The sequence below is a fragment of the Microcebus murinus genome, chromosome X, assembly GCF_040939455.1.
Source record: "Microcebus murinus isolate Inina chromosome X, M.murinus_Inina_mat1.0, whole genome shotgun sequence".
In the NCBI taxonomy this organism is placed as follows: Eukaryota; Metazoa; Chordata; class Mammalia; order Primates; family Cheirogaleidae; genus Microcebus; species Microcebus murinus.
The window spans coordinates 2233847-2522204 of record NC_134136.1 but is presented as its reverse complement, the minus strand read 5'-3'; the positions used below and the strand labels follow the sequence as shown (position 1 = coordinate 2522204).

Here is a 288358-nt window from a genome sequence, read left to right as displayed (position 1 = left end):
CACCCCCAGTCGACTAGCCTGTCAGTCAGCCTGTCAACTTGAAGTCTCATCAGTTAGAAAGAGAGCTAGGTAGTCTGTCAGCCAGTATAGTGATCAGCCAGTAGGACAGTTAGAATTTCAGACAGAGAGTCACCAAGCCTGTGTGTCAGTGAATCAGTAGATCAGAAAGTCTATCAGATAGCCTATCAATCATCTATAAGATAGAAAGCAGTCAGCCTGCCAGACTGTAATCAGAAAGACACCTAGATAGCTTGTCCAACAAACCAATAATAAGTCAGTCAGCCAATCATTCAATTAGTCAGAGAATCAGCAAGTCATCCTATCAGCTAAGTCAGTTTGCCACTTTGTCACTTTGCAATCCAGACAATCAGAAATTTATTAGTACACCAGCTGGCCAGCCAATCAGTAACTCTGTCAGTTAGCCAGTCAACCAACACAGGGGAAAGCTAATATATGGGCCTTTTTTTCTAACCATAAGGTGGTGCTTATAACAGGCAGGATAAGACAGACATGTCCCATCATGACTCAGGTTACATCTCACATCTTGATTGTTACCTTCTAAGAGATCAGGGTATTGCCAGGACATATAGTACCTTTGTGTAAATTACAAAAAAGCACTTCATTACCCAAGATAAACTGTAAAAAGGAGCAACTTCAGAGATTGATTAGGAAAAGGCACTCCTATTTTTCTGACACAGCCCCAAACCCGGGCCCAAGTCTTGGCTAGCAGAGCGTGGGCTAAATTTCAGCCCTTCTGTTCCTCAGTTGAGTGCTTTTGTGCAGTATACATTGTACAACCATTTTGAAGGTCCTATCAGAAAGACTTCTCATGACACAACTTAAAGGAGTTCCCAATGTGCTGGATTGTCTCTGTCAACTCAATATTACTCAATTCAGAACTTTATTTCTCAAATTTCAGAACTTTCCCATAAGGTTTTAGGTTAGAGTTTGAGTTTGCCAACAAGGGGCACTTACATGAGATTTGGAAAGAGAAGACATTATTCTGTGGAGGTAATTGCAGCCAGACATATAGGCAAATGTTGAGATTTATAACACCTTCCCAATGAGCTCTTAAGATCTACCTGTTTCACTGAGGCTAAAATTGTAGGTGGGAACTTCACTGAGATTCTGGAGAATTTTAGCAGCTTCTTCATGAGCTCTTAAAAACTACCCTCTTTTGTGCTTCAGAATAAAACCATTGTTAGCAGCATACCTTACCTTTGATCTCCAGCTCCTACAACAGTTATATCATCTAATTCCTGTATTAAAACCTTTCACACCTGGAATCTTTGGAGTGGCGTCTCTTTTCCTGACTAAACTAGTTGATAGACTCAGTCACCCTCAACCAACTTTAATTCTATCATAACATTTCCTTACTACTAATTGATATTTCCTTGTTTATTTTCCAGCTCTGCCACCAGAATTGAAATTTTAGGAAAATAGGGACCTTGTTTGGTTTCTACAGTACAGTTTCCTTTATGCTAAGACAGAGCCCAAAACATAGTAAGCTCTCAGTAAATGTTGTTGGATGACTAAATTAGTAATAGATAAACTCAGAAAATAATTTCTTACATTTGTACAACACATTAGGCTTTATTGTTTTCAAGGCACTTCCCTTCAATTACCTGATTTCATCCACATAGTCGTCCTGTGAGCTAGGTTGGGATTACTCTACTCATTTGACAGGTGGGAAAGTTAAGCTTTGCAATGCGTACCCTGAACAATTTCCCTATGTTACTAATAAGTGAGTGTCAGAGTTAGAAATTGAACACACACCTCCTGACTCCCACTCTAGTTCTCCTTTGAACTAAAAACAAATCCCAACCATGGTAATGGGAAAAAGAGTGAGGCCAAGCTTTGTCAGTGGACTGGAGAGCAGGGTAAGGCACTAGGGTCTGACAAACTTGTTGGTGCCTCTATATCCCTAATTAGCTTAAAATCAGGATCAGAAGAGCCATCTCAAAGCAAAATAGTAAAGTGGGCAGGGGTTTATGTCTTCCCTTTTGGTTCCTTGTGCCCAACATCTAGGTTTAACCTTGGCTGCCTGTCTCCACACAGCTACTCTGGGCTTTCCTGCCGTCCACTTGTTTAGACTTTCCCAAACCTTACTTCCACCTTTGCATATGTATGTACCCCCTTTCTTTCAGGGCATACCTGATGGCTCATGTTTTTAGTTGTGCTGATATGCAAAGGGCTTAAAGTATCAACATGCTACCCAAGGTAACATGCTGGTATTTTAGCTAGAGAAAATGCTTTAGATCAAAAGAATAAGCTGAATAGTAAAGCCTCAGAAATTGTTCAAGGCCAGTGGAGAAGAGCTTAATATGTGAGATTTTGTTATATGTTTTATTTAAGGATTTCCCAGCATCTTGAAAATTCCTTAAAAAAATGACATATGGGGGGCGGAGCAAGAGGGCAGACGAATAACACTGCCAAACACAGTCTCTCTGCAGAAAAAACAGATTCTAGCAGAAATTAGAGGAAAGAAGCAAGAAGACGAGCATACAGCAGACAAGGGCTGAAAGGAGGGGTACCTGAGACCCTGGGAGACTCCACGGGAGGAGGCTGTGGAGGAGAACTGGAGGCTGAGACCACCGGAGCAGCCCGGAGACCAGCGGCAAGGGTAGGTGGATTTGCTGTTTCCCTTCCCCTGCATTTGAGACTGCTGGTGGGCTCTCCAGCGGGTGGAGAGACCTGCAGACACCAGCTGAGAGACCGCCGCCGCCAGCCAGCGGTGAGCCTGTAGCAGACGTGGCACCAGGTTCCAAACTTCCTCCGGGCACCTCCGTGTGCACAGACCCAAGCCGCGCGGCAGGCACCATATTGCCTCCTCCTCCCCTCCGCCAACCCTACCCGCGGCTGCCCAGAGAGACAATACAGCCACCAGCCGGAGGCACCTCCAGGGAACGGGACTTTCCCTCTTGGGACCGTATAGCTGACTCAGGGGAACTCAGATTGTGAGGTCCCTACCCGCCCGCCCTCCCAGGTGCTGCTGGCACTGAGTTCCAAGGAGAACGGTGCCCACTCAGAGGCTGAGAGACATAGACCCAGCTTGGGCTCCCTGTGGGTGAATTGGGACCGGAAATCCTCTCCCTGGTGGGGATACAGTTTGAACTCTGGGACCCAGAGGTCGGACCTGCAGACCAGATCCCCTGCACCAAGGGCTAGCATTGCCCGGGGCACAGAAAGGTTATACGTGAACAGCCTACTGAGGTGTGTGTGCCTCCAGGGGCGGATCAGCGTCCTAGAGGGCAACCCTCCTCCCAGGAGGAGGCTGTGCGCCCAACACAGGTGGCGTTCCTGTGCAGGGAACCTCCCCACCGACATCACAGTCCCGGGAGGCCTGGTGGCTTGTGGTCTGGCTTGCTGGCAGAGACCCAGGAGTAGCTGCGGACTTGGGGAGGGTGGAAAGAAGTGAGGCCCCCTCCAGACTGCCGGTCTCAGACAGCCCCGCGCCCACACCCAGACTTTCTGGCTGAGCGGGTCCATTCCAGCCCCACCCTGACAGCTTTCCCTGGAAGCGGAGAACAGAACTTTGACCTCTGCTAACGGCCTGAGGGCAGGCTTACACAAAATCCACAGCATAGCCTGTTCCTCCAAGCAAACGCCACCTACTGACAGGGACGGCATCCTGCACAGCCTTTTCACAGCACCCACTGACTCAATATACAGGGAGTGGTCCAATTTACCCACAGACACCACCTAACGCCTCAGAAACTAAACAAGGTGTGTGAATACCCAAACAATAACTTAAGGAAAGAAACAACAACTGATCGACATGGGAAGAAATCAGCGAAAGAACTCAGGAAATATGAAGAACCAAACGGAATACACACCCCCAAAGAGGAGCACCAGCCCCCTAGAAACGGACACCAACCAAAATCAGGCAACAAATATGACAGAAGAGGAATTTCGTATGTGGATCATGAGAACACTTACTGAGCTGAAACAACAACTCAATAACCAACATAAAGAAACCACAAAAAGCCTACAGGATATGGGAAAAGAATTAGACACAATGAAGAAAAGTGTTACCGAACTCCTGAAAATGAAGAATCAATTCAAGGAACTACAAAATACAGTGGAAAGTCTCAAGAACAGGGTAGATCAAACAGAAGAAAGAATCTCAGAGCTTGAAGATAACACCCTCCAATTAAATAAATCAGTCACAGAAATAGAGCAGAGAAACAAGAGAAAAGAGCAAAGCCTACAAGAGCTGTGGGATATGTGAAGAAACCTAATGTGAGGGTTATAGGCTTACCAGAAGGGAAAGAAGACAACACTCAAGGGTTGGACAAGCTGTTTGAAGATATAATAGAGGAAAATTTCCCAGGCCTTGCTCAAAATCTTGATATACAAGTTCAAGAAGTTCAGAGGACCCCTGGGAGATTCAATGCAAACAGGAAGATGTCACGACATGCAGTCATCAGATTGACCAAAGTATCAACCAAGGAGGCCCTTCTAAGAGCTGTAAGACAAAAGAATCAAGTAACATACAAGGGACAGCCAATTCGAATAACATCAGACTTCTCTAATGAGACCTTACAAGCAAGGAGAGACTGGGGCCCCATTCTCACTCTTTTGAAACAAAACAATGCCCAGCCTAGAATATTATTCCCTGCAAAACTAAGCTTCGTATATGAAGGAGAAATAAAAACATTCTCAGACAAGCAAAGGCTCAGAGAATTCACCAAGACAAGACCAGCCCTACAAGAAGTACTTAAAACAGCGTTATGTACGGAACATCATAATAATAACCCACGAATATAAAAACAAGCAAAACCCAAAGATATTAAAGGCCAGATATTACAATGGCTCAAGACAGAACTCATAGCAACAACATCCAACCCAACAGAATGAACAGTAATCTACCTTACCTATCAGTTCTCTCAATAAATGTGAATGGCTTAAACTCTCCACTCAAGAGACATAGGCTGGCTGAATGGATAAAAAAATACAGGCCAAATATATACTGCCTTCAGGAAACACATCTAACCTGCAAGGATGCATATAGACTAAAAATAAAAGGGTGGAGATCAATATTCCAAGCAAATAGAAGCCAAAAGAAGGCTGGTGTGGCAGTTCTAATTTCAGACGATTTAGTTTTTAAACCAACAAAAGTAGTGAAAGACAAAGAGGGTCATTATATAATGGTGAAGGGCACAGTTCATCAAGAAGAGATAACAATCTTAAATATATATGCACCCAACTTAGGTGCACCCAGATTCATAAAGCAAACTTTACTGGACCTAAGCAAATGGATTAATAGCAGCTCCATAATCACTGGAGATATCAACACCCCACTGACGGCACGAGACCGATCCTCCAAACAGAAAATTAATAAAGAAATAATGGACTTAAACAAAACTCTAGAACAATTGGGTCTGACTGACATTTACAGAACATTCTACTCCAAATCCACTGAATATACTTTCTTCTCATCAGCTCACGGGACATTCTCTAAGATTGACCATATCCCAGGACACAAAGAAAATCTCAAGAAATTTAAAAAAATAGAAATCATACCATGTACCTTCTCAGATCACAGTGGAATAAAAGTAGAAATCAACCCTGACAGAAACTCACATTTCTACACAAAAAGGTGGAAATTAAACAACCTCCTACTAAATGATTACTACGTAAATGAAGAAATCAAGACGGAAATAAAAAAATTGTAATAAGAAAACGACAATGGAGAGACAAGTTATCAACTCCTCTGGGACACAGCTAAAGCAGTTCTGAGAGGAAACTTTATCTCCATAAATGCCTATAACCAAAAGACAAGAAGATCACAAATAGACAATCTAATGAAACAACTCAAAGAGCTGGAAAAAGAAGAACAGACCAACCCCAAACCCAGCAGAAGAAGTGAAATCAACAAGATCAAATCAGAACTAAATGAAATTGAAAACAGGGAAGCTATTCAGGAGATTAATAAAACAAAAAGTTGGTTCTTTGAAAAATAAACAAAATTGACACACCATTGGCTAAGCTAACGAAAAGCAGAAAAGAGAAATCTCTAATAAGCTCCATCAGGAATAAAAAAGGAGATATCACAACTGATCCCAAAGAGATACAAGATACAATTTATGAATACTACAAAAACCTTTATGCACACAAACTGGAAAATGTGGAGGAAATAGACAAATTTCTAGAAACACACAGCCTCCCTTGGCTCAACCAGGAAGAAATAGATTCCCTGAACAGACCAATCTCAACAGCTGAAATAGAAACAGCAATTAAAAATCTCCCTAAAAAGAAAAGTCCCGGTCCAGATGGCTTCACACCCGAATTTTACCACACTTACAAAGAAGAACTAGTACCTATCTTGCAGAAACTATTCCACAACATCGAGAAGAACGGAAACCTCCCTGACACCTTTTATGAAGCGAATATTACTCTGATACCAAAACCAGGAAAGGATGCAACAAAAAAAGAAAACTACAGACCAATATCTCTAATGAATATAGATGCAAAAATTTTCAACACAATCTTAGCTAACCGAATCCAGACACTTATCAAAAAATAATCCATCACGACCAAGTGGGCTTCATCCCAGGGATGTAGGGATGGTTCAACATACGGAAATCTATAAATGCAATTCACCACATAAACAGAAGCAAAAACAAAGACCACATGATTCTTTCAATAGATGCAGAAAAAGCTTTTGACAAAATTCAACACCCTTTCATGATACGAACACTTAAGAAAATAGGCATAGAAGGGACATACCTAAAAATGATAAAAGCCATATATGACAGACCCATAGCCAACATCATACTGAATGGGGAAAAATTGAAATCATTCCCACTTAAAACTGGAACCAGACAAGGCTGCCCACTATCTCCACTTCTGTTCAACATAGTGCTGGAAGTCTTGGCTACAGCAATCACACAGGAAAATGGAATCAAAGGTATCCAAATAGGGGCAGAAGAGATCAAACTTTCACTGTTTGCTGATGATATGAGATTGTATCTAGAAAACCCCAAAGATTCAACCAAGAAACTCCTGGAACTGATCAATGAATTTAGTAAAGTCTCAGGATACAAAATCAATACACACAAATCAGAGGCATTCATATACGCCAACAACAATCTAATTGAGAACCAAATCAATGACTCAATTCCCTTCACAATAGCAACAAAGAAATTAAAGTACCTAGGAATATACTTAACCAAGGACGTAAAAGACCTCTACAGGGAGAACTATGAAACACTGAGGAAGGAAATAGCAGAGGATGTAAACAGATGGAAATCCATACCATGCTCGTGGATCGGCAGACTCAATATCATCAAAATGTCTATACTGCCCAAACTGATCTATAGATTCAATGCAATACCTATTAAAATCCCATCAGCATTCTTCGCAGATATATAAAAAATAATTTTACGCTTTGTATGGAACCAAAGAAGACCCTGAATATCAAGAGCAATTCTAGGCAACAAAAACACAATGGGACGCATTAATATGCCAGATATCAAACTATACTACAAAGCTGTAGTAATGAAATCAATCTGGTATTGGCACAAAAATAGGAATATTGACCAGTGGAACAGATGTGAGAATCCTGATATAAAACCATCCTCATATAGCCATCTAATCTTTGATAAAGCAGCCCAAAACATACTCTGGGGAAAAGAATCCCTCTTCAATAAATGGTGCTGGGAAAACTGGATAGCCACCTGTAGAAGGCTAAAACAGGACCCACACCTTTCACCTCTCACAAAAACCTACTCACGCTGGATAACAGACTTAAACCTAAGGTATGAAACTATTAGAACTCTAGAGGAAAAAGTTGGAAACACTCTCCTAGACATCGGCCTGGGCAAAGAGTTTATGAAGAAGTCCCCAAAGGCAATTACAGCAGCAACAATAATAAATAAATGGGACATGATCAAACTACAAAGTTTCTGCACAGCCAAAGAAATAGTCATGGAAGTGAACAGACAACCTACAGAATGGGAGAAAATTTTTGCATCCTATGCATCCGATAAGGGACTGATAACTAGAATATACTTAGAACTCATGAAAATCAGGAAGAAAAAATCAAATAACCCCATTAAAAAGTGAGCAAAGGACTTGAACAGAAATTTTTCTAAAGAAGACAGAAGAATGGCCAACAAACATATGAAAAAATGCTCACCATCTCTAATCATCAGGGAAATGCAAATCAAAACCACAATGAGATATCACTTAACCCCAGTGAGAATGGCCTTTATCAAAAAATCTCCAAACAATAAATGCTGGCGTGGTTGTGGAGAGAGAGGAACACTCCTATACTGCTGAGGGGACTGCAAACTAGTTCAACCTCTGTGGAAATCAATATGGAGATACCTTAAAGCGATACAAGTGAATCTACCATTTGATCCAGCAATCCCATTGCTGGGCATCTACCCAAATGATCCAATGACACTCTACAAAAAAGACACCTGCACTCGAATGTTTATAGCAGCACAATTCATAATTGCAAGGCTGTGGAAAGAGCCCAAGTGCCCATCAATCCAAGAATGGATTAATAAAATGTGGTATATGTATACCATGGAGTACTATTCAGCTCTATGAAACAACGGTGATATAGCACATCTTATATTTTCCTGGTTAGATCTGGAACCCATACTACTAAGTGAAGTATCCCAATAATGGAAAAACAAGCACCAGATATATTCTCCAGCAAACTGGTATTAACTGAGTAGCACCTAAGTGGACACATTGGTACTACAGTAATAGGGTATTGGGCAGGCGGGAGGGGGGAGGGGGGCGGGTATATACATACATAATGAGTGAGATGTGCACCATCTGGGGGATGGTCATGATGGAGACTCAGACTTTTGGGGGGAGGGGGGGAAATGGGCATTTATTGAAACCTTAAAATCTGTACCCCCATTATATGCCGAAATAAAAAAAAAATGACATATAGGCAGGCACCTTGGTGGGGAACTCCAACCTGGAACTGTGGTTCTTGAATACCTGCCTAATGGGCCAGAATGACTTGGGTTTCATCTATTACCTGAGCTTTTCTCAGATTCAGAGGTCAATCACTCATATTTATTGAACATCTCTCATATACCAAACTGGCCCTATGTCCAAAAACTTTCATATACACCATTGTGATAGACTCTGCAAGTTACCTACTTTCTATTCATTGTCTCCTTCTTTTGTACAGAACTATGATTTTGTTTGAGTAAATAATGCATCCTCTTAAAATGCTCCCCTTCGAGACTCCTTGAAAGTAGGAGTGGCTATGTGATCCACTGTGGTCAATGAAATATAAGTAAAAGCCCCCTGATCAAAGCTTCCAGGAAATAATTTTTTTTTTCCCTGATGAAAAGGGATAGGCTCAGCTGGCACTCATTCTGTGCCTTTTGCCCTTCTTCTTTTCATGCCTAGAATGTGATGACAACTTGACAGCACAAGGAAGAAATATACATGCTAAGGATAGGGGGGCCCAAAAGCACAAGAACCTGATCCTTAATGACTTTGTAGAACTACTGTCCTAATGATCTATGGTCTACTTCTGTGCTTTTCTTTAGTAACGCAAATAAAGCCCTTATTTATTTAAGCCACTTTAGGTGAATTTCTGTTACACAAAATTGACACAATCTTAACTGATAAAATCATCTTATTTAGTCTTGCCAACAACAGTCTTATTATTCCCATTGAACAGTTGGGGAATCAGAGGCTTAGAGAGGTTAAGAAATTTATCTAAATCACACAGCTAACTTATAAGCAACAGAGCCTGGATCCAAATCTAGATCTGTCTGACTACAGTTCTTGTGATCTTTCTTCTAAAACATTGTGTGCCAGCTTTCTTAGAAGGATACCCTGCTTCTTGAGGATAGGGAGATTGTGTGTGTGTGTGTGTGTGTGTGTGTGTGTGTGTGTGTGTGTGAGGAGGGGGGCAAACTTTTGAGAAAAGAATCAATCAGTGTCCCCATCAGGCATTTTCCAAATTCCTGGTCATATACAAAGAAGATATATATATATATATATATATATATATATATATATATATATATATATATATAATCTCCAAGAAACCTTGTTCTTGCCTCCCACAACCTCTGGTCTGAGATCAATAACCGCACTGTACACATTCCTCCATTTCTACAGAATTGTCAGATCACTTGTCATTTAGGTATAACATCAATCCATTTACCTATTCATTTAATGAACTTTTATCAGGAATGTTTTCTCAGCTAGACACACCAGAAAAAGAGCTGGACTGAGTCTGAAGACCTGAGTCCTAGTCCTGGTACCACCACTAACTTACTATACGAGGTCTAGGTTTTAGCCTCCCCATCTATATAAGCAGGATATTAGATTAGATGATCTCTAAGGGAACTTGTAGCCCCAACAGACTAGGTTCCTTTGAATTAACTCAGGTTTAGCTGAAAAAGTGTGTTAGGGCTAGATCATAAGAGATCTTGAATACCTTTTGAAATGTCTGGACTTTTCCCATAGAAAATAAGAAGCTGTGGAAGTTTTTTGATATACTGGGGTAATGCTTCTAAGTTAAAATTGCAACTTTCAGTTTCCCAGTTGTGTGACCTTAGGCAAATTTATTAACCTCTGTGTGTCTGTCAGTTTCTATAAAACAGGAACAATTGGACCTATGGCATAGCATTCTTAGTAGGATTAAAGAGAAATGAACATAAAAAGCCCACAGCACATTGCCTGGGAAATAGAAAATGATTAATCCGTGGCAACCATGATTATTATTGTTAATATTTTTCTGCCTTCTGCCTCCAATACACTCCCTCTATTTTGTAGTCAGGTTATTGAGCCTCCCTTTCTGCTTTTGCTGGCTTAATACAAAGGAAGCAGCTTCCTTTTTAAAAAGAGAACTGGCGGGGAGGCGGGAGCTGGGGTGGGGCGAGAGGGGTGGGAGCAGAGGGGATATTGGCAAGGAAGCCCTGATTTGGATTAGAAACATCTTCCAGCCTGGCAGAATAATACTGATTGCTCATGGCACCCATTCCCCCTGCTCCCTCCCTGGGGCATAGAGGACCTGGGCTTGGGAGGCTGCCCAGCTGAGTACAGGCAACAGAGGCTCCTCTTCCACTATTGACAGTGGCATCTGCTGCTCACTTCAAGATGGCCACTTGGCTAACCTTTGTTTTCTGCTGAATGACTTTTAACTTCCATTGTCTTTTTTACCCCCTTTGATAGCCTGCTTGCGGCTGCTTCCCTGGGATCTTTCATCATGCAAAAATGAACCAAACAACCGAAATCAAAATCACTGAGATAAAACACCACTTAATGTGTGTGCTTTGTGGAGGTTGCTTCATTGATGCCAGGACCGTAATAGAATGTCTACATTCTTTCTGTAAAACCTGTGTTGTGTGTTACCTATAGACCAGCAAGTATTGTCCTGTGATGTCCATGTTTGCAAAACCATTCTGTTCCTGAATATAAAGTTAGATAAAAATCCTCAATATATCATATACGGATTGCTTCCAGGCCTTTTAAAAAATGAAATGAGAAGGGACTTTTATGCAGCTCATCCTTCAGCTGTTGCTGCCAATGGCTCTAATGAAAATAGAGAAGTTGCAGATGAAGATAAGAGAATCATAACTGATGATGACACAATAATTTTTAGACCAGAACAGTTTAATTTGGGAAGTAAACAAAGACAAGGAGAGGTCTAAGGAGGAGGTGAATGATAAAAGATATTTACAATGTTTGGCTGCAATGAGTTTGATGCACCTAAGGAAGTTTCTCAAAGGTAAAATTGACATACCCAATACTTCCCAGACTAATGTCATACATGCAGAAGAATCTTTAAAGGATAAATATATGCTAATGGATGATACTTACATTTATATCTGGAGAAGGTATGGAATGGACTTTTTTTAAAAAATACAGAATTTGATCTACTTATAAAAGAATGAAGATTAGTCACCAGAGAGATGGACTGACAACTGCTGAAGAACGAGAATGTGACTCTGGGAGTGACAAGGCAGTAATCCAGTAGGAGTTATTCTCTCCAGCTTTTCTTGTTTGCCTAGCCCCACTATTCCAATCCAGTCTTTCATCTTCAGTGTCCTCACATTTCCAGTATTATGAATGGAACCAGCAATAGTCCCACTCTTAACTACCAACCTTCCTTTGCCAATAGATCTCAAAAATCATCAGTAAATGGGTTATCAGCCACTTCATTCTCAGGTTGCTACTTGAAACTGCTAAGGAAAAAATATTAAACTCCTGATTGATATAGATATCTTTATGCCATTACAGCTTTGCAAGTGTTAATACATGTAACCATGGTCCAGTTTGTTTTCTTTTGTAGTGACACCAAATTTGACTATAAAAGATAGACTAGGTGTGACATTCATTTGTACATTAATTGAAAAGAAAGATTGTTCTTATAATGAACTGTTTTTGTATAGGCAGGCAGTATTTTTTTCTGTGTGAAATGGTTTCTGTAGACATTGCTTGGATTTGGAAACATTGTGCAATGGGTATAAGTCCTGGGCTATAGTCTGTGAATGTCAACTAATACCTACATTACATGCTCTTGGATCGTTTTTGTTATTAAGCTGTTTTGTGAACCTGTACAAAACAAGTGATTTTTATTTTTAAATTCAAAAAAATAAAAAGGATAGGCATAGAATGATGGATAGAATATACATATACTGCTGCCATGTAATGGTGAGTAGTGATTTCTTGCATATATAACCATTTTTATTTCTTTGTTTCATTTTTACTTCTCTGTTGCTGCACAGAACTGATCATCAGAAAGTGAACTGGAGTTTTACAATTTGTATGCCTTAAAAGTGAGTACTACTGTTTATTTGCTGACTTGTTTAAATGAGTCTCTTTTGTAAGAATCAGATGGCATTGTGCTTGTTGTACAATGCTGTACTGGTGCAGAAACAGTATTGCATGATATATTTATAAATATTATAATGAAAATATTGTGTTTCATGTACTTAGAAATGGTTGTTAAAATTTTGCAAACTAGATCAACCTTTGCAGATACCCTGTGTTTGAACCTTGATTATCATCACATAATATTTCAAATGTAAATATATAATTCTAAATTCTGTTCCATTGGAATAAATTGGTAAGTCATTATGATGTTGGCATTTTCTAGTAACACATTTTTTTTTACTTTTTAAATTTAATTGCTACAATATAGAAAAACTCTTAACCAAGGAATATGGAAATTATGTATATTTTCCTAAATTTTGCCTGTTGGTTATGGTGGAATTAGTGTGTTTTAAAGATGACTATCAATAACTATAATTCTAAAGCAATTTTAAAAATAAAGTGTTTAAATTATTAAATAAACTAGTAAGCTTTTGGTTTTTTAATTTTAATATATGACATGGTAGTATTTTTTAGTTTAATAATTGCCAGTTATAAACAATGGAATTTACTTTCTTGTAATGTTTAAAAATAGACATTGTCTATCTGTTTATGGGTATTGATTTGTAAATAGAGCAATCAGGTTGAATTTAAATATGAATAACACCAACAATTTTCATTGTATAATTCATTTTGGTCAAGCAGTGTATATTTATCATCTGTAAGTTTCAGTTGAGGCTGTTTATTCTATAATAATATTGTTTCAAGTTTGTATGAGAAAATTATAGCTAAACATCTCATTGTCTCCTGTCTATAAAAGAAACACAATTTTATCACTTTCTCTTGCTTATCATCATTAAATCATTACATTTGCATATTTTTCAAAAAAACAGAACAGGGAACATCCTAGATTTTGCCAGAAAAGAGTTCCAAAAGACAAGGGTGTAGGAGGGAAGGTACAGCTTGTATCAGATGCCCATATTTTGTCTCCTGGGTTTCACTTTCCCTTGAAAGCTCTGGTTCTCACTGCACCCCTTGTAAGGGAACAGCCTTCCTGATTTAATGAGCACAGAGAAATTCCCAGGTTTGGACAAAGAGGAGCTTGGGAAAGAAGGCCTACAGAAAGGAAAGAGTGGCTGCCCACAGCTCACCCCTCAGGAGGATCACCTTTTTCTTAGCAGACTCCACTGCCCCAATACTCTGTAAACTCCAGTTCAAGAAGGTATGCAAACTACATCAATTCAGATTGGATTTGGCCACAAATAATAAAAGCAAACAGGCAAACAAAGAAATTCAGAAGTTTAAACAAGGGGTTTGTTTTTCTCATAGAACAACAACAACAACAACAAAAAAAAATCAAGAGTTAGAGAGTCCAGGACCCACTTAGGATCCAGTCCCTTGTGTCTTTATTTTATGCTGTAGTATTGTCCTCATGGTACAGGTAGCTAGCTATAAGATAGATATCTCATGCAGCTCCAGGCATCATGTCTATATTATAGTTAGAAAGAAGGGGACAGGAAAATGGCAAAAGTTATGTGCCCACTGAGTCTAGCCCCCTTATAAAAAAACAAAAAAAACTTTCCTAGAATCCCCAGATAGTGACTTCTGCTTACATCTGATTGGTCAGAACTGGGTCATCTGGCCACCCCTCTGCAAAGCAATGGAGGCTGAGAAGTGCAGTTTTTTCAGTTGGGCACACTTCTGCCCTAAACAAAATTGAAGTTATTGTATTAGACAGGAAGAAGAGGAGAATGGGTATTGGGTAAGGACAAGTAGTGTCTGCCATACCTTTTCTGCTTCTTTGCAGCACAGCTGAAAGTGGCTGCCATTTCACAAACAATTTTGTTAAACACTAAAAATAGAGCAAAGGAAGAAAGAATGACAAAAAAAGAAAATCTTATTAACATGGTCAAATTTACCAAGCAGGTCTTTGTGGCCAGAAGACAAATATCTGGGCTCCACCACCACTTCAATGGTGCTCACTAGCACCACCCCACAAGAAACTACATTTCTGCCTCCCCAGCTTTCTTACAAATCATAAATACCGCCTTTCTTGGATCTCACAAGCTCTTTCCAATCCAAGGCCAAAGACAGGGGTTGCCTAGGGCCCAATCTCCTCAGGTACAGTTGCTAGCATGCCTCATTCATAGCCCACTGGTTGGGCTTGAATAACAAGGATGTTAGCAGTGGCCATGAGAAACTGCAGATTAGAAGTCGTTCTGCCATTTCTGTGGACACTGCATAAGCCTCCTGGATCCTGGTGCCAATCTGGGAGGTGACAATAATGGCTTGCATGGAGGTAAAGAAGGAGGTAAACAAGGAGGTAAAGAATACTCCTACATGGAGTATTCCATGTAGGCCTGCATGATTGATCTGAGTCATACCTAATGCAAATGCTTCCCCCATCTCAATGGCTCCTTGTTCTTCCACATGTTGCTGACCTCTCCAGTCTGCTTCTTGCCATACTTACCTTCTGCTTCCCTACTGCTTCCAATACCACATGGCAGTCAAGATGTTTCCCATTGGCATCTGAAAAAGACAATACTATGTAGTAGTCCAGCTGCCTGAGTACAAATACTGCCTCCCCTATTGTCTACTTAAGACAATCTTAGGTAAATCATTTAACCTCTCTGTGCCTCAGTTACCCATGTGCAAATGGAATAATAATATTGCTTATATGGTTATCATCAAGATTAAATGAATTAATACATAAAGGACCTGACACTTAGTATGGACTCAGTAAATATTAGCTATGATACAGTTATGGGCATTTGACATGCTTGGAGTGCCCTTTTCTATTTCTTCTGTTGGAAAACTCCCATTTGTCCTTCCAAAATCCATCAATAATTATTTCCTTTGTGAAGTGTTGCTTGAGCCCTCTAAGCAAAATTAGGGATTCACTTATATTTTTCAACACTTTACACATAGCCCTGATCTAACACTGATCACTGTATATTATAATATTGTCACATCTGTTGCTGTTACTAATCTGGGGCCTCTTTGAGTGGAAGAGTCTGTGCCTTATTAATCTCTAGCATCTTGCACAGGGCCTGACCCACAGTGGACACTTGGTGGCTGTTTGGGAATGAATGAATGAATGAATGGATAATGAATGACTAGTTGAATATGAAATGTAACAATGAGGATCATCATATTATCCTCTCCCTAGAACTTCCCAATGGCAGAGTTCATAAGTCCTGCCACATACATGTCACTTTTGCAGAATTCAATGTAATGTCCTCTTTCATGATATCCTGAAATATGTCTCCAGGTCCCCTGTTTTCTTTATGAAAACATATGGATGTTAGAATGCACTGGGCTGTCAGCAGAGGGGGCTTATAATGAGTGTAGGAGTTGAGAAGGATGGGAGTCAATATGGAAGAAGGCTATGTCACCAAGATATCCAGGTATGACACATCCCGTTTCATTCTTATTCCATGGGACATGCTTTTAGAGATGTTTCTTGGGGAAAGGTGGATCTTTCAGAACCTATAGCAGTTCCTGTCTGTGGAAATGATGGGGCAGCTGTGATGGATTATAAAGAAAGAGGCCAGAAACTTATCCAGAGCAGTCATAAAAGGATACCAGAAGCTGGTAACAGACTTCTGCTCTCAGATAACCAAGATCTCAAGCAGAATCAGCTGTGGTAGGCAAGTGGTTTGAACCATACTGAAGGAAGGAGCAGGCTCCTCTCTCTCTCTGATAGTTCCCCTTGTATCCAAAACTCAGGTACTCACATGAACCAAAAACTCTGGGTGATAAAGGGCAAGTGATAAGGTATGGAGCATTTAAAAAATCAAAGTACAATGCAGTTTCTGCTCTTCCAGAGTCTGGGAAGACTCTGGCTTTGCCACTGACTCAACATGTGGCCTTGAATAAGTCATTTTTCTTCTTTAGGACTCAATTTCCCTACACCAGCATTAAGGTAGCTAGACTTGATGATCTCTAAGAACACTTACAGCTCTGTAAATTCTAGCTTAAATAGTGGGATGAGATATCCAAATACCCTAACAACCAGGAGAGATCTCATCTGTCTGGCTTGGAAGAGATGCTGTTCAGTGTAAGGGCAGGGGACTGCATAGGATGATCCCCTTGAGGGTCCAGTGATCCGTGAAAGTCTGTGTCCTCCAGGGGTGGTGGGGCTAATTGTGAGCTTAGTCCAGTACCTTAGTCTTTGCATTTTATTTATTTGTTTTCAACATATTATGGGGGTACAAATGTTAAGGTTACATATATTGCCTTTGCCTTCCCTCCCCCATCGAGTCGGATGCATTTTTTTTTTTTTTTTTTTGAGAGTCATCCCCAGTGTGAGGTTCTGGCCTTAAAGAGTCTGGGAGAGGCCATGGCTAATGAAGGCATTTCTTCCCTAGAGAGATTGGAGTGCCTTTCTCAGCCTGAGAGGGTGATAATTTTCTTACTTAAATCACATTTATTATAAACTTAAGTGAGGTTTATTTGGAGAATAATTTAGTTTCTTAAGACAACTGGGAAAATAAAACCTATTAGCTGTAGGAGACCACTTCAAGCAGCTGGTATTTTTATAGCTCTTTGGAGCTGAAAGTAGGTGTGGCCAGAGGAAACATGGCTTCCTAGCTCTGGATCAGGGCCTGGGAGTCTTCGTGTTTCTTTCTGGGAATTGTAAGAGGAGAAGCATCCGTGAGCTATAGAGAAAATTAATAGAAAGGAAGATAACAAAGGGACAGACATGATACAAGGAGAAGCCCTGGGATCTGACTTAAGGAAAAAGGCTTGGAGTCATCTGGACTGCAGAATTGTGGGATTATGACATTTAAAAACTACAAAGGCATTAAAAGATCAACTGGTTGAAATATCCCCATTTTGAAAGTGAGGAACTGAAGGCTGAGGGGCAGAGAGACACGTCCAAGTTCATACATAAACACACATTACAGTTATGGACTCATAGATACAAAGCATCCTGAAGCCTAGCCTTTGTAAAACATCTTCTTCAACCCCACTTATGCTATCAATGGGGACTCAGAGGCCCAGAGAGGAGAAAGGATCAACCCAAGGTCGTACAGAATCAGCGGTGAGCTAGGGAATTGAGACACAGGGCAAGAGGTATTTGGAAACTTCTTGAAGCATAATGTTGGGGATGGAAGCAAAGGCTGAGGAGATTTGACACCAGGGATTTAGTAGGAAACCACCCACAAAGAGTGTGTTTATTCTCTCTAAGGCAACCTTGTCCTGGATTGTGGTATTCATGTCCAAAGATTGCTGCAGAATGAAGGCTCATTCACCAGAGGCACATGGAAAAATTGCTATAGCCCTCCAGTCCTTGGTTTACATCATTCCTCTCTTCTCATCTCCCTTTCCTTTTCCTTTCCTTTATTGCTCTCCTCAGTACTTTCTGGTTGTTCTCTCTCTCTTTCTGCCCTGTGTTTTACAATTACTATTCCTAGGCCTCTTCTTAATTGTATAGGTTATGTCCATACCTAGCCTAGCTGAGTGGCACCCTTAGAATTGCAGTGTGTATCCTGTATAACTCTACACAGCATCCCTGCCCCACTCCTATTTACAACAAAATGCTTATTACCTTATCTCAGGTAGATGATATGTGTGAGGGAAGGCCTAGACTACACACTAATGATGCCCTTCTTCCTCCCTGGTGTGACATCACTTTCAAAGAGAGAACTCATTACTCTCCATTATTTTCTTATTGATGGATCATAATGATTGAACATGTGAAGGTAGGGGAGGAACCATAATTTGGAGAGATATAACTGCCACTAATATAATATCTTATAGATCTATCATTAAGAACTTAAAGTTAGAGAATTCTTTCAACATGACACTCATTACTGAGCACCTACTTTGTGCCAGGTTCTGTGTTAGGCATGGGAAGGGCATAGAAGTGAGAAGGGGGCAGGAAAAAATTATAGAAAGAATTTCACAAGGAGTGGGGCAGGTGGCTGCTCAAAGAACTAATTATAACTCAAGGCTGAATGAAGTGTGAGCTAAATAGCTCCTTAAGGAAGCACAAATATGGAGCATGATATCTTCCAGCTGGGGAGAAGTGGAGGCAGTCAGGGAAGGCTGCAAAGAAGAATTGGTATTTATGTTCTGCCTAGAAAGCTGAAAAGAATTTTACCCAAATTAGGGTAAGAAAGGGAACAGAGGGGAAAGTAAAGACCTAGGTCCCTGAAAATACAAAACATGTTTGAGCCTTGTGGCAGGAGGATTCCAAGAAGGACAGGGCAGATGAGGTTTTATAGGTAAGAATGGCATAGAAGGGAAGCCTGAAATGTCAGCCTAAGGGGTTTGGGGGCAATGGGGAGCTATTGAAGAGTTTTAAGTGGGAGAGTCACATGATGAGATTTTGTTGATTGCTTTGTTTACCTGGATGATAATTATGGCAGCAGTGTGGTGGCCTAGCTGGAGGAGGAGAGCCCTGAGAACAGGGAGGTCAGTCAGAACATTTTAGTGGAACAGATAGGAAAGATATTTTGGCAGTAGAATGAACATAATTTGAGTAATATTGGATTGAGAGGTTTCTCAGTCAGCTTTTACCACGCTAGTAATGATGCATAACAATCAAAGAGTCTCAATAGGTATCTATTTCTCGCTAAAATATCTGCAGGTCAGCTGAGGTTTTGTTGATCTAGACTGGGCTTCTCATGGTGCCATTCATTGACATAGGGAAAGCTATAGGAGCCTGAGTCATTCTATAGCCTGAAAGCCAAGGGTAGATATGTGGTGAATCTTGCTAAGTCTAAGCCAAGGTTTCTCAGCCTATTGACATAATGGGTGAGATCAAGCTTTGTTGTGGGTCTCGTCCTATGCATCATAGGATGTTTAGCAGCATCCCTGGCCTCTACTTACCAGATGCCAGTAGTATGACTCCCCACTACAAGTAGTGGTCACTGCAAACGTCTCTAGACAGTGTCAAATGTTTCCAGAGAGTGTCCAGATAGTGTCAAATGCTTCCAAATCACTCCTGGCTGGGAACCACCAGTCTAAACTAATCATAGCAAGTTCATTTTATTTGCCACTGATTTATTAGGAAGTAGAATGCATTTCAGAGTGATGGTTGCCCCCAATTATCCATTCTCCACTTCTTTTGTAGCAATTGAGTACCAATTTTTTTAAGGAAAGAGAAGTTTATTACTTTGCTGGCAAAGGATGAAAAATGGCAGACTCTATCATGTCAAAATTCAAGTTTCCTGATCATAACCAGAAATACAGAGATTTTAAAGGGAGGGCCCTCAGGTCAATGATTCTAATTGCATGTTCTCTGATGAAGATAAAACCTGTGACTTCTGCCCACCTGGGCCCACTTAGGCCCATGTGGCAGGCTAGCACTGGCCTGGGATGGCTGAGCTATCTCCTGTAACACAAAGAACAAAAGACATTCTCCATGCCCCAGGGATGCAGGCCTAGCCACAGTTACCAAAAACAGTTGGGGAAATTTTAAAGAGACAGAAAATATTTTTGCTGTTTTTTCTGGTCATTCCCTCTGTTATATATTTCCCACTATTAATATTTCCCTTTCATATCTATGGAAGGAGGGCCAGCATAGTTATTGGGCTACTTAGTGCTAAAATGGGGGTGATATTTTAGATTGAAGGTTTATACTTATATATGTAATTGCAGAGCTTTGGCAGTAAATTTACAACAATAGAAAAAAATCATAAGCAATAACTAGTAGCATACCAATTTTTGATAGACACATTGCTATCAGATTCTCTTGCAGCTGTGTATATAGCAAAGACACTAGTTTTGGCCAGTGAGATTTAAGTGTAAGTGTTGTATGGGATTTCTGGGTAGGCTCCTTAAAATGGATAGGGTGTGTCTTTTCTGTTTTTTCCATCTTCCTTCCTGAACATGAATGTCATGACTAGAGATCCAGCAACCATATGGGACCATGCAGATATGGGTAATTTCCTAAGAATGGCAAAATAGAAGGCTGGGAGCATCTGGGGTCTCTGCTGACTTTGTGAAGCTATCATACCAGCCCTAGGCTGCTTGCCTTTGGGATTCTATACAGAAATAAAATGTTATTATATTTAGGTGATCTGTTTTGTTTTTCTGCTGTATTGCTGCTGAATCTAATCCTAACTGCTGAAGCATAAAGCACATGATGCAATTCTTACCAATGTCATGTAAGGGGAAGTCTGTTGTGAAACTTCTAGGGAAGGTTTTTTTTTTTTTTTTTCTCTCTCTAAAAACAGGGCAAAAGGAAAGACTGCCTTCTCTTTCAGCCTTTGGGCATTATTGTATGAAAGCTTGATACCTGGCATTGCTGCAGCCATCTTTTGACTGTAAGATCAATAGCTGATGTGCTAAGGATAATAAAGCAGACAGGTGGAAAGAACCTAGAGCCTTGACATCATTGAGCCACTGAATTGACCAACACCAGAATAGACTATCTCCAGAGTATTTGTTAAATAACGACCATACATTTTAAACATAAATTAATCCATTTTTACTTAAGCTTCTGTTGCTTGTATCTGGAAGCCTCTGAAATAATACAAACAAGATAGGAAGGGAAAATGATGAGTTAAGTTTGAAGATGTTGAATTTGAAAAACTCTGTGAGACATCTAAGTTTTTTATGCCTAATAGGCAGTTGGATATATAGTTTTGAGCCCCCAAAGGAAGACATGAGATTGACCTCAGTACTAGGAAAGGAGCCCTGACCCTCCTTGCAGCTGGAGGCCTGGCATCCATTGGGACTGGAACTCCCTCTTCCTCATGGCTAATATATTTCCAGGGTCACAATAGGGGAGTTCTACCTCAAGGTCCCAGGGAAAGAATAGCATGGAGCTTCAAAAGAAGGGTCACTGACCTCACTGGAATCAGTGATGATGCCTCCAAGGCCAAAAGTTGGCAATTGCTCAGGCTGACCTCAGGAAGCATTGATAATACTGTCCCCCCTCTCTCATTCTTCACATCTCACACTCTGAGCTTACCTTGTAGCTCTGGGAAAAAATTAAGTATCTGTGGGACTGTCCTTGTATTATCAGCTGGTCCTTGTCCCTATACTGCCATTAAAACTTGGGGCCTCCAGCTAAGGTCCTATACATGCTCACAGCCACCAGAGGACAGTGCGGTCTGGATAAGTCTTGCCAGCCAGCAAAGCAAGCCAGTCTTCCTGGAATCATTTATTGCCTGGACCAAAGGCCTTCCTATCACTGCCTTTAATTTACACTGGGGCCCTAGGAAGGGAGCTCAGAGGCACTGGGTTTTCCAGGAAGCTCTAGCACCTTTCTTTTGTCTTCATTACTGAGTTTCAGGCTTTGTGAGGAAGCAAGAACTCCTCATGGCCTCAGATTGTCATGGGTTAAAGCCAAAAGCAGCTGGAAGCACAGGCTAAGGGATATATTTGGAAGGTGGATTCCTCCTCCCCTTCCTCCGGAAGGGGCAGGCAGACCTTGGCCTCATGCCCAGATCACAGAGCCACAGACTCGGAGCCGAAAAAGCCCTTAGCTATCAGGCAGGAATTCTTAGCCTAGGAGCCCATGAGTTGCTTGAGATTACATGCTAAATTGTGGCATCTGTGTCCATAAATTTCATTATATTCTCAAAGTCTGTGATGGCATGACAGGTTAAGAAGCATTCTAAACCCTTTTAGTTATAGATTAGCCCTGAGAGGGGAGGAACTTGCCCAAGGCCACAAAGTTAGTGAGGGTCATAGTTGGGACTAGAACTCAGGCCTCTGACACCAAAGCAGACACTCTTTGTATCATGCAAGAATTCTTTAAACCTTTCTCTTAAAGTTGTAGTTCCCTGGGCACATAAAGGAATAGGGACAGAAGGTAATGGCAGTGGTAAGGTAGAGCTGGGCAGCTACTCCTACCAAGATTGCATTTGTGGGTAGTACCATAGGCTGGAGGAGTGGTCAGGGAGCTCAGGGCTCTACTGGAAAGCTATCAGGGTGCTTTCTCCATGCCTGACTGAAGCCTTCTCTTCCTCCTTGTCCCTGGTTTCAGAATTATATCTGCCTACTTGTCTTCTTTGACATTATCACTGACTTGGTTTCTTTGGGTTCCACCTCTGTATGCTCAGCTAGAATTTAACTGTGGGTTAGGACACAACCTCCTTAGCTTCTTCCATTTTTTGCCTTCCCTCAATGTGAACATCAGTAATTTTGGGTGTTGGTGCTACTTACTTCTGTGCTATGGGAGATCCAAAATAACTATGGAATCTTACAGGGTTTTCTGAGTATCTGGATCAGATCTACTACTAAGCTCAGTGATCCATAGAACATCAAGGGGGGAAGATATCTTAGAAAGTTCATCAAGTCCAACTCCTTGATTACACAGATGATGGTATGTGGACCAGGTAGGAAAAGAGATGGACCTGTCATCATACAGAACTATACCCTGGAACTGTACCCTAAGAATATATAAACTTAGTAGCTCTCTCCAGCATGGTACGCTTCTCATGCCAGTCTTTTGGCCTCTCTGGGATAGTACATACAGCCTCATGTTGAAGTCCTGGACAAAAGGAAAAACAATTTAGCCTGATGGAGTTCTTAGGCCCTACCAGAATCTTCTTCTTAATCTTGTGCCTAATATAGGATACCCCCCCCAATATGCTAACAGGTCAATCTTCTGGTTCCCAACTCTTTAGTTGTGTGTCTCTGGAGGAAGTGTGGCAAAATAGAAAGACTCACAGCCTGAGTTTCAATACCAGGCAAATCACCTTTGAGAAGAACTCAAAGATCAGTGTGGTTTTTTTTTTAATCTGTAAAATGGGGACAGTACCTCACTGGGCACTCTTAATACCCTTTCCTTGCTTTTATATTTTTAAAATAGCATTTTTTACTTTCTTGCATATTTTATAATTTCTTTGCTTATTGCTTTCCTAACTGTAATGTCAGCTCCTTGAAGGCAGGGATCTTTGACTGCTTTATGCACTTCCACATGCCTAGTGCCTAGAACGGTGCTTGGAATATAGTGTGTATTCAGTGAAAACTGTTGAATGAATGAATGAGGATTAAATAAGAGAATGAATAGGAGAATGCCAGGTTGACATGAAACTCTCAACTTGAGAATCCTCTTGGTCTTTTCATGTGTTAAGCCTAGCAAGTGTGTCAGGTAGCTGAATATCTATCCTCCTCCTTGGCCTGCCTTCACAGCTGCTCCATGTGCCCCATACCAAGGTGAGATTGTGGCATTCTTAGTTGCAAGGTTAAAGACTGTGTCCCAGGCACAGGCTGGGAGCTGGTGCAGGGGGCCAGGAGGTTGTGTCAGTCTAGATCTATATTTATTTCCCCTGAATGGTGAAATCCTTGCATGGGTGCTGTGCTCTCTCCTTGTGTAAAACAAAGTCCTCACCCTGAAGAAGCATACATGACTTATTTGGTGGAACAAATGAAAAGGTAATCAATATTTAGGAAGTGCTTAGAAATCCAGAGGTTGTTTAACTGCTAAGGTCACTATGATAAGAGCTTTGTCATTGTAATGTGAGTTCACCTCCTCTGCAAGTTGTGTGTGTCTTGTCTGTCTGTCTCCCAGACCACTCCATGTGTCTCCTCTTGGCCTGCCCTTTCTAGGTGACCTGATCATCACATTTGTCTGTCTTCTTCCTGTGTCTTTCTGGTTCTCAACTCTAATCCTGAGACGTAGGCTGTAGAAGTGGTAATCAGGAATGGCAAAGCAGCTTCATCAGCAGATAAGTCAGCACGTAAGTTTCTGAACTCCCAGAGGAAAGGCCACAAATCACCCAATGGAATCTCTCGAGGCAAGAGTTGGTGTCTAAGTCTCCATGAGCTAGTAGACACCATCAAACAGGTTATGCTTGGACATATACTGGAGGAATTATCAGCTGCACAGAGCCCAGAAAACTAGACACACTTAGAAAGCTATGAGGCCACCTAGACTACCCCTGTGCTCCTTAGCTGATATATGATTCTCCTCTGTAACATCCCAGAAAAGCCCTTGTCTAGGTCTTTCTCGCATATCTCCCATGACAAGGAGCTCACTCTATCCAATAACAACCTCTTCTATACACAGCTTGCTCAGTTAGAAAGTTCTTCTTTGTGTTGTGCTGAACTCTGTCTCCTTGTGGCTTCTACCCAAGGATCTCAGTTTTGTCTTCTGGAGCCTCCTAGACCCCATCACTTTCTCTGCCCCTGACAGTTCCTTAGAGGTCTAAAGGCAGGGCCCACCTCTCATAAGTCTCTTTTCCAGCATAAACATCCACAGCTCCAACTCTCATGGCCTCCTTCCTGTCTGTACACTCCCTCTGGACACATCCTACATATGGCCCCTTTAATACTCAGAGCCAGATACAGTCCCTGAGTAAGTGTCCAATCAGGGCAAAGTGAAAAGGGACTGTTGCTTCCCTTGATCTGGACACTATATGTATGTTAATGCATACTAAGTTCCCATTAGATTTTTTGGCTTTGACATCCTAATGATGATGCCCATTAGGCAAAGTCTCAAGTTCCTTTCCTGTAAACTATGTGTAGGGCAGTCTCTTCCATCCTGTGAATAGCTAGTTGGTTTTCTGCACCCAAGCGCAGGCCTCTCCATTTGTAACTGTCAATCATCTGGTCAGGTTCCACCACTTATTTCAGCCTGTTGACATCTTTTTGGAACCTAACTTTGTGTCCTGAAATATTTCCCCTCTCCCTTTCAGCAGTAATCTCCTCTCCTCTCTCTACATGAGCCTGTTTTGTTATTTTCTTGAGACAGCCAGTCCCTCATTCATTCCTTCAGGAGGGTGAAGGCCACCTTCTCTGGGTGCTCCTGTGGGCAGCCCTCAAGGCCTGTGTTATGGGAATGACCTTGATCAGTGAAACCAGCATAGCCTTAGCTGAGAAAGCAGCCCCAATGGCAACCTCTCCCCCAGCCTAGCTGAGCCTCTGTCAGGGAGAACCCCACGCAATGGCTGGCTCATTCAGCAGTGGATGGAGTAAGATTTCCAGTTGGCTGCCAGGGCTAAAGTCCTGGGAAGTCAGGCCAGGCAAGGACACACCACATGATTCCTATAATGGCTCAGGAGTTGTCAGGCTCAATGAGCCTCTAGTCAGTTAGGTCACAACCTCATCTTCATCCAGTATTGGCCCTAGAATACAGATTACTTCCCTCCTCTTTAAAACTGGCCTCATCTCTGATGGTCTTGGAGAAAAGACTGATGGCAGAAAGACTTGTGATATCCCTGGTAGCCCCTTCTCAACAGCCCCCTTAACAGCTTATTTCCTTTTTATGTTAACACTTTATATTAAAAGAATATATACATCATAAAAGATTTAAAAAAGAAAATGCAAGATTCTTACAATCCCACCATCCAGGCATAACTCACTGTTTGACATTTTGTTGAAAATCTCCTCAGATGCACAAAAAGACACACACACACACACACACACACATGTACACACAGAGAGACAATTTATATAAAATGAATCATGTTACACATCCTTTTCTTTACTCTTTTCAAGCAATTTTATATTATTGAAAATATGTATTGGCAAATATATAAATCTAAGATGCCACTGCTAATGACTACATAGTATCCCATAGGTACCTCTTTTCAGAAATATTTAGTTTACTACTAATTTTTCAATTGTACAAACATCATAATAAATGACCTTGTGTAGCCTAGGTCTGGTGGCTCACACCTGTAATTCTAGCACTTTGGGAGGCGGAGGCAGGAGGATCACTTGAGATGAGGCCAGCTTGAGCAACATAATGAGACCTCATCTCCACAAAAAAATAGAAAAATTAGCCAGGCTGGGTGGCACATGCCTGTGGTCCAAGCTATTCAGTAGGCTGAGGCAGGAGGATCCTTTGAGCCCAGGAGTTTGAGGTTGCAGTGAGGGTATGATGACACCACTGCACTTTAGCCTGGGTGACAGAGCAAGACCCTCTCTCAAAAACAAGAAAAAATGAAACAACAACAAAAAAAATCTTTGTGTGTAAAATACATTTATTAAACTAATTTATCCAACAAATATTGATTGAATGCTTACAGGTACTGTGCTAGGCTCTGGGGAAATGATAGATGGGCAAAAAGTGTGGCAAGACTTATTTCCTGCCATGCTGGAGCTTATAATCTTATAGTCTTTTTGTCTCCTTAAGTTTAGTTCCTGGGGATGGAATTGCTATGTCAAGACTACTTTCTGTAGGATGTAGCCATTTATACCCTTCGCAGCAGAAGACAAAATTATTAATTTTCCTATATTTTCATGAATGCTGGGTTTATTTTGAGCTTTGAGTGGTTTCTTGGGAATTTCATCAGGAAAATGGAAGTGGGCAACCTAGAGTGGGAAAGTCATATCATCTCTAGATTCTTACCATGGTTTTCTCATGTTTTTTTTTTTTCTTGGCCTCTAGCCCCTGGTGCTTCTTAGATGGCTCTAAGAAATAGTTTTCTTTTCCTTGCTTATATTCTAGACTATGAGCAATTTTATTTATTGGTTCATTCAGTCATTAGTCCATTCATCATTCATCACTTGATAAGTGCCTATTTTTTTTTCAGGTTATCAAACACCAGTCCCGTGCTCTTTTTTTTTTTTCTTGATACATGCCTATTTGCCTATTTTGTACCAAACCCTTACTAGGTTCCAGGAATACAGAAATGTGTAAGATAAGATGCTTGTCCTCAAGAGCTCCCAGACTACTCCTTACAGAGCTGGGACAGAGTAGGCCTCTTACACTATCTGATACATTTCAGTGACTTGATGTTGGAGCTCCTCAGGCCTCCAAGCATCCTGTGTAATTGAGACATCAGTGTTGGAGCCCAGACGTTGTGTACATGGGTGGTTTGAGCCTCTTTGCCCTCTGTGGACAATCCAAGAAAATATCAAAGACTTATAGTTCAGGCAGATGTGCATGGAGTGACTGAACAAATGTACCTACATTTAGGAAGAGAGTAGAGTCCTTCCAGATGACATCTTTGGTAGTTTGCCATAAGGCACTCTCTCCGCAATCCTATCTCAACATTCTGCCCAGTAGTTTTATCAATTGCCTTGTTAAGGACTAGAGAACATGCCAGTCAAAGTTGCAAATGCCAAGAGGCTGGGAATGGGTCAAGTCAGGGGACAAGAAATAGGAGGACATTCTCAATTCAAGGAGAGTGTGCGTAGACTGGGGTCTTGGGCCACAGATGACAAGATGTATTAATCTTATTCAAGTGCAAAGTCCTGCACCTCAGTTCTAAAATTCACTTGTAGTGTCAATTAAAAACAAAATAAAACTTTTTTAAAAGAGTCAGTTAGATAATAGACACTGACTCTATGAAAACCCTGCAGGGAGCTCCATAACTAGTTGGGGATACAGACAAGGAGATAGAAAATTATTATCTAGTGTGATAAGTGCTACTACAGGGATAAATATTAATATATGGCACTGTGAGAACACTATACTGAGATGGGGGAAGAGTACATCCAGATGGTAAGGTGAAGATATTGTTAGGAATATGATAGTGAACAACAGACAAAAATCCCTGCCTGCATGTAGCTTACATTCTAACAGAGGGAGACAGATAATAAATACAAAAAATAGTATATACTCATAATAAATGCAATGGTGGAAAATAAAGCAAGAAAAGAGATGGAATGTGGTGGTGGGAGGGTCGAGGGCTGTAATTTTAAATGAGGAGTAATCACTAAGAAAGTGACATTTGAATAAAGACCTGAAAAAAATTAGCAAATGAACCATGTGAATATCTTGGGTAGAGATTTCCCAGCAGAAAGAGTGACAAATACAAGGATGCCAAGGTGGGAGCATACTTGTTATGTTCAAGGAATAAGTAGGGAGGAAACTTGGGGTGCCTGAAGCAGAGTGAGCAAGGATGAATAGTAGGACACAAGGTCAGAGAGGTTAAGGTTATGAAGTGGGAGTTGGGGCAGAGCACATACAGTTTTATAGGCCACCATAAGGATTTTGGCATTTAATCTGAATGGGGTGAGAAGCCACTGGAGGGTTTGACCAACACTTAGAGGGACTTGAATGCTGTGTTCAGGAGTTGGACTTTATTCTATAGGAAAACGGGAGCCTCTGAAGGTGGAGAAGTGGAATGATATGTATAAGCTCCACGTGGGTGACCTGAGACCATGGTGGATAATGATGAGCTGAAAGCTTTAGTGGGAGCAAATACATCTCGACCTACGTGTGAATTAGCAGCAAGGTTTGACATTACTGTTCCAACAATATTGGACTGTTTAAGACAAATCAACAAGGCAAAGAAACTAGATGGATGGGTCCTGCATGAATTAAACAACCATCAGAAGAGAAATTGTCTGGAAGCTTGCCTTTCTTTGCTGTCATGACATAAAGGTAAACCATTTCTACACTGTATTGTTACATGTGATGAAAAATGGATGCTTTTTCACAATCACAGGTGTTTGGCACAATGGTTGGGTAAAGATAAAATGCCAAACACAGCCCAAAATGAAATATTCATCAAAAAAAGTTAATGGTGTCATATTTGGTCAGTAGCACTGGTATTATCCACTATAGCAGATCATGAAACCTGGTCAGTTGATTACAGAGGATGTCCACTGCAACCAATTGGACAAAATGATGAGGATACTTGCAATTAAGCAGCTGAGACTGGTCAATAGAGACAAGCCAATCCTCTTCTTGCAAGATAACGCTTGACCACATGTCGCACAAATAATGCTGCTCAAACTACAGAGGCTGGACTTGGAAATTCTCTGTCATACACCATATTCACCAGACCTTGCACCAATGGGCTACTACTTCTCTCAGGCTTTGGACCACTTCTTGCAAGGGAAAATATTCAATTCTCAAAATGCTGTGGAAAACGCCTTTTGCAATTTTATCGCCACTGGCTCTTCAGGCTTCTTTGCTGCTAGCATAAATAAACAAGTTACCATTAAGATGGCAACACTGTGTCAATAGTTTAGGCACATACTTTGATTAATTTTACTGCTTCTTGTTTGAGATATAATAAACTAAACTTTTGATTCGAAATCAGACATTTCATATTTAATGACCTAATAGTATAACTTGAAGGTGGATAATGTGATGCCTACAGCGGATTGCTTTGGCCATTTGGGCTCTTTTTTTGTTTTATATAAATTTTAGGGTTGTATTTTCTAATTCTGTGAAAAATTAAATTGGTATTTCGATGGGGATTGCTTTAAAACTGTAGATTGTTTTGGTCAGTATGGTCATTTTAACGATAGTAATTCTTCTGATCCGTAAGTATGGGATATTTTTCTACTTGTTTGTGTCATCTACTATTTGTTTCATCAGTGTTTTGTAGTTTTTCTTCTAGAGATCTTTCACCTCCTTGATAAACTATATTCCTAGGTATTGTTTTGTGGCTATTGTAAATGAGATTGCCTTCTTTATTTGATTCTGTTTGATCATTACTGTTATATAAAAATGCTACTGATTTTTGTACATTGATTTTGTATCCTGAAACTTTGCTGAATTCATTTATCATATCTAAGAGTTTTTTGGTGGACTCTTCAGGGTTTTCTAGGTATGAAATCATACCATCAGTGAACAGGGGTAATTTTACTTCCTCTTTTTCAATTTGGATGCCTTTTATTTCTTTCTCTTACCTGATTGCTCTGACTAGGACTTCCAGTACTATATTGACTAGGAATGGTGAAAATGGGCATCCTTGTTTTGTTCCAATTCTTTTTTTTTACACATTTATTTTATTTTATTTAAAAAATTTTTCAAGTGTGATAAAATATACCTAACGTAAAATTTATCATTTTGACCATTTTAAATTGTACAAATTCAGTGACATCGCGTACATTCACAATGTTGTGAGACCATCATCGCAATCCAGTTTCAGAATATTTTCATCACATCAAAGTAAACTCCATACCCATTAAGCATTACTACCCCTTTAGTTACTACCCATTTTTTTCCTCCTCCTACCCCCTGGCAATCTCCTTTCTGTATCTATGAACTTTCCTATTCTGGGAATGATTCATATAAATGGAATCATAAAATATTTCTCTGTGTGTGGCTTTTACCTAGCATGACATTTTCAAGGTTCTTCCTTGTTGTAGTATGTACCAGTACTTCATTCCTTTAAAAAAATTAACAGACATAATTTTAAGGCAGTTTTAGGTTTACAGCAAAATTGTGTGGAAAATCCAGAGTATTCCCATATCCCCAAATCTCTCCACTCTCTCCCCATAGTTTTCCCTATTATTAACATCTTGCATTAGTGTGGTACATTTGTTACAATGATGAACATATATTGATGCATTATTTCCAACAAAAACCCATAGTTTACATTAGAGTTCACTTCTTGTGTTGTACATTCTATGGCATTTAACAAATGATTTATACATTACATTGATATGTCATTTATATTTTTGAAAACTTAAATTTATTAGTAAATACACTAGTTTTGCTTGAAAATATTTTAACATTACTCTATTTTGATTTAATGTAATACAATTATTTCTTTAATAATGCTTGAAGGTTAACTGTTATTTTTCATTTATTTTTGAGTCTTCCTTCTCAGTCAATCTAGTTCTTTACTTGTTAGTCTATGCTTGTGCAAACCCTAAAAATAAATATATAGGCTTTCCTGGGAGAAAGTCTTATAAGAATTTAATTTTAATCAATCACATTCTGTCAGTATATACTAAGAAACATATTTCCCTGTAGCTTCCTAAACTGGTGATTAATTTAGTTTTTCAGTTCCAATTCCAGTTTGACCAGCGCAGCTTGAGGACGATGGCCCCAGTCACTGGAACAGTCACTGTGGCTGATGGGCAAGTGATTGGATTGGCCCATCAAGGAAGCAGGTCCTTCCCACACCTGATGTGCAGACAGCTGGATGTAGTCACATAAAGCATGATGACTCTCAAAATAGATGTATGGACGGCTGGATCTTAGCTTCAGGGGGAGGACAGGAGGAAGCCAGAGAGACTAAATTTGTCAACCTCCCTGCCTGTTCATCTCCCTCCTTTGTCAGCATGGTGTAAATTCATGAGGACAGTGATTTTGTGTGCAGGTATGTGTGTGTATCCCCACAATGTAGAAAATTGGAATATATTGGTTGATCAATAAACATTTGTAAAATGCATGTATAGTTTCATAAAGTGGATATTTATTGAATATCTTATCTTTAGAATGCACTGTGCTAGGGCTTAGACATACAATCCTTTTTTTTTTTTTTTTTTACTTCAGGATGTTATGGGGGTACAAAGATTTTGGTTACATGTTATGACTTTGCGGCACCCAAACCGAGATTTGAGGCATGCCCTTTCTCCCTACAATGCTCACCGTGTCCATTAGTTGTGAGTTAACCCACCCCAATCCTCCTACTGCCAAAGAATATTACTACTGTGTGAGCACTTTGTGTTGATCAGTTAGTGCCAATTTGATGGTGAGCACATGTGGTGCCTATTCTTCCGTTCTTGTGTTACCTCATTTCGGATAACGGGCTCAAGCTCTATCCAGCAAAATATAAGAGGTGCTAGATCTCCATTGTTTCTTATAATTGAGTAATATTCCATTGTATACATATACCAAATTTTATTAATCCATTCATGGATTGACGGGCACTTGGGTTGTTTCCATGTCCTTGCAATAGCGAATTATGCTGCCATAAACATTCAGGAGCAGATGTCTTTATTACAGAATGTCTTTCGCTCTTTTGGGTAGATGCCTAATAGTGCTATTGCTGGATTGAATGGTATTTCTATTTTTAGCTCTTTGAGGTATCCCCAAATTACTTTCCACAGAGGTTGCACTAATTTGCAGTCCCACCAGCAGTGTAAGAGTGTTCCTGTCTCTCTATATCCTCGCCAGCATTTGTTGTTTTGGGATTTTTTGATAGAGGCCAATCTCACTGGGGTTAGGTGATATCTCATTGTGGTTTTGATTTGCATTTCCCTAATGATTAGAGATGTTAAGCATATTATCATATGTTTTCTGGCCATTCTTCAGTCTCTTTTTGAAAAGTTTCTGTTCATATCTTTTGCCCATTTATTGATGGGGTTGCTTGCATTTTTCTTGTTGATTTTTTTTTTTGAGTTCTGTATAGATTCTTGTTATCAGCCCTTTATCAGATGTTTAGAGAGCAAATATTTTCTCCCATTCTATACGTTGTCTATTCACTCTAATGATAGTTTCCTTGGCTGTGCAAAACCTTTTTAATTTGATCAGGTTACATGTATTTTTTTTGTTGCTCCTGTGATTGCTTTGGGGGTCTTCTTCATAAATTCTTTGCTTAAGCTGATGTCTGAAAAAGTCTTCCCAACATTTTCTTCCAGAATTCTTAAGGTTTAATGTCTTAGGCTTAAGTCTGTTATTCATCATGAGAGGGAATGCTTTCAACTTTTCCTCATTCAGTAGGATGTTGGCTGTAGGTTTGTCCTATATGGCCTTTATATTTTTTGAGGTATATTCTTTCTATGCATAGTTTGTTGAGGGTTTTTATAATGCAGTGATTCTGAATTTTATCAAACCCTTTTTCTGCATCTATTGAGATAATATTGTTTTTTTTTTAATTATTTTTTTTATTTTGGTATATTATGGGGGTACAGATTTTAAGGTTTCAATAAATGCCCATTTCCCCCCCTCCCCCCAAAAGTCTGAGTCTCCATCATGACCATCCCCCAGATGGTGCACATCTCACTCACTATGTATGTATATACCCGCCCCCCTCCCCCCTCCCACCTGCCCAATACCCTATTACTGTAGCACCTATGTGTCCACTTAGGTGCTACTCAGTTAATACCAGTTTGCTGGAGAATATATCTGGTGCTTGTGATAATATTGTTTTTATCTTTAATTCTGTGTATGTGATGTATCACATTTATTAATTTACATATGTTGAATTACCTTTGCATCCCTAGTATAAAACCCACTAGATCGTGGTATATTATCTTTTTGATGTGCTGTTCGAATTTGTTTGCTAGTATATTTTTTGAGGATTTTTGCATCTATGATCTATGTTCATAAGGGATATTGATCTGTAGTTTTCTTTTTTTGTTGAGTCCTTCCTTGGTTTGGTATCAGAGTGATACTGGCCTTGTAGAATGAGTTGGGGGGAATTCCCTCCTCCTTGATTTATTGGAACAGTTTCAGAAGGATTGGTATTAGTTCTTCTTTGTATGTTTGATACAATTTCACTGTAAATCCATCTAGTCCTGGGCTTTTTTTTTTATTTTTATTTAGGCATATTATGGGGGTACAGATTTTAAGGTTTCAATAAATGCCCATTTCCTCCCTCCCCCCACAAGTCTGAGTCTCCATCATGACCATCCCCCAAATGGTGCACATCTCACTCATTATGTATGTATATACCCACACCCCTCCCCCCTCCCCCCTCCTACCTGCCCAATACCCTATTACTGTAGTACCTATGTGACCACTTAGGTGCTGTTCAGTTAATACCAATTTGCTGGTGAGTATATGTGGTGCTTGTTTTTCCATTCTTGGGAAACTTCACTTAGTAGTATGGGTTCCAGCTCTAACCAGGAAAATATAAGATGTGCTATGTCACCATTGTTTCTTAGAGCTGAATAGTACTCCATGGTATACATATACCACATTTTATTAATCCATTCTTGGATTGATGGGCACTTGGGCTGTTTCCATAGCCTTGCAATTATGAATTGTGCTGCTATAAACATTAGAGTGCAGGTGTCTTTTTTGTAGAGTGTCATTGGATCATTTGGGTAGATGCCCAGCAATGGGATTGCTGGATCAAATGGTAGAATCACTTGTATTGCTTTAAGATATCTCCATATTGATTTCCACAGAGGTTGAACTAGTTTGCAGTCCCACCAGCAGTGTAGGAGTGTTCCTCTCTCTCCGCAACCATGCCAGCATTTGTTGTTTGGAGATTTTTTGATAAAGGCCATTCTCACTGGGGTTAAGTGATATCTCATTGTGGTTTTGATTTGCATTATAATTAGAGATGTTGAGCATTTTTTCATATGTTTGTTGGCCATTCTTCTGTCTTCTATAGAAAAGTTTCTGTTCAAGTCCTTTGCCCACTTTTTAATGGGGTTATTTGATTTTTCTTGCTGATTTTCGTGAGTTCTAAGTATATTCTAGTTATCAGTCCCTTATCAGATGCATAGGATGCAAAAATTTTCTCCCATTCTGTAGGTTGTCTGTTTACTTTCATGACTATTTCTTTGGCTGTGCAGAAGCTTTGTAGTTTGATCATGTCCCATTTATTTATTTTTGTTGCTGCTGTGATTGCCTTTGGGGACTTCTCCATAAACTCTTTGCCCAGGCCGATGTCTAGGAGAGTGTTTCCAACTTTTTCCTCTAGAGTTCTCATAGTTTCATACCTTAGGTTTAAGTCTGCTATCCAGCGTGAGTTGGTTTCTGTGAGAGGTGAAAGGAGTGGGTCCTGTTTTAGCCTTCTACAGGTGGCTATCTAGTTTTGCCAACACCATTTATTGAAAAGGGATTCTTTTCCCCAGCGTATATTTTTGTCTGCTTTGTCAAAGATTAGATGACTATATGAGGATGGTTTTATATCAGGATTCTCACATCTGTTCCACTGGTCAATATTCCTATTTTTGTGCCAATACCATATTGATTTAATTACTACAGCTTTGTAGTATAGTTTGATATCTGGCATATTAATGCCTCCCATTTTGTTTTTGTTGCCTAGAATTGCTCTTGATATTCGGGGTCTTCTTTGGTTCCATACAAAGCGTAAAATTATTTTTTCTATATCTGTGAAGAATGCTGATGGGATTTTAATAGATATTGCATTGAATCTGTAGATCAGTTTGGGCAGTATAGACATTTTGGTGATATTGAGTCTGCCGATCCACGAGCATGGTATGGATTTCCATCTGTTTACATCCTCTGCTATTTCCTTCCTCAGTGTTTCATAGTTCTCCCTTTAGAGGTCTTTTATGTCCTTGGTTAAGTATATTCCTAGGTACTTTAATTTCTTTGTTGCTATTGTGAAGGGAATTGAGTCTTTGATTTGGTTCTCAATTAGATTGTTGTTGGCGTATATGAATGCCTCTGATTTCTGTGTATTGATTTTGTATCCTGAGACTTTACTAAATTCATTGATCAGTTCCAGGAGTTTCTTGGTTGTATCTTTGGGGTTTTCTAGATACAATATCATATCATCAGCAAACAGTGAAAGTTTGATCTCTTCTGCCCCTATTTGGATACCTTTGATTCCATTTTCCTGTCTCATTGCTGTAGCCAAGACTTCCAGCACTATGTTGAACAGAAGTGGAGATAGTGGGCAGCCTTGTCTGGTTCCAGTTCTAAGAGGGAATGATTTCAATTTTTCCACATTCAGTATGATGTTGGCTATGGGTCTGTCATATATGGCTTGTATCATTTTTAGGTATGTCCCTTCTATGCCTATTTTCTTAAGTGTTCGTATCATGAAAGGGTGTTGAATTTTGTCAAAAGCTTTTTCTGCATCTATTGAAAGAATCATGTGGTCTTTGTTTTAGCTTCTGTTTATGTGGCGAATTACATTTATAGATTTACGTATGTTGAACCATCCCTGCATCCCTGGGATGAAGCCCACTTGGTCGTGGTGGATTATTTTTTTGATAAGTGTCTGGATTCGGTTAGCTAAGATTGTGTTGAAAATTTTTGCATCTATATTCATTAGGGATATTGGTCTGTAGTTTTCTTTTTTTGTTGCATCCTTTCCTGGTTTTTGTGTCAGAGTAATACTTGCTTCATAAAAGGTGTCGGGGAGGTTTCTGTTCTTCTCGATGTTGTGGAATAGTTTCTGCAAGATAGGTCCTAGTTCTTTGTAAGTGTGGTAAAATTCGGGTGTGAAGCCATCTGGACCGGGACTTTTCTTTCTAGGGAGATTTTTAATTGCTGTTTCCATTTCAGCTGTTGAGATTGGTCTGTTCAGGAAATCTATTTCTTCCTAGTTGAGCCTAGGGAGGCTGTGTGTTTCTAGAAATTTGTCCATTTCCTCTACATTTTCCAGTTTGTGTGCATAAAGATTTTTGTAGTATTCATAAATTGTATCTTGTATTTCTTTGGGATCAGTTGTGATATCTCCTTTTTTATTCCTGATGGAGCTTATTAGAGACTTCTCTTTTCTGCTTTTCGTTAGCTTAGCCAATGCTGTGTCAATTTTGTTTATTTTCTCAAAGAACCAATTTTTTATTTTATTAATCTCCTTAATAGCTTCCCTGTTTTCAATTTCATTTAGTTCTTATATGATCTTGTTGATTTCACCTCTTCTGCTGGGTTTGGGATTGGTCTGTTCTTCTTTTTCCATCTCTTTGAGTCGTTTCTTTAGATTGTCTATTTGTGTTCCTCTTGTCTTTTGGTTATAGGCATTTATGGAGATAAAGTTTCCTCTCAGAACTGCTTTAGCTGTGTCCCAGAGGAGTTGATAACTTGTCTCTCCATTTTCGTTTTCTTCATAGAATTTTTTTATTTCCGTCTTGATTTCTTCATTTATGAAGTAATCACTTAGTAGGAGGTTGTTTAATTTCCACGTTTTTGAGTAGAAATGTGAATTTCTGTTAGGGTTGATTTCTACTTTTATTCCACTGTGATCTGAGAAGGTACATGGTATGATTTCTATTTTTTTAAATTTCTTGAGGTTTACTTTGTGTCCTAGGATATGGTCAATCTTAGAGAATGTCCCGTGAGCTGATGAGAAGAACGTATATTCAGTGGATTTTGGGTAGAATGTTCTGTAAATGTCAGTCAGACCCAATTGTTCTAGAGTTTTGTTTAAGTCCATTATTTTTTTATTAATTTTCTGTTTGGAGGATCTGCCTCGTGCTGTCAGTTAGGTGTTGAAATCTCCGGCGATTATGGAGTTGCTATTAATCCATTTGCTTAGCTCCAGTAAGGTTTGCTTTATGAATCTTGGTGCACCTAGCTTGGGTGCACATATATTTAAAATTGTTATCTCTTCTTGTTGAACTGTGCCCTTCACCATTATATAATGACCCTCTTTGTCTTTCACTACTTTTGTTGGTTTAAAAACTAAATCGTCTGAAATTAGAACTTCGACACCAGCCTTCTTTTGGCTTCTATTTGCTTGGAATATTGATCTCCACCCTTTTATTTTTAGTCTATATGCATCCTTGCAGGTTAGATGTGTTTCCTGAAAACAGCATATACTTGGCCTGTATTTTCTTATCCATTCAGCCAGCCTATGTCTCTTGAGTGGAGAGTTTAAGCCATTCACATTTATTGAGAGAACTGATAGGTAAGGTAGATTACTGATCATTCTGTTGGATTGGATGTTGTTGCTATGATTTCTGTCTTGAGCCATTGTAATATCTGTTCTTTAATATCTTTGGGTTTTTGTTGTTTTTATAATCGTGGGTTTTTACTATGATGTTCCGTGCATAATGCTGTTTTAAGTACTTCTTGTAGGACTGGTCTTGTCTTGGTGAATTCTCTGAGCCTTTGCTTGTCTGAGAATGTTTTTATTTCTCCTTCATATACGAAGCTTAGTTTTGCAGGGAATAATATTCTAGGCTGGGCATTGTTTTGTTTCAAAAGAGTGAGAATGGGGCCCCAGTCTCTCCTTGCTTGTAAAGTCTCATTAGAGAAGTCTGATGTAATTCGAATTGGCTTTCCCTTGTATGTTACTTGCTTCTTTTGTCTTACAGCTCTTAGAAGGGCCTCTTAGGTTGATACTTTGGTCAGTCTGATGACTGCATGTCGTGACGTCTTCCTGTTTGCATTGAATCTCCCAGGGGTCCTCTGAGCTTCTTGAACTTGTATATCAAGATTTTGAGCAAGGCCTGGGAAATTTTCCTCTATTATATCTTCAAACAGCTTGTCCACCCCTTGAGTGTTGTCTTCTTCCCCTTCTGGTAAGACTGTGACCCTCACATTAGGTTTCTTCACATAATCCCACAGCTCTTGTAGGCTTTGCTCTTTTCTCTTGTTTCTCTGCTCTATTTCTGTGACTGATTTATTTAATTGGAGGGTGTTATCTTCAAGCTCTGAGATTCTTTCTTCTGTTTGATCTACCCTGTTCTTGAGACTTTCCACTGTATTTTGTAGTTCCTTGAATTGATTCTTCATTTCCAGGAGTTCGGTTACACTTTTCTTCATTGTGTCTAATTCTTTTTCCATATCCTGGAGGCTTTTTGTGGTTTCTTTGTGTTGGTTATTGAGTTGTTGTTGCAGCTGGGTGAGTGTTCTTATGATCCACATACGAAATTCCTCTTCTGTCATATTTGTTGCCTGATTTTGGTTGGTGTCCGTTTCTAGGGGACTGGTGCTCCTCTTTGGGGTGTGTTTTCCGTTTGGTTCTTCATATTTCCTGAGTTCTTTCGCTGATTTCTTCCCTTGTCGATCAATTGTTTTTTCTTTCCTTCAGTTATTGTTTGGTTATTCACACACCTTGTTTAGTTGCTGAGCTGTTAGGTGGTGTCTGTGGGTGAAATTGGACCACTCCCTGTATATTGAGTCAGTGGGTGCCGTGGAAAGGCTGTGCAAGATGCCGTCCCTGTCAGTAGATGCCGTTTGCTTGTAGGAACAGGCTATGCTGTTGATTTGGTGTCCTGTTGTCAGCTCTTGTTCTGGGTGGAGCTGGATTCGGTAAGCCTGCCCTCAGCCCAGTAGCAGGGGTCAAAGTTCTGTTCTCTGCTTCCAGGGAAAGCTGTCAGGGCGGGGCTGGAATGGTCCCGCTCAGCCAGAAAGTCTGGGTGTGGGGGTGGGGCTGTCTGAGACCCGCAGTCTGGAGCGGGCTTCGCTTCTTTCCACCCTCCCCAACTCCGCAGCTACTCCTGGGCCTCTGCCAGCAGGCCAGACCACAAGCCACCAGGCCTACCCGGACTGTGATGCCGGCAGGGAGGTTCCCTGCACAGGAACACCACCTCGATTGGGTGCACGGTCTCCTCCTGGGAGGAGGGTTGCCCTCTAGGATGCCGATCCGCCCCTGAAGTCACACACATCTCAGTAGGCTGTTCACATATAACCCTTCTGTGCCCCGGCCAATGCCAGCCCTCGGTGCAGGGGATCTGGTCTGCAGGTCCGACCTCTGGGTCCCAGAGTTCAAACTGTATCCCCACCAGGGAGAGTATTTCTGGTCCCAATTCACTCACAGGGAGCCCAAGCTGGGTCTATGTCTCTCAACCTCTTAGTCGGCACTGTTCTCCTGGGAACACCATGCCAGCAGCACCTGGGAGGGCGAGAGTGTTGGGAGCTCACAGTCTGAGTTCCCCTGAGTCAGCTTTAGGGTCCCAAATGGGAAGGTCCCGTTCCCTGGAAGTGCCTCTGGCTGGTGGCTGTATTGTCTCTCTGGGCAGCCGCAGGTAGGGTTGGCGGAGGGGAGGAGGAGGCAATATGGCGCCTGCCACGCGGCTCGGGTGTGTGCACACGGAGGTGCCCGGAGTAGTTGGGAACCTGGTGCCACGTCTACTACAGGCTCACCGCTGGCTGGCGCCGGCCGTCTCTGGGCTGATGTCCGCAGGTGTCTCCATCCGCTGGGGAGCCCACCAACAGTCCCAAATGCAGGGGAGGGGAAACAGTAAATCCACCTACCCTTGCCGCTGGTCTCCAGTCTGCTCCGGTGGTCTCAGCCTCCAGTTCTCCTCCGCAGCCTCCTCCCGTGGAGTCTCCCGGGGTCTCAGGTACCCCTCCTTCCGGCCCTCATCCGCTGTATGCTCGTCTTCTTTCTTCTTTCCTCTAATTTCTGCTAGAATCTGTCTTTTCTGCTGAGATACTCTGTCTGGCGGTGTTATTTGTCCACCATCTTCTTGAGAGGATCATTTAAGCCATTCATATTTACTGTCAGGATTGAAATTTTCGGTGGATTTCCATTCATACTGTTGAGTGAAATCCTGTTGTTTTGTTTTACACCTTGAACCATCATGAAATCCAAGTTCTAGCCTTTAATTCTTGAATGATTCTACTTTGAAGAGAATTTATTGTGCTGTTTGGTGTGTAATGCAGGTCTGAGTACTTCTTGTAGTGCTTGTCTGGTCTTTGCAAATTCCATCAGTAATTGCTTGCTTGTCTGGGAAGGAAAGTATTTCTCCTTCATAGATGCAACTTAGTTTTGTCAGATAAAGAATTCTAATTTGGGCATTATTCTGGTTTAGGAGATTAAGGATAGGCATCCAATGCCTTATGGCTTATAAAGTTTCAGATGAGAAATCTGCAGTTAGTCTGATAGATTTTCCTTTGTAGTTTATTTGTTGCTTTCGCCTCACTGCTCAGAAAATTGCTTCTTTCATGTTTACTTTGGTCAGCCTAATAACTATGTGATATGGTGATTGCCTTTTCCCATTGAGTCTCCCAGGTGTTCTGTGTGCTTCTTGTATTTGGATATCAAGATTTTGGCCAGGTCATGCATATTTTCCTCCAGTATTCCATAAAATAAGTTTTCCAGATGTTCTTTGTTTTCTTCTTCTCCCTCTGGGATGCCAATGATATTTATATTTGGCTTCTTTACATAATCCCGTGTTTGTTGTATGTCTCATTCTTGTCTCTCGTTTTTGTGTTCTTTTACTTCATCTGATTTGTTTAGCCCATAGGTATTATCTTCAAGCTCTGAGATTCTTTCCTCTGCATTATCCATTCTATTCTTGAGCTTTCCACTGTGTTTTGAAGTTCCTTGAATGCTTCCTTCATTTCCAAGATTTCTGTTTTTTTTTTTACTATAGTATTTCAATTTCTTTAGATAATTTTTCCTCAATTTCCTGAATTGTTCTTGTGGTTTCTTCGTGCTGGGATTCTATTTTCTATTCAATTCCATTGAGTTTTTTTACAATCCATATTCAGAATTCTTCCTCTGTCAATTTAATCATATCATGTAAGTTGGTATCTATTCATGGAGATTGAATATTTTCTTTTGGAGGTGAATTTTCTCTCTGGTCTTTCATGTTTCCTGTGTTCTTTCAGTGATTCTTTCTCATCAGGCTACTTTTTTGAGGACTGGGGGTGCTGGAATGGCTTATGGACTTAATTCTGGGTCCTCAAAGGGTTGTTCCTTGACAACACTGAGGAGATGGCTTCTGGTCCTGTATTGTCTTATAAGTGTTTTAGCCTGTTGGGTTATATTTGACCTATTGTCTTTACCTCCTGCTTAAGGTGATTAGTGAGTTTGGATCCATTGCTTAGTCTCCCAGGAGTTGGATTACTCTTATGTGTGTGACTGCACTACCTACTACTAGTTTGAGGTGTAAGATACTGTGTTGGGCTATGAGGTTACCCTCTCTTTTGTTGCCTGGAGTTTGAGTAGAGGAGTCATTTATCAAGGTGTTCCAATAGCTTTGTATTGAGCTCTAAACCCCTAAATGTGATATACAGGTGCCTCAGTCTTTTGGGAATGTCATGCCCTTCCCAAGGGTTACTTGAGCCCTGTTACCACTTTAGGTAGGGTGAGAAGAGCCATAGGTACCACTGAGCCTAACAGTGTATACTTCAGAGGTTGCTTGATCTGCAGTTAGGGGAGAGCTGCTAATATGTTGTTCAGGGCTTTTTCCCCACTCTTGCGAAGCAACTCCTGATGGGGGGGTCTCAATTAGTGTAATTGCTAAGGACTCTGGTCAAGACTTTTTTCCCAGACCACAAGCCCCTTAGCTGGAAACAACCTGGGTGCCAAGGATAAGCTCTTGTGTTATGATCTTATCAGATGATGAAAGCCAACTCGTTATACCAAGTCAGCCATATGTCTCTTTTTGCCCAGTTTTGCAGACCCACAGATTCAAGCCAGTCACACAGGGAAAGCAGCTTTTCTCTTTTCTCCCTGCCTTCAAGGGCTTAGTTTATCCTGAAGGGCTGGAGGAGGGGCATTGGCTGAGACTTCCTTAAGTCACAGCCCAGAAAATGTTCCTCTTTTCTCCCCTTCTCCAAGCATGGGGTCTGCCCTGCAGAGGGGAACATATGCTGCTGGACTGGGGGATGGGCACTTCCTGGGGCCATTGGGCATCTCAGCCCAGGAAGTGGCTACTCCCATTACTCCATCCTTCTAAGGGTGAGGTTTGTCTAGTTGGTACGAAGTACACACCTCAGGGCTGCTGGAGAAGCCCTGCCCAAGGCCACTGTGTGTCTCAGAAAAGACAGTGTCCTGCCTTGCTATTCCATCCTTCCAGAGGTGGGGTCAGTCCCTTCCATGTGAGATACCAGTGTCCTCGTCATGGTCAAAAGCTGTCTGCCACTGCAGCAGGTCTCAGACCAGAAAGCAGCTTCCTTAATTACTCCACCCTTCCTAGGGTGGGGTCTGACCCTTTGGCAGGAGGCACTAGTGAACAATCACAGCAAAGAGGTGTCCACGTGTCTCAGCTCAAAAGGCAGCCTCCATCACCACTAGGGCCTTTCATGGGAGGGGTCTGTCTGTTAGCGCAAAGCCACCCAGTAGCAGAAACAAAGGAAAGCCGGAAAAGAGGCCTCCTTCGCTACTAGGCCTTTCTGGGGTTGACTCTGTCCCCTTGAGGCAAAGCTCCCCAGCAGTGATGATCTTGCCATGAGTCTTGGCTAGAAAAGAGGCTTCTTTCACTACTTGAAAAGTGGCCTCTTTCACTACTCCGCCCTTCCAGCAGGGGTCTTTCCCTTTGGCATCAAACGCAGGTGGCTGGGTGGGATAGGGGGCCGCCCGAGACTACCTGGCCCTGCTGACTCAGCCAAGAAAGCAGTCTCTCATTATGCTGCCCCTTCAAAGGCAGGGTTTGACCTGCCGGTGTGAAAAGGCCAGCGGCTGGGTTGGGAGAGAAAGCAGCTTCTCTTGTTACTCCCCCTTCCAAGGGCAGGACCTACTCTGCCGGGCAGGGGCAGGGGCAGAGGCAGGGGCAGAGGCATTGCCTGCGTCCATTGCCTGGGCAACACGCCACAGCACTTTTAGGGTATGGACACCCAAAATGGTGGCTGCCCATCCACTGAAAGCCCTCGCTGGAAGTGACTCCTTGGTAGGCAACGTGGCTGGGCCTGGCACCCTGTCTCTAGGAGCCACCCTCTGAGCCCACTGCTTCCCTAACACACTGACTCATGACTATTCAATAGGAGGGATCTGTACTCTGTCTGACCCTGCGCCAGACGCATCTTCAGCAATTTCCAAGGGCAGAACCTCCTTTTTGGTGTTCACCTCCTTTGATCTGGTCCTGGCGGCCTCCAGAAGTGAGAAGCCTGCCTCAAAGCTCCCTGTCACAGAACTGGGAAGGGTCCACTCAGACCAGTCCCTCCCCCACCTAAAGCAGACCCAGCACAGCACACTGGAGAGTTCGAAATGTTTCCTCTTCCTGTCTCTACTCCGCACAGCCTGTCAGCCTGTGCTACAATTTCACACTGACTTCAGGAGCTTCCCTGCCTGCAAGGGGGGGGGGAGTTTGGTGGAGGAAGAGTCGTCCTCCTGTGGGTCAGATCACACTGCTCCAGCCAGGTGACAGGCGAGGCTGTCCCAAGCTCTAGTCCCTATTGCATATCTCACACTCTCTGGACTTTGTGGTCAATTCTCCGATTCACCTTTTTTTCCTGGTGCTGCTTGTCCTGTGCTGCTTCTCTGCAGATTCATGATTCTGATCCTGTGGGAGAGGGGATCTACTCATGTGTAGCTGTCAGCATTCTTCGCCTCCTATTCTGGGAGCAGACAGCCAAGAGGTCAATCCTAATCTGCCATTTGTCCAGAACCCACAGCTGTCTCGAATTGCTAAATATTGGCTATTTCATATTGTTCAAACTAATATAAAATGAAAGTTTCACTAATTAATACTTACCTTTAGTATGTGTAATCACTGTAATATTTTCTAGTTTATTCTATCTCACTTTTGAAAAGTGCCATTTCTTACCAACTATATTGACTTCATGACTTACTAGTGGGTTGTGACCCACAGTTTGAAAAACACTACGGTGTTATCTCCTGAAGACCCTTCTTAAAGTACAGAATTTTTTTCCAGTGGTAGTTAATGGTATAAGTCAGTCCAGAGCGTCCCCCAGAGAATGTTCAGATGAAAGGAGAAGAAAAGGATCAAGGAAGGAGAAGGAAAGGACTAGTAGAATGAGAATAATAAACCAGGTCATGGTCTCTGAAAAGCCACACTGTAATAGAACTGGAAGGATCCAAATCTGTCATGCTACAGATGGAGGACTGAGACACAGAGAAGGAAGGGGTTTCCCCAAAGTCATATTTCAAATGTGTCACAGAGCCAAGACACCTGAGGTTCTTGACTTACAATATGGGGATTCTTCCTGCCAAAATGAATTGTGGCAACACAAGGCTTATTCCTACTGGCATAGTAAGTCCCATATGCCAGAGCTGGCATTAAGTACTCACCAGCATTTGGGCCATAGCACATGGGATGATGGACAAGACTTTAATCAGCCTTCTGTTGGATTCTCTACTTGAGGATCAGCCCCAGTCTGTTTGACATGCCTACTCATCAGCAACCTATTCTGCTGCTGACAGCTCCTGTTGGCAAAACCAGTGTCCAGTTACATGCTCATCTTAGCTAAGACAAGGGCAGGGAAGGGGAATGTAATCTACATGCATAGCTTTCCCACAAGCCAGCTCTCTGGCTTGGGCAGCAAAGAGGTGGCTCATGGACTAATGGGAGCAGCTATAGACAACAAGGCACCCTGGGCTTGTCTTATCAGATCTTACCTGGATTCCAGCCTCTGTCTCCCTCCTTCAAGAACAGCTAGGGCCCTTTGGCCTGACCAGTAAGCCCAACCTAGCTTGGACTAGGGTTTTAGCACCAGTCACAAACAAGTGCTACTTTACTACTGTGGTATCACTTTATGAAAAAGACACCTGCACTCGAATGTTTATAGCAGCACAATTCACAATTGCAAAGCTATGGAAACAACCCAAGTGCCCATCAATTCATGAGTGGATTAATAAAATGTGGTATATGTATACCATGGAATACTACTCAGCTTTAAGAAACAATGGTGATATAGCACCTCTTGTATTTTCCTGGATAGAGCTGGAACCCATTCTACTAAGTGAAGTATTTCAAGAATGGAAAAACAAGCACCACATGTACTCCCCAGCAAATTGGTATTAACGGATCAACACCTAAATGGACATATAGGAGTAACATTTATCGGGTGTCGGGATGGTGGGGGGGGGAGGAGGGGAGGGGTATATACAACCTCAACGGGTAAGATGTGCAATGTTTGGGGAATGGACATGCTTGAAGCTCTTACTCAAGGGGGGAGGGAGGTATGGGCAATATAAGTAACCTTAACACTTGTACCCCCATAATATGTCAAAATAAATAAATAAAAATACTGTCCTGGGTCCCCAAATCTGACATTTGAGGTCCTGCCTGGATGGCCTACCTTGTGCTTCCATTCCCCACATGGATGGTTCAGTGATTATGAGCCTGACCAGATAGTAGGTTTACAAGGCCTGAATCCAGGAAATCTGACTTGATCTCTTAGTAGTTGGACTATTGGGCTGCTATGAGGTCCTCTCACCCAGCTATGAATGCTATGAGGGAAACAGATAAGCATTTTCTGGAGGCTTGGCTTTGGTACATTTATAGCAGAGCAGCAGATCGATCAAGACCCCAAACCAACAGTCCGTTTAACTGCTCTACAGTTACCTCATGAAATTTCTCTATGGTGAAGTTCCTTAAATGCCAAAGCTTGTGGCCTTCAGATAAGAACCATGGAGATTCTAAAGAAATCTTCCACTTTTTTTTTTCTAGTCAAAGCAGAGGACTTGAGGCCCTGCTCCTCAGGGCCACACTAGCACTGATAACCTCTATTTGCATCCACTCTCTTGGTCATGGCACTCAAGGCTACATTGTGGGTGGAACTATTTATGTCTTATACAACGAAGGTGTTCAGCTGAGAGTGAAAGAAAAAACTAAAAGGCAGAATTGTAATTTGTCAAATGCCTGCTTATGGTGCTGTTACCACCCAGAAGAGACACCATTGTGTACTTGTTGTGCCCAAAGAGGGTATCTTTTTCTAATTCGCATTGTGCAGGCTGGGGCAACACTGATGAGACTCTAAGAGATTATTTGGAAAGAAATACTCAAAAAACTTCTCTGGGCTGGGCGACAATTGGAGCTCCGAAAAAAGGGGTCTTTAAGAACTGGTTCTTTCCTGCCTATTCACTTTAGCTGTCTGGCTTCCTTTACTTCAAGGCTTTAAGTCTTACTTCTATGTTGATCTGTCCTCAATCCAGCTCTTCAATTCTAATTTCATTTCTGAACTCCAGACAGGTATTAGCCAACCATCTACCTACCATCTCCGCCTGGAGAAACCACAGGCACCTCCACTGCCAACATTACTTATCTTCATGGGACATTTTCCACTTGCCCCTCCAGGTCAACTCTCCATTCTTCTCTACACTGATGTATTCTATGCAACTCTGACCTGCACTTCCTTACTGTCTTCCCTGATTCCCCTTCCTTCCCATGTGTAGGTCAGAATCCATACTTTCTCTCTCTCCACTCCCACAGCACTCTGGGTATAGCATAAACAGGTTGTGTATGTGAATGTCTCCTCTTCTAGAAAGGGAGCCCTTTGAACATAAGGACCATGTCATGTTCATCTCTGTAGCCCTAGTGCCTCTTAGAGGGCTGCCACATAGTAAGTATTCAAAGAATACTGAATTGAAGCTAATTCTTTTTTTCCTTTCCTTTCCTTTCCTTTCCTTTCCTTTCCTTTCCTTTCCTTTCCTTTCCTTTCCTTTCCTTTCCTTTCCTTTCCTTTCCTTTCCTTTCCTTTCCTTTCCTTTCCTTTCCTTTCCTTTCTTTCTTTCTTTCTTTCTTTCTTTCTTTCTTTCTTTCTTTCTTTCTTTCTTTCTTTCTTTCTTTCTTTCTCTTTCTTTCTTTTCTTTTCTTTTCTTTTCTTTTCTTTTCTTTCTTTCTTTCTTTCTTTCTTTCTTTCTTTCTTTCTTTCTTTCTTTCTTTCTTTCTTTCTTTCTTTCTTCTTTCTTTTTCTTTCTTGGTGGACACACCCAATAAAGGTGGGGCAGCAGGGAGTTAATGTGCTGGAGATCATGGCAACTATTCCTCTTATCTCAGATTGCTGTCATAGCAAAGGACATACTAGGGAAATAGAACTAAGAAAATACATTGGAGCCAGTGAAGGGAGAAGGCAGGAAGTTATGTCTAAGAATGCATAGGAATTTATTGATCTAATTTTAGGGTTCCAAAATTATGAGCTGAGGTTCCTTAGAACACAGTAGTAAGCTCATAGGGGCATCATGGGACATTTTAAATTTTTGAGGGAAACAGTGATAGTGGACATTATTCAGACATTATGCAAACTACAAGTTTGAGGTAGTTAACAGTTTCAACATTAGATTGTACTGTATTACTTTTGATGGCATCTGTAGCAAAAATCAAATATTGTATGAAAATCCATACAGAAGAGGAAATGAGGATGGTGGTGGCCAATCTGATTCCAAGATCTGAGAAGTTGTACACTGCCTGAAATTTGGTTATTTAAGATGAAATTTAAAAATATATTTTTCTTTGTATTAATATACATATTAAAATTTTTCTTTTAATTTATGTGTATTATTTTTAAGTGGCTACTAAGGTAATGGGGCATAGATACTTATATAGTTGTGTGAACTTAACTACTTAATAAATGGAACTGTTAGATATTTCTTTTGGCCTAGAAACACTATGAATTAATGAGATGCTAAGGACATTGGCAACCAAGAAAGTTTGTAAACTTCTGATATAACCTGATAAACCAAGAGAAATGAATGGTGAAGGTCACCTAAATGGCTCCCCTTTTTCCCATCTCTATGTCCTGGAATAGAGGCCATAAGACTACCTGGAGCTTCCTTCCACTTTTTCCTTCTCTGTGTCTAACCCCTCACTGCTTGAGAGATGGGTGGTTGTCAGGGGGAAAGGTTGAACAAGCATTTCTACACCTGACCTGTCTGCAAAAGAAAAACTGTCTTTGACTGGATTCCCCAAATATCTATTGTAGTTTGTGATTTGGGGGTGTTTTTTTTCATAGGCCATAATAAAATAGGTTTATCTACTTTATATTAGCAATAGTTCCTCATTTGAAGGAGAGATTATTTATCTGTTCCTGTTAACAATAGACAAAACAAATACAACTTATATTTTGAGCTCATTTTATAAGAAAAGAGTCTACAAAAAAAAAAAAAGAGATTACAGTCAGAAGAAGAATTACCATCTAACTAATTGATCTTATTTTCCACTGGTGTAAGGGTCTCTAATACTCTAAATGCTATGCTTAACATAGGGAGCTAGGTAGGTAGGTAAGTAGACAGATATATAAGTAGATAAATAGATAGAGGTATGCATAGGTTCTATAGATATATAGATTCAAAATTATACACTGAAGAAAAAAATAATAAATTCTTAAATGTTCTATTTGAGAAAAGCAGGGAAGAAAACTCAGAGGCTAGATCATAATAGGATGTTAAGAGTAGTAAGTATCTAGAGACTCGCTGCCCACATTACAAATGGGGATACTAGAGACCTGGTCAGATTTTGACAGAGGAAGTGAGGTTGGAGGAGGGGGTGGAAATAGCAGCTTATTTGCTAAGGAAGCAAGCACATAACGAAAGTTTCAGAATTGCCTTCCCTTTGTCACATGGACTTGCTTTCACATTGCTATCACCAACATCTCTTCATTAAACTCTTGCCATTCAAAATGTCAACATATATTATCTGTTTTATAAATGTTAGAAAAGTTCCAGTTGGGAGAATGTGTTCAGGGGAGTGGTTACTATGTTTTAGGGGAGGGGTTCTGAGACCAAAAGAGGAAACGGACTTTTCAAGGAAACACAATCAGGACTAGAACTCCTGGCTCCAGACTGAAAGGCCAAGGAAGGCACTGTCAGTCTTAGAGTCCTGCCCCTATCTCCCAGCACTGTGCCTCAGGAAAGCTATAATCCAAACTGCTTTCATGAATTTCTCTAGACTGGGAAACTCCTTCAGCTCAGCCGTCTTGGCTCCTGCATTTGGTTTCAGGCCCAGTGCCGAGTTTGCAGTGCTGGGAAACTTTCCAGACCTGTCTGGAGCTCTTGGCTTCTCTACCTAAGAGCTCAAGGGAAGGGGCCGGAGAATTCCCTGGGGTGGCTGGGATTTGCAGCCCATCTGGGAGGCCTGTTGGAATGCTTGTTCCTAGCTGGCCCTGGGAGGAAATAAGGAAGGAAAGGAGGATGAAGAAAGGGGAGGGAGGCAAGGAGACAGAGAGGCAGGGGGTTGGTTCTTCCAACTGTCCTTCCCAGCAGGCACTGGCCAGGACGATTAGGCCCAGCACTCATGGCCTCAGGGAAGCAGAGATCTGAAGATTGCTTGCTGGCTGGGTTTTCTTTCTTCCCCCCTTTTTTTCCCTCCTTCTCCTCCTTGGGTTATGGTGACCCGAAACGCCTCTCACAGCGAGTTCTGAGGCGGCAATGTCTGAGAATAGCTCACAAAGCAGCAGCAGTCTTCCCCACCCTCTGAAAAGACAGGCAGGGGAAAACTGTGGTGCATTCTGTTCACCCTGTCTCTAAGTGAGTTGGGGGGCTGAGTGCTGGGGGGTGGGGAAGTCATGACCTTGTGTTCCTTGATGTTATTTGATGTTGGTTTTGGCTGCATTCAGGGAGTTAAAAAGCACATAAAAAATGAAGCTAATAAAACTGCAGGGCTGGAGAATGGGCCAGGCACAAGCTGTGGGTTCCCAAAGCAGCTGTGGCTGAGTTTTTGTGCCTGTCTGGCTCACTATCCTTCCAAGGTACAGGTTTGGGCCAGGCTACGGCCAAATGGCAGAAATTAGCTGACTTTGGGGGCCTACCTGATTTGAAACCGTAGCTTCATGCAGGGAATACAATGAAGAATATAGAGGCTGGACCTTAAGGCTCCATTTGTGGCATCCATGGATATAAGACTCAGGTTGCTTTCCTTCCAGGCAGCATTTACTCCTTCCAGGCTGAAAAGATCTGGTCCTTCTGCCACTCGGCCCACCAGGGCACTCTGGGCTAAGAATAAGGGTGAGAGCTGGACCTACTGGGGGTAGCAGCATCAGGATGGGAATAAAGGAAAATGGAGTCTGGTCCCTGGTGTCTGGTGTAGGCCAGAAAGGTGCCATATTCAGGTTAATCCTGGGGTTCTGTGAGGATCTGTAGGGTGGCAATGATAAACAGAGTCATTGGTATCTGCTCCTTGATTGTTTGGGAGTGGGAGTGACAACTAAAATAATGCCCAGTATGAGTGTGAGTGGAGGCCACCTATCCTCATCTCCACCTATAAATGGCTCCTCATCTCCAAATTGTGGTCCACTGTATATGAAACCACATAGACTTGATTGAGGTGTGTATGAAGCCACATAGACCTAATTTAGGTGGAGGCAGAGGGATAAGCTTTCCCAGAGGGGTTCCTGGTGGCACGGGCATTGGATTTGGAGCCAGAAAACCACAGCCCTGACTCGGCTGCTTCTTCACTATGTGATTGTGCATATTTTTATCACTTTCCTCTCAGCCTTAGTTTTTCTCATCTGTAAAGTGAATATAGGACCTTTCCTCTGATTAAATTAGGAATGTATGTAAACAAATGTATGATTAAATGAGGAATGTATGTAAACAAATGTAATGTGTTTGGCTATGTGTCCAGCAATGTTTTCAGCCTGTACTTAGTACTCAACAAATTCTAGCTTATGCCACCTCCATTTACTGCATTCTAGGCCGAAAGGACAAGTTAAGAGTTTTGAAGCCATGTAGTCTCCCCAACATGGCCATAAATGTTGTTGCAGAGAGTGGAAATCTGGAGGCCTGGCAGAGCCCCACAGTTCCCATAGCTATTCTGATGAGTGGGAGTAGAAGCAGGGAAGAGGAAGTGGGGGATAAAGGGACAATGGAGGGATTTGAGCCAAGTGTTAGAAAATCCAGATGACTTAGAGAGGGACAGCGTCTGCCTGATGAAGGTCAAGACACTTTTCCTTTCAGTGTAGGAAGTGGTGAAGATGGGGAGCTGATGATAGGTGACTTCCTAGTTGCACTGGGCATTCTCATAGCTGCCATCTCCTCTCCATCCCATCTTAGAATAACCTTAAGTCTGATAATTTTCCCCTACTCTAACATCCATCCTATCTTCAACCTGGCAGGAGTCACCAGACCTCTGCTCCACTCATCTATTAGAGGAGCAAGCTGGCCCAAAGCCCAGTCCACCCAACAGGAAAAGACAAATGGTGTTACAACCTTGGGATTTCCTATAGCTGCACTCTCATGGCCAGCAGGAGAGGATTAGAGCTGCATTAAATCCACTTAGCACTTATTGACAAACCAAAGTGATGACTTTGTGAGATTAAGATTATTTTAAGTTTACAGAAGGGGAAATTTTGGATGATAGAGATAAAGTGACTCACCTACAGCCATCTGGTGATGGAACCAGTAATGGAACTCAGATGTGTCTGACTATGAATGAGTCCCCCCAAAAACTCTACATATGGAATTAAAATGTAGAAAAGGCCAAGACCTCCTTAACCTTTTTCTCTTCAACACCAAGATTTCTAAGCCTTTGTCCATAACCTCCCCTTTGACCAGAGTTTTGGTAGATAAAGCCAGGTACTCTTGAACTGAGAAAGAAAAATTTTCCTCTTGTAGTGACCTACACGCACACATTTCGATAGAGTTCAAGCCACACCTTTGGCTATAATGCATGACTCTCAGGCAAGTCTACTTTCTCATTCCATCTATCTCCAGTCCATTGTCAATGTAGGCTTGCTCTTCCTCTTTCATGCCCAAATAAACATGGTTCCTTCTTGTAGATTTGGCTGCTACCACTAGAGTTCTTGCTACAACTGCACCTCAGGCAATTCTCCCACTTCTGAGTTGGGTACTCCCTTCTCCAGTCCCCATGTCCAAGTATTTCCCTCAACTTATGTCTTTCCCAGACACCTTCCCCACTCGATTTCCCATTTCTTTCTCATCTCACTTCTGCTTTAAGCAACACAGTCTTTTCCCATCAACTTATTCTTCAGCTTTTCTTGCTGGAGCACTGCCCAGTGGTCCCCTTGGGCTTCCAATTTCTCTCCCCTCAGCTCTATTGGTACCACATTCTGTATGCTCCTCTGCTTATCAAGTTATCTTCCATCTTTTTTTTTCCAGGCAACATTTATGCCACCTAGGCTGGAATGATCAGGTGCTTCTACCAGACAGCCCACCAGGGGACTTTGGGCTAGGAATAAGTTTCAATGGCACCATCATATGTAAAAGGGTGCTTCTGTGTTTACACTGACTATACTAAAATATTAAACATATAGCCAACCCCCCCAGCTGATGTGTTATATCAAGATGATATTCTATAGATCATCAGGAGGAAGAGGAAGCCCACTGCTATTGTCCTGGGACCCCCAAAACAGATGTAACAAGGAGCTAGGCTGATTCTCAAATTGTGGTGCAAGTGGGTGGCTGGCAATTATTGCAGTAAGAGGTGTGTGTCAGAATCATTATGCTTCAAAATGAAATATTTGTATGACATTTTTTCTTCCGTTTCCAATAAAATTAAGAGCTTTGGGGTCTAAATGCTATAACCTTCAAAAGATACAATCTGAGCATGGTGGTGTTTGTCTATGCACCAGAATAAAGCTTATAAATTAGAATCTGTCAGTCAGAGTTCCCCACAGAAAGGTTATGCTGTACCTGAGAAACGTGTACTACCTAATTAATTCCAGTCTGAATTGTAGCTGTAGAAGCAAGATAATGTGATGGGGGAGGAGAACAGGCTCAGGCATTTGTTTGAGGTTAAACTCTGCTTTTTTCGTGACTCAGCTATAGGACTTCCAGCATTCCCAAGACCTTGTGATATGGGCCCAATAGGGAGAAAAAGCCAGGGAAAGACTATCTTGACTGCAATGATAGGGCTTAGTAGATGGAGGCAGCCCAGGCAGTGCAGGACAAGGCAGGGAAGAATTGCAGAATACTTCATCACTTGCATGGTGAGTGATATGACATCCAGCTGTGGATAACAGATGGCAGGAGCAGGAGGGATAGGAGTAGAAACTATCCTTAGAAGAAGGCTGAGGTGAGGGGTGGTTGTAAGCATGTATTCAGAGCCCTACACCTAGAGCAATATGAGGCAGGATAACCAGGCAGAAGGCCAAGTTTACATACTAGGCAAGCATCAGGGAACATAATGAGGGAACATAATGCTGAAACTTGAGAGCGACACTGATGCCCATGACACTCTTTAACAACTGGGTTATCAGAGTCACTTAGCAGCAAAGGAGACCAGGGGGAAGTGAGAGGCACAGCACAGTAACCCAACATCAGGCCCTATGTCTGAGGAGTGAAACTTCTTTCCGGGCTGCATTGGCTGAAGGAGCTAAAAATTCAAAGATTCTCTCTGTTGTGGTTAAGACTGGCACAGGAACTTGCCCACTTTATCTGGCTTAAAATCAGGTCATAAGTTTGACAAATTTGGAAGGAAAAATTGTACAAGGGGAAAGCTGAGGATTATGTTACCTGGCCATTCCTCCTCTTCCATCCTACCCTCACACCTACCCTCCACTTCTGCTGTCTATCTCAGTACGTGGGGTAGGTATTAATCATTCCCAGCCAAGTAAAGTGAGAATAATATGGGCTTTGGAATGAAACACAAAACTTAATTTTGCATCTTCCTAGTATGTGATTTTAGTCATGCCTCCTTTCCTCCCTGATCCTCACCTCTCAGTTCAGTTTCCTTGTTTCTAAAATGAGAATATAACCCCTTCTTTCTTTGTAAGGTTGCTGTGTAGAATGAATGTAATTATGCATAATAAAATCAAACATAATGTCTGATACATAGAGATTCCACTATAAATATTTGTTGAATTGAAATATTTGAGACAAAGTATAGAATCTATTTGAGGTAAAGATTGACCCTAATATAAGTCAGAGCTAACTGCATTCTTTGGATGGCTTTGTACAGGCACCTAGCAGGAATTGGCCAGAGCGTTAAAAACAGGACTTGGGAGAGCTCAGAGTTGAAGATTAAGAGAAAGGAGAAAGAAACTGAGATTGGAGAGATAATGAAAGAAACCAAGCCAGGAGAGAGGGATGGAGCAGTAGAAATGAGAAAGAATTAGAACATCAAGAGAAAGGAAAACAATACATAAAGAAAGAAAATATTGATTGAAAGAATAAAATGAAAGAAATGGGAGGGGAAGAGAAGGATAGGCAAGTGATAGAGACAGGAACAGAGATAGGAAAGGAGAGAGAGGTAGAATGAGAAAAAAAGTGAGAGAGAAAGGAGAAAGAAAATGAATAAGGGCTTGGAATCAACTGAATTAAATTGCTATTGGGGCATATCCTGCCCTGAAAGTGGAAGAAAAGTGGGCTGGAAAGTAAGTCATGAAAGGGATTTTGGCATAAGGTAGGTTCCTCTCTGTCTGATGATATAATGGGATGGCAGGAAAATTGCTCCCCCAAATCTCCTGGTCCTCCCTTCCCTAGTGCTGGTCTAAAAATAAAACCAGGTTTTGTGGGGGAGAGCTTCCCATGCTCGTGACTGCTTTTCATACCACTCTTCCCAAAGACCCTTTTCCTCTCCAAATTTTGTTCCCCATATTTTCCTCCTTCCCTCTCCCTAAAACCTCATTGTCAGCTACATTTCTGAATGGACACTCAAGAGGTGACCTTTCTTCTTTTCAATCCCCCAAACAGGAATGCCATGCCTTTTCATCAGTGCCAAGAAATCCCTTTAAGAGGCAAGAGGGACAAGTTGCAGTAGGCTTGGCACCAAACCCAAACACTGATGAGGGATAAAACACGCACTGAACTTTACAATGTGCCCTCTACTGACATCCTAATAAATCCCAAAGTCTTGTCCCTCTTCTCAGCCACAACCTGACACACTACCAGATCTTGTGCAGGGGAATCAAGGTGAGCAGGCCCTGGAGGTAAAGAGAATGTTTTGCTTGGTTCTTGCTGGGTGATGGGCCACTTGGCTGCTCTTTGGCAGTACAGATAGTTCCCCTCTGAAATACTGGGGAAGCATGTGGAATCCAGACCTTTCTTCGCTTCTGACCTACTGAGCATCCTATTAATATCTTCTGGAGTAAACTGCCTATGGACTCCAAATCAGAAGGACCCCATGTAATACATCATTTGGATCCTTCTCCTCTCACTTTGGTGATTTTCTGACTCTAATTGCCTCTGCATCGCACTTTGTGCTTGCCTCTGTCACAGCCCTGACTATATTCTACAGCTGTTGTCTATTTATAAAGACAAGGAACTTCTCAAGGCCATATCTGATATCCTCTTCCTCCTTGACAGCCATCACAAAGCCTTAGACATAGCTGATATTGATGAGGAAATGAATGAGTACATAAATGTTCTCATTTTGGCTATATACCTGGTATACCTAATGAAGTAGCATATAGGCAAAGTGGATACCATTTCAATTTTCAAAATAAACTCTAAGTTGAAGAGTTACATAATTGACACCAATTTTATTACTTAACTTGTTTGCTTATTTTTAATTCAAAATATAACATCCGTTATTGATAATTAAAGAGCCAAAGGACACGAAACAATCATATACATTGAATTTCTATTAAGCTGAATGAAAAATACATATTTTAAGGCACCAAACATAGTGTAGGCATCCAAAGTCTCTGATGGAATTGTCTCACAGGCATTACCAATGATATTGCATTTGCCAGACTCAATGGATAATTTTATTCTTTATGTTCAAGTAGGTACTCAATAAATATCTGTTGAGAACATGAATTGATGAAGATATTTTATCCTGTTCTTTTCCAGGTACTAAACTAGATATTGTGAAGGATACAGATTTGGGCAAGTGGAGAAGATAAGCCCTTGTATATGAACACAGTGAATTAGAAAAGTATGACATTTAGAAGTTGAAGACTTGGATTTCAGTATCAGCTTGAAACCATTTAGTGGTTTTAGTGTGGCTTTGAATAAGTATAAATTTTATTCTGTTGATAATCCAAGTGTCTCCCACCTGAATGTCCCCTAATTCCTTCAGCCTGTGGGAAGTAACCATTTCTTTTAGTACCTACATTTTAAAACAGTGATTTCCTACATTAACTGTACATTGAGTAATAGTAGATAAAGCAAATTTTCTTTTTATAAAATTATTCCAGCTAGTCAATGAAGAATGATGGAATTAGAATATTACTATTTTACATGCCCTAATAAATTAGTGAATCTAGGCAACGATCATCAATGGCTGCTGCTGTAGCAAAAAGACAACCAGATATTTGGTGCCCTAATGTAGGCATACCTATGAAGAAATTTACCCAAAAATCAAACCACTGACTTTGATCAAACCATGAGTTTCAGCTACCAATTTGCAGAAAATACAAAGGACAGAGAAGCTTGTTAAATTCTATCATGAGGAGGCAAACAGTAAAATCCAAACTGTGATTCTATTTACAATAGCATCAAAAAGAATACAATGCTTAGGAATAAATTTAACCATGGAGGTTCAAGAGGTATACACTGAAAATGACAAAACATTGCTGAAAGAAATTGGAGAAGATCTAAGTAAATGGAAAGACATTCTATGTTCATGAGTGGAAAGACTTAATGTTGTTAAGATGGCAATATTACCGAAACTGGGCTACACATCTGGGACAATGAATATCAAAATCCCAGCTGTCATTTTTCTTGAAATTGGCAAACTGATTCTAAAATTCATATTGCAAGGAACAACAAACAGCCAAAACAATATTGAAAAATAAGAACAAAGTTTGAGGACTCAACACTTCCGAGTTCCAAAACTTACCACAAAGTTACAGTAATTAAGAGTATGTAGTCTACTGATTGTACTGGTGTAAGGATAGACATATAGAAGACTGGAATAGAATTGAGAGTGTAGAGATAAACCTTTACATTTAGTGTCAACTGATTTTTGATAAGGGTGTTAAAATTCAATGGAGGATAGAATAATTTTTTCAACATATAATGCTGATACAACTGGATAACCAAATGCAAAAGAATGAAGTTGAACCCCCATGTTGTACCATATATAAAAATTAAATCAAAATGAATCAAAGACTAAATGAAACAGCTAAAACTGAAAAATTCTTACAAGAAAACAGATGTGAATCTTTGTGACTTCTTAGATATGACTTCAAAGGCAAAAGCAGCAAATAAAAAATAATAAAGTAGACATCAAAATGAAAAACTTTTGCACATCGAAGGATATCATCAAGAAAATGAAATTTTGCAAATCACACAACGGGCTTATTTCTAGAATATATAAAGGTACTACAACTCAATAATGAAAAGACAAATAACCCAATTTGGAAATGGGAAAATTATCTGAATGGAAAATTCTCCAAAGAAGTTATACAAATCACCAATAAGCACATGAAAATATGCTCAACGATATTAGCCATCAAGGAAAAGCAAATCAAAACTACAATGAGATGCCACTTCATACCCACTGAAATGATGATAACCAAAAAGACAGATAATAACAAATGTGAATGAGGATGTGAAGAAATTGGAACCCTCCTGCACTGTTGGTGGGAATATAAACTGTTTTAGGCACTGTAGAAAACAGGCTGGCAGTTCCTCAAAATGCTAATCACAGACCATATGTTAATCATATGACCCAACAATTCCACTCCTAGTTAGATACCCAAGAAAAATGAAAACAGATGTTCACACAAAACACAATGTTCATAGTAGCATTATTTATAATAGCTCGAAATAGGAAACAACTCAAATGCCCATCAACTAATGAATGGATAAACACAATGTGATGTATGCATACAGTGGGATATCAATTTGGGAATAGAGAGAGAAATGATATACTGATATATGCTATAACATGGATAAATCTGGAAAATATTAGGCTAAGTGAAAGAAGCAAGTCACCAAAGACAATGTATTGTATGATTCCTCTTATGTGCAATGTCCAGAATAGGCAAATCTATAAAGACAGAAAGTACTTATAACTTTGACTCAAATGGTAAAAAAAACAATTGTGTAACCTAAATGTTTGTCCCCCGTAATATTCTGAAATAAAAAAAGAAACTCCAATGAAATGAAAAAAATGAAAAAGTCCTTTGAAAACTGTAACTCAATTGCCTTTGAATTAAATATCATTGAGTTCCTATTTAAAGTTCAGAGAACACTTTCTTTTTGGATAATGTCTTTACAAAATAACTTTTTTTGGAGGTAAGTATTAATTTTATTACATTTTTTCTAGTCTTTTTTCTTTGTTTTCAATAAAGTTCAATGTTTATACATACACACACAGACAGACATGCATGCACACACACATACACATACACACAGAGAAAGAAAGAAAGTAGATTAGTGGCTGCCTAGGGCTGGGAGATGGGGGGTAGAGTATGAAGGAACTAGAGAGTGACAGCTAAGAGGTATGAAGTTTCATTTTGAGGTAATGAAAATGTTCTTTAATTGATTGTGGCAATGGATGCACAAATCAGTGAAGTTTGTTAACTTTCTCATGCTCTACATATTTCAAAGCTTTGTTAGGAGATATACAAATTTAAAATGGTGTTATCTTCCTGGTAAACTGGACTTTTTATCATTATGAACTTATTCTTCATTTATAGTAATGTTTCTGTCATGTTTGTCTGTTATTAATATAAATTCACAAGCTTTCTTTGGTTACTATTCCCTAGTATATATTTTTCCATTCTTTGACCTTCAAACTTTCTGGTTATCTTAGCAATTTTAATGTAGATACTTAATAAAGTCTAAAGTTAATGAATATCTTTATCTTCTCAACAACTTAAAAGCTTTTTAAATTTAACGAACCCCTATCAATATATAAGTTATTGCCCAATTTTTAAATTTTACCTGGCCATTTTCCCAAAGATTACACATCACTATTATTTTTGTACATAGTCAATAGATGTTTAGATTTACTCCCATGTTTACCAATATCTTTGCTCACTATTACCTCTTGCATCTTAAGCCTTCTGTCCAGGATCATTTTCCTTCTATCTGAGGTACATCATTTAGAATTTCATTTAGCATGGGGCTGGTTAAAATGTGTTTATTTTAACTTTCTTGAAAGATAATTCTGCTAGGTACAGAATTCTCTTAGTACATTAAAGGTATTTTCCACTATCTTCTGCTGCCATTATTATTATTACTGGTAAATTAATCTTAAACCTAAGTTATTTTTTTGTACACGATCTGTTTTCTTCTCATTTCCCCATTCTCACTGGCTGCTTTTTCTTTAGACTTCTCTTTTCTTTAGAGTTCTGTAAAAGCACTATAATGTACCATGCAGATTTTTAAAAAATTTGTCTAGCTTGGGATTTTCCAGAATTCTAGTTTTTAAAGATAAATGTCTTGGAACACTGAAAAATTCTCAGCCATTTTTTTTGCATATTGCCTCCTTCCTACTCATTGACTGCTCTGGAACACTAGTTAGATATATTATATATGTTCTCATCTTTCACATCTCTTAACCACTTATATTTTTCATTTTATTGCCTTTCAATGTTACATTATGACTAAATTATTTGCTTTATCTTCCAATTCCCTAATTCTCTCTTCAATCGTATATCCTCTGTTCTTTAATCTATCAATGTATTCTTGATTCCACTATTTTACTTTTTAGCTTTAGACATTTTATTGTTTTTTTTCCAAATATGATTGATCATTCTTTATAGTCTCTTGTTTCTTATTCTTATTTCAATCATTTGAAAAATCTCTTTAATTACTTTCAATAAAATTAACTTTATATTCTACGTGTGATGGTTTTACATTCTGAAGTCTATGAGTCTGACTCTGATGTTTTTAGTTTCTGTGGGCTTTTACTCAGAGTGTCTTATTTCTTTGTGTGTTTTGTAACTGTTGACTATGAAATACTCATTTTCTTTATACATTTTTCTGTAGAAATTTTAGAGGCTGAATGAAAGTTATAATCTTCCATAGAGGATTTGCTTTTGCCAATCATCCGTCGGAACTGCGGATCTGAGATCTCCACTTTTGGTTTTCCAACATCGTAAGTATCCTGAATTAGGACTACCTAATATGAGGATCACGTGTGGTTACAAATTGTCATGAAAGGTTTATTTTTTCCTTCCACTGGGAGCCAAGGTCAAACAAGGAAGGTTTTCTTGCTATCCCCTTCTGTGAGACAGATTTAATTCTTACTTACCTTCATTATTGAGAGTATGGCACTTTAGGGTACCAGCTTTATGTGAAAGTCTTCTATAAGACTCTGCATCTTGGGCAGGTCCTAGTCTTTATCTCCTATTTTACTTACCTCTTACAGTCATCAAAATAGAAATTCAGAATCTTTTAGGGTCTGATAAGATTCTCAAGACAAAAATCTGGTTTTCACATTCATTTACCCCCAGGGTTCCTGCTTCAACTTTCTTTTTGGACTTTGTGGCTTTCTTACAATCATACTAGTTCAACAAAGAATTTTAAAAGATTATTTTTATATTTCACTTAGCATTTTAATTGTTTTCATGGGAGGGTCATTCAAGTAAGACATACTACTAGAAAAAGAAGTCTTCAGCTAACGTCTAAAATAACAATGTTTCCTTCTTGTCACACATTTAACTGGGATATTAATAATTTCTGCCCTGCTTTCTTTGTAGGGTTCCTGTGAGTCTTCAATGACATAGTAGATATCAAAGTGCTATGAACTGTAAAGCATTATACGGATGGTTAATCCAATTAACCATCCAAAAGGTTAACCATCCAGTGGGTTGCTATTATAACTAACTGCAAGCCAAACTAGTAGTTTGGGCTTAGGGGAGGAAGATTTAAAGGAGAAAGAGCTTATTTCCAGTTGGGGAAATAAGGGAAAATGGGAGTTACCTTTTGAGCTGAGACTTAATGGGGAGGAAGGATTTGCCCAGGGAGAAATGGTGGAGGAAATTTCATATGGAGGGAAACACATGGACAAAGGCTAGTAAAATGTATTGCCTTATTACCAAATGGAAGCCTTTGGTCTGTTCTCTTCCCCTTTAATGCTATCCAACAGCATTACCTGTACTCTGGGTCCTGTAAGTCCATACCATCTCAACCTGAGAGACTCCCTAAGCAGCCACAGTTGCCCACATTTATTCTGCATGGGAGATTTTTCTGGCAGAGTCTTTGGCCCATATGAACATAGTTGTACAGAACAGCCAAAGGAGCACTGGTAGAAATATATTCCCACCAACATCAACAGGTGTGTATAAATGGTTTTAGCCAACAACATCACAGGGTATAAGAAAGCATGTTAAGCTAGAAGAAACAAACCTGGTACTTACCTCCCTTGCTATACAGATGGGGAGACTGAAGCTCTGAAAGGGAAAGGGACCCACTTAAATTTACTTGCTGGTGAGTGGCAGAAGCTGGTATACTGACTCCTGGTTCAGTGTCCTTTCCCCTGCCTGCCTTTATAGACAAATGTACTCATAGGTTCTTTGAATATCTGGTGAACTGCTGTACCCTAAGTACATCTAACCAGAGACAGGAAGGGGGAGCAAATGCCTTGGTAAGACATTTGGGAGATGGTAGGGCTGGAGAAAAACATTCTTTCTCCCAACAAGACTCATCTGAAGTTTAGGAAAGAGGCAACAGCTCTGTTGAAATCATGAGTTCATGCACACCAGGCATAACTGTCACTATTGGAATGGGTGGTTGTAAAGTTAATTCCATTGATATAGTGCCTTCTTTATTCCAGTTTATAATGCTGCCTGCTTTTGAGTTCCTTGGGCCTCTTTTGCCAAGATTTTGAGAAAATCAGCCAGCCTTTCAACAAAGAAAATATAGCATAGTGATTAAAATTGTAGGCTTTCTCAACAAACATATTTGAGTTTAAGTTTAGGCTTTATTACTTAAAAGCAGCCTTTGGTCTAGGCTAGAAATAATGTTGAGTCATAGCCTCAGTTTCCTTATTTACATAATGAAGGTGATTGTGCTCAACTCATACGGTATATGTGAGGATTATAGAACGTGAACAATGTAAAGAGCTTAGCATTACCATTTTCTGGCACATAGTAAGTGCTCAATACATTTTATTGTTGTTATTGTTAATTCTGCCCTTGAATCAGTTTCTGCTTCACCTTCTATTATATTCTCACAGTAAGTTTTAGCATAGCTTCCATATCCCCAAACTAATCATGTTACAGCTTCATTCAAAAACCCTTAGTTATGGTATCCTGTAATCAGTTGTGAGGTGTGGCGAGTAATTTGTTTAAACATTGAAGTTAGAGGATGATGTAAACATACTATAGGAGGTTTACATTTCTTTTAATACTTTCAGTCTCACTTGTACTCATATTTGCTCTCTTAAATGGGAGAGAAAGGAGCTGAGTGATAGCTGTGTGTTAGGAATTGAATATAACCCTAGTGGCTCTGTTGAGAGTATGTCACACATGGCTATTATCTTTCACATGTGGCAACTGAGAATGACTGGCTTACCGAAGAAATTCTACTTCTTAACAGCTCACAGGAGGCCTTTCACAATGGGCCCTAGCCTAGCTTCAACTCCAACTTTTACTCTCCACTAGCTCCCTTTGGCTTTGACTTCCCCTAACAGAAGCTATACTCTTTTCTGCCTTGTGTGCATTTGTCCATCTGTTCCCTCTGCTGTGGTTTCCTGCCCAGCTACCTTATCCTCTAATGGAATTTCATCTCACTATTCAAGGCTGGAGTCAGATGTGACCTCCTCTAGGAAGGTGGAATGTTGTCTCTTTTCCTCCAGCATTTTTTTCTGATTTCCTGTTTGGATGAATGAATGAGGCTGCACACCCACTGAGCACCAATTTGGACTGCTTCCCACAGCCTGCACTACTCCTTGATGTTATGATACTGCTCCTCTCTGAGGTCCACTGTCTAGCATTTGGGAGCCCTGTGCCAGTGAGTGTCACCTCAGGAAGGCCATGGCAGGTGCTGGTAGGATAGTAGGCAATGCAAGCTGTCACCACAGAGACATTTGAACATATTCCAAGAGTTGCACTGCCAGGTCCTGAGATCTTTGATTGGTGTAATGTGAGGAGACTGAGGCTGGAAATGAGGAGGCTCTGGGTTTCTGGTTTAGACTTATGGCTACCAATTATTCAGGAGCAGCCTTTGGGAAAATCACTTCATCTTGGTAAGCCTCAGTTTCCCTCTCTGTAAAATGGGCCTGATCGCTGACGTGCCTGTCTCCTCAGGATGCTATAAGGTTCAGATGAGATCCTGTGTCTGACAGTGTTCTGGGAACTGAAATGCTGGCAATGGCTTCTATGGCTCCCCTTTATGCTTGGGATAAAAGCCAAACTCTTTAGTGTGACACATAGGCCCCTGCTGTTTTGCTTGTGCCTCCTTCTGGACTCTCATCTCTCATAGTCAAACCCTTCTTCCAACCCTTCCATCAGGCTAAAATGTTTGCTGTTTCTCTTACAAGGCTGAAGTTTCATGCTTGAAGAAGAATGCCTTTTATTCATCCCTCATCTCCATCTTCATTCAACTTAGGTCACTGCCTGGACTTCTCTAAGAAGCCTTCCTTGACCTTCCCACTAGACCGGGCTAGGCATCCTTCCTTTGTACCCAAACAGACACAGAATTTCCCTCCCCATAGCACGTATTACACTATATCACAATTGTCTGTGTCTTTGTCTGTCTTCCCCAGGAAAGTAGGAGCTCCTTGAATGCAGAGACTATGCCTGTCTTGTTCCTGTACAGAACACAGAGTGGCTACACAAATAAATAGTTGTTGAATAAAGGAAAGAACAAATGGACGAGGGGAACACTAGATACGATGCCCCTATGAGGAGTCCCTGCAGCCTTCTGAGGCAGTGTGGTTCTCCCACAATATAGTCCTACACTGGCATTAGCCACCCTTGGCACTGTGTACATACATCAAAAGGGCCTGCTTCCTTTGGGGACAAATGTCACTGCCCAGGTAGTGGGTGATGAGTCTCCCACAGCATCTGTTTGCTCTGCTGGCCTGTTTTCTGGTCTGAGATCTGAAGTACTCAATTAGGGGTGTGGGGAGGGCTGTTTGCATAGAGTCTGGCTTAAACCAGCTTGTTTGGTATGCAGCCTTGCTGGCTGGCAGCCAGATTAAGTTCTCTTAATGGCCTTCTCCTCACTTGAAGTCTCCTGGGGAAGCAGCTAAAGGAAGCAGAGAAGTGTCCCGAAAAATTGGTGGCAGGATAATCTGAGGGTTTTAATCATCTGCATCTGTCTATTAATTCAGAAAGCCAAGTTCTCATACTTCAGTGTCTTTTAAATGTTTCTCATTGCTTCTGCAGTCCCTATTCCAGCTCCCCCAACACTTCTCTCCTTCTCTCTCCCCTGCAGAGGCATGAAGACAACCTTTGGGAGTGAGAGGTAGGTTAAGTAGGTGCCGTGGTTGGGGTAGAGATCCTTGGTTTGTATATGTGGGAGCTAGATGGCAGCATGTAGTGGTTCTCTTGCCAGGGCCCTGAACCTGCATGCAAAGGGATAGTAGAAATTCTCAGGTGGCCCATCACCTTGGCATGCTGCCTGCAGGAACATGAAGGGGCCATGAGGTGGGTGTTCTTTTTAGCCTGGCATCTTCATGTGAAGAATGAGAAGTGTGGGTTAGACAATGTCTAATATCCCTTCTAGTTCTAAAGGCAGCAATCCTAAAGTAGAGATCAGCCCAATCTCTTTGGAGGGAAAGATGTGGGAGGGTTGGGATGGGTATGATAGGTTGAAGTCCCAGACTGGTCTGGCCCAAGGCATTTAAGACTGTAAACTCACTGAAGGCACAGATAGTACATGGATTACAGCTTATTTATTTAACTTCTACTTATCTCTGCCATTTATGAGATAATCTCAATGGCAAACAAATTTTTTCACTTTGGAGCCCTTTCCTATCTTGAGGGGTTGATAGCATCTACTACACGGGACTTCACTGTTGTTTTGACCCCCCACCCCGTTGTTCTATAAATGTTTGTGGAGTACAAATGCAGGATTTTAAAAAACTGTGTTCTGAGGGTAAAGGCCCTTTCCTTTTCCCCTTATGTCATGATTAAGAAAGGTATTGAAGTAACTTGTAATAATCATGTGTCTACACTGGAAGGGACTTCCCATCTCATCTAGTCCTACTCCACACCTTCCAAAACATGCTCATTTCACAAAGGAGAAAACTGAGGTCCAGAAAAGAGCAGAGGACTGCCCAGTGTCATATAGTGGATCAGCAGGCCAAAATCCTAGCTATCAACTAGTTGTGTGACCATGAGCATGTCACATACAGGATTCTCATCTCCAGGCTCTTTTCAACTCGTGAGGTGTCCTCTGTGCTTCATACTCCTTGGAAAACCTATGGTAGACACTGACTGCCTTGCTTTTTCAGGCAGTGGTGAGTGAAGCCAAGTAGGGTGGCTATTAGAGCATTCGCTGTACTTGCAAGAAAAGAGGACCTAAGCAATGGTTGTCAGAGGAGCTCTCACTTACACACACAAACTGCAAATAAACACACTGTCTCTTACTTAGACACACACAAGCACACATCCCAAGAATCTCTTGTTTTCTTCTCTTCTCCATCAAGCAGGACGACTTTGAGAAATCCATCCACTCTGAGGTGGTCAATGATAAACATGGCTCAATGTGGGATCCTTCTCAGGAGTTCTGGCATTTTAACAGGGAACAAAGCCAGAGCAAATAGCCACCAGCTGTGTCACATATGTTCTCAGCGAATCCCAAACCCAGCCCAGAAAGGAGGCATTTGTGACAACCCTGATTACAGGTGGGGACACTGAAGCATACAGTACTTTCTTCTTATTATTTTTTGACAAGCTGATCACACCTCATTGATGGCTTGTATCTCCAGCCCAGAAATTCAATTTGGAATCTCATAAGTATTCACACTAAGAGGCAAGAGGAAGAGGCCTGCCTTCAACTGAAGAAACCAAAAGGTTGATCCAGATTATACCTGGGTGGTTGAGGATGGTATGACCACTGAAAAACAGTGAGGATGTGAACATGCCCATTCCTTATCTGAAGCTTGCTTAGAATTGGGCAGTGAGGCCACCATTTTATGCTCCCACAAGGATAAGGATGGAAGGGTGAGCAGCTGGCCTTTGTGTGGCTTTCCCCTGGCTGACAAGCTTGGAGTTTTTCATGAGAGGTTGTGATGGGCTGCCAGTGTCCATCTGTGCTTTCTAGCTCAGATCCTTTGTTATTTTGGTGGTCCCAGGTCAACCTATGATAAGGCCAACACAGGGCAAATTTATAACCCTTGTGTGAAGATTTTAAAAAATATATGAAAGTCAAAGTAGCATAAAAGGCCACTGGGCATGATACCAACTCTTGACTTCAATAAAGACAGCCAATAAAAAGAGCTAATTAAAAGAACTCTGATGACATTCATCTGAAATTTTAGATTGTTTTATGTTTTAACAAATTAACAACAGTGATAAGAGGACATTAGCAGCTTTTCTCGGGTCTCTTTGTTAACAATAACTTGAGCCTGCAGCCACAACAGGGGCTGTGGCCAAGTTTTAGCTGGCAGACCAGCAAGCCAGTATTTTACACAATGGATGACATTTCTGAAAGCAGAGGCAGAGACAAACCCAAAGTCACACATGTATTCCAACAAACAAGTTTCTGCCATTTTTTAATTGTATTTAGAGCAACAAAAGATTCCAAGATTACAAAAAGAGAACAGAACACTAGCGCTTGGGGCTGATCCTGTTGCCCAGTGGAGGCCAAGTGCCACTGTGAGAACGGAGCCCCTTCGAAAGAAGTTTCAAGCAAAATTAATTTGTTTCTTTTTAAAAAATCTTTGTATGATGCTTGCTTTCTTTCTCTCTCTTTTTTTCCTTCAAATCAAAAATTAATTCTTATCTCTGGTTACATAGTCTGCTCACTCCTGCTGCCAGATTAATCTCAAGGACAGCACAAGAATTTCATGTCCGAGGCACTCCCTAATCAACGTTCCAGTCTAGGGGAAAGCAGAAAGGTGTCACTGGGTGGTGAAGGAACTCTTTTCTTTTGCTTCAGTCATCTTGATGGTGGCTGCTCTCAGCACTCAAGTGGTTTATGGGATAGGACAACCCCAGAGGCACTTAGCTGCAGGACAGTTAGCACCAAGGGCTAAGGTTGTCAGAGAATGCAAGCCTGGCCTCTCTGCTCTGCACTGTACAGGATCCCAAACTGTGAGACAGCAGCCATGGAGGGCACCACCAGAGAAGTAGCAACATTTTCGAATTGTTTTTCTTTTGGGGTATGAATATGTGTGTGTTCCAGTCTTTGGTGGGTAATGGAATCTGCAGCTACATGACTGTCTTCTTAAACAGCTTATATAGGTAGGGTTTCAGGCCCCATGGGCCACCCATTCCATAGCTTCTCATTTATTCCATAAAAGTCTAAAACACAAGTGGAGCAAGGAAAAAATGTAGCACTCTGGTCTACTGAATTTGGACTGGAAACCAGTCAATCCATATTACCTACTTTCTGGCCAAATCAAATAAGGAGAAATCAAAGCTGAGTTGAACCTATTTTCACTCTAAAACTCTATCTGCTAAATTCAAATATCTACCACTTTTTTGGGGAGTGGTGGAATTCCAAATGTTTTGTCACCTCAGCTGAGATATCTATAGAGGAGTGACTAACAAGGATTTTTCTGCCTTCACCTAGAAATGGTTGAGGGTTGGGAGGCTCTGGTCAACAGACCCCAGTGTCAAACTCTTAATCAAAAAAAAAAACAAAAACAAAAACAAAAAAACAAAAACAAAAACAAAAAACACCCCTGCCCTTGGGCAGAGATGGACCTGCACCTACAGAGATATAACTTCTAGTACACTGACAAGTTTTAGCAGAGAAAAACACATTTTCATTTGTCAAAATCTTTACAGAACATATCCACAACCAGAATTAGAGCACACAGATACCCAGTAGCAAGAGCACCTCAATCGCAGGTGAGTGAATTTGTATGTAAGATGGAGCACTTGCTCCCGGTTCCCAAATGTAGGAAATTGCCCTTCTCTCACAAGGATGGTGAAGACCAAAGAACAGCCCTCCTTCTCTCAATGGCTCAGGTCCCATTAGGGGGCCACTAGCCAATCATCTGGGTGGGCTTTTGGCCCCAAGGCTGGGCTGGGCCTTCCCTATGGTAAACCCCAATTAGCTCCAATGAGTCTTCATCAACCTTTCCACATTCATCTGTCTTGGACTAGTAAAGTGCAACGCATCATGTTCCCTACCCTTTACCCTCCTGTGCCCCTTTGCAAGGCCTGTGAGTCAGGCCCAATAGGGGAGCGATCTTTTAGTTATCTGATTGATCCCGGTGTCTTGTCTGTTCTGAGCTTCCAAAATGTAACTGCAGCCTCTCTCACAAGTATATGGCATCAGTTATGATCTGGAACCAAATATAAAGGTGCAGAGAAAGGTAAAGCTATCAGAACACATTATATCTATATATATAATTCAATTTTGAAACATGGATACAAATACTCATTTACAATATATTTCAACCTTCTGCCTTAAACCACAGAGAACTTTTTGTGCCGTCCAAAGTGGGCAGAAATGAGAATTTCTGCCTGCTGTCCTTCTAGTGCAAAATCTAGTCCTTTAAATGCTCCCCTTATCAGTAAGGGCTTCACATCTTCAGATAAGCTAACATGGGCACTAGCAAACACAGCGGTGAACACCAGCTCCATCTCCAACCATGCAATGATGGAGCTTCAAGAATTTGCTCAGCAACTACTAGAGAAAAGGAAAGCAAGTTCTGCTAATAAAATCACTTAGTGAAGGACCCATAATCCCATTTTTCCCAAATTATGTTCAACTCTTCTAAATATGTATCAATATATTGTGAGGGTGGGAAAGCCCCACAAAACTCTTATAAGTCAGTCACCAGCAAAGTCCTTTAGTCTATCTTTGGATAGCTTACCAAAGAGGCACTAATGTTTGCTCCCTCCCTGCCCTTAGAAATTTTGGCATCTTAGCAGATACAATGTAATCTTTGGTTACATAATGTGATGCTTTCATCTCTTTTTTTTTTTTGTCTTTTTGTAAAAACTGCTTTCAAAGATTTTCAAAGAGATTAATGGTAAGAATAAATCTGCCTATAAAGGCATTGGGGTAGAAACTTCCTTTTCCAAGAAGTTGCACATGTTAAATGGCTTATTTTGACTTTAAGTTTGGGGTTTGATCTGGTGCTTTAGCATTCCTGATTCCCATGACCCCCTATGGTAGGTCAAGCACAAAAACCACTCCCTTGGCCCAGTGCCCTCTCACCTGGGCAACTGGCACAGGATAATTAGTAGTCAGCCTCCAGTTTTTCCAGGGCTATGCAGGGGCCATGCAGGGATAGTTACTGGGCTGTCTGGAGAGAGTCTCCTTAAGTACAGCACTGGTGCAGGGCTGGGAAGGGGCAGAGGGAGTGGCTTGGAACTTTGTGCCCTATTGGATATCAAGGGGGAGAAGGGGGCAAGGCCATGTCTGTTCTGTGCCTAATGAAACAAACACTTAGAAGCTACTTGAAGCTCAAAGTTAGTTCACTTGTGTCATTATCATGTGGATGGTGGACATATCTTCTTTTAAAGTACAAGTAGAATGCAACTTGTGATATATGCCTATATGTATTTAGAAGTACAGTATGGACAGAGAGGGACTCTAGCATCAGCACATTATTTCTCAACCTGGACAGTTACCTTAGCAACTACCCAAAGGACAGAGTGAAGTTCCTTTTGTTTGATTTTAGTGCCAGCAAACATACACAAAAATATACTTATTACTGATTCTTTTCAAAGATATATGACGGAATCCTTCAAAATATCCCTTTCTCAGAGTAAGGTAATTTAAAAAAATAATGAACTTTCCAAGAACAACAGTATTGCCTGTGGCATAGAAAAACTATGGAACAAAGGATCCAATCCCCATGTCAGCTCAGAGGCCAGGCCCAGGTGAGCTGCCTAGTGAATGGGAGCTGAAACTGCCACACGACTCTTTTCTTTGACCACAGAGTTCGTGACCCTGGCAGCTGTCTGCTGCCCAGCACAGATGGGGCTTTCTCCCAGGTGCTCCTTCTTTTTCTCTTCCATCCTCATCAAGCACTTCTTTGGAGATGGTCCCCATGGCTTGTCTGGTGAGTGATCCCCATCTTCTAGCTCACCAGGTGAGTGGGTCCGGGTGGCCAGTCCTTCATGGGTGAGCACAGTGTACCAACCACACCAACTCTGTTTGTAGAGCAGAGTGCATGCAAAATGAGACTTCTGTCTGGAACATCAATGGCCAAAACAAAACAAAAAAATCCTCCCCCTTTTCACATGTGAGAGAACAGAGCTTAAATCTCCTTTGCTCACTCAAACCCCAGCGCAGAAACAGCAGACCTAAAGGCTTGTTTAGGCCATTGCTCCCCTGGTCTTGCCATTTGGAAATCAGGAGTAATCTAGTTGTTGTTGCTTTTAATTACACACTGTTTCACTGATTTGGGGCTTTTGCAAGTGAAAAATGTATATATTCATAAAGACAAGAGTCACAATTGGGAAATCCATAAAGATGAAAAATTTCATAGAGAAATGGAACGAAGAGCCTCTAGTATTTACAACGAGAGGTATTAGAATGATAAAATCCAGTCCACGTACCACAAAAGATGAAAATTGTTTCAAAACAGATGTAAAGGACCTATTAAAATGTAACCTAGTTTAACTGAAAAGAGTGGTGAATATTTTTTTTTTCTGTTTCAAACAGCTAAAAGTAATTCTGTACATAAGCCAGCTGGTGCTTTAACAAAGAAAACCAGAATTTGTCTATTCTACCCCAGAAAGGGAACCTGTCAGCTGTAGTTTTGTCCAGCAGTCTTAGATTGGCGTATCATCCATCTTAGGTTCCCTTCTTCCCTGTTATTTAAAGAAATTGTTTTGCAAGTTCATTTGGCTATTAATATCAACACAGAAATCAGGGGAGGAAACCCATGTGGATCATATCATTTCACTCAGAAACTATCTTCTCAAGAAGCAGAGTGAACCAACTAAAATGGGCAGGTGGGTGACTGGGGCCTGATTTCTTGAGTTCAACAGATGAGGTTAATTGCTAAGTGACGAGGCAGTGGCCAAGATGAGAAAGTAGGTGGACATTTACCCTGCACTCAGGGTTGGGGAACAAAGTCAACAGAATACAGGTGTGCCAAAGGACTATACAAAACCAGTGTCCCAGGAGCACACCCTGTGTTCATGGGTGGCAGCATATCAGAGCCACACCAACCAGACCTTTCCAAAGGAAGCCATGGTTCTGCTGAAAGTCTCAATGGCTCAGCCTCCCTTTGACTGAGAGGCAGCAACGATGGTGGGGAATCTGAGTGAGTATGGCCAATGTCAGAGCCCAGAATCAGCAGCAGAGGAGGATGATGAGTAAACTCACCAGATGGTGCCCATCTGGCTTTAAGATTTGCCTCTGAATACTTTAATTTAGTATTCAGAGTTCTCTTGGTTCAGTCTCTCTTCTTCTTGTGACTTCTGCAGGTGGATATGTTAGGTGCCAAGAAGAGCACTTGCAGGGTTTCTGGTTCTAGCACCTTCATCCTTCATGATTGCAGTTTTTGGACTAATTGAGTTTTCTCTTCAACCCTGATCTGGGTAGCTCTTTTAGCTGTCCTCAAGAAGGAAGTGGGCATTTCTCCACTTGGTGGGAGGGTATTATCTCTGGGGGACAAGGGCAAGACGCCCAGTTTGTCCAAACCCAATGATGCCTTCTTCCCAGTTAGTCTGAGGGTGCCACAGATCTGATGTTGATGAGAGCTATCTGGTAAGAAGTCTTTGAGACTACTGGCATCTGGAAATAGATGTCAGCGCTGCTGGACTGCTAGCCTTCTTGGTGGTGGGGGCTCTTAGTGGAGAGTCTGTGAGCATGTCCAAAGAGGTGAACAAGCTTCACCACCATGGCTGAAATGCAGTGTGGCGAGTTTCAGGCCCCCAAAAGACTGAAGTAGGGGTGGAAGGAGCTTGTGGCCACATGGAATCTGGCAAAAAACTTCATTCAGGTCTTTTTAAGGTAGGGAAATGTGGTGGCAGTCAGGGATCAACTATTTAGTGTCGTAAGCAGGAGAACAGCCAAGCCATCACTTCTTTCTCCTTTGACTCCAGCTGCAAGCTCCTCCTTGGCTCACACATGAGAAAGCTGACCTGGATCCAAATGGGGCCTTCTAAAGGGTCAGATCTCTCCTTTCCTTCTTCTCACTAGTCTGACTCTCCAGTGGAAGTGGCCAAGTTTTGGCTAAAGAGAACATTCAGTTCAAAGCTCTTAGAAAAACGATTGAAAGTCAACTTGAGGGTGGAGGCAGAGGGTGAGAGAGGAAAGGGTTTGGGATGGGGGAGGCGTTCGCATGCAGACAAGTTTTCAAACAAGAAGCACATTTTCAGTACAATGAATTACACTGCAGTTGAGCAGTCTTGCCCCCAGGGGCCAAGGCAGGTACTGATGATCTGCCCTCCTTTTCCTCTTCTCTCTCTGTCCCTTCTCCCCAACTCAGCCCTGGGATCACCCTGCCCTCTAATGGCAATTGCCATTTGCAGAAAATAAAGTCTCCCAGGGAGGAAGGGGATGAAAAAAAGCAGTGACTCCCCATGGGCCTGCAATTTTCACCTTCTTTTAGTCACTATTGGCCTCTTTGGGGATTTCTGTTTGTTTGTTTTTATTTAGTTTTTTAAGCAAAAAACCCTAGCAAGGTGTTTTTTTTTTTTTTTTTTTTTTTTTTTTGCTTTTTTGCTATTTTTTTTTTTTTGGTTTGTTTTGGTTTTTGCTTTTTTTCCTCAGATACTTTTAGCTCTCTAAACTTCCCGTGGCATAAGGTAAGTAAACGTTTGTGTGGCTGGCACACAGCGCAGTGCTGTAAACAAGCACAACTTGACACTGGGCCATGTGAGGATCATCACAGATTTAAAGAAATACAACACCATTCAAAACACAGATAGTAGCCACGACAGGGAGCAGAATTGGAAGGTGCCATGGGAGGGTCAGATAGGGAGGGAAGAAGAAAAAAAAAAGGAAAAGAGAAAAAAAATCCCAGGAAATAGAACTAAGGAACATGTTCATGACAGACTGTACATCAATAGAGGAAATTCCCCAAGGCACTGCAGAGGAGTAGTGCAGAGTTATAACAGGCAGAAGACATCTGAAAAGGGGAGTGGGGTTGGGGAGAGAAATGGGGGATTCCAATGCTTCACTGTGTGTGGAAATAGATGGGCTTGACTTTCCCAGAAAGGATCTTGGGCACTTGCACAGAGATGATCTCTGCCATCATTTCCGGGAAGTCCACGCTCACCATGTGGGACTTGATTAGCAGGTCAAAAGTGAACTGATGCAGCTCTCTTGCAATCTGCAGAGGATAATAAGAGAGAAAAAACAGGTTTGACAAGAGGTTGGCTTCTGCTAGACTCTGCCCCTACCTCTGATTTCTGGTCCTTTTAGCCTTTTGTTTCCTCTCCCCAATCTTCCCTGTCCTTGGTCCTCCCCAACGAGGTTGTGTGTGTGTGTGTGTGAGTGCGCGCGCACGTGCATGTGTGTGTGTGTGTGAGAGAGAGAGAGAGACAGAGAGACAGAGGGACAGAGAGAGAGAGAGCGCGTGCACGTGTGTGTGCGCGCGCATGTGTGTGTGCGTGAGAGAGACAGAGAGAGAGAGAGAGTGAGAGAGAGAGAGAGAAAGAGAGAAAGAGAGAAATGGTCTCCAGGGAGTCATTGAGGGCTCCCAATAGCTCTCTTATACGTTGCAAACTATTTGACTCAGGACAGGGTGTTCCTCTTCCCAGAACACGCGCACACACACACACACACACACACACACACACACACACGTGTGTGCGCGCGCGCTCTCTCTCTATCCCTCTGTCTCTCTCTCTCTCTTTCACACACACACACACACACACACACACACACACACACACATACACACACAGATAAACTCACATGCACATGACTCAGAGAAGAGGGGAAAAACATCCAGGTCTGTTTTGTCTGCCTAGAGAACTCATCTGCTCTAAGCCCCTTCCCTGAGTCCCTACTGCTCTGTTCTCAACTCCTCCACCCCTTTCCCAATAGCCAGCTGGGACATTGTGACCCGTGTTCCTTTCTTCTCCACTCTATTTTCTTCCTGGACCACACTCAAAGCCAGAGGGGGATGGAAGCACCTCCCAACAGGTGGTGCCAGACCCTAGAGGAGCAGATTATCACTTGGCTTTATCAGGTTGCTCTCCCTGATAAAGCACCCTCCCTCGTTTGCTTACAGGCTGCACAGAGTCCAGGAGCTTGGTGAGCTGGTAGAAGCGCCTTGAGCAGGATGTGGGATTTTTTCTTTTGCATGCAATGATACGATCGAGTTCCTTGATGTAGTTCATTCGAAGTTCATCAAAGAATTTTTGATTTTTCAGCCCATCCACTGGAACTGATGTGGGATGAAGACAGAATGGGGAGGGGAAGCATGCCCACGAAGGAGCATTAGACAAAGCACTGAATTTTCTGACCACAAACTTACCCCCACCCCCACGGGAACCAGCTACTTGGCTTCCTGTCAGTTGATGTCTGAGTGCCTGTGGCCTTCAGTCTGCCAGGGAGATCTCAGGGAAAAGGATAGCTGGACCCTAACTTATGGGAGTCAAGTAAATAACATTTACTGAACGTTTCTTTTTTCTAGTCTTCTTATGTCTCCATTTCTTAGAAGCTAAGGTTTTATGTCATTCACAGTCCAGCTCTGATTTAGAAAATTAAAGCATATGGCTTTGAATATCAAATTTTGCCTCATTTCTCCCTCACAGATGCAAAGACAGCACTCTGCTTAGAAGAGACATAAAAGAAACGTTCCTTGGCTTCTAAACGAACCCTGAGTTGCTTACATAGACCTCCTCTTGTTGGCAGAAGAGGAAATTCCTTCCAGGAGGCAATTCCTCCTGCTCTACTGCTCTGCAAGGAATACAAAGTGGTGGTCCATGGCTGTTTCTATAGCAGAAGCTGAGGAAAAATTCATAGACCTGTTGCAACCAGCCAAAAAGGCCTTGTCCCATATAGAGAGTGGGAGTAGGTAGGGATCTGATGGAGGCTTAATTATAGTAAAGAAATTGGTCTCTAATCATGAAATTGGTCCTTTATAAGAAAAATGATGCTGAAGGAGAGTGGAGGGGGCACAAACAGGGGGAAAGAAGAAGGGAAGTGTCCAGGAACTGGCTTCTCCTTGATAACCACTTAATGGCAAAAGTTGTCCCTTCTGAGCCTCTGTGTCCCCCAGGGCATTCCCTGTGCCTCTAGGAACTTACTAATGCTGAAAAGTAGTAGTGCTTTCATGCACAGGAATTCCTGGGGTGTGATTTGGAGCCATCCAAACTCTTGAGAGAGGTGCCTCATTCGGACACACTGGCTGTACATCCGAGACTTGTGCATGCGGTACCTGGGAAGGAAACACACAGAGGAAGAAGAAGAATGAGTGGAGGCTTATAAAAAGTCCAGAAGGAATGTCTCTGGTTGCCCTCCCTCTCCAGGTTCCCTAAGAAGATTTTGCTGTTTCTCCTTCTTCAGTGACAAGGAACAAGGTTGTTCTTTTTTTCTAAAATCCTCACTTCCTGATAACTACTCATCTTCCCTGGCCAGGATATGGGTGAGTGCATGGAATTTCCAGGTCTCCGTGCCCCTTCTGTTTCCTGACGCAGAGACAGGAAAGCCTAACCAAATGAACACAATGGAGCAGGCACATGGTCTCCTTGACTACAGCTCTAATATCCCGGCTCCAGCCAGAGCCAGAACCTGCCTCCTAGGCACCCAACATGGAGGATTTCTAGGAGAGAGGCTCCAGAAATCAGCTCTTAACATCAGGACATCAGGGTTCACAAGTAACCCAAGTATTTGGTCACCTTGCTAACTTCCCTGCCTCTGGCCTGGACTACTAGAAATTTAATCATTTCTTTAACAACTTCCAGCAAAGGAGATTCCACGTTGTTCTTTCAAAATCAGTTTCAATGCTTTTCAAATGTGCCCCGCAGGGGTGTGGAACCTTCAGCCTTTTGGTTTCAAGATTCTTCTTTTTTAAGCACCAAAGGAGGTAAGAAAAGCTCCACATTTCTCTGTTGCATCCCCTTTGTTTTGCATCCCTTTTAATAAAATGATTTGTTCTGTAAAATTTGGATTCAGTCAAAAGGGCACACTTAAGGACCTAGAAGGCCACATGTAGTCTTCAGCATGCCGGTTCCCCACCCCGAAGGGGAGGCTTATTCCCTCATATGCTAGCTGTTCCTTACCACAGTTTGTGAACAGATCATCGCATTATCACCTATAAATTATATGGGGAAGTGGCCAAGGCTTGGACAGATTCTTAGTGGGGAGCAACCTCTTCATTCCATGACTGGCTATGGCATGCCTCTAAGAGAAGACACAGCATCCTCATGCTAGTAGGCCTTCTGGTTTTCAGTACTTCCGAAATGAAGTGTGTGTGTGTGTGTGTGTGTGTGTGTGTGTGTGTGTGTGTGTGTGTGTTTGTACGTGTAAGACAGAGATTGATTATGTAGCATGTGGAGAAAGGAAAGGGAATTTGACACCCACGTAAGTGGTGAGGACAAAGACCTCTCAGATGGAGCCTATATGCTATGATTTAACATTTTGGTCCCCACCCAAGCCACAAGCCTAGTCCACGGGCTGAGCAGGCCTGGTGTTGTCTAGATGGAAGCTCAGCGCACTATCTCAGAGAGATCTTGGCTGCCCTGGAGAAAGAGGAAAAGGGGCAGATGGTATAGAATTATTCAACTCAGGCTGAAGCCCAACTGGAAAAAGGAAGTGTTTAGATGGTATCACAAATCAATTGACCAGAACAGTGTTTCTCCAAGCTTTTACCCTAGAGAATTTTTGAGTAAGATCTGCCAACCCTGTGGTCCGACCTTGCTCTGGTCTCCATTATTCTTTCACATCTCTGTTGATGACAACGCTATACTCTTCTTACCATTGAAATCACAGTCCTGGCATGGAGGATTCCTGTAATATTGCTGCAGTCCCCAGGGACAGAGAAGGTAGAGAATGGGGGATAGATAAAGGAGAAAGACAAGAGGGGGTAATTCAGAGGGGACGGGAACAAGAATAGGGAGAAAGGGCAAAAAGAATAGGAAGAGAATTAAAGGAAAGGAAGAGGAAAGTGGAGGGTAGAAAAGGGGGGTCAGGAATGAAATTTAGGAGTAGAGCAGGGATAGGTAGGAATAAGCAACAGTGGACAAGAGGGGGAATGAAGGTTGGAAAACACTGAGTACAGTGCCTGACACACAGTAAGTGCTCAATAATGACATGTAGGAAGGTGCTATTATGATGCTATTCACCATTATACAGATGAGATTTGAGGCTAAGAAAAGCTCAGTAATTTGCTCAATGTGACAGAGCTAAGGTTCAAGCCCATTATCTTTACAACATGTGCTTTCCAAAAAGAGGGAAGGAAAGAAAAAAAAAAAACAGTGCTGATGACAAGGTTGAGTGTCAGAGAGATCAGCAAATGGGTTGGTCCAGCTTGGACAAGTCTCTATCTCTCTCTTTGGGTCTCACTCTCCCCATTAATACCTTGAGGAGGCTGGCAGCAATTTTGACAAACACTGGTCTAGATGTTTGTAGGGACCCTGAGAGCTCTAACATAGTGGGTTCCTATAAAAGGAGCTCTGGGGCTTGGTAGGTCTAGGCCTCTGTCCCTGTGAAGAGACCTGTGGCACTTTTTGATGAGATGGATGGGACTGGGCCAGGAAGCTGAGATGGGGTGTCACATGCTTACTCAGAGGTAGGGAAGGAAATAAGGATTTACAAAATAACCAATCATCATCTTGCAAAGCTCCAGAGGTCTTGGGGCTCTGGGGAAGGTGGGGCAGGTGCTCATGGAGTTGAATCAATCACTCAAGTGCAGGAGGGCTTTGGGGATGGGAGATGAACAGTTAGGGGGCTTTTCAAGGCCTGCCCCAGAAGATGGCATCATAAGCAACTCTTTGGAGGTCTGGATATGACAAAGCAGGTCATGCCAAAATCCCAGTGGTTATTCTTAGCTCTGGCTACCAGGCTGGTTGGGTTGGGAGAGGGCAGCTGGGGACATTCAGTCTCCCTTGCATGGCACTGCTGTACTGGAAGGAACCACTGGCCTGTAGATTTTATTTTAAGGCTCCTCTGTGTTAGAGGGCTGGAGGGGAGAGAAGGTCAATTCCTGCCCTGACTGAAAGTTTTCTTTGTGGTGACACTCGCTTAAGGTCCTTGGGAAGAGTTTTTCTGGCTGGCTCCACTCACAGTACCATTGAGGGACCTTAAGTGGCACACACAGAGAAGCCCTCTAACCCAGAAGAGTTTCACTACTAGGGAAAGGGCAAATCATAAAGGGATTTCTTTTTTTTATTTCTTGCCTCCTTGGGCCAGACATTCCATGTCCATTAGTTTTCAATTTGCTACCATAACAAACCGTTTATGAAGGTTCTATTATTACTGACTGATGAGGAAATCAAGGGTCAGAGATGTTAAGGGTCTTGCCTAAAGACAATGATGTACATAATAGTAGAATAGAGATCTCAGTAGAGAAAAATCTAATTCTAAAATCTGAGCCCTTGGCCAAATTCATAAAGGATAAATTGAGCTTGTGGCAGTACAGGTATTAATTAAACCTATTTAAGAGAAGTGAAATGGCAGGGCTCAGGTCACACAGCCAGAGAGTGGTAGGGCTGCTCCTCTCCATCAGTCACCACCATGAGGCAGGAGAAGAGCTGGGAGTGACACAGACATATATTTGAATCTTGTCTTCAACATGCACTTGCTGTGTGACTTTGGGTGAGTCACTTTATTTTGCTGAGCCTGACTTTCCCCATCCATAAAAAAACAAAACAAAAACAAAAGCAAAACAACAACAACAAAAAATAACCAGGATTATCTAGAAAAAGGGGAGATCAGGTCACCATGAGCACTCAAGGAGAAAAGATTTAGAAAGTAGTATAGTCCTAGCAGAAAGTAGTTGCTCAACAAATGGTGACTGATAGCAGCCCTCAGTAGTAGCAAAGAAACTGAAGGAACTTCAGCCCTCACAACCAGAGTCTCTCTGCCCCTTCCATATGTTGCCCTGAGTGAAGGGGAGAGGCCTTTACATGAGGTTCTGAGATAAGCTACAAAGCAGATCAGAAGCATGACCAAAATACCAGGATTAGGTGTTGGGTGGAAAGGGATGGCCTCAGAAATAACCCCTTGCCTCCCACCAGTTGGCCTCCTGGCCGAAGGTAAAGCCACCTCAGACTGAGCTGGCTGGCTAGAGCCTCCACTGCCACACCTGCAGGTCAACCGATCACCATCACCACCACCACCAACCACGGCTGGCTAAGTTGCTGTATTTAAGTGACGTCTGGGCCCAGGAGCACTTACTCATTGAAAACCAAATCAGGGGCAAAATAGAGCATCCTAGAGTTGACATTGGTGAAGGATCGCCAGCCCATGGCAAACACCATGAGCCCCATCCACGAGTACTGGATGACTGCCATCTGATCGTCCACATGTAAGTTGCGGAATCCTGGAGAAGAAGGGGCAGAGACAGTGGTCAGTCTGGGTGCTGACTGCTTACAGTGAATGAACTCTTTTCTAAGCACTTTACTTATATTACCTCATTTAATGTCACAATAGTGAATAAAGTAGGTACTATTATTAACCCCATTCTGTGAACCATTAAAAGTAAGTTAGAGATTAAGATCATGTCCAATATCATATGGCTAGTAATTGGCAGACCAACTTCCAAAGCCAAGCAGTCAGATTCCAAAGCCTACGCTTCACCTTTCCGAAGATACAGTGTAATAATCATTCTTCCCAACTGAACACAATTTTTCATTTTACAAAGCTCATTTCAAGCTATGATATGTCTCTTGGAGCTTCTTGAAGATAGGGATTATATATTCTTATTCATCTTCGCCTCCCTAGTATATAGCACAGTCTAGGTATTTGAGTGGGCACTTGAAAAATATTAAACAAATGGACTAAGGACCCTCAATTTCTTTTTCCACTTTGTAAAATGAGAATCAGGTGATCTTCTAATCCCCTCCCTTAAGCTCACAAAACAGAGGCTCCCACAGTAACACACAGGTAGAACAGATATGGCCATGTTCTGCTGGAGGTTTCCAAACAGTTGGATGCCTAAACTTATGAAGGCATCACCTCAGAACTCATCCCTACCAGCATCCTCTTTCTCTTTCCCCCAACAAATCCAGAATTATTTGAAATTTTGTCTTGCTATACCCCATGAGAAATGCTTCCCCAAATTTAAATTAAGCTTCTCATTTTCCTGTTGATGACCTTATTTAACCCACAACAATAGCCCTAAGAGAGTAGGTGATGTGACACTTATTTTACCAACAAGGAACCTGAGGGCCAGAGAAGGTAACTGACTTGCCCAAGGTCGTATAGTCTATATGTGGCCAAACTGAGACTAGAACTTAGGTGTTCTGATTCTCTTCTCTGGTGCTTTTTCCACTCTACTGCTGAAGTTCACAGCTTAGGAACTACCAAGGTCACCACCTGTCCTCAGCCATAGGCTCAGGTCTGAAGTCTACACTATCCAGACACATTGTTCTGCTTGGTTGGTCCTTGCCCATCCACACATCCCCATTTCCCTTTTCTTTTATTTTAGGTCACAAGCCTCCCAGACATCAGGGTCCCTTATAGCATCATCCTTGGCTGGAATCTTAGTTCCCAGGCCAGTACCTCCCACTTTCACTGTACTGACATATTGTCAGACTGGCCAGAGCCTCAGACCTCAGAATATTTCCTCTCTGTAGCCCTTATGCAGCATGGAATGCCTAAGCCTGATCCATTCATTCAGTCTGGGCTCTAAGCATGTAGCATTCAAGGAGTTCATGGGGAAAAGGCCCAGGAGCTTAAAGCCTGAACCTCTGGAATGGGAGGCAGTGGGGAGCAAGAAAAGTCTTTGGCTGGTGAGCCTTGATCTTCTGGTGGAGTGGGTTAATGTGAGGGTACATGGAGAGGTTAGGATTGAGCTATACAAATATCAAGGAAACTATCCATACTGATGTTTTTTCTCTCCCTGAGATGCTAGGGAACTAACAAAGAGGAGTTAAAAGGGGAAGCTTAGTTTGGCTGTAATGTTAGTAACACTCCTTAGTGAGAGCTGCTTAGCACTCAAGACTAGTGACTGTGTACATTTCAGCAATGTGGCCAGCTAATTTTCCTATAGGTCTAACCTGATTATAATACCTAATTCTATTCTCTAAAGCCCAGCCTGTGTAGTATCTTGCATGGCTATAAAGGGATGACTTGAGGAAATGATAGCCTCAGCCCTTTAGGTTTCCTTAGGCATACATTCACTCAACGCCTATTGGCCACTGTCTGAGACTATTCGGGAGAAATAGAGAGAAGTCATTCTCAAGTTTTGAAATACACCAAAAAGTTAGGGAGCAGAGACAGTGTCCTTGAGACTAACTGTTTTGTCATTATAATCTAATAGACATTATTTTTTTAGCAATCTTCAGTGGAAACTTGTAGTGCCATGTCTAGTCTGGGAGAATAGGCTCAAAGAAAGGCCAGTTTGGAAATATTTGCTGCTCTAGTGCATATGCCAGGCAATGTCTTCAAAGAAGACAATTCAACCTTGGGGAACATGTAGGAGCTTCTAGGCAAAGCTGGTGGCAGCTTAAATTGAGTTTAGTGAAAGCAGTGGCTTAGTACTCAAGCCTCATAATGATAAGCCACCATTTACACAGCACCTATTATATTTCAGCTACTGTACAAGGTGCTCTTAATACATAATCTCTTTGTTGATAACAATTTGCAAGATAGTGGTTGTTCCATCATCTCTACAAATGAGGAAACAGAAGCACAAAGAAGACATGTGATTTGCTCAAGGTCACACAACTAGTACATAGCTAGGATTCCAAACCAGATACATTTGATTCTAAATATACCATGCACTCACAATCTACTCACTCACCCCCAGTTAATAGTTATTATTTATTAATGTGCCAAGTACCCTACTAGTCAATTTCCATATATCATGACTGTCATAGAAAACTTACAACAAAATTCATCTAACTAGGTGCCTAGCACAGTGCCTCATACAGGTCAGAAACTCAATCTATTGAATAAGTAAATTATCTGAACTAGTAGGTGATTATTGATAATATGAATAACAGTTCTTACAAATGTGGTAATTGGCTATTTTTGGAGACTTTTCTTTTAAATGACTCAGGGTCAGAGGTTATTTACTCTGGCAAGCTAGACAGTGAACTGATACTGGCTTGCAGACTTGTTAATGTAAGTAGAAGGATTCCCATCCTGGGGGTTGGGCCAAGAAATGCCAGTGATCCCCAGTCATATAAATTCTGTCATGGTGATTTGTACAAGGTTATGGTCAAGACCACTAAGTTAGAAACTAGAGGGTCTGAGCTCAAGTTCTGGCTCCATTTGTTAAGTGACCAAATGGAGCAAGTTAGTTAACCTCTTTGAACGTTGGCATGTGCAATGGAAATAATAGTCCCTATGATTCATAGGACTGTTGTGAAGATTAAGTGGGATCATATATATGAAAAGGCTCTGTATCCTATAAAATGAGACAAGTTAAGTGTTTGGAAACTGCTTGGGAAGATTAAACTTTGAATCTCTGTCAAATACATGATATCAAGACATCCAGCTGAAAAAGTGATAAGAATTAAAGCAATCTTCTTTTTTTTTCTTTTTGTTTTTCCTTTTTGTGTGAACCCTCTGTTTTGGCACAGTGCATCTCCAGTCAGAGTCCTTGAGCCTCCTTCCCAGTGATCATATTGGCTAGTCAGCCTCAGCTTCTCAAGCTGGGAAGGCATTAGGGATGGTTAGGGCTGTAGCTGAGCCTTGTGAGTCAGAAATACAAAATAGAGGCTTGGCTGGGCACAGTGGCTCATGCCTGTAATCCCAGCACTTTAGGAGGCTGAGGTGGGAGGATTGCTTGAGCCTAGTTCAGTACCAGCCTGGGAAACATGGAAAGATCCTGTCTCTACAAAAAAAAAAAAAAAAATAGCTGGGTGTAGGGGCACATGCCTGTAGTCCCAGCTACTTGGGAGGCTGAGGCAGGAGGATTGCTTGAGCCCAGGAGTTTAAGGTTGCTGTGAGCTATGATGAGATCATTGCACTCTAGCTTACACATTAGAGATCTTGTCACAAACAAACAAACAAACAAACAAACAAACAAACAAACAAACAAACAAACTAGGGGCTTGATGGCCAACATGCAATGTCTTCAAAGGCAGCAAGCTTACCATATGACCCAAGTGACCTTTGATGAGGCCTTGGCCACTCACTGTAAAGCCCAGGGCTACAAAACTTAAGAGGTGCTACAGACTACAGGTAGAGTGAAATTAGGAGGGGATTTGGAATTAGGAGAGGACCTGGGCTCAAGTTCTGGTTCTGCTACCTTTTGGCTATGTAACTGTAGGCCAATCACATCACTTCTCAGAGACTGTCTTCTTCTGTAAAATGGGGAAAAGAACTCCTATTTTATCATACTCTTTTTAAGGATCAAATCAGGTAATCCATTCAGAATTTCTCTGTTCAACATAAATTTCCACTTGAATGACAATTATTATTGGAAGGCAGGTTAATCTGTGACTCCACAAGAGGAAGTTTGGTTGTTGATACTTTAAAAGAATCTTTGAATCATATAATCTCAGGATTAGAAGAACGTTTAAAGAGTATATGCTTCACTAGTTTTCAAACTGTGTTCCCTGGAGCCCTATGATTTTACAAAAGTGACCTGGGGCTTCCCTAGGATAGTAAGGAAGAGGCTGGGATACTGAGGCCTAGGCCACAGACTCTGGCTTTAAATCAGCCAGCTCCATTTGTATCTGCATAGAATGCTTTTGAGAACTAAAGCATTTGGCTGCTAATGGAAAGTTTATGAATTCTTGGATAGACAATCTTTAAGTCTTCCTTACGATGTAATATTTTAATAACTAGACTTGTTTAAACATCAGATGGCTCAGGGAGGGAATTCCCCATCAGTGGAAGTATCCAAGCAGAAGTTAGACAGATACTTAGGAATTCTTTCACTATCACCTAACCTTTCTTCTCACAATGATTCTTAAGGTAGTTTAAAGAGCACTAACTAAACATTCTTTGAAGCAAAATTTGAAAAACATCAATTTAGTCCAAGCTAACCTTTACAGTTATACCTATAGAGAAATTGAGACCCAGAAGAGGAGGGGACCACACAATAAATTACTGGTAGATCTAAGATTAGAATCCAAGTGTGCTGACTCCCGACCTAATATTCCTTCTACCATAATACCTGAAAGTGACACTGAAAACAGAATTGTCAAGCAGGCTCAAGATTATCTCTGGGGTGAGCCTGTGTGTGCACATGTAGAAAAGCATCCTAAGGCATATGTGGGTATGACTATGTGGTGTGATCATGGGAAATTTTGCTCACCTTGCCTGTGGGTTGAACATGAAAACATATGGAACACTCTATAATGCTGCTCTTCTCTTCATTTTCTAAGTCTCAATTACCTTATGTTTAAGGTGAGGATTATAATGATCCCTCCTCCTCAGAGTTATGGTGAGGACTGAATTAATGGATCAGAAAGCACCCGACATGGTGCCTGGCCCATAGGAGCATTCACTAAATGTGATCTCCTTTATCCCACACCCCCACTTTCCTTTTCCTTACCAGGCAAGGCCTTGGCCCACTTGACCACATGAACAAGCTGTCTCTCGCCCAGTTCATTGAGGCTAGAGAGCAAGGCTGCGAAAGAGTCAGGCTGGTTGTTGTCATGTCCAGCACACACCACGCCTGGCTCAATGGCTTCCAGGACATTCAGAAAGATGGGCTGACATTCATAGCCTTCAATGTGTGACACCGTCAGCTTCTGGCTTGACTCCTCAGTGGGGCTGGTGGCGCTGGAAGTCTCCCCTTCTTCCTGTAGCTTCAGATTACCAAGTTTCTTCAGCTTTCGGGCTATTGGGAAGGAAGAGAAACTTGAATTCATCACCAGTGGCCAAACACACACAGCACAGTTACCCCGTTAGAAAAACTGCCTGAGCTAAGAAAATGAAGATGTTCATTCTCTTGGTCACAGATTCTAAACTCCTTAAGGACAAGTACTCATTCAACACTGGTTGAATGAATGATTCATCATCCCAAATTCCTGCTAAACCCAAACTTTAATATCTTACCTTCTCCCCTGATCTCTATGCCAGATCAATCTAATATATTCTCTGCCTTCAGTATTCATACCTAGGCCCTTCAATTAACTCATTTACTAATACATTCATGATGCATTCATTCATTCAACAGACATCCATTGTTAGACCTTTGCTTCTGGGTGACAGAAAGGACACAGGCCCTGGCCAAGTCTGAGATAGGAGAAATAAATGCCCACAAACAATTCTAGAAAATGTCAAACTGATAAATGCTACAACAGAAACATCAACAAAAGAGGAAACCAATAATCTCTGCTTAGATGCAATTAGAACACGTTTTACATAGAAGGTGGCATTTGACCTAGAATTTGAAGATTGATGATGATTTCACCAGGCAGAGATGGGTGGAAAGGGCATAAACAAAAGCATTAATGAGTGTTTAGGGCAACAACAACTAAAGACCAGTGTAGCTGAAATGTATATTGCATATGTCGGGAAAGTGGCTATTTATGAGGTTGAAAATAAAGATGGGGCCTGATTTTAAAGGGGCGTGCATATCATATTATGATGTTTGGGCTTTCTCATATAGGCAATAGACAAATACTTAGTGCGGTAAATCAAAGAAGAGACGTACATGTGCCTATGTCTAGCATGTCTAGCAGATAGCTAGGGAAACAGACTAGAAAGGCAGACCTACTGAAGGACTAGACTTTTCTTTGGGTTTATAGTGACTTGGATTTTAGTGTTCTCTCTCTTTCTCACTCTTTCTCTAAGAGCCTGTGTTCTCACACACACACACACACACACACACACACACACATACACACACACACACACACACACACACACGTTTTGATAGTTAAAGCTCACTGAAGACAGAAAGCTTGCCAGGCACTCAAGCCACTGGAAATGATCAGAAACTAGATGCATAAGGTTAAGAATTCAAGCATCATATGGGAATTGGGTTTTTTTTAAAAAAAAAGCCCTGAAGATCAATCCCTTCCATCTTCAGACTACCAAATTCTATCAACTCACTTTGGGCTCAATGAATGGGAATTTTCTGGTGTTCCATTTCCCACTGAACACTATAAACAGCCTCAGATGCTGTTAGAATTACACCCACAGTTGAACATGCACTGTAACACACATATCGATTTTCTTCTTTTTAGCAAAGGTGGGGGAGGTGAAAGGTTGAAATCTCCAATAGTATCAGACAAATGACAGAATGTCTCTGCCTCAACCATCTGTGTGTAAACTGGGAACCATGCTAGGAGGCAGCCATTACAAAGAATGATAGAAATAACAGTATTTAAAACAATCACAATAATCCAAAACTCAAAGTTTAAGAACCATCCTTCCCATATGCTCACATATACACAATTTAGATGTCTTTGTGCATCTTGATGTTTACTTTGTGCTATTTTCTGTAGCATTTATATTGACAGAAATAATTGAAAAGGTCATAACTCTGAGGTCTAGCATAGGCAGTTGCACTGTAAGGACCATAAACCACTTTAATCTTTAAAAAATAATAATAATAAATAAAAGGGTATAAAGCAGAGAAGTTGATTGCTCAATTTAAATGGATAAATGCAACAAAGCCTACTATTTCTCTGTTTCTGGCTTCTGCAGAGACAGATACATATCTGAAACTGACTTTCAGCTCTAATTAGAAAAATCAGTGGTTCAATGCAAACTCCAATCATAGCGTCACTCAGTAAATTGCTGCAAGAATGGATTACATGTTTGGAACTAGGGTAGGGAAGAGGAAAATGGTGTAGTCAGTGGTACAAGAGGAACGTAGAGAAGAACTCAGGGGAAAATAACAGGAAAGCCTGGAAAACCAACCATCAGTGCAAGATGACCTTGTCTAACAATCATTTCTGCAGGGCTTGGGCACAGCCAGTAATAAGGAGATATGCACACCCACTGCCAACTCCCACTTCCCACCAAGGGCACAGGCTGGAAGGTATGGTCTGGGCCAAGCCCATCTTATCCCAGGGCTAGAGGCTTGCCCCCCTACAATATCTTGTCATCTGGTGAACCCATTGTGAACATGGGTTCTTGGACATAGCTCTAAAGACTGGTAGTGCCTACAGAATCTGCTCCCTGCTGCAGTTCCTACAGGAAGACTCTGCCTTCCCCATCACAGGTGCTTTCTGGCTTTGAGCTCAGGAGTTGTCAGACCATTTAGTCCCCTTTCCAGCCTGGGAGAGGAGAGAGGTGGAATCAGCCATATGGGCGAGTTAATTAAGAGAAATAAGGGTAGCTACTATTTTTTCAAGGCCTTCACTTCATGAACACATTACCTGATTTAAATCCACAGTGATCTTAGAAGGTTAAGGATTTTTATTTTTTTATCCCTGTTTTGTAAATGAGTAACCTGAGGTAACAAAGCTATCATGAAAGAGAACCCAGCTGGGCGTGGTGGCTCACGCCTGTAGTCCTAGCACTCTGGGAGGACGAGGCAGGAGGATTGCTTGAGGTCAGGAGTTCGAAACCAGCCCGAGCAAGAGCGAGACCCATCTCTACTAAAAATAGAAAGAAATTATCTGGACAGCTAAAAAAATGTATATATACAAAAAATTAGCTGGGCATGGTGACGCATGCCTGTAGTCCCAGCTACTTGGGAGGCTGAGGCAGGAGAATTGCTTTAGCCCAGGAGATTGACATTGCTGTGAGCTAGGCTGATGCCACGGCACTCACTCTAGCCTGGGCAACAAAGTGAGACTCTGTCTCAAAAAAAAAAAAAAAAAAAAAAAGAGAAAGAGAACCCAATTATCTAAACCTGGTCTGCTGACTACAAAGCCCATGTTCTCTCTACTATATCATGCTACCTCCCCAAGGAGTTTGAGGCTTTGAACCCTACTTTTAATCTAAAAACAGAGTTGATGAGAGGGGCTGGAGTTATATCTTGCCTGCCTCCCTTCTTCACCCTTGACTACAAACTTCAGTAACTAGCATCAAATCCAGAAGGGAAAAGATAGGGAGCTATGAGAATACTCCAGTCATCTGCTGAAACAGAAGACTGAAACAGATTTGGGGCACTATAATGGCTTAAGATTCATAGTATGACAAAACAGGAATGGTTCTTAGAAATCATCTTGTCCAGGGGTGACAGATTCAAATACTTTCAGAGTCTACATAGGTAATACAGTGGTATGTGTATGTGCATGTGTGGGTAGGAGAATAGTTGGTACTCTGGCAAACTGGAATGAATGCTACACCCCCCTCCCCCCCACACACAGCCCTAGAAGGCATTCATAATTTTTTTATTTCAGTATATTACAGGGGTACAAATGTTTAGGTTACATATATTGCCTTTGCCCCACCTAACTCAGACCTTCAAGCCTTTTAAAATCTTCCTGAAACTCGTGTATCCCAAAATTGAATTCAGTCCTTGTCCACCATTTCAGGAGACTTTTGATGTCAGTCCAACCTTTCAAGTCAAAGATGGGGATGCAGAAGCCAGAGAAGGCAAGGTTACCTAGTGATAGAGCTGAGATCAGAACCAGGGCTCATAGTCCTAATCCAGAATTGACTATGCCACACTGGCTCTTTTTTGACTAATTCATTCCTGTTCTATCTCAGTACATGCCTCTCTGAGCTCCTTCCAGATTTGTACTGTCCAATACAGTAGCCACTATCCACGTGTAACTATTTAAATTTAAATTAATTAAAATTAAAAAGTATTAAAAATGCAATCTATCAGTCTCAACTAGTCACATTTACAGTGTTCAAAAGCCACATGTAGTTAGTGGCTGCATTATTGGACAACACATATATAGAAGATTCCCGTCAACTTAGATGGCTCTATTGAATAGTGCTGTGAATACAGACTGCTCTCTATGGCAGCTGTCCCATTTGCAGCACCTTACTAAAACTACTGATAAGAAATGAATGCAAATAAATGATATGCTGATAAATCCATGAGCTTTTTCAAAAGGTGGAGAGACATACAGAGTGTGATCAGTGAGATATATAATCTGTCACCTTGATTTCCCCACCAATGACTCAGATCTCAGTGGGGTGATGACTCCTAGACGTAAGCAAACTCATTATAAGCAAGATCAATATGTGCAGAGACTGTGGGGAGAATCCATCAAGATGAAATAATTCCTCCTTCTTTGTACAGTGCCAATGAAAACTTACTTGGCTGGTATTTTCACATCCTCCTCCCCTAGACCTATATGGCATCTGCTCAAGGAAGAGAAGCTGCATTTCCACTTGCTTCCAGGACCTGGGTAATGTGCTGTCCCTGTGGCCATAGTAGCCCTAGCCGCACCAGGTGTTCTGGCCTCTCTGCCTGAAGAGGTTGACTGTACTGAACGTAATTGAAATCAGATTCCATTTATTCTGCCGGGGGATCCTCTGTTCTCTCTCCACGGCAGAGGCCAGCATGTTGCTAGACGACTTGGAATGCTGGACAATGAGGCTTGCTAGCCTCAGCTGTTATTCAATGCCCAAGGCCTTGTTTTCTTTCATGAAGGCCGCCCCCATGCCCCTCCTGCCCCCTGCACCTGAGCCCCAGAATCAAATCTAACTCTTTCATGTGAGATACAGGCCAGCCAGCCACTGTGTCAAGGCAGAGACTCATTGGCTTACTTAAATTGAGTGATGAAGCATGGAGAAAGGGGACAGTAAAGGTGGATAGTTCTGATGGTATGTGAGTTGCTCAGAATCTCTTCCCTGTCTTTTTATCTTGGGTCAGAGCAGTGACAAGAAAGGGCCATTGGCAAGGGGCTTTTGCATCCCAACCTGTTCTTTAGGGCACTGAACACCTAACCTGATGTGATGCCTGGATCCTATGGGGAACTAACTTTTCAACCCTGGAGCATCAGACCCCTGTGGGGGTGAAAGATTTTTCACCAGAGAAAGATTTTTCAAATAAGCTTCCATGCTGCATTCCTAAGGAGGAGCAAATTTGATTAATCTGTAACTTCTCTAGCTCTGTGACTTTTAGGCTGCTCCAGTATTATCCCTTGCCACCCCAAAGATATAGGCCTTCTCACCCATGAGCAAGGGAGAGGCAAACGTGAGGTGAAGTTTTGAAAGTCTTAGAAAGTTTGAATCTGTCTGTTTCAAGTCAAGAATCTATCTCTTCCTCCTATCTCACCAAAGAATTTGGAACAAAAAAGAATCAGTTTTTGTGGTAGGCTGACTTCTAAGATGGCCCCCAAGATTCCAGGACTCTGGAGTACACACAGTTCCTTCCAGTTATTCATTCAAACACTAATCTGGATGTTTTTGTGAAAGGACTGGGCAGATGTAATTAATGTTCTAATGTAGTCGAATTTTAAGGGTGGTTATCCTTGATGGGCCTGGCCTAATCAGGTGAGCCCTTAAAAGGGACTGGGCTATTCCAGAAAAGGCATTCATGGAGTGAGAGAGATTCAATGCAAGGAGGATTCTCTGGCACTGGCTTTGAAGGTGTTGGGATCCACATGGCAAGGAATAAGGGCAGCCTCTAGGAGCTGAGCATGGCCTCTGGCTGATAGCCAGAAAGGAAACTGGAACCGTAGTCCTACAACCGCAAAGCGGCCAAAGACATGTGAGCTTGGAAAAGAAGCTTGAGCTCCCTATTAGAACGTGGCCTGGTCGACACCTCAATTTCAGCCTTGTGAGACCCTGGACTGAGAATCCAGCCATGCTGTGCCAGATTTCTGACTTACAACTGATAAATGGGTATTGTTTGAAGCTGCTAAATTTATGGCAATATATTATGCAGCAATAGAAAACAAATACACTTTCCTTACAGAAGTGTGATGTAAGGCAAAAGAATAGGCTTTGGAGTTAGACAATATTGGGTTCAAATCCTAGCCCTGTCAATTACTAGCCTAATAACTTTGAGCCCTCTGCTTAGCTTCTCTAAAATTCAGTTTCCTCACTTGTAAAATGGGGGTGCTGCCATACCCATCTATTAGAACACTGATGAGAAGTAAATAAGAGTGTGCCTGGCACATAGTGAGCCCTCTAAAATGGTTTCTTCACTCTCAATCCATTCCTAAAGAGTAAGGAGTAAAATGGCTTGCAGGTAACCTGATTCAGGCATGGGGAAGGGCAGAAAGCAAGATTGACAGGGAACCAGAGATAGCAGGGAAAGCAAGGGTGACATATTATGAAATAAAAACAATAACCTAGTTTCTTCAGCACATGACTGCCTATAAAACTAAATTCAGATCTGAAATGTAATTCTAAATGCTAAGTAAACATAAAGGTATGTTTGGTGCAGGGCTGCAAATTCCTTGTGAAACCAGACTAGGCCATACTTATATGAATACATGTGTGCATGCGTGTGTACAGTGTTTATATATTATAATGTTTAAATCTAAGGGTCATGAACTCAAAAGTCTTCACAAGTCAGACAGATATATAAATGACCAAATATGCCTGGCGAACATAAATAGGGAGGGTTGGGGATAGTGACATTGATCCATGCCCTGCTTAGGGGCAGTCTATGCCAATTTCCTAAACAAACACTTCATCGGACAAACAGAATTCTGCAGGTGAATTTTGGCCTGGGGAAAGGCAGTTTGTGGCCTCTGGCTTAAATCAGGCCAGTCATCTTTCCATCTACTAGCATTGGAGTCAGAGGATCTCACTGTATGACTTTAGGATTTAAAGGTTAGAGGAATACTCGATTACGAGCCAAGGGAGCTCACTGTGGGACTTCAGGACTGTCTCTTTCCTTCTCTGGCTCTTACTTTCTTTACACATGTATAAAGTGTAGAAGTTAAGACCCAAGATTCTGGAGTCAGACTCTTTCATCTGTAACCCTGGTTCTATCACTGACTAGCTGTGTGACTTTGAGCAAGAATGAGCCTCTCTGTACCTCAGGTAGCTCATTTGTAAAATGGGCATAATATCAGTGCCTGACTCATAAAGTTATTACAAGGAATATAGACACTGTGGTGGTGCCTGAGAGTAGAAAGCAGATTATATACCACCAGAAGGACTCTCCAAGACAGATGCGTAGTGAAAAATGCAGCGAATTCCAAGAGGCCAAATGCAATACTGACATTAAAGTTCTAAAATGCTATTCACAATAAAGGACTTATTATTATTGGTGGTGGTATTCAGAGTCTCGTGAGGTGTGTGACCTTGAACAAATCTCTTGATTTTTTCCTGCCCCTCAGTTTTCTGATCTATATAATGGTGATGACCTGGCTTAACTACTGCATAGGACTATTTTTAGGAGGAAATGAGATGAACCCAGTGAAAGTGCTCTGCACTCTGTAAAAGTGTATAAAAAATAGACAAATCTATAGTTAGAAAACATTCTGAGAAATTGTATGGTGGCAAACTGAGAAGTATGGCCTTCCATCTTGGGCAAATGGTCTCCAGCCAAGGGTTGAGGACCAAATTGACAGGTTTCAGAATTTTAAGATAATAACAGGATCTATGTCACAGGGTTGTTGTGATTTTCCACACAGGGATGTGTCCCCAGTGCTTGGCACAGAGTGAAGTTTATAGGTCAATCAGTGATGGCTGTTACTATTGCTATTATTGAGCTCCACATTGCTACACTTCCACTTCAAACCCTTTATACCAAGCAGGTGAACTTCTTTGTGAAAAAGCTAACTGATGAAACATAGACTTTCCACAAGGACTGGAATCTAATAGAAGAGAGAGTTAGGGTTAGAAGAATCAATCTAGTACAGTAGCAGAACCCCAAGAGTCCTGCAAGTTTCCTCAAGGGCCCGTGAGAGAAGGCAAAGTAGGCCTTAACATGTGGCTTCAAGTGCCTCACCTACTTTCAAATAAGAGCAGCAGTGGTTTATTCTGTACCTACATCTGAGACTCCATGTCAGGTTTTGTCTGAATTGAATGAAAGGTTCCATTTCCAAAAGAGAGTTTGAAGGCCTGAGATTTTGTCTCTCCCTTCTCCCTCTCAAATCAATCTTGAATTTTGATGACGAGGAGACTGAAGGCCAAAGATAAGTTGTGCTCAAGGTCACACAGTTAGATACTGGCAAAGCAAGAGTTAAAACCAGGTATACTCTCTTCTAGGGTGGTGGTATTCTTTGCATTTCATCAGGGTGAGTAGCATTTTACTGGAGAGAAGGGTCAGTGGTGGGAGTTGGAGATGGATGGGAAAGAACTAGGACAGGGACAAGAGGCAGGGAGCAGAGTCCGTCCTTGGCAGGCATGGAGTGAGAGATTAGTAGGGGGTGCAACCAAGTGGGATTAATAAATGTATGCCAAATTCCTTCAGGCAAGAAGGCTCCTTGGTTCTTCCCCCCACGCCCCCATTCTCCTTACAGTCCCAATTGTTGGTCAGAGAAATAGCCAGGGGAAAGAATATCAAATTTTATCTTTCAAGGTTTATGTTGGACTATTTAGTCTAATGTTTTTTAGTTCATGGAGGAGTAAACGTAATTAATAATAGAATGATACGCAATGCTGCACATCCTTGCCAAAGCACAGAATCCAGCAGAAACTATTTCCAAGTCTCCACTCTCTGACTACTGAGCCAGAAGAAAGAGGCTCACTGTCCAGATGCCATCCTCAGTGAGGGGCACAAGGTTTTACTAAAAACCTGCTCATGTGAAATTGCAGAGCCTGGAAATGCTTTCGAATACCAGGCTTTTCCACTGGAAAATGTAACTACATGAATTTAGAGCATACATGCTTTTACAATTACATTTAAACTGACATTAAAAACAAATGCGAAACAGTCCAAGCCGAACAGGTCAGCATGACCTGGAAAGCAAACGAGAGGGGGTAAAAAAAAAAGAAAAAAGAAAAAAGTCTCAATGTTAACAGCATTAATTCTGTCAGTCTGTTGTAAATAAGAAAATACCATTGGTGTATTAATGGCTTTATTTAGGGAAATTTTCTCTAGCAGAAATATGCAACATTCAAACAAATAGAAAGCAGTCAAAAAAAAAAAAAAACAAAACACATTAGCTTTTCAATCCACATTAGGGAACTTCTTGTTGGCCTGGAGGTTAAAATTCTGCCCTGAGGAGGGGGAGAGGGGGAGACTCCCCTCCCGAAGTTCTTCCTTGGCTTTATTCCAGAATGTTGCTGAGTCAGGGTTAAGAGAAATAATTGTGTGTGTGTGTGTGTGTGTGTGCACACGCACACGCCCACGCAGATGGAGACCAGAGAAAAAAGGGTGGGAAAGGCGGGCCCCAGGCAAAGCAGGGAGGGTGCTTCTGACTCTCATATCTGTCTGCTTCTGGCCTCATAGACACCACTTCTCTCTCCACTGGAAAAAAAACTGGTTTTAATATGGAGGCTCTGAGGCAAAGAGAGAGCAAAATATTACAAATTCAAAGTGCCTCCTAAATATCATTGCAATGATATGAGGCTGGCTTGGGAGAAGAACAGGGCCTCACACCTGACACAGAGGCTAGCCTGTGATGTGAGAGAGCATTGGAGGGCCGTGGGAGCACTAAGGCTAGAAGTAAGAGGAAAAGAGTGATCCACTTTCTTCCATAATCCTAACTTCAATAGGAAACAAGGAAAGAAGGTACTGGTTCTCAGATTTTGCCTTTTCTCTCTTTATGAAAGGTTCAAGTGGGTGTGAGCTCCTGCAAACAGAGTCACCTTGACTTTGGGAATAAGGAGAGAACTGTCTGACTCTAGTCTCCTGGTGTGTTTGAAGAGTGGGGTTGGCTGGCTTCTCCTTCAGGAGAAGCAGAAATCTGGTCCTTGTTTACTGAACTTCTGATAGGGCCTGAGGCTAAGATCTAGGACCCAGGATTATTAAAAGGATTTGGATCTGTAAAATTTGGATTCAGTCAAAAGTCTGCACTTAAGGATCCAGAAGGCCACACGTGGCCCCCAGGCTGCAGGTTCCCCACCCCTGACTAAGTCCTTGGCAAGGGTACAGAAGACTGGAACCTAAGAGAAAACTCTATGAATTGCCTAATAAACAAGTAAAGATGGCAACAGGAGTCTCAGACAGGCACAGTGGCTTTTTGTTCAAGGTGGCACCTTGAGTCCCATTAGCAAAGTTTCTTCCCAGCAGTACACCAGGGAAAGCAAGCGACTGAGCCCGAGCTTCACTGTATCCTCCTGAGTCAGTACCTGGTTGCCATAACATACAATGAAGAATAATCAAGAAGCACTCTGCCAATGCCAAGTCACATTACAGGAAACAAAACTCATGATCCTCACAACTACATGAATGGTAACTGCTACTACTTCTAGAGCTAGTCCTCACAACATCCTTGTAAGGTAGGGAAACACTATTGGTCCCACTCGGGGGAGTCAGCAACCAAGAGAGTACCCCCAGCCCCATCATCAAAATCTGTGTTGAGGAGCAAAAGGTTAAGCTTGTAAGCTTCAGATGCCAGGTTTTTCCAGGCTATCCACTAGAGCACTCTAGAGCTCTCATTTTGAATGAGGCAGGTCAGCCTTTCTTCAGTGTCTAGTCATGTTGAGATGCTTGCAATTGCCAAGTGGGAATTGTTCTAATATGAAAGAGAGATACTGTTGAGTGTAGCAGCTTAAAGATGGGTTTGCACCTAGCAGGCTCCATAATCAGATGCCCAAGTCAGGTCCTCTGTCATAGGAGGCAGCATGCCAAGTTAAGGAGAAAGGGTGGTTGCTCTTAATATGTTGGAGTGGCAGTTTCCTTTTGTCTTTTGCTATCTACTTATAACATAGAGGTGAGATGGGAAAATCGAAAATTGTTTACCTGGAGTTTTTTCCTTCTTTTCTGCCTTATTGACAAGTATACTGAAAAGCTTATATATGTATGTGTGTGCATTTCTCTGCACACAGTGGGCAAGAATAGTGGGGAGGGAAGGAGGATGTGGAGGAAGAAATGAGGTAGAATTTAACAGTTTCATTATGGTCATTGAAAGACCAACAAAGACTCCTTATTGGGGTCTTCTTAATTTCTTGCAGCAGCCAAACAATTTCACAATACTACAAGCATTATTACTCATCCTGGAGATGGGAATGCTTTGAAATTAGTGTCTGTGTGCCTAACAGCTCACTAATCAAAGCTTCCATGCCTCATTTTCCACCCTGGGGAGAGTCAGCAGTCTCTTTCAGTTTCATTGTGGCCAGCATGACACCTTACTGTGCAGGCTTGGGCTGGTGACCATTCTTCTTGGTCAAGATCCAGATTTTTTTCTTAGTTCCAAATGCCAGTACAAGTTTTCTGCAGGTGCTCAGTGCTTACATGTTTTTAATTGCTGAGTGCTAGAAGGCTAAAATGTTCCTCAACAATTAGTTTTCACTTCAGCCATAGAAGCATTGGTCCGATAGGGTGTTAAGCAGGGGAGAAGAAGATATTTCCATGCCTGGGTTAATAGATCTAAAAAGTATAGCAAGGATTAACTAGAAACAGAAGGATAGAACCTGATTCCAAAAGAGGTAATCCAGGGTAGTGGTACTATTTCCAGTTTACTTCTAGATATCGGTTGTCATGGAAATATTATCAATAACAGATAATCTGAAGGCTCTTGGCTTTTTGGTGGCTGTATATTTTCCCCTTAGTTCTACTTCTAAATGACATGATCCCAAAAGATGTACAAAAGTCTCTAAAAAAGAAGCATGCTCAGATAAATTGTCACTACAATAAGGAAGTATTCTAAATTTTTGTGGCCTTAAGGAATATATCCTATAATTTATAACAATGGGTGGCATTCTTCTTAAATAAAAAAATAAAATGTTTTCAAACAAGCAGTTATGCTATAAACAAAAATGAAACTTTTTCACCAAACTATTATATTTGGAAAATACTTGCTTTTATATATATATGGCCTATTGTGTGCTGTGTACTCTTAGCTTTCTGCCTACCACCTTTGAAAAATATTGCCTATGGTATCATTTTATTCTCTCAAAAGCAACTGAGGGATTTTTGAGCATTCACTACAAAAGTAAACAACAATAAAATCTTTCTATTGCTACTATACTTTAAAAACTCAAGTATTTTAAGTGAAAATTTTATAAGTGAGTTACTCAGGTATCAGATATGGGGTATTATATATTTTGATTAGAAAAAATTACTTATCTCTAACCATAGTTCTCTAAAAGCAAAAGGTCAGAGACAGGGTACAACATATATGTGCTGTCCCAGATAATTTGCTTTGAAGGAATTAAGAGAAAGAATTTCTGGTCTCTTCATATATAAGTTCCCTTGAGAACTACAATTAGACAGATGAATGCCTTCTTCCTTCCAAAGTGTCACCCAATGTGTATGTAACCAACTGAGGGATGGCAATCTAGGCCATGGAGAGCATATTTCAAGGGTTGATTCGAGGGTAATTCAGAGACCAAAGAACAAAGGAAAAAGAACCAAAAGCCACACTACAATAGCAGAGGGAAAACAGGCCCCAGTGGTACCTGGAAACACAAAGACCAATTCTCATCCAAGAAGGGATGGATGGTATAATGATATCTATTGTGTGACTACTATGTACCAGTTTCTTTATATACTAACAACAATTCTGCAAAGGAGATTTTATTTTTCCTACAGTGTAGTTGGAGAAACTGAGTCTCAGAGAGATGTAATGATTTGTCCAAGGTCATCAAGATAGAAAGGGGTAGAGCCAGGATTAGAAACAGGGCCCATTTGTATCTAAGTTGATTATACTATTTTCACTATATCACAGGACCTCTTAAAACAAAAACCCAAAAAACAAATAAACAAACAAAAAACCTAGGTGCTCTAAGTGCTGAGTCACACATTGCTCATGTTGATGCCAAAATTTATAATTCTGCTCCTTTGTGCATGCCTCAGTTATGCAGATCTGTTGGAGCACTCAGGTATCTGAGAATTATGTGTGGGAAGCAGTACTTCTCAGAACTAAGACTTACTGCTTGTATCTCTAACCTGAAGACTTTTAGGGCTCTAGTGTAGAGGGTCAAAGGAAAAGGGAGGAAATATCACTAATTGAGGCCCACATTGTTAATTCTTTATGACACTTTGCTTCTTGCTGAACAGAAGGTAGAGCGAATTGAATCATTGGGTGGTTTCTAGAAATCTGTGATTTCTAGGCCTCCTACTTTAGCAATGAGGTTATTTATGTGGTAGCACCATGATGAGGTTCTGTGTACATGCTGGTCGGACAGTGTATAAAAGGACTATTAAACTCTAGATATCCAAAATATTTACTGGTCACTCTGTGTGATGCTAGAAGTCATATTTCTTAGAAATAACTTATTTTGCATGATCCTTGAGTCAGGAATGTATACCTGAGGCCATTAGGTGACTCGGGCAATAACCATGCTTTGGACTATTTGAGTATGACAACAATGTTACAGACTCAACACGGTTTACTTTAGTAGCTACTGGTGCATAATCTTGAGATGTGGTAATGATGGTCTCTTCTTGATCATTAATGCATTCTTGACTGATTCTCCCGGTAAGCAATGACACACACATCTGCAAAATGGTAACCAGGGCTAGGGATATTATCTGCTTACAAGAGAGTCTTTGCTTGTGTATACCTGTTTTCTAAAGTGTATTCCTGACAACAGTGGTTTTGTAGGATGTTAACAGGTGTTATGTGAAAAAAGGGGCCCTATGGTTGAATTAACTTTGGGAATCCTCAGTTACAAAAGCTCCTCAGGTTAGTTTATTGCAGGACTCACCAGGGCCTGTGATATGCTAATATGCATTGTAAATCGTCCTGAGCAGGACCATAATATGCAGGGTTTCTTCACTTACTTGACCTTAGAAATCATTTTTCATGGAGCATGTCATGGAACTAGTTTTCTCAGAACTGAAGCCGGAAAACACTGGCCTACACCAAGGCAATTGGCTTTTGGTATGAAGGCAGGTCCCTTATACAAGCCAGTTGCCTTGGTCTAGGCCAGAGTTTCTTCATGTACGTGGTCAGAACTTATAGGCAGTAGCCCAAACAGAGGAAACTAGCCCCAGAAACCAAATCTAGATGTTTAGCAAAATTTGAGGCTATACATTTCTCTATACCTGGCCTACTGTCTCCCTTTTTAAAATGTAATCCTTCACCAATACAACATTAATGATGCTACCAATTTTCTTAAAAATAAAAGCAAATAAACAAAATGATATATGATCATCTCTGTTCCGTGGTCACAGATCTTTAATTGTCAGAAGCCCAAACTTCTTAGCATAGTAACCAAGTTCATTTTCAATGTGGTTTCAGTTTGACTTTCCCATTTTCCCAGCTCTAGCCATACTCAACTACTTCCTGTTTTTCAAACCGTCAATGCATTTTGTTCATATCTCTGTGCCTTTATTCAAACTGTGCCCTTTGCCTTGGATGTCTCTTCTCAGTGATTTCCTATTTATCCTTTAAGGCTAACATATATTCATTACCCCTGTCTGTCTCCCCTTGTTTAAATATTTGAGGGCAGGGATTATATCTCATTTAGTTCTGCTTTCCCCAAGTACCCAGCAGAGTGTCCAACACATAATTGGCACTCAATAAATATTTGCTAAATGGATAAATAGCTGAGTAAATGGATGAAAAGATAAAAGCACTAGCTTTGTGGCTGGTTGGAAGAATTGATGGATAGACAGGATACATAAATGTTGTGAAGAACCATGCCACAAATAGTATTTCAAAATTAAAATCACTCTCTTGCATCCAGGACATGCGATCTGAAGGTAGCAATACTGGGTTGCTCTTGAGCATGGAGAAGAATGAAACAGCTGGAATCAGGACTGGCTGAAAACCTAGAAGCTGTAAGGGCGTTCACAGTGTCCATGACGACATTAGATCATGGCTAGGGGCTCCCCAAGCTATCCTCCCAACTAGAGAATTCATAGAGGTTGTTAAAACCTGTACACCTGCTAAGTTTTGATTCTCAGATGCAGCGTTCAGTCTCCTAGTAGGAAAGAGACTTCTCAAATATGCTAGAGGAACCTATAAAGAAAATGCTACACAATTCAGGGTCTCACATGCTTTAGGTCTCCTTATTCCTTCTCCTTTTCTGGGTTTTGGCTGCTACCTGAAATTTATGAAAGGCCTATAACCTTCCATGGTCCAGGAGAAGAAGGAATCAACAAGGGCCGATGCCATTTACTAAAAGCTGAGAACTCAATAGTTGCAAAACACAAAGATAAATAACGTTTGGGCAGAAATGGGAGGGAAAATGGGAAGCAGGGAGGGGTCAGGAAAGTAGATGGCAGGAAGCACAATTCTTTCTTTCTCATTCCGTATTGGAAACTAGGAGAGTACCCTTAGAAAGTGCTGAGAAAAGTGATAAATGGCTGTGCATTTATTATCATTATGAGCTGTGAAAAAGCCACAGCTAATTCACAGGAGGGAAGGTCCTCATCTGACACCTTATAAGAGTTTTCTTAAATGAAAAGTAGTCAAGAGATTTAAATTCTTGAAGCAATTAGCAATATGTGGTTTTCAAATGTAGCCAGAAATGAATCATGTATTAAATACAAAGAAAGGCCAATCTTTGTCATGGATGGGCAGCTGAAAGCCTGGAGACTGTCTTTAAGGAAACCATGCTGAGACTCCAACCAGCCCTAAGATCCTTTCAGAAACACCAAGATCTCCTAGGAAGAGAAGTAGGGAACAGATAGGTAGGCCTGGAAGCAGGAAATATGGGGCTATATGCATTAAATATTTCTGAGTTGAAGAGATCCCATCACCAAATAGTGGATGGAACATTACAGAGAAAGCCAGATTAGAGATCCTGAGGCCTAAAGACCAAGCAGCTATGAGCTGCAAAGTGTCAGTTTCTTTAAGATATAAAGAGAGCCCTTCTACCTTCCACTGCCTAAATAATCTATCCACCCAGTCTACTTTTGGATACACAATATATCTTATGTTATAGTATGTATGTACTGTGTGTCTTATGTAGGTGTGAATGGAGGTAGCTTTAATTACTATTAGTCAAAGCACTCAAGTCTCCACTATCTAGACTTCTTCGAGCAGAGGACAGCCAATCTAAGAAAGGGATGAAAACTTAAAATCTTTTCTGTGTGGCTTCATACATAGAATCACAAAATGTTAGTATCAGAAAGGTCCTTAGTGAAGCCCACTATTCCAGTTTAATGATGGAAAAGATGAGCCTCAAAGGGGAGAAGGGACTTGCTTATGGCCACATTCCTATTTGTCATTTTGGAATATACTATATAATTTTAATTTGGGTGATGGGAATAAGAAAATGAAATTACATGAATTCTCCCTCAAGGTGATCAAAATGTCCATGCTAAACCCAAATCTTATTAAAATGGAAGCCTATTGCTAAGTATTCACAAGGGCCACTCCATATTAATGCTTTCTTTCTTTTTTCCATTGTTTGAGTAAAGGTGTGGTATACACTGAATTCACAAGTAAACATTAAATTTGGAAGGAGTTGCAGCAGAAAGGCAGGGAAAGTGGAGATAGGTTCAGCAAAATGGAAAGGTTTGTTCCTCAAGCAGTAGTTTAAGAAAGTAAAAACCTGGGTTTTTATGGACATGGTACTTGAACCTAACATATGATTTTCTTAATTACTAAAATGAGGTTCTGAACAGGGCCTGGGTGGTACTTGTTGGTTTTAGGCACTCAAGAATAATTTCTGGTAATCCTCTGTCTGTTGGAGCCATTACATATTATGGGGGATGTTAAGTAACTCAGGATAAAAGCCATTGGGAAGTGCTAATAGCCTTACCAGCTAAATTACCAGTGACCTCACTGCCATAATAAACCCCCACATTTGTCTAGCACTTCATCATTTATCAAGGATGTTCACATTCATCATGTCATTTGATCCTCATTATACCTCTGTGAGGGCAGTATCTCTAAATCACAGATGACGAAATTGAGGCTCAGAAGGGGCACATGGTCAATAACGGAGCTGGGCCTTTAACCTAGGTCTGCCTGGCTCTAAAGGCAAGGCCATTTTCACATCAGGAATCCTTGCATCCTGTGAGAATTTCTTGAAGTCTGCCAGCCTGAAGCCTGAAAGCCTAGCATGGTGCCTTGTACACAGCAGACACTCAGTGTATCATGGGAATGGAACTGAAACAAAAGCCAGTGCACAGCAGTTCTCAGCTGGTCTTCATTGTGTTGACCAAGCTCACTCAAGTTTGAGTAATCTACCCAATAAATCAATTTAAAAACTTATTGCTGGCCTTTATCAAAAGGTCTCAAAACAATAAATGTTGGCATGGATGCAGAGAGATAGGAACACTCATACACTGCTAGTGGGACTGCAAACTAGTGCAACCTCTGTGGAAAGCAATATGGAGATACTTCAAAGTGATAGAAGTGGATCTACCATTTAATCCAGCCATCCCACCACTGGGCATCTACCCAAAAGAACAAAAGACACTCTATAAAAAAGATACCTGCACTCGAATGTTTATAGCAGCATAATTCACAATTGCAAAGCTGTGGAAACAACCCAAGTGCCCATCAATTCATGAGTGGATTAATAAAATGTGGTATATGTATACCATGGAGTACTATTCAGCTATAAGAAACAACAGGGATCTAGCACCTCTTCTATTTTCATGGATAGAGCTGGAACCCATTCTACTAAGTGAAGTATCACAAGAATGGAAAAATAAGCACCACATGTACTCACCAGAAAATTGGTATTAACTGATCAACACATAAGTGCACATATAGGAATAACATTCATTGGGTGTTGGGTAGGTGGGGGGAGGGGATGGGTATATACATACATAATGGGTGTGATGTGCACCATCTGGGGGATGGACATGCTTGAAACTATGACTCAAGGGGGGAGGGAGGGCAAGGGCAATATACGTAACTTTAACATTTGTACCCCCATAATATGCTGAAATAACAACCAAAAGAAAAAAAGTTATTGTGCCATTCTCTCTAATAAATTAATTTACAAACCTGTGTATGATTACTCTATGGCATAGTGAAATTATCTGTTATACACAGACTCCTTTTCAAAAGACTCACTGTAATCATGTCACAGATTGCCTTATACTGGAAGATGTTGCCTGAGACATGCAACTAATGTCAAGATTTAGACCCAAATGTTATGAGGAACTTTGTTACCATTAAACTTTACCTGAATCAAAGTGGGTTTGCAATTCATATCAGTAGATGGCAAGCCAAGGTGTTCTCTACCTGGGGATCCCCCATCTATTACACATCATTCACAGAAGTCTAAATAATTGTGAATTGAGTGTATCAGAACCCCCCCCCCACGGGGTTGCAACATTCCTATGGAGAAAACTTCCCCTAGTTAATCCCCTTCTCATCTTTCCTGCATTCCTGTCTGCACTCCCCCTTCCCAGTCCTGCTTCTTCCTCCCCACTACAGACCACAATTGTTGGATTTCTTCGGAGCACACCAAGCAAACAAAAACAAGGTTGGTTTTTCTCAGATACTGAGTCTCATTTGATGTGGCTGCCTAGAAAGCCACTCACAGAGAATCTGCCTGTGATGCCTGGGAGTACTAGACACTCCTTGAGATGCTTCTTTTCAGACTGTCTCTGATTGAGCCTGAGTCAATTCATTTGAGATACTTTAGTCTGTTTTAAGAATATTACTGGCCTGTGAGGAGGGGGGGATATAGTTATCTACATGAAGACTCACACATGGCTCTGCTCCAGGGTTAGAAAACAAGTTGGTGTCTATAAATATGCATATAGGCAGACAAGGTATTGAGCACCTCACAGAAAGCAGAGATAGACAACTGCTCTAAATTAGCCTTGAGAGGAGAAGGGACAGGACTGGATTCTAAGCATTTGGCTTTTCTAGGCTGATAATGAATAATCAGGTATGAGGCCACAGTTGCAGGCACTCAGAAATAGGCTTGCCTTTCTTCAAATTCCATTTCCAAATCAAAGCAGATTAATGAGCTTGCTTTTCTCATGAAAAATGCATCTTTTTGGAAGCAGCAGGCAGCAGGGAAGACCCTGGCATTGAGCAGATGTAAACATGGAGAGATGAGGAATATGGAGAGGAAAAATATAAGTGTCAATCAACTAATGTCAATCCTTTCTGGAATGATGACAAAGCTCATAGTAGACACAGACTCAGGGGACAGAGCTTTATGAGAGAAGGTTGCCCTTAAAAGAGCTGTATCTTGCTTCTATCAAGCTATTGTGCTGCAGAAAAAAAAATGCTTTTGGAAATTATCAATAGATGTGCAAAGAAAAGAAAATGATTAAAATGCCTGCTCATCTGTTGTAGATGTAGGATAGGAAATTGGCTCTGTTTGGCAGCCTAGTCACAAGCTCAAAAGAGAAGCAGCTTCTCATTCCAGGTGGCTGGCCCTACAACATAAGCAGCAGTTAGCTAACAGATATTCCTAGGTGTTCAGGGCCAGCCTGTGCCTGGGTCATCCTGCACCTGTGACTATTCTGGATTCTTTAGTTCCCTCATCCTAGCTACCATTGAATGACATTAGGTCAGTACTATTAAGTCCCCTGGGGAACTCTGCCCAGTCAAGTGCACACTTACTCACCCTCTGTTTGCTTCACACCTCCTGCTTCAACTCCGAGCCTCAGAGTGGGGAGTGGCATGGTTAAGGAAAAAAGGCACCAGCTGGCTGATGGCCATGTTGGATATGAAAGGGTCAGCCTGCATCTGGGGCATGACTGGCTCCCTTGGAAGCATCAAAGAGGAAAATATGGTTTAAAGAGAGAACTAGAGATGAGGGAGGACGGAGGAGAGAGAAGGAGGAGGAGAAAGAGGGGGGAAAAAAAGGCTCTTACCTCCCAGAGTCATTCCAGCTTCATAGCATTTCCGGAGACGACAAGATGGACAATTTTTCCTTCGGAATTTATCAATGGTGCAGTCATTTCTGCTGGCACATAGGTATTTCTGTTTCCCTGGAAGAGCAAATACAAGAGTAGACAGAGCTGTTAATGTGTTTCCAGAGTCTCTTTTTGTAAGTATTTCTAGGGCAGAAAAGATATGAAGATATATCCTACCAGATGAGAGAAGTAGACAGAGAATGGCCCAAATAATTTGATCACACAGAATCTAACTATGAAAACAGGCTGGTTTAATTTGGATCTATATTGTTTGATTTTCATAGATATTTTTGCAGGGATGAAAAATGCAGGTGCTGTTGATACCTCCATTATTAGGACTACTCACTCGTTTTTAAAATAAGATGCTCTACTTTTAACAAAAGCCAGAAATACCCATGAGAAAATAATCAATTGTGGAAATTGTCACTCCTTTAGCATGGTACAACAGAGATTTGGGCTTGGTCAATGTTTCCTCCTACCGATACCTGCAATCATGTGTGGGATCATAATTAATACTTGAGCTAATGAGATGCTTATTTTTCATAATACCAGTACAGGTAAAACTTCTATAAAAGAGAACACCATGGGATTTCAATTTTTAAATTGCTAGTGATCATGCCCCCAATCTTGCAGGGTATAAAAATTAACCACAGATAAAGCCCACTCTTTGTGTAGTAACTCACAGCCAGTAGAAGGAAGTTCTTTGCAGTCAGCAGAACAACAAAGATCACTGCCATGCATATGTGGAGTTGTCACAGATGCACAGAAACACACATACACATACATGCTCAGACCCAGAGATCCTCAGGATCACATCTGCTCCAAGAAAGATGTGAAGGTCTACTCAAAAACACATATTTTGCTCAACACTTTGTTCTTTTGTTCCTAGCACAAGCCTGGCACACGGTAGGCCCTCAATAAATACGGACTGAATGACTACACAAGTGGAGCAGAGAGATGCATAGGCATGAAGAGTCACCACCAGGAATAGACAAAGATACATCCCTGGCTACTCTGAAACATGCACATCTTTTCACGCTCACAGCCCTGCTCCAGCCAGTCTTTTCTTTCTACATACCCCAGGTATTTTTTTTTTTTCTCACATTTACTGCTGCGCTTTGGTTTACTGGATAGACTAGGATTTTAGGGCAACTTCTTTTGGCACAGGAGAAATGTTTGTGGTCGGGAAAAGGAAGAAAAACTAAAGAGTGATTGCCATTTGATAGCAGAAGGGGAGAAAAACCAAAAACATAAAATGCAGCCACAGCTCAGCTTTCTTCTCCCCTTACTAAACCTAAAATGTACAAATCAGGCACAAAAATACATCTATTACAGCAGGTTATTTTATGTGGTTAATTCAGTAGTAACCAGGTCAGCAAAGCACTACTTTTACTTAAAGGGCTACTTGCAAGAGCATGGGATTAACTGTTATTGTAATAAAGGATTCTTTTTTTTTTTTTTTTATTTCAGGGTATTATGAGGATTCTTTTTAAAAATTTTCTTTCCTTGTTTATTCTTATTCTTTCTTCTTTCCTTCCTTTCTCCTTTTGTTAAAGGACTCCAAAATGCTAGGTTTGAAGGGACTGTTAAAAAAAATCACGCTGGTACAACCTTTCATTCCAAGGATAAATTCCAGGGAACTTACTTGTGTGAAGAAGCACACTAAATCAGAGGTCCCTGGAGAAAGAAAATTACCAATATTACCAATTATTTGGTGCCAACTATGAACCAGGACTGTGTTAGGGGTTTTATATATGTTATTTAAATAAATCAGCAGTGCTTTGAGGTAGGTGCTATCATCACCTTCATTTAACAGATGCACAAATTAAGGCCTCTAAGCCAGTGCTCTTTTTACCATAGTGCAGGATTTATTTGCATAAGTAGAACACATAATTTACTAATAGCTTTTTTTCTGCTGCAAACTGAGGACTGCAATGTATGCACAGAAAGGATGGCTCCTAGAAGGTAGGCCCTGTATCCAATTTCAGTGGGTTCAGTTCCACAGGAAAATGCTAGTCCCTGGTCCCCAGTGTGCCAAAAGAATGGTTGCCCAGCCAATGGAATAAGGCTCCCAGAAGAGTTTTAGATTCCACTTCTGAAAGAGAATCACTCTGTGAATGAGGGAGGTTACAGTGGGAAAAGCATGACATTGTTTTTTTTCCAGTTTGGAACTCAGATAATTTCCATACCTTTTCCTGGGGTGCCTCTTGGTCTAAAACAAAATGACCTAAAACACAGATGGTTCTTTATGGATTTGCCCAGGGATAAGTGCAGAGCCCAATACAACCAGAGTCATTACATATTAACTTAATATTTACTGAGCATCTATTATATGCCAGGCACTGTACTAGGTGTTGATGTTACAGAGGAAAATCTCTGCTCAACAAAAATATTCAAGTACCAGATAAAAGAAAGACCACTGGGCTAGAAGTCACAAGATCTGGATTGTTGTTCAGCCTTATCACTAACTTTCTATATGACCTTGGAAAAGTCCTTTTCCCTCTCTAGGCCCCATTGATGACAGGAAATGGGTTGGACTGGAAAAATCATTAAAATCTTTTCCAGCTCTAAGAATCTTAAAGGACATCTGGATTTCATTTGTAATGTATTTGTAGAATCTTTTATACATAGGGCTTAAGTACTACTGGTAAGCAAGAAATGAAAGAAACTATCCAAAATAAAGGTCTCTAGTCTTTTTACTTTGTCCTTTTAGGATAGCAACTTACTGTAACATTGTCTCTTATATCTAGAGGCATTTGGTCTCTTTTTTTTCTAATGCCCTCCAAAATATCAAAGTGCTTAGTATAGCCTTAGAGAAGCACTGATATGCCAGCCATATGCAACACAGGCATAAACAACATGTTTGTGCAGATGTGTGTATTTCCTATGTGTGAATACACAAATATGTGTGTGTGTGTGTGTCACACATTGGGTTTCTGAATTAATTTGTGTATAGATGCATATATGTGATCACATAAAGCATAAACATATCAAAACATATAAATACATACACACGAAATGTGGTTTCTTTTGAAGAAAAATTATGAATTTAATGTTTGAAATGACACTTAATAATGACAGATGTAGCTGAGGATTCCCAAGATAGATATGGAAGGAACCTTTCTCTGGAGGCTTTAAAAATAAGACCATGACTCACCTGTACAGTTTGGATTAGAGACAGAGACAGTGGATGGAACAGACAACCTCTCAAGATTGCTTCCAACCTACTTCTCCTATTTGAACTATCATTTCTCCAAATGATGTCTGAGCCAATGTACAATTGCTGGGTTGTTATCACTTTTTTCCTATTTATTCTATTTTTCAAAATATGTCTGAAGTTAATCAGGATTCTTAACAATAACAACAATCCCTCCCATTTCATTAGTTCACAAAGCTTAATAATAATATTCTGTGCAAAGTAAGTATAATAGGGATTATCATATGTCCTATTCTGTGATGAAGAAAATGAGGCTCTTTAAAATGAAACTGGCTAGGACTTCTAGTACTATGTTAAACAGAGTGGTGAGAGTGGACATCCTTGCTTTCAGCTTTTTACTGTTGAGTGTGATATTAGCTGTGAGCTTGTCATATATGGCCTTTATTATATTAATATTCCCTCCATAATTTGTTAGGAGTTGTTTATCATAAAAAGATGTTGAATTTTGTCAAATGCTTTTTTTGCATACATTGAGATGATCATATAGTTTTAGTCTTTCCTTCTGATAATATAGTGAATCACATTTACTGATTTATGTTGAACCACTCTTGCACCACAGGAATAATGCTAGTATTCAGTTGAGGATTTTTGTATCTATGTTCAGCAGGGATATTGACCTGCCTGGCATCACATCCTTAGTTTGCTCCAAATCACAGTTCATAGTACTATGAATCCCACAGATTGGAATGAATTTTAAATTATTTGGTCGCACCACACCCACTCCTCCATACAAGGCTTGAATCCCCTCTGTAAGCATCCCTGCAAAGTGGCTGCCCACCCTTTCTTGAATGTAGCCCATTCTATCCCTGGACTCTGTTACGAAACTCTTTTTTTTTTTTTTTCCAGGAAACTCACTATCTGTATAGCTCTAACTCATTGTACCTAATTAGAAACGCAGAATCTTTGGGCTATAAAGTACCTTCAAAGCCTTCTAATAAAATTCTCCAATGTTATGCTTGACTCCTCAGTTATGAAAATGGACACACAGTATTGAAATGACATGCCTCAAATCACGGCAAGCTGGTGTCAGTGCTAGCACAAAATCAGGAAACTGCATCCAAAGGAGAGTTGGTGTGGGTGGTTGTTGTCTGAAGACAAAGCAGTCTGAGCATGGCAGGCATCTTTGCTGTTTGGCTAGGAAGCGTATGGCCCTGTGGGTGCTTTGCCTGTATTCACGTGACAGAAGAAGTATGTAAGTGGGATCTGGGTTTGCTCCAAGGGGGTTCTAGAAGGTTTTCTGTTCCCGTGTGGTAGCCTAGGTAACTGAATAATTAACACAGAGAATACAAACACCTATCCAGTGCCCCCTCTCAAACACTACAAACATCATACCCAGCTCTTTGACACTGTTGACTTCCAACAGCAAAGTTATTTCCACAACCTATAATGAAGGTCTCACAAAAGGTCACTGTGAAATGATTGGCAAAATACAAAAATCCTCTCTCATGTTGAAGCAGGTAAGACCACACTCCAGAGCTGCAAACAGACCACTCATTTAAATGCTTAATAACTGCCTTATCAGAACAACCCCAAACCCTTGACTCCTGTGAATGGTCACATAATGGGACAGCATGAGGTCCTCTGAATGCCAGTTGGCTCTGAAATCCTTGACTGTTTCATAGTGTTCTGCATCTTTCTCCATGGTCCTATTTCTCCATCATAAAACTTAAGCATGATTCAAAGCTCCAGGAGGAATAGAAGCCATGAGACAGCCTTCAGATATTTTCTCCACAGGCTTCCTATTTCTGCTGTTTTCTGTCAGCCCCATTCGTGCTGCCATGCAGTATGTATTGAGGTCAGTGTCTGACTAGTCTTGTTTCAATTTGTTCATTCTGAAAAATCCTGTTTGGAGCAGAGGCGATAAGGCAAGGGAGTTACCCAATATTAGTGGCATCATATCATGTAAATGACGAAAAAGTTGAGTCATCATCTTCACTGTTAACCTATAGAGAAAACTGAAGAATGTAGGATTTCTTCCACTTTATATACAGAGTGTTAATTCAGGAGCTATGTGAACAAAACAAAATCTTTGTGGCAGTATTTAAGAGAAAATCTAAATTAAAGAGAATGATATCCCATGTTCTTGGCTGTGAAAATGCAATATTATAATCATTTTTGTTCTCTCCCAATGAAATCTATAAATTGAAAACAACCCAAACAAAATCTTGACAAAATAATCCCAAAGTTTATCTGAAGGAATAAAACGTGTGATAATGCCAAGATATTTGTGAACAGCAAGAGTAATGAGACTTTCCCTGCCAGGCCTTTAAAGTATTATAAAGCCACAGCAATTACAACAGTTTGATATTGAGTCTGGCTTAGGTTGATCAGTGTAAGAGCCCAGAAAGCCAAAACCAGATAGCATACATGCAATAAGTCATGCCAATTCATTGAAGAAAGGATGAATTATTTGCTAAACGATGTCAGAACAACTTTTTAAGTATTTAGAAAAGGGAATAAGGTTAAATTACTAATTAAAATCAAAATAAATTCCAGATAGATTAAAAATGTCAATAAAAAAACAAAAGGAAATCACTGAAGTACTATTAGAAAATATAAGTGAAAATTAAAAATTTTTTGAAGGCAGAAAAAGGGATTTTACAGGATGACAATGAAGAAAATGTAAGTGAAAACAGATTTGATAAATTTCACTAGAAAACATTTAAGATTTCTTATATAAAACGAACATCCTGATGAAATTTAAAGACAAACCATAAACTAAGAAAAATTATTGGCATAAAATATGTAAAACTGATGGTCAGTATCTTTGATGTATAAAATGAACAGTACAATAGAAAACTGGGCAATAGCAATTAAAAGAAGAAATACAAATGATGAACAAACATATGAAAATTGTTTAATTTCACTAGAGATCACACAAGTACAAATTAAATATTTTCACAAGTCAGATTGGCACAGATTAAATACTAAGTATTGGTAATGAGGTATTGCTGGTAGGAATATAAATTTTTAGAGAACAGTTTTGTAATATATTTTGAAAAAATTAAGAATATGTATAAACCCTTACTAGTAATTCCACTTCTAGGAATGTCTTATATGAAAATATTCTGGTAAGTACAAAAAGAAGTTCATTGTAGCATTATTTAAACAAGGAAAATTGGAAATACTTAAAAGTCTAATATTAGGGGAATGATTAAATAAATTATTCCATATTCATGCAGGGAAACACTGTGCAGTTATTAATCATGATCTCAATGTCTTTTTTCTAACTTATAAATATGTTCAGCAAATACTGGTTTGTTAAAACAACAATAAAAATGAAGTTACCAAGCAATATATTTTGCTAGATTCCATTTTTAATACCCAAGGCCTTAGAGCTCATCTAATCAAGTTTAAAAAAAGAAACTATTTGACAAATAATAGTTGCATATATTTATGGAGTACATGTGATGTTTTGATATATTTATACATTGTGGAAAGATTAGATCAAACTAATTAATATAGCCATCATCTCACCTATTTATCATTTTTTAACAAATATAACTATATTTTCTTTTATTCATTTTTATTTATAGTGAGAATGTTTAAAGTTTAATTTTTCAGCAATTTTGAAATATACATTATTATTGATTATGGTCACCATGCTGTGCAATAGATCACCAAAACTTATTCTTCCAATCTATCTTAACTCTGTATCCTTTGACCAATATCTTCCCTCTCCCATCCACTCAATCTACCCCTCACTCAGCCCCTGATAACTGTCATTCTACTCTCTGCTTCTATGTGTTTGAATTTTTTCAGCATTATTCACATTAGCCAAGATATGGAAGAAACCTAAGTATCCATCAACAGATTAATGGATAAAGAAAATGGGGGTAAAAATGCACAGCAGAATACTACACAGCCTTTAAAAAGAAGAAAATACTGTCGCTTGTGACATGGATGACCCTAGAGGATATTATGTGAAGCAAAATAAGCCAGGGACAGAAAGAGAAATACTGTATGACTTCACTTATATGCGGAATCTAAATAAGTCAAACAAGGGGATGGGCATGGTGGCTCATGCCTGTAATCCTAGCACTCTGGGAGGCCAAGGCTGGAGGATCAATTGAGCTCACAGTTCAAGACCAACCTAGGCAAGAGCAAGACCCCGTTTCACACCATCTGGGGGAAGGACACACTTGTAGCCTTGGCTTGGGTGAGGCAAATGTATTACATGTAACCAACATGTTCGCACCCCCATAATATGCTGAAATAAAAAAATAAAAAAGAAACCATTATATATAAGCCTCATTTGTGAAACAGGTAAAATTAAACTAATCTGCCTGAAGTTGGCATAGGAAACTTACAACTCCTCCTGCCAGACCAGTCCTTTTCTCCTCTTCTCTGTAGGCTTACAGAGCCTACAGAGAAGTATGCCTTACAGAAATTCTATCGGATCTCTCCCCCAGGGCTTTGTGGAGAAGTTTACAGACCTATTCATTTAGTTCAACTGTCACACCTCCTATTTTACAGATTGAAAAACTGAGACTCAGAGACTGGAAGAAACTTGTTTAAGGTCATGACATGAGTGAGTATCAAAACAGAGACAAGAATCCTGGTGTCCTCACTCCCAGTCCAGCATTCCAGTGCTATTCTCACATGAAATAATAGATGGGAAAAATACCATATAAAGCATAAAACATTATACAGATCATATTTATTATTATTTCAGTAATAAACTCCTTGTATGTCAGAACACGCAAAAACCTCTGTAGAAAAAATTCTCAAAAAAATTAAGCAAACTGAATCCAACAGCTCATCAAAAAAACAATTCACCATGACCAAGTGGGCTTTATCCCAGGGATGCAAGGCTGATTCAATGTACACAAATCTATAAATGTAATTCACCACATAAATAAAAGCAAGAACAAAGACCATGTGATTCTCTCAATAGACTAAAAAAAACCATTTGATAAAATCCAGCACACTTGTATGATAAAAACCCTCAACAAAATAGGCATAGATGAGACATTCCTTAAAGTTATTAAGGCCATATATGACAAATCCATGGCCAATATCATATTGAATGGGGAAAAATTGAAAGCATTCCCACTTAGAACTATAACCAGACAAGGTTGCCCACTATCTCCACTTCTATTCAACATAGCACTGGAAGTCCTTGCCAGAGCTATCATACAAGAGAAGGGAATTAAGGGTGTCTGAATGGGGGCAGAAGAGGTCAAATACTCTCACTATTTGCTGATGATATGCTATTATACCTAGAAAATCTCAAGGATTTAGCCAAGAGACTCCTGGAATTGATAAAAATATTCAGTAAAGTTTCAGGATACAAAATTAATACACACAAATAAATCAGTGGCATTCATATATCCAATAACAGTCAAGCCAAAAATCGAACCAAAGATGCAACACCTTTCACAATAGCATCAAAGACAATTAAATATTTAAGAATATATTTAACAAAAGAGGTGAGAGATATTTATAGGGAGAACTACAAAACACTGAGAAAAGAAATTGTACATGATTTGCACAGATGGAAATCCCTACTATGCTCATGGATTGGTAGAATTAATATTGCTAAAATGTCCATTCTATCTAAAGTGATCGACAGAATTAATGCAATCTCTATCAAAATTTCACCATCATTCTTTACAGATTTAGAAAAAAATAATTCTATGCTTCATATGGAACCTCGTACGAGAAGGTTGCATATACGAGAAGACCTCGTATATGCAAAGCAATCTTAAGCAAAAAGAAAAAATTGGGAGGCATCAGTCTGTCAGGCTTCAATCTTTACTATAAGGCTATAAGGCTCACAGTGTTGTACTGGCACATAAATACAGATATAGATAGACCTTTGGAATAGGATGGAGATCCCATATATAAAACCATCCTCGTATTGTCATCTAATCTTTGACAAAGCAGACAAAAGTATACATTGGGGAAAAGAATCTCTATTCAATAAGTGGTGCTGGGAAAACTGGATATCCACATGCAGAAGATTAAAACTGGATCCCCACCTTTCACCTCTCACAAAAATCAACTCATATTGGATAAGAGACTTAAACCTGACGCATGAGTCCTTTAAGATTTTGGAAGAAAATCTAGGGAAGACTCTTTTAGACATTGGCCTAGGTAAAAAATTTATGAAGAAGATGCTCACAATAATCACAGCAGAAACAAAAATAAATAAATGGGACCTGATCAAATTAAAAAGCTTCTGCACAGCCAAGGAAACTGTCCTTAGAGTGAATAGACAACCTACAGAATGGGAGAAAATATTTGATTTCTACACATCTAATCAAGGGCTGATAACAAGAATTGATATAGAACTTAAGAAAATCAACAGGAAAAAATTAAAACAACCCCATCAATAAATTGACAAAGAAAATGAACAGAAACTTTTCAAAAGAAGACAGACTAATGGCCAGCAAACCTCCAAAAACGTACTCAACATCTCTGATCATTAGGGAAATGCAAATCAAAACTGCAAATTAAAACTACAATGATATATAACCTAACTCCAGTGTGAATGGCCTCTATAAAAAAGTCTCAAAATAGCAAATGCTTTCGTGGATGTGGAGAGATTGGAACACTCTTATGTTGCTGTTGGGACTGCAAATCAGTACAACCCCTATGGAAAGTAATTTGGAGATACTTCAAAGAGCTAAAAACAGACATGACATTTGATCCATCAATCCCACTACCAGGCATCTACCCAAAGGAAAAAAGACATTCTATAAGAAAGACACCTGCACTTCAATGTTTATAGCAGCACAGTTCGCAATTGCAAAGATGAGGAAACAACCCAAGTGCCCATCAATACATGATTGGTTAATAAAATGTGGTATATGTATACCATGGAATACTACTCAATTACAAAAAACAATGGTGATCTAGCACCTCTTATATTATTCTGGATAGAAATTGATCCCATCCTTCGAAGTGAGGTATCACAAGGATAGAAAAACATGCACCACATGTACTCGCCATCAAACTAATACTAACTGACCAACACTAAGGTGCTCACATGGTAGTAATACTCACTGGGTGCCAGTCAGGTGGGAGGGATGGAGGATAGAAGGGTGCGGAGGTAAACCCACAGCTAATGGGGACGGGGTGCACTGTATGGGGGAAGGACATGGTTGTGGCCTTGGCTTGAGCGAGGCAAACACATTTCATGTAAGCAAAATGTTTGTACCTACATAATATACTGAATTAAACAAACAAACAAACAACAATCTCTGCAGAGATTATCTAATCCAACAATCTCATTTTATAGATGGGGAAGCTGACATCCAGAGAGCAGAATGTACCTTGCCAAGAAAACATAATGATTCAATAACAGTTATGGAACCAAAACTCAAGTAAATGCCCACTATATGCTCTGTATTTGCTGAATATTTGCTTTGTTACTTTGAAATCATTTTCAGATTCATTATATAATCAAGCCTTTCTTCAAAGTAGAGAGGACACAGGCCATTAGTTTTAATTTATGTATCAGGCAACCCCAGATACAGGCTGCTTACTGATTTGAAAGTGTATAGCCCAGTTTCAATCCAGGCTGCCAGATGTTTTTTACTTAACCATTATAACTGAGCAAATATCTTATTTGCCTCTCTCCTGAATAATGTACCTTGTATTAAACATGTTCTAAATCTACATATTGCCTCTTCAAAGTGAAAAAAATGAGTAACATTTGACTTGCTGGGAAGAGCAATGAAGACAGGAGAACCTACTGTGTCTTTCTTGGTATGCTTCAAGGTGGACTACAAAGATGTTACTTCATTTAATTCTTGATGAAACTCTTCCAGATAGTTACAATTTCTATTTTAGAGATGAAGAAAATAAGGCTCAGAGATGTTGAATCTATAGTCATCAGCTAGTAAGTGGCAGAATGAGGATTAGAAGTCAGATCTGCATTACCTGAAATGTTGATGTTTTCCCTTATCAATGGGATGTGTTCTCCCAAATGGGCTCTAGCACTATGCTTCAAAAGGCAGAGACAGTGCAGTGAAGAATAGTAAGAAGGTCCCAGAGCAGGAAGGTGGAAGATCCAAAGACCAGCCATGCTACCTTGATGAGTCATTATGTGACCATATGTATACCTCTACTTCTCTTTTAACCTTGGTTCCACTGATCTATAATAAGAAAGGAATGTGGTATGCACCAAGGGAACATAGCCACCTAAGGAAAGTGGGTTCAAGAGTCTTGTATTCACACAAATTTTTTGCTGTGAGTCTCAGAGTATACCCGGGATGTGATTCAAGGAGAACTGAAGCCAGTCTGCATTCCTATCTTGTTTTTCTAGTCTCAACTCTCTTGACTCTAAGGGATTCTCCTGAAAAACAAAAACACTGCACTACAGAAAGGAGTAGCTAAGTGCTTCTCCCCTGAGTGACCTTTGCAGACAGAAATCACCCCAAGGCCTGTTTAGCATCATGTATCCTATGGACATAACATTGTCTGGGGTTGAGGCAGCCTAGAATATCTGGCCTAATCACTCAAGGGAACTTTGCCATGAAAAATTCTCTCAAGCATTGCTGAGTCCTAGTTTCTCTTTTTTTCTCTCTCTCTCTCAGGATACTGCTATTGGGCCTGTGGAACAGGCTAGGCAGCTCTAGGTACATAGTCTGTCCTGGCAAAAGACAGGTCTCCTGTGAGAAGGCCTTCTGAGATGGCAGAGTCCCTGTGACTCCAAAAACATGACTCTCTCCATGTCTGTTCCACCCACCTAGAAACACAGGTGGTAGTTAACTCAGCACCATGGATGGGTCCTCAGCCAGGTCCCTTGGCTGATGTCCTACAGGGAGGCTTTTTGGGAATGGTTATGAAGCTGTCATTATCTTCGTTTCTTTTGACCTTATAGTTAGCTCTAGTGAGAAAAACAGAACAGAACTCAAGCCCAAGCTCCTTGGTTTTTAGTACCCTCTACAGTCTGGCCAAGCTCCATACAACTGAAATTTAAAGAGCTCTGGATTGGCAGTCAGAAGAGCAGGTGTCAAATCCCATCTCCACTGCTTCGCATTTAACTGGAAATGCGGGCCTTGCTTCCTCATCTAAAAATGGGGATAAAAATAATGGCATTGTCTACTTCATAGAAGCATACAAAACAAACAATATAGAAAGCATGTGAAAGTAATCTAGAAAAGGAAATAAATTAAATATATTAAAAGGGCTATGTGCAAAGTTACTTGAGTCTATCTTGTCTTCTATTTCTCTCCATCAGTGACCTCTCCTAAATATACTGCTCTCTTCATTTGCTTCTGCCCTGGCTAAACATTCTGTCCTGTGTCCCCTGCCCCTGACACACACACATATACACTTCTTTGCTAAAACCAATACTGAAGTGTCCAGCTCCAGACCACCTTCCCTAGAAACTGCAGTTCATGCAGGGCTCCTTCTCCAAGAGGATAGGAAATGGAAGAAGGTGAGGCTAATAAGTTATATGGTGGGTAGGTCAGGAATAGCCTTGAATGTCATGCTCCACAGTTTAAAACTGAACATGATGAAATATTTGAATACATCACTGAGTTCAACCATAAGTGATGCTTCATAACTATGGTCTGATGGTTAAAGAACAATCTTTGAGTATGTATACTTACTATGCTCCAGGCATTATTCTGGGAAACTGAGGAAACAACTGTGAATATTATGGTCAAAGGCCTTGCCCTCAAGTTAGGTGAACTTTTGGTGGAAGTAGACAAACAATAAACGAGTGATAAATATCTACCCAAAGGAAAATAAGTCATTTTATCAAAAGTACACCTGCACTTGAATGTTTATTGCAGCACAATTCACAATCACAAAGATGTAGAATCAACCTAAGTGCCCAATTCAGGAGTGGACTAAGAAAATGTGGTGTGTACACACACACACACACACACACACACACACACACACACACACACACACACACATGGAGTACTACTCAGCCATAAAAAGGAATGAAACAATGTCTCTTGTAGCAACTTGGATGGAACTGGAGACCATTATCCTAAGTGAAGTATCTCAGGAATGGAAAAACAAACACCACATGCACTCTCTAATAATTGGGAGCTAATCAATGGGCAAACACGGGCACAAAGAGATGTAAAAGTCATTGGAAATCAAGAAGGAAGGGAGGAAGGGAGGGGTAAAAACGTACCTATTGGTGGAGCTCTACTCAGCCACAAAAAATAATGGTGATCTAGCACGTCTTGTATTATACTGGATAGAGCTGAAGCCCATTCTACTAAGTGAAGTATCCCAAGAATGAAAAAACAAGCACCATGTGTACTCACCAGCAAATTGGTTTTACGTGATCAACACCTAAGTGCACATATGGAAGTAACATTCATTGGGTGTCGGGCAGGTGGGGGGGTGGAGGGGATGGTTATGTTCACACCTAATGGGTGCTGTGCGCACCGTCTGGGGGATGGACATACTTGAAGCTCTCACTTGGGTGTGGCAAAGGCAATATATGTGACCTAAACATTTGTACCCTGGTAATATGCTGAAATAAAAAGAAAAAAAATAAAAAAAAACAACAAAAAAGAAGTTGATACACTTAAAAATAAAAGTACCTATTGGGTACAGTGGACACTATTTAGGTGATGAGCATGCTAAGATCCTCAACTTAAGCATCATGAAAGGTATCAATGTAACAAAAACACTTGTAGTCCCTTAATATGTTGAAATTTAAAAAATTAGATATTTTTAGATGGTGATATATACAATGAAGGAAATAAAACAAGGCTATGTAAAAGAATGAAGGGATGCTAATTTAGGTAGTGTGTTTGGGGGAAAGACTCTAAGGATGTGGTATTTGAGCTGAGACCTGAATAATAGGAGGGGCCAGACATGCAAAGAGGCAGGGGAGGAGCATTCTCAATGAAAGGAACAGCAGATGAAGAGGCTAGAAGTCATGAAAGAATTTGGTGTGTTCTTGGAATAGCAAGATAGAGTGCCTGGCACATGATGGAGGGGAGATGGTAGAAAAAGGTGATCGGATGGGAGGACCAGGTTGATCAGGGAAGTAATTCTCAACCTTGGTCATAAATCAGAATCACCAGGGGACATTTTACAAAATATTGAAGTCTAGTCTCACTCCCAGTGGTTCTGATTTAATTGATCTTGATTGGGGGTAAGGTGTGGACTCTGTGATATTTTAAAAGCTCTCCCATTGCTTCTAATGTGTAGCTAGGGGAGAGAACTGCTGGTGTTGGACCTTACAGGTGAGTTGATTGCTTATGGAGTTTTGTTGCTGACACCAGATTAATAACAGGATGAATATTTGACATTGGAATAGCACCTGACAAACAGTTCATTATGTACCTTGCTTTTTATGTTGCTGTTGTTCCTCTGGAGACCAGTGAAGTTCAGGCCATTTAGGTGAGGACTATAGGGAGCACCAAAATGGGATCTGGATAGAGTGTATGGGAGAAGTACAGGCTCCAACCTCACCAATGAAAACACTATGAGGAATAGCCCAGCTCACCTCTGCCAAGATCATCTGACACTTACTTGGCCAGGTCCAAGTGTTGTGTTCTAAAGCTGCCTTTCCTTAGGTTCTGTCCAGTGTTGTGCTGGAGCTGGCTTGCACTACCCTCAAAAACCGATTCTGAACACCTTTTTCAGATTTCATATTCAGTGTTATCACACTGGTAGCTTGAAATTGGTCATGATAGAAACAGCTACATCATGGAGACCAGCAAACACTACAAATCAGCCCCCACCACCCTTCCTGCAGAAAGCCAGTTTATTGGCATGCCACTGGCTCTGCCCTTGTGGTAGCTTTTACTCCCTTTTAGCTGGATCTGAACCCCTTGTTCCTTTCTCCCTACACTTTCATCCAGGTGCACCTCTGGGGTTTGGTAATATGATTGGAATCACAACCTGTATAGACTCAATTGCATTTTAGAAACATATTACCATCTTCACATGCTTTGCCCAGTAGATGTGTTCCTGAACAGTAGTGTACAAATCACATTTCTTTAAACTGAATTCTCATTTAATTGTACAGTAGGGATTGCTCATTTAAAGAATGTCTGTGTTGAACATTTATGCAAAGCCAAGACAATAATCCTTCTGTAAAATGAACAGTAACTATTTCATATATCAATTTTGTCACATCCAAATTTTGCATGATAATCTTACAACCTTTGTATAGAGTAACTGCAAAAGCTTTCAAAATTAAAAAAAATATATGTTTTGACCCAGCACATGTTTGCATATGTGTGACATGACATAATACAAGGATATTCACTACAACATTGTTTATAATAGCAGAAGACTTGAAACAACACAAATGCCCATCAATAGAGGATTAATGTAATAAATTATTATGCAGCCATACAATGCAGCCATTTAAAAAATGAAGTATTCTAGCCTGGGCAAGAGAGCAAGACCCTGTCTCAAAAAAGAGGTAGTCCTATATATTGACATGGAGCAATCTCTAAGATACACTATAAATTAAAAAAAATACAAAACAACACAAAACACTAAATGTGTGGGGAAAACTGACATATTTTTGTATATGTTTATAAATGCATATACTATGTCTACAAGGGTATATAGAAACTAATAAATTATGGTTGTCTGTGAGAAAGGGAACTACATATTTGAGGGATGGTCAGAAATCATTTTTTGTTCTTTAAACTTTTGTAATTAAAAAAAAATTACCATGGACATGTATTGCCTACTCTAAATACAAATTTAAATAGTTCCAGCTCTGTTATAAACGTCTCTTTGACCTTGAGATAAATCCTTTCCCCTTTCTGGGCTAAAGTATACCCATCTACACAGCAAAGGAGTTAGACTCTATAATACCAAGAAAGGCTGTTCCCATGACATCCTAGTTCCCAATTTATAGAGTTGCCGTTTGCAACAAATATGTTGCCTGTTCAACACACTGTGTGTAAATAGGGAAGCTGCTCTTCTAATAGGGTCAATTATTGCCAAAAAGTATCAATTAGTCAATTAACAAATGCCTGCTGAAAGCTCAATGACCCAGCCCTGTGCCAAAGTCTGTAGGGGCAAAAAAAAAATCATAGCTCTTCCCTTCTGGAAGCTTGGAATCCAGTGGGATATAACATAAATACATAGAAAGCTGTAGTAATGCCAATGAGTATATGAGAGTTACAGAATGAGGCAAAGAGATCTAGGTCATGGCTTGACTCCACTGGTTTATTGTGAGGCCTTAAGAAATTTGCTGCTTTCCTTTGAGCCTCAATTTCTTCATATACAAAATGATGGAAGGGTGAGATGAGATGAATTTAACAGTCTCTCAATAAATTAATATTCAACACAGAGATTAGGAAACTATCAGGCATAGATGATAAAGCTTCTGTTAGGTGTCTTTAGCTATTTATTTTTATTAATTGGCAAAGCAGTATGATATGGTGGCAGGATCATCGACTTAAGAGTCAGACAGACTGGGTTATGAATCCCAGCAATGTCACTAACTAGGTGTGGCAAACAGCATAACTTTGCTCCTTTGTAAAATGGGGATCATAATCCACCTTTGCAGAGCTATGACAATTAAAAACAACATGTGGAGCATCTGGCAAATTTCAGGTACTTGGTAAACAGGAGCTAATAGAATGATATGCATTCTCCTGGAATCACATGAAACTCAAGAAGTCATGATCAAGGCTGAAGTGCCTGCTGAAATCTTTATTGTATAGCACTCAAGGACTATACTCAATGTCATTTTTAAATCAAGTGCTCCATAATAAAAAGGTTTAATCAAATTATTCAGATATTTCTTCCTATATAGTTCTAAAGTAAGTCATCTGGGATCAAATTTGAAAACTGAAATTTAATCTGCAGCTCCAAAACACACCCACATTGTGCTCTGCTTCTGGGTACTGTTCTGATTTGATTTCCTGAAAATTCAAAAGCTACTTATCAAGATGATTATAGTGTGCACCTTACCAAAACACTTACATGCTACTTGACAAGATTACAGAGAGAGAGAAAGAGATAGAGAGAAGGAGGAGGAGGAGGAAGAGAAGAAGAGGAGGAGGAGATAGGAAGGGAAAGGGAAGAGGGAAAGGGAGAAGGAGTCAGAGAAAGGCAGGGGAAGAAGAGAAGAGAAGAAAAGAGAAAAAGGAGAAAAGAAAAGGGAAGGGAAGGGAAGGGAAGGGAAGGGAAGGGAAGGGAAGGGAAGGGAAGGGAAGGGAAGGGAAGGGAAGGGAAGGGAAGGGAAGGGAAGGGAAGGGAAGGGAAGGGAATTTAGAAAGAAAAACCCAAGCCTGGGCCCCATTAAGGAAATATTGAGTTGTGTGACAGCTTCCAGAAAAGCTAGAGAAGACAGTGACAGGATAGGCAATGCTGAGCCCAGTGCCTACCCACCCATTGAGGGTAGAAGCACTGTTGACTGGGGGAGTTAGATATGAGCCTGAATCCCAATTATTTCATAGTCACCTTCTCCAAGTCTCTAAGAATCACACTGTGATGGACCCAGAGAACTACAAGGCCAAAATTCCTGTCTGATTTCAGGAGAACCCCACAAAGGTACCCCAAAGATTGAGATAGGACATTCATAGAGGAGTCAGTGGAAACTATAGAAAGAGAGAAGAGCCTGTTAGGAAGAAATGGGGTATTATAGTTTGACAGATTTGTATTCAAATCTTTGTTCTGCCTCTTACTAGCTGCAACTTGGAGCAAGTTACTCAATTTCCCTTGACCTTAGTTTGGCCTGTTGTAAAATAAAGATAATAATACATAGATCTTCCATAATATTTAAATGAAATATGTATGGGAAGCAATTAACACAATGTCTGGCACACACAGGCCTTTACTAAATATTGAGAGAAAAACAGAAACAGAGGAATAGATGAATGAGTTTTTAAAAACAGGATGTAGATGATGTATAAAGAATTGGGCAAAAGAGGATAGCGGCTGTTATAAAATGTTACCTGAAAACAAAATAATAGAATGATAATCTGTACAGTAAGAGAAATGCTAACAGCTAGCAAATGCTAAACTCCTAAGATTAAAGAAGAGTTAGGAGAAGTTGTATTTCATAGGAGTGATCTTGATGGAAACACAGAATTTTACTAGGAAAACAAAGTATTGATAGGGCATTCCAGGCAGAGGGGATGATATATTTAAAAAGGCACAGAGGTTGGAAAGAGTCAAGATTGGCACATGACACAGGTTGTAAAACTGATTTGTTAGTCATCAAAACCTCCTAAATAGTCAAGCAGCCTTGGTGAAACACACCGACTCTAACCATTTTTCTTTTTCTTTTCTACTAAAAATAAAAGGTTTTTCTTTTTACAACTACCTTAAGATAGCCAAACAGGTTTGACTGTTCCCTTCCCTAACCCTGTTTTGGCCTGCCCTTTGGTGATTACTACCTGTTAGACCAGTTGCGGGAACTGACCAATAGGCGTGACCAAGGAAATGCCATCTGGAAACTAGTTGGGCATTGTTGGTATGCTGAGTGCTTTAGTTAAAGCACTCCTAGGCTTTTCTTTCCAACCATAAGAGCCTAAGGAGGCAGGGAGACTGCACCCATGGAGAGAGGTCCACCTATACCATCCATTTGCCATAAAGATAATGTATGTGCCTGCCATGCACTTGGGTTATGTAAAAGAATTCTCACCAAAAATGTTGATATCAACTGATTTATGAACAAAAATAATGATCACTGACAAAATAAGAAACCTCTCATGGGTAGCAGATTAAAATTCATCTATAATGTACATGTCATTAAAATGACTCCTTTTCATTTGTGATTTAGAAGGCCAGAAGAAGTGAAATGAACATGTTGCTAGGTTTTTCTTGATTAAAAAAAAAAAAAAAGCAAAAACACACGAAAAAACCCACCCTGGCCAACCTTAGGAACATCAGCTGACAAACAGCTCTGCCTTCATCTGTTATTTTTTCACTGTCCCAAGGGTCCCTAGGTATTCAAGAGAACATTTTCAGCACAAGGGCACCAGAGATTTTCTTGGAAACATGAAGAGTCATCCTTGGCTCCAAAACAAGTAAGATATCAATAATTTTTAACAACTCAGAGCAAAAAGACTCACAAAGTTCCAGTTTGAAAAAGGCCTCTCTCAAATATCAGGGATGTAAGATTATGTTCAACTACTGACAGCAATACTGATGTTATTCAGCCTTAGCCACTCTCACATTGAGTGTGCCCCTTCTCTCTTTCCTAAACACATACCTATAAGAAACAGTTCGTATATATTCCCTTCCCAAATCATAAACATTTATATCACTTGCATTTGTGGGTAGCCTTACAACTTACAGTGTTCCTGTGAGTTATCTTCTTTGAACCCTCCACTAATCTATGGGCCATTAGAGGTAGTTATTATTATCATTATACCTATGATAAAACTAAGGCTCAGGATAGTTAACAGAATTGTCTAAGCTCACACAGTTAAATAAGAGATGATGAAGTTATTATCACATCCAGGTGTTTTAACTCTTATTCTTATCTTTTTTCATAGCTTCTCAAATATTAACAAAAAATGTTAAATTACTGTCACCGTTGAGCTCTGGAAGGCATGAAAACCATTTTACCTATTGCATTAAGAGAAACATAAAATTATTAAAGCCTAGATGTTCTGGAGATCAGTTATCTGGGAAAATTCAGTATGTAGAACATTCCATTTACCTGACGATAGTGGATAAATAAATGGTTAGAAATGGACATAATATTTATTATGTCATTCAATGAAAAATTACTTCACACCTACTAAGTGCCAGAATCTATGCTAGACACTGCTTTCCATACCTATAAAACAGACAAGATATTAAGAAAAATCCAGGTAGAATTAAGAAACTCATTCTTTCATGAATTCATTCATTCATTTGATAAATTACTATTAAATATCTACTCTATGCCAGGCAGTGTTCTAGGTGCCTAGTGGCATATATTAGTGAGCAAAGAATCAAAAATCCCTATTTTGAGGAATATCTATTTTAATGTATGGAGGTGGAGGAGGGGAAGAAGCAGGCAATAAGCAATAAACCGAATAAATTAGTAAATCAAATGGTATGAGAGAAAGCAACAAATGCTATGGACAAAAAGAATTGGTAAAGAGGATAGGGAGTGAAGAGGAGAGCAATTTTAAATTGAGTGGTAAGGGCAGGCTTCACTGAAGTGACATTTGGGCAAAAACCTGAAGGAAGTGAGGGAGTGAGCTGCACAGATATCTTAGGGAAGAGCATTTCAGGCAGAGGGAACAGCCGGTGTAAAGGCTCTGATGTGGGAGTTCAAGAACTGGCAGAGACGAGTGCAGCTGCATCAGGGGGAAAAGGTGAGGTCTGAGGGGCAACAGCAGTACAGATCATTTGTGACCTCATGATAGTCCATTAATTTAAGATCAAAGACTTTAATTCTGAGTGAGATGGGGAGATCATATGTCTTCCCACTTGTCTTGGACACACACTAGTCCATTTTTTCTGGAAAATTTATAGATATTCACTTTTTTAAAGGTTGGGAATTGTGCAATCAGAAAAATTGTGGACTGAAGTGATGCAAGCAAAAATTGTCTTCTCCACAAAAGCAATGAGAAAACTGGCAAATATATATATATATATCAGAATCAACATTTTCAGAACTCTAGAAGTTAACCAAAGGCTTTCAGCAATTCACTGAGCATTTATTAAAGAAACATAGCCAAATCTGGATAAAAACAGCAAACTTTGTGGCATTTTAACTTGCCCTGTCACCCAACTCCCCTCTCCAGCTCCACAGTAGCCATGAAAAGCAACAGCTTGGTAGCCACTGGTGGAGCCAGAATGGGGTTGGACTCCTTTAAAACCTCTTTTCCATTATTTGACCTATCTATTGGTTCCCTGGAAGACTCCATTCTGAAGGCTGTGTTTATTTAACCTGACTTGGAGCTTGCTCAGTGTAAACAACTTTTCCCCTGTTTGTAGGAAATAATCGGAGGCAAATGTTGAACATCTAGACTGGCTGAGTTGGTGGATAACAACTAAGGCAAACAATAGCTAAAGAAAAGACTTAAATGGAGAAGACAGAAAATGATATTCATAGAGGAATTTGGAAAGCTCTGACATATTACTAGGATCTGGATTTCGTTCTACAAATTCACTAAACCAGAAAACAACAACAAACAGCAGCAACAGCAAACCATGAGTACTTCAACAAACCAGGAGGAGGAGAAACTTTTCCAGCCAGGTCATGGGCATCTATGAAAAACTCACAGCTAACTGCACACTTAATGGTGAAAGACTGAAAATTTCCCCCCTAAGAACAGGAATAATGCAAGACATCTGTTCTCACCATTTCTATTCAACATTGTAGTAGAGGTTCTACCCAGGGTGGTTAGGCAAGAAAAAGACATAGAAGTCATCAGACTGGAAAGGAAGAAGTCAAACTATCTCTTACTTGCAGATGGCATTATCTTGTATAAAGAAAATTCCAAAAAACACACAAAATAGCTATTAGAGCTAATAAATAAATACAGTAAGGTTGCAGTATACTAGATCAATATACAAATATTAAGTGAGTTTCTATAGACTAGCAGTTAATAATGCAAAATGAAATTAAGAAAGCAACCCCATTTATAATAGCATCAAAAAGAATAAAATACTTGGGCATAAATTTAACAAAAGAAATGCAAGACTTATACACTGAAAACTATAGAATAGAATTGAAATAAATTAAAGAACACCAAAATAAATAGAAAGATATCCGTATTCATGGATTTGAAGATTTTGTATTGTTAAGATGACAACACTCCCCAATCTGACCTACAGATCCAATGTAATCTCTATAAAAAAGACCTGTCATTTTTTCCTAAAATTGACGAACTGATCTTAAAATTCATATGGAAATGCAAGGGTCCCCAAATAGCCCAGACTATTTTAAAAAGGAAGGACAAATTTGGAGGACTCACATTTCCCAATTTCAAATCTTACTACAAAGCAACAATAACCAAGGCAGAATAGTAGTTTCATAAGGATAGATATAATGATCAGTAGAATAGAGTTGAGAGTCCAGGCATAAAGTCATATATTTATGATAGATAGTTTCTCAACCAAGGATACCAAGACAACTCTATAAACAATGCTCTTTTCAACAGATGATGCTGAGGCAGCAGGATATCCATGTGCAAAAGAATGCAGTTGCAGCCCTACCTTGCATTATACACAAAAATAAACTCAAAATGAATCACAGACCCTAATGCAACAGCTAAAACTATAAAAATCTCAGAAGAAAGCATAGGTGTAAATCTCTGTGACCTTGGATTAGGCAATGGATTCTTAGCTATGACACCAAAACATAAACAATAAGAGGAAAAAAATAAATAATTTAGGAGTAATCAAAATCAAAGATTTTGATCTTGAATGGACACCATCAAAAAATGAAAAGACAACTTACAGAATGGGAGAAAATATGTATCTAGTAAGACACTTGTATCCAGAGGTCATAAAGGAAACAAACAACTCAATAATAAAAAGGACAGATAACCCAATTAAAACATGGACAAAGAATGTTAATAGTTATTTCTCCATAGAAGATACACATATAAACAAGAAGAACATATGAAAAGAAGTACAACACCATTAACCATTAGTGAAATGCTAATCAAAACCATAATGAAATATCACCACTTAACATCCACTGGGATGGCTATAATAATAATAATGATGATAGAAACAGAAAACAATATGTGTTGACAAGGGTGTAAATGAATTAGAAGTCTCATACATTGCTCATGGGGAATGTAAAATATTGCAGTCAGTAAAGAAAATAATTTGGCAAGTCCTCAAAAAGTTAAAGGTGGAATTATCACATGACCCAGCAACTCACTCCTAGGAACAAAACAAGAGAATGAAAACATATGTCCACACAAAAACTTGCATATAAATGTTCATGGAAGTATTGATAATAGACAAAGGGTGCAAACAACCCAACGCACATCAGCCAGTGAACAGATAAACAAAATTTGGTGTATTCACACAATGGAATATTATTCAGCCAGAAAAATGAATGAAGTACTGGTCCATGCTACAACATGGATGAACATTATGCTAAATGAAAGGATCCAGATAGAAAAGGCCACATATTACATTGTTCCACTTATATGAAATGTCCAGAATTGACAAATTTATAGAGACAGAAAGTAGATTAGCATTCCCAGGGGCTGGGAAGAGAGGGAAATTGGCAGTAAATGCTAATGAATATAGGATTATTTTTAGAGGTGATGGAAAACCCCCTGAAATTATAATAGATAGTGGTGCTGTTTGTGCAACTTCTTGAAAATACCAAAAACCATGGAACTGTACAGTTTAAAATAGTGACTATTGTGGTATATAAATTACATCCAATTTTTTAAAAATCCTAGGGTGCCTTTTGATGCCAATAATTTTTAGTCTCTGGGAGAGAAGTCAGAAAAAGAAATCAAGAATGGTTTATAAATTGTAACATGAATGATCTTATTTAAAAGCATGCAGAGACTTTTGAAGACATTACAGGTCATGAATGAAGGCAGGTCTACCTTTATAAGGTCCTATTAGCAATCTCATACATTTGCCATTAGCAAATCCCTTCCCATGCATCATCTTACAACACACCCATTAAGTAGAAAGGGCAAGTCCCATTAGCAGCTTTACAGATACAGAAGCAGAAGTTCAGAGAGCCTCAGTGACTTGCTGGGGGTCACATGTCTAGCCTTCTTTTTGTCTAGTGGAGGTTTTTGTCTGCCATGGTTCATAAAGTAGACTCTTTGCTAAAAGAAAATGAACTCTAACTCTTCCCAATTTCTCATCTCATTCATTTCATTCTATTACTCATTTTCTCTCTGTTAGTGACAGCAAGATTCTATTATCTGCAGTGCCATGGGAGGGTATTTCAAAATAGCCCTTTGAAACTGCAATCCCAGTATGTCAAAATGGAGCCTTGAGAGTGGCTATATTCATACTCAGTTCTTATTCCCCTGGCCTCTGTCCATTTTTCATCCTTTCCTTTGTGTTATTACCATGTGAAAATATCCAGCAGTGAATGAAATGTTGTAAGTCACTATACATCGAAAGCGTGGCTAGCTTGCTCATTAGATTGTGAAAGAGACAAGAGTAAGAAATATTCCTTTCTGTAGTCCCACTGTCTGGCACATTGAAAATTCTCAATATAATTTGAATGAATGAATGAATGATTAATTGATGGATCGATTGATCTTTTAATAAGTTGTTGGCCAAGAGAGCTCTCTGTAATGTACTTCTTAAAGAAGCAGCCCAGGTCCTGGAAGATCATGTGGTTTCAATATTTTCCTAAAGAATATATAATAGTAGTATCTTTCTGAAGTAAAAAGAAATCAACAGAGAGAGTATGCTAGTTTTGAAAACTCTAAGTCTCACTCTTTCTCCTCATAATGGCTGTTTGGAATCCTGGTTTCCCTTCAGTCTCAGTGAGTTTGGTGAGGCCACTCTGAGGAATGCTGGTTGGAGCCCCTTCCATGACAATTGGAATGGTCAGTGGGGGACAGAGGACAAAGCTCAGCTTGCTGTCACCTCAGTGTCAGCCCACCATAGACATTACTGCCCCTGGCAGCTTGGGTATCAAGAGCAAGCAAAGAAAGTAAAAGACTGTGGAAACAATTTCACAAAGTTCATGTGTCAGCCAGGCAGGAATGTCTATCAATGAACTCAAAGCAAGCATATTAAAGGCAGGGGACAGAGCCTCATTGGAAAAAACAGATAAAGTTTTAAGGGTGATGGGATTGAAAAAGTCCATATATTTATAAATTACAACAAATAAATTCATTCCAGCAATATCACTGTTCTTCCTCGAATTGCATACAGCATCTTAGGAAATTGTCCCACTGCCAAATCCCAGATCAAAATCATGTCTGCTGGGGATTAAAAACATTAGACAATGAAACAAAGGCTTGCTCTTGGACCAATATTTGCTTTTGCCATAAACCCTGCAACTTATCTGCACAGGTGTTTAGTAACCTTGCAACTAAGACTCAAAGTTGAGTTACAGTGGAAAGGCATTTCCCATGGTCTGTCTTGATCATTTTCTCACTGCTACTCACTTGCTGGGAGACAATAATTATTTCTATAAACTATATAACTGTCAATTTTTGCATTATGCAAAAGTGGTCAAATATATTATCATTCAATTTGGAGGTTATCTCTGTAATATACTATTTTGGGGGGGATATATAAAATTTACATTTAGGAACCTTGATAGATATGTCAAAGAGGTAATCATTCTGGTGTGACTGCAGATTGGAGAAGATGTACCTTATGCATTAATAAGCTGTGTACAGAGAAAATAATGAAGTGGTTTTTGAAACTTGAATAAAGCTGTTTCTCCTATAGGAAACTTTGCAGGGGTTCTGGGGTGGTCAGAGAGAAATACTTATTAATTTTAAAATAGACATGATTGTCCTGTAAAATGGTAAGGGGACCTCCTAGAATCTAGACACTAATATTCATACAACACTTTTTAATTTACACAATGTTTTCACAAGCATTAGCTCCTTTGAGCTTTTCAGCCATTATACTATTTCCACTATATAGATGAAGAAACTGAGGCTTACAGAGGTCAAATGAATTTCCTAAGGTCCAAAGCTAATAAGTAGATTTTCTGACTTCAAGTGCCCTTTCCTTCTACCACATCTTAACTGCTTTAAAAATTTAGTTAGAGGAAGGCTTATCTGCAGGATCACTTCTCTGTACATATTCCCAGGTGTGAGTCAGCAAACTTGTAGTCCTATCTCCTAGAACAGTGAGGACCTCCTTGAGGCAATATATCTATCACATTCTGCTCCAAGGATGGATCAAGCCACCCACTGATGTTACTAGAAAAATGGGTGTCAAATACTCACAGCATCATAGAAGGGCTTGCTAGTAGAGAGTGACTTTCTTATTATTAGATATGTGTGTACATTATTGGCATTTCCCTAGCACCCCATAGGAGCATGATGGATGGGTTAATAAAGAAAGGCTACCAAGTGAAGACTGGGCCAAGTTGACATGGCCAAAAAAGAGTCAGTCACCTTACATGAAAGCATCTAATGCTCAAAGAAAGCTCTTGATTGTTTTATATGGGATTCCAAGGTATAGAATTCTATTTTTATTTCCTGCACTGTATTTTCAGTTTGTTCTCCTACGGAGTTCTATTTTCTATTCTAATACAGGAGGCATAGTTTTTTTTCTACATAGAACTTACAGTTCTATAATAGAACTCAGTCTCCACTCAAAGAAGAAAACATGAGTATGTGGAAGCCATAATCCCCAAATCTCATCAGTGAAGTCAACCAATTGGTATATATAACCACCTGCCTCCTTCCAATTTCCCACATGCACCTACCATTCCTAAAGGTCTGCCCATCACACAGCAGGGACAACTAACCTTTGCCCCATACCAGTAGTCATAATCATATCTGACAACTGGTGTGAACCTACTTATGTGTGCTGAGCCTGCCATGCTGCCCTGAGTTCTCCTTCCCCTGCTGGTTTTCTACATCCACAGAAGCTGACAAAGAAGCTGGACCAGGATGTCCCCTTAGGACTTGACCCCTACAAATCTATCTAAAGCCAACTATTAGTTGCTCAGAACTCACATCTCTACCTAGGTTAAAGTGCTCCCTGAGCACCTGTAGACTCAGTTACTAGGGAAGCTGAGGCAGGAGGATCTCTTGAGCTCAGAAGTTCAAGACTGCAGTGCACTATGGTCGCACCTGTGAAGAGCCACACACTTCAGTCTGGGCAACATAGCAAGACCTCGTTGGAAAAACAATCAATAAAAATAATAAAGTGATCTTGCTGCTTCTGTTGTGCTCACAGCCAAACAAAATTCCAAGTTATTAATAAATGGGTGAAAGCTGTTCATTTCTCTCTATAACCCCTTCCTCTGGTTCCCTATTCCCCTTCTGTTCTTTCATCTTAACAAGTGCTCAATGCTTTCATTTGACCCCTGGCTCCTCAGAGCTTGCGGCTTTGATGCTCTATCTAATAAGCCTTCCTATTACGGATAAGAACCTCCTCTTCAGAACCTGTCCTGAATCCCTTACCCCTTTTAAAATGTGATATTGGTGTTCCAATTCCTCCAGAGTCTTGCTAAGCGACATAGTGACAATCTAATGCCCAATATTATTTCCTGATGATAGCTGAATGCATCCCAGGAGGCAAAGCTTTCCAAAACAATTCCACATATGGTGGGAGTTTCAGACATTGCAACAGACCATGGGTAACAAGATACTTTCAGGTAGAAGGGCCTTTCATAAATTCTTAAGTTGTAACACATGATTGGCTGTCCATGGTGCCATGCTCCCACCCTTGATCCCTGCTTTTGACCCAGTATTTCCACTGATGGATAATGATCCTAAGGAAATTTTAAAAAGAAATACTAAGTACATGGAAACAATCTAAACCCACAACAATAGAGGCATGAGAAAAAACAAAGTAAAACGAAGGTGCTATAAATTATTCATGCATGAGGGGTGAGCCTAAAGGAAATGAGGATATATTTTAATCAGTTGTTGTGCTAGGGTACTGTTAGGATGTGCTAGGGTGGTGGGCTTTTTAAAAAGCCACTAGTAGAAAGTGTAAACCTCCAGATAGGTGATGTCATTACACATGTTTAAGATTAACAGGTGAAGCCCACCAGACACAGTGCATTCCAGAAGACGTTTTCAATGTGTTTAAAATAAAATCTGGGTTTCTTCCACTGACGAGCTGAGTACAGTGGAGGAAAAAGATCAGTAAGTGCATTACTGAAAGATAAAGCAGAAGATGGTAAGAACCACAGAAAGACACCCATGAAGTGCTTGCTATGGGAGTACAGGAGACGGTAGGGTACCTTTCGATGAGGTAGAAGCTTCATGGAGGAGGAAGCATTTGAATGGAGCCTTGAAGGAAGGTAGGACTTAAGAATATGGAAAAAAAACACTTGAGGCAAAGGAGATAGCCTCACTAAAGGTGAGGAAGGGGGAAAGTGCGGGCATCCATTGGGATAAAGAAATAGGTTGACTATGTTGTAGTATAGCCTCTTGAAGTATTCTGGTATTCTTGAGTGGGAAACAAATAATGATCATCCATTTTAGAGATAGAATAAAAAAATGAAAAAATATCAACCAAGCTAAAATAAAATTTAAAAGCATTGTTTCTTTTGGGCTTTAATTTAAACCAATCAGTTGCCACGTAATCTCTCTCCCATTTTGTTTTTGTGTTTTTCCTTTTTTTCTTTTTTAATTTCAGCATATTATGGGGGTATAAATGTTTAGGTTACGTATATTGCCCTTGCCCCACCCAAATCAGATCTTCAAGTATGTCCATCCCCCAGATGGTGTGCACTACACCCATTAGGTGTGTATATACCCATCCCCTCCTCCCCCCTCACATCTGCCCGACACCCGATGAATGTTACTACTTTATATGCATTTAAGTGTTGATCAGTTAATGCCAATTTGCTGGTGAGTACATGTGGTGCTTGTTTTTCCATTCATGGGATACTTCACTTAGTAGAATGAGTTCCAGCTCTATTCAGGAAACTACAAGAGGTGCTAGACCACCATTGCTTTTTGTGGCTGAGTAGAACTCCATGGTATACATATACCACATTTTATTAATCCCTTCATGTATTGATGAGCACTTAGGTTGTTTCCACATCTTTGCAATTGTGAATTGTGCTGCTATAAACATTTGAGTGCAGATGTCTTTTATATAGAGTGACTTTTGTTCTTTTGGGTAGATGCCCAGTACTGGAATTGCTGGATCAAATGGTAGATCCACTTGTATCACTTTAAGGTATCTCCATTTGCTTTTCACAGAGGTTGAACTAGTTTGCAGTCCCACCAGCAGTGTAGGAGTGTTCCTATCTCTCCGCATACACGCCAACGTTTATTGTTTTGGGACTTGTTAATAAAGGCCATTCTCACTGGAGATAAGTGATATCTTATTGTGGTTTTGATTTTCATGTCCCTGATGATTAGAGATGTTGAGCATTTTTTCATATGTTTCTTGGCCATTATTCTATCTTCTTTTGAAAAGTTTCTGTTCATGTCTTTTGTCCACTTTTTGATAGGGTTGTTTGATTTTTCCTTACTGATTTCCCTGAGTTCTATACAGATTCTAGTTATCAGCCCTATATCGGATGTGTAGCATGCGAAAATTTTCTCCCATTTTGTGGGTTGTCTGTTTGCTCTTGTGAGAATTTCTTTGGCTGTGCAGAAGGTTTTCAGGTCTCTCCAAATGCTCAGGAGCCTACCAGTAGTCCAAGATGCAAGGCCGGGGAAAGTTAACTGCTCTACCTACTCTGGTCGCTGGTCTCCAAGCCTCTCGGGGGCCTTTCTCTTTCCAGTTCTCCTCTGCAACTTCTTCCCATGGAGTCTCCTGTAGTTTCAGGCACCCTTTCTTCCGACCCTCATCTGATCTATGTTTGTCTGCCTGTTTATTTTTTTTTTCACTTTCTTCTAAAATCTGTCTTTCTTGCAGAGACAGTCTGGCTGGCAGTTTTTCTCATCCACCATCTTGCCCCTCCCTTCCCATTTTATACTTATCTCTCTTATCATAGAAGTATGTGATTTTTGTTTCCACATCAATATCTGCCACTAAACTCTGATACCTTTGAGAGAAGGACTTGTCTCATTCATCACTGAGTTCCCAGCATCAAGCAGAAGGCCTGGAATATACCTGCCTCAGTGTGTGCTGTTGTTTGCTCCCACTGGACTGAAACTGTGCTTTACTCACCTTTCTCTCCTCAGCACCCAGCACAAGGCATGACATATAACATATACTTGGTACTTTGGAACTGAGGTGAATTAGCTGCCTTTCTGTTTTCTCAGTCTTCTGTGCCTCAGTTTCCTCATTTATAAAATAAGCATTGTAAGAGTATCAACTACCTTATAGGGATGTTGTGAGGATTAAGTAAACACTTAGTGTAGTGCCTAACACAGAAAATGTTCAGTAACTTTGGGTGCTATGACTATCATCATCATCACCATCGTCATCTTTGTTTCTTGTTGTTGTTAAGGCTTCCACAGCTGCTGATGGGGATAGGCCCTTCAAACTGTGCTGGCCTTGGTCAGGGCTGTTCCTCAGTCTGGAAAAGGAGGGAAGGGCTATACCTATAGATTTTTTTTCAAATCTGGCATTATGCTAGGAAATTTCAAGTTGCGTTATCTCATGTTGTCCTTATAAATTTTCTAGGGGTGGTCATCATTATCCCCATTTTACAGATAGGAAAACTAAGCCTCAGAAGTGATATCATTTTCTCAAGGTCACACAGTTAACAAATACTGGACTCAAGATCAAGTCTTTTACCCCTACATCAGTAAGACTGCTAGATAGAGAGATCCTGAATATCTTTGTAGGACTCCCTAGGTAGGTGAGAAATCATTCCACATCTCCACACCCATTTCTTTTGTTTCCTACCCCATCTCTAATCCCATGCAACCATAATCTAAAACGTGCTGGCTAGTCCTTGTCAAGTTGCAAAAGAGACAGAAAACTCTTCCCAAGTGACATGGGCTACAGAGGGGTTTTGGGGGCAGTCAAGGAAGCTACATAGGTTGAGTGATGGAAGAGGCCATGCGGGAGAGTGGGAAGCAGGTGGAATTTAGTCATAAGCAACACTAATGAAGTACCAACCCTGTCTGTACTCTGAAGCTGAGCATAGCTAAAGGACCTCAAGGACTGGATACTTGCTTATTGATGGGCCCTGAGGGCCCTTGGCAGGGTCGTAACTCCCTCTCCTCACATGGGGTTTGGACTATAGCTGAAGGTGGTCTATGTAGGAGTTGGAGATAAGCAGTACATACCTGATGGTTTTGGTTGGATGCTTTTTAAAAGGGTCAAAAATTGGAGAATGGGTGGGTATGGAGGGATATAATGCCAATCTGTGGGAAGCAGAATGAATTCCAGTACATTGCCAGAGTTTCATTTTAAACATGGTAGAGTCATAGGCCATACCAAGACATTATCCTGATTTTGAAAGAAATTCCCCTCCCCCTAAAATAGACAAACAAAACAGTATCACTGCAACCAAACCACATTCCTCCAAGAGGTCCAAAGCACTAGGAATGTAGGAGACAGTACTCTAGATAAAAGATAATCTGGCTTGGTTTTAAAAATATCCATCCGGCTTCAGGAAAAGAAGCCTTAAAAATTATTTACACAGGTGTTGGCTCAGGTTTCTATTGAATCTGGCCTCAGTATACTTCCAGACACGCCTCTGGCTGGACAAGAGAAACTAATGGCTGAAGAATATGGAGGATAATTTATGACCTTTGTTAGCTTTTCTCCTGGCCTGTGGCTTGGGACTTGAATTTGCTGGGGAGGCCAGACCCATTCTGTTGGGGAAAAAGATACACAGACAGCTCTGACACCTTCAAGATCAAATCCTGGAAGCCAGGAGAGGCAATGAACACGTGTTGGCTGAGCTGACTGGTGAATCTTATTCACAGTGTCCTGGGAGGCAAAGAGGAAAGAGGAAGGGATTAACCTTTGCTGTATTATCATACAAACAGAATTGGCCTTTCTGGTCCCTAATTAAGTAACACTGAAGAGAAGTGTTTGGCTGGGAATCTCACACCAATCTTAGGTCTCTTACTCAGGGATCTACCACAGGTACCATCTCTCATCTTTCCTTTCTGCTTCTGCATACACCCAAAGTATATGTGTGTCTATGACCAATGCTTCACTCCAGGAGAAGGAGCCAAAACTTATTAGGCACCAGGAGCTCTGTTAAACATCAGTTAGTTCTTACAATAGCCCTGTGAGCTATTATTATCTTCATCACAGAGGCACAGAGAAGTTAAGTGATTTGCTCGAGAAGTTACATGATCTAGTAAGTCTTGGAGCTAAGGATCGAATGCAGGTCTGCCTGTTTCCCGAGGACAATGCATACAAAGTGAACAACTGGCCAATGAACATATCTGGAGTATCTATAATATTTTAGATATTTACTATTAAAAAATTATTGTTGAAAATTTAGATAGTTATATATTTATAACAATATTGAAGACTGAATTATTAGTGCTATATATTTATAACAATATTGAAGATTTTGCTAAAATCTTCAAGATTGTATAGTCCAACCATTTTATTGTTCAGATAGAGATTTTAACGTGCAGAGAGGGAAGGAAATATGCCTAAGGCCATGTAGTAAGTTGGCGGCAAAGCCAGAGTTCCATCTGGTGCTTTTGCACTGCATCTTGTAGTACTACCTGGATAGTAGCCTGTTTCCAAAAAGTCCAGAGACTAGCGTAGGGCAGCTATGAACAGTTCAGCATGGGGAGGGAGCCAGGCATAAAAGGCCAGCTGAAGGCCTGCCAAAAGGTTTGCTGCATCTGACAAGGTTCCCCACAATGACCTGCAGATTCCATAGTGTTCTCTAAACAAGTCTTCTGCTTTCACACCACCCTGTCTTTGCTCACTCTGTTCTCACTTCCTAAAGTTCTCTTCCTACCATTTTGTACCTGGCAAACTCTTATGCATCCCTCAAGACCTAAAACAACCCTTAACTCTTCTGTGAAGTCTTCCCAAAGTTTCCAGGTAAAATAACTCATTCTATTTGCTTAGGGTACTGTGCCATTAACTTACAGTACAGCACTGATCTCACTTTGTTATGTTGATAACTGTGTGTCATATTCACCCCACAGTCACTGACTAGTTGTATGACTTTGGGTAAATTGCTTATTGCTTTTGTGCCTCAGTTCCCCCATTTGTAAATTGAAGGTAATAATACTTACATCATAGGGCTGTTGTGAAGATTGAATGAGAAAATGTCTATAATACATCTAATGCATATTGAGCGCTCAATAAATATTTTTGTTGTTATCTCGTATCTCTTATCTCTGTTTCTGGTAGAGGTCCAGTGTACACAGTAAGTACAGACTATTGAGTAAATGTATGCTATGTGGGAAAAGTGTCAGTCATCAAATAGCCATGTTGGATATCATTGTATTCAGGATACTCCCTTATGAGTCTATAAAGTCCTTATCAAAGACTAGACCAGTGTTCTATAATCTTCTCTGGGTTATAGAGCTTCTGGGAACCACATGAAAGCTATGAAAACTCTCCCTAAAAAAATTCATCTCATGCACGTACACACGCACACACACAAAAAACTTGTAAGAATCCTCACACCAAGAAATGTCTCACAGAGCCCTCCCACTGCAGACTACTGTTATTACTCATTCCCCTGCTAGGAGAGAAGGTACATTAAGTTACAGAAGATGATTTCACACAGTGGCAGAGTCAGAGAGGACTAAAAAGGACTGAGCACTTTTGGGAGCCAAGGGTTGTGTTAAATGTTTGATATGCTGCTTCACATAATTCCTGAGGGTTCCAAGCTAACAACTTCTGTGGCTCTTCTGATTGTTTTTGAGGTGGGTGAGTCCCTCAGATGGGAAACAAGAAATGGAAAGGAGGCCCTCATTTCTTCCATTTATATGTAAAACAAACCTGGAAAAGTCATTGCTTCTCTCTGGGCCTCAGTTTCTTCATCTATGAAATGGCTTTACTAGATTTTTAGATTTCCAAGTTCTCTTTCTTCACATCTTAAGAGGTTATCACAATTTAAAGAACCTGTGATTCTGAGCACTGGAAATCTTTTAAACCTCTTCATTAAAGAACCTGTGACTAAATCAACTGTCCTGAAAGTAAACAAGCTTGTGATCTGTAGGAATGAGCTTATCTACCTTAGGGAACTGTGAGAAGACCAGTCTCCAGGGCCCACATCCAGATACCATAAGGAAATTAAAGTTCATCCACACAATAAAGTGTCCCAGGAGAGGAAAGAAGAATGGAATTTTAGAACCCTGATAGATGAAAACAAAACGTTGTCTCTGTGACTTTTTAGTTCTGTCTGAAAAGACGATATTCTATTTTCTGATAACAAAGAGGAGGGAAATCAATTTCTCTTTCTCTTGGCACCATGGAAAACACTCTGTGGCGTGCTTCCCTGAGAAGGCTCAAGCAAAGAGCCTGAACCATGAGTCTACCATTTACTTCCATACATCCTGTCTCTGGGCTCTTCCTTTAGCAAAAGTCTCATGAACACAGGTGTTAAGTTGTGTCTCCTGTTCTATGGTTGTGTGAATTAAGAACTACCAGGCCTGGTTTCATCAAATCAGAACTTTCCCTCTGAAGAGTATGAGTTAGTAGAAGGACTATGGCCAATATGTCCCTCGCTATTTCTAATGAAGAATGTTACTGATGAAGTATAAGCTGTTTTAAGTTTTGGGGGCTTTCTTAGGAAGACAAACTCTTTGTGATGCTAGTGCTATTCAGTGGCTCCTCGGTATCTCCCCACAGTGTTTATGTCTTTCTCCACTTCTTCTCTCATATTTGACTTGGTTGCTCCTCTTCAATGTTGACTTTATTGTTTGCCCTTTATTTCTAGTATATTTATGTATTTTGGGGGTGTGGTGTGGTGTAGCAGAGTGAATGCTTTCTTCGATCCCAGAAGACACGGATTCAAATTCCAGCTATATCACCTGTAGATTAATAGGCAAAGCCTCAGTTTGCTCATATTTCGCAAAACCAAGAGAATGAACTCGCCCTCTGTCCCAGGTGATTGTGAAGTTAAAATGGAGAGTGGATATGGTGACTTTTCATCTACTGAAGAGATTTAAAGTTAGCTACATTATGATCACTAGACTATAGGCTCTGTATCTTGACTATGTCAACCCAATATCCTGCATGTAATAAGCACTCAGTTAATGTTTACTGACTGAATGCATGAGGAGATTACTACCAGGCCTGTTCTTATGAGGTGCTCTGCAGAGATAGACACTAGTCTGGCCAGGAGGTATAATGATTTCACTAAATACCAGCTAAATTTGTCTGAGCCTTTATCTCTATAGCCTCCTTGAAATGCTGAGAGCAGATGCCTAACTATGAAAGGACAGGAAAGGAGCATGAACACCTGTGGAATATATGTGAGATCCAGCAAAACTCATTCATATATATTTCAGTTATCCATATGCTTATAGTACAAATGTCTAGAAAATGTATCAAGTGTTTTCAATTTCTCCTCTGGGTATTACAAGGGGAGTTATCTACTAGATCATCAGGAAAAAGGTATCCTCTTCTAGCATTTCTAGATTTATTTTTTTCTCCTGTTTAATGTAAAACTTTAGGACCAAGAGGCCAGTAGACAAGGTATTCTGTATAAGCAAGATATACAAACTTTTGCTAATGGGGAAGAATTTTAAAAGTTAGATAATCTAGAGAGTTACTAAGATACCAGGAGACTGGAAAGAATAAAATTTACTATGCAGATTTGCAAGTGCAGGAATGCCGATCTGAAGCACGGGTCAACAAATTATAGTCCACAAGCCAAATCCAGTCCATTACTTGCTTCTGTGAGGCTTAAGAGCTGAGAATGATTTTCATGCTTTTAAATGGTTTAAAAAAAATTAAAAGTCTTTCCCAGACAACCAAGCACTAAAGGAATTTGTCACCACTTGACCTGCCCTACAAGAAATGCTTAAAAGTGTTCTATACATGGAGTAGAACAATTGATACACACCAGTGTAAAAACACCCAAAAGTTAAAACTCACAGCTCTTATAAAACAGTAACACAAGGGAGAGAACAAAGCAATGAGGTAACAATCAAAATGATGACCAGAACAGTATCTCACATACCAATACTAACACTGAGTGTGAATGGTCTTAATGCCCCTCTTAAAAGATGTAGATTGGCTGAATAGATTAAAAAAACACAAGCCAAATATATACTGCCTCCAAGAAATCCATTTAACTCACAAAGATTCTCATAGACTAAAGGTAAAGGAGTATAAATAAATATTCCATGCAAATGGAAACAAAAAGCAAGCAGGAGTTTTATATTCTCATGGCATATAAAATGGACTTTAAATCACAAACAGTAAAAAAAAAAGACAAAATGATCATTACATAATGATAAAGGGATCAATTTAACAAGAAAATATAACATCCTTAAATATATAGGCACCTAATACAGGAGCTCTCAGATTCATAAAGCAAATTCTACTATATCTAAGGAAAGAAATAAACAGCAACATCATAATACCCAGGGCTTTTACCACTACACTTATAGAGCTAGACAGATTATTGAGGCAGAAGATCAACAAAGAAACTCTGTACTTAGATGGAACTCTAGAAAAAGTGGACCTAACAGACAATTACAGAACATTCTATACCAGAACTGCAGAATATACATTCTTCTCATCAGCACATGGGACATTTTCTAAGACAGATCATATGTTAGGATATAAAACAAGTCTCAGCAAATTTAGAAAACTTGTATTCATAACATGTATCTTCTCAGACTATAGTGAAGTCAAACTAGAAATCAATTCCAAGAGGAACTCTAAAAACTACACAAATACATGGAAATTAAACAACCTGCTTCCGAACAATCCTTGGGTTATTGATGAAATCAAGATGGAAATCAAAATATTTTTCAAATTGAATGGCAAAGAATACAAGCTTCCAAAATCTATGGGATACAGAAAAAGCAGTGCTAAGGGGAAAGTTCATAGCCTTAAATGCTTACTTCGAAAAGACAAAGACCACAAATTAACAATCTAATGTCACACCTGAAGAACTATTAATAGAAAAGGAAGAACAAACTGAACCCAAAGCTAGCAAAAGGAAAGAAATATCAAAGCTCAGAGTAGAACTAAACAAAATGGAAACCAAAGAAAAGATACAAAGGACCAACAAAACAAAAAGTCGGTTCTTTGAAAAGACAAATAAAATCGACAGACCACTAGGCAGATTAACCAGAAATAGAAGAGAAATAAGCTCAATCAGAAATGAAAAAAGAGACATTACAATTCATACTATAGATATACAAAATATCATCTGTGCCTACTATGTGCCTATGAAAACCTCTACACAAACTAGAAACCTAGAGGAAATGGATAGATTCTTATAAACACACAACCACCCAATCCTGAATAAGGAAGAAATAGAAATCCTGAATAAACCAATAATGAGTAGTGAGATTGAAACAGTAATTAAAAAAAAAAAATCTCTCAACAAAAAAAGCCCCGGGCCAGATGAATTCACAGCCGAATTCTACTAGTCCTACAAAAGAAAAATAGCATTTAATAGAATGTGAAAATTAAATAAAACTCAAATTTTAGTGCCCATAAAGTATTACTGGAACATAGCCACACCCATTAGTTTACATATTATCTATGACTGCTTTCATACTACAAAGGCAGAGTTGAGTAGTTGAGATGGAGAACATATGATCTGCAAAGCCTAAAATATTTACTACCTGACCCCTTACAGAAAAAGTTTACCAACCCCAAATCTAAGGTCTGGATGACACATTTAAGGAAACCAGAGACAGAAAGATAAGAGGAGCTTTGTGAAAAGATCTCTAAGACTTGCAAAGTCAAGATAAGTCAACTCCTTGGCCAAAGATACCTGATCAAGGCTTTGTTGAAGCCGCAAGCAGATCATCCTAGCAGAGTTAATTTGCCCCTGGGAAATGTTACTTGAAAAGTTAGGGAGTGAAGAGGACACTGACATGTACCAAAAACTCTCTGTAAGACTCCAAGCAAGAGGTAACATTCAATTCCACATGAGCTGAGGTGGAAAAGAATGGATTTAAAGGACAGGAGTTCAATGAGGGTTCACTTACATTTCTTCCCTCACAAAATCCTAGGGCGAGAGAATCAAAGCCATACTTATATAAAAATTGCCAAGGAAACTAAATTGGGACCTATTGTAAACATCAGTGAGGATGGTGTAATTCTTTGAGTTCAGAATGTAAACTACAGTTTCAATTTTATGATGTGTACCAAACAGTGCTCCATGTGTACAAAACAAATGGACATACAATCTCCGATGTTTTACTAGAAAATGTCTGAAAAATAGTAAATTCTTGAGGACATAATGCACATGATGGATTAATTAACCCTCTTTGAAACATGATGAGGTAGAAAGGGAGATTCATATCCTGATTTTCCAGATGAGAAAATGAAAAAGAAAGGAAGTTACCCAGCCATGGTCACCAAGGAGAATCTCAGAGTACTGGGTTTTAACCCAGGTCACCCATAGTGCACTCTCTCAGCTAGCTCTCTCCCCACCTGAAGATCAATTTTTGATTGATTAGGATCTGGGATTTGTCATTTTCTAGGAAGGCAAAACCAAAAGTGCATACAGGTATAAATGCATGTGTGTTTGCAAAATAATGGTAATGATGTCTGTAATCTGTAGAACTGTCACAAAAAGTGTCGGCTGGAAGGGCATTTTAGAAACATCTAGTTCAACTCCCCTATTTTACAAACAGGGAAAACTGAGGTCCAAAGGGCAAAATTTCTAATCTAAGGCTGCACAACTAAATCTGTTTGAGCCTTTATCCCTATGTATGGGCATTGCTTTCCTTTGACTTCTGGTCTCTTAGGTAGTATTCAACATCCCCTTCACCTTCCCATTCATCCTATACATCCCTCAAGCCAGTTGTTTCTCCTCATGCTTGTTTCTAACACATAGATCATCCCTTCAAACACACACACACACATACACTCTTTCACTAACTTTTTCTCAACCAGATTTTAGTGATTTCTACCCCTACAGCCTACTACCATTACTTTTCCGCTAAAAAATATGCAGACTCTTCCTTGCTCAGCCTCACACTTACTCTAACCCCTTAGCATTACTGACAATGAGAAAATGTGGGGCTCTATCCTACCCTTCCTCCTCCACAAGAAAACCTGGCCAGATTATAATTGACTCTGTGCTAAGACCTGCACCAATGATAGCATTAAAGCCTCATGCTTTATGAACCACCAAAGCTAGAAATACATTTCTGTCTTACATGCCAGGCTATTAAATCTTGTACTTGTGCCCAGTCTAGAGATTTCTGAAACTATGAATAAAGTGATAATTAACATTCTGAATACTCAGTCTGAGTTAACTGACAACAGACAAATGAGGGAGAGAAAGATTTGTGCACCTACTCTGTCCAACACAGGTGTAATTCCAAATTTCAACAAGGCAGATTCAGAACCACTTTTAGAAAGACCATTTGGACGATAAAGACGCATTGTAAAAATGGAAAAAAAAAACCCAAATCAATAAGTGTTCTCTTCGGGTAATAAGACAGCCCTCTGCCTTCAAATAGGGATAATAATGGCAGTAAAATTAAGCCACCCAGCGTTACAGATGGGAGGAGAAAGAAAACATCGATAATTGTTTTTGCGTGTGTGTGTGTGTGTGTGTGTGTGTGTGTGTGTGTGTGTGTGTGTATTTCGTAAACTGCCTTCTCCTGCCCTAAAAGGGCTCAAGACTAGAATCTGGGGTCCATATTCCAAACTAAGCAAGGGGCTCAGAAGGTTCCTTCTTCATGGCTTTGCAAGAAATCCACTGGTAATTTTTCATATTTTAAGCAATCAAGAGCATTTGGTCTGATGAGCCCACAGAAACTCATTCTCTCAAAGAAAATATCACTGAGTTTCCCTAACTTAAATGACTATAGGGTCTGGAGCATTTCAAGAGCTTGCTGGACTTCTATGTGTTCTGTAAATTGGGTGATTCCCTCCCCCTGCCACCAGAATCCGTGTCATTGCAGAGCTCCTCCCAGGCAGCCCTGCCAGTTGCTCCGCTGCCTGCCTTCCTCCCTCCTTCAGCCCTAACTTCTGCAGAAAGCTCCCATGTAGAATGTACGATATGACAGCAAAATCTTTCCTTTCACGATGTGGTTGATTATTTCCCATTTTCTGCATATATAAATTTGGCGATCCAGATTTGTAAAACCCAGAGGCAGCATCAAATATTATCTAATCTATCTGACTATTGAATTAGCTTGTTCTCTTTCTAACTTGAACTCTTTTCCCTTCTGATATGGCCTGTGGTGCCTGGGCTTGCTGATATACTAGTTTTAGATGTGTGCTGAGGTTCATTCCCTGCTTTACATACAGGGTCTACTGGACTACAGGGTATGGAGCAGGGTCTGACTGGGGAAGATCTGAAGTCCCTGGAGCTGCTCCTGACTTCCTTTTCTGGCAGCCACCCTTTAGTGAGCACTTTGAAGAAAGGAAGGCACTGCTCTCAGGCTCTTTCCAAACTGCCTAGACCCAGGTACTGAGGCTGTAGACTTCATACTAGCCCAGCGTGAATAGTAGCAATGGGTCACTTGGGGGTATGAGTGGAACATACAGTTTGTTTTTGGTGATATCAAATGATAGTTTCCTCCTCACTCCTTGGGAGACTGGAATAAAACAACACAACAGCTTTCTGTTTCATAGGTATTCCTGACATCCAGCCAAAATGATGAAACTAGACTCATCATTATGATTGGCTATCAATGAGGAGGCCAGTTAAAGGACACCCACTTTCTATCTTTTTGCCACAAACTCTCTGATGCTTCTGCCATCCTCTGGTGAGTCTCAGCACATTCCTGGTGAATGATGTGGCCCTACATTCCTATCTTTTAAGACTGTCCTCCAGTTTGTAGCCCTTAAGCAATAAAAGGTTCTCTGTTTTTGTTCTGTCTTGGAACTTAACACTTCCAGGCCAGTGCGAGGGAAGGAAAAAGGCTTTTGCAGGAAGTACCTTCCTTGTGGAAAATGGGGGCAGGGGTGAATGTTGGTGTTTAACAACTAGGTCTGGTTCCAGAGTAGAGTATCTCTGTCTAGGGGCTACTCACAATGTCCCTTTGAGAAGGAAGCCTTCAGTACAGGGTAGGGAGTGAAGTGGATTAATAGGAGGCTTAAGCCCAGGGTGTTTAGGAAGGAAGGAGAGACTAACATGTATAAGACATCTGGAAATAGGAGTTTCTACTGTAGAGTATAGGCTGAGCATCTCTGGGGGCTGAGCAGACATGAGTTGTTTTAATCTAAATAAGACTAAGGAACCAGGGCTTGAGCCCACTTAGCCAGATATAAGATGCTACTTAGCTTAAGGTTCTGGACCAATGGGTAGGCCCTGAGGGCAGGTCTTTGGAGAGGAAAATAAAACTGTTTCTTCACTCTGAGTTCTTACCTGCCTGGGAACTATTAATGCAAAGATAGGGCCAAGGAGGCAGAAGCGGAAGGGAGCAGGTGCAGAGACTGATGGTCTGATGAATAGTGGGAACACTCCCCTCTGGTGCTGAGGCCAGGAAGACTCTGCGAAGGAACAGTCTCATATTCACCACACAGAAGAGGCTGGGGACTCAGTTGGGGTTTCTCCACTTCTAACCTCTCTAGTAAGGACATTTTTTTCCCCTCACTAGGCAGCAGAGAGGAAAACGAGCAGGAAGAAAATTAAATCTTTTCAAATCATTAATTGTCTTGCATTTCTAGGACTCACCGAGACCCAAGCACCAGCTGGGACCACCTTCACTGCCTACATTGCCTATACAACCACGGCTGTTGAAGCCAGGGGGCCAGCAAGTCTGAAAATTTGCTTCTTTGGGCTCAAAGGTTCTTTAACAGGGCCCTGCCAATGACCTTATCTCTGAGATGATAAAATCCTAAGCCCTGGAGGGTTGGTGTTTCTCTCTGGAAAATAAAGAAGAAAGGGAAATAGAAGGGAGTGTGCAAGACCCTTTACCTTCGGCAGCTCTTTTGAAGAAGACCTTGCAGCTTCCACAAGTGAGAGCTCCATAGTGACAGCCAGAAGCTTCATCCCCACAGATCAGGCAGGTCTTCTGGGGTGGAAAGTAATAGTCTATGGGCAAAACGTGGTCCCTGGCAGTCTCCAAACTGGAAAGACAATAAAAGCAATGCAACACATGTCAGTGGGTGGCAGAAATATTAGAAATAATATATGGGATAAAAGGCCCTTGGAATGAATACACAAGTTAAGGATCGTGATTAGTACTATTATACCAGTTTTCATTGGTCTTTTGTCCCCATTCCCTCCCATTCCTTAGGAGTCTCTCTAGATCACATGGACATCCTCTCACTACCATTCTACAACATAAAGTGGCAAAATCCCTGTTTGAGGTTTTTGTTGAGAAATGATGCGCAGTGATGCTGGACATCTTTTAGGCTATTTTCAACAACACATAGCCATTAAAAGACTCATTTGTTCCTTCGGCAAGGATGGGGTTTCAGAAGTTACTTTGTCTGTTTGTCTGTCTCCAAAAAGATGTATGCCTGAGTTCTTCTAGATGGATGTGAAGGGGAAGGGCCAGAAAGCCAATCTTAAAACCTTCATGGAAGGGTAATTATCAGTTTCCCATTAATCAATTAGGTAATTGATTCAAGTTTGAACAAATGGAATATGGTTCTTATGACCCAAAGGAATCTGGACTTTTACTAATCACAACCCACTTTGACTAGAGGCCTGAGATAATAACTCTTAGCCTCACCAGACCAGTCACCCTTTCCCCTCTGGTGAAATATTTTGGATAGCACTCTCACTGATTCTAACCTAGTGTGGACAGAGGGCACACTGCAGTTCTGACTCATGGACTGACCTTGGGTATTGGAAATGAACATTCTAACTGCAGTTTCTCTGCCAGGTTTATATCCTAGAGAAACTTATTCACATGTGTACCAGGAGGCATATACAGGAATGGTGATAGCAGTTTTGTTTATAAAATCAGAAATGATAAACATCCACTGACAGGAGAGAGAATGAATAAATTATGGCACACTTATCCAATAAAATATAATTCAGCAATAAGAAGGAATGGAATAGAGCTACACATAGGTGAATGTAACATGCTAATGTTGTATAGAAGACATAATTCATAATAGCATACATACAATATGATTCCATCACATAAAGTTCAAAAAGAAGCAAACAATATGTTATTTGGGAATGTATATATGAAAACCCATCAAAATGTGAGGAAATGATAAACCCCAAATACAGGATAGTGGTTACCTCTGAGGTGAGGCTGGGGGTGATGATATGAGGAAAAAGGATTTATTTAAAAATATTTATTAAGCTCCTATTACATATCAGACATCATTCTAGGTCCTGGGATATAGTGATGAACCAGACAGACAAAAATCCATGTCCTCACAGAGCTTGTGTTCTAGTAGCGTTGATGCAATGGTATTGTTAATGTCAGTAACCAGGGCTCATGACTGTTCATTTTACAGTGTTCCTGCTATATAATTTATATGTTGCATACATTTTTTATATGACTATAACAAAACATAATAAAAGAAAAACCTCAGAAGTTTCAAATATCTGCTAAATAACATTTCAATTGCAAATACGGTAGAGTTTTGTTTTGAGAACAAGTGCAGAATTTATATGTGACATTGTGTTTCTTCCCACCTACCCTAGTTTACATGTTAACTTATCCTAAGGCAGGGCATTTGGTTTTGAGTCTGAAGCGAAAGCACTGCCATATACAATGGAAGGCTTCTGAACCAGAACACCCCTTGCTATTTTTCAATAGTTTCACAATTAATTAAATAAAAATGGATTACTAGAAGCTGTTGGCCTGCAAATGCCAGTTCAACTATGGGGAAGTTGGGCTTAGGAACCCTCAGCATCCAGCTGAGATCTTCAACCTCTCTCTCCCTCCCAACCTCTCTCTCCCCCCTCTTTTGCTCCCGTCCTCTCCCTGCTCCACCCTCCTCCAGCTCAATTTTCTCTAGAAAGAAGGACTTAGGAATAGTTTGAAGAGTCTGACTCATTTAAGGAAGTCCACCAATGACTGTGGAACCAGGTGAAATGCAAAAGTCACAGACCAGTCTTCCTTATTTAGGAGGGAAATGTCAACTCAACAGGGCTTTGGAGCCAGCCAGACCTGCATTGGAATCCTGCCTCCACCACTGAATTTTGAGGAAAGTCATTAAGGCTCTCTAAGCTCCATTTGCCTCATCTGGAGAGTTGGGAATACTTTCTATTCTAGAAGGTTTCTGTGAGAATTACATTAAATAACACATGTAAAGCCCTTCCCTCTTTGCCTGCCACATGGCAGATGCATTGTAAGTTTTGGTTGCCTTAATTTTTTTGTCTTACCATAAAAAGAAAATGTCTAATATCCTAAAAATAAAAAAGAGCATCCTTCTTGGATATACAGAGCTTTTAGAGAAAGGTAAATACATGAAGAGAGATATAGAGTGAGAGTGAAAGAGAGAGAGAGAGTGTGTGCACCTAGATGTGTAAAAGCGTATCTTTCTTTCTTATACATCATTTTCATACCTACCTCCTTTTCAAACTAGAATGGGTTTAGGAAATCACCAAACATCTTTATAGAGTATAATACTTTTCCTGATGTTTAGTATTAATAACTTAAAATATTTTTTATTAATCATCTGTGGAATATAATGGCATCCCTACAAACTTTTAAAGATAAAATCAGAGAGTTCAAAATTATTCTCTCCTCATAGATCCCTTGTGCCTACTTCTTTATGGTTACAAAGACGATTTTGGTGGAAAAGTTGGGGAAGTAAAGGCACATGATAGGTAGCTTCTTTCCCCACTGCCAACATGAAATTTGAAATTTGATGGTTGTCCACTCATTACAATATCAGTGTTTTCTTTTAAAGCATTACTCAAGTTCATAGCTCTCCAATTCTCTTCAATGATTCCTTTGGTTGAAGTGGAAAGACATATAGGTAGAAGATCTGATTTTCATGCCCATTTCTTGCCACCTGATAACAGAATGACCTTGAACAAGTCATTTGCCTTCTATTTCTTCACATGCAAAATGAATAAAGAAATATAGATCTCATAAGACTGCTATGAGGATTCAATAAGGTTGTGGAGGTAAAGCAGCCCATACCATTGCTGGTACAGAAATTAATAAAATGGCCACTATTATAATAATCTCATGAGATAACTGTAGAGAAAAGAGATAGAGATGAACTAAGTTCTGAAAGCTACCTCTGAGGTGGTATAATTACCTCTATTTTGCAGATATGCAAACTGAGACTTAGAGAAAGCAAATGACTGGTCTAAGTTCATACAGTGAGTAAGTGGCAAAACCATAATTCATATCTGGGACTATCTCCCCACAATCCATATTGTGTCACTGTTCTAAACTGCCAAGGACATATAATATCTATGTTATAACCTGGTTTTAATTTAATTAGGTTGTTTTAAATAGTTTTATTGAGAAATAATTCACATATGCTAACATTCATCCATTTTATTATATGCACATCTATTACCAACAGATTAGTTTTAGAGCAATTTCATCACCCCCCAAAGCAACTCCATACCCATTAGCAGCCACTCCTCATTACCCCTCCTTCCAGACCCTGGCAACACTACTTTCCTTTCTGTCTCTAAAAATATTTCTTTTATGAATATTTAATGTAAATAAATTCATGCAATACATGGTCTTTTGTGACTTCCTTATTTCACTTAGCATGCTTTCAAAATTCATCCACGCTGTAGTATGTATCAGTACTTCATTTCCTATTATTGCCAGATAATATTCCATTGCATGGATATATCACATTTTGTTTTTCCATTCACCAGTTGGACATTTTGGTTTCTTCCAATCTTTCGCTGTTATAAATAATGCTGCAATGAGCATTTATATGCAGGTTTTTGTGTGGACATATTTTCATTTCTCTTGAGTATATATCTTGAAATGGAATTGCTAGGTCAAATAGGATCCATTGAAGAAACTTTCAGGCTGTTTTCCAAAGTGTGTGCACCATTTTATATTTTATCAGCTAATGCATTATATAAGGGTTCCAATTTCTCTACATCCAAGCCAATACTACTTTTCCCTTTTTACTAGAGCCATCCTAATTGATGTGAAGTGGTATCTCAATTTGGTTTTAAGCTACATTTCCCTAATGACTAATGGTGTTGATAATTTTTTCATTTGTATATCTTATATGGAGAAATGTCTAGTCAAATCCTTTATCCATTTTAAAATTGATTTTTTTTAAAATTATTGAGTTTTAAGAGTTCTTTATATATTCTGGATTCAATACCCTTATCAGATACATGATTTTCAAATATTTTCTCTCATTATGTGGACTGAATTGTCACTTTATTTTTTAAATTTTATTATTTTTAGAGACAGGTTCCCTGTTACTCAGCCTGGAGTATAGTGGCACACTCATGGCTCCCTGTAGCCTTGAATTCCTGAGCCCAAGTGATCCTCCTGCCTCAACCTCCTGAGTAGCAAGGACTACAGGTGCATGACCCCATGCCCAGCTAAAATTTATTTATTTATTGTTTGTAGATACAGGGTCTTGCTATGTTGCCCAGAGTGGTCTCCCCCCTCTGGCCTCAAGCAATCCTCCCACCTCAATCTCTCAAAGTGTTGGAATTATAGGCGTGAGCTACAATGTCTGGTGAATTTCATTTTCTTGATGGTATCATTTGCAGCACAAATATTTTCAAATTTGATGAAGTCCAATTTATCAGTTTTTTCTTTGGTTGCTTATATTTTTGGTGTTATAGTCAAGAAATCATTGCCAATGCAGGGTCATGGAGATTTACTTGCATATATTTTCTTTTGAGATTTATCATCTTAGTTCTAGCATTTAGGTCTATGATAATTGTGTAGGTTTGAAGTGGTCCAATTTCATTTACTTGCATGTGGATATCCAGTTGTTCCATTGTTGAAAAGATTATTTTCCCCCATTGAATAATTTTGGCAACATTGTTGAAAATCAACTGACCATAAATGTAAAGGTTTATTTTTGCATCCTCAGTTATATTCTATTCATTTATAACTTGCTTATTTCATTTAGCATGTTTATGTCCATACCACACACTCTAATAAGGTTTGGAGTCAGGAAATGTGAATCCTTCAACTTTATTCTTTTTTCTCAAGATTATTTTGACAATTCTAGGTTCCTTGTATGTCAATAACAATTTCAGGGTCAGTTTTTTATTTTCTGCTATGAAGTTAGCTAGGATTTTGATAGGGATTTCCTTCAATCTTTAAGGAGTACTGCTGTCTTAATAGTAAGCATTCTGGTACATAAACATGGGATATTTTTCTATTTATTTTGATCATAAATTCCTTTCCATGATGTTTTGTAGTTTTCAGTCTTGCACTTATTTTATTAAATTTATTTGTAAGTATTCTAGTACTTTGATGATATTGTGAATGAACGGATTTCTTAATTTCATTTTCAGATTGTTCATTGCCAGTGTATAGAAATATAATTGATTTTTGCACATCAATCTTGTAATCTGCAACTTTTCTGAACCTGTTTATTAGTTCTAATAATCTGTGGATTTCTTAGGATTTTCTATATATATAAGATCCTCTGTGAATATAGATAATTTTACTTCTTTTCTGAACTGGATATCTTCTACTTCTTTTTCTTGCCTAATTGCCTTGTCTTGAACCTCCAGTACAATAGTGAATAGAAATGGTGAGCAAACATTCTTATCTTGTTCCTGATCTTATAGGAAAAAACTTCAGTCTTGCACTATTAAGTATGATGTTAGCTGTAAGCTTTTCACAGATGTCCACTATTAGATTTAAAAAGTTTCCTCCTCTTTCTAGTTTTTTTGAGTATTTTAGTCATGAAAAAGTGTTGGGTTTTTGCCAAATGTTTTTTTCTGTATCTATTTAGATGATTATGGCACTGTTGTCCTTTATTATCTTAATATGGTATATTATATTAGCTGATTTTCAGATGTTAAACCAACCTTGTATTCCTGAGATAAATCCCACTTGGTCACTGTTTATAATCCTTTTTATTAATATTTGTTGCTGGATTTGGTTTGCTAGTATTTTGTTGAGTCTTATAAATTTATCTATTAATATATTCTGGCAAGTGTTCCTGCCTCTACTATTTTTTTAAAGAATTTGTGAAGGATTGTATGAAAACCTCTTTAAATATTTGATAGAGTTCATCCGTGAAGACATCTGGACCTGGGCTTTTCTTCATGAGCAATTTCTTAAAGAATTACTAATCTACTCTCTTTACTTGTTATAGGCCTATTCAGATTTTTTTCTTTCTTCATGAGTCAGTTTAGAAAGTTTGTGTCTCTATGGGTATTTGTCCATGTCATATAGGTTTATCTAATTTTTTTGGCATGCAGTTATTCATAGTATTCCCTTTTGATACTTTTAAAACATTTTCTAAGGTAAGCAGTGATGTACCCACTTTCATTGTTTATTTTGGTAATTTGAATCTTCTCTCTTTATTTCTTAGTCAATCTGACTAAAGGTTTGTCAATTTTGCTAATCTTTTCAAAGAACCAATTGTTTATATAATCAATTCTAATGTTTTTCTACTCTATATTTCATTTATTTCCTCTCTAATCTTTTATTAAACGTTTGTCCTGCTTTCTTTGTTTTTAGTTTGTTCTTCCTTTTCTAGTTTCCTAAGGTGGAAGGTTAGGTTATTAACTTGAGATCTTTTATCTTTGTTAATACAGACATTTATAGCTATAAATTTCCCTTTAAACTATAAATTTCCCTTTAGCTTAACTGTATCCCATAAATTTTGGTAAGATGCTTTTTCCTTTTCATTCATCTTAAAGTATTCCTCATTTTCCTTTCACTTTTTTCTTTGACCCACAGTGTATTTAGAAGCATGCTGTTTAATTCCCCAAGTTTGTCAATTTTCAAAATCTCCTAATTTCTAATTATTTCCTTTGTGATCAGACGACTTACAGCAGTTTTTCTTGAATTAGTGCTCCTCAGATTGTTCTGAGCCTTTGTTTCCTTTACAGAGTTCTGGAAAAGTTAATTTTTATGACTTTTGCTAGTGTTTTAATTGCTTTTATGAAAGGATAGATTTATGGAGGTCCTTACTCCACCATTCTGCAAGTCTTACCTTCCAAGTCAGGTTATATTTAATGTGATATAAAAATCATCCCACCATATATACACACTAATCCCCATGATAAAGGAAGAGAGAAGAGAGATTACTCATACTCTTCATTTATTAATTTATCCATTAATACCTTCATTCAATAATTCATACATTACAAAGGGACAGTTATGCCAAATTATAGGTATAAAGATAAGAAAGACACAGCCCCTTTTTCATCAAGGAGCTTCATGGCCTGTTTGGGGCTAAACCAAGCACACAAATGGTTAATGCAAAGTGTAGCAAGAGGAAATGCTGTAAAAAGGGTCAAGATGGTGATTACTATACAAAGAGAGAATTTGTTTTGTCTGCAGATATTAGGGGGTAATGCCCACCATGTACTCAGTCCCATTACAGATCACACTAGACATTTTAGATATGCATCAAATATTTACTCTGAAATCAATTTAAGAGACCAAATGGGGTATCCATGGCTCCAACGCATACTTAAGTCTCAAACCTGACATATAGATACAGCTTTGTATAACACACAAATATGAATAGAACAATTATTTGTCACTATGCATTAGGCAGTTATAGCCCTACTAGTGATTTCCATTTTCTGTAGCTTACATCACTAACAAACATGCCAAGACAGCTGGAGGGGTGGTAGCAAGAATGTTTTTATCAGTGTATCCCACCAACATTACAAATCTGTCTTTTTCTCTTGGAGTCACTCTCAGAAATGAGGCTGAACAGACAAATCCTTATTACTGTCATGTCCTTGCATTTCCCAGGCCACATTTGTTGTCTTCTGTGAGCCAAAATTTTTCCAATGGCCTCCTAGCCATCATAGCCAATTGGCCATGGAAGAACTAGCCAGATTGCTTTCTGCAGTGTCATCAAATCTTAGGGCTGAGAGCTGTTTTCACATTCTCTGTTTCCGGAATCCATTGCCAAGGAAACAGGAAATGAAAAAAACAACTTGATTTTAATTATCTGTTAAATCGTACTGAACCAATATTTTTCTGAACATCCTCCATTTGAACTTCTGATACTAGAGAGACTATTTACTGAGGGCTTACTATGTCTTAAGCATTGGCAAAGGTGCTTAATCCCTGCAACTATTACTGCAAGGTACATAGTGTTTCTCCATTTTATAAATGAAGACCCAGAGGTACAGGGGCATTGAGTGATTTCTTCAAGATCCACTACTAATAAGTAGCAGAGCTAGGATTTGAATACATTCCTGGCTAACCCCAAAGCCTATACTTTATTCACCATGCTATATAGCATTGTCTCTTGTTGACTTTCAAAGATGGATGACCCTTAGAGATCATCTAGTCTAGTGTTTCTCACCTTTGGATATGCAAATAACTCATGAGGGAGCTTTCTTAAAATGCTGATGGCCCTCCTGGCATTTCCTATTCTAGTTGAAATGGGGTACGGACTGGGCATCCATTTTTTTCAAAGTTTCCCAAATGATTTTGATGTACTATTAGGGCTGAACCCCAACAAACTAGCCCAGCTCCTTCATCATTGTTTATGGAAAAATTTCAAGCCCAGAGGGAAGGAGAATTGTGCAGGAGAAACAGTTATTCAGAAGTAAGTCTGAGATTCAGAACCCAGGTGTTATGATTCCCATGCCATAGTTCTGTTGTAGAACAGTATTTCCAGTCACATTTTGCATATTCGATTCTCCTAGGGCTTAGAATCTGGAATGGACAACCTGTGAAAAATCTATATAACAACTATTATAAAACAGTCATTCAGCTATACTCTAGAATCCTTTTAAAAGATGTAAAAGCCTTAAACAGTATAGTAGCCACCAAAATGGATCTCATCCATTATGAAATTATCCTCTCACTGGAAAGAGATGCTGTAAGAAGCACTTATAATACATTAGGGGCCCAAAATACAAATATCCTTGTCTTCTATCCTAAGTCTGGTCTGAGGAGACTCACTGACATTCAGAGTAAGGGTTACAGATCCCCATTTCTCAGTTGAAGCAAAAGAGACTCAGAGTTAAAGGTATTTTATAGTAAGTTGCAGTGTCACAAGAGGAAAAGCAAATGCTTTGGGGCAGAGAAACTTGAGTTCAAATCCCACTATTACTCACCACTAGCCATATTAATGCTGGGCACAGGCAGGATGAGCTTAACCTCATCACTCATCAGTTTCCTACAAAAGAAGGAAAGTAACATTCTAGCCTCAAAAGGGTGTTGTGACAAATGCAGAAGACGATACAAGGGAAAGAGCCTGGCACACTCAAAATAAATGGCAATTTCTCTCCATTTTCTCCATCTCCCCCCTGCTTCACCTTGGGACTAGAGTCTAGGGCATCTGACTCCCAGTCCAGTGAGCTCCGCAATCATCATGCTGCCTCCGCTGTGAGATACTGGTTAAGACAGAAAAGCAGCAGCCACCATTCACCCTTACCCAAAACTTATAAAAACACTAGGAAAAAATTCACCCTATCTTTAAAGTCCTTTTGTGACTTCGTCTGAGGCAGGGAAACAGATGATGTAGTTTAAGAAATGTGAAAAATGTTCAGCTAAGTGTCTGAGGGCTTCAGAAACCCAAAGAAGGAAGATAGCACCATGTCAGCAGACACAACTTGGGTATCAATGAAATGCTTATGAGATTCCAAGCTCAATCCACACCAGAAAGCCAAGGTTAGACATTTCATGTTGGCCCAAAGAACCCACAGAAGCTAGAAAAACAGCCCCATTGAGATAATCAGTAGGAACAGAGCTTATCATGATCTCTTAAACAGATGTACAGTGAGGCCTGGCCCAAGGCAAAACAAGGCCAGGTATTAACCTTGACACTTGGGAAAACTGCCCCACTTCCAACATAAGAGACTGATTTTGATTGTGGGGAAAGCAGTCATTGGCAGAAACTAAGTACACCATCTCACTTTAGTACACATCACAACATATAGCACAATAAAAGCACCTGTATGTCCCAGCTACTATATTACACTCTACACATGTTAATCTCATTTAATCTTTGTAACAAATGCATAAGGTATACATCATTATCCTCATTTTTTAGGAGAACTGAGATCCAAAAACATTAAGTGTTCTGCATAAGATCCATAGACAGTAAATGGTGGCTTCAAGATTTTAACTCAAGTCTGTCTGACTCCAGGATCAACTATTAGACTGTATCGTTTCTCACATCAGATGGCAATCCCCAATGACTCAACTCAGAAAACTATGAGTCATTCTGGACTTAATGTAATACACTTCCTTAATGTACCCCACCTACCACTGCCATCAAATCAGTCAATCAGTGACTAATATCTGTTAATTTTACTGCCTAAGTAGTTCCTCTCTACACACACACACACACACACACACACACACACACACACACACACACACACACAGTCTCGCCTTCAAAATAACTGAAACTGTCTTATTCAAGTCTTTCTGCTTCCTATTGGATCCTCTCCAGTACATAAATTACACAGGACCTTAGAGGAATGCTATCTAAAACATCTGCTTCTGTATCTATCTCCTCTCCCTAACAGCTTTCAATAACTACCTATTGCTTATAGCAGTGGTCTTAACTCACTGATGAGTTAGAATCCCCTGAAGAGTGAATTAGCAATACGGAGTACTGAGACCACCCTGACTTAGTTTGGGCTCTTCTGAATCTGAAAGTACAAGTGAGACCTGAGGATCTGTAATTTTATTGAATAACCAAGTGAAAACCTCTTGGCTTACAGAATACAAAGTCAAAGCACTAGCAGGGTGTGCAAAGTTTATTTCTAGCTCCTTATATCACCAACTCCACAACCTTTTCCATATAACCTTCCAGTGGTACCAACCTGTTGCAGTTCTCTAGTCTCACCTGCTATTTCATTCCTTTACACTTTTGCTTACACCGCTGCTCCATCCAATTTGAACGGCCTCACCTTGCCCCCGACCATCTATCTGCTTTGCAACATCATCTCATAATTCGGGTCTCAGCCTAAAAGGCGGCCACCTATTCCATGAATCCCTTCCTGACTCAGTGTCCCTAGATAGAATATGATTGTGCATCTACTTTCAAAGCACCTATATCACAACGAATCCATATATGTGTCTGGTTCCCATCTACCATGTGGCCTTCATTGATGAATTTCTGGTGTCTAGCCCTGACACTTCCTGGGCACCTTTCCCTCAACTCTTCTTCCTTTTTCTTTCCTCCTCCCCTCACTCTTAAGCCACAGACCAGAGTTTGAAAACACCCATGCTACCTCTCAAAGAGTATCTTAATTTGAAGATCAAGATGGACCATGAACAACTTTTGAGTTCTAAATTAAGACACTAGTAAACTATATCAGACAAGTGGCAACCTCACTTTCTGTTCTCAAAAATGCCAAAGATTTCACAATATCCATTTGATCACAGTATCTTCCATGTTTCAGTCATGAAGTTCTTCCTCATATCTAAACCAAATACCTTAGATTACTTTTTTCTTCTGTCCTCGGTAGAAATGGAGGATAGCCACTTGCCATACTCCTACCTTACCTTACGCTCTCTTACAGATAAACACAGAGGTGGACAAAATGTAATCTAGGATAAAACCTGAGAAGGAAAATGTGTCCTACTTGGCATCTTTTTGAACTAGGTAAAAGTGAAGTGCTAAGAAGCTGGTGGAACCGTCATTGTTAGATAAACACAGATAAATTGTTCAACTTGATAAACAAGCTCTTTCCATTCTGCAAAGTGATCATGTGGTCTCTGGCACAGTACTTTCCGAGTTCCTCTTTGTCATTATGATGACGAGACAAGTTGCAGCCAGAGTGAGGCTGCTTTCGCTTATCCCTGGTCAGTGCCTACTCTCCTCCACTGTTCTGCTCTTTGATCTGCTTTAGTATACTAGACTGGAAGTTGGGAGCCTGAGATTTCATTATAAATTTTGACACTAACTTACTGTGTGACCTTGGACAAGTCACTTTTTTCATGACCGTCAGCTTTTTCATCTTAAGAAACTCATATTTGTAGAGCACTTCAAGCACATAAGGCATATTCACATACACTTATCTTGTGGTATCTGCACAATGACTCTGTAAGGCAAACAGATGAGTCAAGGGAAGCTCACGGAGGTTAAGTAACTTGTCTAAAATGGAGGAGCTAGAAAGTAGCAGGGCTGTAATTTGAACTGTTTATAATACACCAAACTGCCTTCTGATATCTATAAAATAAGGAGGTTAGATTAGAGGATCTTTCATTTAAGAGTTTTAAGAACAACAAATAATGTGTATAACATTTCATAAATTAAAAATGCATTCACATTCATTATCATCCATTCTGTCATTAAAGTCATATTCAGTACCTACTATAAGCAAGACACCATAGGCTGGGGATACAGTATTAAACAAGCTGGAGAAAGTCCCTGACTATCTTAAGAAAGCTTCCTTTGGGGTGCAGGGGGAGTGCATGAAACCCTCACACAAAAAGTTAAATAAAATAATTTCAGATACTTTTAAGTACATCAGGATAAGGGGAGATACTGAGTGACTGAGCAGTATCTTGTTTAATCTTCCTAACATCCCTGCCAAGTAGAGATTTTCATTAACTCCATTTCCAGACAGAGAAAAGAAGGCAGAGAAGCTAAGTGACTTAGCCAGCCAGTGAGCAACAGAGCTTGGCCCAGATACCACAACTTCTGACTGTATGTTTCATGCTTATTCCACTCTGCTGCCTCACTCCTGGCACTAGTTTTCTAGGAATCCATGATTTAGTTTCCAAATGACTGATTCTTGAGTACTTGGTTCAATTAGGCCCTATTTCTGCAAAGAAGATGAGACTTAGGCTAGATACTTTGTGATCATGAGATCAGAACACCAGGCAGTTATCCTTCAGACCAGGATGTTTGCTGGTTCACTTGTCTTTATCAGCTCCTTAAGAATAGCCAAGACTTGTTTTGTTCACTGTTCTATCTCCAGTGCCCAGCATATGGCTTGGCCCCTAATTACTGTTTGTTAAATATTTATTGAATCTATGGATGAATGAATGGATGAATGAACCAATGAGAAACCGAATTAACACAGCTTGCAGAAAACTGGGTTGGTGTGTTACTGGCAAAGGGAACTAAACTACACTCAGATTCCCTCTGGAAGCTTCAGTTGATTTCTCCTGGGAACAAGCAGGTATGGCAAAGAAACAGGTGGGAGCTGGCAGCCTAAGGGGAGGAGAACCGAACATTATCATACAAGAAGCATAACCAGGCCAGCTGAAAATAACCCCCCCAAATAAGTAATTAGGAGAGGATTATAATATGACTTTCTCCCTTTTTTTTCCTCTTAGCCCTGGAAAGCTATACCCCGTACCTCTTAGGCAATGAGGAAATAATGCATCTGAAATGTGGCGATTCTTGCCTTCTGCACATTTTGGAAGCTAAAAAGGACATAAGGACTGGAGTGGTCTATAGATCTTTCTTGGGGCTAACAAATGCTGGGCTGCTGGGGTTTTTTTCCACTTTCTTTAAATGTCCTAGCCACAATATGCCAACATGTGCGCTATACACATATAAAAATAGAGTAGTCTCTGAACACCTACAACTGACTTGAATGAAGAGAGGAAAAATCCCCATGGAAAGGAAGGAAACTAAAATTTGCCTAATACTCGTCACACACCGCCACTGTAGTACCTACAGTCATACTTATTGAGCAACTACAGTTTCCCATCTATGAAATGGGGATATTCATAACAGCTACTTACCAGTTTGTTGTGTGGATTAAGTGAGCTAATCCATGTCAGGTGTTGAGCACAGTACCTGGCATGTAATATATATGCAATGAGTAACAACATAAGTTGCCACCACCACCACTACCACCATCATTATCACCATCTACATGCAGAGTTTTATTTTAGGAGCTCTCATATCAATTGTCATATTGTATCCTCCTCACAATATTGCATGGTAGAGGTTATCATCTCCATTTGATACATAAGGAAATTGAGGCACAGCGAAGTATATTAACCTTCCTAAGTTTCCACCACATAGGAAGAATTAGAAATTATTAATAGATCAATTGGACTAGTCCTTCATTGTATCACACAAGGCCAAAATAAAACCTGGCAACTAACAACTAGTCGTAAATACTAGGAAATCCTGATTGACTTACACTAATTACATCTGTACACGAATGCTGGAATCAAATGTAATTATATTTTGAAACTCCATTTTTATTCCTTGATTGAGCAATGGGTGATGGCTAAAGATGAAAAAAATTAAAGATACTGTTTGGGACTTGGAAGGGGAAAAAACCAAACTTTTACAAAATGTAAATCGAAATTGAGAGTAAGATGTGCTAAAGCTAGTTTATGCTAATAGAAGAAGCATATTTTCTACAATAAGTCCCTTTGACCATGAAACTGGTCTTTTGTAGATTCACATAGATAAAACTGCTATATTCTGTATTTGCTACAGCTCATTGTTTTTACTAAAGTCTTCACATCCATTCAAAAACTGGCAAAACAGAAAGAGCAGGCTACAGACTTGAGTTTATCACAGGTAACATAGTTATCAAAATGTAATTTGAAATGCATTCAGAAATGAGAATAATACAGAGTGAGGTAAGAATATGGAGGAGGGGAAGTGTCCTTTATTGAGATATAATTTACATAACATGAAGTCCATCCATTTAAAGTGTATAAATCAGGCCGGGCGCGGTGGCTCACGCCTGTAATCCTAGCTCTTGGGAGGCTGAGGCGGGCGGATTGCTCAAGGTCAGGAGTTCAAAACCAGCCTGAGCAAGAGCGAGACCCCGTCTCTACTATAAATAGAAAGAAATTAATTGGCCAACTGATATATATATATAAAAAATTAGCCGGGCATGGTGGCGCATGCCTGTAGTCCCAGCTACTCGGGAGGCTGAGGCAGAAGGATTGCTTGAGCCCAGGAGTTTGAGGTTGCTGTGAGCTAGGCTGACGCCACGGCACTCACTCTAGCCTGGACAACAAAGCGAGACTCTGTCTCAAAAAAAAAAAAAAAAAAAAAATAAAGTGTATAAATCAGTGATTTTTAGTGTATTTACAAAGTTATGCAACCATCAGCACTATCTAATTCCAGAATATTTTCATCACCCATAAATAAAATTCTATACCCTTAGTAGTCACTCCCCACATATCCTTCCCTCCCTGCAGCCCCTGTGAACCCAACCCACTGTCTGTCTATGTGAATTGGCCTATTCTGGACATTTCATATAAATGGAATCATGCAATATGTGGTCATTCATGACTGACTTCCTTCACTTAGCACACACAATGTTTTCAGGGTTCAACCATGTTGCAGTATGCATCAGTATTTCATTCCTTTTTGTGGGTAATACCCCATTATATGGATATACCACATTTTATTATTTATTCATCAGTTCATGAACATTCAGGTTGTTTCTGTCTTTTGGAAAATATTAATAAAGCAGCCATGAACATTCATGTTCTGGTTTTCATGTGGACATATGTTTTTAATACTGTTAAATATACACCTAGGAATAAAATTGCTAATACCTTTATACCTAGAGGTGAATTGTCATAGGGTGACTCTATGTTTAGCCTTTTGAGGAACTCTCACAGTGTTTTCCAAATCAGCTGCAGCATTTTACATTCCTGCTAGCAGTGTATGAGAGTTCCAATTTCCCAACATTCTTACCAACACTTGTTATTTTCCATCTTATTAATATTTATTATTATTAAAGCCATCCTATTGGGTATGAAATGGTACTTTATTGTGGTCTTGGTTTTCATTTTCCTGATGACTAACGATATAGACCATCTTTTCATTTGCATATCTTCTTTGTAGAAATACCTGCTCAAATCCTTAGCCCATTTGTAAATTGGGTTGGCTTTTTATTATTAGTTTATAAAGTTCTTTATATTGATATATCCTGCATACAAGTCCCTTATTAAATACATGATTTACAAACATGTTCTCCCATTCTATAGGATGGATTTTCACTTTCTTGATTGTATAATTTGCAGCACAAAAGGCTTGTCTTATGACCTATTATATGGTCTATTGTGGAAAATGTTTCATGTTCACTTGAGAAGACTTTGTGTTCTGCTATCGTCAGGTGGAGTGCTTGATAGATGTCTGTTAGGTCTACCTATTTTACAGTGTTATTCAAGTCGTCTATTTCCATGCTGATCTGTCTTGTTATGCAATAGATCAATTCTCTCTGTTATTTAAAATAGGGTATTGAACTCTCCAATTATTACTACTGAACTATTTCTCTGTTTCATGTACTTTAGAGCTCTGTTGTTTATATATATATATATATATATATATATATATATATATAATTCTTATGTCATCTTGATGGATTGACCCTTTATTATTACAAAAATTTCATTCTTTATCTCTAGTAATAGTTTTTTGTCTTATGTCAATTTTCTCTGATATTAGTAGGAGCCGCTCCAAGTTCTCTTTTGGTTACTGTTTGAATATGGTATCTTTTTCCATCTTTTTACTTTCAACCTACTTGTGTCTAGAATCTACAGTGATTTCTTATAGACAACATATACTTGTATCTTATTTATCCATACTAACAATCTCTGCCTTTTGATTTGATTGTTTAATCCATTCTCATTTAATGTTATTATCCATATAGTTAGATTTATCTTTTCTATTTTGTTTATTTTTCAGATTTCTTGTTACTACTTTGTTCCTCTGTTCCTTCTTCACTATCTCCTTTTTTGATTTTTATAATAATTTAAATTTTAAAACATTACATTTCACTATAAAACAAACAGAAAAGTAAAAAAAGTCAAAGTGCTCACATTTAACATTTTTATGCAAATTCTTCCAGTCTTTTCTCCAATGTGCTCTCTTCTTTTTAAGTAGATATTTTATATTGAACAATTTAAACTACATTTCAAACTTTTAAAAATATTTTGCATACTATTCTTGGTGGTTACTCCAGAGATTCTAACATATGTCTAAATTATCAGATTCTATTGTCAGCAAACAGGGATAATTTGCTCCTCTTTTCTGACTTGGATGCCCTTTATTTTTTTCTCTTCCCTGATTGCTCTGGCTAGGATTTCTAGTACTACTTTGAATAGAAGTGGTGACAGTGAGCACCCTTGTCTTGTTCTGCTCACAATATGATCTTGTATCTAGAAAACCCTAAAGACTCCACCAAAAGACTCCTAGAATCAATAAATAAATTCAGCAAAGTCTAAGGTTACAAAATCAATGCACTAGAATCAGTAGCATTGCTACCCACCAATAACAGCCAAGATGAGAGTCAAATCAAGGACTCGATACTATTTACAATAGCTACATATAAAATAAAATACCTAGGAATACACTTAACTAAGGAGGTGAAAAATCTCTACAAGGACAACTATAAAACATCAATGAAAGGAATCATGGATGAAACAAACAAACGGAAAAACATCCTATGCTCATGGATTGGTAGAAGCAACGCTGTTAAACTGTCCATATTGTCCAAAGTGATTTACAGATTCAGCACAATCCTAATCAAAATACCAACATCATATTTCACACATCTAGAAAAAAATAATTCTGAGCTACATTTGGAACCAAAAAGAGCCCAAATATCCAAAGCAATCTTAAGCAAAAAGAACAAATCTGGAAGCATCACATTATCTGACTTCAAATTATGCTACAAGGTTATAGTAACCAAATAGCATGGTACTGGTATAAAAGTAGAGACTCAGATCAATAGCACAGAATAGAGAATCCAGAAATAAAACCATATCATATAGCAATGACCAACTGATCTTTGACAAAGCAGACAACAGCATACACTGAGGAAGGGAAGCTGTATTCAATAAATGTTGCTGGGAAAATCAGATAGCCACATGAAGAAGACTGAAACAGGACCCATATCTCTTCCTGTATACAAAAATTAATTCAAGATGCATAAAAGACTTCAATGTAAGGCATGAAACCATAAAAATTCTAGAAGAAAACATAGCAAAAACTCTTTTAGACATCAGCCGAGGCAAGAATTTGTGACTGAGATGCCAAAGACAAATACAACAAAAACAAAAATAAATAAATAGGACTTAATTACATTAGAAACTTCTGCACAGTAAAGAAAATAATCAACAGAGTAAATACACAACCTATAGAATGGGAGAAAATATTTGCAAAGTGTACACCTGACAAAAGGCTAATATCCAGAATCTATAAATAACTCTACAAATCATCAAGAAAAAAACAAACAACCCCATCAAAAAGCGGGCAAAAGACATGAACAGAAGTTTTTTCAAAAGAAGATAGACAAATGGCCAACAAACATATGAAAAAATGCTTGACATCACTAATTAACAGGAAAATGCAAATTAAACCACAATGAGATGCCACCATACCTCTGTCAAAATGGCCATTATTAAAAAGTGAAAAAAAATTGAGGCTGGCATGGATGCATAGAGAAATGAATGCTTAAAGACCATTGGCAGGTCAGCAAATTAGTATAACCCCTATGGAAAACAGTATGGAGATTCCTCAAAAGAATAAATGTAGACTCACCATTTGATCCAGCAATCACAAGGAAAAGATGTCATTTTATCAAAAAGACAGCTGCACTTGAATGCTTATCATATAACAATTCACAATCGCAAATATGTAGAATCAACCTAAGTTCCTGTCAATTCATGAGTACTTAAGGAAAATGTGACACACACACACACACACACACACACACACACACACACACAATGGAGTACTACTCAGCCATAAAAAGAATGAAATAATGTTGTTTGAAGCAACCTGGATGGAACTGCAGACCATTATTCTAAGTGAAGTATCTCAGAGGTAGAAAAACAAACACCACGTGTTCACACTAACAAGTGGTAGCTGAACGATGGGTACACACAGGCACAAAGAGATGTTAAGGACATTGGAAACCAAGAAGTGGGTAGGGTGGAAGGGGACTGAGGGATAAAAAAGTACCTATTGAGTACAATGAACACTATTCTGGTGACAGGCACACTAAATGCAAACTGACTTAAGCATTATACAATGCATCCAAGTAACAAAAACATTTGCACCTCTTTAATATTTTGAAATTAAAGCTAAAATAAATTATCAGAATCTATCTAAGATTTATACTAACTTACTTCCAGTATGTTATAGAAACTTTACTCCTCTATAGAACCTTGCTCTCTCCTTGTAAAATAATTGTTATACACAATTTATGTACATATGTTACAAATAAAATAGCACATGTTTATAACTACTGTTTTTATAATGTTATCTCTTTTAAAGAAGCCAAGAGGACAAAATTAGTTTATAGAAGTTTTTAATCTTCATATTTATCATTTTTTATTTTTTTCACTGATTTCTGTGGATTCCACTTACTATGTGATAACACTTCCTTACTCCAATTTAGCTTAATTCTCAATCCCCTTCTTTGCATTTTATTATCAAATATATTACATTTTTATATAGTATAGGCCCAACAATACAGTTTTACAGATAGCGCTTATGAAATTGATTTTTAAAAACTTTAAGAGAAAAAAAATGTAAATAAATTATAGTCTTTATCTTTATTTACAAAATTCCCTTTCCTGGAAACTGGAACTCTGTATTTTCACGCAGTTCCAAGTTACTATGTAGTGTCACTTCCTTTCAGTGTTTCTTACAAGGCACGTCAGCTAACAAAAAATTCTCCCAGCTTCTCTTTGCCTGAGAATGTCTTTATTTCACCTTTACTTTTAAGAGATAGTTTTGCTGAATAAAGATTCATGTTGACAGTTTTATTCTTTCAGCATTGAGAATATGTCATCCTACTGCCTTCTGCTCTCTGTTATTTCTGATGAGAAGTTAGCTGTTAATCTTATTGTGGTTCACTTCCTATTTTTATCTTGCTGATTTCAAATTGTTCATTTTATATTTGGCTTCAACATATTGACTACGATATGTCTGAGTATTAATGTTTGAATTTTTAGTTTTTTATCTTCTTTGATGTATAGATTGTTTTTCATCAAAAAATTTTAACCATTATTTCTTCAAATATTCTTTCTGCTCCTTTCTTTCTCTTCTTTTTCTCATGGTGTGCCAATAAGGTATCCCACATTTCCTTGAGGCTTTTCAGTTTCCTTCATTGTTTTGCTTTCTCTCCTTCAAAATACATAATGTTCATTGATCTATGTTCTGATTTGCTGATTATTTCTTCTGCCAACTCAAATATAATCTTGAGCCTTTCTAGTGAATTTTTCATATTTAGTTTCAGCTCCAGATTTTCCATTTGCTTCTTTTTTTAACTTATCTTTATTGACATTCTATTTGATGAGAAATTTTCTGATAGTTTCCTTTAGTATTTTAGACATAGTTCCTTTTTTTGTTTTTGAATATTTTAAAAATAGCCCATTGAAAGTATTTGCCTAGAAAGTTTAACATCTGTGTTTCCTTATGGACAGTTTTTGCTGGCTTTTTAAAATATGTATAATCCTGTGGATGGACCATACTTTCCTCTTTCTTTGCATGTTTCATAATTTGTTTGAAAATTCTAGAATATTTTAGATACTATATTGTAACAACCCTGGATATTGACCTGCCCTTTTCTGGGACTTGTTTTTTCTGGGTCATTTGTTTGTTTAGCGACTTGGATGAATCAATTCTATGAAGTCTGTTTCGCTGACATTGTGAAACCTCTGATGTCTCTGCTCAGAGGTTTCCTTGTTTTTATCTTTTAGAATGGTTTCCCATTGGTCAACTCTGGATTTACATAAACCACTTTTTGATCAAAGGTTACTCTTAAGCCCCTTTCGTCAGTCAGATTTTTGCCCTTTACCACTGGATGTGCATGTGGCTTGGAGACTACTTTCACAGTTCAGAGAGTTTAGAATTTTGCCACACATTCAGCCAGGAAAAAGTGGTTCAGAAATTCTCTCTCTAGTTGCTTTTCTGAGGGCACAGCTTTGGGCACAGTTTTCCCTCCCTCCAGAGACAAATGTGATTTTATTAATTAAGCCTGGCTTTGTAGGAAATACCCCTGGGTCAGAGTAGCATATCCTTCAGGCCATGTTGGGTCAGAGATTATGCTTAAGCCTGCTCAGCCTTAAGCCTTCTGCATTTTACTAATGGATCCATGTGTGGCTTGAAGAACACTTTAGAGCCTGCCTCATCAGATTGCTCCTAAGTGAGTACAGTCAAGTACCCATGCATAGCTTTCCACACACCCAGCTACGAGTGTGATCCCATGAGGGCTCTTCTTAGCTGCCTCTTTCCCTGGTTCTCTGGTAACCTTCTGGTTGACCTGTTGTTTTGTTTGTTGCTACTATCATCATAAGCTACAAAGCACTCTTGATTGCTTGCCACCAATATCTCCATTATTTTTGACAATGCCCTTAAGTGTGAATTTCTCCATGCCCTGTTCTAAACAAAGTCAATCACCTCAAGAAGAGCTGTGGAACTCTCCATCCTAACTGCCCCCTCTGGTTGACCTGTTGTTTTGTTCGTTGCTACTATCATCATAAGCTACAAAGCACTCTTGATTGCTTACTACCAATATCTCCATTATTTTTGACAATGCCCTTAGGTGTGAATTTCTCCATGCCCTGTTCTAAACAAAGTCAATCACCTCAAGAAGAGCTGTGGAACTCTCCATCCTAACTGCCCCCTCTTTCTCATTGGGCAGAACCTCTGTGACACTGCAGTAGAGCTGAGGACAGTGACCTGTTTCACCCTTAGTGACTCCCCTCCTCTGTTCTACAAGTGGACCCTGGGAACAATGGTAGCCCCTAGTCATTTTTGGTTGTCTTTCGCAGTTGAAACCTTTGAACTGTATATGACCTGGTGCAATTATAATCAAGGCCCCAGTATTCTTGGCTTACCACCCCTAAGGCAACACCTTCATGAATAGAAAGTGGGTGAAGAAAGGGATCTCCCATCTTCTTGGCTGCACCTGCCTAGTACAAGTGGTTCTATAACACAGGGCTAGGTGGCATAGGAGTTGCTGATGGCCTGCCCCTCTGGGGGCAAAGCTGTAGCCCTAGGGTAGGAGCTGGGAGCAGAAATATCCGTCATCTTCTTGGTTGCAACTGCTTGAGGAATAGCTTCCATCACATGGAGCTAAGAGTGGGGATGAGAGCAGGTCGTGATCCAAATTCTATAGACTCTTGCTGTTTTTAGTGGTATTTAACAGATTTTCTTGAATAAATGTTTCTCTCTTTGCCATACGGCCTGCTCTCAGGACACTTTTTGAAGATTTTAAATGGCTGTTTTGGTCATTTTTACCAGTTAAATGGTTATTTTGCTGGGTAGGGGTCCACCAAGGTTCTTGATTTGCCATTCCAGAAGCCCTACCTATAGGAACACCTTTGTCTTTGGGTAGAAAGATTGGAAAAGGTCTCACAGAAGTTACAGAAATAATGTTTACTTAAATTGGTTTTCTCAGGCATGCAGACAGGTAAGATGAAAGTTGCCTCACACAGGGAAACAGCATGTGCAAAGGAAAGTGTAAATAAGACTGGAAAACTGCATAGGTGCTAAAGGTCAAGCAGCTGCAGTAAGTAAGTGAGGCTAAGGAACATGGACCTCATCCTACAGGCAATGAGGAACCATGAGAGGGCCCTAGGATGGGAAATGATCTGGGAAGTTCTGCATTCAAGATAGGTCACACTGCTTAAGGACCCAACAATTTAAAAGATATTAGATTTAATCCCAGACTTTTCCAAAGCAGGGAAAGGAAAGTGAGAATGCAGTTATAGCCAAACAATGCTTTTTAGTTATCATATCTATCAGACCAAAAATTTACTTAATAGCTGTTAAGATATATCCACATTTCACATTCATAACTAAAATAGTTAAGAAAGAAAAAAAAATAGATGTGCTCCTTTGGTTAGAATATTGCACATTTGTTCAACTACATTCCCAAAACTAGATGATTTGTGTTTAAACAGTACACATGCTGATGTATCCCTAAGTGAAAATTAATCTGAAAAATAAAAATAAATCTTTGTTTTAAAATGTGTTGTATATATTCTTTAAGATGAATCCTATCTGTGAGTTGCTTAAATAGTGTTTTTATTAAAGTAAGAATGCTCTTTTTGTGAAACAATCTGGTTAAACTGAATGACCACGGGAATAAGCATTAGGAGCCAGGACTTCCAGTCTACAATTTTACCATTAGCCGCCTGTAGAACCTCTGGAACTAAATTTCTTTTCCTCTACAAAGAAAAATCAAAAAGATATGAGGAAAGGAAGGTCGAATTAGCAAATCTCTAAGGTCCCTTCTAGCTCTAACTTCCCTAATTCATGAGTCTTTTTGGCAAAAATACTTCCAGTATATGATTTAAGTGAAACTCACCTAGAAAGACCTTTGAAGTACGGCCTCCAAACTCTAAAGCCATAAAGAAAAAGAGTGATGAAATTAACTCTATAATTTAAGACTGCTGGATAAGAAAACACATATACAAAGTCGAAAGATAAATTGGGAAAAAATATTTGTAACACATATGACAAGGACCCTAGTTCCTTTATATACAAAGAGCTTTCATCTGTTATAAGAAACAGATGGAAAGACAAACAACAACAACAACAAATGAGCAAAGGCTAAGAACTGGCAGTTCACATGGAAAGAAATATAAACGCTTACCAATAAATAAATATGTGAAAAGATACTCATTCTCACACAAAATTAAAAAGCGAGAACTTAAAATGATGAAAAACTATTGTTTTTTATTCATTGTTTTTATTCATGAGATTTACAAAGATTAAAGAGGTTAGTAATATCCAATATAGGCAGGCTTTTTTTTTTTTGTAGTGAAAGGGGTAATATCTACCAGCACTTAAAATGTGAACACTCCCTTTATCCAACTATTAAACATCTAAGAATTTATCTTACAGCTATATGTGAAAAAGTGTGCTAATAAAAGTATATAATTATGTTAACTAAAATTATATAATACTTACTGTAGTACTTAATGTATAAATACCTAAGTTCTTAAAATGCATCATTAACTCATTAAATCCTCATACCAGCCCTATGGGATACAGACCATTATTATCTCCATTTTTCACATGAGGACCCGGAGGCAAAGGGAAATTAAGTAGCTTGCCCAAGGTCATAAGCGGTGGCACCAATACTCAAACCAAAATAGTCTGGCTTCAGAGCCATTCCTCTTAAGCACCATATATACTGCCTCTTGAGGATGTTAGTTGTAGCATTACTTTTAATACCAAAAAAATTAGGAAAAAACTAAATATCCATTAGTAGGATAAATGACAAAATAAATTGGATTATATCCATACAATTGAAAAATATGCAACCTTTAAGAAAATTAATATAGATCTACACATACTGACATAGAAAGAATTAATATATAAAGTCTATTAATTCAGTGAAGAAATCAAGTTGTAGAACAGTAATTGTAGCGTGATAGCATTTGTGAAAAAGAATACGCATATATTTTACTATATAAGCATGTTTTTATATGCACAGAAAACCTCTGGAATCAGACACAAGAAACTGGTCACTGTGATTACCTCTGAAGAGTAAAACTGGGGTATAAAGAACGGTTGAGGTTATCAGTAGGACTTTTAAATTTTCATACCCTTTTGCTCAGATTGGTCATTTTACCACAAGCATTAGCTTTTTATTAAAAAATAACTAATAAAAAACATCAAACCAACTTTAAGCACTCTACTGAAAGTTCCTATTTGCTGCTTTTCCCTCTACCAGGAATAAGACTTTTCAGACAGGAATTAATTAGCATGATGTATGAAATGCTCTAATATTAACCTGAAATTTCACTAACTTCCCCTTTGGATCTCTCAGACATCAGGTCCAAGACCACAAAGGATTCTGGACACTCTCAGGACTGTCCCCTGTGAATTAACACAAGCATATTATCTTGAGTGGTTACCTCAGGGTTTTCAGATGTGCCCTAAAGTAGAAGGAACATGGCCGGGCGCTGTGGCTCACGCCTGTAATCCTAGCTCTTGGGAGGCCGAGGCGGGCGGATTGCTCAAGGTCAGGAGTTCAAAACCAGCCTGAGCAAGAGCGAGACCCCGTCTCTACTATAAATAGAAAGAAATTAATTGGCCAACTGATATATATATAAAAAATTAGCGGGGCATGGTGGCGCATGCCTGTAGTCCCAGCTACTCGGGAGGCTGAGGCAGGAGGATCGCTTGAGCCCAGGAGTTTGAGGTTGCTGTGAGCTAGGCTGACGCCACGGCACTCACTCTAGCCTGGACAACAAAGCGAAAGTCTGTCTCAAAAAAAAAAAAAAAAAAAAAGTAGAAGGAACAGCCAACTAAACCTAAAAATATTTAAGTGCCTAGAGTTGCTAAGTTTCACTACAGGTTAGAGCAGGCGTCCTCAAACTACGACCCATGGGCCACACGCACATTTAGGGCCGCCTAGCACATTTAGCCGGCCCTCCGGGTTTTTTGCCGCCGCTGCCTGTCCTGCTTAGCAGCCGACTCGTCCCAGGCCCACAGTGTGCACTCTCCAACAGTCTGAGGGACAGTGAACTGGCTCCCTGTTTAAAAAGTTTGAGGACCCCTGGGTTAGAGGGTTGGGGACATTTACAAAATAATGAATCCCTCCCACCTTCCTGATCTGTACAAATCTACATGTCTCCTGTTTTTCTGAAGGTTTAAATGGTCATGTCCTTTGATGGGAAATAATTTAATCTTTGCCTCTTTTTATAATCCTTAAATTAACATTTCAAACTGATATAAAACAATCTTTCAAAAAAAATCTACCCAAAAGAACAAAACATTCTATAAAAGAGACATCTGCACTTGAATGCTTATAAGCAGCACAATTCACAATTGCAAAGATATGGAAACAATGCAAGTGCCCATCAAGACATGAATGGATTAATAAAATGTGGTATATGTATACCATGGAGTACTATTCAGCTATAAGAAACAATGGTGATCTAGCACCTCTCGTATTTTCCTGGCTAGCACTGGAGCCCATTCTACTAAGTGAAGTATCCCAAGAATGGAAAAACAAGCACCACATGTACTCACCAGCAAATTGGTATTAACTGATCAACTCCTAAGTGGACATATAGGAATAAGATTTATCGGGCCTTGGGCAGGTGGGGGGGGAGGGGATGGGTATATACACACATAATGAGTGTGATGCGCACCGTCTGGGCGATGGACACGCTTGAAGCTCTGATCAGGAGGGAAGGGAAGGAAAGGCAACACACGTAACCTAAACATCTGTGCCTCCGTAATATGCAAAAATAAAACACACACACACACACACACACACACACACACACACAAAGAAAAATTCTTCAAAAGACTTTGAATGGCAATACACTACAAGCTCCAAAAAATCTGCTCAAAGTCTTTGACCCAATAACTGCACTTTGGAAATTGATCCTAAGAAATAATTCAGCCAAAGCAAATAGCTATGTACATGGGTATACTCACTATCAAGTTATTCATTATATCTAAAAATGAGAAATAACTTAAATGGTCCAAAAAGAGAAAAATGGCTTAGTACATTATGGCACATTCACTCTAGGGCAGTGCTTTCCAATAGAAATTTCTGTGTTTATGGAAATATTCTGTATCTGCACTGTTCAAAATAGTAGCCATTAGACACTGTGGCTATTGAGCACTTGACTTGTGACTTATGAAATTGAGAAACTGAAGATTAATTTTCTTTCATTTTAATTAGTTTAAACTTAACTCTTAAGTAGTCACCTGTATTGGATAGTGCAGCTCTCTAGTATACCAGGATACATTTAAAATTTAAAAATACAATATAATATGTGAAAAGAAAAAAAGCAAAACAAAATAAATAGGCCATGATTAAAAATATGTTTTATATACATAACATATGACAACATAGGTACATGGGTAAATATAGAAAATTAAAATGGTTAAATATGTAAATGAATTTTGATAGGGTGGTCAGATAACTAGTGATGCATTTTACATGTTAATTTTCTTGTCTATTACTTCAATTTTAAACCTTTTTAAAAGGTTACACTGAATTTCAACTCTTATGGTACAAAGTTCTCAAATATGCATTAGATACACTAATACTGGTTTATTAAATCAGCCTATACCGCATTTCTTTAGACGGTTCTAAACTTCTCCAGGAGCAAAGGGGTGAGGAATTAGGCTCTTTCCAGCCTTTCTGTCCTTAAAAATAACAGTGTAAAAACATGGCATGGTCCATGAAAGTCAAAAGCCAGAGCATCTTAAGCTGGTTCCACTGAAAGTAAAATAAAAGAGAATGGAGATGGAATAATTATGTGGCTAGCAACAACATACTTCTGTTAGTGAAATAAACAATGGTATAGAAGATTATTAAAGGCCTCTTTCTCTTGAAATTTTGAGGGTAGGGTGTGAGCTGCTCTGATTTCTCACCGTTATCTTCCATCTCACAGATACTAAAGGCAGAATTTCCATGTGGCTGTTAACTCCATTGGAAATAGGAAACTGTGGTCTGGTCTGTCTGCTAATGTATTTCTATTGACCACAAGTAGTATGAAACAGATTTACAGATCACATCTGGTTTCATGCTGATTGTACGCCTGTGAAAAACCTGTGGCCCTGCTGGGCATCGAACTTTAAGACTAGTATGTCTGGCCAATTTGAACAGATGGAAACTTGAGGTTCCTGTTGGATCTGGGGGCCTGGGCCCGAATTCAGCACTCACATAAGCAATAGAACTAGATGTGAGCACAAGGTTGGTGGACAGCAGCTCATGCAAAATGGGTGTCCTGTCAGTTCCACAGCCAAAATCTGACAGGGGACAAACCAATGCATAGAATCTTTTGGCCCAATTTGTTTGTGTTACATGGGGAACTCCAGCCTATGAAAATTAAATGGAAGCTCATCTGCACAGCTCTGAATGAGCACATGAGTCACAGTGGAGACAGAACATCTGGATGGAGAATGAATTGTTCTCTTTTACTATTTTTACTAATTCTTAACATTTGAGTCACACTTTAAACAGAATGCTTTCAAATCCATTATCCCATTTGATGCTCACAACAACCCTGTGAGATAAGCACAATACTCAGTACATTAACAACAGCTGCCTCAAGAACTAATATTTGTATAGCACATTCTCTACCACATGTATTATTTTACTTGTTCCTCATAGCTCAAGGAAGTAGCTAGAAAGTTTCAATTTCCCATTTTATAGCTTAAAAGCCCAAAGCTCAGAAAAGAAGAGCAAGACAATGGCTGTGGATTCACAAGTACTTACGCAGTAAAGCTAGAGCCTGTACAACAGTGTTGTAATTCCGAGCTCATTGCTCTTTCAAAAACACCATGTGATTTTCTTGTATTCATATATGTTGAAGATATGCACAAAGACCCAACAGAAGGCTTAAACTTTTTTTTGCTCAAGTTCAATGCATTTTTAATACCCAGAACCAGCCAATATACATTCTGCCCATCCTTCTCTGCCTAACTACTGCTCAGTTTAATAAACAGACTCCTGAATGGTCTCACTATGTCTGGTTTCACCACTGTGCATATCACTCCCAAAGTCATCATTCGAAAATGCAAATCCTATTAGGACACATCTCTGCTTAAAATTCTTCTAGGGATATACAAACTAATAATTGCCAAGCCTCAATGAGGGAAACTAATATTGGAAAAGGCAATTCTCATTTCATGTACAATATACATAAGAAGTGCTCAATAAATAGCAATTTTTAAAATTCTTCTAAGATTCTGTTCACAGGACAAAGTTCAAACCTTTAAAAGGCAATAAGTTTCAGTTCAACAGGAAGAAGTTTTTGAGATCCCTACAGTATGATGACAATAGTTAATAATAATGTATTGTATATTTCAAAATTGCTAAGAGACTAATTTCGAATGTTCTCACCATAAAAATTGTAAGTATGTGATGTGATGGATATGTTAATTAGCTTGATTTAAACATTCCATATTGTATACATATACCATAACATTACATGGTACCCCATAGAAACATACAATTATAATTTGTCAGTTAAAAATTAAAAATAAATTTTAAAAAGCCCCTCAGGATGATATTCAAGGCCCTTTGCAATCTAACAGAGATGATTACCAACTAACTGCACTGTGTAGAAGCAATACTGGATTGTGTGCCATGCCCTGGAACTTAATGTACTAGCATACCTCTGTGCTAGTCCTTCGGTCTGGGGTACCTTTTTTCCATCAAACTGACTTCCTCTGAGAACCTTCCCTTATCACTCTTCTCTCAGAATCAAACACATATTCAGCACCTTATACCAACATACACCATGACAATTTTTTAAAATAGTAATTTGCTTGTATACTTGTCTCCCCTGTTAGTCTGCAAACAACTAGATAACAGAGATTTGCTCATCTCTGTTAACAGAATGTCTAACACCGCCTTCATTGTGACAAGCACTTAACACGTGCTTATTGTATTAATTTACTTCAGTGAAGCAGTGCCAATGATCTGTCCATTATGCTTCTACCTGACAAACAAACTATTACATGTCCAGTTTGGGGCATATACAAACCAGTAAACCTCAGATTTCATGAATGATCAAGTCCAATTCATTCTCGGTTTCTTTTTTTTTAAATTTTTTTTTGGAAAAGAATGTCCTTTCTTTATCTTTTATTATTTCTGCATATTTTGGGGGTACAAATGTTTAGGTTATGTCACCCTTGCCTCCCCCTCACTCCCCTGAGTCAGAGCTTCAAGCGTGTCCATTCCCCAGATGGTGCACATTGCACTCATTATGTATGTACATAACCATCCCCTCCTCCCCCCCATCTGCCCAACGCCCGATGAATATTTTTCCTATACGTGCATTTAGGTGTTGCTCCGTTAATACCAATTTGCTGGTGAGTACATGTGGTGCTTGTTTTTCCATTCTTAGGATACTTCACTTAGTAGAATGGGTTCCAGTTCTATCCCGGAAAATACAAGAGGTACAAGATCACCATTGTTTCTTATAGCTGAATAGTACTCCATGGTATACATATACCACATTTTTTAATCCACCCGTATTGATGGTCACTTGGGTTGTTTCCACATCTTTGCAATTGTAAATTGTGTTGCTATAAGCATTCAAGTGCAGGTGTCTTTTTTTATAGAGTGTCTTTTGTTCTTTTGGGTAGATGCCCAGTAATGGGATTGCTGGATCAAATGATAGATCTACTTGTATCACTTTAAGGTATCTCCATATTGCTTTCCACAGAGATTGAACTAGTTTGCACCAGCAATGTGGGAGTGTTCCTATCTTTCTGCATCCAAGCTAACATTTATTGTTTTGGGACTTGTTAATAAAGGTCATTCTCACTGGAGATAAATGATATTTCATTGTGGTTTTGATTTGCATTTTCCTGATGATTAGAGATGTTGAGAATTTTTTCATATGTTTGTTGGCCATTATTCTGTCTTCTTTTGAAAAGTTTCTGTTCATGTCCTTTGTCCACTTTTTGATAGGGTTGTTTTATTTTTTCTTGTTGATTTTCATGAGTTCTGAGTAGATTCTAGTTATCAGCCCTTTATCGGATGTGTAGCATGCTAATATTTTCTCCCTTTCTGTAGGTTGTCTATTTGGTCTCGTGACAGTTTCCTTGGCTTTGCAGAAGCTTTTTAATCTGATCAGGTCCAATTTATTTATTTTTGTTGTTGCTGAGATTGCCTTTGGGGTCTTCATAAATTCTTTTTCTAGGCCAATGACTATAAGAGTTTTTCGAAAATTTTCTTCTAGAATTCTTATAGTTTCACGCCTTAGGTTTAAGTCTGTTATCAACCATGAGTTGATTTTTGTCAGAGGTGAAAGGTGCGTATCCTGTTTCAGTTTTCTACTTGTGGCTATCCAGTTTTCCCAGCACCATTTACTGAATAAGGATTCTTTTCCCCAGTGTATGTTTTTGTCTGCTTTGTCAAAGATCAGATTGCAATATGAGGATGGTTTTATATCTGGGTTCTCAGTTCTGTTACATTGGTCTATGTCTCTGTTCTTGTGCCAACCATATGCTCTTTTAGTTTTTATAGCTTTGTAGTATAGCTTGAAATCTGGTAAATTGATGCCTCCATATTTGTTCTTTTTCCTTTAGATGACTTTTGCTATGCAGGGTCTTCTCTGGTTCCATACAAAGCATAGAATTATTTTTTCTAGATCTGAGAAAAATGATGTTGCTATTTTAAAAGGGATTCCATTGAATCTGTAGATCACTTTAGGTAGCATAGAAATTTGAAAATGTTAATTCTGCTGACCAATGAGCATGCTATGGTTTTCCACTTGTTTAAGTCCTCTGCTATTTCCTTCCTCAGTGTTTCATAGTTCTCATTGTAGAGCTCTTTTACCTCTTTAAATATATTCCTAACTATTTTATTTTCTTTGTTGCTATTGTGAAAGTTATTGAGTCTCTGATTTTGTTCTCAGTTTGATTGCTGTTGGCATCAAGGAATGCTACTGAATTCTGTACATTGATTTTGTAGCCTGAGACTTGAGTTCAATGCCATAAGGCTCATGGCAGAGTCTTTGGGGTTTTCTAGATATAAGATCATATCATCAGCAAAGAGTGATACTTTGATCTCTTCTGCCCCCATTTGGATACCCTTGATTTACTTCTCTTGTCTGATTGCTCTGGCCAGGACTTCCAGCACTATGTTAAATAGAAGCGGTGATAGAGGGCAACCTTGTCTGGTTCCAGTTCTAGGTGGGAATGCTTTCAATTTTTCCGTATTCGGTATAATGTTGGGTATGGGTTTGTCATTTACAGCATGTATCAATTTCAGGTACACTCCGTCTATGCCTATTTTGTTAAGCGTTCGTATCATAAAAGGTTGCTGGATTATGCCAAATGCTTTTTCTACATCAATTGAGAGGATCATGTGGTCTTTGTTTTTGCTTCTATTTATGTGGTGAATTACATTTATAAATGTGCGTATGTTGAACCATCCCTGCATCTCTGGGATGATGCCCCCTTGGCCATGATGGATTATTTTTTTGATAAGCCCATGAATTCTGTTTTCTAGGATTTTGTTGAGAATTTTTGCATCTATATTCATAAGGGATATTGGTCTGTTGTTTTCTTTTCTCGTTGCATCTTTTCCTGGTTTTCGTATCAGGGGGATGTTGGCTTCATAAAATGTGTTGGGGAGGATTTCTTCTTTCTCCATGTTGTGGAATAATTTCTACAGGATAGGCACCAGTTCTTCTTTGTAGGTCTGGTAAAATACGGGTCTGAAACCAACTGGTCTGGCACTTTTATTTTTAGGGAGATTTTTTATTGCATCTTCCATGTCGGTACTTGATATTGGTCTGTTCAGGAATTCTGTTTCTTCCCGATTGAGCCTGGGGAGACTGTGTGTTTCTAAGAATTAGTCCATTTCCTCCACATTTTCCAGTTTATGTTCATAGAGGTTGTTATAGTATTCAGAGATCATATTTTGTATTTCTGTGTCATCAGTTGCAATTTCTCCTTTTTCATTCCTGATGGAGCTTATTAGAGTCCAGCCTTTTCTGCTTCTCGTTAATCTAGCCAGAGGTATGTCAATTTTGTTTATTTTTTCAAGGAACCAAATCTTTGTTTTATTAATCTTCTGTATAGCTTTTTTGTTATTAATTTCATTCAATTCTGCTCTGCTCTTTGTTATTTTTTTTCATTCTGCTCAGTTTGGGGTCAGTTTGCTCATTCTTTCCCGGGTCTTTGAGATGATTCACTAGATTGTTCATTTGTGATCTTTCTGTCTTTTGGATGTAGGCATTTACCCATATAAATTTTCCTCTCGGGACTACTTTAGCTGTGTCCCTCAGATTTTGATGACTCATGTATCCTTCATCATTTCATTCAAATAATTTTTTTATTTCTCTCCTGATTTCCGCCTTAACACAATAACGCAATAATCATTCACTGGAAGGTTTTTTATTTTTTATGACATTTTGTACAGATTAATGTTTCTGTTGGAGTTGATTTCTAATTTTATTCCACTGTGGTCTAAGAAGATGCATGGTATAATTTCTATATTTTTAATTTTTTGAGACAAGATTTGTGGCCTAGATATGGTCAATCTTAGAGAATGTCTTATGAGCTGATCAGAAAAAGGTGTATTGAGTCGTTTTGGGATAGAATGTCCTGAATATGTCAGTCAGGGCCATTTGTTCTAGAGTTCTATTTCACTCCATTGTTTCTTTGTTTATTTTATGTTTGGAGGATCTGTCCTGTTCTGTCAGAGGAGTGTTGAAGTCTCCAGGTATTATGGTGCTGCTGTTTATCATTTTGTTTGGATCAAGTAGGATTTGCTTTATGAATCTGGGTGCACCTGAGTTAGGTGCATAAATATTTAGAATTGTTATGTCTTCTTCTTGAATTGTACTCTTCACCATTATATAGTAACCCTCTTTGTCCTTCATCACTTTCGTTGATCCAAAGACTAAGTTATCTGAAATCATAACCACCACATCAGCTTTCTTGTGGCTCTTGTTTGCTTGAAATACTGTTTTCCATCCTTCACTTTGAATCTGAATGCATCTGTGGGTTAGATGTGTTTCCTGAAGACATATGATACTTGGCTTGTGTGTATTTATCAATTTGGTCAGCCTATGTCTCTTTGGTGGGCAGTTCAAGCCATTCATATTTATTGAAAGAATTGATAAGTGGGGCAGATTTCTGTTCATCCTGTTGAGTTGAACTTTGTTGCTTTGTTTTCTCTGTTGAGCCATTGTCGTATCTGGCCTTTGACCTTTAGCTTTTGTATGGTTTTACAGTGGTGAGTGTTTATTGTGCTGATCCATGTGTAATTCTGTTTTGAATACTTCGTTGAGGGCAGGTCTTGTCTTGATGAAGACAAGACAATTCCCTCAGTCTTTGCTTGCCTGAGAAGGTCTTTATTTCTCTTTTATATAAGAAACTTAGTTTTTCAGGGTACACATTTATAGGCTGGGCATTATTCTGTTTGAGAAGAGAATGGGGCTCCAGTCTCTTCTGGCTTGTAAGATCTCAGTTGAGAAGTCTGCAGTTAGTCTGATGGGGTTTTCTTTGTAGGTTACCTGCTTCATTCATCTTACAACTCATAGAAGGGCATCTTTCATGGTTAGTTTGGTCAGTTTGATGACTATGTATCATGGTATCTTCCTGTTTGCAATGCATCTCCCAGGTGTCCTTTGAGCTGTTGTACCTGGATATTTAGATTTTTAGCAAGGCTGGGGAAATTTTCCTCCATTTTATCCTCAAATATTTTATCCAACCCTTGTGTCTTTTCTTCTTCACCTTCAGGAAGGCTTATAATTGTCATGTTAGGCCTCTTGACACAATCCCACATTTCTTGTAGGATTTGGTCTTTTCTCTTATTTCTCTGTTCTATCTCTGTGACTGACTTATTTAATTGAAAGGTATTATCTTCAATCACTGAGATTCTTTCTTCTGTTTAATCTACCCTTCTTTTTCAGTCTTTCCAAAGTGTTTTGTAATTTCTTAAATATATTCTTCATTTCCAGAAGTTCTGTTGGATTTTTCTTTAATATTTCAATTTATTTAGTGAATTTTTCTTCCAAGTCCTGGAATTTTTTGTGGTTTATTTGTGTTGGTTATCCATTTTCTCTTGCATATCATTGAGTTTTCTTACAATCCATGTTCAAATTTCTTCTCATTTTAGTGTTCTGAATTTGGTTGATGTCCCTTGCTAGAGAGCTGGTATTCCCCTTTGGGGGTATGTTTTGCCTTTGATTCTTCATACCTCCAGAGTTCTTTTACTGATTCCTTTCCATCTAGAGCAGCTGTTGCTTCTTACGTTTAGATTTTCGTTTAGATAATGACATGCCCTGTTTAGTCTCTAAGCCAGTAGGTGGTGTTTGTGGGTGAGATTTGAATGCACCCTGTATGATGAGTCAGTAGATGTAGTAAAAGGGTGTGCAGAATAACCTCCCTGTCAGTAGGTGGTGCTTGCTGGGAGGAGCAAGCCGTAGTGTTGTTTTTGTGTCCTGTAACCAGCTCTTGTTCTCTGTATAGGCACTCTAGTGCCTCAGGTGGTGGGTCGTGCCCTGGGACTTCCAGATGTGTCCTTTTCTCCACCTCAGGGGGAGTAGGTGGAGGAGTGAGGCTGGGTGGGCTGCGTTGGGTGAACCTGCCTCAGTCTCCACAAATGCCATTAGCAAGTGTCAAAGGGTTATTCTCTATGCTTCTGGGCAAAGCTGCCAGGGAGGGGCTGAAATGGCCACACTCAGCCAGAATGTCTGCATATGGGGGTGAGGCTGTCTGAGACCTGCAGTCTGGAGCAGGTCTCGCTCCTTTCAACCTTCCTGTATTCTGTGGTTTTTTCCAGGCCTCTGCCAGCAGGCAGGACCTCAAGCCAACGGATCTCCCTGGCTATGATGCAAGCCTGGAGGTTCCCTGCCTAGGATCCCAGCCTGAACTGGGAGTGTGGCCCTACTGTGGGATGAGGTTGCCCCTCAAGGATTCTGCAGCTAGGACCCACTCTTATCTGCCCCTGAAGGCACACATACCTCAGTAGTCTATTTGACAAATATCCCTTCTGTGCCCCTGTGCAATGTGATTGAGACCTGTGTGTATGGGATCTGGCTGGCAGGCCTGTCCCCTGGAAATCAATCCCTGACCCTGCCAGGGAGAGGAGTGCTGGTCTCAATTCACCCATGGGGTGCCCAAGCTGGATCAATGTCTCTCTGCCTCGAGATTTTCCTGGCTCTCCTGGAATCACCAGGCAAGCAGCACCTGGGAGGGCTGGTGGGTAGTGAGCTCACAGTCTAATTACCCCTCAGTCTGCTGTAGTGCCCCAAGGAAAAGTCCCATTCCCTTCAGATGCCTCCAGGTAGTGGCTAAATTGTCTCTCTCAGTGGCCGTGGGTAGGGAAGGGGAAGGGGAGCATGAAGCAATATGGCGCCTGCCAATCAGCTCAGGTCTGTGGGGTGGGAGGTGCACCAAGGGAGCTGGGAGCCTGCTTCCCTGTCCACAAGTGGCTCACCACTAACTGGCAGCAACTGTCTCTGGGATGGTGTTGGTAGTCTCTTCAACATCTCAGGATCCCACCAGTAGTCCTAAATACAAGGGAGGGGAAATTTAACCACTCCACCTACCCTGGTCTCTGGTCTCCAAGCCTCTCAGGATTTAGACCCTGCTGATGCCTTTCTCCTACCCATTGTCAGTTTCTGAATAGACATGGAAGGCTGTCACATGGCTACCATGAGTGACCCCCTCTGTTGCTTGGTAGCCATGAATATAAGAAAAGGAAAAACTGCTTTTTTCAGATAAATAAAGAGGCAAGATGACCATTTAATAGCCTGCAGAATGGCTGTAAAACAAAATGGCAAACCACTCAAATTCTTTCTCATAAAGAATGCTCCAGGGTGCATGGCAATCTGGCCCTCCAGAGACTCTGTTCACAAAGAAAGTGGAACCCTCCAAACAAAAAGGGTGAGTCGTCTCATAACCATGTACACATCTCCTCTCAAATATGAGAGGCAATTCCAATTGTGTCCTCTGTAACATAGGCCACTGGGAGACTCCTTTGGGAATGCCTGATGCTGAGACCTTGGTTCTCTACAATGCATTGAGATTCCTACTGAACTTCTTCCCAGGGAGGGAAAAGCCTTCCTAATTATTTTTGGACTTCAATTAATCAGCTCCAGACCATAAAATTCCCTTTCTCACACTGATCACTAAGGGACTAACATGAAGGAGACCATTTCAACAATGCCATGACAATCAACCTTGGAAATAAGTTTCAAAAAAAACTCTTCCGTTACCATCACCAGGTCAAGCCCTCTCTTCTGGAGGAAGACAATGGCAGCCTACAGCAAAACTTATTCTACTACAAGCATAAAATGTTCACAGAAGAGAGAAAATTGTAAAGAAAAAGTTGTTCACTTTCCTAAATTTCTCCAGCCTATAGTAGGATAAGCTACTATTAATGGTTACCTAGTGTAATGTTGTTACATTCACACACAAGTTATTGAGAGCCAAGAGAAAGAATTTTCAATGACAGTAGGGTACCTTATTTTTATTCTTCAGATAAATGGTCTATACTGGTAATTATCAGACAGGTGGGTGCAGGGGAATTATATAACAGAATCTCTGGGAGAAGGTGTCATTCAGAGAAACATATTTAGTACCATAATTGCTTTGATATCCTGGCACAATCACTAATTTATTTGGGGATTTCAAATATTAAAAGGGGAAATGAAACCTTTGTGTTTATTGAAAAAGTATCTGTGCTTATTATAAATGTCAATTCCTGAGCCTCTGTAAGTCTGAGAGGGCCTAGTAATCTGCATTTGTAACTGGCATTGTTTCCCACCCACACCACCAGGGGACTCTATATACACAGTCCCGGGATCACACATTACAAATATTGCTATTCTATAAATGCTACTCATTTCCAAAATGGACCCGTTTATACATGCTAGGAGTCAGAGAGTGACAAGTAGAGAGTTGGCAAGTCTTTAGAATAAACTCAGAACAAACAAATGTGGACTCCAAAAGCAACCTTCAGGCATAGTGAAATGGGATTGCCCTATTTGCTCAGAAGGACATGAGTTTGTAGAATGTGACTATACCTGGGAAACTGACCCACACCTTTAAGGCCTCTCCTTGGAGCAGGTGAGTGGTGGCAACTCACAGACCCTATTGCAGTGGCCTTGCCTAATCTGGTTCCCATTGTCATTTTCAGAAGTAGCATATACACACACATAAACACACATACACACACACACACACACACACACACACACACACACACACACACACATTTTAACCCTAAATGCTAACCACTGTCAAAGAGCAGCTGCAGGATTAGATGGGATTGCTGTTCCAATAATATCCAGTGTAAAACAGCTCTTTCCCCTGACTATTACTCTTGCCCACTCTCTCAGGATTGTACCATAATAGTTAAGTATGAGATGTAGAGCCAAGCTGTCTGGGTACTAATCCTGAATCTGATAGTTCTTAGCTCTGTGGCTTTAACCTATCTCAAAATTTTACAAAGTTCTTGAGCTTTGCCTCCTTGCCATGCCAAGCCCATTTTCTCTGTGACACCCCTAAAACATTTCTCTTGTTCTTTTCCAAAACCACTTTCCTAAGTCATGTCTTTATCATCTCTCACTTTCTTTCCCTCCTAAATGGTCTCCCTGTCTCCAGTCTCTGCCTCACCACCCTCCATACTTCCCCACCAACCCTTTTCTACACCATTGCTAGAATTTTCTTTATAAATCAAAGATATCAGTTCACCCCTCTGTTCAGAAACATATGTTAATGTCTGAACTCCTTAGCCTGGAAATCAAGGCCTTCTATGATTGACCTCAATCTGTACTTTCAAACTCATTTCCAATTCCACCATTTTTATGTATCCTATACTTGCACTGTACTGAAATACTAAATTCCCCCATATGACTTTCAAGATTATCTATGCCTTTGCTTGTGCTCTTCCCTCTAACTGGAATGACTTTCCTTCTCCATCTCCTGCTATTCAAATCCTAACTATTCTTCAAGGCCCAGTTCACAGAAACCTCCTCTGAATACTTACCAAAATTTGTCCAACTCAAAGCATCAATAACTTCCTATGTAGAAGAGTTAATGTGTCCCATACCTTATCTCTTCTACTACATTATGAGACACTTGAGAGTAGAGGCCATGTCTGCTTCCTTTCCTCTTTGTACCATCTACAGAGCTTACTACAGTGCTAGGTACAGAGTGAGCTATCGGTATGTATGTGATGCAAAGGGAAAGTTTTCCAGGCTCCATATTTTCTCTGCTATAGTAGAATGGCAGGCACATGACCTGGGTATCCTAAGATCACATTGTGGAAAAGTCTACCTAGGACTCAGAAGTCCTGGCAGGTTTAGCTGGGTTCTCTATGTAGTGTTTAATAAGGTCAACCAGGCTGGACTTTTATATGGAAGTTCTGAGGGAAGAATCTACTTCCAAGTTCAAAGTTACTGACAGAATTCCTTTCTAAAGCTGTAGGTCTGAGGTTCACATTCCTTGCTGACTATCAGTGTGGGATCACTCCTAAATGCCACTCTCCAAGTGCCCCCTCATCTCTAGGCTGGTATTGGCACATCAAATCCCCCTTGAACTTCAGATTTATGACTTTCTTTACTGCTGCTAGGTGAAGAAAATACCTCTGCTTTTAAAGGGCTTGGGTAATAGTCTTTTCTTAAAGTCAACTGTGCCACATAACAAAAACCTATTTATGAGAGTGATATCATATTCACAATTTCTACTCTTACTCAAAGAGGAGGGAATCATAAGGACAAGGTAATTTGAGTCATTTTAGAATTCTGCCTACCAAAGTAAGCTATTAGTGCCCGTAGAATTTTAACTAGGTGGAGCAAAGAATTCTTGAAAAAATATAAAAATTCAATCTGGATGAAATATATTTTGTATTAGAATGGACTTGGTAGAGATAGTTGAGTTTGTTAATCTAAAAAGTATATATAAATATAAAATAAGAATTATCCTTTCTAATTATACATTACTTAAAGTCATGTAAACTATCTAGAAAAATTTTATAAAGAGGTCATGGCCCTGCCTCCAACTTAATTTGCTTCCATGTTTTTTTAAGACATATTACTGTGGTCAAGCCATAATTGCCAAAGGGGATTTGACACTGGTGCAACTATCAGCATGGGCTAGCTCAGTAAAATGGACCTAATTAGGTTCACCAGAGGACCTAATTAGGTTCACCACTGACTTGCTGTGTGACTTTGAGCATGTCTCTTCTTCTCTGTGAAATTCGGTTTCCACATCTGTAAAATAAAGAGTTGTACTGAATTGTCTACAGACTCCCATGTACTTGAAACAGTCTGTGAAGTGGTTCTACTTCACATTCATCCCTCTAAACTATTTTTCTGGGTTAGAGGTGAACCCTGCAAGAATCTGTATTTGCTGATAGGAGCTGAAGAAAATAAAACCAATGAAGACGTCAATCACATAAACACTTGAATCTGAAAGGGATTTTTTAAAAAGTTTTCTCTAGGTTTGTAAAGAATAAAATAATAAATCTAAAAGTACCTATTAGGCATTAGGGACTCAAAAAACCTTCTGAATAATTCAATAACTACATTGTTGAGGGCCTACTCTTAACTTAGTCTTTCTTACTGTAAGGGGATTTCAAGCATCAGAAGACAGGTTGGACTATGAAGATGGCATTAAGATTTCTTCTAACTCTGAAATCCTAAGATATATATTCTAAGATCAACCAACTTACAACTGTCCTGGAGAGATGGGGAATTGTTTGGGAAGTATGTGGGCCAAACTGTGGTTTTCTTTTCCAGTTTATAAATAAATAATAAGAAAAAGGTACAGACTGTTATCTGCTGCATAACCCATTATCTCATGTTTTCATGATGATACAGGTAAAGTAATTCCTTTAATTTACTTTAAAAACACACACAATTTACACTGAAAACTCAACTACATATATAAACATATATCTTTTTGCCAAAAAAAACCAACCACATGTGCTGCCAGAAAAATTACCAGAAATAGGTAAGCAGACTTTGAAGAATCATCTTTTTTAAGTGACTATTTCTGAACTAATATACAAAATATCTACCAAATATCTGATTTAATTGGTGATAATTTTCCTCCAAATTCCTTTTATTTTGTTTGAAACTTCATTTTTAGTACCACTCTATTTTTGTTATCAAAATTTTAAAATAATATTTTTAAAAAATCATAAAAGTCATTTATAATCATTACTTAAAAAAAACAATAGTACAGGGGGGTATATAAGGTAACAAATCTCAGTTTTTATCCAACCTCTTTTTTTCTGTCTCCCCAGGGGGATACATTTTTATCAACCTGAGGTATATTCTGCCATAGCTTTTTCTATGCTATGTATGTGTATGCATACATGTATTATACATTCAAATGTATGGTTTCTTTTTATGAAAGTCAGATGATATTAACAGAGTGATTTGAAACTTGTTTTTCTCACTCAACTATATAGTATAGCAGTATATGCATATTTGCTTTATTTAATGGCTACATAGTATTCCATACTATGAACATACAATAATTTATTTAACAATTACCCCAGGCAATGACATGTAAAAATCATAAGTTTCAGCTTAAAAAATAAATAAATAAGGACAATTCATAATTCAGCTTTGTCATTTGGCTTCAAATTTATTTTGAAATAAATTAATCAGTACTGTGAAATCTCCAAAAACAAAATCTACATACAGTTCTATGTAGTAAAAGCTGACTTTAAGCTTGTAATCATTTGTCAAATAATAAACATTTTAGGCTACTATTTATTTGTACCATAGAATCAATATAGGCTGAACACCTGTTTGGTGCCAGGCACTGGGCTAGGTACAGGAGGAGAGAGACAGGTGTACATTCATAGATTAATAAAACTCTTCTCTCCCTCCTCAAGGAGCTTAAATTCTTATAACTGGAAGAAAATATAGGCCTTAACATTCAAAACACAATGTTGGTGGGTTAATAATTGCCCACAATGGCCTTTCTGAACTAAGTGGCCTGAGTCTAGTACTTCAAACCAGCCCTTTAAATCAAAACCTATCCTCAGGGTCTGATTTCAGTGGTGAACTCACTGCACCATGAATCTATCTACTAACATTCTGTGCTTTCCATGCAACAAACAGAACAAATTATCCTCACTGTCCTGTACTCTTATGGATGAGCAGGTATTCAGTCTACACTGCTGAAACATAATACACAGCACCATTAACTACATAACTTAGAGCTGAGACTATACCCACCAAAGCCACAACTAAGTAAAAAGCAGAGAATATAAGAGCAGTAATGCCTCACATACCACCCCTATCCTCTTAACTGTAAATAGGGCTCTTCTCTAATAAATATCTGTTTCTTGTTAATTTGGGTATCTTCTTCTGGCTAGTTCCCGCCACCTCCTACCCCATCTCATATTTCCACTTGAATTAGTGACATTTCAAGTGTTCCATAGCCACAAGTGGCTACTGGCTACATGTCAGCCAGAGTGGATAGACTGAGCTGTGTGAGGGCAAGGATTCTACTCTACCCATCTCACAGTTGGACACTTAGGGACTTGGTGAATAAATCACCGTCATGCTTGTTTTAGGATCACAAGAAGACATTCTTTGCCTTAAACTTTGCCCTGAATAGAAAAAGTGAAAAACAAATGAGGTGAGGGCAGAGATGGGGGTGGTTAAGAAGAAAGTTGTAGCTAAGTTGGAGCCAAATAATTCCATATTAATAAAATAACACATGAACTAATAGTCCAGGGGAAAACAGGTACTCTTATTATGGGTAAACTCAGCAAAGAGCCAAACAAAACCAAGGATTACTTTTCTAATCAGAAGAAAAACTTCTTGCTACAAAGTGCTAAAGAAAATCAGTAAGAGGTGCTTATTTCAGCAATGAGTTTTCAGCACTTTTTGTACTGCTGCCTCAATGACTCTCTCATCTCAGTTCTTTCCACATCTTCATATGGAGCAGCACTGAGCACTAAAAGTATTTTCGCATCCATTATCTCCTTCAGTTCTCTGCAGAATTCAGAGAAGTATTAATAATTACGATTACAAGTATTATTCCCATTTAAAAGATGAATAACCTGAGGCTCACAGACAGGAAGTGACTTGCTTAAGGCCACAAACACTGTGGTTGAATTGGTAGTGAAGGCAGCCTAAACTTCAAAATCTTATCCGAGTGTTCTGTCCCTGCAACAGGCTGCCTTTTACCAAAAGTATAGGTCTGCTAAGGTGACTTTTATCCCAAAAGAATCAGTGTCTAATTTTACAGCAGCAGTTGAATAATTCTCCTTTCCTTTTTTTCCATCCAGTCCTGCTGAAATACATCAAAAAGCAAATGATACCTACAATTTGTAGGCCATGACTAGCAAAACACTCTATTTAGAACAGGTGCACTTACTCCCCTGGAAAATAGTTGGCAAGGCAGTGAGCAGATAGTCCATGAGATAGTATGAGCCTGCTTTTCTGCATTCAGCATCATACTCTCTGGAGAGTCTACTTGTGAATGACACCCAAAGGTGGCAGCTGGAAGGGAGCAAATCAAAACAGTGCCAGGCTATGGTGAAAAAGCTCAGGAGATGAATATCTAGCTATCTGAGGATCCCAGGGTTACAAATGTGCTCTTATTACAAGTATCTAATGTAATTTTGAAATTACCTATGCTCTCAGAGGATGAAAAGAAGGGCAAATGGAGATAACAAGTGGGGCCATGGGACCTTAGGGAATGTTCAAGAGCTGGGGTGAACAAACTATAGCTCAAGAGGCAAATCCAGCCTACTGTCTTTTCTGTAAGCTTGTACTGGAACACACCCATACCCATCCATTTCAGGATTGTCTATAGCTGCTCTTGCACTACAGCAACAAAATAGAGCACTTGTGACAGAGACCATATGAGCCACAGAGCCTAAACTATTTACTATCTGGGCTGCCGCAAAAAAAAAAAAAAAAAAAAAAAACAGTTTCTGACTCCTGCTCAAGAGAAGTGCCAGAAGCTCTTCCTACATTTCAATGAAATGACTTTCTGAACAAGTTTCCATGCTGAGCAAATCACTTCCTAGCTATGTAACTTGGGGCATGTCACTTAGCTCTGTTCCTCTCCCAGTGAAATGAATGTGAAGTAGGCTGTAAGGCACAGTATAAAACCTAGCTATTGTTTCAGCTACTGTTTGGCATATTAGAGAGAACTAGAACTGTTCTTCTTAAAGGAATCTTTACTTTCAGTGCAAATAAGGGACCACATTATTGCTTGAATTGTCTGAGAAGAGATCATCACATGTGCCTCTTCAAGTGAGAGTCCTGCAGCCATGATCCAACCAGTTTCTCTAGAGAAATGACATGTATTATGTGGTGCTCACTAATATATGTCTGCTTAAAATGAGTGTGCTATGATTATGTGGCATGATAATCCAATTATCCATCTGACTAGCCTCTTATAGTGTGGGAGAACCGAATATACACAGCCGAAATATACCAAGAAAGGCAGTATTCTCAAAGCAAACAATATGCTTAAAGTATGTTTCATGTTTAATTGCATATGGAGACCAAGGTATATTTTAAAATAGTTTTAAAAATCAAATAGGCAAAATAATCTAAAATGAAATTTTAATCTCAACTGCTTTGTGTTAACTAGATCTTTAAATGTTTATTACCTATGTGTTAGTTTAATTTAAAAGTAAAAATAAATTGAAAACGAAAGTAAATACATTATCTGGCAGGATATACAGATAAGAAAAGAAGTAGAGTCACCAAGGAAACCCTCTTTCTTATAAGAAAGAGACCATAATGATATTTCATAGGTTTATAAGCTGATTTTCATGCTGGGAATTTCTTTAGGATCATGTAATTCAATATATCATTTTGCATATGAGGAGAATGAGAGCCACAGAAGTGCTAAATGACGTGGTGGTTAGAGGTAGAGTTGAGGCTAGAGTCCAGGTCTCCTGGATTCTACTCTACCAGAATTTCTCAATCTCCATAGTATTGACATTTGGGGCCAGGTAACTCTTTGTTGTGGGGCCTATCTCGTGCATCATAGGATGGTTAGCAACACCCTTGGCCTCTAGGCCTCTTCTTTAAAATGTTTTGTCTCAGAAAAATAAAAGAGACATTTTTGAAAAATCAGTGTATGCAGAGCAAAAGAGAAAAGAGTAAATTTCTCCAGATCCCTAAGATCAGTAAAGCACAAGGAAAGGTAAAATTTTGTCTACAATAATCAGAATAAGCAGACAATTAAAGCGTTCTGCTGCTTGAATTTAAGTCAACAGAATAAACATCTTTCTGAAATCCATGGCCAAGTCAGAAACTTTATGACCTAAAGATGTAAAAGATCTTTCTAATGAATTTTGTGAATTACACAGGAAACCTATAATAAATTAATAAAGAGAAAAAGATCATTTAGATTTAAAATAATTTTCATCTATGTTAGACTGAAGTATAAAGGCAGCTTTATAAAAACTAAGATTAAACTATTCATTGCACTATATTATAGATAATATAGTCCTTTAACCTTTCTAAAAAGGTTTCTAAAACAAGCCATGGGAGGCCATGATTTTTTTTTCTCAAGCTCATTTTGTTGCTAAATTTGTCAATATTCACTATGAGGGCTTTCTAAACCTTTAATTACTAAAGAAGAGTTAGCTGTGACTCAGTGTCCATCAACAATCCTTCCATAGCGCTTTCTTAAGTGCTCAAACTAAGACTTTTTAAAGTAACCTGTTTGCTCAGAATGTTTTAAGAAAGGCAAGTTTAAGTACTGGCGAGGCCCACTTTGATGTAACAGCTATTCTAGTCTAGATCAAAGCCACAGTTTCTGCAGATCTCACATGGTAATTGTCTTCCTTTGGAATCTATTGCATTCTACATTGGAAAATTACTTAGGAATTGAAAAAGCAGAGAAGTTTTTCATTTCCTAATTACCAGTAGATAGGAAGTGGAAGCTGAAGACTGAGTTGGTCTCATAAGCCAATATTTTTAGTTTTTCATGCTGATTAGGATGAAAATTTATGCAGTGGTTTTTTTTGTTGTAATTGTTTTAAAAAACAACCACCACTATGAAGTTTTTGTTTGGTTTAGTTTGTTAATGCTAATGTACAGATGCTTGCCTTGCTAAAACATTTGTTATTCATGATAAAAGTAATCTTTTCATTTTATTAAATAAAAATATTACAAAGACTTGTTTCTGTGGAGAGAGGCTATTGTTTACCACATATATTATGGTAAAAACAGCTCTAAATATCCATAATTTCTCCATTACATTGGAAATGGTTCTCTTCCAAAAGCTTGACAAAACTTTAAAGTAACCAAATCATTCCTTAGTTCTTCTGATTAAAGGCTTTTGATGCCTGGGGTTAAGTGAACAGATAGAAACAGTCACTTTTCTGAAACATTAGTCTGGACAAATTAATTAACCACTGCCTTAAATTTATTATGCCTTCTAAAAATGAAAATCACACCTATCTATGAGTTGCAAAAATACGCTCAACGTTATAAAGACATTAGACTTCTTTAGGAAAAGTATTTATAATTGAGGAAAAATCCATGCATATTTGTCATTGTTCATTATGAACTGGTTTAACAATCTGTTGCCTGTCTGACAAATAGCCTGGATCTTCAAAAAAAAATCACATTACTAAGAAATCACTTAAAACTTATTACTGGCACTAATTATGGCAGACCTAAAGCAGCCAGCTATAGAAGTTCAGAAACTCAAGTAAGGGAAAGATTCTAGAGAAGAAGCTAAAGATAAAGGTCTACTTCAGCAAAGATCATTTAGGCTCAATACAAAGGTGAAAAGTTTTAAAAGAAAGCAAATGTGAAGGAGGCTAAGGGAATTTAAGACACTGTGCCTTTTAAGAACTAAGCTGAAGAGTAAAACAATAGTGTTAACAGTGATGAAACATTGGAACCTTGATTCCTAAATCAGCTGGGTGGGAATGGACTGAAGTAGATAGGTTTAGAATAGCATTATCAAAGTAACAGAGTTACATTGTAGATTTTTTGGGTAGTTAGATTATATTCTTTTTCCTTGGCACTATTTTAGTTGTTTTTTAAAATTAGAAATGCTAGAGTGGCATTTCTTTGGACTTTCTTAGGTTTGCTCTTCTAAAACCTATTCACACTGCTATGCTATAAAAACAAAAGGCACCAAAAACGTGTTGTTGGCAATGAGTCATTTCCACTGTTTCTAGAGGTAGTTAACTGTTCCTCTTAGGATAAACTCAAAGGTCTACAGTGATAAGAATATCACAAAGATCTTTATAAGTAGTTGATATTGATATAATTCAAATAGATTCCTCTTCAGTCTCACCTATAATACCTAGTAGATTAAAAAAATGTTTTCCCTAGGAATTATTTGATTACTAAAACAAGAAAAGAAATCAACAAGGAACATGATGTGATGATGTGCAATCATTTCATTTTACAAACTTTCAAGAATAACAAATGTATGAAGGGAGGCATATCGTCCTCTGTAACTTCCAGAATTTTATGTTTTTATACAATAGACATACTCCTAGAAAGGTAGGAATACCTTAAATGCATATAAATCAAACTATATTTGAAGTATATTCAGGGAACTTCTTATTTAAAAGGCACATTATTCAAAATCTTTTAAGGAGGTGAAAATGAGGGTAATGGCTCCCAAATTAATCCTTTGTGTAAACCCAGATTGTCCTATATTGTGTTTGCGTAGCATGTGAAATATCTGTAAAGTTTACACTCTTACCTATTGTTTAGCCCAAGTTTCTGCCAGCTCCAACCTGAGCAGAGGCTGCAGGTGGTGGACACAGATCCTCACGTCCCCATACAAACCTAGCATGGCTGACTTCAATGAACACTGAAACTACAAGTTCTTTATTAATAAACCTACTGTCAGTCAAAGATAACAATAAGGTATCTATCTAGCGGGCTCTGCATCAGTAAAGCATCACTCTTGAACACGTCACATTAGTTTCACATGTCGACATAATGCCTTTTAAATTTACCATGCATCTCAGCTTGATTATGCCTCTTTCCACATCTTCTACTCCACCTCTGTGAAGAGAATCATCCCTTTAATGAAGAAAATACTCCCACTGAGGTGTCTTGTAGAGAGCTCTTCTTTGGTTATTTAGATGATTATATGTCTTGTTTAAGGGAAGAAATTATTTTACAAATGGTGTCAGCAGTGGGAACAAAGGAGGGGTACTGACAAGTGTGAGGGAAATTGGGGAATGGCACTGCCTCAACAATGCCCTTCCAGCCTGGGGTTTTCATCTCACAGCTCTTCCCTAGGCATCCTACCAAGCCACTTGGAGGAATTTATGTTTGGTTAATCAATTCTAAGACATGACTTTCCTTAACCACCTTCCCTTAATAGAAATGTATCCTCAGAAGTTTGTCCCCTTGGAAAGCCCTTTTGGGCCTTCCTGGAGTTGCAGAGGGGACACAGTGCTCACCAAGGGGCAAAACCTACCCATATTAAGCATTTGGCTTTCATCTGCCATAGGAGTGGGAGAAGGGAACAAAACCTGATGGATTTGGAGTTGAAAGGAGTACTTAATTCAAAAATATATTCGGAAGTAAAAATCTCCAGTTTATTTCTCACGCTCTAACATGTGATATCCTGTTATCTCTAAACTCATTTTTTTCTCTTTTTAAAGTGTTTTCTTTCACTTTCTTTTTTTTCCTCAGCCTTACAGAGACATGCATGTTGACCCTATTCTCTTCCACTCAGTCAGTCAGCTTAATTTTTCAGCAACCCATCCTACACTTACTGGTCTCAACCATGACAAGTTGATAGATCACTTTTCCAGGCCCAGAGTTATAGTCTCCAATTCCATTTTTGATAGCATGCTCACTTCTTGCCCATAGCTTTGACGTTTTTCCTCTCAGACCAATTTCTTTTAGGCCCACAGCCCATGCACATACACATGGCTGGCTTAAAGTTTAATCTGATACCTGGAAGAAACCCCAAATAAAATGCACAAGCGGAAGAAGAATCCTGGGACAAGTGTGAGGTTGCAGAAACAGCAAATCAAAGGTCACAGTGACCATTACAGGCTTATTGTTACTTCAAGTAAAAATAGGATTCAGAATACAGCCAATTTCCTGTCATTTACATTTTACTATTTATTTGAACAATGGTCAGACACCAGCACTTAATGGAGGAGCACTATCTCCAATTACATTTTAAGAGACATTATCAAAATTGATGAGTTCCAGATTTCTACTCTGTCTTAAAAGATGATTTTCTTACTTGGGATAGTCTAGAAGGGGAGAAAGCATAGTTTACAAATTCCTAAACTGAAGAGAGCTTAAGAAGTCATTTAGTCCACCCTCTGTCCAGAGTCACATCTAAATCATCCATGCTGGACAAAAGGCAAGAAAATGGAAGTGTCAGAAGAATAAAGAGTGAAAGGAAAATAATAACAGCATTTTAGATCATAATATCATTTTATCATTTACAAATTGCTTTACTATCCCTTACCTGACTGAATTCTCTCCCTTGTAAGATAGTAATTATTATCAGCTTCTGTGAGGTACTAATTATTGTCATCATTTCCATTTTACAGATGAAAAAAACTAAAGTTTAAAGAGGTTAAATCATATGCCTGATATCATTAAATGGTGTAGCCAGACCCTGACCCTACATTTTCAGATGAGAGAGATTGAGCAATTGCTATTACATCAAAGAACTACTCTTTGCCAGTGATATATGTGACAATTCAAGGCTTTCACTTTGAGATCTAAGTTCTTTCTGCTTAATCCCGGAAGGAATGAAGACTTCACCTCCCCCACTTCAACCTAGTGTGAGTTCCCACACTCTTTTATGGCCTAAACCAAACTCCTGGCTTCATACCTGGCCAAGGGGAGCAATGATGAGGCTCCTACTGATCATGAAACACCTGGAAAGGTGGAGAAAATAAAACCAAAAGGAAAGATAAAAGAATAAGAGTGTTGTCACTTTGGACTTGGTAGCTTGAAAAGCTCAAAATTCAACTATAAGGAAAAGCACAAAAAAAGGTTTCTTCAAATATCAGTTTCTCTTTTAAAACATCCAACTTCAAATGGGAGGTGCAAACCAGATGCTAATCTTCTCTGTTACTCAGCCAGTGCCAGGAACCACTGGGCATGCTCAGGGCTATAGCTCCTCCTCCTGAGGCTCAGCTCCACCTGCCACTGTGTAAGCAAGGGAGGAAAGAAAGGAGAAACTGGCTGCCTGTATCCCACCCACCTGCACATCAAAAACACAGCTGCCATGTCTAATTGCAGGCCTCTCTGCCTTGAGCGTGCTCCTATAATTCTCTTTCTAGCAAGGCACAAGCAATATCTCTGGGAGGCAGATAGGAAATGTTCAATCTACTCAGGTTTACTCAGGTTGAGTTTGCCCTGAAAATGTTTATCAATGACAAACTTTCCTCTATGGGACCCCCATGGAACACAGAAGTGAATACATCAGGGAAAAAGGACTCTATTGACAGTGAGGACAAGTGCCAATGCAAATCTAGTCTCAAACTGTTACCAATTAGAAGGCCTAGGGGAGGGGAATTGATTTAATTTTAACATACACACTGGTTTCAAGGCCTTGAGCTAAAGTTTCCTCTGGGGCATATGGAAATGAAAACAGGGTAACCTACAAATAGAGGGGTAGGTTGTTTACAATCAAGGCAGGAGATAAGATACTAGCAACAAAGTCCTTAAATATTTAATTTATAATTAGCAGGCATTTTTTGAGAACTTGTTATATGTGCCTGCCAGGAGAGTGAGCAAGACAGATATGGCCCTTGCCTTCATGAAACTTAGTGGAATAAGAGAGGCAAATTTGAACACGTAGTTACAAGTGTGTTGAGTGCTACTTGAGGGAAAGAAGCCTAGGATGCTATTTTAATTTCACTTCCAAATTTTCCTTGCTGGTATGATGGTGATGAATTAGAAAGGTGGACAGAATAGGGAATCATCCTAAAATGACACACTGGCCATCCCTTGGTTGACCTCTACCCAAAAACACACCAGGGATGGCGAAGGGAAAAGAAGAAAGGAAGGTAGAAAAAGAAAGTAAAGAGGAAAAGGAGGTGGAGAACAAAAACCAACTGTGAGGCCAAGCCTACTTGGTCAATGTCCTGTGGCATCAGCCTGGCACCATCACATTCTGTTCTTTGATAAAGAAAATTTTTCTGAGCTGGTTATTCAGGTGAAATTTGAAGAGCCAAGGGCACTTTCACAAAGGGTACATGGGGGAACTGCCAGCTAACATTCCCTCCCTCTCTTGCTCTTCCAATAAAAACAGCCTTGATGATTCCAGGCTGAGCATGACTAATTGTGAAGTGCTGGGTGGCGGCTGCTGCGCTGGCCTGTGTGGCCTCAGCACTTGTCACATTGCCTTGCAAAGTGCTTTGGAATACCTTGAGGACGGAAGGCACCACCAATCACTTAGATTCTAGTCTATATAAAGCCCAAAGAGTTTGAAGCACCTCCTTTTAATCAAATGGTGTGGGGACATAGGCAGCTTGGGAAATCTGCTCCCAGGACAAGTCTGAGCCTGGTCTTTTCACCCTTGAGATGGATTTGGGTACAAGAAACAGTGCAGTGCATGACGCATACATGGGCTCCAAGACCTGGAGTGTGCCTTCATATGGAGCGTGTGCAAAGAGCAATTGGGAGTGCTGGCCAGGAGATTGAGTAACAGCCTCTGATGCTCCACAGAACATTGTGTACCTGCCCACTTTGGAAGCCCCCAGAATTGGAAGGGTGGGGCAGAACACAGGGGGCCTTGGAAGAAAGAAAAATAGATAATCGGTCCTTGCGAGGAGCTATGCATTTCAGCATAGAGCAGTAAGCAGACTCCTAAATTCATGCCTGTGGGTAACTAATGGCCGGGAGGGACAGGACTGGGGTAAGGGGGAGGAGAGAAGTAATATTTACTAAGTGGCTTCTATGTGCCTGGTGCTGGATCTCATTTTCATTCTCACAAAAATCAGGCAAGATGGCATTTTTAAATTCCACTTCAAAGGACAAGAATAGTGAAGTTCAGAGAAGTCAAATAATTTTCCCAGGGTCACTGTGAGTGACTATAACCTAAATCTAACCAGTTTCAAAGTCCACTCTTTTTTTCCCATTATACCAGGCAGCCTTTCCAGAAGCAGTGTAATAGAATTCCTTCATATGCCAAATGTGGTTATGATGCTCAAAGAGCATATAAATCAGAAAATATTCTAGGACTCGCACATATTTTCAGCAGTTATGTAGAAAATGTCTATCCATGTAGAAGCAGTAATAAATGAAATCTATACTAGAACCATCTTCTACCACCAAGAAGCGTGTTTTTCAAACGGCAGCCTAGCTCTGAAGGAAAGCACCCAAACTTTATGGCTGTTTGTCTGCACTTGCCCTAGCTTGCCTTCCCCTTAGAAAGCTTTGGGTAGCCAAATACATAAAATGAACATTACTGAATACTCATCCAGCATAAATCATAGCTGGTTTCCACCAAGTATGTACACATTTAGGCAAACATCATACCTGCCACCCCATTCCACGCCTGATTTTACTGCCTCCTGGCTGATCCAGTGTGTTCCAGTAGACAGAGCAATGGAATAGGGCTAGGAAGACCTTGGTTCAACTCCTGCCTCTCACTTCCTGGCTGTATTATCTTAAACAAGTCATTTCACCTAGTTTAGTCTTAGTTTCCTCATCTGGAAAATGATAATGCTTATTTTATAGGGTTGTTCTGAGTATTATATATGATAATAAGAAGGAAGGACCTTATAAGTGGCAGAGCTACAGAAAAGTGTAGGGGTGCTAATATCTTCAACAAGCCAAGGAAATCAACAAATACAATGAAATTGACAGTAGTGAATCTTTACCTTTTTAACAACGCCCAAACTAGGGAAGTGTCGTTTCTCTTTTTATTTTTTCAGAATATTACTGGGGTTACAAATGTTTTGGTTACATAAATTGCTTTTGTGCCATTTGAGCCAAAGTTATAAGTATGCCTATCCCCCAGATAGTGTCATTTCTTAGCCCAGTCTTAAAAAGAGGCAATACCGCTGGGGCCAACTCTGTAACAACTTGATCTGGAGTGGGTTTTAACTATGAGGTCCCTCTTACACTGCACTGAACTGATACTTTTACACAAGGGAGTAATTTCTCACTGCTGAAGTGATCCCAGTGAGGTTACTGTGAATTCACACCTTCCAAAATTGGATAAGAACCAGAAAATAATGCTGCTCACAGTCTAACCCAGGAAAGAATATAGCTTAAAGGAGAAGGACCTTCTCCATCCAAAAAGAATTAGATAAGTCAGCCTTACAAACAAAGAAGCCTAGGAGAGTTAGAAGATAATATGAGAAAAAAAATAGGAATATGCTTTTTTGTTTCCCAACCTCTCTACCTCCTGATTCCCAAGGAAGGGTTATCAATGGTTCACAAGTTATCCAATGAAGGGGGTTCATCTGGCAATAGAAAAGCAGGGCATATAATTTTCCTAGATTCTAGCATTTACTGAGTGCAGGGATCCATAAACCATCTTATTTAAAAACAGTCCTTACCCAAGTTCTTATAAATGGCAAAGCCAGGAGTGAAATGCAGATCTGTCTGAATCCAAGTCAAGTACTCTTTCAACAGTCAACACATTTAGGAGTTCCCCCTGGATCAAGACTCAAACCTACTTCTCTTCAACCTTATCTCCAGAAGTATTTACTTGAGGTCTCCTCCGGAGCCTATGCAATTCACCTTCCTTTTCAAAGATCATGGCCAGTCGTTTCTCTGGACCTTCTATTATACCTCTTGCTTTAAAATTCAACTCCATCTTTTAAGATCTATCTCAAGTTCTACCTCATCCAAGACCTGTCCCCTGGGTCAATGAATGTAGAGAGTAATGGTGATGAAGAATTTCTGAGTGATGAGGGGCCTCAGTGAACAGTGGACATAGACATTACATATTTTTCTCCAGAGCCCCCAATAAGGAGTAACATATGATACAAGAGTTTAGGAAAACTCAGAAAATATTCATGGAGTGACGGCAAGAGAATCAGATCCTTTCCCATTTGTTTTATGTCTGTTAACTCGTTTCCCCATTTGCTATGTGAAGAAGCAGAAACTGGCAGTAGTCTGTGGGCATGTACTAACCATTAAGATAAAAGTGACACCCCAAAAAACCGGGATTGTCTAGGGGTCTGTCAATATTCACAATTTACAGGTTACATGTGTATTCTTAAATTCTACCTGCCAGATGTAGGATGCAGCTACTAAACAAAACACTCTTCACATCTTCTTGGTAGTGGGGAATTATATACCACCAATGCTTATACTCTGAAACAGTACTTGAAGCCCTAATTTTTTCTTTGTGGTTGTTCAATACATCTGGTATGTACTATGTTTATGCTGCCAAGTGCATAAAGACTTGAATCTGAGTATGTATCTATTTTAAGAAGAACCAGAGTGGCTAGCAGAGTGACCACTGACAATCAACATTCAAAATCAACCTCTTGATTTGCAGTAGAGAAATACTTCCTAAATCACTCCATCAGTACAAATACAGATGCATCATCAACAACAAACACAGTTTTGCAGCCCCATGGCAATGTAATGGCCACACAAATATCAAAAAGCTGTTGTCACTAGTACCATTTCCATTCTATGATTCCTGACCTTTGCAACAGAACTGGATGTCACTGTCTTATAAAGAAACACCATTTGAGGAGCTTGGGAATTTTTACATAAATCAAAATGAAATGAAGCGTTTAAGCAGAATGTGATTATTCTGGAGGTATCTACAATAGAATAAAAACTATTAAGTGGCTCTATTGAAGAACAAAGTAATTCTCTCATTTTTCAAGGCCTCTAGCTGGGAACAGAGATTTCTCAGTGGTCTATGGCTCATAAGTAAATCACCTTTATAGTTAAAACTTTCTTTATAAGCAGAAGAGTGTATCAAGGGTTCTGTGCAAAGGTATTCAAAGTTGATAAGCACCATTTCTTCTCCTTTCATACATGGGCACTGCTGTTTGTAATGATCAAAGATGAAACTGCCACTTCTCTCCTTGAGGAAAAAAATTCCAAGTTCTAACTGCTTTCATATATTTTAAGTTTTTCTTCCAAATTCCCTCCATGTGGAAATTCCTTACTTTTTACCCATGTTTTAATATTCAAATCTTATCTATCCTTTGGGGCTGATCTTAAATGCCACCTTGGGGAATTATTGCAGGAATTGGGGGAGTAGACAAATTCAGCCACAGGTTTTCAATTATAGCCATATATCAAAATCACTTGAGTACATTTTAAAAATACAGATTCCTGGCCTTCATGCCAGACCAAATGAATCATAATTTCTAGGAATAAGAACCAGTATAATTATTTTGATTCTCTAGGAGATTTTGAAACATACTTATTACTGGAGAACCAGCACCTTCAGTTTTGTGTAACAGACCACAAAGTACATAAGAAGACTTAAAGTGTCAGTCCCCTCAAAATGACCTGGGTATGAACAATGACTGAAACAGATGAAGCTAAAGGCCATTCTGTCTACTTATGGTTGAGTACACAAGCTTTCCTTTGCCAAAGCCAACACATATCAAGCACCTTTTTTCTATGAAAAAAAATATTACCTGATCCTTCCTGGAAACCAGCAGGTAAGTTCCCATCCAAGGGCTCTGGAGATGCCAGGTTTCCTGATCAATGCGATGCAGGGATGATGTTAGAGCAAAATAATGTTATGTGCTGCTGCTTTGGTCATCAGTCAAAAAGGTCAAGGACAAAGATGAGGAAATTTGGTCCTTGGAGTGGTAGTATATTGAACGTTTCTTCCAAAGAACCCAGCACATTTGCAAAGCCAAGAAACATCACAGTCAAAATAAGAAGAGATGCTATATATAGGTAAATGTACATACAATTATCACTAGAATTTTGCAAAACAGATGTTATCCTAAAAAGTTATAGGGAAAGTAAACTCTAACTGAATCTGTTCTTACCACTGACTTAAATTGGAAGCGAATTTTCATGACGGGGAGGATCTTTCAAACAAGTGAGATCAAGATTTGGGGTAGAAAGGACTCAAAATTAGTAGTCTAAACCCCAAGAAAAGCCAGGTATTGGTACTTTTGCAGTCACTCCAGTACCTGAGAACCGTACCTTTCACATTCTCCCTTTCTGGAGTCCTGTAAAATTGTACTATCTCAGTAAAGAAAAATCTCTATCACCTCTATTGTGCATGGTAGGAGAAGGGAAAACTTTATGGAGGCTGTTTTTTTTATTTTCCTCACACCTCTCTACCCTGATCTAGGCTTACTGACTATGTAAACTAACTTCTCTGAGATCAGTTTCTTCATTTATCAAATGGGGATAATATTTACTATCTTGAGGATTGATTGCGAGGATTACTACAGAATGCCTATCACAGTGGCTGGAATATAGTAGGTGCTTAAAAAATATAGTTGGTATCATTAGTAATACGTGCCATTTTAAATGAATAATAATAACAACAATCCTGTCCCCACAAAGGGCCAAGATGAGGCTTGCAGCCACAGACAGTACCATGGCTGAGAGCTACATGCTGGAAACAAAGCCCAAACATGACATAACTTCATAAGTTTGGGCATCATGTAAAATTTTGTATTTGTGACTTTATAAATACTCAATAGTGATTTTTTTCTACATTGAAATTTCTTACAATGACTGATGCCTCTTAAAATCTCACACTCTATAAAAAGAACAAGAAAATTTCTTGAAGGCAATTTGGCTCATTTTCCAAGATAAACCCTGGAAATGTCATTGTGAATTAAGGATTTATTGGCACTTGTAGCTCCGACTTGGGCAGTGCAAAGGCCGTTTATGTAACCAAAGCATTTGTACCCCCGTAATATTCTGAAATGAAAATAAAAGGTTTGTTGGGCAACACTAATCTTGAAACTATGAGAAGACAGAGGGCACAGGTGGGGAGAGGAGAGGAGATGAGAGAAGAGAGCAACTGATTTTGACATCAACTTGATGCTAACACTCAGCGAGTGCCTTTCATGTGCCAAGTGCCTTGCTAGACATTGGACCTACAATAGTTTACATAACCAATGTAAACAACACTGTGAGTTATTATTATTTCCACTTTACAGGTAAGGAAACTGGAGGCAGAGAGAAATGAAGTGACTTGTCTAAAGCCATACAGCCAATAAGATAATTTTATACTGTTTAACCAGAGGTTCCTAACTCTGGCTATGCACTAGAATCACTTATAGTCCTTTAAAAAATATACATGGTCAAGTTTAGACCTGGAGATTATGAAAGAATAGTTAGGGATAGCCTGGGCATTTAAACCTCCATTAGTGATTCTCATGTGCAAACAAGGTTGAAAATTCCTGGCTTAGACTTATTAAACTAAGAATTAAAATATGAACTCTTCCTAACGATTTATTCATTCAACAAATATTTACTGAGTATCTTCTATGTGCCAAACACTCTGATAGTGCTGGGAATGTGTACAGCTGTGAACAAAATATCATAGTCTCTGCCCTCATAGAGTTGAAAGTCTAGTGGATAAATGCATAATAAGCAACTGAACAAACAAACTCATACATGATTACAAATTGGATTAGGCACTTCAAAGGAAACAAACAGGATGCTATGATAGGAAATGATCGAAGAACCAGCTTGAAATAGAGTGGTCAGGGAAAGCCCCACTGAAGAGGGGGCTTTTAATCTGAGATCTAAAGAGTCAGAAAGACTAGCCATGGGAATAGCAACACAAACATGATACCTTTAGATTCAGCAAGAAGTACACTAAACATTCAGGTTATAGATGAGTAACTAGGGAACAACTTTCCATCTCATGGGCAGAATGAAGGCTATTTTATAAGTTTCCATATAATCGGATATAATGATCACAAAATTAATACTCACAGCTGTTCTTTTTTTTTTTTTTTGAGACAGAGTCTCACTTTGTTGCCCAGGCTAGAGTGAGTGCCGTGGCGTCAGCCTGGCTCACAGCAACCTCAATCTCGGGGGCTCAGCGATCCTACTGCCTCAGCCTCCCGAGTAGCTGGGACTACAGGCATGCGCCACCATGCCCGGCTAATTTTTTGTATATATATTTTTAGTTGGTCAATTAATTTATTTCTATTTTTGGTAGAGACGGGGTCTCGCTCAGGCTGGTTTCGAACTCCTGACCTTGAGCAATCCGCCCACCTCGGCCTCCCAGAGTGCTAGGATTACAGGCGTGAGCCACCGCGCCTGGCTCAGCTGTTCTTAAACCATAGCTGAATGAATGGCTATAATAAGGAAATCCAAAGTTCTGTATACTTTTGACAAAGTACATACATTAGTGCTTGTAGAAGTCAACAGTGCAATTGTTATTATTATTTTATACATCTCCCCTGTAAACAGTGTAAAAGGCAAGTGGAAGGAACGAGTTTTTTGGTTAGGGTTTGGGAGGAAATCTCTGTCAGGGGTATGAGGAACTAAATTTTCCCTGGAGATGCCTTTTTTTCCTTGGGGATCTTTAAGGAAAAGACAGTCATCTGCTTAAGATGACTTAAGAACTCCCGTGGAGTTGAGGAAGCAGTCTCTAACAAATATGCGTGAGAACTGATGAGTGGTAGCTGAAGAAAGGCCAAAAAAAGACAAACAATGGCCATGCTATTAGTGATTGGTTGTTAAAGTCACGTGCCAACTGGGAGAAAGAGGAACAAACTGACAACCTATGGCACCACTCACTCACAGAAGGAACCAGTCCAATTCTTTCAACCTTCGAGGTGCTGCTTTTGTTTTGCAAGGGGCAGAGCCAACAGATGAGAAATTACAAACATTTGTATTGACATCCAAAGGAAAACAAGCCTACCTACTGATTTTAACCAAAAAGAAAGAGAGACTGTGCATGAGAGAAAGAGAGAACAAGCGAGAGCAAGCAAGCCAGCGAGAGTGAGCTTGAAGCAGATTAAATATGCTTTAATAGCTGCATAGAAATCTGAAGCTCATAAATTTTCCTTCATGTGCCTAGGACGACAGAGAATTGCAGATTTATGAGCTTCATGTTGGAAATCTGTACCAGTATCTTCAACATTATACAACGCTTATTGAAATAGCATTCCAAGGACTGCTTGCTTGGCATTAAAGAAAATAATGCAAGATGATCACCTACCACATTTTCCACTCATGCTCACGGTCCTTCCTTCATTCAAAGTACCTATTTTGACGGTCATGACACTTGTCTGAAGTAGTGCTTTTAAATAATACAAAGTATCCTTGCAAATAGAGAGTTCAATAGAGAGTTGACCAGCCCTGAAAGCGACTGGTATCTGCCCACTCAACTTCATGCAGTCCTTTCCACAGTTTTCAGTGTCCCTCTGAAGGCAAAGCTGCTCCTCAGGACCACAGGAGTATTAAGATATTCAATGGCAATGCTATAAGCACAGTAGCAGACATGAAACCATGAAAAACCTTGCCAAGGGTAAGCCACTTAAAAGGACCTTCAAGATAAAAAGCTGGTAAAAGAATACATTCTCACTGTACATGACATAATGGTGGAGAAAAAGAACTATGTTGGGAAAGAAGACTGGGCTCTGGTTCAGACTCTGTCAGTGAAGTTCTGTGTGAATTGAAACAAGTGACTATATGTTCTTGGGACTCAGTTGTCTCATCTGAAACATGGAATTGATGCTGACTGCATACCTGTTTTGGAGAATATTTATGAAAAGAGAGTGAAATAAAGAGTATTAAGTATTAATACTTCTCAAGGCACAAAATAGTATATAAGAGATTATTATGACAAGAAATTTCTGCCAGGCAATAGTCTCTTTAAAAAATCAGATAATCAGGAGAAAAAACTATTAATAATTAACAAGCATTTATGCCTAGGTAAAGCAGAAAATACACGCTCAAAGTCCTTTAAATTGTCCAGCCCATCCTGTCTATGGACTCTCTAATATCACCCCAGGTTTAGCTGTACCATTAATGTACAGTTTCATAAACCCACTCGCCCCTATCCTCAAAGACAAAATAGTAACTAGCTTACTGACAATAGGAGTGCCAGGGACTTTATGTTCATTATTTCCTTTACTACTCATAACAATTTACGAAGGTGGGTTTTTATGTACCTCACCAATAAAGAAATGGAGACTCAGAGAAGCAAAGTAACTTGCATAAGGCCATGCAAGTAAGAAATTGCAAAACTACTATTTGAAACTCAGGTCTGTGGGATTTTAAAACCTGTTCGTGTTCTTAACATAAGCCCATGTGACTTCTCACTTTGGTGATTTATTTTTAAATCGCCAATATAAATTGCCAAAAATTACTATATTTAGTACTAACATTCATCAGGTGTCAGGCAGGTGTGTTGAGGGGGAGAGGGGATGGGTATATTCACACCTAATGGGTGTGGTGTACAATGTCTAGGGGATGGACACGCTTGAAGCTCTGACTCGGACAGTGCAAAGGCAATGTATGTAACTTAAACATTTGTACCCCAGTCATATTCTGAAATAAAAATAAATAAATACAAAAAAATAGGATTAAAAAAGGAAGAAAAAAGGTAGGGAACAGTATTATTTATGCCCACTATTTCACACACAATACAGAGACCAAACAAAGTAAATACACATTGGATACGTCTTGTCAGGACTTTGAAGTATCCCAGAGCTGAAGAACACAGGTAACATGAATATGCTGATATGAGTAAGGCTTACTCACTATTCTAACACAATTTCACATCCCCTTCCTCCCCTTCCCCTGCTTAGGTCTGCATAAGGCAAAACAAAAAGAAAAGGTCCCAAACCCAACCAAGCCAAGGTAAAAAGCAAAACAGCAAAAAATACAGACCTTTAAATATAGATTCTTCTTGTCTCAGATAAGGGTGGGGTTGGGGGCTTAAACGGTAAATTTCTGATATATTTCTGCTAAATTTCTGTTCCTAGGCTACATTCTCGGCAGGTCACTCAACAAAGCAGCTAATGCAGCTAAAATATGTAATACCAATAGAATGACAAATGCTCGCTAGAAAACATCATATACTGTAAATTATCATCCTTAAAAAGACAAACATTCTAAAATATATTTTAAAATCTTACAACTCAATAATAAAAAGACAACCCAATTTGGAAATGAGCAAAGGATCAAAAAAGACATACAGTCAAGAAGCACATAAAAAGATGATCAACATCATTATTCATCAGGGAAATGCAAATCAAAAGCACAAGGAGATCTCACTTCATATCTACCAGGATGGCTATTATCAAAAAAACTAACAAAGACAGTAACAATAATAAGTATTGTCGAGGATATGGAGAAACTGAAACTCTCATATACTTCTGGTGGGAAAGTAAAATGGTTCAGCTGCTTTGGAAAAATCTGGCAGTTCCTCAAAAGTGTAAACATTAAGCTACCGGCCGGGCGCGGTGGCTCACGCCTGTAATCCTAGCACTCTGGGAGGCCGAGGCGGGCGGATTGCTCGAGGTCAGGAGTTCGAAACCAGCCTGAGCAAGAGTGAGACCTCGTCTCTACTATAAATAAAAAAAAAAAAGGAAATTAATTGGCCAACTAATATACATAGAAAAAATTAGCCGGGCATGGTGGCGCATGCCTGTAGTCCCAGCTACTCGGGAGGCTGAGGCAGGAGGATCACTTGAGCCCAGGAGTTTGAGGTTGCTGTGAGCTATGCTGACGCCATGGCACTCACTCTAGCCTAGGCAACACAGTGAGACTCTGTCTCAAAAAAAACAAAAAAAAAAAAACAAAAAAAAAAACATTAAGCTACCATATGACCCAGCAATTTTACTCCTATGTATATAACCAAGAAAAATGAAAACAGATGCTTACACAAAAACTGCTGTACACAGCAGCATTATTTATAATAGCAAAAAAGTGGAAACAGTCCAAATGTCCATCAACTGATGACTGGAAAAATAAAAATAAATGTGGTTCATTTCTACAATGGAATATTATTTAGCCATAAAACTGATTGAAGTACCAATACATGCTATGGTTTGCATGAACCTTGAAAACATCATGCTAAGTGAAAGAAGCCAGGTGCAAATGGCAACATATTACATGATTTCATTTGCAGGAAATGTCCAGAATAGGCACATCTATAGAGACAGTAAGTAGAGTTGTGGTTGCCTAAGGCTGAAGGGGATGGGAAGACATGGGGATAACTGCTAATGGGTATAGGGTTTCTTTTTGGGGCAATGGAAATGTTCTAAAATAGATTTGGGTAAGGTTTCATAACTCTGTCAATATACCAAAAAAAAAAAAATCGAATCTTACACTTTAGATGGGCAGTATTTATGGTATGTAAATTTTGTAACAATAAAGCTATAAAAAAGACAATATGGCACATATGAAAATCTATCACCAACTTTTTTTTCCCAGAGAGAGAAGAAAAATAGAAAAGAAAATAAGGATATAAGAGTCATGCAGCTAGGAGCTATAAGGAAGAGAGAATCAGAGAAGGGGCACTCTTGCCATATCCACCAGTAACCATCTTCCTTTGGCACATCTGCCTGAGCCCTTTCTACTAGCTCTCAACGCACCAGCTTCAAACACCAAACTCTGAAAAATAAAATTCTCTGCTGTTGATGGTCATTTTACTGAAAGCATGACCTCTGAGGCTGATACCAAGGTCTCTAAATTTGGATATGTGTATCAAAAGGAGGGTGATTGCCAGCCTGTCTTTCTTCTTTTATGTGGTTTTCTTTTCAAAGAACATTTTCATTAAGTGAGGAAAACAGCAAATGTTTAAACTTTAGTTCCCGAGGCAGCAACTCATAATTTGAATCATGAATACAATTCCCTGGTTTTGTTGTCTACATATTCAATATGGTAGCTCCTCCACAAGCACAGCAGAAGATGGGTATAGCGCCAAGGAAGTTAGGGCTGTGTTCAATTAACAGCAAATGAACTCTATTTGCATATACAATGAAACCAAATGGAGCATTCCATGGAAAAAAGAAAATTTAGAGGAGTACCACTGAGGACCTCAAGTAAAAGCTTGATCTGATAGTCCCAAATACCCATATTCCAGCTCATCATGAGGATGTCAAGGTCTGCAGCCATGTTGCTAACATGGGAGCACAAACATTTCTCTTTCTGAAGAAAGAATACTTTTTGACATATATTCTAAGTCTCCCAGCCTCAATGGTTTGGCAGCCAGATAACAGAGTATCTTTCCTATGCAATACACATAAAAGCACACAGGTTTCCTGGGCATTTCAAATGTTTCTTTGATTGGGTTTTTTTTTTTATCACTCTGTTTCTGACAAGGTATTTTTCTGTTCTTTTGCCTTGTTTTGCCTTTTCCATGTTAAATTTGAATAAAGCTAAAAAATGAGTTAATTGACTTGAAAAAATGAGGTGATATTTACCGAAATAAAACACATACCTGTTTCCGATGAAAACAAAAGTAAATCAGCTAAACAGAATGACTAGTAACACAGCCCACCCCCAAATAGATACCCCAAATGTGAGAGGTAATGGAATGTGATGTTACTAGCAAGCTAAAATGTTAGATTACATTTCTGAGATGCTAATGGAATATTCTTTTCAGTCTGACTTATAGGGAGAAGAAAGATAGTTGCTCTTCCATATTGTTTCTCCCATACCCATCAAACTTTCTCAGTATCTCAGTATAGCTCTTAAAGTCTGAGTTTCTGAAAGTCTTTACTGTCTTCTATTAGGTACCTGGCCACAAGCATTTCATTTATTCTTCTAAACAAAGAACTATTTATTTTAGAGCTATTCCATTTTAATAACCCAGAGAGTCTTGGTATATATGTATATCATACAACTCAATATAGATCCTAAAGGCACCATACAAAATTTCTGACCATAGCCAGAGCTAAGCTACCTACAAATTATTTCTACACACTCTCAATGTTGTGCAATAGAAAAGAAAGTTCTCTGACCTCTACAATTGTCATGGGGAAAACAAACAAACAGACTCTTATCACTTTTAAGAAGTCAAGGATTTCTAAGGATTTTTGGACTTCTTTCAAGGCTTCTTTTCTCTGTCCCTTTCCTTTTAAAAAATAAATTACAAATACTTTTTCATTATCCCCATGTTGTCCCCCTCCATTGCCCAGGAGGTTTCTTTATGGATCTTTGAAAATGTGTTAATCTGGGGCCCAATTCTCATACTCTCAGCAGGCCTGTCTTTCTCTTCTACATACACTTGATGCACTTGAAAGTAGGCCCAGATCCCATAAGGACTCTTTGAATACAATCAGCAGAGATCAGCAGGGATCATAGGTGCTGCACATACTTTTGTAGATTTGAAAAACCCTTCCCCTTATCTTTCCTAATGTCACTAGTCAGAAAGGAATCCCCAAAGAAAGAAAAAAAAAATATTGGCTCTATTATTTGGGTTTATCTTTGTGGTTTCCTTACTTTGCTTAATACTGTTCAGTGCTGCCAGAAAGTCAGCAATTTAAGCTTATAGTCTGAACCTCATATTGAGAAGTAAAAAACATCCAGCTCTGAGTTTTGTTAGTAATCACATGGCCTTAGGCTAATTGTTTCTCTTCCAACAGTTACCACACCTGTATGAAAAAAGAAGAGCCCTACTGGCATCTCTTTCTTTGCTTGGATTAATTGTAGCACCTCTCTTCTAGGAGAATTTGTCTTGTAAAGGCTAAGGAACAATTGGAAGAAATCTAGGAAGCATTAAATTTGATTCAAACTGTCTTTAACTCAACACTACTGCCAAGGTTCTGGGGATGATAGACTAGGCTTTTGTTGCAAAGCTAATCAATGAAAGCTGAGAGGCAAGAGAATAAGATGCCATGGCAGTCATTGCCCTAGGCTCCACTGCTGGATGACATATGTTAGGTTAGGGAGTGGGCCTAAGCCAAAACTGAGAGCACAGAGAATGCACACGTTCAAACTAGCCTACTGGGTCATTGGGGCACTTGAGTATATTTCCATTTGACAAAGGGCGTTTTCGGGAATATAGTCTTATGGGAAAGCGTCTAAATGGGTGCTGCTTCTGTTGTTTTAGAGGGTGGGTGGAGAAGGGGAATGAAAGCCAAATCCAACTCTGAAAAAAAGCTGGAACTCATCACCTTCTAGAAGATATGTCAGGAAGGAAACACACTTAGTCACTAGCATTTTTTCAAACTACCCTCTATGGGTAGTGTCCCATAGGCCGTCCATAGCTGAAGTAAATAACCACCACTTAGAAGAATCATATGTCTTAATGTGCTGGCAGGGACCTTAGAGATCATAAACTCCTATCTTCCCTATACCGTCATTATATTTTACAAATGGGGAAAATAAGACCTGGAGAATGGAAAGAAATTTTGTCCTCATCAATAGCTATAAGATCCACAGCAATGTTAACCCAATTGTGAAATGTATACTACTGGTATGATGATGAGATGAATTTAGGTGGTACTGCAATAAATTTTTGTTTAATCGTTATGCATTGATTTTAATCATGAGTTCTACTTCCAATTAATTATCATTTCCAAAATTTCCACAATAAACTAAAATGCTAGGAGTAAAACCATGTGTTCTACAAATTCAAATTGATATTTATTCTGACAATAACTAGCTATGTGACCCTGGGAAAGTTTCTTTGCCAATCTGGGCCTCAATAGTCCCTATATACAATGCAAGGCAGGAGCCCCAGTCTACACATTCAGGGGGTCAGCTTGCAGTCTTGCACTGTTAGTCCCAAAGGCAACAGAAATGTAGGCTTTGAGACCAGATGATTCTGAGAAAATGTCACAGATTTGAAGGGTTAGGAGAGACTTTTAAAAGTCAGTTAATGCAGCTCGCTACATAATACCTCAGAAAACCAATCTATATGTGCCAAATCTGCTGTTCCCAAATGGATAAACTGTAAGGGGCCATTCAGAAGAAATAGGACAGTTGGCCCAGACATTAAAAGAGAAAGAGAAATAAATACCAATACAGGGAAGAACTGCTTCTTCCATCTTACTCTTCCTTTCTAACCAAAAGTCTAATTATTTAAAGTTAAATTATTCACAAGTACTTTCTGAAGGTATCAGTATTTTAGTTGTCTGTGACTGCTTTTCTTTAACTTGAATATTATTATGGCTCTCAACAAGTGTACATAGTTCATTTGAATGAACTTCTAGTTTCTGCTTTGTAGAATGGTTAATCTCAGGGAGCAGAGACTAAAGTTGGTCAGTAGACTTCCATATAATCATAAAATGAATACTTACATGAAGATAACTATGTGCTAAGTTCAAATTCTCACTCTATCACATTCTAGTGGTAGGACCCTAGCCCAGTCAATTTATGTCTCTAAGTCTCAATTTCTTCTTCTGTAAAATGAAGGTAAAGATTCCTACACACTTCATTGGGCTGTTGTGAGGATTAAAATGTCAGAGCACTTTACGTGTACATAATAGCTTTTCAATAAAGCTGGGTTGGTCCTGGGAAAGCATTTTAAGCACAATGGAATAATTTTTAGAATGCTGATTTGGATATGTAACTATTTTTGATTATGCATAATATACTGAACTAGGTAAATACCAGGCAAAGTTTCCTACCTGAAAAGTGATGTATTTGATAGACTGATTGAATTATTTTATTCTTCAAGCCTCAAGGCTTACCTTGCAGTCTAATGATCTTCTTAAATCTTGAAATCCAGCTTCCATCACACCAGAAAATGGAAAAAAGGTTGAATGATATTTCATAGAAAAATCACAATAAACTCCAAGAAATTGTCTTTTTTCTTTTATATGCTAGAATTTTAAAATCCAATATTCTATCAATAAATGAAGCAATATCTAGGACTTCCACTCTTTTAGAGAATATAAAAAACACCTTTATAAAAATATTTGTTGTGATATGATATTACCCAACATCTTGATTTAGATTTAAAATTTTTAAAAATTTTGGGTATTTTAAATATCCCTCCTATCATCTTATAGGAGTATCAGATTAGAATACTCATAGAATCTTTGTGCTCTTTTTATTGAGCTTAAAGCAGCTAACTTCTAGATAGATATTCCCTTAGCAGAATACCATATTAATTTTTCTATACCTAGATAACTTATGTTTCCACTGAAACCAGCACGTTATTAGTGACGACTTCCTTCTCAGGGACTACCATAATTGAGAAGGAACTGTACTCTTAAGAATTCTGCGTACACACTAAACACTGATATTAGAGGCTGACATCAGAAAAATCATGGCTGCCCCCAATAAGCACCATAGATACCCGGGGAAGGTTGCAGAACTGGCATAAAATGCCCCTGCTTATATCAGTGGATCAGCTTGTACAATGGTTGCAGTGACATTTAACAATCTCTCTTTAATATCTTGCAAAGAAACAAGTATAATAAATGGGTGAGCCACATTTGGAAATTTCCTTCTTACTGTGGCAAAACAAGAACAGAAAAGAATATGATCAAGCAAAGAAAGAAAAATCAAAGTAAGTTTTAAATACAGGAGGTAACCTTCCACTAGGAAGAAAAAAGAGAGCTGGTCTCCTCATCCCCTGCTGCCTTCCTTGCATGGACACAGCAGCCCAGGACAAGGAAAGATGGGGCCCTGCTAAGCTTCTCTCCATAACCCTCATCTCTCCATTTTCTGTGCACTCCATCTTGAGACACTGGCTGACTCCATACCAATATCAAACATACCCATCTCTCTGTCATTTTTCATTCTATTTTGTGTCTGCACTTCATGTCCTTTAAGTCAACCTCAGAGCTCTATGTCCCTAAGATGCCATTTGTAGGAACTCCTCAACACAAAAAGCCAAACTAAACCAGAAAAGTAACACCTTCTAATCCAGTAATGAACACCACAAATAAGACTTTACAATACAAATAGATGCTTTCTCCACTACTGATACACTGAGTTTTTATAAGACCATATATCTTGCATGACTTGTACCCTTCAAATTTAATTCACTGACATTGTGAAATTAACACAAAAAGATTTATAATCTGAACATCACTCATTTCCCAACAATTCTCCACACACAACTGTCCTGTTAATAAAGACACAAGATGTGCAATTCTTGACTGATTCTTCTGACATCATACATGAATAATTATGTGCACCTAAGTACTAACATACACCAAAGTACCATGGCAACCGGCAAACCAGAAGACAAACAGGAAAGTAAAACACAAGACATGTGAAGTATCTCACAAAATAATCCAGTAGATTCCTCAGAGAGCAAGTGAGCTTCTTATAAGATCAATAGGCACTTATGAACAGATGTACAGCCAACACAGAAACAGACAGAAGCTCACACACAGAGACAGCTACATGGAAATATCTAGTCACAGAGAAGTAGAAAGATACAATCAGATGCATACACAGGGACATACACAGAAACAGCCAACACACGGGATTGCAAACATGGATAGTTCTGCTTCTCAAAGACACAGTTTTATGTGATCATGCAAACAAACTAAAAGGAAGGAAGGCCCGTGCACAAAAAACATGAAGAGGCCAATTCCATTGGATATATACAGAAGCATAAATAAGCTAAAATGACAAAAGTCTAGAACAGCAAGACAATGATACATACCCAGGGAAACATGAATTAAGATTAAGTAAGCAGAAGCATCAAAACCTACACACACAGAGACACATGGAGATGGAGAATCTAGGGCCAAAGAAAAAGACACATAAAGAAGCAGACACACAAAGAAGGGGTAATACACAAATAGAAATGGTCACCCCAACAAAGGGCTGCACAGATGCTCAAATAAAGACCAAACCAGACATAGAAATCCACACATGGACAGAAAGAAACAGCTATAAATACAGATAGAGTGACACAGGGGCCTAGAGTGAGAGATGTCCACAAAGACAGAGACATGCCCAAACTCAGAGGAAAAAAAATACAATAAAGCACAGAGACACAAGGACAGAACTAGTATAAAGAGACAGGTCACAATGACTTAGCAAGACACATAATTACAAAGGGACACATGTACCAAAGAAGAGACATGGTCCCACTAGCAAAGCACACAGAATAAGAAACTGTTTCTGGGTCTCTGTGTGTCACAACTGCTAGGAAATGGATTCACAATAACAAAAACATACTCTGGTATACAATCACATACAAACATCAAACCACGACACATGTGCAGAAACTCACAGCTGTTCCTTGCACAAAGGCTGAAAACTGGAAGACATCAGGTATGTTGTTTACTATCTGGAAAGGTCCTTCAGGTAGGCCAATATGCATGAAAAAGGTAGCCTTGGTATAGGGGATTAAAGGCTTTTTTTCATGTTAATAATAATGAATTGCTCAAACCCTCCCATACACATGCACACACACACACACACACACACCCCACCCCCCAACATCATCTGCCCCAAATTACTCAACATGCTAAGATGTTCAAGCAAGCTGGTCTAGATGCCTAATAGATAATGCCATGGCTGCATCCTATTAGGCCGTAGTTCAAACCTTACAACACTCACTATCCTAGAAACTGAGTTCTAAGTTTTCATCCGAAGAACCTCCCACCTGTGAGGCCAGAGTATCATATCATAGGAAAAAGAGACAGGGAGTGTCAAGAGCACTCTGCATTCATTTCTCTGGTGTCCTGTACAAAGTTCTGTACAAAGCAAGCCTCCAGCAGCTTGGAGTAGGCTTTTGAATAGGCAGGAAGATGAAGTAGATGACCTCTGTGGAATCCTTCTCTACTCTCAGTACCTACAGGAGAAGAGAGAAGCTTGGCAAATCAGAGATGATAAAACACTCTGCTACGCACACTGGGTTGGGAGGAAAGGAGAGGGGGCAGATAGCAAGCAAACATACCCCCCCCATCCTAATCACTGTTTTGTCAATGGCAGGATTCACAATGTGATTTAGGCAAGGACAATGGCATGAAAATATTACACATGGAAATCACACTCCCTCTGCCTGCCAGGCCCCTGGAAAAAACCAAAGGGAGAGGGGAGGGCACATATTCCTACTTTAGTAAGAGTTGAGACCTCAGAACCCATTGTCCCCAGTGTATAGTAGAAAGAGTCAAAATCATTTAGATCAAAAGACATCCGAGCTGGAAAGGGCATCTAGTACTGACCTGGGAGCAGAAGCCGTAGATTTCCGATCTGAACGTGCCAGTTACATGCTGTATGAACTTGGTCTAATCTCCTTTCTTGTCTGGGTTTCAGTTGCCCAATCCATACGAAAGGGGACTGACCTTTAGGGTCCCCTAAATTTTGACCATCTCTGATTTTTTGGTATAAGCTTTCTCTCTTTCAACCCACTCTTTTGAATTCATGTCTAGAAGACAGGCACAATTAGTCCTCAGAAATGAAGAGTAACACTTTTAGTCAATGCTTGTTACATACAAAGAAGGAAAAAAGCCCAGACACCAACATGATTATTTGAAATGGGCTTCAAATGTTTAGTATGAATAAATAAGAGGGGCTTTGGGGCACAGGAGGAAGATTTGGAGGGGATGTTCTGTCTGCCATCTGCTGACTCCTAAATGTATAACCCTCTTTTCACATTTGCTCAATACAGAAGCAAGGCCACTGCCCTCAGCCCAGTCACTACAATTGCAAAGTGGCTGGTACAGGGGCAAAAGTTACCCCTTAAACCCCACATGCTCAGGCTTTTAGGAAAAACAGGACAACGTTTCGTCACTGATATATAATATTTAGTTTGTGATAATAAAAACAGCTGACTTTAAATCCATAAGCCTTTTCTGAGTTTACAAAATACTTTTAGACTTAATGTTTCATCTATAAAATTAGAATTTATGTTACAATCTACAGATGAGGAAATTCTGACTCAGAACTGATGACTTGTCCAAAATTATACAGATAGTAACCCACAAAGTCTAGACATAAGCCCCAGTATTTATTTGAAGCACAGGTCCACTGTTCTTTCAAGTACCCCAGCCATCTTCACTTCTGGTCCTCTTGGGATCTATTCAACTTCTCCTCCTACCTCAGTCCAGCTAGAGGGAAAGAAAGCCCTGGCATGAACTAAGGGCTGAAAGGAACCCAAGCCTAATTCCCACCTCTATCTCTGCACAGAGAATAGAGAAGCAGGAGGAGGTGTGGCACTTGGCTGAAGGACTCTTGGAAAGGAAGGAAAGAAAGCCTTTCCCCATCATCCCCATTATTCCTAGTCCGCAGGGAACATTGTGGGTAAGTTTATGAAGCTACAGAAGTAAAAAGGAGATGACTAGTTGCCCAGGAAATTGACATCCCAAACTCATTTTTCCTGAATTATCTGTGACTTTGATTTTCCATTTTACAGTTAACCAAGGCACTTAAGGGCCTGGATTAAGAGTCTGGGCCACAGTACCCAGGAAGGCTGTAAAATCTTTTCAGAGGATTATTAGGAACATGCTAGAGAAGAGTTATGTTGAAGGGAGGCAAGAGGTTTTGGCTAATGGGGAGTACATTTAATGGCCTCTACAAAAAATAAAGCTGAAGTGGGGTGGAATAGTGAAAATAGCAGTGAGGCCGCCAGAGGACAAAAAAATTGAACAATCAAAATTCAAATCTCCAGCCAACAAATTATTACTGTATCATCTTGAACAAGTCATTAAGGTCTCTGGAGTTTAGTTTGTCACTTATAAAGTGAAGAATTATCTAGGGTTAAAGTAAAGACTAAACAAGAAAATAGTGAGACATCTAATATAGCACCTAGCACTGAGAGGCAAATGCTAAAAAAACATGTTTGACCCAATACAGTTTATCTATGCTAGGAAGAGCCTTGAGTGTCACACTTTCAAAGCAAGTGGAATGATGATGCTCCAAGTCTGCTGACCCTTTACTTGAAGCAAATCTAAAACCAACTCTTATGCAATAATCTTTGTCATCCCCACCCTCTATACAATGCAGAGGGCTGGAACTCACCAAAGTCCCCCATAGATCCTACTTAGCAATACCCCAGTTCCCATCCACCATTACACATCCAACCTTCACACACAGAGAGGCTAAAACATGTCACTTCTGTTCTTAGGAGGACAAAATTTGATTAAAATGAGTTACTCATAAGGCTTCATCTTCATGTACCACAAATAAAAGACACCCCATTTTTAGGATGGCCATACTTAATGCGCATGAGGGATATAACTTGAGATTTTGCTAATAGCATTTCATAAGCAGCTGCTAATATGTTTACTACTGAGATGTAAGTCTCCAGTCTGTGAAATATTTGAGACCTGAGATAATATCTTATTTCTCTTTGTATCCTTGGAATTCAGCACAGGGTTTGATACAAAGTTGGTATTCAGGAAATGTATTGACAAATGAGAGAATTAATTCTTGAATTAATGAATGAAATATTAATCATTTAACCAGACTGATATCACTGAGAATGAAAAAGATGCTCCACAAGGGATGGGACAGATCTTTAACCAAAAGTTGGAAATAATATTCCCAAATGTACTCTTTCATTTGTTTGTTAAATAGCAAATCTGTGCGGTGAACTTGAAAAAAATTGGACCTACAATAAAAAATTCATGGTCTAGATCTTGGTTCTGCTACTTATTGTCTGAGTTACCTTCAGGCTCAGTTTCCTCATCTATAAACTGGGAATGTTGATTCCTGTTGTGCCTACCTCTCAGTTGGTTTTGAGAAGCAAAAGAGATAATATGCCTATAAGTACTTGGTGAACTTTCAAGAACTTTATACTTCCTAGGGATTGTAATAATTTAGTCTCAAACATGTTCAATGGCTCCATTCCCATTTTCCAGTCCTCACCATTTCTCATATCCACTCGCTATAACAAAGACAGCCATTAATTCCTCCAAAAACCATCCATAAAATGAATGCAAAAGAGAAAGTAAGGAAGAGAACTTGCCAGCTCCAAGTGACTTTTAGCTTACCTGATTCCTTTTAGGTCCTGAGCATGGCTGCTTGAACAACTCAGTGTTACCACTGATAAAAGATCTTAATACTAACCTTTTAAAGTCACCAAAAAAACATGCCTGATGCCTCTGCTCAGAAATGGTTTCAACAAAGTGAGGGGCTGTGAAGAAGGTTTTGATGGCAGGGAGATGGCACAGTGAAACTGGAGTGGGAAACTGTAGCAGGCATGAGAAACAGACTGAGGAGCTAGAGATGGGAAAAGTAGATGAAGGAACTCACCAATGCGAAGACAAAGAGGAGGGCAGTTGTCTCGAAACATCAAGGAGCTTGGAGTTTGTGAAACAGGGTTCAAAGAGGCCAGGCCCAAGGAGAAGCTCTGGCTTTTCCACCTTTCAGGACTATAGGTTTACAGGATTAAAACAAGGGGGATAACTGGCTCTAAAGAAATTCCAATGTGTACCTACGATGAACACTTGCTAACTGCTAATTTCTCAACTAATAAATTCAGAAATACAGTGGACAATCAAATAGAAAGAAATCTATGTCACCTAACACCAACTACCATGTGCCATGGTAACAATGCATGTGACCAGAAGCTGAAAAGGAAGAAGGGAAATGAGCACACCAAGTTAACACTTCCATGCTACTCTCAACTACCAACAGCAGGGACATACAATTCCAGACAGCAGACTCATTGGTACAAGTGCTCCCTCTCTCTCTCTCACTCTTTCATAAACTGAGGAGTCCAAAGGTGGTATAATGAGCAGCTTTAACAGATGCTCTCTATAGTCGTGGGTGTTAGAAGTGGGTCACCTTGTCTTTCCCCATGGGAGAAAGCCAAACAGATTTCACCTCTCAACTTACTCCCCCGTAGACTGGGGTATAGTCCTTGCCTCTTGTGATCTGCCAGCCTGCTCTTAAATGACTCAGCAGATCTTTAAATATACCCAGGCAAGGCGCTGCTCTGAGACACAGCTTGCCGTTTAAAAAAAAAAGTGTTTTACTCTGTTTGGGGTGTTGAGAAGCGATCAGGAAGGTCCTTTATTAACATGACGTTCCTAAGCAAATTCAGCACTGCTCTGAAGCGCTCTCTCTCTATGCTAAGAGGCTTGTTTTTGTTCTGCTATCTGCCATTTGCCAGCTGAATCACGAGAATGAGAAGAGGGGATGGTTCCAGGCCATGGAAGGAGTCAAGAGAATCCCTGCCCAGTTATTCTCTGGGGGAAAGGGATCAATGTGTGCAATGGAGTGACTGGTTTAAATTTAGGGTCCCCCAAATCACCATTCCCATTCCATAGGGAATGGAATGACCTTGTATTAAGTCATTCCATTCCCTATGGAGGACCATGATCTCTGGCTGAGAAGAGGGATCTTCTCACTCTCCCTCTCTTCTCAGACCAGCTCAGTCTTGTACTCTGAAGCAAACAGCAACTAGTAAAATATTTCAGCTGGGCTGAGGGAAGTAACTTAATAACTTGTATTACCAAAGCAAATCATGCTCCCCGTTATCTGCAATGACCTCACACTTACATTCCAGCCAAAGCATTTTGGAGAGGCGGAGCTTTGTGGAAGGGAGTGTTAAGGCAGCAGTGGCCTGGGGAAAAGCCCATGTACTTCAGCCACAGTTTAGCATTTTCCCAAGCTCTGCTTGTTACGTCTAATAATAATAGGTACCATTTATCACGCTTTTACTATGGACCAGGTACTGGGCTAGATGTGCTTGCTTTCATTATCTGGCTTACCTTCACAAAAGCTCAATGAGAAAAGTATTAGTATCTTCATTTTAGAAAGGAGAAACTGAAACTCAGAGAAGTGAAGTGGCCCAGAACTCACAGCTAGTAAGAGTCAGGGCCAGGATTTAAATCAAAATCTGTCAGATACCAAAGCCTATGCCTGAATGTCAGTCAACACATTATACTTTAGCCCTGACCCCAGCTTCTTCCTCAAAGGCCCTTCAGCCCCTCTGTTACTTATTAAAAATCCCTAACTATGCAAGGTATGCCTAAAATCATCCAAATAGGCATTTTCAAGTCATTTATAGGCTTTTAAATTGTTAGAAAGTGACTGTGGAAATCATTTACTCTGAGTCCAAACCTCTGCCCTATACATGGTTCCTAATAGGTCAAGCCTCTTCTTGAATGTCTTTAGTGAGGGTGAATTTACTGTTTATGTAATCCTGCCAATAGACAGAAAGATATAGTGTGATGAATAAGAAGAAGGGAACCAATATTTCAGTACTTACTAAGTGCCATGCCTTTTATCTTAGTTGTTGTATTCAGGTCTCATAATAATTCTGTTAGGAAAGTGTCCTACAGATAAAGAAGACTTGAGGTTCACAGAGGTTAAGTTACTCACCCTAGGTCATACAGCTGGTAAACAGCTGTGCCAGAACTGAAAGCCAGGTCTGATCTGATTATGGGGCTGCTTGTACATTTCTTTAGCTCCTCCTATATGAGGAACAAAAGCCCTTGGGTAAGAAAGGCTCTCAAGATTTGTCTAGTTCCCTGATCTGACTGGGCTGGCAAACTCAAATTCCTGGAAGAGTCAAGTGGGTAACTTAAATGAATAAAGCAGGTTGCTGGTTCCTGGGCAAAAAATAAAAGCACATGCCCCATCTAGAGGAGCAGCTGCTTTTCACCTCCAGTTGGTCATTGCCATGCAGGAATGAACTCAATATTGCCATATCTTCATTCCCAAAGGTGGAAATCTGAATTTTAAAGTGAAATGTTAGCAAGTAATTCAATAAACACACACACACACACACACACACACACACACACACACACACACCACGTAGGACAAACTAAACTCATATGGCCCACGCTGATAATTTCTGATGTGGGTTGAAACTATTCTGAGAAAACTTTTTCTTTTACTTAACTGTCATCTGTCCTTATTGGTTTCACCCTTTGGGGTACTACAGAGAAACATCTAACTTCTTTATTCCATGACAATCCTTCAGATATATTGAGGCAATAGTTATGGCCATGTTCCCTTCCTCTGCAACCATATCAACCTAGTATCTCAGCGACTCACACTTTACCAAAAAAGATGCTCCATGAATACTGGGATTGAACATCACATTGCAAACATAGTCTGACCAGAATTTAACAGACCAAGACAATCACCTCCTTTATTCTGAATCCCATACAGTAGTCCTTTGGTATCCACAGAGGCTTGGTTCTGGCCCTCCGAACGCCCCACAAATACCAAAATCCAAGGATGCTCAAGTCCCTTATATAAAATGGCATCATATTTGCATTTAACCTGTTGCATATCATCCTATACACGTTAAATCATCTCTACATTACTTATAGTAACTAACACAAAATAAATGCTATGTAAATAGCTGTTATATACTATTATTTTTTATTCATATTATTGTTATGGTTGTATTGTTATTATTGGGGTTTTGGGGTGTTTTTTTTGTTTGTTTGTTTGTTTTTTGAGACAGAGTCTCACTTTGTTGCCCAGGCTAGAGTGAGTGCCGTGGCGTCAGCCTGGCTCACAGCAACCTCAAACTCCTGGGCTCAAGTGATCCTCCTGCCTCAGCCTCCCGAGTAGCTGGGACTACAGGCATGCGCCACCATGCCCGGCTAATTTTTTCTATATATATTAGTTGGCCGATTAACTTCTTTCTATTTATAGTAGAGACAGGATCTCACTCTTGCTCAGGCTGGTTTCGAACTCCTGACCTCGAGCAATCCGCCCACCTCGGCCTCCCAGAGTGCTAGGATTACAGGCGTGAGCCACCGTGCCCGGCCGTTATTATTGTTTTTTTTCAAATATTTTCCATCATTGTCTGCTTGAATCCTCGGATGTGGAACCCATGGATCTGGGGGCCGACTGTATTTTTGTTAATGGAATTTATCATCCATCAGTTGGTTTTGGCAGTCACTTAATACTACTGACTCAGAATCATGTAATCAAGAGGTACTTATGGAGTACTTAGTATGTATTACACCTTAAGCTATGTGGTTTTGGGGATCTTATATCCAAAGAAACAATCTTTGCAGAAATAATCCTTATCCTAATAGAGAAGGATGTTTGGAAAGATATCTGAAAGGATATATCAGATATGCACACAAATAATTATAATTTAAGGGACTAAGTACCATATCAATGGAGAAGGAAAAAGGGGGTAAATCTAAAAGATATTAAGCACAGACTCTTGACTTGTGTCTAACATCCATCATCTCATCTGATCCTCTCCTCCCCAGATCTTATAAGCTAGAGATTTCTAGCTCTGGTTTACAGATGGGGAAACTGAAGTCAATATTCTTTCAACCACATAATGTCACAGAGGTCACTTCTTCTTGGGTTGAGGGGATGAGAAAACTCATTTTGTAGGAGGCTGTATTTGAGCTAAGCTTAGAAGAATGGATAGTACTGAAATTGGGATAGCTTTCAAGGCCAAAGGGATAATAAAAAAATAACATGTTCAAAGAACGAAGAGTGGGATGGTTTAAAGCGACAGTATCTAGATCCATTTGGCTGTATTTTAAGACTTCTGTAAGGAAATTATAGCATTGCAGGCTGGAAAAATAAACCCGATCATAAAGAGGCTTGAACACCAGACTTAAAGAATTTGAACTTTAACATATAAGCAAATGGGGAGGAGCTGAAATTTTAACCATGCATTACATAAATACTCAGCAAGGCTTCCTCTGTGCTGAGCACTGAAAGCAGGGAGAAAAATTAGACAGGACTTCCACCCTCAAGGAGCTTATAGACTAATGGATGTTTAAAGCAGGATAATGACAAAATTGAAGCTACACTTTGGGAAGATCTAGTGCATGAATACCATAGGAATTAGAGAGTAGCAGAGAGAGCCAGAGAGAGGGGACATAAGGTCACTGTACTAATACAGGCAAGAGGTGATAAGGATCTCAACTTGGGTAGAAGAAATGACTAAGAAGGCATTCGGAAACACACATCCCTTCACCACTCTAATTCCCAAAGTCTTCAGCTTGGCTTCACCCAGACACTGTGAGGTCATTTCTGATGGGGAACTTTGAACCTGGAAGGGTAGAAAAGAGTCCACCCTACTGAATTCCACATGTCACCTGGAATGTTTTGAGTCAATCCAGCACCTCAGCAAAGCCCAGCAAATGTCCAAAGCAAACAAATATACCATCTGAAAATATGAAAATGTCTAAGATTTTTGGTCTATTATTAGATAGTTGGTAACTGAAATATCTCAGTCTAATTTGGTCTTTTTTATTTAAAAGGCTGATCAAACAAATTTCTTAGATGAACAATTGGAAACTCCCACAGACTACACACTTGATAACTTTGGTTTTTAAACAAAGATGAAAGAGAAGGAGGGGTGGGCAGTGTAAACAGACCCAAAACATGTTTTGGAATCCCTTCTACAATCAAACATCAAACATCAAGTGTTTCCACCTTAACTCCCAGCTCTTGGTTTATGCAATCTTTTTATCTAATTAGAGATTGGACAATGCTTCAGAGAGGTGGCCCAACATGACAAATTTGGAAAAATGCTTTCTCTAATACATTGCCAATTTTCAAAAGAAATGTTTAAGAAGCTATCATTTATGTGAGTGGCAAGACTACACCTTCTTTAAAAGAAAACTTGAAGAGAGACATACTCATGCAGTAGCCTGCTTTCATTTCCACAGTAACAAAAAAGTTATCTGACAACCACATTCATGACTTCCTATGGGATCCTGCACAACCCATTTGGGCCTAACAGGATGGAGGTAGCATCTACTCAGAACTGGGAAGTTCCTCTTCTTAGTGTAAATCCCATATGCTGCATTTTTTTTCCTGATATGTTGTTCTTTTTGACCAATTTCTGCAAGGAGATCAATTCTTCTCATTCTCCCAATTCTCTGTCCAAACTTGTTGATGGAGATAGACAATTTTTTAAAAGGTGAGAGGTGAGTAATACTGAAGAAGGAATGGAAGGAGACAAGTCAGTGTGAGAAGGGAGCCAGAATGATAGTGTGGAAAGAATTTTGGCAGTTTGGAGTCACAAGTTCAAGCTCTGGTTCTGCTAACTTACTCACCATGTGACCTTTGGTCAGTATCTTTTCTTCTGTGAGCCCTTAAAAGAAACTGGTGTATATTAAGGACAAGATTTGTTCAATGTTCAAAGTTCAGGCACAATGTTTTTGCATTTTAAAAACTTTTTGTAATATAAGTAGCACTTTTTTCCCTAAATGTAGTAGGAAAGAACATAAGTTATAGAGCTGGATTGCCTGGATTCTAATGCAGGCTCTTTCACTTACTTGTTTTATAACCGTGGGCATGTTTAATTGCTAGATGATAACAGTACCTACCTCATGAAGTTATTTGGAGGATTAAATGAATTAATACATTTAAAGCACATAAACAGTTCCTGACTCCAAAAGTTGGCTATTTTCTTTTTCTTACTTGGTACCTCACCCATTTTAAGCAGTCATTGAATTGCTCAGGTTTGTATCAGGCTTTGAGATTTTCAACCTTAGGATCTCTAGGCCCTTTTCCAGAATTCCTATAGTCCTGCTATTCAATTTCTATCATAAGTTATCAACTTCTTCTCACCACCTTTTTCCATCCTTCCACCCCTATTTTAACCTACAGGCCATTCAGCTATTTGGTGGGGATCAGTGGACTATAATAGGGGCAGGGCATAATGAAGTCAGTTCAGGCCCCAGTCTTTTAGTCAGTAAAGGTGAATAGCTGGGTAATATGAGAAGCTGTTGGAATTGCACAGTGGTAAGAACTTTGTGGTTAGGAGCCAGACATTCTGGGGGTGCACACAAGTTCTGCTACTTCCTAGCCGTGTGATTTTTGGGCAAGTTTCTTAACCTCTGTGGGCCTACTTCCTAAGGTTGATTTGGGAATTAAATGAATTAATTCCTGTAAGGAATCAAAGTTTAGCACACAGAAAACAGTAAGTGCTAACACATTATTATTATTATAATTCTTTGTTCTGAGTGTGGAATCACTTCCAATATAGACTTTTGCAAGGAAGCGACATACAGCTAACCCTCTGAACAGGCTCTGACTAGGTGTAGGCACTAGCTTGCTGTGTGACCTTGGCTAAATACATTTCCATCTCTGTATCTCAGGCACCTCACCCATAAAATGAGCTAGTTGAATGAGATAGTCTCCCAGTTTCCACGAACTCTAATATTATAGGATTTTAGAACATTTCTGTTCAAGTTTCCTATAGATTTCACCTTTAATCAAAGCTCAGCAGCCTTTAAAAGTCCACTTACTGCGTTTTTCTGGGATAAATTTTTTTGTATGTGGTTCAGTGAAAACATATAATATTTCAGTTTGACTGGGGGCTACAGCCAATTTGTGGGATTATTCAGTTTTTGATTTAATATTTAGTTTAATTACCTGGTTTAAGGTTTGAGCAAGAAGGAAAGCCCCACTCTCTCCCCTAAATGAGGCCTCATAATAACACTGAGAAAAGAAACACTGAGTTGGAATCCAAGATAACTGAGTTTGTGCCCTAGTTCTACTGCCAGCTCATTTCACCTTGGACAAGTACCTACTCTTCTCTAGGCCTCTATAAAGTAAAAAGGGAGCGGGGAGAGGGCACCAGCAGTCTAGGTGATCTCTAAGGTCCCTCTTAATCTCCTTGGAGAGCAGGAAACTTAAGGGCAATGCATGAAAACTAACTGAGAAGAAGCCATCATGACGTTCACTGGGTAACTCAAACTTAATACATCCAAAATCAAACTCTTGATTCCTACCCTGCTCCAGGCACCTGCTCTAAATACAATCTTTACCATCTCAGTAAACAGCAATCTCATTTTTCCAGTTGCTCAGACCAAAATTTGGCAATCATCCCGGTCTCCTCTCTATGTTTTCACAACGAATATCCAATCTGTAAGTAAATGCTGTTGGTTCTACCACCAAAACACATCCAGAATCTAGCCACTCCCTATCTCCTCTTACCAGTACCACCTTAGTCTGACCCACCATCACCTCTCACCTGAATCCCTCCATGCTTCCCCCTTGCTCCCACAGTTTCTTCTCCACACAGACAGTAAATAAACAAAAAATATATAATATATCAGAGAGTGACAGATGATATGATGAAGAGGGATCCTGCTGAAATGTAAGTCAGATTGTGTTACTCTGCTCAAAACTTTCTAACGCTCTCCATTTCAAAGTAAAAACCAAAGTCCTAAGGAAGACCTGTGATGCACCACATTAATTCTGATCTCATTCCTATCACTCTCTACTTACTCAAACCAGCCATATGGGTCTCCTTGTGTCCTCCACCACACCAGGTGTGCCCCTGCCTCAGGCTCTTTGTACCTGTGGTTTCCTGTGCCTGGAATATTCTATTCCAGATATCCATACAGCTCACTTCTTCATTTCCTTCTGGTCACTTCTCAAATGTCACCTTCTCTGTAAGGTTTTCCCTGGCCAACACATATAAAATATTCCCTTCCACCTTCAACTTCTATCCCCTACACTCTGATAAGCTATTGTCCATAATACTTTTTACCCTCTGATATATTCTAAATGTCTCTTCTCACTAAACTGTCAGCTCCAAGGAGGGATTTTTGTCTGCCTTGTACATTGCTACATCATCTGCGGCTAGTACAGTATAGTAGGTGCTCAATAAGTACTTGTAGAATAAATGCAGTCTGTAAAATAGAATGGCAAGGTTATTGACACCCACATTTCCCACACAACCCAATCCATCAGTCTGGTGGGTGGATAAGGGACCTAGAAGTCTTAAGAGCTTCACCAATTTCTATTATTGATACTAGTGTGGTTTTTTGCCTATCTGACTTTCATTTTTTCTATCTATAAGGTAAAAAAGAGCTATGGGATAAAAGCAGAAACACATGATTTACAGAAGAAAGAGTGGGACTGAAATCCTAGCTCTATCACTATGATGCTGTTCGACTGTAGATATGTTACCTAACCTCACTGAGCATAATGTTTATAATGGGTATACTATTATAATAGTACGAACAGTATTATAATACTCTAAACATTTGCTGCTTGCACAGGGTATAAATGAGAATGAAATGCAATAATGGCATATGAAATCATGTGATAACTTGTACAGTGCTACTGGAATATATCCAATGTCACCACTGTTCCCTGTTCCACATGCAAAAAAAAGGTATCAAGAAGTCAAAATATTTGGCACTAAAAATGTCTGGCACTTTGGGAAAGAACATCCCAGATGAAACACTAAGTACTACGGTAGCTTATTTACTGTCTGGTGCTAGGCAGTCTGGCTCAAGTTATCCTGTGATAGGGCCTTGGCTGTATGTTTAAACCACCAAAGTAGGCTGACCGCTGTTAGGGAAATGCTGGACACTTGCGGTCCCCCCAGCGGCCAGATAGTGGGACTACACTTCCACAAGCAAGGAACCTACTTAACCTACAGAGAACAGAGCCCATGATTAGGAGGGCCATTTCAGAAAGCTACATCGTTTAATTTAACAAAGCCCTTATAAGAATATCATTTGTCCCCTTACTCCTGGATTGTTTGATATGTGCTTATCACTTCTCTCCATTAATCAACACTCTGAAACCCCATTTATGTAGAACCTCAAAGCAAGCTACTAGGATTGATGGAAACTTTGAGAACAGAAAAATAATTCTTGATCTGACTACCCCACTGGGCATCTTCATTGGCTCTTACACCAAACTAAGACCCATTAATCACCCTCGATTTTATAAAAATTCAATACTCATATTACTGCAGACTTGTCCAGTCAAAGGCATCAAAAACACGTTCCCAACAAGTGTGATGATATAGCCTAAGAAATCAAGGAAGGAACTAGTAACAAACTTGAATGGGGTTGCACTATTGAATAATCAGAAATAGATTTCAACTCTTTGCTTTTACTCTTTATTGTCTTTCTGGAGGTACCACCTCCTATTGTTTGAAATATTCATCAGGATCTGTAATCAATTGCTTGAGTTCAGTCACGCTCCCATCTACTTCATGAAGGATTAGAGGCAGCCACAGGTAATACTGCTGGCCATTTCAACCTATATTGATCCATTTCCTTTTGGAATGTGTACATTTAAAAAATTCATACCATGCAATCCAGCATGTTGTCATACTGGCATCGTGGCATTGTGGTGTGGTGCTGCCTTTATGGGTTTTTTAAAAAGTAGCTATAAGCTCCTTGAAAGAAGAAGAGTCTCTCTGAATTATGTCCTCTTTCCCCTGATCTCTTCCTTGTACATGCTGGCACATAGCAGGTGCTTAATGAGAAGTGGTTGATTGATAGATTCTTTTTGAAAAATCACTTTATAGGGTAATCTCTAAAGCCAGCTATTAGGTTACAATAGGACCTTTTGCCAGGTGGACTGTAGTTCACTTACCATTATCTAGACATGCAACTGTAGCTGATTAACCATGACCCTTACTATAGAGGGGTAATGAAGCAAAAGTTCAGTGCCTGTATAGGTGAATTTTATCTTTGCTTCATGGTTATAGAGGACATCCCTAAAAAGAAGCTTAAAGTATATGAAAGTAAATGGACCATTTCCCCATCTAGAAATACTCACCAGAAGGAGTGTTGTTGGCATTTACTTTATCCAAAGGACAACATATAAAAACATAAAATTATGACTTTAGCTGCTTATGCAAACCCAAACATAAGCTAAATATAGCTAGTGATTTCTGTGGCCTAGTTTACATTTGTTACCTATTCATGTTAGTGTTCTATATAGATTATTATTCCTTAGCCCCTTGCTAATAGCTCCCAAATTGAAATTCTTAAAAAAAAAAAGAATATTAACTGCATAAAACTTATTAGGCCTCTTTCCTGCTATTTTTTTAAAGAGAAGAAAATTTAGAAACATTCTCCTCTTCATCCAGGAAGGAAATGGCATTAGTAGTTCCAATTCACAACTGAGTAAAACTAACAACAGTGTCACTATGCAGCATTAATACAAGATTAAATGAAGTATGCTTTTACTTTCAGGGCAGCAGCAGAAACACTCTGTCTCTTAAGTCCCAGAGATATTCAAAACTCAGGTACTTTCAGCTAGGTTTCAGGGTGCAAGATCAATATATAAAAATCAATTATATTTCCATACACTAGCAATGAACAATCTGAAAAGAAAATTCCATTTATAATAGAATCAAAAAATAAAATGCTTAGGAATAAACTTAACAAAAGAAGTGCAAAACTTATGCTCTGAAAACTACAAAACATTGTTGAAAAAAGTAAAGAAGACCAAAATAAATAAAAAGACTATCTATGTTCATGGATCAGAAGGCTTAACACTGTTAAGATGGCAATACTCCCCATACTGATCTACAGATTCAACAGTCTCTACCAGAATCCCAGCTGGCATCTTTGTAGAAATTAACAAGCTGATCCCAATTCATATTAAAATTTAAGGGACTCAACAGTAGCCAAAACAATCTTGAAAAAGAATTTACACTTCTTCATTTAAAAGCTTACTAAAAACCTATAATAATCAAGACAGTGTGGTACTGACATAAGGACAGACATATAGATCAATGGAATATAGTTGAGAGTCCAGAAATAAATCCTCATATTTATGGTCAACTGATTTTATACAAAAGGAGCAGAGACAGTTAAATGGGTAGAAATTCCACAAATGATGCCATGATGACTGGATATGTACATGCAAAAGAATGAAATTGGGCCCCTACTTCACATCACATATAAACATTATGTTAAAATTTATCAAAGACAACATAAACAGCTAAAACTATTAAACTATTAGAAGGAAACATAGGTGCAATGGTTTGTGACCCTGAATTAGGCAAATCCTTCTTAGATATGACACCAAAATCATAATTCAAAAAAATAGATAAATTGGACTTCATCAAACCTTTAAACTTTTGTGCTTCAATGGATACCATCAAGAAAGTGAAAAAAAGTAAAGAAAAAAAAAACACAACCCACAGAATGTGAAAAAACATTCACAAATCACAATCTGTTGAATATTTGTAAAAGATTTATATCCAGAATATATAAAGAACTCTTAAAATTCAATAATAAAAATTACAAATAACCCAAGCTAAATATGAGCAAAGGATCTGAATGGCTCTTTCAAAAAAAAAAATAGATATACAAACAGATAGTAAGCACACGAAAAGAGACTGAACATTATTAGTCATTAGGGAAATGCAAATCAAAATCACAATGAGATACCACACCATAACCACTAGGATAGCTATAATCTAAAAGATAATAACAAGTGTTATCAAGGATATGGAAGAAATAGAACCCTCGCACATCACTATGGGATTGTAAAAAAATTCAGCCACTTTTGAAAACAGTTTGGAAGTTCCTTAATGCTTAAACGCAGAGGTATGATATGATCCAGAAATTTCACTCCTAGGTACACAGTCAAAAGAACTGAAAATATATGTACACAAAAAAACTTGTACATGAATGTTCACAGCAGTATTAGTCATAACAGCCAAAAGGTAGAAAAAACCCAATCCTAATGTCCATAAACTGATAAATGGATAGATAGAATGTGTTATATCCATATAATAGAACATTATTAAGCTATAAAAAATAATGAAGTATTGATATGTGTTTTAACATGGATGAACCTTGAAAACATTATTCTACTTGAAAGACACTAGTCACAAAAGACTACATATTGCATGATTCCATTTATAAAAAAATATTAGAATAAGCAAATCACAGGGACAGAAAGTAGATTAGTGGTTGCTCAGGATTCGGGGAGTACTGGGGGATGACAGCTAAGGGTTGCAGAATTTTTTTGGGGGGTGATTAAAATGTTCTAAAATTGATTGTGGTAATGGTCACACAACTCTGAATATACTGAAAACCATTGGACTATACACTTTAAATGGTTGAATTATATGGATTGTGAATTATGTCTCAAATAAGCTGTTACTAAAAAATAAAACTTAGGTATTAAGTAATCTAAATTGACAGCATTCTCAAGTGACCAGCACTTTAATGCTATAAATTTATTTAGATGTACCACCCTCCACCCTGGTGTGGCCCACAGGTTGCCAGCTGGAATCTGTGTGAGAGAGAAGGGGTGGCACTTTTCATGAGTGTGAAAGTAATAATTTGTGGACTATCATCTCTATGTAGCAGCCACTGAGAGTAGCCCTTACGGAGCAACAATCTAACGCATTATCTGCCAGATGAGAAGCTTCAAAAAGAAAAAGCTGGGAAGTACTGATCTAGAGAGGTTTCCCCACATGGTAAACAAAATATAAAATGCAACTATTTCCCCTCTCTCAACTAGCAAAGGGGTGATCACTAAACACCCTCCTGGTCTACTCAAACTTACAAAAGTGAAGTGAATAAACTGAAAAGGCTGGGTGTTTTCTTTTGTGAAAAAAGTTCTACATAAATATGATATTTCATAATTCTCTTCCACATGATGAAGGGTAACTAATGCTGGTAACTGTACAGAACTTCACAAGCAAATTATAAAAAAGTCAACTCTGTGTTTAAAACGAGGATAACTTACTCTGAATTTAACATTCCAGAACTTGGTAAAATGCTGTCAGGGGAAGTCTGAGGTAGAATACTCTCTTCAATATCTTTCTTTGTTTTCAAATGATTAATTTTCACGTAAGCCTGAGCAGATTAGCTGAGCTGGACACTTCCAGTGAGCACCCTCATATGCAGATTAGTTACTGATTGTGATAGCACTGCTGAGCTCTCACTCAGACAGAGGTGTTTGGGAAGGGAGAGGGTCCAGTTATTCTCAGGTTCTGAGAGAAGGTTGCTAACATGGCTAGTAGATGGAAAGAGGCAGAAATAAAGAGAGAGACAGAGACAGCAGCCGGAAAAATACTTCATTAAATTGCTAAGACCTCAAGCCACCTTGTTTAGCTCCCTCAGCAACTGTTGAATCAGGCTCTAATCTCAAGGTTAAAAAGCTTGGCTATTCATTTTGCAATCCCCTCATGTCATCCAGTTTTAAGAGAGAGGCGCTGGCGTTGATCTGTTATTCTCTAGATATTTTTTTAAAAGAAATTCTTTAAGAGCATGCCACAGGTGTAATGAGAAAAATATCCTGAGAAGTGGAAAGAAGAGTCTATATTTCAATGTCAAAAGCATGAAAGGAGTGGAATAAAAGAAAATCAGGGACAGGCAGCACTTGAGGAAGCTGCAGACAAAGAGAAAATGGTGGAGGTTCGGGGTGGGGAGAGATTTCCTTTTCCCTCTCCAACCAACCTCACAAAACTTGATTTTTCTGTTTGCTTTTTATTTTTCAGAATCATGATTTCAGGTTTGGCTATAGAATAAGGGCCTTGCTTTGCTGTACCCAGCCCACACTCTGTTCCTTGTTTGTGAGGGTTTCTAAATAAAACTGGTGGTCTTGATATCACTATTAAAAAATAATAAAATTGTCCGTGTTCCTAACTCCAACTCACATAATCCCACCAAGAGCAACCACAGTACATGTATGAATCAAGAGACCAAGGAATTATTTGTTTTAAATGTTATATGTGTATACCAGATGAGAAAATTACTACGGAGAGGAAAAACACTTAACAAAGAAAATTAAATGTGCCAGCAAATCCAAAATATTATTTCAAAGTTTACAGCTCAAAGAATGAAAGTCTGATGATGTAATATTAACAGTGGCAAGAAAGCACCTCAAAGTGACTCTGCACTGGAAGGTTGCAAACTTCTACGAAAATCTTCTCTCACCGATGTTAACCTTTGGCAGAGCTGAGCTGTAGACAAGGGAGAAGACTACATCCTGCGGATATTTCCAAATGGGGTGCCATTCAGGGTGGCTATTTTGTCCTCAGGTTCTGATTATTGGGATCCAGACAGACCTCACCAGCTATTTGCTGACCACAGAGAAAGTATGTTTCTGCCCAGTATACCAACTCTCAAAGCCTATGGACAGAAAGAATCAGTCTGTCTTGGTCCCAAAGCAAAATTCTGCTTTATAAGACAAACTGCTTCTTGTAAGATAGTCATAGAAGCTGTCTGATAACTGAGGAGGAGATGGCAAGAGGAATTAGTAAAATGACTGCTTTTGAAAAAACGAACAGAGAAAGAGGACGTGGAAATACCAAAGCACTACTAAAATACTACCTATTATGGAGACCAGAACAAACTACCAAGATGAAAAATTAAAATGTTGTTTTTGCATATAGATAATTTCTCTAAACCCTATCGATAATTCCTGTGTGCCTTGCCAGGACCCAATTCCCAAGTATAAATGTTTGCCATTTTATTGCGCTGCCTGCTGGAAAATAAGGGGCCTTATTTCTGTCAAGTGGGCCAGTGGTTAATTAACAAAGCTGTCTTGTTTGATATTGAAGAGAAGATAGCTCCATAAAATATCATCAAGGTTTCACACAAGCCCCAAAATCACTTTTTATTTTTCCTTCTGTTCAAATCACATACCAAATTAAGAAAAATAAAAAATGACCACCTTTTTTGGCCTCTCTCCTTTTCTCGGCAGAAACATCGTAAATGTATAAGAACATAGAGTTAATGCAGACATTACTAAAGTTAAAGAAATTCCCTCCACACAACTAACTAATGTACATAAACACAAACACAATTAGAAAAGGGAGGAACCAAACAGGTTATTGGCAGCCTCTAGAATTTTGAGATTTTTAATTCTAAGTTGGCACTTAACGCATGCAATACAGAGAGAAGCTCTGGCTTTAAAAATCCCTTGCCTTTCACCAAATTGTGCCCCTACAGAGTAAGGGAAAGAAAGAGAAAGTAAAAAAATATATCAACTTTTAGATTGGGATTGGTTGCAGTCTGATGAAATTGATTCATTGTCAATAAATTGACTCAGGGATTCTATATATCCTAGAAAGGGAAAGTCTTTGTCAACCCAAGAGACAGGAACACTTGTTTTCTCTTTCACTAGACTCATAACCAGTACAGCAATCATAAACCAGGGAAGATTAAATAATCTTGGACTTTTTGAAGGTACTCTTAATTCTCACTAGTTGATGTCATTAATTTAAGCAGAGTGTCAAGGAGGCATCAAAGTATGATAGTCTGCCTACTAGAGAAGTTTTTTCTTTTTTTCCATTAAGACCCAGGATAAAATCACCAAGCTTGCTGCCTACCTGATGAGAAAAACCTTTTGTTCTCTATAGCCACTCCCTGAGAATTTTAGTTTTATATTCAAAGAAATATCCCTTAACAAATATGTAGAACCATTAGTTTCCTCCCTGTTAAGTGAGTAAGTGGGGGGGGGTGCATGCCGAAGATGGAAAGTTCCAGTGACTGGGACTGGGTTTGGCATCATGGTAGGTCAAAAAGCGCCTTAGACATCCCCACCACCAGAAAAGTTTACAAAAGAAGGGCTTCACTGTTTAGTGACAGCCCTACAAAAAAGTTAACCCTACCAAGTAAATCTGTTCTCATAAAATGAAGACATTTTATCCTATGATATAAGGCCATGACAAAAATAAACACTCTAAATTAAGTGGAAAACACTTTGACGATATCAAATGAACCCTTTGAAAATCCTGCAAGCTAAACATTAAAAACCTAATATAATGTAAAGCTTAGTAAAAAGCTGTTTCTTCAACAGCCCAGAAAAATGATATTTCATGAAATCCTATCTTCCTCTTTCTTTCTTTACTGATATTATGCTATCAACCTTCCATGAATGAAAACATCAGCGAAAGAAGGCAAACTGTTGAGTTTAAGTCACCAAGCAAAGATGTTACGGCTAACAAAGAAATTTTGGAAAAGTCACATATAAAAGAAAATAGCTACAGAAACACAGAATAAAACACAAGTCCACAGGAACAACAGGTCCCAACTGACCTGGGAAATTAATTCCCCAAATCAAGTCATCCACCTTTACCAGATAAGCCAGTATCTTAATTTGCTGTGGGAAAAAATCTTCAATATGGTCTCCAAGAAGCTCAACAATTGTAGTGAGGACGAATTTTTAATAAGATGAAATTGTCTAGCCTTTTTTTCATGTCTTAATTAAAAATCTGGGGTAAGATTATGGCTCATAGGTCACTAGCAATTTGTTAGAGCTAACAGCGCATGTTTTAAAATGCAAACATGTCCTTAAAATGAAGAAAAATAATGAAGAACACCAGTCCTCCCTCCCCAGGGCAGATTTCAGAGCACACTGGAATAGTAGGAAATGCTTGACAAAAAAATTTTTTTCCAACTCTTTTGTAAGTCAGACTCAAGCCTGATTAAATTGTTCATTAAAAGAACATTCTTCCCTTTATAGATCTGATGTAAACCTGAAACAAGGGGCTGTGGATCTGTTATAACTCACAGAGAAAATAAACACTTTACAAGAGAAAACGGACCCAAACAACTACTTTTAACATAGTCGACGCTGAGAAACCTGTGAGGGCAAATCCTGTCCAGTCTTTACCAAGAAAGTTACCCTTCTGCCTACTCTAAAGGTGCCTGGGTTGGGTTCTCTCTGCCAACCTCCAACTCTGGAGCAAGTCCCCAGTTGCTTTCAGGGAAGGAAATTCACCCGTTCACACAGGGACTCTCAGGACCCAGAGACCACTTTCTTTCCCTAACCGGGAGGAATTCCATTCTATGTCTTTGAAGGAGGAGGCTGAGAAGGGCTTGGGCCAGTTTTTTTTTTTTTTTTTTTTTTTTTTTTTTATCTTTAATCTGCCAAAACCCGACACAGGCTGGCAGGCAAATTCTAACAGATTGGAAGTGGAGTAACTGACCAAATTTCTGATCCAGGTTCTCCAACGTTGAGGAGGGGAGGAAAAGGGCTTAAGGGGGTTATTTCTCAAGGTGGCCCATGCAATCGGATTAAAGTTTGCAACCTGTGGGACCTGGAGTCCCAGGACGTAGTGAGGATTTGGAGCGGCTGGGGAAGTTACTGAGGAATCTGTAGGGGCACAGATCGGCACCCAGGGCGTGCAGCAGAGATTCGGGGCGCTCAAGTTGAATCTTTGGTAGGCCAGAAGTCCCAGGGAGATTTTCAGATTTAGAGTAGCCCCTCCTATGGAACCCTGCTGAGCTATCCCAAGGGTATCTGAGGGTTCACTCTGGGAAGAGTTGCTCTACGCCCTGGGCCAAAGGTGACATTTCTGGAAGGAAAAACTTACCGCATGTCCCCGTAAGGTCCAGAGTAGCTCTCCATCCAGGGGCCCATCTCACTTTTGACACAGCTGGGGCTGGGATAGGGCACTCTGCTCACCACGCCGCCGGGATACCACACATCGGGTGCAGGGAAGTCGCCTTCCTGGCCCGCCAGCCCCTGAGGTGGCCGAGAGTAGCCATAGGGGTTTACGGCCCCAGACTCGCCTGCGCCGCCGCCAGCCCCACCACACGGCCCATACAACTGGCCTTCTTCGGCGGTGAAGAGAGTGTGCCAGGAAGAGGCGGCTGCAGCTGAGGGCGAGCCGGAGCCAGGTCCCGTTGCTCCCCCGCCATGTAGGCTCGCCAGGTCCCCAAAGCGGCACTGCGCTGCAGCGGCTGCCCAGGAGCTGCTGTAGTCCAGCGGATTCTCCAGCTTGATTCGAGCGTGGGGATGGGGAGGAAGCGGAGGGGGCGGCGGCCCGGCCAGGGCCAGCGGAAAGTTGTAGTAGTCACGACTCTGGTACGATGCGGCCTCCTCCAGTGCTCCGGACTTGTAGAGAGACAGAGTGGAGGGCAGCTCAAGTGTCCCGGAGCTCCCTGCTTCGCTGCTGCCAGAGCAGCCCAGGCTCTCGCCTTCTAGTCCTTTGGTGTAACTTCCCTTGAAAGGGGTATACTCAGCAGGCTCTTCAGTGCCCTTGTCTGCACCGTCATCCAGCAAAGAACCTTTGCATTCAGCCAGTGGGGCACAGGGAATGGGACGCACAGCGAGTGGACCTCCCAAGAGCGGGGCGTACATGCAATCCCCCCGAAGCTGTTCTCCAGGACTCAGATGCTCCAACGCCTCCACACCCAAGCCCATGGACACTGACACTGCCTTACACAACTCCTTGGCGCTGTCAGATATGGTCGAAGTGCCCCCTAGGTAACTGTCCTTGGAGGAGGTGGCAGCCCCAGCGGCCTCCCTCGCTCTTCCGCTGCTGCTGCCTTCGGATACTGCCTCCTGCTGCTGTTGCTGAAGTAGTTGCATGGTGCCGGCCTCGCTCAGGATATCTTTAAGGTCGGCTGAGCAGCTGCTTAAGCCCGGGAAAGTGGGGCCCAGCAGGGACAACGTGGATGGGGCAGCTGAGTCATCCTCGTCCGGAGGTGCTGGCGGCTGCTGCGGCAGCCCCTTGCTGGCCACCGCCGCGGCTCCGGGCTCTGGGACGCAGCCGCTCTCAGGGTGGCACTCCGGGGCTGACTGCTGTTGTGAAGGCTGCTGTTCTTCATCCAAGGCCAGGTAGCCTGTGGGGCCTCTGCTCTGGGCTTGGGGAGAGCCATCGTCAACCTGCTGCTGCTGCTGCTGCTGCTGCTGCGAGGGGCTGGTTTCCTGCTGCTGCTGCTGCAAACGAGCGCCAGGAGGTGCCGCGCTCGCGGCCTCAGGGTGCCTGGAGCCCGGGTTCTGGATCACTTCGCGCACGCTTTGGAACAGATTCTGGAAAGCTCCTCTATAGGTCTTGGACGGTGGCCGGGGGTAGACCCTCCCCAGCCCTAACTGCACCTCCATCCTTGAGCCTGGCTGAATCTTCCACCTAATTCCGGTAACCTGCCTCCGCTTCTCTTGCTCAGAAGAGTTCAACAGGCAGTGATGATGCGGTAGTCGGCGCAGCTAGCTGCCCACCTGCGGGAAGCTCCAGGGAAGGAAACTTGCAGGAACAACCACGCAAAAAGCGCTCTGACAGCCTCAAAGTCTCGTGCAGAGGAAGACACACGGTGGACAGGATCTGCCGTGCTAGGCTCACAGTCTGTTTCTGAATACTTGAAGGGTAGAATCAAAAGATACTCATATCTTGAAAGAAAAAGCAAAATCCTCTGCCCCCGAAATTCAGTGTCTACTGAAACAGGTGCAAATAACAACTGAGTTTTTTTTTTTTTTTTTTGGGGGGGGGGTTGCTTGTTTTTGGTTTGTTTTGGTTTTGGCTACTGAAGCCCTCACTGCCTTTTCATCTTTTGATCTCTGGCTCCACACTAGAGGTCGGGGAAGGCAGAAGGAGGTGGAGAGGGAGTAGGGGGACCCAGGGGGCCGACCCCGCGTGCGTGCAGCCTAACCAGCTAGGTCGTGGCTGCAGTGCTGAAGCCGCTCCCCAGTCGCTCGGCTCCCAGGAGCCTTCTTTGCAACGTGCAGCTAGCTCGCCTGCTCACAGCCAAAAGGAGTTACCTCTCTAAAAACTCCAGCTGGCAGCGCTGGGCCGACGTGGGGTGGGGGGAGAGGGTTGTGGGGGTGCTGGCGGAGAGTAGCGGGCAGAGGCAGCTGCCGGAGAGAAGACGAGGGGCTGGGGGGGAATGGGGGAAGCAGGGTGGTGGGGAGGAGGACAAAGGCAGCCGTCAGTCCTACCCGGCACTTTCCTCGCTTCCTCTGAGTCTCTAGCAGCTTTTAAAAACTTCACCGAAGAGGGAAGGGCAGCTCCGGGGCGGTGGCTTCGAAGCGGCCGCGCTGCAAGAGGCGTTGGCTGTCGCCGGAGCCGGGCTGGGGCTGGCGTGGTGCGTCCCTTCTGCTCCTGCACCGCACTGGAGCCGCTAGCTCGGTCGTTTTCCCTCTGTCGCCTCCTCAGCCTCCAGGCTTGCTCCGGACCCTCCCGCTCTCCCAGCAAGCTGGCTCCCCGGGATCTCCAAGGGGGCGCCGGGAGGTGGAGAGCAAATGCAACAGTTTGCAAGTCGGGTCCCGCCCCCGCCGGGCCGGCCTCCTTGCCTTCCCACCTCCTTTCTCCCTCCCCTCCCTTTCCTTTTCTCTCCTCCCCTCACCGCTGCGCTAATGCCTGGTGGCTTTGGAGAAACAACTGCTGGCGCAGCGTGGGTGAGGGCAAGAGAAGGCTCGCTCTAGCCCTGGAGGACCCCTGCTCCCTGAATATCTATCTCCTGTTGCTTTCCTAAACTATTGTTTAGGCACCACAGCTGAAGCTTTAACCTGGAGCTTTATTTTGAAGACAGGGCTACCGGATCTCCCGGAGGACGGCACTCACCAAATTTGGTTCCGAAGCCAATCTAAAAAATGGATGGTGTGTGTTGGGGGGCGGGGGAAGGAAGAAAGGGGGTATTAGGAGTACTTGCTCCCAAAGGCTGCCTGGGATTCTTTTCAGGACCGATGAGGACAGGCAGACGGGAGAGTTTCCTAGAAACTGAAGAGCGAGCCATGGTCAAGCTTGCTGAAACCTTTAAGATTTTTCCATAGGGTTAGATAGGGCCTGGTGGCACAGTGCCATATGCTCTGGGAACCCTTGGCCCTAGGAACCAGAGATCATTTCTACACTCTTCTCAGCCTTTCTTCCTGTCTGGAATTGCCTCTAACCACACACTTCTCACCTATCCAGACGTGCAAAGGAAAAATCACACACAAGCAGGCAAACACACAAACATCAGAAATACTTACCATGTGCACATAGGCCGTAGATTTTGTTCAGGGTTTTGCAAACGTTTGCTTTGTATACAGGCCCTTGGTGTTTCTAGTTGCCTTTGCATATTTTAAACCTTCCAACTGCAACTATCCAAGGATAGAATCTATATAGGGCTTCTTTTCTCCTATTGATGAACAATCAAGAGTGGAGGGCGATGTGGGTTACTACAACTGCTCCTTTGTGGACGATGTCCCATAGCCACTGTGTAAAGAGGACAGACATGTGGGAATGGAAAGGGAGGGCCCTGGGCCTACCTTTTAAGTTCCTTAGATCTTTAGATCTGAGCAGGGTCTCTGTCCCAGAAAGTATATGGACATCTTAGTCCAGGCCTCTTCCACTTTTTATAATCTTCTACAGAGAAAAGAGGGATTGTCATTTTATCTTGTGCACAGCCAAACATCAGGCGGATTTACTTACATTGACCTAAGGAGGTAACTTAAATCTAAAGGCAGGGAAGAGTGGGCATAATCAGCTCTATTTTACAGATGAACAAGCTGACGCATGGACACAATTTGTTCTACGTTCCACATTAGTAGAACCTAAATTAGTCTTCCATCCCACTGCTATTTTAGCAAGACTCATCAATCTCATGGGAACTTGAGAAATGACTATAAATGAACCTTCTAAAACAAAAAGGCCTGAGGACCCTTTCACCTGAGGAGGTGAAAACATTCCCTGAGATTTTTAATGGCTGCATCCCTACTTGGACATAACCCAAGCATACCCCCTTTGTTGATGAGGAATCTCACAAAACACTCCTTACAGTCAAGAAGCAGTCTTATTCATAGAGATGTCAAACTGTAGCATGGCTAATTCTCAATAACCTAAGGTAATGGGAAACAGGAATATGCAATCAAAATACTTAAATACTTTAAAAACCTTATTTGAATAGTCATTACAACCTCCAATCCACCAAAACTTTAACTAGCATTGCTCAAAGGAAATTGAGTTTAATGGCAGGATGGTAGAATGGAAAGAACATAGGTCTCAGAGCCAGAACTATGTGCCTACAGTCTGACAATGAAGGGGGTACAAGTAACAGTGAATGAACAATGGCTAAGAGTGGGGAAGGCAGTTAGAAGCAAAGAGACCTGAAAGAAATTAGGTGAGAATTAATGCTCTGAAGTTAACCTTTAAATAGATGACAGCCTGATAGGCATTCAAATCCAGGTCAGAAGGATTCCAAAGTTCATGTTGCTTCCACAGAAACAGAGTTGTTTTCACAGTTTCCTCATCAGAATATTGTGGCCAATAATACCCTCAGAATGGTGATATAGCAATTAAAATGAATCATGTGTATAGAACAAATTTGTAAATAAAGTATTCTACAAATCTGAAGAATCACTTTGTTATTTTTTATTTTTAAAGATAATGCTATCAACAATTAGATCATTATCAGGAAATGTTAACTACTGCAAGCATAGTAGGAGCATATACTTTATTCGAAGTTTAAACTCTGATTCCTCATCTCAAATCTTATTTTCCTCCCATTTCTTTTTAAGAAAATTAAGAGACAACTGTTGAAGAATATTATATAAATTCAGTGTTTTTACCAGCTTTCTTCTTCTTCATTTATCCCCTCCTCTTCTTCTTCTTTGCAATTTTTATCCGTCAATAGAACCAGTGATGTTTCTGCCATGGGCTTCCTCTGCAACTTCAAGGGGGCTTTGTTAATGGAATCTTCCCTAGCTCCTCTCCCTGGAAAGCCAGGATGAACTGATCTTTGGAAAATGGTGTCAGGTCCTTTGGATTTTATTCCTTAAATGTCTCACAAGTCTGCCCACTTCTCTTCATCTCCACTGCTGCCAACCTAGCAACCTAGTTCAAGGCACCATCCTTTCTCACCTGATCTCCTTCCTGCTCTTACTTTCCTAGAGTCAGTTCTGCATTGTGCAGCCAGAAGAATTATTAAAAGAGCCTTATAAAGTATAATTGGCATACAGTTTATTAACTGCATATATTTAAAGTGGCACAAATAATTATTGACATGTACATATACTCATGAAGCCATCATCCTGAAAGTTTCTTTTGTGCCACTTAGTACTTTTCTCTACCTCTCCCACACTCCCCCTCTAGATACCAATGATCTGCTTTCTGTCAGTATAGATTGGCTTTCATTTTCCAGAATTTTATATTAATGAATCATATAGTGTACACTCATTTTCTTGGTCTTGCATCTTTCACTGTGCATAATGCCCTTGATATCCATCTAAGCTGTTATGTGTATCACTAGTTCATTCTTCCTTATTGCTAAGCAGTATTCTATTGCATTGCTGTACCACCGTTTGTTTATCAATTTACTTATTGATAAACATTTGGGTTCTTTCCAGTGTGGGGCTATTACAAATAAAGTTGCCATGAACATTCATACAAATGTTTCTGTATAGAATTATGCTTTAATTTCTCTTGTGTAATTAGTAGTGGCATGGGTGGGTCACAGGCTAGGTATATGTTTACCTTTTGTGAGAAACTGCCAAACCGTCTTTCTAAGTGGTTGTACCATTTTACATTTCCACCAGCATATAAGAATTCCGGTTCCTTCACCATCCTCACCAACACTTGATATAGTCAATCTTTTTAAGTTTAGCATTCTAATTCAAGGTGTAAGTTTTTCCCATTTAATTTGCATTTCTCCAGTGAGTAATGATGTAGAGCATGTTTTCATGTGCTTATTTTCCATTTGTATACTTTCTTTGAAGAAGATTCTGCTAGGATTTCTTTTTTTTTTTTTTTGCCTATTTTTTTAAATTGGTCTGTTTGTATTTTATTATGGAGGTTTTCTATATTCTAGACATGAGTACTTTATCAAAAATATGATTTAACAATTTTCTCTGTCTTTAGTTTGTTTCCGTTGTCTTTGGAAGAGAAAACATTTTTAATTCTGATGAAGTCCAATTTTTCAGTTTGTACACTTGTTTTTAGGGTCATATGTAAGAAATTATTTTCCAACCCAAGATCGCAAAGATTCCCACCTGCATTTTCTTACAGAAGTTGTATAGTTTTCAGTTTTACATTTAGACCTATGATCTATTTTGAGTGAATTTTTGTATATAGACATCCAATTTTGTGTATAGATGTCCTATTGTTTTAGTACCATTTGTTGAAAAGACTATCCTTTCTCCACTTAGTCACCTTTGAAATTTTGACAGCAATCGATTGTCAATATATTTGTGTAGAGGGTTCTTTTAGAAAGTTGAATCTGGTCATATTGCTCCCCTACTTAAATCCTGTCATTGGTTTTACATTGCTCTTAGCATAAAATTCCAGATCTTTAACCATACGTTAAATGATCCACCTCTCTGACCTTATGTTATGCCACTTTTCCTCCTGTTTTCTGAGCTTCAGTCACACTGGCTTTTATTCAGTTCCTCCAGGGACCTATAGTCAGTCCTTCCTGCCTTTGCATATGCTACTCCCTCTAACTAAAATGCTACTTCATTCTTCTCCCTATTCATCTAGTTAATGCCTATGCATATCAGAACTTCTAAGACTTCTTCAACCTCCTGGTCTATCTTCCTCGCTCATCCACCTTTTATTATGTTTTAAAAGCACCCAGTATTTCTCCTTCAGAGGACTTCTTACAATCTGTTTTCCTCAGTGGACTGTCAGTTTCCTGAGAGTGGGAATTGTACTGGTTTTTGTTCATCATTGAATCCTTAAGACTCAGCCTGGTATGGCTCATGGTCATTTCTCAATGCACATTTGTTGAATAAATGAATGGATTTTATTTCCACAGAATCAAAACTCTGTTTCCAAAGTGGAAGTTTGGTTTTAGGGGTCTGCAAAATATCGTGTAAATTCAGTATGCTTAAGAATCTAATAAACTTTTATTTCAACTTACAAGGAAAGTAGAGAATCTCTCCAATTCATACATTGAATGAATATTGGTTAAGTATCTACTATGTACCAGGCTCTGTTCTAGGCACTTAGGATTCACTGATGAATAGGACACTGTAGACTCTGCCTTGAGGAGCTCATTCATAGTCCAGAAAGGAGAGTGAAGAACCGTTTAAATAATTACATTTGAGCTGGGCTGGAGACAAATGAAGTTTGTGAATAAACCCTCAGAATTCTTCTTTCTGCTGATTTGTGGACATCTGCTATTTCCTCCACGTAGAGGATTATAAAGGACTACTTTCTCATCTCATATGTTCTTCCTGCCCCTCAATGTTGGAGCCTTTATATCATCTTATCCTTTCCCATAAATCTGCTTCTAAAATCTCCCCTGGCTGCCCTCTTCCAGGTTATCTTCAACAGAGTGAGAATAAGAGGGTTCTTTCTAAAAAGACAACTCTGATAGCATTTCTCCTCTCCTCTGTAACTTTCAATCACCTGCACCAGGGGCTTCAAACCCAAATGCCTCCTAAGTAATACTAGGCAAAGAGCCTGGTATTAGAGATACCACTAGGGGTGTGCATATAAAGTGGGCAGCCACCACTCAGCTCCAGCTGATTGTTACCAGGCAGAAATGTGGCTTCAATGTTCCAGATATTCCATTATTTTCAAGATCTGCAGTGTTGCAGATTTTAATGTGACATCTCCAGACTTTTTTTTAAATGTTGGCTACTAATTCAGATGGTTTAAAAACATCATGCAGGCCAATCCTCTGCAGGCCAAAGAAAACATGTCTGTTGATAAGAATCAGTTTGTGGGCTGCCAATCTGCAACCACTGGCCTGCAGATTCAAGTCCAACTTGCACAGCTTAGCCTTTAAAGTCCATCACAGTTAGGTCCCAGTCTTTGTCTATAGTCACTTGTCCCACCTTTTTCTCCACTTCAGTTACATCTGACTTTTTGGGTTCCTTCTGAACATAGCCTCACTCCCAGACCTGACTATCTTTGGGCCATGCTGTTTTCTTTTACTGAAATGTTATTTCCTCCTTTCCTTCATGACTGAATTCACCTTATCTTTTAAAACACAGCTCAAATATTGAGTTCTTTGAAAAGCTTTTCTAGATTTATTAATTATAATTAATTTATATAATACTTTATTCATATTTCTTTTAAAATACTTATCACAATTAGATATATATTTTAATTTTATAGACGTAGATATAGATCTTCCTCCTCCACCAGGCAGTAGCCCCTTTTTGTGGATTGCCATTCGTTTTTTTATTTGTTCAATCAATGAGTGGAATTTCTACTCTATGTCAGGTACTCTGCTAGGCACTGGGACTAAGAGCTCTAAATGTTCCATTTAACCAAAATATAGCTATAAAATGTTAAATGCAAGTATATTACAAAAGTGGTATAAGAAAGAGAGAGGTTTTTCCACACCTCTGCTAATGATAATTCACTAGGAATCCACTGTGATTTGCTCACATTATAGGGCATTGATATTTACTTTGCGTAAGAAACCAGGTGAGTAAGGATTATCCCTACTTATACAGGGAGCAACAGAGGCTCAGAAATATTAAGTAATTTGCCCAAGGTCATCCAGCAGATAGGAGGCTAGTACTATGAACCTAGATGTCCTATCAAGAGTAACTGATCTCTTATCACTATATCTCAGCTGTCTCTCTGATGCTGTGGTGTGGTGCCCTGTCCATCCATAATATAGGGGCCAGACATTAGGTGAGCAGGGGCATTATCAAATCCTTGGTATAGCAAAGTATTTTGTAACAAAGTTTTACAGTTACATTTGATGAAAAATAAATATACTTTCCACTCCTATTTATGTGCCATATTACCTCGCCCAAAGTGGTTAAAATAAAGATAAAAATCTTTTCATTACTTTGGATCTTGTTTTACTTTTTTGTAAAGTTGAGGTAATAAGAATAACTTTCTTCTTGGTGATTTGTTGTGAAAAGCCAAATAAAATAATGAATGCAAAGATGATGTATAATGAAGATTATTGTAATTATTTGTCCATTATGCGACAACATGTATATTATTTGTAATCCTCACAATATCTCTCCAAGGGAAGTATTGCTTGTTATTATTCCTGTTTTAAAGATGACAATATGGAGGCAGAGCTAGAGCTTGGGGCCTGGTCTGCTTGACACAAAACAGAATATCATATTGCCTCTCAGGCATTATGCAATAGTTAATTACTGGTATCATCTGTAGAGTGCTATTTACTTTTCAAAATGCCTAAGGATATTTGACCCCAAGTTCAGGTGTCAGGGATAACATTTGGGATTCAAAGTTTAAACTCCACATCTAAAAGATTTCAAAATATGAAGCAGAGGTCAACAGTTGAAAATGGGTTTAGCAAGACCTCTCTTCTTCCCCACCCACATTTCACTCTTCCCTAGCAAAAAGGCCCTATCTCATTCTACTCTAGAAATTTCCTTGGCAGCATTCTTTGCTGCAAAACACGTTTTGTAGATGGCAGCATACAGAAAATTTTGGCTCATATTTATTTAGGCTCCACTAAGGAGGTACTGAGGAAGGAATCAATAGCTGCCAAAAGGAAAAATGACCACCAATCAGAGAACATATGTCACTATGGGCCTTTAAGAATGGAGTGTTCTGGGGAAATCAGAATGAAGCCAAACATGCAATTGAGACCAGTACTATCTTTCATAGTAGCAGAACCTCCTGTAGAGTTCAAAGCTACTGAATGACTGCTGCCATATCCATATTATTTCTCTGGATTAACAAAACAGGGGTGCCTTCACCCTGTCTCTGCACCTTTTCTCCCTGGTAGCAGTAATACCACCTGGCCTTTGTGCAAGACACTGTGGTTGACAAAGAACAGTTGCATATAATACCTCAGTCAGTTTTTCTAGCAACTTTTGGAGTTAAGCAGAGCATGTACTATTAGCACTATTAGCTCTGTTGCACTGAAGAGGAACCTGTGCCTCTGAAAGCTTAAGTGACTTGCCCAAGGTCATTAAGCTATTCAGATGCAGAGAAACATGGTGCCAGCATTCTCCTTTGTCAGAATTCTTTTTTCTATACCAGGCTTTTCAGGGATTAGCACCACTCAACAAGTGATCCCTTATCGCCAGAGACGCAAATTATTTGCAGCTAACTGAACTTTGGATAGGGTTCGACTAGCTCTATCTTGATTTCAAGACAAATTCTCTATAGTCATTTCCTGGCAGCTGCTTCTAGAAATGGGTGACAGTGAAGTCACAACAGGATAACAGTGAAAATGTGTTATAGAAGGAAGCCTACAGTTCCTTGCTACTGCCTTCTTCTAAATCCCTAACCCCCAGAGAAGTATCACATATTTCACAAGCCCCTGAGAAAATGCCCCACCCCCTTAGTTCCACCCCAATCCAGGACAGGTAACTACTTGGAATATCATTAATCAACCTGTGAACATGAAAACTTTCGTTAATTTCTGGCTGAGTTGAAATGTAAATCAGTGAAAAGAAGGGGCATCATTCTCTCACTTGGAAAATAGAGAGTTATCAGTAGGAATTCTTACACTTTACCTAATGTACACAAACAGTGCTCTGATATTTGTCAGTTGAAATCTGTTACTTTATTTAGATAGATGATTCAAGCTTGAGTATACTGAAATTTTGAATTATTATTATCAAAGCCATAGAGAAAAACAAACAGCATTTTCCAACAGACCCAAACCGATTACATTCTCATAGAATTGCATGGGATACAAGTTCTGGCTATTTTCCTTCCAAGATCAACTTTAATCTTGGAATAAAGCTGAATCAAATTCAGTGATCAAATGCTAACTTTGTCTCCCTTTTGTCTCCCATCCAGCATTACCATTCCTTAGTCACTTGCTTTTCAATTCTGGCAACAATGCAATTGTATGTGCTTTGGCAGTGCCCAGAAAGCTTGCATGCAAAGCTGTTAAAAGCAATTCCTTTGACAGATAGCAAATCAGGACAGGGATATGGACACAAAAGTAACACAGTATTGCGAGAGCATTTCGATTGTGTGATCAGATCAAAATGAAATGACCTCATCAAGGAATAACTAGGTTGTAACTCTGTTATCCAGGGTATATGGAATGGACTATAATAACAGATATCATTTTTATACTCTTACTATGTGATAGCCATCCTTCTAAGAGCCTCACATGAACTAACTCATTTAATACAAAGTGAATGAACTCATTTAATCATTAAAACGATCTTAAGTGAGAGGTACTATTATTACTCTTATTTTATAGATGAAGAAAGAAAAGTTCAGAAAATATAGCAACTTGTTGAAGGCCATACAGATAGTTAAGTGATATAGTCAGGATTGGAACTCCTGGAACCTTGCTCTAGAACTTATTCAATCCTTACTACTAAATGATATTTGTGTATCGTCTATGTGGGCCTTTTCTCCTTGTTAAAAGATACTTAACTATGTGCTAGGCATATTCTCAAGAAGTTCACAATATAAAGTGAAGATCTAAGCTCATCATTTTTCAATATTAGTAGAAGAGATTTTTATTTTCTTGAAAAATCAGAACTGGGATATGTATAACATTTTAGAGTTTTCAAAGCCTTCCCCCTGACCCCCCACATCTAATCCCACTGTACTCCGTGAGTTTAGCTGGAGAGGTTTTCTTTGTCATTTTTTGTTTTTCTTTTTTCTAATTCTTCCCCCTTTCCTTTTTTCCCCTCTTTCTCCTAATACACACTGTTTTTTTTCCGTAAGAGGAATACTATGATATCCTTATAGCCCAACCCCTGTAGACCTGAGCTTCTTGTAAGAAATGGGTTTGGGAAAGGTAATATTTTCTTAAGGAAAAACGAATAAATAAATAATAACACAGTTGACTGAACCATAATCGTAGCTCCCTTAGCTTCTCAGCTTCTTCCATCTCCCTGACTTGAGCTCCGGGTCCTCAATGGTGCTTTTCTCTAGGATCACCCCTTAACAGTCCTGGCTCATCCTGGTTGCTGGAGGCTCCTGAACTAGGTCCAGGGCCTCCTCTTTGGGCTCTGGCTCCAGCTCATGCTCTAGCAGCAGCCACTCAGGCTCCAGTTCCTCAAACTCCAGGCCACTTCAGCAGTTTCCTGTGCCACTTCCCTGGCGTCCTCCTTGGCCCCAGCACAAGATGACACCTCTGCTGCTGCTGTCCCAACCCTGAGCTCAGACATTGACAACTGCAGCTGCTTCTGCCATCCTGGAAAGGTATTTTTATTCTCCTTTCACAGGTGAGGAAACTGAAGTTCATTAGAGTTTAAGTTACTTGCTCAAGGCCACACAGCTTGAAAATGATACAGATAAAATTCAGACATTTTCTGACTCCACAGCTTGTGCTCTTTTAATTACTGCATGAAATGAATTGTCTTCACCACCTCAGACTCAGAATAGCTATGTTAAAATGTCATGACATTGGCTTTAAGCCTATAGTTTCTATCACTCAGTTGGTTAGAGGAAACATTTTGGTTTCTCTAAGCTGCCATATTTATCAGTGAGAATCACTAGTGCAAATTCAAGGCTCTCCACATTGGGCTGAGACAACAAAGGTCATGAATAATCCAAAATCATAACACTTTGGTATGTGTTCTGTTCTGATAGTGACCCTTGATAAGCCTTTGTACTGCTTTGTGCCTCAGTTTCTACAGGTCTCTTAACCATGGAAATAGCTCCTGGCCTACAAGTTCTGTCATTAGAAAATCATATGTGAAAAAGTAATAATATTAATTAAAGCAGAAAATACTTATACACTTGTAGGATTGTGTGAAGATAAAAGCTCACTAATGACTTGCCTTTGCTTTTGATAAATATGGGACTTGATTAATTAGGAGTCTTAGTTACAAGTAAGAGAAGCCCAGTTGAGCTCATTGAAGCAAAAAGAAATTAAATAACTTAGCCTATGGAGCTATTTACAAGTAAGCCTACAGGGATGTCTCACAGAACCAGAATTCTGTGGAGCTTCAGAAACAATTAGAACAAGGGACTCAATGCTATTGGGACTCTTTCTTTCCCTCTATTGTCTCTGCTTCTTTTGGCATGTCTGCTCCTTCTCCTCTCAGACCATTTTCTCCCTTCTAAGACCACATGGGAGAAAATAGTCATTGCTAAAATCTCTGTAGTTCAAATTAAGATTAAACTAAGCTAAGATCTCTTGGTCCAAAAGTCCAAGTGAGAACTCATTGTATAAGCTTGGCTCAGGTGTGCATCCTTTAGCTGATTAATTGTCACCAGGGACTAGGGTCTTATTGTAGGAACATCCTAGCCTTCAACAACCATGTAAATGTGGGGATTCCTTCTGGAAAAGGTGACAGACAGCTTATTTCAAAGGGAATTTCTGAGAAGGAAATCAAATAAATAGAGTTCTTCTACAGAGGCAGAAAGTATAAATTTCTGCCAACTAGTGCAGCCTGAGGACCCCACTAGTGAGATTTGGAGATGGGTTTCTCTGTGTGATCAACAGATCTGTTCCCTCTCCCCACCCTCAAAATAGTCCCTAATAGGCCTGTGCTTTGAGGTTGCTAAACAGCATTTCCAGGGATATTGACCATTGCTTCTTCATTCTCTTCCTTTGCAGGAGAATAGATGAATGACTAGTTTTCTAGGGAACCTAATTTGAGAACTCTTTTAGCACTGACATTTTATAATTCAATTATTGTAAGTCTCCTCTAGGGGAACCATCCTTCATCCACCTGGTGTGATTTTAGAGGAACCCAAGTTTCACTGTTGTTCCCTAGAATTCTACCATTACTTATCTGTCTGACTTAATGCTAAGCTCCCAATTCAGTGCCCCTTTCCTTAGGAGTGGTAATCTATGAAGTCTTTTCTGTCATTGACACATAAATATGAATGAGTTGACCAGGTCATTTCCTTATAGTTGAATCTGATTAGAGGAATCTCTTAGAGGAGAGAGAAGGGAGAAAATTGAGTAGTCAACGACAACATGGGCTTTCTGGCAGGGAAAACAGAGAAGTTGAGCACGAGAAGGAATGACTCAAGGCCCAAACAATGAAAGCTTTCTCCTTCATCATTACAGAGAACCAGACCTCCCTGAATGTATGAAGTGCCTAGGTACCACCAACAGCTGGGCTGATTATGTTGATGACATTCTCATATTTACTCCAATCTGGTCAGACTCCTGGTGAAGATTCTGTGACAAGATACTCTCTAGTACCTATAGCTAGCAACTCATTCCTTCTAGCCCCCCTCCCTATTGAGATTAAATAGAGACACAGGTACTAATAATTTCATCAGTACAGTAATTTACAGTTTATAAGAATTCATGTATGTATATTATCTAATCTGATCCTCATTTCTTTTGTTTTAAGGTTTTAAGTATTTTATTTACAAAGTTCTTACTAATATAACTACTTTAAAAATATAGCAAAAAGTGATTTACTATTCTCAGAAGTGGCAAATATATGCATAGAAAAAATCTATAGTCAGTTAAACTATTAAAGAAGATATTAGAAAATTAAGTGACAATTAAATGTTTGTAGTACTCCCTAAATAAGTAGGAAATAAAAATGGATTTATTCATAGGTACTTGATTATTTTGAATTACTGATTATATAAAAAGGTTATTGTGAAAGATAACATTAAGCTTTGAAATATATTTTACAATAGCAAATTAATTTTAAATTTATATATAATTATAAGATCATAATAAAAAGTTGACATATATATATTTAAGCATTTTACAGCACATTAGTATAACTGATAGCAACTTTAGAATTATTTCATAAAAGATATAAACATTCTTTACCACAATTTTCTCATAGTCTTATCATTTGAAATAAAATTTCATACATTATCAAACTAAATCAAGATTTGATAGTGGCCAACATCACAAAAAATACACAGAACTGTCTCCGAAACGGCTAGAAATATATAACAATATCTTGTTTTTGCAAAATATATAATTTGTTTAAAACTTTTTGTCCCTATCTCAATTTGCAAGAATATTTTGAAACAATCTCCTTTAAATACTGTTCTTATTAATAAGGGTAAATCTTTTAAAATCCACATGCCAGATCTTGAAAACACTTGAGAAAAAATAAACTGCAAAAGGAGCAGTTCAATACTTCAAAAAGTACATGTGAAATAAGACCCCACTTTTTAGTCAGGAATCTATGCACATTTATTAAATCCAGTAAGTACTGCAATATCATTTAAAGTATGTTGGGAAATAACTTATTTCACTGAGTAAACTGAGGCTCAGTGGAATTCAGTATTACAGGCACACAACTAGTATATGTCAAAAGGACCTTGCTTGTACACTCTACAAAAATAAGTATCTTGTTTACTTTGTTTACTGCTCTATCTCTAATCCCTTAGATTGAGCCTGACATTTAGGAGGAACTCAATTACAATTTGTTGAATGAATGAATGAATTCCCTTCACTTGGGCTCATATCTTCTCTGACTCTCAAACCTATGCCTTAAAATGCCAGGGAAGCAAACAAGAAATAATATTTGAGGAACACTTTAGGCCTTAAATATGGTATTTTATTTAATCTTCAAAGTAGGGATTATTATTTCTTTATTCAGAGAGGTATAAATTCTCACAGGTAGGAAGTTACAGAGTTGGTATTTGAACTCAGGCATCTTGGCTCTATAGGCTTTGAGACTGCCTCCACATAAAATTGCAGTTCTCCTTATTTTCCAGAGTCAGATTGAGAGGAAGATGAGTACATTCACGTCATGAAAGGGATCAAACTGCTGTCCAAGTGAGATACAATCATTAATACTACTGGCTTATTCTGTCAAAATTTATTTGTTTTTCCTTAAGAAAAAAATACCTTTACCAAATCCATTTCTTACAAGAAGCTCACCCTAAGTGTGAAAGACTAACAGTGCCTGAAGTCACCCACCTGCTTACTCTTGGCCTATCTGAACTTCTAATAAGCTCATACCAATGTGAGATGAAAGAAAGTTTTCAATTTGTATATTTTGTTTCCAAAGCCTTTCTAGGCAAAGGTTATGCCTTTGATTGGTTCATAGAAATGGCTACCACTAAATGAGGAAACTCAGTGATCAAATAAAACAATTTACTCTATGGTAGAATAGCAATACTAGCAAAAACAATAATCACTTCTATGTACATTGTGCTTTACAGTTTATAAAGTGCTGTCATCTCTAGTAACTCATTTCAGACCCTTGGTTTCTCACTCTCATACCTCTTTATTACCTTTTTTTAAATCCTCAAACCCAGCTGTGTTTCCACTTATCACATTTTGCTCAAAGGATAGTATATTACTATTGGTCCAAAACCAGCAATGTCCAACCTGGTTTTGCAACACTTTGGGAAGGTTTTGCTCACATTATTTCCTCTCCTTGAAATGCTCTTCTTCCTTTCCCTGCTGTTTTTATCAAAATCTTACCTGTCTTCCAAGGATAAGATCAAAGTTTACCTTTCCTGTGAAGCATTCCAGTTCCACCCCAACTCACAGTACTCTTGTCCTCAGAAGGCCTGGAACACTTCCTTCATTCACTTGGAACTTAGCAGAATGTGCCTAGTGTTATTAATTTTGTGTATATGTCCAGCAAACAATTGATGTCCATAAATGCTTGTTGATCATATTGCTGATGATCCCAGTAATATACTATGAATTTTTCCAAATGTATGGAAATGAAATTTATTTTATTTCATTTAAGAAGTATTGAATGCTTACTCTTGGGGAGATACAGCATGTAATAGAGAGAACTTTAGATGTAAAATGGTTCGCCTGAATTGGACCTCTAGAATAGTCATTTTTTAGCTGTGTGAACTTGAATAAGTCCCTTTACCTCACTCACAATGTTTTTTCAGTTTCCTAGTCTGTAAAAGGTAGCTATAAATATCTCCTTTGCACTGTGCCTGGCAGGTAGCAGATTCTCAATAAATAATTTGTGAAATGGAAAATCAATACTTTATTTCAAAGGGTGGATACTAAGGTTCTAGTATTTTTGTCCCTTCCAAAATTCATGTTGAAACTTAATCCACAATACAACAGTGTTGGTAAGTGTGGTCTTTGGGAAGTGATTGAGTCATAAGGGTTCTGCCTTCATGAATGGGATTGGGTGCCCTTATAGAAGAGCTTGATGGAGGGAATTCATCTTCAGACGATGCAGTATTCAAGGCACCATCCTGGAAGCAGAGACCAGACCCTCACCAGACAATGTATCTACCAGAGCTTTGATCTCGAACTTCCCAGCATCTAGAATGATGAGAAAGTAAACTTCTGTTCTTTATAAGTTACCAACTCTGTGGTATTTTGTTATAGCAGCACAAAATGGACTAAATAAGTGGATGTGACTGTCAAATAGGATCATATATTAAGGAGTGCCTTGTAAACTATATCTATAAAGAAAATAATTAATGATCACAATTACACAAAGGAAGAAGGCTTGGCATGGAACACTGCCAATTAAAGAGCTGACAAAGTCCTCCAAAGAGATGAAACCAATATACAAATCATAACAACTAGAAAAATACCAAATGAGTCAGAGTACTATAAAAAAGGCTTCATGGAGTGGTGGGACATAAGCAGGAATGGGAATCAGGCTTCAACATAAAGAAAGGTTTAGAGGAATGCTGAAGATGGCATTGGTATGGTACAGATTGTACAGAGGGCACCCTGGCTGGAGAGGAGGGTGGGTAAAGGCAAGCTGACAGAAAAAGTTGGCTGAATAGGATGGTGACTGATTATGGAGTGTTTTGTAGTAGTTTAGGAAGAATGATATGGAATTGATATGAGAATAGGCAGGAAGATATTAAAGATGTTTAAGCTGTATAGTGATATGATACAATTGGTCTTTAGAAAGATATGTTAGTCAAAAATTGGAAGGTGCAGGAAAACTGGATTCAATGAGACCATTTAGGTAGATCTTGATTTAGCCCAGGACTAAGATCCTTATATTTCTGCCATATTTCACTATCTTCTAATTGTTGGTTTTCTAGCTTCATGAAAAAATAGTCTTACTTTGCCAAGGATTTGAGGTATTGGGTTTGGTCCTGAAACAGGCAACCAGATATCCACACACACCACACATACTTTTTCTTACCTGGCTTGTGCCATTTTGGCTTTGGTTTCACAGCAAAATATTTTGGGGTTTGAAAGCTAGAAAAGAATGAATATGTACCCTATGGAGTTTAACTTACAAGGCTCACTCTGTGGAATCTTTTGTGTGGGCTTTCATGGGCTACTGAGGCTAGGAAAAATCAAGTCAATGCAACTCAAAATGTCTCTGTGGTCCTCCTACTGCCCCACTCTTTGGATATCCAAATTAGAGAGGAATTCTGTGTTTCCATTTTGGAAGAGGAGGCCTGTAGTGTCTCTTAGATACCTTTTGTAGTATTCATCTGTCACAGAGACTTGGCATTTCTTCTTCTAGACACAAGTGCTTTATACACTCCTTTGCCATAGCCTCTATACATGCCTAGGGGCTAGGAATGTGGACCATATGACTGACATAATCTTAGAGAATTGGATCTGGGATGGGAGAAAGATTGATGATCTTCTAAAAGATCAATTGGTTCAATATATGGCTTGAGAAATTGAGGCCCAGAGGTAGGAAAGGATGATTGTAGTAAGACAACAGCAGGGCATGGACTGGAATCCCAAGTCCTATTTCACTCCCCACCAACCCAATGGGTACTCTTTCTACTAGACCCCACTCGATAACAAACTTTTCCAGTATCAAAATGACTAGGGTAAGCTATTTTCTAGCTTCTATTTCAATCAGTTGATCCTTAGACTCTTTCAACCAACATTTATTGAGTGCTGACTATGTGAAGTTCTGGGAATGTAGAAATAAATAAGGCATCATTTTTTTACTTTTAAGTAACTCACACCAAGTGACAAATACTGGGGTAAACAAAGACATCACAATACTGTGTGATAAAGGCTATAAGACGTTAACAGAGTACTATGGGAAAGGAGTAACTAGAAGTCAGGGAAGCTTCTCAGAAAATGATAATTGCTCTTTTTCTCAAAGAATGATTGAGCTCACCAGAGAAGGGAAGGAGAAAGGGACTAACTATGGAAATAGGGAATGGGATGGGCTTTAAATGAAAAATGGAGAAGAGTGAGGTTTTTTTGTTTGTTTGTTTGTTTGTTTGTTTGTTTTTTGTGGCTAGAACACAGAATGAGTTGAAAGAAGTTTAGACTAGAATAGCTTGTGTAGAACCAAACCAATGAATTCTGGCTTTATTCTGTAGGCTTCTGGAAAACACTGCACATTTTTAAGTAAATTCGTGACATAGATTTGTTTATTCATTCATACACTTGCTGTGCTCCAAGGGATCTTTCAACTGACAAATCTCCCTTGCTTAAAACTGCTAACTGGCTGCCTATTAACTTTAGGATATAAATAAGCTAAGCTCCTTAATGTGGCATCTGAGACTCTCATGACTACATCTCCCACCCACCTCCATTTCCAGCCTTATCTCACACCACTCCAAGGTGCTCTCTAAGATTTAGTTATCTTGACTCATAGTTTCCTGAGTATAGAGTGATATTAGATACTCCCTTTGCTCTTGCTGTTTCTTCTCTGGCATTTATTCCTTAACTATTTTCACACTAACTCCTTTGAACTCTACCTGGTGATCCCTCCTACAGAAAGTTTTTCTCTGATGCCCCTAGACTGGGTTGTATGTGCCTCCTCAGTGCTTTCAAAGCATCCATTCTCATCTCCAGCCTATGTTTAATCACATTATATTGAAATCATCTGTTTATTCTTCTGGCTTTGTACATTACCAGGCTGTGAGCTCCTGAAGGGCAGGGACTAGGACTCAGTCCACTTTGTCTTCCCAGTTCTTGGTACTTGCCTGGCACAGAGTGATTGGTTCAGTAAGAGTATGTTGAAATGGACTCAGAGTTGGCCAGTTTGAAGCCTATGGTAGGCTATCTAGGTTCCCATGACGCTTTGAAAGTACTTCAGGTCTCCCATGCCCCAGAGCCAAGGGCCAAAGTCAATATAGGACATTGGGCCATGCTTGAGGAGCTTCTGAAATCAGATTATTTTAAGAGAGTCAGCTGGTTATGGTTAAGAGAAGGCTGGCAGCTGAATTTTAACAGCCAGATACAGCTAAAATCTAGGGCTGAAGAAATACCTTATCTCCCCTACCATTTGTCCCCTTACACAAATGTTGAAGTGGCCTAGTTTAGACAAGCCTGTAGACTGCCTGGGAGGCAGGTCAGGGAAGTGGAATCAGCCATGGAGTTGACAGGAGAAGTTCCCAGTGCCAGACTTGGGCTGAGGCTACAGCTCTAAGCTAAGCCCAAGCTGGTTTGCACTGCTGTAGCTCCTTGCCCTTACAATGCTACTGTAAAGAGGGACGTTTTGAACAGGCCATAGTTATACCTGATGTGGAATTAAAAACATAGACTCCCCCCAACTCCCTTTCAAGGAAGAGAGTGGAACTCCCTCAGAAGCCCTGGAGAAAATAAGCCCAGAACCAACTTCTTCCTTTCTCCACAACTTCCACTTCTATCTAGGGCTCTCACAGAATCAGAATAACAGGATAGAAAAATGGTAACAAAATCAGTTTTCTTGCCCTAGAAACTAAATGCATGTGTAGAACTACTGTGATTTTTATGTTTTACCTGTGTCTATTTGCTTTTTCCAGATTTCAGTCAAACAGGTTTCTGTGTATAGACAAAGTCAAAATGCTGGCCCCAGATTGAGCATGCTGAGCATGCTTCTCTGAATAGTTTGAAGTGTTTTCCTGCTAATAAAAATCATATCCAGAGTCTGATGTGTATAAAGGTGAGGGGGTAGAAGAATACTGAGGGCCACAGAGATGAAATAGACAAATATACAATACCTCTCCCCTAAGACAACCCAGGCATTCAGTATTGGAGTTGGGCAAAATCCCATCAGATGGTACAGACTCTTTCTTTGGTTTTTGCTATTTCACACACACACACACACACACACACACAAGTCCAGCCACTCTGCTACCACACATCTGTCAAAGATCACATTGTATGGTGTTGGATGTTCTGAAAGGAAGCCAAGACCCCATAATTCCCTGTTCTATCCACCTCCAATGTTTTCTCTACTCACCAAGGATTTAATTTTCAAAGTACTTTTATAAAGATTAACCAGTGAAGGAAGGCTCTGACCCGATCATGTGGGTTGAGAGCAGCAGTCACGCACTGATCTAGTGAATAAATGTGAACTGTCAAGAAGTCAAGGTGGATTGTTAATTTTGGCAAAGGTGATCCAGGACTTTGCCAGGAGAGGTCAATGAATATCACAAAAATAGTGTTCTTTGGAAAGGTGGATGAAAGGTCAAAAGTCATTCCTCTGTCCTTCTAGGCAGTCATCACTTAAAGTAGTAAAGTCCTCTAATGGTTCTTTATTTATTTATTTATTTTTTTGAGACAGAGTGAGTCTCACTCTGTTGCCCAGGCTCGAGTGCCATGGCGTCAGCCTAGCTCACAGCAACCTCAACCTCCTGGGCTCAAGTAATCCTCCTGCTTCAGCCTCCCGAGTAGCTGGGATTACAGGCATGTGCCACCATGCCCGGCTAACTTTTTCTGTGTATTTTTAGTTGTCCAGTTAATTTCTTTCTATGTTTGTAGTAGAGCTGGGGTCTCACACTTGCTCATGCTGGTCTCAAACTCCTGACCTTGAGAGATCCTCCCGCTTCAGCCTCCTAGAGTGCTAGGATTGTACCTCTAATGGTTCTTTAGCATCACTAGATCACTTTTGTTTGTTTTCTCTTCCTGCAGCATTCCACAATGTAACCATCACATAGGGGATTACAGTATAATAAGCATTAAACCCATCTGGTTTTCAGTCATGGAACAGTTTGAATTTGAGAATCACCAATGTGTTCTGGTCTTTGGGTTAAGCTGGGAGCAGGGATGGCTTCATGGGCAAGTAATCTGTGCAGTCACACAAAGCCTCATGATTAGTTAAATGATCTGTTATCCCTATCATAAAATGTTGGTGATTTTTAACTAGAGGCCAATATTTCTCGTTTTGAACTGGGCCCCTGGCAATTTATGAAACTGATCCTGGTAGCTTTACATGCTTCCTGACCCTTCACATCTCTGCATTTCTGAAAATGTATACTGCCAATTCTGAGTCCATCTAGAATGGGAAAATTAAGAAGTATTATGAAACTTTAAAGACATGTCTGAGGACATTGCAAATCTGAAACTCTTCTCTCAGATAGCGTGCTGCAGAGAGAACAGGTGTTGGCAATTTCAATTTAGACACAGCTTAGGGAAGTTATGGCCAGATATGAGGATCTGTAAAAAAACTACCCCAGTGCCTCATATTTAACCTCTAGTCATTCCCATTTTGAACTCCTCAGGGTACACGTTGAAACAAGAAGAAGTACCTAAGTGCCAAGCTTCTAGGTCCCGCCAGGCCTGCAGAAAGCACATGTTAGTCTTTCCCCTTTGTACCTTCATTGGTGGGAAACGTTCTAGAAACTGATGCTGGCAGAGTTTTGGAATGGTGCAGGAAGCAGAACCTAATCCAACTCACTCTTTTCACAGCTGTCCTGGCTCCTGACAGCTGCAAAAATTTGTTTTGGGGAGGTATGCAGCTCTGACTCCAAATAGGCCTCAAAAGAAACAGGGCCCTGGGAAGCCAATTGCATAGTGTTTAGATCCTGACCACAAGCCTTCTTGATGGCCCATAGTTCTTTATGAGAGAATGTTCATTCTAAACGTAACAATTAAACTGGTGCTATTTGGCTTGTTCTGTGGGATAACAAAGTTGCATAAAGGGCTAGGGACAAGGCACAATTAACTGCTGTGGAGGTTTGAAGGCATTATTCACTTGGAGTGGACGATAGAGGTTTTAGTCTATACACAGAAGAAGGGGAGGAGAGTCAGCCAGTGTTTTCACAGCTTTCAATTTTTATAAGCTTTAATTTATAGCTTTCATATTTACAAACTTGTCCTAGATAACCTTGAGAGTCTTCTCTGACTATGCAACCCTGATACTAGTTATAGAAAATGATAATCCTGAGAAAACAGCCTATCTCCAGAAGTCCCTGAATCCATATCCAAGCTTTCCTGTTTGGGTTCTAAGCCATACCTAGGGTGTGTTCAGGGCTCTATGATCATCTTGACAAAGGTTTTTCGGAAGAGTAAAATCTTAGAGCTGTTCATCTTCCAGATAGAGTGAAAAGGAGAAACAGAAGACCAGGCTTGTGTCTGGTCTCTCCCACATAGTGACTGTGTGATCCTTCAACTCTCAGAGCCTCAACTTTCTTATCTATCAAATGGGAATAATGATTTTTGTCCTACCTGCCACACCAGTTGTTGTGATGATCAAATATGATCATTAATTTTTTTCAATACATTTTTACACCTGAATGTACAAGACATTAACTTAGAAATAAAGGGGATAAGGCCAAAGAATTATACAAAGAAAGAGCTGTGAAGCTTCATAGGAGGGAGAGCTTCTTGTCAGCTGAAGAGATCCTGGAAGGTTGCATGGAGCAGGGGCATATGAGATGATATTCTGACATTGAAGAATAGTCAAATTTGCCCAAGAGGAGAAAGGCAGCATGTGGGGACTATCAAGAAGAACAGGTCAGCAAAGACAAAGGCTTTAGTAAAGTGCAGATTGTGTGTGTGTGTGTGTGTGTCCGTGTGTCCGTGTGTGTGTGTGTGTGTGTGTGTGTGTGTGTGTGTGACAATGGGCAGTTCAGATAGAATACAATACAAAGTAAAGTGTCAGACCTGCACAAAGTCCTAAAGCAAACATGTCAGAGACTCCTCAAATGCCCGACTCTTTTCTGTCTTGCTGCCTGGATCCCTGGCTTTAGAGAAAACATGAAGCAGTAGTCATCTTGTACCATCCCATAATTCCCATTGTCATCAGGCCTTGTCAGTTTCACTCATGCCTGGCAGAAGAACCTGCCTGGGAACCACCTGTTCCTGGCTGCTATGCCCACAAGGAGGCAAAAAGCCAGATTGGGTACTAAGATTTGTAGTTCCTTAACATCAAGTAAAAAATGGGCATTCATCTGGGAACTTGGTGGATCTCAGAGAGCCACTGGTTTCTTCTTGACAGCCTTGGGCCAAATGTTCCCCTTTGGCATTCTATGCAAATGTATTTGTGAACTCTTGAGCAGAATACCTTGCCTTTCTGGGTTTTGTTTCTCATCTGGAAATGTCTTGCTAAATAAAGTAAGATAATGGTTAAGCAAGGAATCCTATTAACATCTAAATGCAAAGAATCTGTCAGTATATAGGAATGTGTTTGCAGAGTTAAGACAATAGGAGTGGAAATATGGAATTCAATTCAGTTTTTTACTGACTATTGGGTTTTGAGTAAATCCCTTTCCCTCTCTGAGCCTTATTGTCCCCATTGTAACATTGGAGTGGGGCCGGATTGTGTTGAATTAGGAATATCTACAAACCTTGCAGCATGGGCATCCTGTGATTTTATGCAGTCATGTTACATGAGGAAAGCAGATCATAAAACTCATGCACATGAATAAATCTGTAAAGATGTATGTGTGAGCACTGCCTAAAATCAGAGAAAGACACAGACTGATTTCAATAACTGTGTTAAAAGTAGGTGAGACTTTTACAATAATATTTTAAAATAATAAAAGTGAATATCTATGGACAGATTTGTAAAGGTTTATCCAATTTTGATATTCTAGGATTGAATCTTCTAATACATTTCTTTGGTAAAAAAAATTAATCCTGTATATGTGTATGTTTGTGTGTGTGTGTCCTGATAACTTTTAATGCCTCTTCTACCTTAAACGCTCTTTATTGTTGAACTTCTAATAAAACTTTTAATAAAATAGTCCAGAGGTTGGCAATTTTTATCTGTAAAGGGCTCAATAATAAATATTTTAGGCTTAGTGGGCTATTTAGCTTCTATGTCAACTACTCAGCTTTGCCAATGTAATGCAAAGCAGCCAGAGATAATACATAAATAAACAAGCCTGGCTGTGTTCCAATGAAGCTTTATGTACAAAAACAGACAGTGGCTGTAGGTTTCCAACCCCTGAAATAGTTGATAATAAAATACCAAGAATGGAAAAATAAGCACCACATGTACTCATCAACAAATTGGTATTAACTAATCAACACCTATGTGCACATATAGTAATAACATTTATTGGGCATCAGGTAGATGGGAGGGGGGTGCAGGGGATGAGTATATACATACATAATGTGTGTGATGCTCACCATCTAGGGGATGGACACACTTGAAGCTCTGGGGGGGGAGGTGGGAGGGAAAGGCAACACATGTAACCTAAACATTTGTGCCCCCATAATATGCTGAAATTAAAATAAATAAATAAAATCCAATAATATAGAATACTTAGCAAAATATTCAATATTTATAAATACCATCAATGTCTTTGAGTTTTAAACAATTAAAAGTGAAAACACAATAAATGTATAGTTGTATAGACAATTCCATATTGTAATCAAGTTCTTTTCTAACAAAATTTTTCAATAGCTGCAGGGTGCGATTTATGGTAAGGTTCACACACCCATACCTGGATTTGACTGGGGTATTATGACTATTCTGTCACTGTAGATTGTAGCATATAAGAGTTACACAGAATGCCTTGTAAAAGTAAAAAAAAACCACATTTTATAAAAGTCTTTGGCATATCCTGGTGCCCATTCAGGCAAAGTAGCAATAATATGCTTTGTATTTTCTGATTGAAAGACTCACCTGGATTAATTCAAGAAGTCACTTGTGAACTTACCCCACAATAAGTAGAAATAAGATTATCAATGTATTTGTGCATATATATGTGTGTATATATATATATATATATATATATATATCAGTAAAGTTCTGTGTCACTTTGAGTGTGAGAGAGAAAATTGAAATATTATTTGGGAGTCATGGTTTGTATGATAAAATATTTAAATTTCTGAGACATTTCAAGAGTTTACAGAGACATCAAGACAGACTATTTGCTACCAGGATTGTCCTGAGTATCTCTAGTGACACAGTGTCTTTATATATTGTTTTATATGTTATTTAGCCTTTTCTAAAAGGCTGTAAGTCCTTTGAAGATGGTGTCTCATGGTGTCTCATGCTTCTTTTATCCTTAGCATAGTGATTAGCACAGTGGTATGCAGAGAGTAGGTACTCAGTCATTATTTTGGAGTTTACTGAATACCCAAACTAGCCCACTGCTTGTCACATAATTGGGACAGTTTAGATAGACAGTAGCTAGATCGTCTCTGAAGCCAGACAACATGTATTTTAATCGTAACTCTATAATTTCCTAGCTGTGTGACTGACCTTACACAAGTTATATAACTTCTCCTGTGCCTGAACTTTTTTATCTTCAAAAGTATTAAAATAATAGTACCCATCTCATTGGGTTGTTGTTAAGAAATAAATTAGTTAATATGTGCAAAGTACATAGAATGGTGCCTAGAAAACAGTAGGTGCCATATGTATTAGCTATTATTAATATTTATTGAACAAATAAATGAAGGAACCATACATAAAGTCTCTAGTACTTGTGAATTTGACATCAACTCTGTAGGGATTCATTATCTGTTAAAGGGTATGAATTAGCAATGACTTGAATAACGTCCACATTTATCAATGAGAAAAATCATTTAGTTCAAGGATTCCTCGGTCTTGATTGACTTACATTTCCAGAACCTGAGTTGTGACCTATTGAGAAATAGCAAGTCAGATAGAGTGGATTGGTTTACATTAATCAGACATGATCAGAAATGAGGAAAGGGAAAATTGTGTGTGTGTGTGTGTGTGTGTGATTCTTGGAGCAAAGAACTGGGACAGTCCAACTGTTGAAGATATACTCTTTGAATGCCTGTGTCTAACTCATATGTTCAAAATACAAAAGACTTCCCAGTTGCTCAACAGATATTTTGTTCACTCAGGAAAGGCAGGTATTCTTGAAAGTGTTGTAATTTATTTTCATTTAAAGGATGAAGGATAGATGCATGTGTTCTCTCTCCCTTTCTCCTTAATGGACTTCTAAATGACTACTTTTATATCTGCCTGGGAAGCAGGGTGGTTTAGTGGAAAGGCCATGGGCTCTGGAATTGAGTTTCAATCCCAGAGGTGTCACTTACTGTCGCTTACCTGAGAGACCTTGTACTTTCTGATCCTCAGTTTTATCATCTATATAATGGCAATAAGATGATTCACTTGATAGATGTGCTGCAACAATTTAATGTGATGTGACAATTAAATACAATATTGTGTCTATATTACATAGGATAGTGGTTAATAATGTTTGATTCAGATGTCCAGGCGCTGGGAAGAGTGCTTTATAAATATCTTATTTAATTTTCTTAGCAACCCTATAGGAGAATGCTAATATTTTTGCTACTTTACAAAGAAGTAAAGGATATGGAAAACACTAACTTATAAAAAGGACAAAGCAGTGGTTGATTAGTCACTTTCCAAAAATAAGTCTACTTATATGAAGAAGTGTAAACATGATCACTATATGAACCATGCAATTTCCTTCTTGGAGGACCCAGAACCAAGCATATGACATTTGTAAGGGCAGATTAGTGCAGAAGACATAGCTCTCTCATTCTAGACACTCAGTTTCTGCTAAAGGCCTAAAGTCATATTGCATTTGCTGGCAACAGCATATTGCTGATTAAAAAGGAGGGAGTTTACCATTATTGACTTAAACTAAAAAGCCTTTTAACATGTACTTATGCAAAGTGTAATTTCCCTGCCTCTCAAGTTGTTAATTATTTGGAACCCTGGATAGAACAATACAGTTATTCTAATTAAGTTTAATCTTATTAGATTTAAATTTATTTTTGTATTCTCATTAGGTGATATATCTATTATCTGTCTGTCATCATCATCTACTTAGATGTCTATCTTTCTTTCTTCTTTCTATTCATTAACATTAATTGAGCACCTACTATATGTTAGGCATTCTTGATATGGGCACTCGAAATCCAAGAATAAATTACTTATCTATTGTCCTCAAAGATTTCCTAGGGTCTTGAGCAAGACTGATTGACTATATGTAGTTAATTTGAGAAAGCACAGGTGGGAATTGCTAAATATGCCAGGGTAAGGTGTGGGGTCGAAGAAATCGTCATAAAGCAGATGATTTTTGAGACAGACTTTGAGAATGATAATAATATAAACTATTTATTCACTATTCATTCAATAAACATTGATTTATCCATCTAATGAACATTTATTGAATATCAAGTATGTTTCTGGCACCATGCTAAGCATAGGGAGATACACTGGTAAATCATGCAGACCTGGAATTTATAACCCAGTGAGCAGCACAGCATAGTGGTTAAGATCCTAGATTCTCAGGCCTGACAGCCTAGATTCAAATCCCTACTTCCACATCTTACTAGTTGTATGACCTTGGATAAATAACCTCTGTGTAACTCAGTTTCCTCATCTGAAAAATGGGGATAAAAAGAGCACTTACTTCATAACAGCATAATCCCAAATATTGAAATCCCAAAAGATCAAACTCCCTAAAGTTTAAAGAAATTCTTAACATTCACAATGCCTAAAATCATAATTATTGTGTTTTTGGTTGTATGCAGGATAGTTGCATAATGTTAGTCGCTTAATGTTTGGTAGAACTGTTACCTTGTTATTGTCTTTACTTGGAAATTAAGCATGGTTTAAGGATATGAGTATGGGTGCCAAGTTGACAAAGGGTGGACTTATGGACTTAATTTTAGGTGTCAACTTGACTAGATTAAGGAATACCTAGAAACTTGGTAAATCATTATTCTGGGAATATCTTTGAGAGTGTTTCCAGGAGAGATTAGCATGTGAATCTCAGTGGACTAGGTGGGGAAGATCTGCCCTCAATGTTTGGAACGTTTCAAAGATCACAGAAGAAGTGAAAATGCATATGAAATATACAAGAATTCTGAGCCATGCCAAATTATTCAATTGTGTACTTCTGCCCCTTCACAAGTAGTGCCATGCTTGCCTTAAAAAAATAGGAGCAGAAGAGATCAGACTCTCACTCTTTGCCGATGATATGATATTATATCTAGAAAACCCCAAGGATTCAACGAAGAGACTCCTTGAATTGATAAATTAATTCAGTAAAGTCTCAGGTTACAAAATCAATACACACAAATCAGAGGCATTCATATATGCCAATAACAGTGAAACTGAGAACCAAATGAAAGACCCAATTGCCATCAAAATAGAAACAAAGAAAATAAAGTATCTAGGAATATATTTAACTAAGGAGGTAAAAGTTCCCTCTACAGGGAGAACTATGAAACACTGAGGAAGGAAATAGCAGAGGACGTAAACAAGTGGAAAACCATACCACGCTCATGGGTCGGCTGAATCAACATTGTTAAAATGTCTATACTACCCAAAATGATCTACATATTCAATGCAATCCTTATTAAAATACCATCATCATTTTTCACAGATATAGAAAAAATAATTTTATACTTTGTATGGAACCATAGAAGACCCTGCATAGCAAAAGCAATCCTAGGCAATAATAACAAAATGGGAGGCATCAATTTACCAGGCTTCAAACTAAACTACAAGGCTATAGTAATTAAAACACCTTGTCCCTGGCACAAGCACAGGGACATTGACCAGTGGAACAAAACAGAGAACCCAGATATAAAACCATCCTCATATAGCCATCTAATCTTTGACAAAGCAGACAAAAACATACACTGGGGAAAAGAATCCTTACTCCACAAATGGTGCTGGGAAAACTGGATAGCCACATGTAGAAGACTGAAACAGGACTCACACCTTTCACCTCTCACAAAAACCAACTCATGCTATGTAACAGACTTAAACCTAAGGTGTGAAACTATTAGAATTCTAGAGGAGAAAGTTGGAAATGCTCTTCTAGACCTTGGCCTAGGCAAAGAATTTATGAAGAAGACCCCAAAGGCAATCACAGCATCAACAAAAGTAAATAAATGAGACTTGATCAAATTAAAAAGCTTCTGCATAGCCAAAGAAACTGTCAAGAGAGCAAACAGACAAGCTACATAATGGGAGAAAATTTTTGAAGGCTACACATCCAATAAAGGGCTGATAACTAGAATCTATTTAGAACTCAGGAAAATCAGCAAAGAAAAATCAAACAACCCTATCAAAAAGTGGGCAAAGGACATGAACAGAAACTTTCCAAAAGAAGATAGAATAATAGCCAAAAACATATGAATAAATGCTCAACATCTCTAATCATCAGGGAAATACAAATAAAAACCACAATGAGATATCACTTATCTCCAGTGAGAATGGCCTTTATTAACAAGTCCCAAAACAATAAATGTTGGCATGGATGTGGAGAGACAGGAACGCTCCTACACTGCTGGTGGGACTGCAAACTAGTTCAGCCTCTGTGGAAAGCAATATAGAGATACCTTAAAGTGATACAAGTAGATCTACCATTTGATCCAGCAATCCCATTACTGGGCATCTACCCAAAAGAACAAAAGACACTCTATAAAAAAGACACCTGCACTCGAATGTTTATAGCAGCACAATTCGCAATTGCAAAGCTGTGGAAACAAGCCAAGTACCCATCAATCCATAGTGGATTAATAAAATGTGGTATATGTACTGCATGGAGTACTATTCAGCTATAAAAAACAATGGTGATCTAACACGTATTGTATTTTCCTGGTTAGAGCTAGAACCCCTTCTACTAAGTGAAGTATCCCAAGAATGGAAAAATAAGCACCACATGTACTCACCAGCAAATTGGTATTAACTGATCAACACCTAAGTGGACACATAGGAATAACATTTATCGGGTGTCAGGCAGATGGGAGGGGGGAGGAGGGATGGGTATATACATACATAATGAGTGCGATGTGCACCATCTGGGGGATGGACACGCTTGGAGCTCTGACTCCTGGTGGGGAGGGGAGGGCGGAAAGGCAACACACGTAACCTAAACATTTGTACCCCCATAATATGCTGAAATAAAAAAAAACTTCTTTCCTCAGAAAAGAAAAATAATTCAACAAGCTTAGTGACATTCTGAACTAAAGATACTGATACTGAAGTTTCTCCAATGTTACAAAACACAATCTATGTGAACTATTCTTGATTAGGGATTTGACTGTCAAAGAAGGTAGACTTCTTATATTTATCACTAAATCTAGCATAGAAAAACTAGCATATGCTTCAATTTGACTAATGGATGGCACTTTCAAAATTTTTACCTCTGTTTTTTATAAATCAACAATATACAATTCATGCTCATGTTGGATCCAAAAATTCTAGAACTTATCCTCTTGTTCATGTATCAATGACTGGAAAATATAAATGCTTATTTAAAGATTTGGTGGATTTTGCAGAAGAAAATGGATTTCAATTGAATTCCCAAACCAAGACAGATTTGTAATAAAGTGCAAGCAAGATTTCTAAAATTGAATTTCAAGGTGTTACCAAAAAAGTTTGTTTTATCCATTCAACCCAATACATTTGGCAGAAAATTCAGATGAGTGGGTTGGCCACTAGATTAAGACAACAACAAAAACTTCAGTTTAAGAATGCATCATTTGCCTGCATTAGCTTTCCTTCCAGCTGATGACATTCCAGGAAGGTTTAATGAAGTAAAGCTTCATTTGTCTGAAGAAGGCAGTGAAAGCAGTTGACTGATTGGTAAATAATTATGTGCATGGTAGGAAAAGAACACATTCACGCAATGATGTTGCTGTTCCACTCAAATTGTTGCCTGTGTATGAGTACATTCGGAATGGATTTCCATGAACTTAAAGTGATATAGACGCATGGCACAGAAGACGGGAAAATTTAATAGGAAATGTTAACACTGGTGTATCTTGAATCATAGAATTTCAAAAACAGAAGCCCACGTAAAAGATGAATGTGAACATATTCTCCAAGGAAAGCCATGTTCTAAAAGAAAAAAAAGCAGCTATTCATTGTGATGCAAAACTTCAAAATAGGGGGCGGAGCGAGATGGCAGATGAATAACCCCACCAGACAGAGTGTCTCTGCAGAAAAGACAGATTCTAGCAGAAATTAGAGGAAAGAAGCAAGAAAACGAGCATACAGCGGACAAGGGGCGGAAGGAGGGGTACCTGAGACCCCAGGAAACTCCACGGGAGAAGGCTGCGGAGGAGAACTGGAGGCTGAGACCACCAGAGCAGCCCGGAGACTAGCGGCAAGGGTAGGTGGATTTGCTGTTTCCCCTCCCCTGCATCTGGGACTGCTGGTGGGCTCCCCAGCCGGTGGAGAGACCTGCGGACACCAGCCCAGAGACCACCACCACCTGCCAATGGTGAGCCTATAGCAGACGTGGCACCAGGTTCCCAACTTCCTCCGGGCACCTCCGTGTGCACAGACCTGAGCCACGCGGCAGGCGCCATATTGCCTCCTCCTCCCCTCCGCAGACCCTACCCCCGGCTGCCCAGAGAGACAATACAGCCTCCAGCCGGAGGCACCTTCAGGGAACAGGACCTTCCCGTTTGGGACCCTACACCTGACTCAGGAGAACTCAGACTGTGAGCTCCCTAACTGCCCGCCCTCCCAGGTGCTGCTGGCACCGTGTTCCCAGGAGAATGGTGCCGACTCAGAGGCTGAGAGACATAGACCCAGCTTGGGCTCCCTGTGGGTGAATTGGGACTGGAAATCCTCTCCCTGGTGGGGATACAGTTTGAACTCTGGGACCCAGAGGTCAGACCTGCAGACAAGATCCCCGGCACCCAGGGCTAGCATTGCCCGTGGCACAGAAGCGTTATACGTGAACAGCCTACTGAGGTGTGTGTGCCTCCAGGGGCGGATCGGCATCCTAGAGGGCAACCCACCTCCCAGGAGGAGGCTGTGCGCCCAACCCAGGTGGCGTTCCTGTGCAGGGAACCTCCCCGCTGGCATCACAGTGCGGGGAGGCCTGGTGGCTTGTGGTCTGGCCTGCTGGCAGAGGCCCAGGAGTAGCTGCGGAGTTGGAGAGGGTGGAAAGAAGCGAGGCCTGCTCCAGACTGCAGGTCTCAGACAGCCCCACCCCCACACACAGACTTTCTGGCTGAGTGGGACCATTCCAGCCCAGCCCTGACAGCTTTCCCTGGAAGCAGAGTACAGAACTTTGACCCCTGCTAACGGCCTGAGGGCAGACTTACCCAACCAAGCTCCGCCCAGAACAAGAGCTGTTAACAGGACACAAAATCAACAGTATACCCTGTTCCTGCAAGAAAACGCCACCTACTGACAGGGACAGCATCTTGCACAGCCTTTCCACGCCACCCACTGACTCAATATACAGGGAGTGGTCCATTTTCACCCACAGACACCACCTAACGCCTCAGAAACTAAACAAGGTGTGTGAATACCCAAACAATAACCTAAAGAAAGAAACAACAACTGATCGACATGGGAAGAAATCAGCAAAAGAACTCAGGAAATATGAAGAACTAAACGGAAAACACACCCCCAAAGAGGAGCACCAGCCCCCTAGAAACGGACACCAACCAAAATCAGGCAACCAGTATGACAGAAGAGGAATTTTGAATGTGGATCATAAGAACACTCACCCAGCTGCAACAAAAACTCAATAACCAACACAAAGAAACCACAAAAAGCCTTCAGGATATGGGAAAAGAAATAGTCACAATGAAGAAAAGTGTAACCGAACTCCTGGAAATGAAGCATCAATTCAAGGAACTACAAAATACAGTGGAAAGTCTCAAGAACAGGGTAGATCAAACAGAAGAAAGAATCTCAGAGCTTGAAGATAACACCCTCCAATTAAATAAATCAGTCACAGAAATAGAGCAGAGAAACAAGAGAAAAGAGCAAAGCCTACAAGAGCTATGGGATTATGTGAAGAAACTTAATGTGAGGGTCATAGGGTTACCAGAAGGGGAAGAAGACAACACTCAAGGGTTGGAAAGCTGTTTGAAGATATAATAGAGGAAAATTTCCCAGGCCTTGCTCAAAATCTTGATATACAAGTTCAAGAAGCTCAGAGGACCCCTGGGAGATTCAATGCAAACAGGAAGACGTCACGACATGCAGTCATCAGACTGACCACAGTATCCACTAAAGAGGCCCTTCTACGAGCTGTAAGACAAAAGCAGCAAGTAACATACAAGGGAAAGCCAATTCGAATAACATCAGACTTCTCTAATGAGACTTTACAAGCAAGGAGAGACTGGGGCCCATTCTCACTCTTTTGAAACAAAACAATGCCCAGCCTAGAATATTATTCCCTGCAAAACTAAGCTTCGTATATGAAGGAGAAATAAAAACATTCTCAGAAAAGCAAAGGCTCAGAGAATTCATCAAGGCAAGACCAGCCCTATAAGAAGTACTTAAAACAGCGTTATGCACGGAACATCATAATAATAACCCACGAATAAAAAAACAGCCAAAACCCAAAGATATTAAAGGCCAGATATTACAATGGCTCAAGACAGAAATCATAGCAACAACATCCAACACAACAGAATGATCAGTAATCTACCTTACCTATCAGTTCTCTCAATAAATGTGAATGGCTTTAACTCTCCACTCAAGAGACATAGGCTGGCTGAATGGATAAGAAAATACAGGCCAAGTATATGCTGTCTTCAGGAAACACATCTAGCCTGCAAGGATGCATATAGACTAAAATTAAAAGGGTGGAGATCAATATTCCAAGCAAATAGAAGCCAAAAGAAGGCTAGTGTGGCAGTTCTAATTTCAGATCATTTAGTTTTTAAACCAACAAAAGTAGTAAAAGACAAAGAGGGTCATTATATAATGGTGAAGGGCACAGTCCAACAAGAAGAGATAACAATTTTAAATACATATGCACCCAACTTAGGTGCACCCAGATTCATAAAGCAAACCTTACTGGAGCTAAACAAATGGATTAATAGCAACTCCATAATCGCCGGAGATTTCAACACCCCACTGATGGCACGAGAGATATCCTCCAAACAGAAAATTAATAAATATATAATGGACTTAAACAAAACTCTAGAACTATTGGGTCTGAAAGACATCTACAGAACATTCTACCCAAAATCCACTGAATATACGTTCTTCTCATCAGCTCACGGGACATTCTCTAAGATTGACCATATCCTAGGACACAAAGAAAATCTCAAGAAATTTAAAAAAATAGAAATCATACCATGTACCATCTCAGATCACAGTGGAATAAAACTAGAAATCAACCCTAGCAGAAACTCACATTTCTACACAAAAACGTGGAAATTAAACAACCTCCTACTAAATGATTACTTTGTAAATGAAGAAATCAAGACGGAAATAAATACTTCTATGAAGAAAACGACAATGGAGAGACAAGTTATCAACTCCTCTGGGACACAGCTAAAGCAGTTCTGAGAGGAAAGTTTATCTCCATAAATGCCTATAACCAAAAGACAAGAAGATAACAAATAGACAATCTAATGACACGAATCAAAGAGCTGGAAATAGAAGAACAGACCAACCCCAAACCCAGCAGAAGAAGTGAAATCAACAAGATCAAATCAGAACTAAACAAAATTGAAAACAGGGAAGCTATTCAGGAGATTAATAAAACAAAATTTGGTTCTTTGAAAAAATAAACAAAATTGACACACCATTGGCTAAGCTAACGAAAAGCAGAAAAGAGAAATCTCTAATCAGCTCCATCAGGAATAAAAAAGGTGATATCACAACTGATCCCAAAGAGATGCAAGATACAATTTATGAATACTACAAAAATCTTTATGCACACAAACTGGAAAATATGGAGGAAATGGACAAATTTCTAGAAACACACAGCCTCCCTAGGCTCAACCAGGAAGAAATAGATTCCCTGAACAGACCAATCTCAACAGTTGAAATAGAAACAGCAATTAAAATCTCCCTAAATAGAAAAGTCCCGGTCCAGATGGCTTCACACCCGTATTTTACCACACTTACAAAGAAGAACTAGTACCTATCTTGCAGAAACTATTTCACAACATCGAGAAGAAGGGAAACCTCCCTGACACCTTTTATGAAGCGAATATCACTCTGATACCAAAACCAGGAAAGGATGCAACAAAAAAAGAAAACTACAGACCAATATCCCTAATGAATATAGATGCAAATATTTTCAACAAAATCTTAGTTAACCGAATCCCGACACTTATCAAAAAAATAATCCACCACGACCAAGTGGGCTTCATCCCAGGGATGCAGGGATGGTTCAACATACGTAAATCTATAAATGCAATTCACCACATAAACAGAAGCAAAAACAAAGACCACATGATTCTTTCAATAGATGCAGAAAAAGCTTTTGACAAAATTCAATACCCTTTCATGATATGAACACTTAAGAAAATAGGCATAGAAGGGACATACCTAAAAATGATACAAGCCATATATGACAGACCCATAGCCAACATCATACTGAATGGGGAAAAATTGAAATCATTCCCACTTAGAACTGGAACCAGACAAGGCTGCCCACTATCTCCACTTCTGATCAACATAGTGCTGGAAGTCTTGGTTACAGCAATCAGACAGGAAAATGGAATCAAAGGTATCCAAATAGGGGCAGAAGGGATTAAACTTTCACTGTTTGCTGATGATATGATATTGTATCTAGAAAACCCCAAAGATTAAACCAAGAAACTCCTGGAACTGATCAATGAATTTAGTAAAGTCTCAGGATACAAAATCAATACACAGAAATCAGAGGCATTCATATACGCCAACACAATCTAATTGAGAACCAAATCAAAGACTCAATTCCCTTCACAATAGCAACAAAGAAATTAAAGTACCTAGGAATATACTTAACCACGGGCGTAAAAGACCTCTACAGGGAGAACTATGAAACACTGAGGAAGGAAATAGCAGAGGATGTAAACACATGGAAATCCATACCATGCTCGTGGATCGGCAGACTCAATATCATCAAAATGTCTATAGTACCCAAACTGATCTACAGATTCAATGCAATACCTATTAAAATCCCATCAGCATTCTTCACAGATATAGAAAAAATAATTTTACGCTTCGTATGGAACCAAAGTAGACCCCTAATATCAAGAGCAATTCTAGGCAACAAAAACAAAATGGGAGGCATTAATATGCCAGATATCAAACTATACTACAAAGCTGTAGTAATTAAAACAATATGGTATTGGCACAAAAATAGGAATATTGACCAGTGGAACAGATGTGAGAATCCTGATATAAAACCATCCTCATATAGCCATCTCATCATTGACAAAGCAGACAAAAACATACGCTGGGGAAAAGAATCCCTTTTCAATAAATGGTGCTGGGAAAACTGGATAGCCACCTATAGAAGGCTAAAACAGGACCCACACCTTTCACCTATCACAAAAACCAACTCACGCTGGATAACAGACTTAAACCTAAGGTATGAAACTATTAGAACTCTAGAGGAAAAAGTTGGAAACACTCTCCTAGACATCGGCCTGGGCAAAGAGTTTATGAAGAAGTCCCCAAAGGCAATGACAGCAGCAACAAAAATAAATAAATGGGACATGATCAAACTACAAAGCTTCTGCACAGCCAAAGAAATAGTCATGAAAGTAAACAGACAACCTTCAGAATGGGAGAAAATTTTTGCATCCTATGCATCTGATAAGGGACTGATAACTAGAATATACTTAGAACTCTCGAAAATTAGGAAGAAAAAATCAAACAACCCCATTAAAATGTGGGCAAAGGACTTGAACAGAAATTTTTCTAAAGAAGACAGAAGAATGGCCAACAAACATATGAAAAAATGCTCAACATCTCTAATCATCAGGGAAATGCAAATCAAAACCACAATGAGATATCACTTAACCCCAGTGAGAATGGCCTTTATCAAAAAATCTCCAAACAATAAATGCTGGCGTGGTTGCGGAGAGAGAGGAACACTCCTACACTGCTGGTGGGACTGCAAACTAGTTCAACCTCTGTGGAAAGCAATATGGAGATACCTTAAAGCGATACAAGTGAATCTACCATTTCATCCAGCAATCCCATTGCTGGGCATCTACCCAAATGATCCAGTGACACTCTACAAAAAAGACACCTGCACTCGAATGTTTATAGCAGCACAATTCATAATTGCAAGGCTGTGGAAACAGCCCAAGTGCCCATCAATCCAAGAATGGATTAATAAAATGTGGTATATGTACACCATGGAGTACTATTCAGCTCTTAGAAACAATGGTGATATAGCACATCTTGTATTTTCCTGGTTAGAGCTGGAACCCATACTACTAAGTGAAGTATCCCAAGAATGGAAAAACAAGCACCAGAAATATTCTCCAGCAAACTGGTATTAACTGAGTAGCACCTAAGTGGACACATAGGTGCTACAGTAATAGGGTATTGGGCAGGTGGGAGGGGGGAGGGGGGCGGGTATATACATACATAGTGAGTGAGATGTGCACCATCTGGGGGATGGTCATGATGGAGACTCAGACTTTTGGGGGGAGGGGGGGAAATGGGCATTTATTGAAACCTTAAAATCTGTACCCCCATAATATGCCAAAAAAAAAAAAAAACAGAAAGAGAAAAGTGTCAAGTCACACATAAGTGTCTTTCTATAAGAAAACAGTAAATTACTCAGCATAAATCTTACAGACAAGGAGAGAAAGAGGTAGTATATTTAAAGTGATAAAAGAAAAAAAATTGGTGGTCAAAAATTCTACAATCAGCAAACCAGGTTTCTGGTTTATGCCGAAATAAAAAAAAAAGCAAAAAGAAAAAAAAAACTTCAAAATATAGTTAATGATTGTGAAAGTCGTCCAGCTCTTATGGACTATCTCTGGACTATCTCTGTGCAATTGCCCATAATCTATCCCTGTAATACACTTTTTTCATGTGTCTAATTTACTTTTCAATCTTTTTTGTTTTTTCTATTCTTTTCCTTTTTTCTCACTATTTAAAATTGTCGGCACTATTTTATATTTTACAATTTGCTAGTCTCTGTATTTCATCTTTGCATCATTTTCAATACTAGAGGAACAAATTGTGTGCAGAGTTTTAGAGAGTTCTAATCAGTTTTTTGCATGTTTTTGCAAAATTGACTTCACAAAAGGACATTATTACAATGGTGACTTTGTGTGTAAGCATTGTTAATGCATGTAAAAATGTCAAAACTTCCTCAATATGAAGAGATATTCTTTTTGAACATCTGCAATTGTTTACGATAAAAGTTCTAGGGACCTCGGCTCTTTTAGTGACTGCACATGTGTTGGTGATTAATCGTGTTTTTTGATCAACTCTTCAAAAGATTTAGGTTGTGTGTCATGGTATTTCAGATGGGTGCAGTTATTAATATAAGGCTTGGTGCACAATTATCAACCATGGTGATATGAGTTTATACAATTCCTTTTTTGTCTATTTCTTTATGAATATGATTTGCTCATAGCTGTTATACCCATGTGTCATTAGTATACCCGAGTTTTTACACTTAAAAAATATTATTATTGTTTATTTCATTGTACAAAGTGACTCATAAAGTGATCTGTCATGTTTTTATATGTTTCTCAAAAGAATTCCCTTTAAAAATGTAAATAAATATCTTTTAAAGATTTTAAAAATTATTTTTTCTAGAATTACATTTTGGGGATTTTAACATTTGGGATGATGGTGTTTGGGATTTTGTCTTTTAGGATCACGATCAGCCCCCCACCAATAGATAGAGCAAGACCACTGTCAAAACTTTCCTACTTCAATGCTGCTAATGGTGGGCTCTGGACACAGAATGTAGTTCCCATCTCAATTTACAGAAAATATATTTGTGCTTCTGGAGTAATTTCTTTATGAACTCATGGGAATTTACAAAGACATTAATCCCAGGAAAAATGGATGAACAGATTTTTGTTTTGAAGGAAAAGTCCAGAAAATGTCCCTCAGACATTAAAAATAAAGATTATTTAGTGGGACCAGATTGTCCTGTCTGATCAAGATATCTCCTGTGATTTTGCTGGCGAATGACTGGATCAGAAAATATGGCCCTTTTAGTGGCCTCAGTGGTTCAAAGTGTGGCCTCAGAAGTAAAACTATCTGGGTTCAAAACCTGTCTCTTACTTCTTAACTATGTAAGCTTGAGCAAGTCAGTTGATTTCCATATATCTGTCTCCTCATGAGCCTAATGATCATAATAGCGACTACTTTATAAATTTGTTGTGGGTGTGAAATAAGGTGATACATGTAAAGTGCTGAGTACAGTGCCTAGGGCAGAGTAACCAAGTAGTTATTAGTTATTATTGTTAGGCAGCAAATTTCATAGAAGTATAGGCAGTCAAACCTGGAACAGAACTCAGAAGGATTTAGTCTACTCTTCTATGTTTAGATTGAATCGAATTCCAGAGGCTCTGAATATCTCACCAGAAAAACTAAGTTGCATAGAAAATAGTCTTACACGTGAAAAGAGACTTAGCCTAGGCCACTCAGAGAGTTAGAATGAGTAGAACTAAACTTTCTTCTTTCCTAGTCCAGTGTATCTGACACTGGATAGTTCTGAATTGGGATTAAAGACTTGGAGGGCCGATTAAGGTGATTATTTAAAAAATATAGACCAAAAGTCCTGTCCTTCTTTCTCTCCAACTCTCCTCATGGGCCTCCCTTCATTCCTTGAAGGAAGACATAACTCCCAATGACCAAGTGGTTTCATTAACCTAGAAGGGAATAGAAAAGAGAGCATGGGCTTTGATTGTCCAGAGTCATGAATTCTAGTTCTTATTCTGCCACTTAACCAGCTGTGTGACATTGGGAAAGGTCACTTCCCCACTTGGAGTTTCAATTATCTCACATGCATAATGTGGATAAAAATAGCTGTCCTACTTTCTTGACAGAGTTCTTGGAAAACTGAATGCAATGATGTATGTGTATACCAAGTGCTACTCAAATGTTTATTGATATTTTTATTGATCATATCATGTTAATGCTGAATGTTTATGGCATTTCACAGTATTTGTTACTTAAAGTGCCTTCATGGGGGGAGTTGGTTTGCTTTTGTTTTCCAATTGTATAAATATCCTTCTTCTCCTTAACTTGGGGAAATTGTTTGATTACTCCACTATCTGTTGTCCGTCACTGAAGATGTGTGTTCCCAGTGTTTGTGAGGAATCACTAAAGTCTAGGAGTCACTTTGCATGGTCTTTAGCAAACTTTTGGATTCTAGAGCTCAAGGATTCAGTTCTGTTACAAATATATAAATAAAGAAGGAACCAAACCCTCAATTCCATTCCCTACATATAATCCATTAGCAGTTTGGAATATTTTTTTCAGACTTGTTTTATTGCTAATATGTATGAATATGTATATGCTTATATATTTGCATAGATAGCATTTTATTTTTACAAAATGAGATTATGCCATTATAACTTTTTGTTGCTTTCTTTATTCACTTAATGGATCTCAAATACATTTCCATTTGAGTACATATAGATTGGCTTCATTACTTTTAATAATGGCATAGTATTCAATTGAATCAGTCCCTTATTGATTGACATGTACATTGTTTCCAAGTTTTCACAATGCCAAACACTTCCACAATTGGAGATTACTCTGTGTCTCTGCCTGCTGTGTGTGTGTATGTGTGCATGTGTGTGTATCTTTTCTATAGGATAAATTCCTATACAATTGTTGTGTCAAAAAGTATGCGCATTTCAAATTATGGTAGAAACTAGCATATTGTCCAGTTTACACTCCAACCATCATTCAGTGGGAATACTAGATATTGCACACTCTTGCCAATGTTAGATGTTTCACATTCTTTAATATGTACATCTGATAGTGACAAATCTCATTGCTGCTTGAATCTGAAATTAAATATATAAGTTGAACATCTCTTCATATATTTAATATTTAATGACTGGTTATTTCTCTTTCGCTTGTCAAATTCTTTTTTCTGTTTATTTTTAAAAGTCTTATCCATATTGTTATGTAGGTTGCAAACATACTAAGACTTAAATGAGAGCCAGTCCATGTGAGAGAAATGTGACCCAGAGAGGAATCAAGAGGCTTGGACACTAACTTGCTGTGCAAACTCAGACAAGTCAGTTAATTTTTCTGCGCATCATTTTTCTCAGCTCAAAAATGAGATGATAATGAATGACAATTTCATTTTATTTGATGATTAATGTTCCTATAAAGCTCAAATGAGATTTTATTTTTACAAGTACTTTGTAAACTGTGAAGAGTCCTATGAAAGTATAAAGCAATATTGGCAAATAAGACAACCAGCCTGAAAACAAAAAGAATAAACAGAAAAGTGCAATTAAAGCCAAAAAGCTATAACATTCACTTTAAAATATTTTATTACTTTAAAAAATGTGTAAGTGAAAAGCATTTAACCTCTACAGAAACCTGGTAAAAGTGTAGAAACATATACATTGCGGTGTTTAATGTAACATTCATTATATTACTATTTCTGAAAAAATTGGAATTCTCACAAATACATATTAATAGGGGATGATTAACTATTAATATATGTCTCCACAATGACATACTCTGCAGTCATTGAAATGGAATGACATTAATCTATATATGTTGACAAGAAACAATGTCCAAGGCATATTGTTATGTGCTAAGAGTAACTTGTAAAACATTGCATAAAATCATACAATTGTAAAATATACAATATAGCACATAAGCATATATATAATGTATAAAATCTAAAATATATAAAATATTACATACATGCATATACATATATATAAAAATCAAGAGCTCATTAATAACAGACCATGGGCCAAATTCGGCTCCATCACCTGTTTTTGTAATTAAAGTATTAGAACACAACCATGACCATTTGTTTATGAATTGTCTCTGGCAGCTTTTGTGCTATGGCACATAAAGCTTAAAATATTTACTATCTGATTCTTTATAGAAAAAGTTTCTTGACTTCTGATCTAGAGAAATATACTTTACCATTAACAATAGTTACCTCAAGGTGGTGAAACTATGAGGGACATTCACTTTTAATCACTTTGGTACAAGCGTCGACTACAGTCGATAGCCACAGATGAACCCGCACAGCGACTTTAGCCGACAGCCATGATATGACTTTTCTAAATTTTCATTTATCAAAATAAAATTGTGAACATTTAAAAATAACGTAATGAAAACATATATGTATATGTTACCTATTCTGATTTACATGACAAGTAAAGCTGCCTGTAAAGTAAAACAAGCTTTCAGTGCTTTAAAGCTGTCCTCACCACACAAGAGCAAAACGGATCTGTCGTCAATGCACAGCACACATTACTGTGCGGACTGTGAGTGCCGGCTGTGGGCAAGGTTTCGTGGCCTGTGAGCGCCAGACCAAAGTGGTTAAAGCTATGGTTTCTTCAAAAAAGACTGTACTTTCCATCCAGTTCCCTCAAATGTTTACATCTTATATATTAGTAATTATAGTATAATATCAAAACCAAGAATTTGATATTGGTAGAATGTATTATATAGTTCTATGTTATCTTATCACATGTGTAGATATGTATAAACATCATTGCAATCTACAGTCCATCACCACAAAGATCTCCTTTGTGTTATCCCTTTACAGCAACATCTAGTCCTTTCCTCACCCCCACCATGAGGGAACTACTAAACTGTTCTCCATTTTCATGTGTGTGTTTTTTTTAATTTCAAGAATGTTATATAAATGGATAATATAGTATGTAACCTTTTGAAACTGGCTTTTTTACTTAGCATAATGCCTTTGGGGTTTACTGAAGTTGTATATATGCATAATTCACATTTTAAAAATTACAAAGCAGTCTTCCATGTATGGATGTGCTATAGTTATTTATTTACTTACACATTAGAGGGCAAAATATATACTTAACTTTTCCAGTTTACTCAAAATTTATATTTTACCACTTCAAGTACAGTGTAAATACCTCATCACCATATAGGTCCCTTTACTCTTCTTCTTTATGTTTTAGATATCACATATACAGCATCTATATACATTGAAAGCTTCAACCTATAATGTTATCTTTTGTTTCCACTCATCATACGTATTTTTATTGATACATAATAGTTGTACATATATTGGGGATATATGTGATATTTTGATACATAAATATAAGGTATCATCATCTAATCAGGTGAATTGGGGTATCCATTACCTCAAAAGTTCATCTTTGCTTATGCTGGGAGCATTCTTATTCTTTTTTGTAGCCATTTTGAAATAGAGAATACATTATTTTTAACTATAGTCACCCTGCTGAACTATGGAATACTAGATCTTATCCCTCCCATCTAACTATATTCTTGCACCCATTAATCAACCTCTCTTTGTCTCTAGCTCCCCCTACCCTTCCTAGACTCTCATAACAGCCAATTTACTCTATCTCCATGACATCTACTTTTTTTTTTAGCTCCCATGTATGAGTGAGAACATGTGATATTTGTCTTCCTGTGCCTGGTTTATTTCATTTAACATAATGACTTCCAGTTCCATCCATGTTGCTGCAAATGACAGGATTTCATTCTTTAGTATGGCTGAGTAATACTCCATTGTGTGTGTGTGTGTATACACACACACCACATTTTCTTTATTCATCTGTTGATAGACATTTAGGTTGATTTCACATCTTGGCTATTGTGACTAGTGCTGCAATAAACATAGGAGTGCAGATATCTTCAATATATTGATTTCCTTTCTTTTGGATATATACCTAGCAGTAGGATTGCTAAAGAAGAAATAACAGATGCCACCCTATTTACAATAGCTATAAAAATAAACAATACATAAAATAACTTTAACCAAAGAAGTGAAAAATCTCTACAAGGAAAATTATAAAACACTCATGAAATAAGTTGAAGAGGACAGAAACAAATAGAAAGGTATCCCATGTTCATGGATTGGAAAAATTAATATTTTTAAAATGGCCATACTTATTACCCAATGTGATTTACAGATTCAGTGTAATCCCTACCAAAATACCAATGAAATTCTTCACAGAAATAGAACAAGTAATCCTAAGTATTGTATGGAACAACAAAAGGCCCCAAAGTTACAAAGCAATCCTTAGCAAAATGAACAAAGCTGGTGGTATCTCACTACCTGACTTCAAAATATACTACAAAGCCATAGTAAACAAAACATTATGGTACTGGCATAAAAACAGATACCCAGACCAGTGGAACAGAATAGAAAACTCAGGAATAAATCCATAAATTTAAAGCCAACACATTTTTGACAAAGGCATCAAGAGCATACATCGAGGGAGGGATAGTCTCTTCAATAAATGATGCTTAGAAAACCGGATAACCATATGGAGAAGAGAGGAACTAGAACCCCACCTCACCGTATCCAAAAATCAAATAAAAGGCCGGGCGTAGTGGCTCACGCCTGTAATCCTAGCTCTCTGGGAGGCCGAGGCGGGCGGATTGCTTGAGGTCAGGAGTTCGAAACCAGCCTGAACAAGAGCGAGACCCCGTCTCTACTATAAAAATAGAAAGAAATTAATTGGCCAACTAATATATATATATAAAAAATTAGCTGGGCATGGTGGCACATGCCTGTAGTCCCAGCTACTCGGGAGGCTGAGGCAGAAGGATTGCTTGAGCCAGGAGATTGAGGTTGCTGTGAGCTAGGCTGACGCCATGGCACTCACTCTAGCCTAGGCAACAAAGCGAGACTCTGTCTCAAAAAAAAAAAAAAATCAAATAAAAATGGGTTAAAGACTTAAATCTAAGACCTCAAACTATGAAACTACTAGAAGAGAGCACTGGGCAGACACTTAGGACACTGGTCTGAGAAAAGATTTTTGGGGTACGACCTAAAAAGCACAGACAACAAAACCCAAAATAGACAAATGGGATTACATTAAGCTAAAAAGCTTATGCACAGCAAAGAAAACAATCAACAAAGTGGAGAGACAACCTACAGAATAGAAGAAAATATTTGCAAACTATTCATTCAATGAAGGATTAATAACTGGAATATATAAGGGACTCAAACAACTCAATAGCACCCATAGGAAAAAAACTCAAATCATGGATTAAAAATGGGCAAAAGATCTGAATAGATGTTTCTGCAAAGACAACATACAAAGGGCCAGGAGGTATATAAAAAAATGCTGTACATCACTAATCATCAGATAAATGAAAATCAAAGCCACAATGAGATATCATCTCACCCATTAAAATGGCCTTTATCAAAAAGACAAAAAAGTACATATTTTAAAGAACTTAAGATATTTTTTTAAAAAAAATATTTACAAAGATATTTATCTTTTTACTGATTTTCCTACATCCCTGATGTTCCACATTACTACTGGAATTGTTTACTTTCTATTTGAAGAACTTCTTTTATCATTTCTTTCAGATCTAGTCTGCTGGTGATAAATTCTTTTATTTTTCATTCATCTGAGAATGTCTTTATTTCAGCTTAATTCCTAAAGATTATTTTCACTATATATAGAATCCTAGGCTGACAGTTATTTCATCACCATCAGTTTTCTCTGACTGCTTTCAAGATTTCTTTGTTTTACCTTTGGATTGAATTATGATATATCTAGCAGTTTGGTTATGATATATTTAGATATGGATTTCTTTCAGTTTATCCATTTGTGATTTGGGTGAGCTCCTTGGATATATTTTTCACCAATTTTGGGAAGTTTTCAGCTATTATTCCTTCAAACATTTTTGTTTTCACATTACTTTTCTTCTTCTGCTTCTGGAACTCTGATGACATGAATATTAGACCTTTTGGTATTGTCCCACATCACCTGAGCCTCTGCTCATTTTTCTTTTCTCTCTTGTTTCTTCAGATTGCATGATTTATATTGCTCCATCTTCAGGCTCACTAACTCTTTTCTCTGTTATTTCTAATCTGATATTGAGTGCTTTCAGTGCTTTCAGTGAATGTTTCATTTTAGTTGTATTTTTTAGGTCTGAAAGTTCCATTCCATTTTTTAATAGCTTCTATTTCTCTGCTAAGGCTTTCTATCTTTCCATTTAATTCCAGAGTGTTCTTTTCTATTGCTTGGTTACAAGAGCTATTTTAAATGTTTTTCTATTTTAAAATATAGGGCATATTTTGATCTTTTTTCTCATATTCAAGTGCTTGAGATTTTCCTAGTTCTTTATATGCTGAGTAATATTTTCTTTTTTCTTTTCTTTTTTTTTTTTTTCAGGCAGATTCTCACTCTGTTGCCCAGGCTAGAGTGCCATGGTGTCAGCCTAGCTCACAGCAACCTCAAACTCCTGTACTCAAGCGATCCTTCTGCCTCAGCCTCCCCAGTAGCTGGGACTACAGGCATGCGCCACCATGCCTGGCTAATTTTTTCCCTCTCTATATATTTCAGTTGGCCAATTAATTTCTTTCCATTTGTAGTAGAGACGGGTCTCGTTCTTGCTCAGGCTGGTCTCAAACTTCTGACCTTGAGCGATCTGCCAGCCTCGGCCTCCCAAAGAGCTAGGATTACTGGCGTGAGCCACCGCGCCCGGCTGTAATTTTTTAATTGTAGACTGGATATTTAAAGTATTATGTTATGAAATTCTAGGTCTTGTTCTAATTCTATTGAGAATGTTAATAAGTTTTTCTTTGTTTTGCAAACTTCAGTGCCCAAGTTGCTTCTCATCTTATGTGGGCTGTGATTCCAATGTCAGTTCAATTTTCAAAGCCTTTTCAGTATCATTTAAATCTGTTCCATGTACACACTGCTCAGAGGCCAGTCTGGAACCCAGGCAGTACTCTACTCTGTAATTCAGTTTTCAACGTCTTGCATGTACTTTTTCAGGTTGAATCCACACATGTACAGCTTGGTAGTAATGTTACAAATTCATAAACAACCTCATGGCATCCCTTTTTTAAGCTCCCTCCTCTTTGTGGTTACTCTGAAACTTTCCAGATTTCAGGGACTCCCCTTCCTGGTTTTCTAGATTTAAAAAGCCAGTGCTTTTAAAGTCTTCCCAGTATGTTATTTGATTTCTGCAACTAGATCTGCCTCTAAGCTAAGGCTTGAGAAGATAAGAGTAAGAGAAAAGGCAATAGAATTTCTTCCCACATTCTTCAGACCAAAATTCTTTTGCTTAAATCGAATGATTACCAACCCTGAGAATTTGTTTCCTGCTTAGCTACCATTACTGTTGCCACTACCACAACTTTGCATCTTAGAGGCTGGGCTTGCCTGGAGGATGGTCTCAGAAAGAAAGAAAAATAAAAACAACAGGGAATTTTCTCCACTTTGTCTTTATAGGTATTTTCATTCTTGGTCCTTGGACTAAAATGGTTGGGCTTCCCTTGGAGTTCTTTCTGTCAATATCTGTTTTGCAGTTTTGAACTTCACACTGCCTGTGAGTCAGGATATGAGGTACAGAAGGAAAATAATATAGAAAATTCACTGATGGATTGGTTATACTTCAAGATTTGGTTTCCTTTCACAATTCACTGGCTACCATTTACTTTTCAGAATTCTCAGATAGTTTCTCCATACATCCTGTATGGAAATTTTTGACTTACATTCACTGGGAGAGACAGAATTAATGGAGTCCATTTCAGCATCTTAACTAGAACAAGAAATTATCCATTTTGGGGTTACTTCTTTACTATTACTAATAAAAAGCAGAAATAACCTAACTATCCAACAAAACTAATACATGGGACACCAACTCAAAGGAATATTATGGAGCCATTAAATTTTAATTAGTAAGACTGTAATACTATGGGAAAATGCTTTTGATATGATAATAGGCTTTTAAAAAGTGAAGCAAAAATTATATATACACTAAGATTAGAACCCTCTAAAATATGTATAAACAAAAAGAAGATAAAATTTGTTGGGAGTCAAAGGATTATAGTTTTATGTCAATGATTTTTCCTTTAAAAATATCCTGTTATGTTGTTAGAATGATAAAAATATGATTTCTGTCATAAATTAATAATATATCATGAATCACATGAACCATAATATATAATAAACTATGTTTATTTTAAAATTTAATTATTATTATTATTTTTTTGGAGGCAGAATAGTACTGTGTTGCCCACACTGGTCTCAAACTCCTGGCCTCAAGTGATCTTCCTGCCTCAGCCTTCCAAAGCACTGGGATTACAGGCTTGAGACACTGTGCCTGGCCTTCCACATTGATACTTGGCTTAAACACGACCCTACTCTCTCAGAGTTACCACTTCTTCACAAGCCTTGTGGGATAAGCCCTTGGCAATTGACTACCACAAATACAAATTGATGATTTTGTAGACTTTGAGTTGTGGTTGTCAATTGTTATTTTACCACTTTGGGAATATTTGTTTTCTCCCCTCCCTGTTAAAATATTTCATGCAAAGAATATTAATTTTGTAACTAAGATGACTAAAACGAAAGCTACAAATAGCCATTCTAGAGATATGCTACAGTTCCTTTGCAAAAATAAAATTTTCCAACCTAATATTTTTTCCAAGAAGAGGTTTTTGTTAGTTTTGTATTATTTATCTTGTTTTGCTTTGTCTTAATAGGCATCAGTTACTTAGTTTTATTTCCTTGTTGTGCAAGATGCTAGTCTTATTCTAGTTTCTTGAGGTATAGACATTTTCAAATTCAGCATATCTCAAACTGACTTCATCTTCTCTCCAAACATGGGGGCTCACAGAACTTGCCATAGTGTGCCTCAATATATTTATCATGTTTCCCATTTCTTTGAGAGCTCCTTTCAGATAGCATTGTATTTTACTGCCCTTGGGAACACTAGGTATTTCATATATGTTTACATGGGGAGGACCCATTTGTGGGTTTCAGTTAATGTAAAAATTTTTTAATAGAATTTATTTATTTTAGAATATTACAGGAACACAAATGTTTAGGTTGTGTATATTGCCCTTGCCCACCCAAGTCAGAGCTTCAAGCGTGTCCATCCCCCAGATGGTGCTCACTGCACCCATTAGGTGTGTATATACCCATCCCCTCCCCTCCACTCCCATCTGCCTGACACCCGATGAATGTTACCACTATATGTGCACTTAGGTGTTGATCCGTTAATACCAAAATTGATGGTGAGTATATGTGGTGCTTGTTTTTCCATTCTTGGGATACTTCACTTGGTAGAATGGGCCCCAGCTCTATCTAGGATAATACAAGAGGTGCTATGGCACCATTGCTTTTTGTGGCTGAGTAGAACTCCATGGTATACATATACCACACTTTATTAATCCACTCATGTATTGATGGGCACTTGGGTTGTTTCCACATCTCATTTAATAGAATTAATTTTAAAAACTGTTTTAGTTTTAGTGAAAAATAGAAAAGATAGTATAGAGAGTTCCTATATACCTTACACCCACTTTTCCATATTCCAAGTTACATTAGTATGGTACATTTATAACAAACAAAGAGCAAATATTGATATATTATTATCTAAAGCCCGTAGTTTATCAGATTTCCTTATTTTTTATGTTTTTTTTTTCTTTTCCAAGATCCCATCCAGGATGCCTCATTACATTCAGTGTCATGTCCCCTTAAACTGGCTTTGACAGACTCTCAGGTGTTCTTTGTTTTTAATGACCTTGTTAGTTTTAAGGAGTATTGGTTGGGTATTTTGTAGAATGTCCCTCAATTTGGATTTGAAAAACCATGTTGTTTTTCTCATGGTCAACCTGCGGTATGTGTTTTCAAAGAAAGACCACGGAGGTAAAGTGCCCTTCTGAACTGTTACATCTTTACCTTTTCCATACTCTTTCCGGAATAGTATTACCATAATATTCTTTCTGGTAAGTACATGTAGCTCATAGTAAAGGAGTGGGGAATTATACTCTACCACTTTGGTGTGTGTGGGGGTAGGGGAAGTATATTGAATTTTAACCCATAGAATAAAGTTTATATCCATTATTCCAAACTTATATAAATAAATATTTGAATATATCAATAAATAGGGAAGAGAGGCAGCTCTTTTTTTATAGTAAAATTCTAATTAACAAATGTAGAAAGGAAGAGGGAAATAGAACATTACTATTTGGAAAGCACCACATTAATAAGTGTTGCAGACAAGATCCAATAATGTATGCTGAAATTAGTGGGTGAACATTTGAGGAAAAACAAGACTTGCACAGCCTCAAAGTATCTTCTCCTTAAGACAACTATCAATTGCAAAAGGAGAT

The 288358-nt window shown here is 39.4% G+C and overlaps 1 protein-coding gene and 1 pseudogene across 2 annotated transcripts; one reads left to right on the top strand and one right to left on the bottom strand.

Annotated features, from left to right (window-relative positions):
- Positions 1-11211: 11211 nt before the first annotated feature.
- Positions 11212-12200, top strand: LOC105855289 (polycomb complex protein BMI-1 pseudogene; annotated as a pseudogene).
- Positions 12201-66868: 54668 nt separating this feature from the next.
- On the bottom strand, positions 66869-239784 carry AR (androgen receptor). 2 transcript variants are annotated; one of them, XM_012736271.2, is made up of 8 exons: positions 237125-239779; positions 146880-147031; positions 105187-105303; positions 85111-85398; positions 79833-79977; positions 75743-75873; positions 74720-74877; positions 66869-73815 (listed from the first exon to the last, which is right to left on the bottom strand). In XM_012736271.2, the coding sequence occupies exons 1-8, from the start codon at positions 238639-238641 to the stop codon at positions 73660-73662; spliced, it is 2664 nt and encodes an 887-aa protein (XP_012591725.1). In that variant the 5' UTR covers positions 238642-239779; the 3' UTR covers positions 66869-73659. The 2 variants fall into 2 exon arrangements, with proteins under 2 accessions (XP_012591725.1, XP_075855433.1); XM_075999318.1 differs by lacking the exons at positions 66869-73815; positions 74720-74877; positions 75743-75873; positions 79833-79977; positions 85111-85398 and adding an exon at positions 97314-101049 and having other exon boundaries at positions 237125-239784.
- Between the last annotated feature and the right edge of the window lie 48574 nt (positions 239785-288358).

What these genes read in the sequence shown, in the direction of transcription:
- AR (XM_012736271.2), bottom strand. Translation starts at nt 238,641, where the DNA reads ATGGAGGTGCAGTTAGGGCTGGGGAGGGTCTACCCCCGGCCACCGTCC. An exon ending in GGACCTTACGGGGACATGCG is followed by an intron (nt 147,032 to 237,124) that starts GTAAGTTTTTCC and finishes TTGTCTTTCCAG; the next exon opens with TTTGGAGACTGCCAGGGACC. An exon ending in GTGGGCCAAGGCCTTGCCTG is followed by an intron (nt 79,978 to 85,110) that starts GTAAGGAAAAGG and finishes CTTCTTCTCCAG; the next exon opens with GATTCCGCAACTTACATGTG.